Source organism: Hippopotamus amphibius, chromosome 1 (genome assembly GCF_030028045.1).
Source record: "Hippopotamus amphibius kiboko isolate mHipAmp2 chromosome 1, mHipAmp2.hap2, whole genome shotgun sequence".
NCBI lineage: Eukaryota > Metazoa > Chordata > Mammalia > Artiodactyla > Hippopotamidae > Hippopotamus > Hippopotamus amphibius.
The window spans coordinates 155,824,284-156,075,326 of NC_080186.1; the positions used below are offsets into that span (position 1 = coordinate 155,824,284).

Sequence of the window (251,043 nt, forward strand, 5' to 3'; positions counted from 1 at the left end):
CACCCTTGGGATGGGAGGTAATCGCCCAGGCATCTCCCACCATGAGGCTCTCTGTACGCGTGGGTATACCTCTAGAGAAGAGTACAAGTATGTGAGCCAGTAGCAGCCAACGTCTGCAGCAGCTACGGGATGGGTGCACTGGCCTAGTAATGGGATCCAGGTTGGGTACCAACTGCATCTGCTCCTATGCTTAAGAAACAGTTTTTAAGAATGTGAGAATGACTAAGCAGTTCTGTTCACGCTGATGAGGCTCTCTCCCTCCCTCCTTTCCTCACTCCCTTCAACAGAATCAACAGATTCCTTAGTAAACTAGCCCTCGGGGGACTTAGAGTCTAAGAAACGAATCAGGCAGTGAACGAGGAAATGAATAAACACACGAACTAGCTCCAAATTGTGCCCATTGCTCTGAAGGAAGTAGAGTACCGGGATAGAGGATAACAGACAAGGGGGAGAGGCACCTGTTTTCGCTGAGATAGTCACAGAAGGCTTTCCTGCGTAGGTTGCTTGTAAGCAGAGGCCTGAAGAGAGAGGAGGATGCTGTTGTGAGAACGCAGAGCGGAGCGGAGTTCAGGGAGGGAAGCAGCAGATGCAAGTCCCCGGGAGAGAGGTGCGCATGCGCTCAGAACTGACGGGCGAGAAGTGCACATGCGCTCAGAACTGACGCGAGGTCAGATGTGAGTTGGGGGAGTTTGATTTGGCCCAGCGGAGGCCGAGCCTTGGAGGCCGTGGAAAGGAGCTTAGATTTAACTTACCTGCAAATGGAAACATACTCAACTGGATTCAGATGTGCAAAGAAAAAAAAAAAAAGTCTCTATTTCCTCACGTGGATCCAATCTTAAATTTTTCCTAACTCCAGCAGAAACTTAACTTTTAAGTATTCATCGTATTTTGGTCTAAGAAAATGCCAGGAGGGGATTTGACCGTTTTCCTCCCCAAGGTGGCCCCGGAGTATGGGAGCTTACACACGAATCCTCGTCCTGGTCGGGGAGGGCCTTGGACCTCATGTGGGTCCTTCTGAGGGTCTCAGAGGCCTTTCTAGACTCTGCAGCAGGAAGGGGCCCTTGCTTTCCTCTCCTTACCTCCCTAATGCAGAAAGGCTGTAAGGAGTGAGCATGCCTGTTTTATCCCTTAGAGGTGTTCCCAACCCACAACACCCCAGCCTAGTTGACCCAATTTTTATCTTGCTGGTGGTATAGACCTGCAGCCTGCCCTTGACTCCCATTCAATTCTGGGCTTGGGGGTCAGCCTTGCAGTCCTCAGTCTTTCCATGGTCAGTAAGCTTTCCAAACAGCTCTACTACATCCCTTCACGGAGCACATGGGAGCTTCTGGATTCTTTCCATGCTATCGGGGCCAAGGTTAGATTTTGTGCGATTTTACTCTACTCATGCCATGCCATTGGTTTTATCCTGAAGTGACGGTTCCCCATATTTGTCTACATGGCATCAGCAAGGCAGTCTCCTCCCAGAGTCCAAATCAAAATCAGGAAGCCAAGTAAAAGTCTCCCCTCAATCCACCTAGCAAGGGAGATTGGGCACACGTGTTTCACCATCTCTTTCCCCTAATCTTACCTCCAGCTCCTTGGGGTAGAAGAATTCAGCCTCCCTCTCCTTCTTCCTCTGGTGTGGACTTTCTGCATCACTTTTTCCTTCCTCCAGGAGAGACGTCACCATTCACTCTTACCAGAGGCTGCATGTAGTGGCAGATCAGCTGTTTGTGAGACTCTTCTTTATAGGGAAAAGAATGGTATATTAGTTTAAATTTTCCAAATTATTATTACTGTTACAAGTGGTATAAAAAGATCACAGCAGTTTCAGTGTGGAAGTTGAACAGACAGTTTGAAGCTGGTTTATTTTTCTCCAGGGGAGATGTTAGTAGCTTGAACTGGAGTTGCAGTGGAGTGGGAGAGAAGTGGACAGATTGGATACATATTTTGGGCATAGATCTGGCCAACAGACTATTTAACAATCCTTTATTGAGCACATGCTCTGAGCAAGGCCTGGAAAAGACACAAAGAGGAAGAAGACATGGTCTCTGAATTCAAAATGCTTATAAAACAATAGGTAAGGCACATTTTTTCCTAGCCAGTTTGTCTTATTACCAAATAACTTGAGAAACACCAAAAGTAATAAAAGTATGAATGTCAAAATAATAATAAAAAATAGGTAAGAAAAGACATGTAGCAACTGATTTCATGCTAGTTGAGCACTAGAATTATGTATAAGGAAGATCAGAAGTGAGAATTACTAAGGGTAGACTTCCTAGGTCTAGTAAATGGTTAATGTTTCAATACCATCCTCCCCATAATAGTCATGTGACCTTGGATAATTTATTTAACCTCTCTAAGCCAAAATTTCCTCAAGCCAAAAAAAAAAAAAAAAAAAAAAAGAGGATGCAATAATAGAGTCTACTTCACAGCATTGTGTGAGGACTCAGTGAGATTATATATAAGGCACTTCAGATATGCACTGACTCATAACATATATTTTTTAGCTATCAACTTAATTGAGCACCTTGATTAGCCATGTACCCTTACTTCAATTCCCTGAAATGCACTTCCCCTGACGTACATATGTATGTATATACTTCTCTACATCTATAGGAGGGCTTCTGGACCATGCAGTCTTCCACAGCAAAGACGACGTCAATCAGCCGCTAGTATGCACCCAGCACTGTCTGCCTAACATTTGTACAGAGGAGGAGAGCTGACTCATTATGGAGCCTCTGATCTGATTGGAAAGATAAGGCTTTAAATGTGTGAATAAGGACCGACACAAGGCAGCACTAGACTTAGTGATTTCATTCAACAAGTAACTACTGAAGGCATATAGATTGATAATAGGCTTATTCAATCCTCCCAGCTGCCCTGCCAAGAAGGCATTATCAACTCATTTCACAGATTAAGAAATAGGATAAGTAATTTACCCAAGATCACACAGCTAGTAAATGGCAGATGTCGATTTTATTCCTCAGCCCACATTGAATATGTGTTAGTGGGCAGCTAATAGCTACCTTTAAGTTCCAACTATGGACCAAGACAGAGCTCAGGGTACTCAATTTGGGAAACCTTCCAGACTGTGATATAGATGCGCAGAGGATAGAAAGGTTAAATGCGCTCCACCCTGGCTGGGAGGAGCATTGGACATTGAAGGGGCCCAGAACAGCTTGTATGACTCTGAAGCAGGCTTATAGCATGGCTTAGAGGCAAGGATTTGGAGTCGGAAAAACCTGGGGTGAATTCTAGCTCTGCCACTTAACAAAGCTGTGTGCCTGTGGGCAAGTTTGTTTTACCTCTCTATGCCTCAGTTTCCTCATCTAGAAAATGGGAGGAAAAATCTACTCCTTAGGGTACCTGAGAGCATTAAACGAGATGATATATATGAAGGGCTTGTCAGTGCCTCACCCAGAATCAATGCTTTAAAATGGTAGCTGCTCTTACCTGATATTGGATAAAACTGGGTATAAAGGATGGTGAACATCACAGGTTTGCAGCACTGCAGTGTTTCTGGGCACCACCCCTGACCTCATGAAAGCTTACATACCCATTTTGTGAAACAAGCACATCTCGCGGAGTGTAATCACAAAGGAATTTAATGTTTGCACCCCTCTGTTCATCTAAACCTGCCCTGTGGGAAGAGTTCTTCTGCCACAGGATAAAAATTTAGGCGGGTTCCCATGACTATGCTGTTTACTCTTAGGCAACTTTTATTCACTTTAATTCATGAAACATCATCTCAGGTTGGTAGTTAAGATGCCCAGTCCCCATGTAATAATAAATGTATCTAATATGACTTAAAGTTAAATGTTCAGCTCCCCTGCCTTAGAGCTGGAGTTGGGGAATGGGATGTGACAGGCTTCTGTAAGTACTCCTCATTCCTAACTCCCCCTAAGCCCTGCAGGGCCAGGCAGGCTGAGGGAGGAGAGGTAACAGGATGTTGCGCTGGACTTCACAGGTCTACGAGGCCTACACTTGCCCAGCTTTAAGACCAGAGGAAGAGCTTGGAGTCAGTGACAGAGACATCCGTGGTTTAATGGCTGGGGGAGCTTACATGTCTGAAGCAAGGTCCTGGAGCGACATCCCACCGTGTGCAGTAGACAGAGGGCAGGACATAGCAGCAGTCTTCGCTCCCAGGGGGAAGAAGAGATTGCCAGTTACAGGGGAATTGACGTCAGGTTGGCTCATTAGTTACCAGGGAAACCAGCAGAGGGGCACACCCCGTCACCGCCCCTTTTGATAAGAACAATCACGAGGTGTAGGTGAAGCAGGCACTGGTTGGGCAGCGGGGTGAACAGAGAGCAATAGGACAGCCATCTCGAGTGGCTGACCATACACAGAAGCAGGGAAGTTCTCCCCAGACAATGCTAATGTCAGACTTGGCAGAAGCGTAAAGCTCACTCTTTCTTTAGAGGGGCTTTCTTGGGTTCTTTGGAGACCCCCATCAATGCAGATTGCTTGCTTCCATTTCCTTGATGTGAACAGATGCGCTCCTATTCTGGTCATTGCTCATGGCTCCACCCATCACCTCTGGGCATCTTGGATTCCACTTCCAGGTCCTTGCTACCAAGACCCCCTTACCTGTCCTGGTGGTCTTCTTGGGCAGAATCTGCAATGGTGACCCCAAGCTGACTTTCTCTTGCACATGGTCCACATCTGATCATGGGAAATACTCATGTATCCTTTGCTCCATTAAACTCTAGGAGAGCAATTATTTCCCAAGTTTCAGGCCTCCATTCAGTGCCAGAGACCACTCCAGCCAACCTCATCTTCCTTAGATTTCTCAGACATGGCCCACACCGGCCCACTGTACACCAGAAACAGCAAAGGACTCATTTTAAGCTCTTTGATGGCTTACTTGAAGTCTTTTTCCCTGGGCTTGAGGTGAAGTGCAGCCTCCACCCCTCCCCTTGGGGTGAAGAAATCCTCTTCAAAACTTATCTCTTCTCCAACTAATGGCACTTTTATACCCTTGAAGTGAGTGAGGGGATTCTCAGCCACCCCTTTGAAAATGTTTGTGTCTTGTTCCAGCACCTTCCTTTAGAATGTGTCTCAGCCAAAATTTCCCATTTAACATCCTATTATGCTTACAACTCAGTGAATGAGCTAATGACTCCTTCTCCCTCGAGGTGGGTGGGAAGGCGCCCTTAAACAGCCATCACGAGCCCTCGGTTCTTTTCCTAACTTCAGCCCAGTTTCTCCAGGTGACCTTGGAGCAGCCCTTTCATCACGCTGGGTCTCAGCTTCTCCTCTCAGTGAAATGGAAATCACATCTCTGTTCTGGCCCTCTCTCGGGGGAGGTATTGTGAGGAATAATAAGGCAATGCCTATAAAGTGCTTTAAGTACTTCGGGGAAAGACGTTGGCTAAATACCAAATGATAATAATAACACCATCATCATCATCCACATTATTATTCATGGGTTGAGAGGAGAAAGCGGTTGCTGATGGTGTCTTTGCTCTGTGGGAAGGAGGACTTCAGGCCCCAGGATGTTCTATCGATAAGTCAAAGCCAATAAATACAGAGCACTGGAAGTGGAAGTTATCTAGCCATAAAGGCTGAATGTACATGCCCATTTGTATTTGAAATGACAACAACCGACTCCGTTTCTCATTTAGTATTTTTATAGTTAGTGCCCAGAGCAGCTAGAATTGAGGGGAAATTGCATTCCTTTTCTGGGAGATGGGGGAGCAAAGGGATTACATTTTTTTTAATATCTTAGATTTGACTACCCACCCCTTTTCTTAGCATATCTTTTTTTCTATACTTCTCATATTTCCCTTATCTCTACCCTCCATGACACCCACCCCTTAGTTGAAGTTTTAATCAGAGGCAGAGAAGGAGTCCAGAAGGGGATGAGAAGCAGAAAGGATCAGAGGTCTCCCTCCTCTAAAGCTCTGATTCAGATTCATTCATTCTTTTCTTCATCAAGAAAAGTGTCACATTGTGTCATGCGCATGTTAGTGGCCAGAGCTAAACCTAGAATGAGATGCAGCCCCTACCCAAATTTCAGTCCCTTAAAATCCTGCAAAATCTTCATTGGAGGCCAGGTAGGACAGAACAATTCCCTGATCATCAGATCTGTTTTCAGTAACGCAACTAACTGGGGTTGATAGTGTATTACCTTCAGAAGACTTCGCCCCAAATGATTCCCAAGTGTGCACTTCTGGTTCTAGAGGAAAATTTTCTTATCATCACCCCAAATGAGCAGTGTATGGTTCGGAATTCACAAGAAGATTCCCGAATGCGCACGCATCTTAACATATGTGGTGGTAAACGCTGCAGAATTCAAGTCTGAAGACAGGTTTCAGTCCAAGGCTACTACTTACCTCCTACATTTCTCTAGCCTCAGTTTCTTTTTATGCAAATTGAGAGTAAAAACGGCTGCTCTGTATACTTCCCAGAGTTGCTGTGGGATGGGATAGATGATGAAAGCAGTGCTGCGATGTGAAGCTCTATCCAGATGGACACTATTATTACTGAATCTGGTTCACACTGTGCCAAGTGCTGTGCTAAGTAAACTTGCTCCCTGAACTCTATACACCTGGAGATTTGACCACAAAGCTGCCTGGTTGAGAGCTTGCTGGTTTCTGCTTTAGGAGTCTCTGGGCACTGAGGGGACAGACACCCAGATATGTTATCTTTTTTATTTTCAAATTTTATACAGATAGCATTTTTGTGGTTATAAATGTAATACATTGGGTCTTTGCAAAAAAAAAAAATTCAAAAAATAGAGAAAGGTATAAGGAAGAAATTCTAAATATTCTACAATCTTAAAACTGTGAGTTTCAGGGGGTATAGCTTGCCAAAGTGTTTGCTGTGTATTCACACACAATTGTTTTCCAAGGATGGGGCCTTTTATATGCATCATTTTGCAACCTGCCCTTTTGACTTAAAAATATACCCTGGAAAGCTTTCCACCTGCCTTCACTTAAAAGGCTCTTTGGCCAGATCTGGAGGTCTCTTCTTGAGACACAGCAGCCCCTTTGAGCTCTTACAGCATACCTTAGGGTCCCTGTGATGGTGTACAATCACATTCAGTGGCCGCAAAGAGCGAGGAACCACCCCCCCGACCCACCTCCCCACTCAAAGCAATCCAGATTGGGTACATTTGCAAGCCCCACTTGCTGGGTTCCGAGATTTTGACATCTTGTCATTTTCCTCCCTCTTTTTCAAATTTCAAGTTGAAGTTTGATGTTGAATTAAAAATGTTGCCAGGGGCTGCCTGCAGGGCCCTCAGGCTAAAACAGTGGCAGCATCTGCCAGGGGAGACCCACAGGTCCTTCTTCGGACTGTGGCAACATACAGCTGGCATCTGAGCCCAGCAGAGAAGGGGGAAAACGTGCCTGTGTAGGGAAATGTAAGGATCACTGCTTAAAAAAAAAAAACCCAAAACCAAAAAAAACCAAAAAAAAAACCTTGGCAAGGGCTAACCCATTTTATTTGGGTTTTATGACTAAATACCAGTGCAACATTTCTGTTCAGATTTTTCTAAGAGAATGGAGAGGGAGCAGCGACCTGTGGGAGAAATATCAGACCTTATTAAATGTCTCAGGACCCTGGATGAATGCTGTGAAGGGGACACACGTGAAGCTAATCAGCAGGTTCCCTTCCTGTGGTTGGGCTGTCTGCTGAGAGGGTCAGGAGAGAATACGCTCTGGATGTGGGTGTGCTCTGCAAACAGGAAACCCTATAAACATGAAGCCCCAAATCCACCTACATGCCTGTTAATGCAGAGATCTGGAAGGACTCACATAGACCCGGAGACAGGGGTTGTCTCTAGAAAAAGAAACTTGGTGACTGGGAGACAGGAGAGGGAGAGAGACTTATTTTTCACTCTAGATGTTTTTTTTTAAAAAAAAAATTGTAACGTGCATGATTTGCCTTTCAACATAATACATAAGTAAGTAAATAAATAAATAAATAAGCTCAGTGGAATCTTGGCTCCTAGGACACATTCTTTAGGAAAAATACTCTTTGGTAAAGACAGCCTTTCCTTATCCCTCAAATCATGTTAAACCCATGGTCTTTTCACTGAACAGAACTGCTGGCCTCTTTCTTTCCTACAGAGTAATCTTCCTTTGAAAATAAAAAAGAACACTCAAATCAAAGAACCAGCCCAAAGCCTTAAATTATTATTGTCTTTATGATTTGGGGTGCTGTATATTTTCTGACTGTGGAAAAGAAACAATGGCCTTGGATGGCATTTATAGCTGTCAATTCATGAGACTGACTTTTGACTAGGTCTTATGATTGCACTGTATTCCTAACACCTATTTTTCATAAGTAGTACTATATATACTATACTTCTAATATACTAACATTAATATACTTACTATATCATTCCAGCTCATTTTACTCCCAGCTGTGCTGCCTTGGACAAATTACTTAACCTTTCTGAGCCTGTTTCTTCATATGTAGAATGGGGGCTAATAGTAGGACCTGTCTTGCAAGGCCGTTATGAATTACATGACAGTGCACATAAGGGCTCAGCAAACATTATTCTTTTTTTTTTTCAGCTGCACCCCTCGGCATGTGGGAATCTTAGTTCCCCGAGTAGGGATCAAACCCATGCCCCCTACAATGGAAGCGCAGAGTCTTAACCACTGGACCACCAGGGAAGTCCCAATAAACATTATTATTAGCTTTCTTTTAAATTACTACTATCTTTGGACAGAACCAGATATTGAAACTTCAAACCGATTTCTAGGTATATTGAGGAGGAAAGATGGCTGTAAAAGGGAATGGAAGCAGTACAGAAAAATACTCACTGTCCCAAGATCCATAAATCCTCCTGAACAAATCCACATAATTCTCATAAGCAATACTTTTCTGGGTAGCGTGACTCTCAGTGTGTCTTCATTCTGATGTCTAATTTTCTTTCGCTATCCTTAACTTTGTACTTTTCTCTCCCACAAGTTGTCTTGCACAAAAACAAGAACAGAAGCAGCCACTGTGTTCTATGAGATTTAGCTCTCACTGCTCTAGGGTGAGAGCTGCTCCTGTGATGACTGTGGTAAATCATGAATGCTGGGGGAACCCATGAAGAATACATGTACCTAAAATTGCTCATCTGTTTTTTCTTTCTTTTAACGAATAATGATTAAATGCTGGCTAGTGGCAGGCCCTCTTCTAGAACTGTAGTTCCCAAATGAGGACTATTTTGCTCCCCAGAGGACATTTGGCAATGTCTGGAGACGGTTTTGGTTGTCACACCTAGGGGGCGCTACTGGCAACTAGAAGTTAGAGGCCATGGATACTGCTTGACATCCTGCAAAGCACAGAACAGCAGCTCGTCACAAGCCCAAAGGTCAACAGTGCTGCAGATGAGAAATCCTGTTCTAGAGGCTTGAGAAAGTCATATCCCGAAATAAAGATGAATAAATTCTACAAGGGGTCCGAAAACAGATTGTTAAAATAATAAGTAAATTAGAAGGTGAAGGTACTGTAACAAAAAAGATGAAGGTAAGCAAAGTAAAGAGACTCACGAGTACAGGACATGGTGAATATTATATAGGATGGTTAGAGGGTGAGTGGGTGAGATTTAAGCAAACATTCTGGGGAAGTGAGGAAGATGGGCAAATAGATATGTGAGGGAAGAGCATTCCAAGCAGAGGGAACAGCAACAGCAAAGACAGAGTAGCCTGGTGTGTTCCTGCAACAGCAAGGAGGCCAGAGTGTAGAATAGAGTGAGCCAGGGGAGAGTAGTAGAGGATGAGGACAGAGAGAGAGCGGGAATCTAGATCACACAGGGCTTTGTGGGCCACTGTAAAAATGTTGATACTTACCCCAAGGGAATGACTTGAGCATAGACGTGACGTGATCTGACTCATATTAGCTGCTTTGTTGAGAACAGTCCAAAAAGGGGCGAGAGTGGAAGCAGGGGAACCCATTTGTTAGCAGGCTACCGTATGAGATGATGACAGCCTGGGTTAGGGTAGTAGCCATAAAGGCAGTGAGAAGTGGGCAGATATATTTCAAAGGAAGAGCTAATAGGACTTGCTGATGAACGGACATGAAGAATGACTCTAAGTTTTTTAAGCAACCTAAATGTCCATCAACAGATGAATGGGTAAAGAAGATGTGGTACATATATACAATGGAATATTACTCAGCTGTAAAAAGCAATGAAACTGGGACATTTGTAGAGACATGGATGGACCTAGAGACTGTCATACAGAGTGAAGTGAGTAGAAAAAGAAAAACAAATATTGTATATTAACACATATATGTGGACTATAGAAAAATGGTACAGATCAACCGGTTTGCAAGGCAGAAATAGAGACACAGATGTAGAGAACAAACATATGGACACCAAGTGGGTAAAGTGGGGAGGGTTGGGGGGGAATGAATTGGGAGATTGGGATACCAAATTGTACACTTTAAATATATGCAGTTTATTGTAAACAAAATAAAATAAAATATATATAAAAGAAACAATGACTCTAAGTTTTTTGACATGAGCGCCTGGAAGAATGAAATTACATTAAACTGAGATGGAGAAGGCTGGGACTACAGCAGGTTTATTGAGGAAGATCGGGAGTCTGTCCTTGGACATATAAGTTTCAGGTGTCTATTAGACATCTGAATAGAGATGTCAGATCAGCAGTAGGATATACAAATCTTAAATTCAGAAGAGAGATGAATGCTGGAAATGTACATGTGTGAGTCAACAGACTTGAGATGGGATTTGATGAGATGGTCAGTAGAGAGAGTATAGATAGAGAAGTCCAAGGACTGAGTCTGAGCCACTGCAGTTAAGAGCTAGGAGAGAAGAGGAGGAACCTTCAAAGGAGATTGTGAAGGATTAACCAACAAGGTAGGAGAAAACCAAGAGAATGTGTCTTCCTGAAAGCAAAGGGAAAAGTATATCAAAGAGAAAGGAGTGACCAACCGGTCAAATACTGCTGATGGGTTTAGGATACTGAGGGGTGATCATTAACCAATGAATTTAGTTAAGTAGAGGTCACTGATAAAATTGATAGAGGAGTTTGGGTGGAGCTTGACTGAATTGAATGCAAGAGAGATGGAAAGAAGAGGAATCGAAGACAGGAAGTATAGACAACTCTAGAGAAGTGTTGATGAAAAGGGGAGCAAAGACATGGGAGAGCAGTAGCTGGTGAGGGGAACAGGGTCAAGGGAAGACTTTGTAAGATGGGATTAATACGCTGTGGAGAGCAAAAATTGATCATGTGGGCAGTGGGGACAGATTTTTCGAAGTTATGTCTTGAAGTAAGTGAGAGGAGAGAGGATACAGCACAGAAGCAGAAGGATCGACTTTAGATAAGAGTCTGGAAAGCTCCTCTACAGTAACCAGGAGGCAGAGTATGTGACTGAAGACTCAGGAGGTTTGGGTTGGGTTGTTGATGGCTTTCATTTTCTCAGTGAAGCATAAAACTGACCTACCAGTTGAGAGTGAGGATTGGGGAGGAGGTATTAGGAACTGGGAAAGGCCACGTGTGAAATAATTGTCTAGGATATAGGAGGATGAACGAACCAAGGGCAAATAATATGATTGCCTGGTGGGAGCCACTTGAGTGTTCAAAGTCATCTTTTTGAAGTGAATCCAGTCGATGTGGCGATGGGCATTTCTCCAGCACCTTCAGCTGCATGGATACAGGATTAGAGCACGTAGGTGTTAGATTGAACCAAAGTTATGGTTTTCATTGACTATGAAGAAGTGGCAGAAGAGCAAAGGGGTTAAGGGTATATGAAAAGGGATCATTATAATAATTTCTCTCAGTATTTAAGCTATTTATCTTTTAATAATGTGCATTTTCATGATGAGGGTGTGATTTTGTAACATAGAAGTGGATAAAAAGCACTTTGTTGAGTCAGCCAGACCCCAAATTTGGCAAGATTTCATGAATTCCTAGGACCAACACGAAGATGTCACCATCATCTGTCTGCTTTCCTAAGCAGGTAAGACTCTCTTGTATTTTGTGTTCCTTAAGAGGATGCCACCATTCCCCAGAGAAAGCTAAGACTAATGTTTAAAAACCCAAGCTTACAGAAGTATTTCCCAAATAGCTTAATCAAATTTCCCTTGCTCTTATTTAATTATTTGCTCATCATGTATTCATGGTAGTGATAAAAAATGAATTGCCAGCTTTTCTTATATTTTTTATGCTACTAAGTCTTGCATTCATGAAATGTAAAATGAGTACTGCCTGTGAACTAGATACTGGGTGTAGAACGGTGGGAAACCATGGTCCTTTATCTCCCCAACTATATAGTCAAGTGGCTAAATATACATGATTTCAATGTGCTGTGATTAGGGAGGTGATTGGGTTGGAACAGAGTCTTATATGAACATTTAACAGAGGCACTAATCTAATTGATGGAGAGAAGGAGGGAAGGAGAAGCACATGGATGGCTTCCAGGAAGAAGAGATGTGGAATTTGAGCAAGACTAGGTAAAAAGCTGGACTTTCCTGGCAGTCTAGTGGTTAAGATTCCAGGCTTCCAATGCAGGGGTCAGGCATTCAATCTCTGATCAGGGAACTAATATCCCACATGCCATGCAATGCAGCCAAAAAATTTAAAAAATAAATAAATAAAATTAAAAGGACTTGGATTTAAAAAAAAAAAAGACTAGGTGAAAAGCAAAAGGGACATGTGTGAACATGTGTGAAAGGCTGGGGGGAAGAGAGAGAGCAGGGTATGAGATGTTCAGTGTGTCAGGAGCACAGGGAAGCAGGAAAAAAGCAACAGAGATGAGGCTGGTGGGGCTGACAAGAGCATGGTAGGAAGGGCTAGCTGTTTATACCAAGAACTTGGACTTTATCTTAAAGGCAGTGGAAACATTGATGGGTTTTAAACAGAGAAGTGACACCAGCAATTTGGGTTTTGAAAGGTTCACTCTGGCTGCCTGGTGTGGGTAAGGAGCTGGAGGAAAACACTTCTGGGGATAGCAGAACTAGCTAGAAGGCCATGGAGTGAGAGTTGCTGGTGACCTGGCATAGGGACGTGGCCATGGAAATGAAGAGAAAGGAATGGATTTAAGAGATGTTTTAGTTGGCTGAACTGATAGGTCTTGGTGATTTATTGGCTTTGGAGAATCAAGGAAAAGGATGAGTCAAAGAGAATGCTCCAGTTTCTGACCTGGAAAACTGGGTGGCTGGTGACACTATTTGTTGAAATATGGCACACGAGGGAATAAATAAACCAGCTTTGAAAATTAAGGTTTGAAGTGCCCAGGACATATCCAAAAGAATATTCTTGAGGTCTGTTGTACATAGGGTCTGGCACTCAGGGAGGTGAGAAAAAGAGAGATGTGCACTTAAGATTTATCTGCAACTAGATGATAACTGAAGCCAGGGGAGTGGATAAAACAACCCATCATCAGTGTGGAGTATGAAGAAAGGAGGACCTAAACCAAACCTCTAAAGAATGCCAACGTTTAAGGGATGGGCAAAAGAAGCAACTTCCAAAAGAAGCTGAGAAGAATCAGCTGGAGTAGTGGGAGGGAAAAAATCAAGAGAATGTGAAGTCACAGAAGCCAAAGGAAGAGGTGTTATAAGAAGGAAGGAGTGGTCCTGTGTCCAATACTGCCAAGAGGCCAAGTAAAATGATGTCTAGAGAAGACCCATTAGATTTGCCTATGGCAGCTGTGAGGGCAGATACCAGACTATAGTGAATTAAAGAGTGGCATGAACATGAAAAACTGCAGGCAACAAGTGTAAACAATTCTTTTAAGAAGTTTGCTATGTATCCATGCAAAAATAAGAAAATAAAATGGAAAACTGGATGCAAATTTTCACACAAAGCATCTCTTAAAAGACACCTTGATCCTAGATGTTAAAATATCTCAGGGGAAACATTTTCACATGAGTTTCCAAGATAATTTCCTCAATTCTTCATCTTGTTTGAGAGCATAGACTCAGACAAAAATGGTTATTCTAAGTCAGTACAAATTTCCTTTCTTGGGACAAAATGATGTTTCTTTACATGAGCCCTACAAATCCGTCATCCACTAATCATTTTTGTGACTATCCTCAGAATGCTTTCCAAATTCTTCAAGTTTCTCTTCAACCACTGAAGCATCACGAAATGAAAGGTTTACATGGTAGGGACACATCAGCTAGGTGAAAGAACCTGATTGGTTAACTTAGACCAAAAAGGGCAGAGGACACTTGCTAAAAAGCTATGGAGGAGCTTGCACAAAGAAACACACAAAGCTTAAAGAACCAGAACGGCAGAAACCAAAGCAGTTTGGGGCATCTATGTGGCAAAAAATGATAAGAAGTCTCTCTTGAGGGTAGTGCTCTCAGGAAACAGTGTGGCCAACTTGGGTCACAAACCTAGTTTGTCCAAGAGAGGCAAGGACGCCTTGACTGACAGCTTCATCAAGAGGGAAATGGATGTTCCCCAAGGACAAGTGAGTTGCTGGAACAGGAAATAGAGGCTGAACATTCAGCACAGCCCCTAGGAGATTCAAGTCCTGGAGGACCTAGCTGCACGCCAAGACCTCATATAGTTGATCCCTGAATAATAATTATTCAAACCAAGATTGCTTACAGTGTGGCTTCCCTCACCAGCAACACTCCTTTGGCTATGATTTCCACCTGCCCCTTCTTTCTCTATCTCCTTCCTGGGCTTAAACATACAGACAAGTCTTCAAACACTACAGCAGAATGTGCTGTTGTCCTCTCTCTGGACAATCTCCTTCCTTCTTCCAAATTAGGGTTTCAAATCCCCAACTTCAGCCTGGGACATTGATGGATGGAGCATCTGAGCTCTGTACTTCTCTTACCCAGTTCATTTGATTAGTGGAGACAGCTGAAATAGAAAATTCAGACCCCAAAGTATGTTTTGAGTCTGGATGATTCCATTTGGCTGAATCCCCAGACAGAAGAACTGGAGAGCTATCAAATACCCACTTTCCTTTGTGCTGGGCACATGTAGCTGGCTGAAGGTCCTAATGCCTTTGTAGTAAATAACCTCACACAATTCATTGTTATCCCAGACTACAATCGTCCTTTGTGCATCCCAGTCATCACTTAATTGTGTGCAAAAAGAAATGTCAAGATCTTTCTCTTTTTAACTCCATCATGGAGAAATAGATGCTGAGCAAAAAGGTTATAGGTAAATAAGACTCTTCTTAAACAGGAGTCTCATTTTGCAAAAAGATGTATTTCTGCAAAGATACATGTAAATGATTTGGAGATTGTTTTGTTTTATTTTGTTATTAAATTAACTAATACTCATTTTCCCATTGGCTAATGAGTTCAGAATGGCTTCATTGCTGCCTAAGCTTCAGTCTTTCGAAGCATGATAACGTGGCAGTAAAGTGTTCTGGATTTTGAAGCAGCCAGACCAAGAGCTTGAATTCAACACCACTGTTTATTAGTTACATCCCCTTGAGCCCATTACTTACTGTTTTTGAATTACATTTTCAATGTGTGTAAAACAGAGTTTGTCCTGGTCTTAATGAGCAATGCGTAAGAACACACAGTACTTGGCACAAGGTAAACCCCCAATGAATTTTAGCAGTTATTATTACTTTTAGCTCTTCTTTACATTTCTGTGTTCTCTAGCTCTGCTAAACACTCCTTGAAAATAATTCTTTAAAGAAAATTTTCATTGTAAAATTAGAAAATGTTTATTGTAGGAAATTTGGAAAATATGGGAAAAAAATAAAGAAAAACACAAAAAATGACTCTCTATCCCACCTCTAAGAGATAATCATTCCTAAAACTCTAATGTTATCCATGCATATAGCTGCCTTTTTTGTACTCAGTTCTTCCAAGTATTAAAAGAACTGTGAATTAAAGGAACCATGCTCATACAAGTGAATCTTCTTTAAAAGAAAACTTTTGGTTGAGATATAATTAATATCCCATAAAATTCACCCTCTTAAAGTATAATATTCAGTGGTTTTTAATATGTTTGCAAAGTTGTGAGACAATCACCAGTATCTACTTTCTGAAGTTTTCATCATCCCCCTCTAAAATCCCACACCTATTAGTAGTCATTCCCTATTCCTTACTCCCTCAGCTCTTGGCAACCACTGGTCTACCCTCTATCTTTAAGGATTTGTCTATTCTAGACATGTCATGTAAGTGGAATCATATGATATATGGCCTTTTGTTTCTGGCTTCTTTCACTTAGCATAATGTTTTCAAGGTTTATCCATGTTGTGACATGCATCAGTACTTCATTCCTTTTTGTGGCTGAATCATATTCCATTTTATGACTATAACACAATTTGTTTATCCATTTATTAGTTGATGGACATTAAGTGATTTCACTTTTTGACTACATGAACGATGCTGTTATAAACATTTATGTACAGTTTCTTTGTGGACTTACATGGTGAATCCTTTAGAAAAGTAAAAACTTTTCAAAAATCTAGTAGATCTCTAAAATGTTCTCCATAAATGGTGTTATGGGTTGAATTGTGTCCACCAAAAAGAAGTTGAAGTCCTAACCACTAGTACTGTTAAATGTGACCTTGGAAATAAGGTCTTGGCAGACGATCAAGTTAAGACGACTGTGTCCTTATTAAAATGGGAAATTTGAACACAGAGATATGCACACAAGGAGAAGGCCAAGATGAGGGTAGAGATTAGGGTGAAGCACCTCCAAACCAAGGAATGCCAAAGATTGACAGAAAAGCACCAGAAGCTCAGAGAGATGCCTGGAACAGATTCTCTGTTATAGCCTTCAGAAGAAACCAACCCTGCCAACACCCTGATCTAGGACTTCTAGCCTCCAGACCTGGAAGACGATAAATTTCTGTCGTTTAAACCACCCAGTCTGTAGTGCTTTGTTACAGCAGCCCTAGGAAACTAAAGCACACTGGAATGAGTAATCTTTGCATCTAAACTAAAGATCAGTGACCTGAGATAACTGGATATCTCTGCCTTGGCATCAATTTCTCTTCCCTTTGTCACCATGGATATTTTTTGGAGTGGGGGTTGGTTTTGGTTTTGAGGTTTTTTGTCTTTTTTAGCTCTTTACCATTCTGCTTTTTGTTTTGTAGGCTTAATTCTATCCACTGAGCCCTTAAAGTTCCTTTGAGCTTAAAACATTTGCACAGCACTTTTGGGGATTAGCTATTGTGCAGTAAAACTGAAAACATTTACCTTGTCCTTGCTTAATATGTCAGATAATTTTTCCAGTTTTGGTGTTCAGTGGCACAGGTACTTATGAGTATACATTTGACACAAAATATATCCTTGATTCCAAGGTGTCCCTGGATTCAAGGGGAGAGTCTTAGAGAAAACTTGCCTCCAGAAAATGTGAGGGAAGAAAATATTAGCCAAGGATATTTTTTTTTCTAAATCTAATGCTTAAGAAACATTGGTCCAATGGGAAAATAATTCTGGGGGCCTGGTGTGGGCTCCTTACTAGCAAACCAAGCAGAAAACCCATAAAAGAAAGAATGGGGGGCGGTTCAGGCAGAGTGGGAGCTGTGAATAAAGAGAGAGAATTGGAATGGTCTCATTATTATATAGTTCGAATAGCAATAGAACAGAAAAATCAGTTATGGGATTCTGTCCAGCAGAATTCATAAATGAACCAGAGCCACATGTAGTGACATGGACAAATCTTCAAAATTGCTGGTTGCTTAAAGATACTAATACAGCCGAAACAAAGAAAAAAAATTTTTTTAAATGTGCATGGGTAAGATACACCTAACTTTAGCAGTCCAGTTACTTCTGGGAGAATGTGAATAGAAAAAATAAGACTGAATTTGGAAGCACTTGGAAAGTGTTAAGCTAATGAGCACTTACTCTGGTAGGTAAGTTTATATACTTTATCACCAAATCATCCCAATATTCTCAAGAGGTAGATAATTTTTTCATCTCCATTGTAAAAGTGAAGAAACTGAGGCACAGAGAGCGTGAGTAGGTTTCCATGGTCTCACCGCTGATGAGTTTCAACTCTAGAGTCTGTGCTCTTAAAATCAACACTCTAGGGCCTTCTACAAGTGTTAGAAATGCTAAATCGCTGGGGATATTATTATTACAAAAGAACGGAGCAGTTTCAATTCTTCTGCTAGAAACTCCTCTAGGAGAGCAGGCAGCTTGTCTAGGAGGATCAGATGCCCGCTGGAACCTCAAATATTACACTCGGCTTAGAAGACAGCGAAGCTCTTCCATAAAGCTGGGAAAGGAGGGGTAAGTGGCAGCATTTAGCTTTTGTGACTGAACTGTGGGGGCGTTGGAACCCTTCCACCCACTTGAAAAACGGTCGCCCATCTGACATTAATAGGAAAAGACCATTAAAAAGCTTTATGCTATTCTGCTCTCCTGGTTCTGGTCCCTCTTTGCCTTTGTTGCTGCTGGCATTTTATAAATTATGGATGTGCCTAGGTGCTGCTGTTCCCCTGCTTCCTCTGTAGTGCCGCTCGCTCCCCGCGCCGGCATCGCATCCTTCCTCTGAGCAAAGGACCGAGCGGCCCAGACCCCACATCAGTGTAATTAGCGCGCCGCACACAGCTCGGGTGTCAGGGCTGCTTCCACTCACTGCCAGCCCTCCGCCAGCCCCTGTCACTCACGCGGAAGTCAGCCAGGCGGCCGCAAGGCCAGCGGCACAGGCCCAGGCGGCGCGGAGGGGATGCTCAAAGTGGAAACTCGGGGTCCCCTGCAGCTAGCGTGGGTCTGGGGACAACGCTGGAGTTTGGCAGCTGCCTCCGACAGTGTGGAAAGGAGGGACGTTAATATCTGCCCTGGCCCCAGAGGAGGCTGAGGAGGGAGTAGGTGGGAGGTGGGAGAAAAACTCCCAAGAAGCCCACAGCTGGGATGGATTTGGGGGAACCACCAGACCCGTGTTTCCGGAAGTATGCTGCTGGCCAGATACGCAGTGTTGGTAACAGTACTGGGGGTGGTAGGCTGAGGAGCACCTTTTACTTTGAAGGATTTGTATTTATTTTGAAGTTGATAGAGATGGAGATATTTCTCACTCAACCCCACACTCACAAGTTCGTGGACATTGTTGTTAAAGTAGATATACTCTTGCATTCAAGTTTAAAGAAAAATTAAATTACAGGTGATATGCAAAGATGGCATAGATCACACAGGACACACACATGACAGAGAACTGCAGTAGAACCAGGGATTCTGACTTGTTTGGTTGGTCATGGATGCCTATAAGAACTTGATGAAAAAAAATTTGTTTTAAGAATTTGATGAAAGCAGAGGACTTGCCTGGACCCCCCCTCCCCACACGCAAATACAAATACAAATTTGGGGTGCAAAAGCAAGGGTTTTGCAGGTCCCCTGAAGGCCCTTCCTTGGCCACAAGGGATACATGGACCCCATTCTGAGACCCTCTGAGCTATACTGTGAGGTCCTGCAAGGCAGGAATTGGGCTTTTTTTCCTCATTGCATCCCAGGTACATCAGAAATGCTCAAAAATGTTTGCTCAAGAAATCCATGAGCTGTAGTTCAAATCCTCTCTTTTTCCCCCAGAAGAGCCCAGAAAGATCACTGGATTTGTCCAAGATTACAAAACTAGGGCAAAACCCCAGCTACTCCACTAAATGTTCCTGTCTCCACTCACCTCTATCACCTAACTCTTTAACCACCCCCACTACTTCTGCCTGCATCACCTCCTGAGAATCCATTACATTGGGACTCCAGAGATGGAAGAAGAAGCAGAAGGTGAGAAGGGAAGGCAGGATAGGTGCAAAAAGGATGTCAGGTTTGGCCCTGGCCCCTCCCTCCTGGTACTTCTACCCCACCTTCCTCCCAAGCACCTACGATCAATAAAGGAGATACAGAGAGGATGGTGAGCCCAGCACCGCCCTCTGTGCCCTTTGTTAGTGATAGCATGGAAGAAAGAGACAGGTATATAAATTTAATTTCCTTGGAGTGTTCTACCTAAGCCCTTTCCCGAATGGTTATCAGATGTACAAAGTTTACATAAGAGACCTGTTAATGCTCTCTAGGGTTACTACTGAATTAGACAGTTTTTAAAAATGAATACTACTATGGGGGAGACTGCTTCAGTGTTTGCCTCTTTCCCCGGGGATGCAGTGTTCAGATACAGAATTCTAAGCCCCTCATGGTTCCTATGGGAACCCTCACCACTGGTGACTCCATGCCAGTCACAGAGGGCAACAAAGGCCTAGTGAAGACCCCAGATGTAGGAGACTTAAAGAGCTCTCGAATCTCCTTTAAGGGTTCAGCCAGAGACCATCAGGCTGCCTACATACATCCAGTGTCAGGGACACCACTATTCCAAAGGCAGCCTCTCCAATGTTTGGACCATTCTGATGGTGCCAGAGACTTTCTATAGATTAAGATCAAATTACTGATGTCTAGTGGTCTTAATTCACCAATTTGTGGCCAAAGAAACTAAGTCTAATGCCTCTTTTGTGTAGGTTCTAACTATCATCATTATTTGAGCACACATGTAGATAGGTACTATGCTGAGCAGTTTATATACACATCCCACTTAATCCACGTACAACCATGTGACATAGGTATCATTAGTTTTCTCATTTTTCAGATGACTTGAGCAAGGCCATCAGTAAACATCGGAATGGGATTCCAATATATCCAGGTATGTCTGACTCTGCACCCCATGCTTTCTACCATCCTGGCACACAGCCTCTCACTGATTCCGCCTCAAGAGCCCTTGAGATACTTGAAGCAAGCGCTCATGTTCCCCATCCCCTCCGACTCTCTGAGGCTTCTCTTTCCAGGCTAAAATCCTCAGCCCCTTCAGCACAAAGTGAATGGTTTCTGCCTCCCCATCACTGGGGCCCAACAATGGTGATTCTCCTGTACCCACACTACACTTGGTCTATGCCCCACTCCAAGGTGGGCGCCCCCCACCCAGCCCAGTTTTCCTGCTGGCTAATTCATTCCGAAGACCATGGGTCTTATACTCCCCGCATTCAATGCAGACATTGCAGTGTGAGATGAAATGAAATTCCTGTTGCTTCATATTTTATGTTCAGGCTTGACTCAAACTCACATGTGTTTTGTTGCATGAAATTTTCTTTTGTTAAACCATGTTTTCCAGTCCTTTGCCTTTGCCGATTGTTCGTTTGGAACTATGTGTACATTTTTAATGTGCACTTCTTACTATTTCAATTCCATTCTTAAATCTGATCCATCAGTCCAACCTCTTGAGATATTTCAGAACTTGATATTCATTGAATTTGTTCTCATCTCCCAATTCTGTGCTATTCCCAAACATGATAAGCCTGCCTTTCAGGTTTCTAAGTTGTTGATAAACATTGAACAGCAGCGAGGAGAGAGCCTTGAAGCTGAATATGTTTGGATACTGCACGGGCTTTGCATGCCCTTCCCATGCCTTCTGTGCACCTGATTTCAGTGCTAGGGTGGATAGCTTGGCGCAAATGATCAGCGTCTAGTGCCTCCTCTGGTGTCTCTCTGTTCTTCTGCCTCCAGACTCTCCAAGTCCAAAAATGACTACTTAGCCCTGGCACAGCACAGCCTGGAAGCTGAAAGGGAGTTGAAGTTTCCAAGAGCAATCCTCAGTTAATGGTGCATAGATGTCAGTGGATAAATGCCCAGCTTCTCATCTTTCAGAGGGACCGTTCAGCTGAAGCACAGCTTGCATGATTCCTCAGAGCGTTGTCAGGGAGGCTGAGCTCCAGTTGCTTCAGTGATAACCAGCTTACAAGCGCATCCTGTATATATCAGCTTTTCTTCATTGTGTCCCACTTTCCCCATCCTTTCAGCATTCTTCCTGGGATCACCTCCCATGGAAAATATCTGCCCCCAAGTTTGTGTCTCAGCTTTCAGAAAGGCAAGTATGAAACTGGGGCTAGCAGAGAGATAGAAGGTGGGTCATTTTTGTTTGATTCAGGACTTTCAAAAAAATTTTATGTTTAAATTCTTCATTAAGAAAAAATATATTAAAAACAGAGAAACTTTGGAGTTAGAGAACTGGAGGGGAAAATCCAACCATAATACCACCACCTTAATAAAATTACTAGCCAGCATTTTTACATGCTATATTTTTTAATTTTTTAATTTTTTAAACACATTCATGTTGTTAGTTAGAACTTCTTACATTGATAGTAGGGTAAGCTTTCTCTAATTGGCAAATTACAGGAATTGTAATCCACTAATTTTTTTTTTTTTTCTGGTCCCATGCACTTTCTTTTCTTCAGTTTTATTGAGAAATAATTGGCATATAGTGCTGTATAAGGTTAAGGTGTCCAGCAAAATGATTTGGTATACTGTATTTCTTTTCAGTCTTTTTCTAGGCAAATTTTAAAATCAAGAGAATTATACTCTATATGCCACTTCATATATTAATTTTTTTAAGGTAAGAAATGGATTTATTTAGATAGCTACGCATTCCATAGACAGAATGCAGTCTGTCTCAAAAGGCGAGAACAGCCCTGGGGCATGGGGTCGCCTCAGGAAATAAGAGCTGCCAAAGGAGAAACACACAGACAGTGTGGGCCACCTCAGAAGATGAGAGGCCGTGTCTTACATTCTTAACTTAATGTTCCCTTATACTTTCAGTGTTACCAAATAGTCCAAAAACCACTATTTTCGATCACACTGTTTAATAACTATTTCTTTGTTTATCAGTCTCCCCAGGGGTCCTTGACCTCTTGAGGACTGTGCCTATGTCTTATTTATCTTTTTCTTCCTAGCACTAGCTCCGTGCCTGGCACACATTTAAATGTCATTAAAGCTTATTACATTAATGAGTGAACACACCATAGTTTACTTTGGCGCTTGTGTATGGCTACACGTAAATTGTTTCCAAATTTTCAAGATCTTCACTCATGCTGTTGTGAACATGTGGTGTTTCGGACATCTTGGATGTTCCATCACCCCCCCTCTCCCTGCATCTATATTAGCCTCATTCGTATAATGAACTCTGATAACCCATTTCATGTGAAAAGTGGTGGAGCAGACAACTCAGAACATGTTACCTATTCCATTGGTTCTGCAGCTCACAAGCAGGAGCAGTTCCACTTGGATAAACAAACCAAACAGGTAACCCTAAACTTGCCATCCTTATTGGAAATTTCCATGAGGGTTGTTCCAAGTTAAGTAGTACTCCACCGGTTCCCAGAGAGGACACATTTCAGTTTCTTCCATTGATCACAGACCTGAGAATGTCCAGTTTATTTACCTGCTGACCTAGTTTTATAAAAACACTATGCCAATGAATAAATACTAAGTCAATAATAGTAATAGTAGATCAAATTTATTTTTCATCTGTAATATGCCAGATACTTTACATATGTTGTCAATCACATATAACTGTCACAGTACAACTCTCTGAGGTCGCTGATATTATTATGCCTATCGAATAAATGAAGAAATTGGGGATCAGAGATTACACAAAATGGTAACAGAGAATTAAAAATATGATTTCATTTTATAGAATAAAAATTTTTTTTTTACCAAGAATTAAATGTTAACTGCCAGAACTGGTTTTATGAATAGGTGTAAAAGCCACCTGCCTAAATGGTATAACCTGAGGGATATTAAAATATTGTCCTGACACCAGAACTTTACCTACCACTTTACCCTGCCAAAGAGCTGGGAGATGCCATCATGAACTTACTTTTTGACTTATGGCATTGCCTGAGGACAGTTGTTGTGAAAGAGAACCAGAACTGCCCTAGTTGGGGCAGTATATTAAAACATTTGCACCCCAAGGCAGAAATAGAGACACAGATGTAGAGAACAAACATATGGACACCAAGTGGGAAAAGCGGGGAGGGTTGGGGGGGGAATGAATTGAAAGATTGGGATACCAAATTGTACATTCTAAATACATGCAGTTTATTGTAAACAATAAACAATAAAAAATTAAAAAAACAAAAAAAACATTTGCACCCATTAGCATGTCAACCCCAGTTAGACTGTCAGATTAGCTAGCCCTGTGGTTCTCAACTCTGGCTGCACAGTATAATTATTACGCTTGGAGAGCTTTAAAATATACTGCTACCCAGACCTCAGCTTTCCCCCTCAAGATTCTGATTCAACTGAGCTGAGCTGAGGCACAAACAAGCTTGAGAATCCCTGAGTCAACTGGCCACTTTATAAAACCCTGAAAAAAAAATGAGATGTAGAACAAGTAAGGCTTGTTGAGAATGTCTAATATCATCCCAAGTTAAAAGGCAGCGCTCAAGTTCAATATGTCAGTGGACATGCCTAACAACAAAACGGGGATTGGAAGACACTGAAGATAAACTTTCTCTATGTGTTTGCCTTAGACCAGCCTATCTTGTTAGAGCTTTGTCTTGGAATTCTCAGTACTTTCTTCCATCTTTTACCTAATTATTTATAGTTTCTTCGATGACAAGTGGGGTCTTAGGCTCCATGCTTAGTACAGGGTTCAAACGCCTGGGCTGGGTATGAAATAGGAACAGCACTGACCAGAGATAAAAAGAAGATGAAACAAACAGTTCATTCTACTCAGGTGTCACTGTGACAGGGGCAAGCAGAGAATTAGGAATTTGGCCTGAAGCAACAGGATGGGAACTTAAAGTCCCGAATGGGGAGTTGGGGGCATTGAATGGAGAACAGGAGGAATGGCTTAGAAAGGTTCCCTGAAGCACTGGCATATGGACGAGGAGGGCTTTTATAGGCAACTGTGCTATGACCTCAGATAAGGAGGGAACCATTGGTGGCACTGAGCCCACGGAGCTGGTAGAGAATTCTCCTGTCCTTACAGGAAATTCAGCCTGGCACCTTAAGAAAGAATCATTCCCTTAGGGTATCTTTAGAAGATGAAGCATTGTATCCCACTGAAGGAGCAGTGCGAGAAATAATTTATTGATTGTCTACTTTTTGCTAGTGTTCAAAGTATTTCATTATCCTATTTAATCCCCACAATAACTCTCTATATACTAGTTCCTATTCTAATTATCTGGTCTGGATATGGTCAGTTGCTACTTGGCATCAATTCCCATCTTTTTTTTTTTTTTTTTTTTGGCCACGCCATGTGCGGCATGTGGGATCTTAGTTCCCCAACCAGGGATCAAACCCTCGCCCCCTGCACTGGAAGTGTGGAGTCTTAACCACTGGACCACTAAGGGAGTCCCAATTTCCATCTTCTTTAAGGTAGCTTCCTGTTTTGGAGAAGCTAGAAGCTATTCATTCATTTCCAGGCTCCCTCGTAGGATTCTAGGTGTGAGATAGATTTCATGAAGCAGATACATTCAGGCAAGACTTAGAAGCCAGAGATAAAGTGAAGGGCAATCTCCTGCTATTATGCTGTTTTCAGCTGGCAAGAAAAAGTATGGAGACACTAACATCTCATCTCCAACTTCCAGAGGCAGTTGTAGCGGTAGTGGCAGCTGGTTTCAGAGATCTATTGTCCAGATTGGACATTGCACTGGCAGAGGAGGCTCTCCTGATTCTTAGATAGCTGCCAAGATGGTATATTCTGGATCTCAGTTGTTCCAGTGAGCTGCCAATTACTCATTGTCAAGTTTGTGACAATGGTCATAGCTCCCATAATATTCTGAGAGTCATTCCTACATGTCCAACCTACAGCCCATGTCTTCAGCCCTTCCAACAATTTTATAAGTACTTCATTCCCAGTAATAAATCTCTGTGCTTCAAAGTTCTTAGAGCGATTTCTGTTTCCTGGACCGAAACTTTTTTATGCGTAAGGAAACTGAGTCTTAAGAGGGTAAAAATGGATGTCCAAGATTGCACAGCTAAGAAAAAATAGATTCAGAATTCTATACTTCATTTGACAAAAAGTATTTCAGAGTTTAGAAGAACAAGAGTGAAGAATTCACGGGCTATATTTCTAATAGATTTGACAAAGCCAAGCACTGCAAAGCCAAGTTCACATATCCTCTCTTCCCACTTTTAAACCTATGAGTTGCACTTGTGATTGCGGTAAGTGCTTAACTTAATTGGTTTGCATCCATGCCGGGACCTCTGGGATGCCACTTACATAACTCATCCACAGGAGTCTGTCTTGCCAATAAGCACTTGCAGAGGCTCTCACTCAGTAGCCACATAAAACACAGAGCTCTGTTCTCTGTAGCTACTTGTCTGCCCTAATTCTTGGGGTTCAGAGGAAGTAAGGGCAAAGGAATAATAGTAGCTGACACATAGTAAGCACTTACCATGTGCCAGGCATTGTTCTCCTACTTTAAATTATTTTCTAGTATTATCCTCACAACCACCCTGGGAAGTAAGTGTGGTGATGACCTGCATCTTAAAGATCAGGACACTGAGACGCACAAAGATGAAGTCACTCGCCCCAGGTCATGTAGCCAGGGAATGGCAGAGCCTAGATACCAACCCAAGCACTCTTTTATTTATCATGCTATCCTGCCTCCCAGTCGTAATGACAGTGCTTTATTTTAATTTTGTACACCATGGTAAATGGCATGAAATCCTTCCTGTGGTAAGGTCAGAAACAAATGAACAAACAAATCATGAGTGATGGCTTCCTTTGGGATCAGCCCTCCTGCTCCGCACCTCATCCCACCCCAGCCCTGTCAGGGTGCAGCCTCTCCCAGGCGTCGTTGGGCTGGAGTCTCCGACTGCTCTGAATAAGACAAAGCAGACATGATCAACCTCACTGCAACAGTTCATTGGGCTACATTTGTTTTCTCCATTCTTCTTTTTGTCAATATGTTACAATCACCTCAGATACAATGGTTTCCCTTTCCACAGGCATACAGGGCACAGATCTGTACAGTTAGAGCACAAATGTGTGGGCACAGAGAAAGAAATCAAAGATATTACTAGAAAATGGTTAGACCCTCGGCAGGCTCATGAAAGTTTAAAATCAGAGTAAACACGAAGCTCTCTAATTAGACAGCCCTCTTTCTCCTGCCCAGTGTTTCTACCCGACTCCCATTTCTCCTAGAAATAGATCTTCACGGAGGCGAGCATCTTTTTAAAATTCTGCGCTACAGAGAGCCAGACTAAGATGGTTCTGTCGAAATTACAAAACACTATACTTTCAAATAGCTGCTGAATTATTTAGTGACTTTACACTGTCCAAATGCTGGGCTCTTTGGGTAGACAATGTCTTGGTTTCCCTCCTATCTCTTTTGTTATGACATTCAGTAAATGGAGAGATATTGCTCTTCTTAATAATTTATAAAATAATAATCCACATTAAGGATCAAGCTCCTCTGCTAGGTTTGGGGTTTCAAATCGGGTAGCCACGAGAATGAGAAGCTCAAAATTCTCTTCCAGTTCAGTGAAGTGATTGGTGCCGGCAGGCTCAAGCTACACTTCTCAGGATTGGCTTCTTTCTCACGTCATTTTTTTTCTCCTTCCTGTAACTTTTCCTTTACCTTATTGTCTTTCTTGAACTGTAAACTGTGTTTGCTATCACTTCCTCCTGGGAGCGAGCTGATTTGGTTTTAACGTGAAATATATGTCCTCTCAGAAGCAGAAAGCAGGACAATGTGTTTTTGTCACGCCACTGACATTTCAAAGGTTTCTATATACTTTGGCAAAGTCATTTTTTCCTCACCTGTTTCAGAAAGAGAGACAGAGACAGAGACAGAGACAGAGAGACAGAGACAGAGACAGAGAACGACAGCAAGAGTGAGAAGGGAAGGAAGGAAAGAAGGGACGGAGGGAGGGAGGAAGGAAGGAAGAAGGGAGGGAAGAAAAGAAAGAGAGAAGGAGGGAGGGAGGGAAGGAGGGCAGGAGGAGAAAAGAAAAGAAAAGAAAAGAAAACTTATTTAAGATGAGGATGGGCTTGTTTATGTGTGTATTCTTCTCTCTCTAGGGCAGGCACACATTCCCTAACCTCTGTGTACAGTTCACTGCAAGGTTCACATGAATTCTGTGACAGCTATAGAAAGATTAAAAGGAACAGCTATCCACTTATCTAAGATCAGAGAGTTCTAATAAGCTCTGCAAGTTCCTCAAGAGCAGGGATCCTGCCTTTTTTCTCACTGTATCCCCAGCAGAGTTTAGTATAGTACCTTGCGCGTCCCTCCAGTAAATATTAACTCAGCGCTTACAGTTCTTACTGAGGATACACAGATGAGTAAGATCTGGAGAATAAGTACATAAACAAACATGACATATGTGATGAGTGCTATACAAATGGCACGTCATGTAGGAAAACAGAGGAAGGAGCTACCGGCTGACTCAGCCCAGGAAAGACAGGGAAGTGTCACAGAGGAGGTCAGCCTTGGAGTAAGGACTTGAAGGATGGATGGAATTTTGTCAGGGAGAGGGAAGAGCATGTGAAAGTTAGAGCAGCGGGAAAGAGTATGACACAATGGGGAAACAGGGATACTTCTGACTGTTTGGAGCAGAGAATCCACGCAGAGTCTAAGCATGTGGAGTGGAGGCTGAAAGATGGGTAAAGGGACTTGTGTAGCATGCTGAAGACATCCTGGGAATGCCGGCCAGAATGGGAGATGGAGGCACTCTCCCACATCGCTGTTGGATGCGCTCAAGGCATGTGCTTTAAGGAGAATAAATCGGCAATATCTATCAAAAGTACAAATGCACATCCCCTTCGACCCAGCAATGACACATCTAGTACAGTAAGCCCCCTACATACAGAGTTCCATCCCAAGAGTGCGTTCATAAGTCCACTTTGTTCGTAAGTCCAACAAAGTTAGCCTAGGTACCCAACTAACACCATTGGCTATACAGTACCATACTGTCATAGGTTTATAATACTGTTCACACAAATAATACATAAAAAACAAACACAAAAAATAAAGAAAACATTTTTAATCTTATAGTACAGTACCTTGAAAAGTATGGTAGTATATACAGTACAACAGCTGGCATACAGGGGCTGGCATCGAGTGAACAGGCAAGAAGAGGCACTGCCTGGAGGAGGGGGAGGAGGTGGGAGATGGCGGAGCTGAAGGATCGTCAGCAATAGGAGACGGAGGGCGAGCTGCAGTGTCACTCAATGCCAGCTCACATCCTGGGCTCGAAATAAAGATCCTGCACTACTGTACTCTATACAGTACTGTACAGTAAAGCACACGAAAAGCACAACCACTTGTAGAGGATGCACACACGTGACAATGTACACCAGACGTGTGAATTAGCTTATGTGATTGGACATGTGAATGCACATTCGCATCTTTGAAAGTTTGAAACGTGAAGGTTCGTATGTAGGGGACTTACTGTGATCTATCCTAGAGGTAAACTGTGAAGCTATACATACATATGTACAACGTTACCTACCATAGCTTTGCTTGTAAAAGCAAAAGACTGGAAAAAAACCTTCAATTCCATCAACGGGGTTTGGTTGCATAAATTATGGTACCTCCCCAGAATGGAATAAAATGGGAAGCTGTAAAAGAAAAAGAGAGAGAGAGAGAGAATAAACTTCTTTTATACTGAGGGGAATAAGCTCCAAGATATATTAAGCCTAACAAGAAAAGCATAGAACAGTATGCATAGTTTGCTACTGTCTTGAAAAAAAACCACAAAAACACATATACACAAAAATGCTTTTATACACACATACATAGACATACATAAACAAGTAAATATATATGCTTAGAATTAGTAAAATTTCTCTGGCAGGACACACGAGAAGTTGATAGTAGTGCTGGGTGGATGCGAATAGAAGTAGAAGGGATTTTCACTACACGCCGTTTTGCACCTTTTCAATTTTGAACCATCCGCGTGTACCACCTAGTCAAACAAATTGAATGTGATTAAAACTGGAAAAGAAAACAAAAGGTGTGACATGATCAGACATATTTTTCAGGAAGATGAGGGCTGTGAGGAGCAACAACCCAAGAGGAAAGAGGCCTGAGGCAGGGAGACTAACTACGAGGCTTCTGACCTGTACAGTCACGAGGTGGTGAAGCCCTGAAGTCAGTGCAGGTGAGTGTGGAGCAAGAGCACAGATTTCAGGGATCAGAAGAGGGTGATTTTACCTGCCCTGCTTTGAGCATTTACTCTATGCCAGGCACTTTATACACATTTAATCCTTCCTACCAATATAAAAGATTTTACTAGCCCCATTTTACAGATGAAGAATCTAAAGCTCAGAGAGGTTACATGACTTACCAAGAGTCACACAGGTAGAGGAAAATGGTAGAACTAGGATTCAAACCCCTAGCCCCACGCCACTCAGGGAGCTTTGGTAGCACCAGAGCAGGTAACCAGATCTGGAGGCAACCTGCTATGAATTTAAAAAGGGAGAAACCTCAGGGAGAGCAGGGAAGCCTTTTGGCATCTCTGGAAGACGGAGCTCCTGAGGCCACGGACAGCTCAGGAAAAGAACCAGGGTAAGTACACTGGTCTGTGGGCTGGAAATTAGGGTGATCCTCGATGGGCAGATAGTTCCTTTGTCCTGCGATTGATTCTGACACATTGAGAGACGCTCAGACAAACTCCCAGCTCACTGTCCCCAGCGGCCCGCTAGGGCGACATGTGCCTCTCCCTCCCCAGCAGGAAGGGGTTCCCTGGGGTGCCGTTTAGCCAGACCGGTCTCCATATTTTCCTCTCCCATCTCCCTGCGGTATCAAGTGTGTGACTATTGATTTCCTCCCTACATTTGTTTTTGTTATCCATTATTTATGGGATCATTTTTCCATCCTTCGTGCATGAAGGCAAATTTTGTGTAAAAATCAATTGAGTGAGCGCCGCCGATGGCTCGTTGCATTTTCTTGGCTTTCATCTCCGAGGCACCAGTTCTCGGGAGATGCAGAGCAGGATATTAGGGAGCGTGCCAGAATGGGAAAGGGGGGTGGGGAACAGGGCAGGATTCCGAAACCTGCCTTAAGAGACCTAGCCCTTCAGTCAGTGGCTTCTGGTTCCTGGAACAACACACTCTGTTGAGCTCACCTGGAAGTGCAGGTAAGGATCAATGTCTTCCTGCCCTGATCTGGTCCTTACTTCCCTTGCCCACTTGCTGGGCTGTGGTCTAGAAAGGGGTGGGGTCCCAGCTGCAGAACCTCTTCCATTTCATTTAGATTTATTTCAATGTAGAAATCCTCCAGGATCAAGGCTTGGGGGCCTGCTCCCCTAGTGGTTTAACCTCAAGACCCCAGGGAAGTCATCCCAAAAGATGAGACGTGGAGGAGTGCGATTAAGGGCAGGGCTGATATTAAATAAGCAGGCTGAGTACTTCACACATATTCTTTTTTTTTTTTTTTTTCAGTCGACAGCTACACAGAATTTCTCATTCAACCCAAAGTTTTGCTTGATAAGATTCTGTCCCACTTCTCTACTAAGAGAACAAGCTATTTGAAGGGGCTTTTTAAAACCAGAAGGCACAGGGTTTGCTGGGGGATGCTCTGAGGGCCACAGGGTTTTTTAAAGATGAAAACACCTCAGCATTTTCCAAGACCAAGATATCTCCCAAAGATCACCCAGGATATGTGTATGACTCAAAGGGTAGCAGGCAAAGCCTTCTGGAAGCCTCTAGAAGATATAAGATCTAAGAATTGCCTTAATATTGGGAAAGATCTGTTTTAGAAAAGACCCAGAAAAGATCCAGGAGACCCTGGAAGAAATCTTAGACCAAGGGTCAGCAGACAATGGCCTGCAGGCCGAATCCAAGCCATGGCCTGTTTTTATATATACAGTGTTACAGAAACACAGCCATCTCTTTCTGTTCTATCTGCGGCTGCCTCTGCAATACAATGACAGAGTTAAGAGACTGCAACAAAGACTGTTGGCCACAAAGGCTACAAAGGCTAAACTATGTATTATGTTACCACATTGTTTCCCAAACTGTGTTCTAAGGAAAACTAGCATCTCTCAAATCAATGATGACTGTTAAAGAAAAAAAAAAAAAAACGAAAAAAAAGAAAGAAAGGGGGATTTCCCTGGTGGCACAGTGGTTGAGAATCCGCCTGCCAATGCGGAGAACATGGGTTCGGTCCCTGATCTGGGAAGACCCCACATGCCATGGAACAACTAAGCCCGTGCGCCACAACTACTGAGCCTGTGCTCTAGAGCCCACGAGCCACAACTATTGAGCCTGTGTGCCGCAACTACTGAAGGCTGCGTACCTAGAGCCTGTGCTCTGCAACAACAAAAGCCACCACAATGAGAAGCCCGGGCACTGCAACAAAGAGTCACCCCCACTCGCCGCAACTAGAGAAAGTCTGCGAGCAGCAGCGAAGACCAAACGCAGCCAATAAGTAAGTAAGTAAATAAATAAATAAATAAATAAATAAATAAATTTATTAAAAAAGAAAAAAGGGGGGAGAAGGGTCATTCCTTCGTCAAATATACTTGAGAAATGCTCTATTCTAGATTCCTGTCCTAGAGATTCACATTCATCTCAACTTATAAAATACTCCAAAGAGTTCTGCAGTTAAAATAAAGAGAAACAACAAACCTGTTTGAAAATTTCCCCAACTTATTTTACTTTTTGGTCCACACTTTTCACAGTGGAACAATATTTTATGAATCATCATGGTACGTAAGACGGTGACTTGATAAAATGCACATAGTTCACTGTTACCCAAGTTTCAGCCATTTGGGTGGCCTTTACGATATTTGCCTGATGCATATACCACCCATAAACTACTTATTACATGTATTTACCAAAAGTTTTTACGAACATTTTTCTTTAACTCACTCCCTTTTTAAACTTGGTCTCAGCCAGGCAATGATATTCACGAAATCATGGGCTTGGGGGTGTGTGTGTGTGTGTGTGTAGAGGGTGGCTGTAGCTACAAATACAGGCAGGATTTTCTGTCTTAATTATCCACATGCCACACAAAAAGGAAGACATAAGACGCTTTAGGATATATTGGTATGTCCTGCAGTGGCCAGTTTGGTAGCCACAGGTAGCTTCTAAATTTAAATTAATTTAATTTTAAAATCCAGTCCTTCAGTCGAATTAGCCACATTTCAAGTACTCAGTAACCACGTGTGGCTAGTGGCTACTGTATCAGACAATGCAGATACAGAACATTTCCATAATCACGGGAAGTTTTACTGGACAGCACTGGACCTTTCTAGGACCTTTCAACACTACTCAGTCACTGTTGCCTCCTTCACAATCCCCACCTCCACTGAATTTTCTGTAACTCTTCCAGCAAACTCTGAGAAGTATAGCTCTAAGGGTCAAAGCCAACACTCTCTCTTCATCTTATCTCTTCCTCCACCCTATTCCACCTCTCTTTCACCCGTACACTCCAACACCACCAATTTCCACTGTTTGGTCTACATTCAAAGGATCCAGGGCTGCCCTCAGGGATCCAAGGATGGGTCTAGAACCTTCTCTTGGGTAACACTGACATGGGAGCGTCCTCGTTCTGAGCAGCAGGATCCCAATATGCAAAAGAAGAGTGGAATGGATCAGATATCACAGAATGGTGGTCTGTGAGCTACGTCTGGCCTGCACATGTGTTTAGTGTGACCTACCTGATTTTTTTGGTTTACCTTTACTTTAAGGAAGGAGAGATAAGAGGATATCACATTTTAGAAGCATCCCAGCTTCTCTTGGCAAATCAGAGCTCGCCTCACATGGGGCTCGTTTCCCCACAGGGCAGTCACTGGCTGATGCTGAGTGACTTCTGCCCCCTTTGGGCCAGGTACGTGCCCTCCGGAGCACCGCAGTCTGCACCACCCTCGGCCACCTGTGTGCGGCTCGTTGTTCTCATCTCCATGACCTGCTGGCATTTGAGTCTGTTACTCTGTAAAGATCATTTCAAAGGTTTTATCAGTTACTTTCCACCTATGATTTTGAACTTGTGGGTGCTCTTTCCTCAGGGATAGTGCAGTGGTTCTTTGGACCTAGGACTATATGGTGCGATGAATAGAAACGAATTGGTTTTTAAGGAATGCTCAGTCCCTGTGATTGGAAACTTCATCTATTAGGAGCATTGAAAAGTTTTGGGCTGGTCTAACATTCTCCTGAATTTGAGTATCTTCACGCCTATGCCATCTTCTTCCCAATGTAACATATTCTTGGCCTCCAGGGAAAGGATACTTAGATTTTGAGGTCATAGATCACTTTGAGAATGTGATAAAAAAAGCTATAGACTTAGTAAGGGTGGAAACATACACACAAGACCACATAATTTTGCATACAGTTTCAGGGAATACAAAGACTCTCTTCACCAAAACCCATCCTGACTCTTGCAGGAGTCCTGAGACCTTAGTTTAGAACCCCGGTTCTGGGGACTTCCAGGTACAGTAGGAGACTGGACACACGCATCAGCTCCATCCTCTCCCAGAACCTAACCTTAAAATGATGAGTGAAGGATGTTTAAAGCATATGCTTACAGCGATGAAGAGAATGAGAAAGAAGACATTGGGGAAAAAAAAAAAAGGACAATGGAAAGCAAATACATAAGAGGTAATTGATTTAAGAGACTCAAAAAAGCTGAATCCTAAGTCAGCACTGGGGAAAGCTGACAAGCCACCTGAAACGCACAGCAGATTCCCTAAAAGACTTAGGAAGGGAGAGCAGCACACATCTCTGGAGTTAAGACGAAGCTGCAAATGGATGGCTTGGTTGAGAGTTTGTTTAAGGAGCAATCAGACCTTCAGATTGCCTCCCCCTACTTGGCACAGGCAGGCAGCTGCCTCACCCAAACCTGGCAGAATACTGGTAATCTATTCACTAGAAAAAAATTTTTTAAAAAGTCATTGTATTTGAGATACCAACCATAGTTAAGGGTTGGAAACCATACTGAAAAGAGAAATTAAGTAAAATTTTACATTCTAAATGTTGAAAACCTCATTTCTTTCCCCTCGCTCAGCACCTTGAACATCAGCGGCCAGACATGCATCCTCCAAACAGGAAACTGAGAGAATCAGCCAGTCTAAAAAAGAAAATGAAATCTGCCATTAGACAATCCCCAGATCCCAAGGAAACAGCCCAGCCAGGTTACTCTAGATAGAAAAGCAAAGTAAACAAGGCCAACTCAGATGTGCAGAGCTTCCAATCAACTTTTTACCCAATTTAACTAAATAATATCTAATACAAGGCACAGAGACCAGAACAGTCATATTGGAAACAAAAGGACTCTGGAGAAAATAGACTCTGAGGGGAGAAGAAATTAAAGAGAAACTTTCAGCAATATTAGAGATATAACTGAATAGAACTCAGAGCTATAACTAAAGAGATAGCATCCATGAAATAAGAAAAAGATTTTTTCCTTAATTTAAAGAATAAAAGATCTATTGGGTTTCCTTTTTAATGATAGGAGAAATTTAAAACTCAATAGAAGGGTTGAAGTATAAAATTTAACAAAATATCACACAAAGAGAAAAACAGTAGAGAAATGATAAATAAATCAGGGAAGCAATCTAGATGGCCCAATAGCAAAACAATAGGCATTCAGAAATATGAAAATATGAAGAAAAAAAAAAACAGAAAACTTCAAAGAAATAATGCAAGAAAATTTCCCAGAATAAAAATTGTGAATGTCAAGATTGAAATTGCTCAGCAGAATAAATAAAAAGAATATGCCCTATATAAGCTTCCAGAGAGATAAAACAGGTTTCCTACAAAAATCAAGAATATGAATGGACCTGGACTTCCCTGGTGACTCAGTGGTTAAGAATCTGCCTGCCAACGCAAGAGACCTGGGTTCAATCCCTGGTCTGGGAAGACCCCACACGCCTCAGAGCAACTAAGCCCATGTGCCACAACTACTGATCCCACATGCCACAACTGCTGAAGCCCACGTGCCTAGAGCCCATGCTTCACAACAAGAGAAGCGACCCCACTAAGAAGCCTGTGCACCACAGCGAAGAGTAGCCCCCACTTGCCACAACTAGAGAAGGCCTGTGTAGAGCAATGAAAACCCAACACAGCCAAAAATAAATAAAAATAAATAAATCTTAAAAAAAAAAAGATGTGAACGGTCTTGAACTTTTCAACAGTAACACCTAATGCTAGAAGGCAATGGAGCAATCTCTTTAAAACGCTTAGGGAAAATTAATTCTAACCTAGAATTCTCTATCTGGTAAAATAACCATTTAAAGTGTAAGAACAGAATAAAGACATTTCTAGACCTGACGGTTTTCAAAAATTCTGTCTGCATTGCACTCTTTCTCTGGGAGCATGTGTGCCACCTAAATGGAGCATAAACATCAGGAGAAAATAGAGATTCTAGGAAACAGGGGATTCTGCACAAAAGGGCATCCCTAGCATAATGGTGAAGGGGGGTCCCAGGATAGTAGCTGTCAGCAGACCTACAGAGCAACTAGCTCAGCCTGAAGCAGGTCAGAAGATTCCAACAGAGGTTTCTTCAAGCAGATTACACTGATAGAACCCTTCAGATGTTTGAAAGTTTTGAAAAGCGGTTTGCGTAAATGGGGAGCATTTGGAGTTCATTAATAATAAACATAGAAAACAAAACAAAGTTAAAAAACACAGTTACTATTAACATCCCCCAAAATTAAATATTATGCAGGAAAGGAAAAGTCACTATAGTAGCTTACATGGCTCAGCAATAAAGGATGTTTGAGAATAAAACAAATGAACACTGAATATTGATCTACTCAAATTTGAGATTTAACTATATTGGACTAGTGAGGGGATGGGAATTAGGGTAGGGAATGAGGGAGAACTAAATCCTCCTCTCACTATAGGAACTAAACAATAAAAACGTAGCAATATAGACATGATACTTAAAGATAGTGAAATAAATAGCAAAAGAACCAGCTGAAAGTGTTGAAAGTGATTGCCCTGGGGAATCAGGGCATGAGGGGAGGAGACCTGGCGGACTGTTTGAACTATTTGAATCTTGAAACTATGGACACATATAACTTTTATTTTTAAAAAAATTAAAAAGTAAATAAATCTTGTTCTGACTCTTGGGAAAAACATAAGCATCACCTACTTCCTAACTAATATCAGTCCTAGAACACAACCTATGTTCCCCGTTGGCATCAAACATCTCATCCTTCAGAAAAGGAGCAGCTCTTCTTACACTCTCCCCACCTTATGAAACCATTTACCTTGGGTTTAAACTCGGAAGCATCCAGCTACATACAGGTCAGCATCTGGTTTATTCTGGAGAAGAGGCATCCATCTCAACACAGCATGTACAAAGAGGAGGGTCATGTAAAAGCTGGATTCATGCAACTGGTGGCCCACAGGGAGACAGAGGGAGGGGCGCCATCAGTGTCGTGATCCAGTGTGGTTATCGGGAACAGACACATTCCTCTCCACGTGACTGTTACTTCCTCTTGTCATTTTTTTCAAAAAATCATAGTCAAGTTCCACAACTTGGTACCAACCGATGTAATGCAAAATCACCAGGCTTTGGAGGTGATTTTTTTCTGCCTCTTCTTTGCAGCTCCATGACTTTTCTCCCTGAAGAGGAGTGCAGGGGTAGGGGGAGAGCAGAACAGTATTAATAGGTTACATAGTATTCTAACAGAGATATTCAGAAATGTTAGGACTGGTGCTCAAACACTACAGACAGGTAAAGATCAGGTTAACTGGGTCAACCCTTAACAAAGATATTGGTCCTGAATCCCAGGAATGACATATCCTAGTCCCCAATCTGAGTGTAAGCTCCATGGAGGAGGGGCCTGAGTCCCAACTTCTTTGCTGAATCCCAGCATCTTGAGCACAGCCTGTCACAGAGTAATAACATAAATATTTGTTGAACTAACTCATATTTCTAGACCTCAGCTGTTTCTTTTTTTTATTGAAGTATAGTTGATTTACAATGTTGTGTTAATTACTGCTGTACAGCAAAGTGATTCAGTTATATATATGTATACATATATATATACACTCTCTTTTTTTATGCTCTTTTCCATCATGGTTTATCATAGGATATTGAATATAGTTCTCTGTGCTATACAGTAGGACATGTTGTTTACCTGCTCTATATATAAAAGCTTACATCTGCTACCCCCAATCTCCTACTCCATCCCTCCCCCAACCCCCTGCCCCTTGACAACCACCAGTCTGTTCTCTATTAGACCTCAGCTATTTCTGGCAAAACCAAACATCTACACGGAAACCAGAAGAGACCCCATTTTTCTTCAATCCTTTGGTCAACTTGTGCTAGACACAGCACAGTATTCATAATCATTTTTATAATTGTATTTATTTTATGTTGGGTCAAATGAAGATCTTTAGAAGCTTGAAACACTAAATACTTTTGTTATCCATTCTTCTGTATAAAATTTAAAATACTGTCTCATAAAACACTTGGAAGGAAGTCCAGCATCATTTTGGTTTTTTTGTTGTTGTTTTTTGTTTTTCTTAGGTTCCTTTTTTAAAATTATTTTTTATTTTTATTTTTAAGCTCTTTATTGGAATATAATTGCTTTACACTGTTGTGCCAGTTTTTTTCTGTACACCAAAGTGAATCAGCTGTATTTACACATATATCTCCATATGTCCTCCCTCCCACTACTCCCTCCCACCTTCCCTATCCCAGCCCTCTAAGTCATCACGCATCACCGAGTTGATCTCCCTGTGTTATGTGGCAGCTTCCCACTAGCTGTCTGTTTTGCATTTGGTAGTGTATACATGTCAGTGCTACTCTCTCACTTCGTCCCAGCTTCCCCTTTGCTCCCCCCCACCCCGCCCACCCTGTGTCCTCAAGTCCGTTCTCTACCTCTGCATCTTTATTCTTGCCCTGTCACTGGGTTCATCCATACCATTTTTTTTAGATTTCATATATGTGAGTTAGCATATGGTATTTGTTTTACTCTTTCTGGCTTACTTCACTCTGTATGACAGTCTCTAGGTCCATCCACCTCACTACAAAAATCACAATTTCACCCCTTTTTATGGCTGAGTAATATTTCATTGTAAAAATGTGCCACATCTTCCTTATCCATTCATCTGTTGATGGGCATTTAGGTTGCTTCCATGTCCTGGCTATTGTAAATAGTGCTGCAATGAACATTATGCTACTTGTTTCTTTTTGGATTATGGTTTTCTCAGTGTATATGCCCAGGAGTGGGATTGCTGGGTCACATGGTAGTTCTATTTTTAGTTTTTCAAGGAAACTCCATACCCTTTCCTCTGCCCCCTCTCCAGTATTTATTGTTTCTAGATTTTTTGATGATGGCCATTCTGGCCTGTGTGAGGTGGTACCTCATTGTAGCTTTGACTTGCATTTCTCTAATGATTAGTGATGTTGAGCATCTTTCATGTGTTTGTTAGCCATCTGCATGTCTTCTTGGGAGAAATGTCTATTTAGGGCTTCTGCCCATTTGTGGATTGGGTTATTTGCTTTTTTGATATTAAGCTGTATGAGCTGCTTGTATATTTTGGAGATTAAGCCTTTCTCCATTGCTTCATTGGCAAGTATTTTCTCCCATTCTGAGGGTTGTCTTCTTGTCTTATTTATGGTTTCTTTTGCTGTGCAAAAGCTTTTATGTTTTATTAGGTCCCATTCGTTTATTCTTGATTTTATTTCCATTATTCTAGGAGGTGGGTCAGAAAGGATCTTGCTTTGATGTATGTCATCGAGTGTTCTGCCTATGTTTTCCTCTAAAAGTTTTATAGTATCTGGCCTAACATTTAGATCTTTAATCCATTTTAAATTTATTTTTGTGTATGGTGTTAGGAAGTACTCTAATTTCATTCTTTTCCATGTAGCTGTCCAATTTTCCCAGCACCACTCATTGAAGAGGCTGTCTTTTTTCCATTGTATATTCTTGCCTCCTTTGTCAAAGATAAGGTGCCCATATGTGCTTGGGTTTACCTCTGGGCTCTCTATTCTGTTCCATTGATCTATATTTCTTTTTTTGTGCCAGTACCATACTGTCTTGATCACTGTAGTCTTGTAGTATAGTTTGAAGTCAGGAAGCCTGATTCCACCAACTCCATCTTTCCTTCTCAAGATTGCTTTGGCAATTCAGGGTCTTCTGCATTTCCATACAAATCGTAAGATTTCCTGTTCTAGTTCTGTGAAAAATGCCATTGGTAATTTGATAGGGATTGCGTTGAATCTGTAAATTGCTTTGGGTAGGATAGTCATTTTCACAATGTTGATTATTCTAATCCAAGAACATGGTATGTCCCTCCATCTGTTTGTATCATCTTTGATTTCTTTCATCAGTGTCTTATAGTTTTCTGCATATAGGTCTTTTGCCTCCTTAGGCAGGTTTATTCCTAGGTATTTCATTCTTTTTGTTGCATTGGTAAATGGGAGTGTTTCCTTAATTTCTCTTTCTGATCTTATGTTGTTAGTGTATAAGAATGCAAGAGATTTCTGCGCATTAAATTTGTATCCTGCTACTTTACTAAATTCATCGATTATCCAGCACCATTTTGAATTTGAACTAGGATTATTTTTTAACATTTTTTTATTATTTACTTATTTATTTATGGCCACATGCTTGTGGGATTCAACCAGGGATTGAACCCAGGCCCCCTGCAGTGGAAGCACAGAGTCCTAACCACTGGACCACCAGGGAATTCTCAGGATGCTTTTTTTAAATACCAAATACTGAAGTCTTCCAAAACATCCTTTGTTATTTTGGGGTGTCTTTCCTTTGCAAGTACCCAAAGTGCATGTTTAGACTGCCTTTTGGTAACTGAGCCCTGGCTCAGAGCATTCTGCATAGCCTGTTGCCTCAGGAGCATTCAAGGGTCCAAATGAAAAACTTAGAAAACAGTAACCAGTCCTTGCAAGTACTTTGATACTATGATCAGAGAAAGGGAGATAAGGAGGGGAAAAACTGAAGGAACAAAAGAAAGGAAGCTTTAAAAAAAAAAAGGAAAAGATGGGCGAGAACACGAAGCCATGCCAGTAGGCAAAAGGCAGGCAGGGCCCCCAATCTAGTTCATACTCTACAAAACCACTTTTAAATAACAGCTCCTCAGTGATGCTCCCATTCTCCCCTGAAGTCTCTAGTGACTCCCTCTGCTCACACTCAGACAGTCAAATGTTGTTAGGTTCTTCTAATACATTGTCAATAAAGGAGCAGACCCTAACATTTTAATTTTGTTAGTTTCAAGTATATATCTTGGCATTCCAAAAGGCAGATGCAAAGAACAAATATTTTTAAATAATATTTACTTCCCATGCTCCTTTATATTTTTCATTGGAGGTATCTAACAATGAACAACCATCTAGAGCAGAACTGGCTCTCAGGTTAGAAGGAGATGTCACCACTTTCAACCACACATCTGATACTGAAATCCACCCCAAAGTGGATTTCACTCACTAAAGTCTCTTTTCAAACCTTCCAACCCAAGGACTCACAGTACAGCCCATTCCTTGGACCATGGTGACTGCCAGTCTTCTCTTTCCTATGAAACTGAAATTTTCTCTGTGACTTTCGTTTTCTATTTAGTGTACCCCTTATGGCCCTGTAGAACAAGAGTAAGGCTTCTTTCACATAGGAATCCTACAGATTTTACCTGAAAAACATAAGTCCATCATCTTCTACAGGAGCAAGCATGACACAGTGCAAAGAGGTAATTTCTACAGGCAGACAATCCTGGGCTTAACTCCTAAGTTCCATCACTAATTAGCTGTGTGAGCTTGGACATTTATAAAATACAGATTAAACTAGGTTTGTAGAACATCTTAGAAGGGGCAGAACCTTGAGTATAGGAACACTCCATACCTTAAAATTTCGTCCTTGCCTTCCTTCACCTTTGGGGGTGAAGGGGTGTGGTCAGGAAGAAAATAAGTAAGAATCACTCATTCATAGACTCAGTGTCAAATGTTTGTTAAATAGCTGTTATTCTAAAGGGATCAGGAGAGATGTTGCCTTTTTTTTTTTTTTTTAACTGCTATATACTAAATACATTTTATACTATATATTTACTAAATTTCTTTTAGGTCACATTTTGCTCTACAATAAAGACGTTGCACTAAAATTTACTTTCAAACTAGGCTACATATCTGTGTGCAGGCTGTGGTTGCAGCCAAAGGTTCTGGGTGCTGTAACAATTTACTCCGTAATAAGTAAACTACCGCAGCAATGGTCAGGGGGACAAAATGGTCACAGATGTGTTGTGAATGGAATGCGAACTTTATACCACCTTCAATGAAATCAGAATTGAAAGAAATGTTGTGTTTCAGGCTATATACCCAAACTCCAGTGTGGGGGCCCTTTGGTGAGAAAATATATGTATGTATAAAATATATATAAAATAAATATATATGTGAGACATCTTCCTAAAACCGAGCAAATAATCAGACACATGGAGAGATGGTGAAATATATAGATTCCTGGGTCCCTAGAATGACAACATCATATTTTCCAGCCAGAGAACCTCTAAGAATTCATTTTGGCTCAATATTCCAGGATTCCATGTGTCTGATAGGGACAATATAAAGCATTCGAGTAAATATTATTAAAACTCTTTTTTGTGTGATAGAAAAAACCCTACTGTGATAGTCAAGAAATACAAACCTTCCCCTCGATGACCTAATTGCTTTAATGGAAACATAGAGCCATGCTACACAAAGCCATAAGCAACAGTAAAAAACTGTCAGTGAAAAACTCAAGAAGTAAAAACTACAGAACAGGGGAATGAGCGGACGATGGTCCAAAGATTCAAATTTGCAGTTATAAGATGAATAAGTCCTGGGATATAATATACAAAATGATAACTATAGTTGATAATGCTGTGTTTTGTATATTTGAAAGTTGCCAAGACAGTAGATATTAAGAGCTCTTACCACAAGGAAAAAATATTGGAATTATGTAAGGTAATAGACGTTAACTAATCTTACCATGGTAATCATTTTGCAATATATATAAATATCAAATCATTACGTTGTACACTTTAAACTTATACAATGTTATATGCCAATTCTATCTCAATAAAACTGGGGGGAAACTATAAAATAGGAGAAATTCTGGTAAGTTGGAAATGGAAGAGTTAAAGTTGAAACGACTTTCTTATCATTTCACCTGAGCAGCGTGACCAGTAATGCAGACCCTCAAAGGCTGGGTGAGCTCCCAGCTGCAAACATTAATTCAAGTCAGAAGGTAGGAAAAATGAAGATCTGAGAGCAGAGAATAGGAGCCCTGGTTAGCATTCTCTTATCTGTGGATTCCAGCCAGAGCTGGGAGAGGCTTGGGTGCCCTGCCCAGCCCACAACAACCACCTCCTTATCCCTGTCGGGCAGAGTCTCCCCAGGCCTGCTGATGAACTGGTTTGGCTGAGCCAGAACTATTTAGTCTAACAAAATGTTTTAATTTCATCCTGTCTCCTACTCTCACCCTGCCTTTACATTTTAAGCTTACAAACTGCTGTTGTTTTTATTTTTCCATTAGGAGGTGGAGGCTGTGTTTCTGCCGCATGCTTTTAGAAGCCTCACTGCTTGGGAACCCAGGAACTGGGAACTAACCTTTCTTCAAGCACCACTTTGTACAACTATCCCTTTGAAAGCAACAGAGAAAAATAAAATAAGCCAAAACAAATACCAAATGTAAGACATGCCAGTGTCTTTACGTGTAAGCTCACATAAAGTTATAGCTGGCAGCTTCAGAAGTCATGTGGTCCAACCCTCTCATTTTACTGATAAGAAAAGAGGGGGCCAGGGCAGGGAAGCCCCCAGCTCAAAATCTCAATTCTAGCTGTTGGAAAACAGGTCTAAAAAACACAAAAACACCTAGATTCTGACCCCTAATGTAGTGCTTTTTTCACTCTACCACTTTACCTCTTGGGAAAGTGACTATTGATCTGAAAAATAATTTTGCCAAAGCCATTTAGAGCCTTTATCGACAATTGGCTCATAGTCTAATTAACACTTTATTTTTGCCTTCAGTAAAGGTCTTCCCAGTATCCTAAACTGGTTTCAGTGTTTATGGGTATTTGACTACAAATTCAGATAGTCACATAAAGAAAAGACTTTAAATCACCTAGTCCAAGGGGTCTTAACCTTGGACCCAAAAACTCCTGGGTTGAACCCAGGGACTCCATGGTTGAATTCCAAGAAGTTAGCAAAACTTCTGACTGCACAAATGTACATTTTTCTGGGCTAGAAAAACAGATTTCCTCAGATTCTCAAGGAAGTCCATGAACCCTCAGCCAAACTGAAGTACTATCTAGATTAATTTCCTCAAGTTAGAGTTGGGGAAACTGAGACACGAATAGAGTTACCACGGTCGCTTAGAACAGAGTAGGGCCTGGAATTCAGACCCCTTTGTGCACCTTCCAGGAACCATGTGGCCTGTGCTCTGTACGCTGACCAGAGATGATTCCAATTCTCCCAGTACAAGCTTTTTCACTACAAGTGGAATTCACTGAGAGAATATGCAGGGCTTAAAACAAATCCATGTGCCCCCACTCCCACCCCAGCAATGGTTCTCTGTACCTCTCCCAGCAGCCAATCAGGATCGCCACCTTGAACTTCTGTCAGGGATACAATTTATCCCCAAGGCACTTGGCTCCCTCACATGTGGGAGCTCACTGGAGTTTCTGCAGTCTGATGCTCAGTCCCTAACCTTAGGTGGCTTATTAAACGATTTCATCCATGTCCTCCCCAGATAGGTTGCTTTAAATTCTATTTGGAAGGCTAGAACTCAAATCAACCTATAAACACTCTTTATCTTTGTGATAAAGATAAAACTGTAGGCAGTTTTTATATATTTGTGGTGTCCACACCCCCAAATTAATTTCTGGTCACAAAAAAGAAAAAAAAGAATCAGAATTTTCAACTGCCCACACAGTTCATACTTTTTACTTATTGATTTTATACAAAACTTCTTAGCATACTAAGTGTGGGGAGATTATTCAAGATTATTATATCCCTAGTTCTCTGATATCATAGCAAGAAGTTAATGCACAATAACTAAGAATGACAATTCAAGAAATGGCAGCCAATAAACCATCTCTGAAGTACACACAAGAAATTGATGTTACTTGCCTTCAGCAAAGGGAACTGGTAACTTGGGTCAAGGATGAGAGAAAGACTTTTCACTGCAAATCTAATTTTTTTGAATTTGAATCAAGTATTACTTAGCCAAAATCTTAACATTTCTTAAAATCCTTAATAATCTTAATATTCAAATAAACCTTGAATTTTAAATAGAGAGTAGTACCAAATATATATTATTTAGATATAGTTAACTACCAAATGAAACAGCTAAAAGTGACTAAGGAGAGCGTTGGTCATATTGCCCTTCTGTATTCAATTTTTTAACCATGTGCATAAACTATTTTGACAAGATGTAAAACTAATTTAAAAAGAAAGAAAATCGTCTCCAACCAACTCATGTTATATGTAAAGAAACTCAGCCCACCAGGGTGGGAGAGACTAGTTTCCCAAGGTGGCAGGGCTGGGATAACCAGTTAGGTTGCTGTGTCTCAGGCCAGAAGTTTCCTTAACATGGACAGAGACTCTTGGAATAGCTGGTGTCTAAATGCCTTCTTCTTATTGTTATTGCTATTAGTAGTAGTAGTAGTAGTAGTATTAGATTAAGACATTTTTAAAATATTTGAATAAAACTGACCTCTCCTCATTCTGCTCCTCTGTGCTAATAATTGTACCCTTTTTTATTCATTCAATTACAAGCAAATTGACAGGAGACATTTATATGAGGCAGCTTAAACCCCAGCTAATGGAGTGCCTAATGACTAATTGATCAGATCCCAACCCAGAGAGCAGCTCTGAGTGGCCTAAAGGAATTTATGCAATTAGTTTAGGTTTGGTAGAAATTGAGTGCATATGAAAGTAAGCTTTTTATGGTCTTGATTTATGAGGGCTGGACATTAACTCTATCTGCCAAGAGGTGAGCTGCTTAGCAAAGCCCCAGGCATTGGAGCGCACTGTCGCGGGCGGGGAAGGAGGGGGATGTTGGGTCTTGGAGCTGGGCTGATGGTGAGCTGTGAATAGAGGAAAGAGATATTGGCCTTAGGACTGAGATTTGGGCAAAGAGCTCCTGAAATTATGGTGGTGCTCCCTCCCTTAATTCAAAGTAAAATCAATATTAGATCCTGAGTATGTATAAAGAAGTCCAATGAAATTTTGATTTTCCCAGGATGAACACGAGGATTTTTGTACGTGTGAAATTCTAAAACTCAAACTCCAAAGAAAGAGAATGCTCTTTCGGTACCAGTTGTCTCCCGCGCAGGACTGGGCCGGACCGGGCTGAGGGACGGAGCACAGAACTGATGTTTTATGGAGACAGATACTCCCCGCGCTGAGGATCGGAGGCAACAGGGGGGGAGGACTCCCGGGAGGAGCCTAGTACCGGCGCCCACCCCTCTCTCCGAAACGCTCCTCCCAAAGTCCAGAGGGCTCCCGGGCCGGAACGCAGCAGAGGGGAAGTCCCCTCCGGAGGCTCCAGGCGGAGCCAGGCGAACCTTGACCCGGCGAGGGAGCCGAGGGAGCCCAGGGAGCCGGGCGGGTGCGGAAGCGCTGTCGCGGGGCGGAGGGAAACCTGACCTGATCGGAAAAGAGCGATCGAAGGGAAGACTAATTTGTCCGCCGGGTCTTCGCTGGCTCCGTGTGCCCGCCGGGCGGGTTACCGCGGGGGCTCCCGCCGCTCAGCGGAAGAGAAGAAAGAAGGGAAGAGGGATCTCTGCGCGCCCCGCGGGCGCGGTCCGCCTCGCTCCTGCACTTTGGGACCAGACTTTCGCTCCTTAGAGGTCGGAGGGAAGCTGAGAGCGAGCGGGTTGTGTGGGAGACAGGTAAACAGACGGACAGAAAAAGGAACAGAGATGTGAGAGGCGCGGAAGCGAACGGGGAAGACCCGCAACCCAGTGAGGACAGAGGGCATCCTCGGCTTCCACCACCTCTCCAGCTCAGCCGGCGTCTCCAGCCAAATTTGACACGGCTGCTCCGCCCCATCCCTGGTGGCTCCCCTTCCCTGCCCCTCGCCAGGGTCAAGTCTCTCTTGGAAAGCTGGCGAAGAAACCAGTTTTTGCCAGATCTCTCCACCAAACTGCTAAATTTACGACTTGCCCTGGGCAAGATATATAAACACTCCGTGCCTCCAATTTCTCATCTGTAAAATGGGCTTAAAAATGGTACCTACTCATGGTGTTGTTTAAGGATTAATAAATTAATGCACATAAAGTGCTTGGAACAAATCCTGATGTACAGGAAGCCCTCAATACGTCAGATATCATTATTACTCATCCATCCAACAAACATTTGTGGAGCGCTCAGTCTAGAGGGCTGTCCTGCGCTCGATTCAGGGAGGCAAGGGGGAACTGGGCCAACGCAGGGCTTGCTCGCCCCAAGCGCTCTTACTGCTGAATATACAGAGTGCTATCAAGGAGTAATAAGGACTAAGAAAGAAATTCAACGGGGTAGTTTGAGAGCGTGACAAGAGAAACGAACGATTTAAGGGAGAAGGTGTCTGCTAAGTCCCTCCTCCCTTCTCTGGGCCTCAGTCTCTCCTTCAGCGAAGGGACTCTCTGCACTCTGCATCCGGGCTGACTCATTCTAGCCCCGGTGCCCAGTGGTGGGTGCAGAGAGAGGAGAAAGAGCTGGGGACCCCATCCTCAGCTACTCTTCTGCCCACTGGAGCCCCGCCCCTCTGGGGGAAGCGCTGCGCTGAGTCTCAAACTGTCACTGACAGTTGATGTTTGCCAAGATTCTACAGAGGAGGAAGGCTTGAGTCCGAGGAGCTGCCAGACGGTCAAGCCTCTTAGTGGCAACTATCAATACATATTCACACCATGGACTCCTGCAAAGCAAATTCTTTGTTTCTTCCAGCAGCTGGGATGTACAGAGTGCAAAGAGGTTTCTTTGATGCTTTCTAGCTTGCCTCTGACAGACACATCTCTCACTACTCTCATTTTGTACATGAACAGACAGCAGCTTACAGATGGGAAATGTTGATCCCACCTGACTCCAAATCCTGAAATTAGCCCGTGCAACATAACTTCTCATTTTTCTGAGTATAAGTAATATTTTAAAGAGAGTATCCATTAATAAGCCAACAATGTGTCAGGCCCTGGGCTTATGTGATTTCATTTACTCATCAAAGCAATCCTGAAAGACAGTCATTTTTTTTTTTCCAGTTTTACTGATGAAGGCACCAAGACTCAAAATGGTAAAGTCACTTAGTCAAGTAAGAGATGGAGTAGGTATTCCACCCTATGTCTGTCCACTCCACAGCTAGAGCAGTTTACATCTCAGCGGGAAAGTGAAATAACCCAGGGTAAACGTAGGGCCAAGAGAGGGTCAGGAATACTCAGCAGACCAGAAGTCACCCCTTGATCCTTGAGATTCCTCTTCAAGATTCCAAGGGCCCATGTCACAAAGTACCCCATCTCTACCCATGACCACCACAAAGTGAGACAAGGCCTCTTCTAATTTAAATAGGAAGGAAGCTGGCTGTCTTTAAATGGAAGCTTGATATGCAGACCACCACCTTGGCCCTGGCCTTGACTTGTCTGTTCTTGATGGTCTCTGTTTTTCCCTGTAGTCCCCAGAATCCAGAGAGGATTGGGCTAGAGGGGTCCTTTCATTTTACAAAACAAAACCTCATTCATTCATTCAACAAATACCTATTGTCTGCCACTCTGGGCCAGACCCTGAGCTGGCCTTGAGCATGAAACAGACAAAACTCACACTACCTGAAGCACGCAGAAAGAGGAAGTTCCTGGCCAGAGATCACACAGCCTGGACCCAGGAGCCCAGGATTCCTACCTCCACATTCTGCCTGCCAGGGCTTCAGCCATGCTGGCTTGCATATGCCAGGCTCATTCCGGGTCAGGCCCTGGTTCTAGCGAGGCAGGGGCCTAGAAGCCTTACTCCGGTGCACAGATGACTCTCAAAGTCCTATTATGAGAGGCCAAGTCCAGCTTTCCATACAAACAGCCCCTTAAGCGTTTGCCTCACATTCTCTTGGCATAGTCTAAAGAAACCCCCAGCTGGGCCTTGGGCAGTGAACACTGCAAGTTGATGGGACTTGGGAAAAGAAAATTAGCTCCAGCGTGCCTTTCAATTACTCTTCAAAATAATTTTTGTGCGGTTTTACAGCCATCAGTAGAGGCTTAGAGAGGTGATGTGACTTGCCCAAGGTCACGCGATTAGAAAATGACCCATCAGGCTGCAAATCAGGCCTGTGTGATTTGCCAAACCGGCTGGTACCCAGCCCTCCCCCACCATCTCCCGCCACACACACACCCCACCCTCGAGAAGTCTGTGCCTCCACCGGACGAGTAGCAGAGGCGACTGAACAATTCCGGAAAAACCACAGCTCCCCATGCTTCCTGAGCGAGCCCAAAGAAAGAGGCAGCGGCGCCGGCAGGGCGCACTCAGTGGGTGGGAGAGGGCGGCGCGCAGCGTGGACAGGCGCGCAGCGTGGACCGGGCCACAGCTCCCGCCAGCAGGTAAAAACTGATCAAAGTACTCGTGCGTGCGGAGAGTCTGGGCGTCTGAAGCGGATGACGCACAGAGGCGCGGGTCCGACTTAGAATCCAGCCGGGCCACTGCTGACGCACAGCTTGCATTCGGGCGACTCATCTCTCCCTCTCCAAAGAAAGTCTCCCAAACTTTTGAGATTATTCACAAAACAACCAAATAAATAAGCAAACATATAACAGCAGGGAACTTTCCCAAAAGGAGATGGAGGCAGACATCGGGTTCTTCCCCGGGCCAAAAAAGCCGAAGGCTCTTACCTGCAGGAAACCTCGCAGCCCGCAAAGGCGCGTCTGTCTAGAGCGCTTCGCTTCGGCGCGGGACGCTCACGGCGGCCTCCTCTGCAGCTCGGCTGGGCTCCGGTCCTGTGTTTTATACCACTATAGGCAATTAATATTGCATCAGCCGTATTTTAAATTTTCAAAACCCACAATATAATGTAATGGCATAAGGGCATTTATTATTAAAGGACACCCGATGGAAAAGGAGGTGGAGGAATAGCTGGGTCTGTTGCGCAAGGTGGGGGCAACGGGCTGAGGCCCAGGGGCTGGGGATGATCCCCAGGTTTGCTTTTGCCGTAGTGGGGCGTACCGCGCGGAGGGGAGACTCTCTCTGCTCCGAATTTCAGGCCGGAGCTGATGACCCAGAGTTCTTTGAAGACATAGTGGGGAAATGTACAGACGACTCCTGGACTTGGAACATTAATTTTTAAATCATGAAGGTGTTTCTGCGACTCACAAATAAGATTTCCTCCCCCTTTTAGAATGTGTGGAAGAGAGAGAAGGAAACCGACATTTGTCGAGCACCTACTGTGTACAGGCACGAGGCTAGGATCTTTGTAGCAGATATCTCATTACCCCCCCACCCCCATTCTCTCTCTCTCTCTCTCTCTCTCTCTCTCTCTCTCACATACACACACACACACACACACACACACACACACACACACACTCGCCTAGATAGACCGTGGAATAACCTCCTGGGTGACAGTTTCAAATGAATTTCTGAAGTGACCCCTAAGAAGTCCAAACGACTCTGTCCCAGCAAAGAACACTTTCCTCCCTCTTTACATCTCTCCTCATCTCCCATCTAGCCATTTGAATCTTTTAAAATAATAATGTTTCCCACTAAGAGCCAAGCACTACCAGACACCTTAAATAAACAATCTCCCTTAGCCCTGACAATAGCCTTGTTGTATGTATTAGCATCTTCATGCCGCAGACAGACGATGGAGACACGGAGCAGTTAAGAAACTCCCTTCAGGATCATTCAGCCAATGAATGGAGGTATTGGGGGCTCTTACTCCCATCAGTCAGGCTTAAAAGTTTGCGGTCTGAGTCAAGTTGAACGAAGAGAAGCTGATAGAGTCGCACGTGGGACATGTGGAGGAAGGGCCTGGAAACCCTGAGGTCCGGGGAGGATCTGGGTGAGAAGATGAGGCAGCCAGGAAAGAGGAGCAAGGAGAGAAGATAGCCAGAGACTGGCCTGCTGGAAATTCATTCCAGCCCTCTGGTTTCTCACTTTTAAATCCTTTCCAAGACTAGTACTCCTTAACCTCCGAGAAAGAAAAGCACTGCGATTCGGGTTGAAAAATAAAGCATTTATTTTAGAAGTTAATTCAAGGGGTAAAGAAAGAAGGAAACAATATTTTATTTGTATCTATTCAGACAACGAAACCAAAGGTCACACAGCAACACACAAATTACATGAAGCAACGAAAGATAAAATGTGATGGGGCCAGAGGGACTGGGGTGAGAAAGATCCAGCCCCGCGGCTTGGCCCCTCTTTCCATTCAAAATTACGAGTGAACCTCCATTGAGAGGCTGGGGGATGGAAAGAAGCAGAGATAAATAAATAATAGTAAATAATGACGCTAACAACAATAAAAGCGCAACGAAGTGAGACGTGTTAGAAGGACTTGCATATGATTCGGAAAAGTTACAGTTACTTTCGTTCGAGCAGCTGCCTCTACCATGCTCTGGGAGCCTGGCTGGAACAGCGAGCTGGGGTCAGAGAGTCCTCAGTCCGACGGGAACACTACAAATCCCCTGCTTTTCTGCAAGCGGTCATTACCCCTCAAACACCAGCAGATCGTGGCGGATGGGCCACAGCAGGGGTTGGCTGCTGCTACAGATCCCAGCATTTTCGGTCGCTGAATTGGGCCCACTTTTTCTGGAGGCCATCTAATGGCGGAGAACAGCTCAGAGCCCACAACTCCCCACACATTTTCCCTGAACCTAATCCATGCTACTGTAGAGAACTTGCAGCAAACCAAAGGATGAGATGGATAAAATTCAGGTGGGAAAGGGAGTATAAGGCTATCCTTTGGAAACATACATGTATTTTATATACTCTAAATAAATCTCCAGTACATGTTTGTGCCCCACTTAGACTTTGTATTATTACTTGTCACTTCCTTCCCATCCCTTCACCCCTGTCTAATAGCGCTTAGCAAAGTGGTGCCTTCACCCCAGAGTCATGCGTTCGGGCCAATTGACTATCCCCCCGCGTTTGGGCTCCCGCCCTGAGGTCGCGCAACCGTGCGCGCGAGGGGCATTTTCAGCACCACGGACAGCACAAGTCCCTCCAGGCCTGCCTTTCATAAATTTTTCTCTTGGCGTCCAAACTTTTTTGGTGGGAATAGAAAGGAAAGAAGGGAAAGAGAAGGCCAGGATAAAGGGGAAAGTCTGTGACTTCGGGGGACAGAGCCTGACCTGCCAGGGAACGTCTCGGAGCCCCCATAACCGTCTCCCCCCCAACTCCAGAGGGATATACACTCAGCTCTCCCGGCCCCGGACGCTGCGCCCCACCGCAGTCAGTGGACAGCCGAGTACTTCATTCGTTTCTGTTTCTGTCTCTGGTTGCAGAACCAGACCCTCACCACGTTCTTTTTAAGGTCCAGTTTCTCGGCGATGGCCGCTATCTTTTCGGATGAGGGCCGCGGCTGGATAGCGAAGTAGGCCTCCAGTGAGCGCTTCTCTGGTGCCGCGATAGACGTGCGTTTGCGCTTCCGCTCACTGCCATTGAAGAGCTCCGGCTTGCTGTTTTTCTCTCGGTAGGCGGCCTCGGCTTCCTCCAGCCAGGCCTGGAGCACCGGCTTGAGGGCGATCATGTTATTGTGCGAAAGAGTGAGAGACTCGAACCTGCAGATGGTGCTCTGGCTGAGCGAGCCGACGCCGGGGATCTTGAGGTTGGCTAGAGCCGCACCCACGTCCGCCTGGGTCACCCCCAGCTTGATGCGCCGCTGCTTGAAGCGCTCGGCGAAGGCCTCGAGCTCTCGCGGGTCCGACTCCACGTCGCTGAGGCATGCGGGCATGGTGCTATGAGGCGCCACGGCATGTGGGTGGCTCATGCCCATGGCCTGATGCAGGTGGCCCATGGCTCCCAGGTGATGCGGGTGGATCTGCGCCGGCATCACTGAGTGCTCGGGGGCGCCCAGGCCGCTCACGCTCAGCGTGGGCGAGATGTGCTCTAGCAGGTCGCCCTCGAGGCCCTGGTGCACTGCGTGGTGCGGGTGCGAGGTAAGCGCGGCCGGGTGGGAGATGGGCACGGTGGACGAAGTGGACGTGCAGGGCACGCTGCTCATGGTATGGTAGGTGGCGTCGGGCTTGAACGGATGGTTCTTGCCGTGGGAGACGATATCCACCGCCGCCAGAGCTTCGGCGCGTGCCAGCAGGCTCTCATCAAAGCTTCCAAATATATTACCCTGCAGCTGCAAGCGAGAAGGCGCACAGCACGGTCAGTGGGGAATTCTGTCAACTCAGGATTAAAACACATTTTCAAGCAACCGAGATGCCTCTCCTCAAAGCCCAGGTCATAAAAATTAATACGGAGACAGAGGCTCCGCTGGAACAGACGTGTGGATCAGAGACATGAATGAGAGAGAGAGCGCGCGCCGGGAGAGAGCGCGGGGGAGACAAGGAGAGGGGTTCAGACAGCGGCGATTGTTCTGGGCGACATGAAAAAAACATGAAGCAAGTGCCTGTCAAAAAATGTGCCTTAGAGCGGTAATTATGCTCCACTACGTACCTGCGGGGCTGGGAGACAGACTCGGCGCATGGCCTCGGAGCCGGAGTGCAGGCTGGAGAATTTGGGCTCTTGAAGCACCGGGTGCATGCCGAAAGGCTGCTTGGCGTTCATGGCCATCATCTTCGCGCGCCGGGCAGGGAGGCAGCGAGGGACATGGATCAGGCTCTTCTCGCTGGCTCGCCGCGCTCCAAGTGAGCGCCGCTCAGCGCCCGCGCTCCCCTCGCCCTCTCGCTCGCTGCCTCCCCTCTCCCCCACCTGCTTCTTCACTCATCTTACAAGCAGCCTGCCAGGAAGGGCCCGGGCGCGCGCAGGCGTGCTCACGCGCCCGGGACTCGCAGGGGCGGCCCGGGAGGCGAGGCCAGGCAGCAGCTTTCCGCGCGCCTCTCTGCGCGGGGCCCCCGTCGCCCCCGCCACAGCATTTATACCCCCGCCGGGCCTGGCCTCTCCCCGTCCGCCCCGCCCGGCTCCAACCCGCAGACCTTCCGGATTCTTTCTTCTTCTCGGACCTCCCTCCCCCCCCCCCCCCCCCCCACCAAGTCCGAAACCTCTCCATCCTGTCCCAACTCGCACAACCCGTGGGCCAGGAAGCTGACCGTACCCTACCCCAACCCAACACACACACACACACACACACACACACTTTGTCGGCCCGGCTGCCGCCAAACTGCCCATTTCCAGGGCGCTCTTGGCCCCACGCCCGTGCTGTCCACCAGAGTCCGGCCCCGCCGCTCAGCGAAGAGGCGCCTCCAATCGCCCAGACGGGCTCCGGGGAGGATGAGAAACTACCAGAATGAGCCCCAGGTGACTTCCACCTCCCAATCGGCCGCCGCCGGGGTGGAGGTGGGGAAAGGAACTGCCTGTCCAGTCCAGGAGGCCTGAGGTTTCCTCCCCGCACTTGTCTTTCTTGCCTTCGATTGAGAAAGACAATTTGCCCGCCTCCCGCTTTCCCCAACCCGCCAGTCTGAAGAATCTTACAGAGTATTTTTTAGGACTGCCCACCGGCCTTGGGAGTCGGTCACTGGACTTCTGGTGGGTCGCTGACGCTTACAAGCCCCATTCCCCAAAACAATAGCTTTCATTTTGGAGCTCCTAACAGGTGCTAGGCCGTTTAGAGGGTTAGCTCATGGTGTCCTCACACCCTATGGAATAGATACTGTTATGCCATTTCACAGACGAAGAAAACGCGGGCTCAGAGGCGTTAAGCCCAAGACAACATAACTGGTTGGGAGCAAAGCCATTCACTCACTCGTTCGTCATCGTTATCCGTTACACACGTATTTACTGTTGGCCTGCTGTGTGCCAGGCGCCACGTCTGATCTCCCAGGCTCTTGACCACTTAGCTACTTCGTCTTCCTTCCCGAAGTTTCGGGACCTGCGTGCCCCGGGGTTAGTACCGCCCCGCCCCCTCTCCCCTCTCTGCTCCCCTCTCCTTCCCTCTTCTCTCCTCTCCTTTCCCTGCTCTAGTAAACATCGTGAATAATGCATGCGGAATCCTGGGACCGCGGCCGCGCCACCCTCTGGGCTGGGAGAGAAGCCCTGCGCGCCCAGCTGAGCCCACCTCGCCACAGACACCGCCTCCACTGCGGAGCGGCCTTCGGCTTTCAGTGATCCAGGCAGGCTGTGAGCTAGGACCCCGCCCCTGCGGGTGTGAGTCAGGATTCCCAGAAGGTTAAGGGGGTTGGGTGAAAGGGGACACCCCCAAGCCTAAGAGGAAGCCCTGCCAGGTAGCCCCCCCCCCCCAAACTCTCGGGTCCTGTCAATAACTCTTTTCCGCATCGGAACCAACCTCCTCGCCTGGGTCCCGTCCTCCAACCATGGGAAAGGATCAACCCAGGTGCGGGAAGCCACGTGCGGGCCTTTCACTAACCCTTTCTGAGCCTCGGTTTCCTGAGCTCTAAAATGGGAATTGCGTTGCTGTCTGCCTTCTTGGGTTCTGGTGAAGATGGTTCCAGCCGGAGTAGAAAGAGGAGCACTGAGTCAACTTCCTCACAACCTAATGCTTGGGGCGCAGGCTCTGCCCTTTGATCTTGCTCCAGAGAGGCCAGGAGCCTCTGTGTCTGTGCCCTGCAGTTTCCTCATCTGTTAAATGGACATGGTAGTTTCTCCTCCACTGATTGTTGCGAGGAATGTGCTGAGATAAGCACTTGACACAATGCCTGGCACCCTGAAATCATGGAATGAACGTTCCTCTCTTCTTCCTCCCTCAACTTAAAGAGAAAGCCTTTTGGGAGCAGGAGTGGCCTGGGTCTTCTCTCTGGAGAAAGGATTGTCTGCAGGTGCAGACTGGTTCCTTGCTCTCTTCTGTTCACCTGCTTTGCACCAGACCCCTGTGGTGAGTGCTGGGATGCAGATGTGAATCAGACACCATCCGTACCCTCATGGAATCACAGTGTAAAATCCACTGCAGGAAACTGACTGCTAACTTGCTCTGCAGTGGAGGGGATGTAGATCCATGCACGATCCGTGCACAAGACACAGAGCAAGGACGGTGGGGTTCTTGAAATACAGAGTACACAGTGGAACCATGTGCCCCAGGAGGGCTGGGCTTGGGACAGCATTCGAACACTGAGTCTGTGTGACCCTGGTGGGCCTCAATTTACCCACAAGTGAGGGCTGCACTAGATAATTGCTAAGTGCTTCCAGCTGTAGCAAAAGACTACCATTTTGGTTAAGTGAAATACATTTTGAGCAAGTCAGGAGCTTCTCTGCAGGTATCCTCAACTCCCGAGAAGCTAAATGCAGCATTATTTTACCACTCAACAGCATTTAGGATCATTCATTCTTGTTTTCTGCCCAATACTAGAAGCCAGAAGAGAAAGGGGGGACAAAAGCTGGCGATATTGGATCCTTCAGGGAGAAGAATCTGTAACTCGCCTGGCCTTGTGGTGCCCTGAGACCCTAGTTGTATATGAAGCTGAACTCCCAGAAATGGAGGGAAAGGCCCACCTACATCCATTCTTCCCTGCTTTGTCCCCTCTGGGGCCTGGGAGATACCAGCCAGGGTCGAGGTCCGGCAGGGGTCAGAGACAGAACAAAATCAACTAGCCCCCTTAGACCTCCAGTGCTGACCTTCGGCTCACCAGCCCCCACTCCAGCATCCTGAAGCATTAGGATCACAAGTCAAAACCCATGCTTGCGTCAGGCAGCCTGTGTTCCCTGGGTTTTTCCCACCGTTCCCTTCAAGAGGGTCTAATAGCAGCTCTAAGCAGCCAGCAGTAAGATGACACCTGTCCTTAGGGACCAGTCTTACTGAGAAGGCCCTGGAGATAACAGACTGGAGAAAAATGAAGGAAAAGGCTATTCAGAGAGCAGCTGGAAGGAGAACCCCAGAACGCAGTTGACAATATCCTCTAAGCTGAACAGGATTTGCAAACAAATTCTGACAGGGGCAAGTCTGGTAAAATTAATTAGCTGGGGGTATAAAAGGGAGGATTGGAACTGTGATTAACGGGAGAGCACATGTCCCTACCCTCACCCCCATGGCATTAAATTACAGTTAAAATACACACACATACACACACACACACCACGTATGGGCCAAACAAAATCTGTCTGAGGGGCCAAGGAAGGACCACATGTGCACTTATGTAAAGGACACTAAAAGGGGCATTTTATTCCTGCTACAGTCATTTCAGAGTACCTACTGACTGCTGGGCCTTGCGATAGTTTCTGCAGGTATGGAGCACACTGCCTGCGGTGCTCAGAGTCTAGTGGGGACAACAGAATTGCTACCTGTAACTCTAAGTCAGTACACAAAGCACTATGTCCTCCAGAAGGACTAGCCCTATAGGAATGCTGGGAGGGGGGTGGTGCGGGCAGGGAGAGGCAGTTTCCCTGCAGGCCAATGGTTTTCAGCTTTACTATGAGTAGGAATCATCTGCGACCTTTTAAAATAGAGCATCCTAGGACCATAGACAGAAATTTGACTACAAGGACTAAGGTGCTTTTTAATAGACATCCATGATTTGCCTGCAGGTGGTCTGGGACCATCAACTCAAAACACTTGCTGCGGGGGAGGGGGGGGCGGTGGGTGGGCAAAGGGGAAGCTGGGACGAAGTGAGACAGTAACACTGACATATACACACTACCAAATGTAAAATAGCTAGCTAGTGGGAAGCTGCTGCATAACACAGGGAGATCAACCCAATGATGGGTGATGCCTTAGAGGGCTGGGATAGGGAGGGTGGGAGGGAGTCGTGGGAGGGAGGGCATATGGGGATATATGTATAAATACAGCTGATTCACTTTAGTGTACCTCAAAAGCTGGTACAAGAGTGTAAAGCAATTATATTCCAATAAAGAGCTTAAAAAAAAAAGAAAAAGGAAAAAAAAGGCTTGCTCTGGACACTTGTTATGCGATGATGATGTTAAAGCCATGGTTTAATTACGTAAGCTTCACCAAGACTCGAAGAAAGAGTTTTCCTTCTTTGAGTCTTTTGCATCTTCCTCTCTTATATCTTGGGAAGAACATGATGTTTTAGGGTCTCTGCCTCTCAAAGAACCCTGGGACTTCTTTGAGGATGTCTTATCTGTTGCTGTGTCTACAGGTAGAGACACAAGGCAGGAGCTTACTGTGATAATTTGAATGAATGAATGAATGCATGAATGTATCCTCCCTGAGGCTCTGGCCTGTGATGGTGGTGACAACAAGCAGTGCCATGTGTGGGGTGGTTCCTTGCATGCCAGGCTCTGGGCTGAGAGCTTTAGAAGTATTACACACTGAATCCCCACATCAGGCCTGTGAGGTTGGTGTCATTCTCTCTACTTTACAGATAAGAAAACTGAGGCACGAGCGATTGCATTGCCTGAAGGCAGTTAAGCAAGGTAGAGGGGGGACTAAGAACCCAGGTATCTGACCCCCAAGCCCATGCTGAAAGTTGACTAACATCCTGGGCTGCCACCAGTTTCCCCACCACCCAAGTCCAGGGGCTGAGGGAGCAGAGTGGGCTGGCTTTCACTTCTTTTCTCAGAAGGCCATGCTTCCAGAGGCTGAGTCTGGCCCTGCTCCAGGCATGCTTCCGGCTAAGGCCACAAGGAGAAGCCAGCAGCCACCCCCTCCCATCTCCATCCCTGGCCAAGCCCCACCTTCCAGAGTTGGGGAGAGAGAAAAGGGGTGGAATGGGAGATGGTCCTGATAGGACGGCCCGAACTCAAGATGCCATCGTGGGGAGGCAGCTGGCGGGGCTGCCTGGCCAGGTGTTCGCAGCCGCCCTCCTCGCCTTCCTCTCTCTTTCTCTCGTCTCCTTTCACAACCTTCTCACATGTACCAGCCGCCTGCGCAGCTGCTACGGACTCGCCTGTCGGCCGCTTGCCTCGCATTGTCTGCGCGGCCTCAGACGATCCGAGATGCCCAGAGGGACTCAGGAGCCCAGGGCCAAGCATCTGTGAGGGACCGGCACGTGCCAGGGGCCCTCCCCTTCCCCTGGGGTGCCCCGCAGACCAAGCACTGGCTCTCAGACAGTAGGGCTCCAGGAACAGCCTCTGTTTCCTTATCTGAAAAGTGAGGGGACCGAGCCAAGGGATTCCCCGAGAGCCCTTCTGCATCATGCATTCTTTCACTGAAGACATTTATTGAGCGCTTACTCTGTGGCAGCCACTATGTTAGGAGATAGGAATTTAGCTGCAAAGAGACAGTCCCCGACTTTCACTTATGACCCCTATCCCCTTGGAGCTGATCCTTCAGCAGAAGATGACCAATAAAAAAGGTAGCCTCCATGGGCTTCCCTGGTGGCGCAGTGGTTAAAAATCCGCCTGCCAATGCAGGGGACTCGGGTTTGAGAAGATCCCACATGCCTCGGAGCAACTAAGCCCATGAGCCACAACTACTGAACCTGTGCTCTAGAGCCCATGAGCCACAACTATTGAGCCCATGTGCCACAACTCCTGAAGCCCATGCACCTAGAGCCCCTGTGCCACAACAAGAGAAGCCACCGCAATAAGAAGCCTGCTCTCCGCAACTAAAGCCTGTGTGCAGCAACAAAGACCCAACTCAGCCAATAAATTAATTAACTAATTTAAAAAAAAAGATAGCCTCCAGTAGTGATAGCTGCTGCAGAGACAAAAAAAGCCAGAGTGATGGAACAGAAAAGGCATGGACAGAAAGGGGAGGAGGAAACTTTGAGCCAAGGCCTGAAGGAGAAAATGGAAGATAAGGGGAACAGCACATGTTGAGGTCCTGCGGTGGGAGTGAGCTTGGGGTGTTCAAGGAAGAGCAGGAAGGCTAGAGCGGGGGGAGTGTGGTGGGAAAACGGAGAACGTGGGCAATGGCAGGCTCTGGATTTTGCAGTGAGGTTGGGTTTTGCTCCAAGGAGAGTGGGGAGCCACCAGAGCATTTAAGCAAGACAGTGATAGGATGAGGTCTACTTCCAGTGGTTGTGCAGGAATTGGGTGCAGTGGTCCAGAGTGGAGGAGAGAGACCCCAAGTTTTCTGAGTTTAGTCCTCAGCTTCATGGGGAATCCAGGTCAATGGTCTGAATTTGAGGTGTCATGGCCCAGGCCACTCTTCCTAACAACTTCCTACAGTTAGTGTTTGGCTTTTCCATACTACCCCCTCCACACCCTATGTAGGTCCCCTGTGTCTTCATCTTTGAGCTCGAGACATTATCATGTGTGTCGTGAGCAGCCTGGCCAGCTCTGTGCTTGTCCTCAAGAACGTGCACTCAAGACACACATGGTTCTGGCACATGCCTTCCTCTTCTCCAGTCCATAGGTGTCTCAGAGTTCAAAGTCATAAACTCAATCCCCCTGTGGCCTAGTTAGTTGTCACTGCTTCCATGGCCAAAGGATTAGGCCATTTCTTTTACCCAGTCAGCTTGGCTGTGAAGAGGCAGCAAGGAGTGGTGGACAGAGCACAGGAGGCATAGATTCAAACGTGGATATGCAACTAACCTGCTATGTGACCCTGAACAAGTCACTCGTGGGCTCTGAGCCCCAGTTTCCTTATCACTACAAGAGAGTGAGGGAGACAGGCTCCATAGGCCTTTCCAGTGTGGATCTTGGGGAAAGGGTAGAAGCCAAATCCCTCGCCATAAATGGAAACCACAGTCTGATGGGTTCTGCAGTGTGCTCTATAAGAAAAGCAGGGGCCTCTGTTGCTTTGTGTATTCATCAAATGCTTGCTGAGCACCTACTCTGTGGCCGGCCGGCACATGCTAGGTCTGGAGACCCAATGATAAACAAGAGCTGCGTGGCCCCTGCGTCAAGAAGCTTAGAGTCTGCTGTTGTCTTATTCAGTCTTCGTAATACTCCCTAGAAATGAGCGTTATTCTGCCACCTTTTCTTTCTTTCTTTTTTTTAATATATTTATTTATTTATTATTTGTTGGCTGCATTGGGTCTTCGTTGCTACACACGGGCTTTCTCTAGTTGCAGTGAGTGGGGATACTCTTCATTGTGGTGCGTGGACTCCTCATTGCCATGGCTTCTCTTGTTGCGGGGCACAGGCTCTGGGCACAAGGGCATCAATAGTTGCAGCACACAGGCTCAATAGTCGTGGTGCTCCATGGCATGTGGGATCTTCCTGGACCAGGGATCAAACCCATGTCCCCTGCATTGGCAGGCGGATTCTCAACCACTGCACCACCTAGGAAGTCCCTTGCCACCTTTTCTTTCTAGATAAGGAAACAGGCTCAGAGAGGTGAAGTAACTTGTCTATCAGTGCACAGCTCATTGTTCCTTGAGCTCTTACTTTGCAAGCCTGGTTCTGTGCATTACGTCACTTAATCCTCACAGCCACCCTCTCTATGAGGTAGGTACTACTATTACCTCTATTTCACAGAGGGGAGCCCTGAGGCTCAGTCAGAGAAGTTAAATGTGTTCCTTGAGGTCACACAGGAATAAGTAGCAGGGATAGGATTTGAACTCAGGCCTGCTGCCCAGAGACCACAAGCTTTCCTGTACATACTAGACAGCCTTCAGGAAAATAGGATGAAACTTCCTGCCCCTTATTCACTTCCCTTTAAGCCCTGGATCCAGCAAAGAGAAGCAGAGCCATTAACAAGCCTCAGTAAATTAAAAAAAAAAAAAAAAGTAGAAGTAAAAGAAAGGTAGAAAAGAAAAAGAAAGAAGGAGAACAAGTGAAGGCTTTGCTCCCATCAGGGGGGAAATCGGCGTCTTGTCGCCTAGCTCCATGCCCTGATTTATGATAAAAAATTTAGAGGAAATCATTTATATTTTAAAGGATCTAAATAGCTGCATGAAAGTTTTATCTAAAGTGCCACTGTATTTATAGGCAGTCCTTCCATGCTGGAGGTAATTAATAGATGTATAAATCGCAGGGCTCCCGGCTCTCCTGCCCGCAGGGCTGCATGGCGGCGCGGGCCTTGGCACTTGGGGACCGCGCGGGAAGGGGGCGGGGCGGCAGCAGCAAAGACACTTGCACCAAAGCCACCGCCCCCGGCCTCGCCCCTTGTTCTGGGAAGCCTTCGCTGGGGCCCAGAAGCTATTCCACATTACACTTGCGGATGCAGCCCAAAGTCAGGCTACAGTTCCCGGCTGCCCAATGTCGAGTCCCTTTCAAGGGTTGTCCAAAAAGAGCTCAAAGGCAGCCCCCCTTCCCTCTTTCCTGCCCTGCTGCCAGCGCCAGGAGAGATACTGCACCTCACTGGCCGGCTTATAACTCCGGAACGTCCTGGTAAATGAAATCTTGTGCTCCCTCACTCCTCCACCCCAACTTTAGCCAGACGCCCGTTTCCCTGTGTGTGCCCCCTGCGCAAGACGTCAGGCACCTGTTTTGGAAAACGAAGTCAGTTGCGAGAGGCCCGCGGCTCTCGGCTTACTTTAATTAAGGCCGTGAAATATTGATGGCTTTGGCTCTCTCTGTGGCCGCCACACCTTACAAGCCGGGAGAGAAGCCCAGGGATGAACAAGTTAAGGAAGGCCAGATGGTTTCCCTTCAGAAACGCCATACAAACCTACAGAGGTGTCACCGCCTGAGATCATCCCAGAGCCCTGAATAATTCATGGGTCTCCTGAATTTGAAAAGAAAAAAATCCACCAAACTGGAAATAACAGTGAATGATTCATTCAGGATTGAACCTTTGGAAATGGGGAGTGGGTGTGCTTCCCTAGCAGGCTGAGGGTGGACAGGCTGGGGGACAAAGAACAGCCCCCATGGCCCTCTTCCTTCATTTGGGTTCCTTCCAATAGCGCCATGCGTGAGCAGCTTTCTGTCCAGAAGTGGGGCAGACAGAACCTTCCCTATCTAAACACCCTCCTTTCTTTTCCTTGAGAGACCAAGGATGGGCATTCCTTACTGAGGAGAAACGGTCCAGCTCCCTTTTGAAAGTTCTTGAATTTCCCATGCTCTGGTAATGTACCCTCCAAAAGTGGGTTTAAAACCCTGGTGGTCCAGTGATTAAGACTCTGCGCTTCCAATGCAGGCAGCACAGGTTCCATCCCTGGTTGGGGAACTAAGGTCCCACATGCTGCATGGTGAGGAAAAAGAAAGTGCAATAAAAGAAACTCACACAGTCACCTATTTACTCCACCATTAAATTTGAGCTGAAGGATAAATATGTGTCTATGGTTTTTTTGTTTGTCCTGTGGCCCTAAACACAGCACTACTGAAAGAGTTGCCATTCTGGGGCACCAAGATACCTTTCCCTAGTGGATTCATTTCTGGGATTTAGAAATGATGGCTGTGCTGGTGGTAGTGGTGGTGGTGGTGGTGGTGATGGTGACCTCATCTTCCAAGACCCATGTCTTCTGTCTGGTCTAACCCATTTGGGTCAACTGGGGTCAAAGATTATCTCAGCTTTTGACATAATTCAGCCTTAGCATTGACATAATATAATACATTAGTCCAGAAGGGTTTTACAGATAGCTGCTTTGTCTTTGTTAAAATTCATCACTTTACAAACAATAAAAAACGCTATAAGCAAATACTACCCCCTTCTACTTCTTCTCATGTATATTTATAATTTATTATATTTCTCTAACAACTTTTTTAGTATAGCAAATAGGACAGTGAAGATCTGGCCTTATCAGTGGGATCAGCATTCAGGTTCTAGTTGATTAGAAATAAAAAGGAACCTGGAAGCTCTTTTCTACTGGTTTTCCATACCTTTTTTTTCCTGTGAAAATGACAGTTCATCTATTTCTTCTGCTCTTGCGTCCTACTTCCTGAGCAGTGTAGAGACTTTTACATGCATTTGCAGAGGAGTCTTTTAAAATTCAAAATCAGGTCTGGTGGTAAATAGAAGGATCTGGAAGTGAATGTAATATTCTAAAGGGCTGTAAGCCTCATGATATGGTAGGTGGGCACTCTGTTACATTTCATTTCACATTTATAACCTCCTTCTTCTCCAAAGAGCATATTATACATAATGGGCCAGGTTCAGCACAATAGGAAACGACTATATCCTCTGTGAATAAGTGGTAGGTCTTCCGGATAGCTGAGCCTTTGATAACGGCTCTGAGTGGGAAGTGGCTATGTGATAGGGAATGGGCAGAGGATTTGTGGAGTGAGAGAAGCCTTTTCTGAGTTGCTAAGACCTTATAGAGAAGGGGGAACCAACCATAGGAGAAGCTCTGGGGAGAGTTTCTAGGTAATGAGTTTGCATGTTCAAAGACTGGGATGAAGGCCACTGTGGCTGGAGCCAGTGAAAAGAGGGAGAGGAAAGGGAGATGAGTTTGGAGAGGTGAAGGGGTTAAATAGGACCTTGTAAGCCATGGTAAGAAACATATGCTTTATTCCAAGTGCCGTGCAAGGTTTGAAGCAGGAGAGTGATACATATTTTGATAAAAGCCTCACAAATGGGGACACAGCCCAGGCTAGAGGCAGGCTGGTGGCAGGGAGGTTTTCCAGAAAAAAAAAAAAGCAGTGCTTTTGCTGCTCCCGCTGTGTGGAACTCCCCTCCCTGGACTGTCGCAGGGCTCACGTTCACGCTCCTTTCAGGGAACAGCTCAACTGTCCTCTTCTTCGTGAAGCCTTCCCTGACTGCTCTCTTTAACATTTCAACTCTCTCGCCCCCCTCCTGCATTTCTCTGCCCCTCTCCGCTTTATTTGTCTCCATAGCGCTCATTATCTTATATACTTTATACGACATATGTGTATTTTACTTTTTTTATTGCCTATTTTTCAAATAGAATATGTCTGATGAGGGCAGGGATGTGGCTTTAGTTCCTCCTATATACCTAGTGTTACAAACCCTGCCTAAAGCTCAGTAAATATGTGTGGAATAAATGAACTAACCTGAGCTGAGTTTTGACGGCACCTGATTTTTATAGAGAAGAATGGCACTGCCTGCACTGTTGATGAGGCATGTATTTTGAAAAAGTTAGCTCCATCCATATCCCTCATTCAGGCCCTCATGTCTAAGGAGGCCACACATTGCTTTTGTGATCTTGAAAGGTATCAAAGGTGGGGGGCTTCAACCTCACCACGTACTGTGCTCCCCATCATTCTGTTCTAGCCCATGGTCCTCTTTATGTCCCTCAAACATGCTAAACCCTTTCCTACCTCTAAACCTCTGCCTTCATGTTCCTCTATCTAGAATTTTCTTCCCCCCATTTCTTTACTTGGCTAGTTCCTCCTTGTCATTCAGTTCTTGGCTCAAATGTCAGCACTTCAGAGAGGACTTCCCTGACCACCCAATAAAAATGACTTCCATCTATCCCATCCCCTCACTGATCACTTTCTATTCCATTACTCCATTTGTGTTTTTCAACCTAGGTCTTCCACTCTCTGAAAATGACTTGCTCCTTTGCTTGTTTACATGTTTATCACTCATGTGCTTTCGCTAGAATGTAAGCTCCATGAAAGCAGACAAAGTCAACCTTACTTTTCATGGAATCTCCAATGCCTGGCACACAGGAGGTACTCAAAACATGTGTTGAATGAATGCATCAATGAATAAATAAGTCAGACAAGCTAAGGTTGGCCTAGAGGTGCAGAGTAAGTGATTGGCATTGCCCAGGAAATCCAATTCCCAGTTCCCTCCTCCCCTTCAGACCACATTGCCTTCCCGATGTATGTGGGAAAAGATACCCAAAAAGATAAACAAGAAGAGCTGAAACTTTTCTAAGCTCAAACTCCACGGGCAATGCTGAGCTCTCACACAGGAAAGAGGAAGCATGTCCCAGCCCTAGGAGGATCACTGCTTTCATTGTTCACCTGAGCCTTTGGGTCAAGAAAGCAGATTTCTGACATCATAAAACCGATTAGGACAAAAAAACCAAAAAAACTCAACACTGGCTATGACATGACTGTTCCATTGTACAATCTGATCGAGGAAATGTATCTAGGATTACCCAGACAGTCAATTATTCATGAGCTAAACGTCCAGGCATCAATTACCTGGCTTGATGCTCTTATTCATTAAGGAGATTGAACAGCCCAACTTAACAAAGCAGGAGAAAGTTGCTAAGTAACAGAAGTTACCTGACCAGCCCACAACACTGCAACCTCCACAATATGAGTCTTTTCATGGCAAGAGAGGGCCCAGGGATCACCAGCATGAGGGATCAAGTGGTAAACCCCACTAGAGCTAGTCTCAGCTTCAGCAAAGGGAAGGGGGTTGAGGGCAGATGGGCTGGATTTAGAGACATCAGAAGGAATGTGCAAGACAGAAGCTAAATAAGTTCATTTTATCATTTTTTAGGTTCCACATACAAGCACTATGATATGTTATTTGTCTTTTTCTGGCTAGCTTCACTTAGTGTGTATGATAATACTGAGGTCCATCCGTGCTGCTGCAAATGGCATTATTTCATTCTTTTTTATGGCTGAGAAAACAGAAATAGACTCACAGACTTAAAAAAACTTGTTACCAAAGGAGAAAGGGGGGGAGGGATAAATTAGGAGTTTGGGATTAAAGTATACACACTACGATGTATAAAATAGATAACCAACAAGGACTTACTGTATAGTACAGGGAACTCTACTCAATATCTTGTAATAGCCTCTAATGCAAGAGAATATTTAAAAAGAATATGTATATATTATATATATGTATAACTGAATCACTTTGCCGTACATCTGAAACTAACACGACATTGTAAGTCAACTATATTTCAATAAAAATTTTTTTAAAAAGACATAAGCTAAATCACCTTTTCCAAATGAGAGTGACATATACCAGGAAGAGTAAGAATATTTCACAACATGTACGGTTAATATTTTAGTTAAAAGTCAAAGATGCTTATCTAGCATGTAATTGAGCAAAAGTAGACCACAAGCAGAACAAAAAATCCCCGTGGGTGCTACAAATTCTTGGATTTTTCTCTTCAGGCATCCATCTGAGACTGAGTCTAAAAATCATTGTAAGGACAGGGAAATTTATAAACAGGATACAAAAGTTTATATAGAGGACACAGCTTTATATATACAACATAATTAACTTTGTCCTTATAAAAACTTGTTCCACTGTAGATAAAACTATAATCTCCCTAACTGCTACAGTATTTGTCTGTATAACTTTTATAGGCAAAAAAAGAAAAAAAAAAAGGGCTTTTACAGGGGAATTCCCTAGCAGCCCAGTGGTTAGGACTCCACGCTCTCAGTGCTGAGTGCCCAGATTCGATCCCTGGTCAGGGAAGCTGTGCACCGTGCAGCAAAAAAAAAAAAAAATTCAGATTGGAACACAGAGCTCGTGAGGAAAGTTCATGTTTCCAGCTTCAGTTCATACAAGAGTTGATGCAGGGTTATCAAAAAATCAGGATGCTCACCATCTCCAATGTATTGTTCCACGACCTTGCATGGTATAGGCAGGACCAGTTACATCATTTGCAGGGCCCAGTGCAAAATAAAAATGTGGATCCCCTGGTTCAAAAACGATGAAGAATTTCAAGATGGCAACAGCAGAGCATTAAAACAAGCACAGGGCGCTTCCAAACATAGAGCCTTGTACAACTGCGCTGGTTACATGCCCTTGAAGTGGGCCTGGGGTCGCAGGACTAAGAGCTCAGGCGTCCGAGTGAGACGACTCTGGCGGGCCCAGGCTTCATCTTTACCAGTTGTAAGGTCTCCATGAGCCTCCGTTTTCTCAGAGATAATAATGGGAGCAAAATGAGAAGTAAGTGAGACCGTGCTGGTTCGTGCTAACCTCTCCATCGGGGATAATTATCTTTACTGCTGTGGAAATATTAATGACAAGTAGTGACGATGGAGCAGCCTCCAGGCCTGGTGCTAAGTGTCTGCACGGGTGATTCTACTCATTCATACAGACTCCACAACAAGGCAAACCACTTTCCCTCTGCACTTGAGTATCACCTGGTCGCAGGTTCAATGGAATTCCTTTCTTCCCACAGCTGTTAGCACCTGGAAGGGCCTGATTTGGGTTGATATGAATATTTCATGTGAGGGGAAACTGTTTGATAACTGAGGTTCATTCTGAACCCATATAATTTGGCTCTTTCATTCCTTCCTTCCTTCATGAAATACTTTTTTTTTTTTTTTTTTTTTTTTTGGCCGCACCATGCAGCTTGCGGGATCTTAATTCCAGACCAGGGATGGAACCTTGGCCCTCGGAAGTGAGAGCACAGAGTCCTAACCATTGGACCTCCAGGAAATTCCCCATGAAATACTTTTGATGGTCATTAGCTGGCATGGGGAAGCAGATAACGTCTAAGCAATTCCTGTCTTCAGGGTGGGGCAGTGGGCCTGAGGATGTGCATTCTAGAAAATACTGCCACAGCCCTTCACCGGACTGAGTCGTTCGAATCTTCTTAGGTTTCAGCTCAAATGTCAGCTCTTCAGACAGGACTTCCTCCATTACCCTCCCTAAAGAAGACTGCCAAGGACCGTATCCCATCACCCCATTTAAGGCCTTCATAGATCCTGTTGAGTTATTTGTAAAGGGACCATATCAAATCTTGTTCATCTCTGTATCTCTAGAACACAGAGAGAGTCCTTGCTCATAGGAACACAGTAAATATTTTTCAATAAATTAATGAATAAAGTACAAGGGAATTTTGCTGCTGCTGCTGCTGTGGGAGCACAGAGGAGGAGCACTGCATTCTGCTTGAAATTGTTGTGGATGGCTTCCCGGAGGCGGTGTCATTTTCAAGTGAGTCTTGAAGGATGAGAGGAAGTTTTACAGGCAAACAAAGGTGGGTAGATGTTCCAGTCTGAGGAGACAGTGTGTGCAAAAGCAAGAGTCCCAAGGGCATTCAGGAACTGCAAACTTTTTAGAGGGACAAAGGGGCAGGGCCCAGGTCACAAGAGGGCAGGAATTTAGCCCAGAAACAGAAGTGGGAACCAGATCGCTAAAGACACTGTGTGTAATTCTAAGAAGCTGAGTTTTATACTGGCGGCAGGAAAGCCCACTCCATTCATCTGCCTGATTTGTGCCAGGCACTGAACTAAGTGTAACGGACACAGCCGTATGCAAGAGATATATGGTCCCTGACCTCAGGAAGCTTACCTTCTAGCAGGGAAGACAGACATGACATCAATCCATAATAACTTATATTTGATCATTAAACAAAAATAATTAAAAGCAGTGTAATTAAATATTGTGGAGAAAAGCAGAGTGTGATGGAAGTCCATAACAGGGAGAGCTAACCTGGTCTAGGGATTAGAGAAGTCTCCCCTCTTTGACTCTCAAATCGGTCCTGGAAAAATCCATTGCTTGATGTCAAAAATTAACTTTAACTACATGTACCAATGGGGGGGGAAAATCTCACATATATGTTGATGAGTTCAGTAAATCTATTCCCAGGAAGAAACAATTGGCTTGATGTCATTTATATAATATTTTAAAGCATGCAAAATATTGTTATTGTCTACTAATACAAACATATAGCATCAAGGCATGCATGGGACTGAAAAACACAGGAATCTATGTAGTGACTCCCTTGTGGGTAGGGGTGAAGGATGGAGTGAAGAATATTGCTAGGGAGATTGACTGTATTTATATTTTATTTCTAAGCTGGGGATAGATACATAGGTTAATTTTATTCTCTATGCCTTTTCATATTTTTGAACTATTTCACTTAAAAAAATTGTTAACTGAAATCTACGCTAAGTATTTTTTATTAGTCTTCATTACCACAAAGGAGATTGTAACATCCGTTCTCCAAGAGAGTACAGGAAATGGAAATACATATCTGATACCAATTCTAGCACGTATTGCAGGGTAAATAAACTCCAAACCCATAAAAATTGTTTTTAGCCCAAAAACTTTCCCCAGTCCTGTAAGTTCTTCCCAGAGATCCTGTGTATAAAACACAAAGTAAGTAAAGGAAAGAAATGCTATTTTTAAAAAACCTATCCTTATAAAAATAACTGTCCTTGTAAACTATGACTCTTTGGTGACTGTCTGGACTGCTTGCAAATTCCCTTTATCTTTATTTGGGAAAGAGGCAACTAAAATGGAAAGCAATCCAGGGAAGGTGGAAATAACTGGAACCTCAAATTCTCACCAACAATGCTGAAGTTGAGGCGCCAGTGGGACAGCGCCCTGATCGATGTCTAAGTGCATGGGAATGGCTAATCCTCAGCCCCATCACAAATGGCTTTCAGTGGTAGCCCTCGGAAGGGACTCCTGGACTTACGTGCATCCCTGGGCTCTGTGACTGAGGTCAAAGCTGGTACAGAGGAGAAACAGTGGACTTCCTTGATGAGGATATTTCTTCATGAGTCCATGGTGGGTCTCCGTGGCAGTCCTTAAAATAGCCAGCGGGGAGTAGCTGGACTGGCAGCCAGCTACTGCTCACTCAGCAGAGTGCTAGCAGCTGTCATCAGGCCAGAGTCATAGAGAGACCATGGACCTGCCCTCCCCTGCCAGAACACACTTCCCCCAAATCCTCATCACAGACCTAAATAATTCGCTACCTCTGCAGCACAATGTCTAATAATATCCTCTGATAAATGGAGATAAATACTGTTTGGAAGGTGGACAGTGCTTTCTAGATTGACAGCCCAATCCTAGGAGGCACAAAGGTGTCAAGCTATGATCCAAAGTGAAAGCTTATAAAACTATCAGCAGTAGAGGCTCTTTCCCACCCTGGACCTGTTTCTATGGGCCTATTCAATTGCTAAAGCCATCCACCCATCCACCCATCCATCCACCCATCCATCCATCCATCCATCCATCCATCCATCCATCAAAGTGTGGTTCAATGTCTATCTGTGTGAGGTTCCATTCCAGGTTATGGGATATGAAAATGCCCAGGATTCTGGCCTGGAGTTGCACACAATCAATGTTGACCACATACCCACTGGAAATAGGACCTGGCATAAGATTTCTAAGAAAAGATCCTCCCCTCCAGCTTTGATACACCAAGTGAATTAGCTGATGTGATCAATGATAAATAGTCTTGTCCAGGAATGGCCAATAAGTTAGTTATATTCCTATGTCACTTATACTCAAGTGGTGATGGCTATCTGGAACACTGTGACAAGAATGACTCTGAGCAGAAGTTCAGGTGATGGGAGAGAGTCTGGTGGTTGATGAATGATGTCTGTTACAAGTGAAGAGTGAGACACTGGCTGCACATGTTCCCAGTCTCTGGTGCAGTGAAAAGACAATAGGCTAGAAGCCTATAGGTAGAGACTCTGATTTTACTTCTATCAATAACTGTGTATCTTAGGCAAATTAGTTGCTTTCCCTCTCTCAGTTTCCTTAATCTATAGAACAAGGATGATAATGTGTGCTCTGCTCTACCTTCCTCTCAAGTTTGCTAGTAAGAATTGAATGAAATAAAATATGAGAAAGTATTTATCACCATATACTTATAATTACATTGTAGGTTAATACTGCACTTAAAGAATTAGGCTTTAATTGGGGAGGGAGGGAAGTGGGCAGAATCAACCAGCTTGTTTCCCTTTTTGATAGATTTAATTTTGGTTTTCTGTTCTGTCCATCCTATAGAAAGCATTTGCACAAGGCAGGATTTCTTGATGTCAAATAGCCTTCAGAATGGAAGAAGGGTACCATAAGAATTCCTTTACAATGAGGGAACAGAGTTCTCACAAGGACCAGACTCATGGAGACTGGTCCGCAGTTCAAGATAAGAGGGTGGTTTATGATCAAACGTAGCCCTAGAGCCTTATCACTCCCTCAGCAGCAGGAGTCTGACCCCCCCATCATGACGACTCTCTCGTGGTTACTCCTCCCTGTGATGTTGGTGGTAATGACGATGGTGAGGATAAAGACAGCTACTGATGCTGTGTCAGGCACTTTAGTCACTGACTTTACTGAGATGTCTTTGTTTAATCCTTCCAACTGTCCCACGAGGTAGTCTTATTTTAGAAACGAGCTGAACAGAATCTTAAGAGGCTAAGCAACACCCAAGGTCACAGAGCTAGTGAGGACCATTTGAAAGCAAAATCTGTTGAGGTCTTGCCCACTATACTCTACTGCCATGAGCTGTGGAAGTCTCCAAACCAGATGACATAACCTCCCCCCACCACCCTCAACAAAGAGGAATTCATGCTCCAGGCTGGGAGATGGATTGACAGCCCTGAGTGCCTCGATAGCTAGGAGTTCTGTGATTCTAACCCCATGAACACCTGTGGAAAGGACCATTGTTTTAAGCAGAAGGGTTATTTCTCAGGAACAGGCAACTTGAGGGAGCCAAAGTGAGCACAAATAACCCAGGAATGTTGTAGGTCTATTATTCATGATTTTTTAAAATAAAGTACTTTGGATTAAGTTCTAGCAAGATAGCAAAAATTAGAATTTTCTCCCATTTCACTCACATCACCTGTTTCTGTTCCCAGAACTCGTAAAATTTCCATTTTCTAATATCACATTTTACAGAGCCCTTGTCCATAATGTAGACCACATCCTTTTAGCATTTACATCCTAGCAGGTAAATAACATTAATTTTAAGAAGTTCCCATCATATGCCTCTTAAGAACTAGCTAAAATCTATATATAGTGCAAATGCTTGGGCCTGTCTAGACCACCAAGAGGAACTACTCTGCCATAGAACATTGGGTGAACTTTATTGAATTGATAGCCCCCTTATATTCACTGATTTTGAAATATCTTGTTGAAACTTCACATCTTAAATTGTGTCTATTTTGCCCATCAAGTGGTTACAGGGACTTACAGGTGGACAGCATGGCCAGATGGCACTCAGCTTTTCAGTCCCAAATGCAGCTCAAGCTTAAGAGCCAGAAAGTCCTACCCTTGGGTAGGAAAGTTACAGAGATTAATTCATCTGCATTCAGAATATAGTACCTATTCATAGTGTTGTTTTAAGGGGAAAAATAAATCAATGTGTGCAAAGTGCTCAGGGTCTGAAACATGCAGGTCTTCAATAACGTTAATAGCTGTTGCCATTGTTGTGGTGGCAGCAGCGGTTATCATGTTCATCTTTCCACATCGGTACATAAAGTTCTGTCTTCGCCTTTTCATGACTGTGTTGTATTCCATTGTAAGGACATTTTGTGATTTATTTATTCATCTGTATTTTCTGAATTTCTTTGAATGATTATAATGTATCACATACAGAGTAAGAAAAATATTTTTAAACTGTTATTTGCAGTCACTTGTCCCTGCTACTGAAAGTCCTTGCTAAACACACACATTTGTAGGTATAAGTGAAATACTATTTTAGAGTTGTTGAAGAGTCTCACTAAGCTGATCTTTAAATAATAGGGACTTCCTAGGTGGCGCAGTGGTTAAGAATTCACCTGCCAATGCAGGGGACACGGGTTTGATCCCTGCTTCAGGAAGATCCCACATACCATGGAGCAATAAAGCCCTTGAGCCACAACTAATGAGCCTGTGTGCCACAATGAAGACCCAACACAGCCAATAAATAAATTTAAAAAAAATAAAAATACATAAGTAAAAAACCAATTTCTCAATATTATTACTAGCTAAGCATCCCAGAAAGACCTAGCACGTGACACGCTTCTGAAGCAAGAAAATAAGATCTCTTTGTTTTTTCTTTGCAATATTTAACAGTATTCAGACTGCAAACATCAATGTTATGTTCAGCCATTTAAATGTCATTCAGAGCCTGCGGGTGAATTTCAGCCCCAGCCTTTATATGAGCGTGGTGTCCTGGACAGTGTCTCCTTCTGTTATACAGCAGTGGGCAAGTGGGCTGCCTAAGAATCCACAGGTTCACATGCAAATAAGTGTAACTATGTGCCACCTTCGTCTGGGAAGTTGTGGGGCAGCAAAAGGAAGTTCTTATGTATTTTACTTATTATTTTTTAAAATTTATTTTATTGAAGTATAGTTGATTTCCAATGTGTTCATTTCTGCTGTACAGGAAAGTGATTCAGTGATACATATACATACATTCTTTTTCTTATCCTTTTCCATTATGGTTTATCACAGGATATTGACTATAGTTCCCTGTGCTATACAGTATCCTATGTAATTTAAATGTGTAAACTCCCACATTTAAAATATCACATACATTTTTAGAGGCTTATAATAATTGTAAGCCTATTATAATGGATCTCTTCTCCCAATATACATTCTTTAAAAGCAAATGGAATGTATTATGTGGTTGGTTCTAAAATGGAGCAGAAGCCCTTATTTTTCATTGGAGGTTTGAGGGCTTTCTCCAAAACAACGGCAATTGGAATAAGGAGGTCTGTGTTTCTCTTCTAATTGAGTGGATAAGTTACAGCTTTGCTCTACGTTTTATTGTCTCTTCCCATGATTTCTGGTGTGATGTTTGCCTTGTTCTAATTGCATGGTTCCCCCAAGGCTTCTGGAAGGCAGGGGTGTGGGAGGGAGAAGGTTTATTGGGCCACCTTAGCAACCTTTGCATAGGGCTCTTTCAGTCACTGAAGGGGCCCCTTAGGCTGGGGAAAGATGTGTGAAGTCCGCAATCACACATCACAACCCCTTCCCAATGGATCCATTCTGCTTTTTGTGCATTAAGGCATCGTTTCTATACACTTTGCCCCAGGGCATTTCACACGTGTGTCTGTGAACCTGTGAGCGTGACTTAGCTCCCTCTGTGTCGTGACGTGGCAGCCACGTGTGGTAGCAATAGACATAGTGCCTGGAATCTGTTCCATAAAACAGAACTGGAAGAGAGAGAACTCATGTATCCAACTCCCATTAAGAACTTGTGGTATGATAATAGCCTCCATAAAGTCACAGACTTGGAAAACAAAATGTTTGGATGAAACACCTGCAGCAGTCACAGAGTCCACCCCCCAGGGACCCGCCCCTGCTTAGCCCATAGGAGTGGCTGGTGCTGGAAAGGTGAGGTGCAGTTAAGGCAGTGAGTCAGTCTCTGGCAATAATTTTGCGGTTGGGAAGTGCTCCATCAGCATGCGTTTGCAACAATCAGAATGGCAGATGGGTAACAAGGAAGCACTCTCCTAAACGAGGACCCAGAGGATGCCCGCACATACATAGCGTGTATTAGCTCCACTGAGACAGTGTGCGATAATGGCTTAAGAGCACCAGCCCTGCAGGCAGACGGACTTTCCTGGTGGTCCAGTGGTTAAGACTCCAAGCTCCCAATGTAGGGGGCCTGAGTTCGAGCCCTGACCAGGGAACCGGATCCCACATGCCACAACTAAGGGTTTGCATGCCACAGCTAAGACCCAGTGCAGCCAAATAAATAAATAAATATTTAAAAAACAACAACAACAACAACAGGGAGTAATTGGCGGGCTCAAGCATGTGCTAGGCTTATGCAGTTTTATAGTTAAAAATTCATTTTTACCCTGAAAAATATTATTTCTCTAAATTATACTTTCTCCCTTCAATTTCTTCCTTCTCATGCCATAGTGATCACTGCCCTGGAGATATTTCAAAGAGAGTGGGTACTGCTGAATGAAGAAGAAAAGTACAAATTTTAAAACATGATAGGATTGATGAGGGTTGTTAAAGAACTTTCCTGGGGGCTTCCCTGGTGGTGCAGTGGTTAAGATTCTGTCTGCCAATGCAGGGGACACGGGTTCAGTCTCTGGGCCAGGAAGATCCCACATGCTACAGAGCAGCTAAGCCCGGGAACCACAACTACTGAGCCCACATGCCGCAACTACTGAAGGCTGTGCCTAGAGCCCGTGCTCCAAAATAAGAGAAGACACTGCAATGAAAAGCCTATGCACCACAACAAAGAGTAGCCCCCACTCCCCATAACTAGAGAAAATCCACGTGTAGCAACGAAGCCCAATGCAGCCAAAATAAATAAATAAATAAATAATAAAATAAAATAAATCTTTAAAAAAAAATAGAAGTTTCCTGGACTTCCACAATCCCCAAATTATAACTGGAAAAATACTTACCTCTAAAAACTTTTTTTCTTATTGTGAGCTCATTATAGAAACTTTAGAAATACAGAGAAGCACAGAGGCAATAAAAGCAATCCACAACCTACAAATACTCAGTATTTTAGTGTATATCATCCTGCTTTTTTTTATCTTCTGGACACTCGTATTCATTCATACAACAGTTCACTTCCACAGCCCTCCCCCTAAGCTCTCTCCTCCCTTGATGTTGCCTGTCCCACAAATAGTACCACCATTTGCCTAGTTGCTCAGGACAATTTCTAGGAATGATGTTTGATTCCTCTCTTGAACACCCCACATCCAATCCATGACCAATCTCATCTCTATCTCTTCCATTTTCCAAACTACTTCAAAGGTCATCACTCATGTCTAAACCAGCCTCCCCTGTTGCCTTCTAACTGACTTCCTGATTTCTGCCTTATCTCCCTGTCTCTCTAACTGATTCCCCAAACAATAACCAGAGTGACCCTTTTAAAAAGAGCTTTATCATATCATACCCTTGCTCAAAACCTTCCAAAAGCTTCCCATCACACTCAGAATAAAATCCCAAGACTTATCCAGTGCCTACAAAGTCCTGTATGACATTTTTTCCTCCCCCACTGCCCCTATGGTCTTCATCTCCTCCACTTCCCACTCTCCATGCAGCTTCCAGCACCCAGCCTCAGAAACAGCAGGACCCCACTCTGAATTCACTCATCCCTCTGTCTGGAGCCCTCTGCTCTCATACTGTGCACGTGACTTGTTTTCAGGCAGATCTCTGCTTTATCTTCTCCTGATCTATCTCATCAGAATGAAACTCCATGAGAGCAGGGGACTTTGTTTACCTTCTTCACTGTGGAGGTTCCATATTCTAGTACAGTTCTTATGTCTGTCACATAAAAGACAATGCACCATGAGATTAAAAATTACACTAGCAAATGCAAATCTATACCTGCAATAAGTGCATGTACTAGTCAGGATAAACCGGGTTACGCTGCAGTAACAAACATCCCCCACATCTCAGTCATCTCAAATAACAAAGAATTGTTTCTCTCTCACATTATGTGTCCATCCTACTCCAGTAGGGCATGGGAGTTTGTCTCTGTCCAGGTCACCCTCACTCAGCAGTAAAGGCAGACTAAGTCTTTACCATTGGACAGTTCCAAGCCCATGGCAGGGAATAGACATTAGAGCTTGTGGGATCTTAGTTGCCCAACCAGTGATTGAACCCAGGCCCATGGCAGTGAAAGTGTTGAGTATTAACCACTGGACTGCCAGGGAATTCCCTGGACTGTTTCTTAAAGGCTTTTACAGGGAATTGATACATGTTTCTGCTCCCATTTCATGGGCAAAAGGAAGTCACATGGCCATACTTGACTCCACGGAGGCAAGGGATGCATGATCCAATCTTGTCCCTAGATGGAAGGGAAGCGGAAGTACAAGGTATCTGCAAAGTCTGAAAACATAGAAGAATCATAATGAATAGTTTATTAATACTATAATTTGTGAGAGAATTATATTTTCTTGTTTCCAGAATTCTGAATACCTTGTATTTGGTCAGCAGCACTAATGACCCTCACCAGGCTATGCAGAAAATGTCCTTTTCACCTATGGGGACTCTGAGAACATAAAATAGGGATCTGACCCCTCTTTGTGGGAAGTGATGTTTAAGCCAAGATCTGAAGGATGTGTAGCTAAAGGGAGAAGGAAGACATCTTGGGCATTGGGGCTGGGGTAGCAGGAGAATAGTAGGCGATGCAGCAAGAGAGGCAGGCAGGACCACGTGCTGTCCGATGTGCATTCATGTGTGTGTGGGGGGGAGGGAGTGGTGTGTGCATGTATTATTTTTATAAAGTGAGTATCGAATTCAACTTGTTTCATAGCTTGTTTTTTAAACTTATCATTATATCATAAACAACTTTCCTTGTCATTATAAACACTAATACAACTTATTTTTAATGACAGCATAGAATACCATTATATAACCAAATCATAATTCATTTAACCCGTCTCCTATTGTTCAGCTTTAAAATGGCTTCAATTTTTTTCACCCCTGTAAATGACACTGTGGAAAAGACCCTCATATTTCATTCTCTGCATTTTCCCACTGTTTTTCGCTCTGAATAAATTACTCAAAGCACAATTGCCGGGTAAATGGGTACACACAATTTTTAAGCTTTTTTTTTTTTAAATGAATTGACAAATCATCTTCTGAAAAGACTCTGTCATTCTGTACTCACACAACCAATATGGCTTTACTTTAAACATTAAGATGTTTGAACCTTATTGTATGTCACTATTTTCTAGCATCACGCTTTATACTAGAGTCAAGGGAAAGAGCTGGGAGGAGAGAGGTCTCCAAGTGCACAAGGATATTTCATTGAGACAAAACAGCAAAACTCATCTATCAGACAATAGTTTCCAGTAAGTACTCATCATCGCATCCACGGTATAGATCTCTCTGGCAGCAAACATTTAGGGGCCATATCATTCAGGAGTCATTGTCGAAACAGATCAATGGGTCCAGCACATGATACAAGCTTCCACCCGCAACTGAGAGCTGGGGCGTCTGTGCCTCTCTCAGCCTGCCGAGCGAACTGGACTGTGAATGGTAAATCACCATTCAGCCCTCAGTGGGAGGCGGCACTTTCTTTTCCCAGCCCAGCCCTGAAGCAGCGGAAGGGGAAGTAGTGTGGCTTTGTGGTTTGATTAGAGGACTGGGCCATTAGAACTTCGCATCCTCTTTTGGGCTCTGCCAATCACTTCTCCCAGGGCCTCAATACGGTTAGTCTCCTTTTTTTTTTAGTGGTAAAATAGAGACAGCAATGTTAGCTTCTTCCTCAGAAAGAAGACATCCAAGTGCTTAAAGGCTTTTAACACGCCTGGGCATCCAGAAAGGAAACTTTGTTGCCCAGGGCAATTAATTATTTTTAAAAACCACTATTGTGTCAGAGATTCTGTTGTGTCACTTTAGAAAAATCTAGGTTTTGTGGTCACGTAAATAGGGCAAATCAAAATGAAGGCACCGATAAAAAATAAGGTATGTGGCAAACTGTCTTTTCTTTGTGCCACAGGGAACCAGTAAGCAAAATGATATGAAAATAGGAAGCTCGTTAGATGTATGAAAACAATTATTAAAAAAATACTTTTTATAATTGTGGAACGATAACAACTTGTTGAATGAAAAAGGTGTTGAAAGCAACACAATATGCATTATTCCATGTTTTAACATTTTGAGCACCTATATATGTAAATACATTAAACACACAGAAAAAACTCTAGAGGCACACACACACACACACACACACACACACACACACACACACAAAGTTATCAAGTGGTTGTCTGTGGATCTTCACTTTCTTCCTTTGGGCCAATCTCTATTTTCTGATTTTTCTACAATGCACATAAATTACTTGAGAGCTAAAACTTACTTTAAAGTAAGTGATGAATATTTTAGAGGACAATGATCTTTGTGAACCTAAATAACGAATAAACCGGGAAGCTTTCATGTTATGTATATGGACACAATCCAAAACTGAGTAATATGAAATATTTGTTTTCATTGGAAAGATGTAAGTAAATCAAAGAGAGAAGGCATTTCCTGACTTGAAGTAGACATATTAGGGGACCTGATTAGGAATAGTTATTGATTTTTTATCGCCACTTAGAAAACTCTGTCTCCAAATATTCTTATAGATCAGAGTCTTCTTCCCTGCAGATGACGTAGAATTTAGTCTCAGTCACAGAGCCCGTTGATCATCTCTTCATAATATACTAGCAGTCACCAGCCCAACCCGCAGGACCACACTGTCTCACATAAGTCTGGAGGGCTCTCAGGGCCCATCACACGCATCCGTGTACACAAAGTACAAGCCTACTGTGCCCAATAACATAGAGCGAAGCGTGGTGGGTCCGTGACTACGACGATTGCAGGCCTGCTCCTCTTGCAGGCCTGCTCCTCTTGCAGACTGCTTGGGAAGGGGAGCAATGAAATACGGAAAGAATAGAATGAACAGCTATTTTTAACCTGACCATCTTCCATTTCCGCTTCTCTCGCTTTACATTTCAACGTTGCTTTGGGGAATTAGCCCTCCCTGAGTAGGAAAAATCTTGGTGGTGAGGCAGGAGACAGATGGGCCCCCAGGGCAAACGGCCTGAGTTTGTTCTCTGTGGACCGGTACTCTGAGACAGGAATAACAGGAAAATTGGGAGAGGAGGCTGGGCCCTGCCCCGATAGAAGATAAGAGACCACGTATTCCCCATTCTTGAAGTCAGGAGACCTCCCCCAACTACACATGCGCAGAAAGCCTCCTTGGAGGTCAAAAGGGAGGGATGCCAAGTGGCCAAACCTACACGTAGGCCTCTTCAGTGGAATCCGTCTTGGCTAAGAGATGCGCGCACACACATGGGAAAATCCTGAGATACACCAAATATGGACTTGGAACCAGGCAAATCAAAATGATTGGTCAAAGGAAACATGGAAGAAATGCCCCATAAAAGTGATTCCAACTGCCACGAGCGTGTGACTCTCTCTCTCTGGGTCCGCCCGTGTGTCTATCCACACGTATTGTGCTCTTTTTTTTTTTCCTAATAAATACTTTACTTGTTTCACTACTTCCCGTCTTTGTGGGAATTCTTTTCTGCAAAGCCGTAGGGCCAGAGCCTTGTCACTGACCACTGGTCTAGTGACTAGGATTTGGTGCTCTCACCGTCTCAACCCGACCTCAGTCACTGACCATGAACTGAAACCCTGCTTCAAGCCACTGCGGGCCGAGACCACCCAAGATCAGGTGGCTGGTCAATCAACAACCTTGCCCTCTTCTGGCTGATGGTTTGTTGCAGGACTCAAAGTTGGCCAGGCACGTGTTCTCTCCATGAACACTGTCCTGAGTGGACTGATAAGGACTGATAGGAGCTCACTCACAATGATTAAAATACCCCCACATTTAGTCCCTTCCTTCCTGTTGCCTTCGAGCTGCCTGGTTTCTGCACTTCCTTGAGATTCTCAGTCTTTTCTTCAATTCTGTCTTCTACTCTACTACTTCTAGTAGTTCCATTTTTGTTTCAGTTAACCAGATTTAGTTTCTATTGCTCACAACCAAGGAACCCAAGGAGATACAAAACCGCCTTTACATGGGCCACTTTCACACCCAGACCTCTGAGCCTTTGCAAAGTCCCAAGATGATACTGGATAATGGCACATATGTGCCTGGAATGTGGTGACAAGAGGTCAGAAAATATCTGTTATTCCAGGGAAATAAAATGAATACATACTGTATATATATATACACACATACATACACATACATACATATACCATGCTCTGAAAATAGCATACTTTTGAAATCCAAATGTGTCCATCAGCACCACGTGTTATAAGAATAAAAACAGTCTGACATACAGCTAATGCAAAATGAACTGAAATCCTGGAAAACATAACCCAAAGCAATGATGATGCAGCAGCAGAAAGAGCTCTGAAAGGGGGAGGGGACTAAAAGAAGCAAAGATGGGATGACATAATCTACAAACTGCTCTAGGATGAGAATCAAAAGAGCTGGCCTTTAGGATGGAATGATAAAGCTGATGACTCCGGGCATTTCTAAGTGACAACACCTAGATCTAGAAAGAAGACAACATTATTCCTCAACCCTCTCTGTCTTTGTCCGAATTCCTAGAAGACAGTCTGGCTGATTCTGCCCGCCAGTGACTGCCTTCCCCTAGGTCAGGTGTCCACCCATGGTTCAATCACCTGCAATCACAGGGGGACAAGGTCACGTCATACAAAAAAGGACGCAGAAGCACAGGCCGCAGGGAAGGGAGCAGTTACAAAAGTGGAGAAGGGTGTCTGGTGCAGCAGGGTAATTTTAGAATAAGAAGGGGATCAGAAAACAGGTCCCCAGTTCCCAGACAAAGGTTTCAACTACCAGACCACATTATCACTTAGAATATGAGCTTTATGATAGAGAGGGTCATGTTGGATAATTTCCAAAGCCCTGACAACAATAGAGCACTATGGAAAGTTTAAGTACAGTCATGCAGGATCTTAGTTCCCTGACCAGGGATGGAACCTGTTTCCCCCCCTGCAGTGGAAGTGCCAGGTCATTACCACTGGACCACCAGGGAATTCCCTTGAGGATTACTGTGTTAGTAAAAAAGAACTTCTATTCGAGGATCTTAGTTGCATCATGCAGACTCTTGTGGCATGTGGACTCTTAGTTGCAGCATGCGGGATCCAGGGATTGAACCCAGGCCCCCTGCATTGGGAGCTTGGACCCTTACCCACTGGACCACCAGGGAAGTCCCCACAGCCTATGTTTCAATGGAAGTAGGTATATCACACGGTGATATAGTGCAGATTTTAGAGTTGGATGCCCAAGTTCAATCCTGGCTCTCCAGTGAACCTCTGGTTTCACATAAACTCTCTGATGCCACCTCTTACATTTGTTATGAGGGATGCATGAAATAACCAATGCAAAGGCCTCGTTGCAATGCCTGGCATTTTATTTTTATGAGATACAAAAATTCGACTGTTGTTAAAGCAGGAAAAAAATGTATGAATAAAAGCATTTCTCTCTTTGACTGATTTCAGTTTTTAATCCACCATAAACTCATAATCTGGTATCAACCTTCTGCAATTATCAATCTGATCTCGGAAATAATTCTTTATTATGATGACCTCTTAGGCAAAAGCGAAATGAACAAGCCAGAAATCCCTATTTCATCGTCAAGCACTGATAATTGATTTTTTTTTTTTAGGACATGAAGGAAAAGGAAGAACAATTCTCACTAAACCTTGATTCACACAGTGAATAGTAACATTAACCAAACCCCTTCCCCCAGCTCCCCTGCCTCTGCCCCCACAGCCTCCCTCCCTCCCTTCCTCCTTCCTGTTCGCATCTCCCTAGCAATGTCCCGGCTCCTGTGATGTACCCTCTCAGGACTATCTTCAAGAGCTGAAAAAAATACACTTTTTATTGATTTCATTTCATATACATTTATGCTGTTGGTTGCCTGCTTTTATGTTACACCCAACCTTCAGAATTCAGGTTGGATATGCCATGCCACGGTGTGCAGGAGGCCTGCAGAGAGAGCGCCCCTGGACTTTAATGGGAGCCAAGTACATTCAAAGGAAAAATTTTGCTTTCGGTGTATTTAACATTGTTTGCCTAGAGTTCTGCCTCCACAGGGGTTAACATCTGTGTAAGACAGCAGGGAGGGGAGCTCCTGGCCTCGGCCCTGCTGAGAACAAAGCCCGGACACCTGAGAATGAAAGGGCTCCCATCCTTCAAAGCTTTCCTAAGCCGACATCGCGTCTCATTCCCCTGCATATCTTGTCGCTTTTACTACTTATGTCTGCCTCACTACACAGCTCACCTGCAGCCTCGTTGTGCCAGTTTATAAACTCGATACAAACGGCACCATGTTGTGTGCAGCCCACCGCCACTTGCTCGTGCGGATCAGCGTTCTGTTTCTGAGATTTATCCACATCCCTCCAGTTCATTCATTTTAATAGCTGTAGAGCATTTTATTGTTCATAACGTTTTATTTCTTAAGCTGAGGGATGGGTACCTCTGGTGTTTGTTGGAGTCTTTTCTCAACTTTATAGGAAGTCAGAAATATTTCATGATTTAAAAAAATAAAGTGAGTGCTGTATTTCGCGTTCTCCTGGACATGTAATGCTTCTGGCAGTAACACGTGGCTGTCCTGGTAGGCAGCAGAGTGCAGCCGCCCACGTACCCACGTTCCTGGCTCTGTAGGCTGGAGGCCAGCAGCCCATAGTTTTATACGTAATAAGACCTAGTTGTGTTTACTGAACGTGGATGCTGTGCCAGTCTCTGTGCCAAGTGCTTTGAGAGGCTGACCTCATTGAGTCCTCATCACAATACCACCGGGATAGGGAATGTCATTATTATCTTGTGTTTACAGCTCGGAAGTTTGGTGACGTGGCCAGCATCTGACATGTAGGCAGGTATGGAGCCAGTATTAGAAAGCAGGCCTGTCTGACCCCGGGATTCGTGTTCTCACTACCATCTTGTATTTTTTCATAGTTGGGAGGGGGCGGGATGCCATGGGCTTGGTCTGGACGCTCTGTCTGTTTCCTCCTCAAGAGGCTCCCACCCAGACGCCAAGGGCAGGATGGAAGGACTAGAGTAGCACTGGAATTGTAACTCTGCCCAAGCCCTTCTTCACTCCTACTGTAAGCTGGTTTGATCTACATAACTAAAAGGTTCAACGCACCAGACACTACCCCATACCCACTCCCAGCCCACTGAACACAGGCATTTGCCCAGTGTCTGTCCTCCCATGCTAAGTCTCAGGATCTACCGCGTGGTTGGCCAAGAGGATCCTTTGGAGGGGGGCCCTTTAGACCTTTGAGACGTTTCTCCAAATAAGGTTACACTGAGAATCATTGCAATTTTTCTTTTCCCTCTTCCTCTCCTTTCTTCCTTCTCGTCTTCCTCTTTTTTAAATGCTAAAGTGTTTATACTATTTAATGTGAGAATTTAAAATATGCTGATTTCATATTCTCGAGTTGATACTTCTTTTACTTTCTAATAGAGCAGGAGCCTTTAAAACCTGGCAGTGTCCTGGATGCTGAGAAGTTTTGCCTGGGCTCTGGGGGAAGGGGAAGGGCCAGGGTCCAGTAGGTCATTCCTCTTTGTGCTGGCAATCCCTTCTGGTGCCCTGGGGAACTCTCCAGCTGTAGCAATAGCCAGACAAAAAGAAGCCTCTTGCATGGTTCTATATGTACTATCGGTAGAGGGCCTGATAGAAGGTAGCATGAAAGATATCTGGTTTTGATTGTTTTTACCATACGTTCAGTTCAGATCAGCCCTGGCTGTGGATGAGTGGTGACTGAACATTGCTGTTGCAGGACCAAGCTGACAGGTGACACCTCTCCGTGGCAACCTTCCCCCCCCAAACCTACTCCTTACAGCCCTGTAGCTATTAATTCTGCGGCTATGCTACCAAACTCCAAACCACTGGGTGAAAAAAAGCAATAAACTTCACGCCTCTGAAAAAAAATCAGCATTTTATTCATCAATCAGTTGGACAAGATTGCTTCCTAGCCGAGGATCTGACCCGCTGTTTTAATAATTCCAAATGTTCTGAGGAGGACCGCTGCTTCTTCTAAAAGACAGCTGTAACTTCAGGCACTTGTGACAAAATCTGGGTGAATTATTAGACAATTTCATGCTGGTTTGCAGAGTGATTAAAACAAGTGGCCTTGAATGATAGCATATGTTATAAAGAGATGGAGCCTTTCGGCTATAAAAGATGTATCAATCGAGGAAAGCAAATACAAATTAAAGTTTGATGAGCAATTGGATATTAATTGGTACTAACTCTGCTTTTTATGTCACGTTGATATGAAGTGGCTCGTAAACATGCCAAGTGATGCTAATAATGTATATTCACTTCAATACAACTTTATGGAGCCATTTATTAGAGAAGCCAATATTGTGATGGAGCTGTGAGTGTGCTGGTGTGCACGTCTCCTGTCGCACACCTTCATCTAACTCCTGCCATGCGGTCTCTGAGCGACAGCCTGCCTGCTACATTGCAGTTGGTTAGACAGCTGAGTTATTGCCTAGTCTTTTCTTTATGAAATAATTCTAAATTATAGTGGAAACAAATTTCACAGAAAACTAGGGCTTTATACTTTTCTCCAGAGTTTTTTCAATGAGTTGACTACTCTTTTCTGAATTTAGACAGCAAGCTCAAAAAAAAGGAATGCCTTCTCAATGTCATTAAGTAGACACTAAATGTGGTGTAGTCCTATAAATAGCCAACATGCTTTACGGCAAATATCACCCAACATATTTTATCTCAAATGTCAAAATAATTTTTTTCCAATTACAAAAATGCAAAAGTGATATATAATCCCTAGTAAAAGAAGAAAATAAAAACTATCCTTTTTTTTTAATTAAAATGGGAAATTATTAGATAATCAGTTCCATGATGTCTTTTTCTCCTTTAACAACCCATTTGGACATTTTTATTTCATCTTACCTAGATTCATAGCCCAGTTCTGCCATTTCTTCCCTGTGTGACCCTGGGCAAATTACTTAATCTTTCTGTGCTTTAGTTTCTCATCTGTAAAGTGGGGATAATAATATGCACCTGAACAGACTTCCTGGGTAGCACAGTAGCTAAGAATCTGCCTGCCAATGCAGGGGACACTGGTTCGAGCCCTGCTCTGGGAAGATCCCACATGCCGCAGAGCAGCTAAGCCCGTGTCCCACAACTATTGAGCCTGTGCTCTAGAGCCTGTAAGCCACAACTATTGAAGCCCACGTGCCTAGAGCCCGTGCTCTGCAGCAAGAGAAGCCACTACAATGAGCCCGCACACCACAACGAAGAGTAGCCCCCACTCGCATTAACTAGAGAAAGCCTGTGTGCAGCAACAAAAACCAATAAAATAAATAAATTTATAAAATAATAATAACCTTAAGGATTACTGTAAAACTAAATAAGACATTGTAAAAACATCCTTTAAAACTATTATTTAACACTTAGCACTATGCCTAGTGTGCTCAAAAAGTTAGCTATTTTTAATAACATTATTTATAAAGGCTGAGTCTATTCAGCTGTATTGCCAAACTATAATTTATTTAAATGATCTACTAATAACACTGGTCTTTCAGGTTGACACCAACATTTCTCATTAGTACTGTAACCAAAAGTGGAGGCTGGCTTCTCGCTGCTCAAAAGCCAATAAAGAGGCCAGGTTGGTGGAAAGGAAAGTTTGCTTTATTCTGGATGCCGGCAACCAGGGCGGAGGGGGGTGGGTGCGTGGGGACGGACACCTGTCCAAAGCTGGACTCCCTCCCACTGACAATCAGTGGGCAAGAGCTTTTACAGACTGAGGGAGGGGGCTACATGTAGAAACAGCACAGTCAGCTCTGACAGTCATCTTGAAATGGGTCATTGGTGATCTGACCAGCATCATCTTGATTGTTTTAAGTACAGTTAATCTTCAGTGCCAGGGCTGGTTTGTTTCCATTTCTTTGAGGCCAGTTCTTGGAACTGTGGCAGCTCGTGTCATGGCTACAGCCTGCTCACCATGTAGTTAACTTCTTCCACCTGGTGGGGGTTTCAGCCTCTATAAGACAGCTCGCAGGATATGGCTCAGAATATCATCTGTAGCCCTTGAGAAGGAACTTGACGAGGCTTAATGACTAAATAATTATTATTTGGTCTCCTTTAACTGTTTCCCTTTGTTTCTGCATTTTCTCACTTCTCTGATTAAACTTATTCTTTGGCTGAAGTTTTTCCACAGACAAAGGCTGGTGGGGAGTATGGGGGGCAAGGACCATGGGGTCCTGCTCTGTTTCAGCACCTGGCACTGTTACTTTGGGATAAATCTTCAGAGGCCACCACAGCTAAGGAAACATCTAAGAAACACAGCTTTTCTTGCCTGCAGTGGTTGCCATTACTTAGAATTTTAGCAAAGCCACATAGGAGATACACCTTATCACCACATTGGAGGCACTTACTTCTATATTATAAACTTATTCTACTAGTTTTGTTTTGTTTTTAAGTCAACCACAATTTGCCTTTAGTTGGGTGAAGTGTAACCCATTTTAGAGCTAGGCTGAGTAATTTCTGAAGATCCTTGGGAAGCCCGAGAGGGTACTTTGTTGATATTTGGGCAAGGGGAAGCTTTGCCTATTCTTGGTGTCAGAACCTGATGTGCATTTGATTTTTTTTCATAGAAGGAAATCTAACAATTAATTAGGCTAAAGTGCTTAGGGAAGCATATCACTGGGCTATTTGCCTCAGAACCTATATTTTTATTGTCTGCCCATTAATTTGAACAGATTATTTAAAGTACATGTGCATTAACAAATAGCAAGTGAGGGAACTGAAGGCTAAACCAGGGCAAGGGTTCTGTCTGTTTCTCAACTGAGAGGAAGCCCCCAGCAGATAATGACATGGGGCTGTTTCACAGCAAAGGGAGGAAAGGGATCAGCACAGAGATAGAGGAGACCTTTGGGTTTTGTGTTTGTCTGATGAAAAGGCAGGTTTGTTGTGATATTTTATAAATATTTCAATACAATAAATAGTTACTACTTGCATGAAGTTAACAAAAAGGCAGGTTTGTGTGGAAATGAGGGAAACAGATCACAGAACAGACACCTTGTGATGGAAGGCCCTTAGCAAACAAAAGACATGTGTTGCATCTCATTAAAAGAGGTTTCTTTTTGTTGCCATCTATGGACTCACATGTCATAATTCTCCCTTGTAAGTAAATGACCTGTTTTCAAAATAGACAGAGAGTCCCTGTTCTTTAGATCTGCTCTTAATTCAAGAAATATATCTAACTGTAGTCTAACAAGAGTCGGTTTCAGAAGAAATTAATGAGGAACGGCCATCAATTATTTATGCTCTGAAACAGTAGGTCTGCTAATGTTTCTGCTAATCACCAAAGCTAAACAGATGTATCTTCATAAAGACAATCTTGAAGAATAGAATGAGTATAAAAGGGGCACAAATAGAAAAAATATATATATATATACTGATGACAGAAAACAAGAAGAGTAGATACATCACTGCCCCCAAGACAATATTTGTTTAAACTGCAAGGCATGATAAAATTATCAGAGCAAGTTCTGTTCATATTTTCCAATATTTAAGGATTATATTAAGCAATCATAATAGAAGTTGAATATAGGGGCTAAAACTAATACTGGAGAATGAAAAGAATGAACCTGTTACTCATGAAAACAGCCCTCAGAAAACTGCCCAACTTACAGTAAACATTCTAAAAGCAGCCTTTTTCATGGAGGTTATATAAGTAGTAATATTATAAATTTGAAATCATTATATCTAATGCTGAAATGATTCAAACCTTCATTTTTGCCTTCATACAAAATCTATTGGCTCCTTTTCTGAGTTGCAAAGTTGTGTGAAAGTAGCCCCTAAAGTTCTGTGAGCTTCCATATGGGAGTAGCTATTAAATGGGGCCATTTCTGAGAGCTGGACCATCTGGATTTAAATTCTGGCTCTCCCACCTAATAGCTTTGTAACTTGGGCAAATTGGCCTCTCAGTATCTCAGTTTCCTCATTGGCAAAATGGGATAATAAGAGGACCCACCTTGAAAGATTATGAAATGAATTCTCAGGACAATCGGATTTATGAAATGACAGGACTGGGTCTTCTCCATGGAATTCACATTCTGCCTGGCCATAGCTTTCGTAAATGGATGGACAGTGACAGGCTCCACCTTGCCTCCTGACTCATAGTCTCAGTGATGATGATGTTTCTCATCATTTTTTGAGTAGAACACTGTTCCCCTCATGTTCCACGGAAGGTTTGCAAGATGACTGTATCAACATGGTGACCAAAATGGGAGCCAGCAGGAGACTGGTTTGCGGGCCCTGTCATTTTTCCGGTGCTCTTCTCCCAAGCCACGCTAGAGACTAAGGATGAGATCTTTTCAAAGGCACTTGCAGCACTTGGACCTTGGACACAAAGGGTCACAGGGAATGACCCCTCTTTGGGATGTCCTGCCTGTTGAATTATATGTCATTAACATATGGAGTGATCCTAGGAGTACTTTTCATGCTGCCTGCCAGAATTACTTGGGGAAGTTAAAAAGAATTAGATTTAAGTTAAAAAACATATTTATATTGACTCTGTGTGTGTGTGTGTGTGTGTGTGTGTGTGTGTGTGTGTGTGTGTGTGTTTGTGTACTCAAGTCCCTCTCTAGGGCTACAGAAATAGAATCTTCATAGCTGGGGCCCAGTAACCTGTATCTTTTAAAGTTCCCCAGAACTTTCTGGCGTGCAATCAGATGTTGGAGCTTCTGCTCAAAGGCAGGGATTCTCAACATCCTGTGTCACAGCATATTTGCATGTCTCCTATCATTTGCTGTGATTTAAAGAGTGTCCATGTTTATGAAATTAGGGTGGATTTGAGGTTATCCCCTATAATGAAGTCACTCTTCCTCACTCGCGTTCTCTAATGCTTTCTTGCATGGAGACAAGAGGGAGTTATATGGCTGCCGCATAAACCAGCATCCTGTCTAATCTCTGCAGGAGTCTTGAATGAGTGAGTGCCACTGATGGGCCGTTAGTGAGTGTGGTTGAAATATTGCTTTACTTACCAGAAAAAATAGGGGCGGGGTGCTATTTTCAGTAGCTAGCACAATACAGGCATGAGAGCCGAGTGACCTGCTCAGGTGATTATGTGTTTGTTACCCACCAGGTGGGGCAGGGCAGACTTCGCCCTGGGCTGCAGCAGACCAACAGCGTGTTCTCCTGTGGCCAGAATGACTGTCTCCCCTTTCACACAAGAAACTCTTGCTGGCAAGTGTCTGCCCTGCCTCCACAGTCAGCCCCTCTTTAATGCGCTGTACGTTTTCCCCTCTGTGCCTACTCAGCTGAGATGGCTTCAGCCGAGGATCTACACAAGGGAGTAAATAGGAAACAAGGCAAGAATAACAGATTCCTTCTGCTGCTTTCCACCATCCCCTGCACCTGCTCCTTTAGCATCAATGAACCCTGGACCAGTCATCAGGTTGTGGAATTAAAAGAGAAATACCACAGAGAGAGGAGAGCCTATTACCTAAAACCAAGCTCTCTGGAAGTAGCACATCAGTTCATTTGTCCAAACGTGGGGAAAATATGCAAGAGCCGGGCAAAGCGTACATGCCATTAGCTGTACTCACAAAATCAAACCCACGGGCAGCCAGAGCTTTCTGTGTCACTTCTATGTTTTATTAAACAACACGACCTGTCAGGCCTTGTAACTGGCACTGCTTCCTGTACACAGACCGACTGCATCCAAAGAGCCACTCAGATGTATGGCAACAGTATATTTAGGTCTTTCTACCCACACTGGTCACATTTCCATTTCTCTCTGCACACATTTCTAACCTGAAGGATGTGCTTATTTGCTATGTGACCTGTAAAAACGCATAAGCTCTCACAGAGCAGAATGGGATTAATCTGAAGGAGAATCACAAACATTTTATAAACCATACAAATGAAAAAAGGTGGAAGGAGGGAAGAGATCAATATTTTACCAATTACCAAAACTGGTTATACTCATATGTTTTGTACTCCACTGAAGCAAAATTTTCTCATTTGCCTATGAAGCTATTCAAAATTGTAACTTCCAGACCACTCTTCCATTTCAGTGATCTGCACAAACTTCTGCTCAGCTATTTTCACTTTAGGACAGATACCATCACCTTTAAAAAGAAAAGTCCAGAATTACACCCATTACTAAAATATCTGCAGAGAGTATTGCAATAACAAGTAAACCAGCTAGTGGGAGAAAGGAAGAAAATTAAAGAATTATACTAGAATTTCTCTCCTTCACAGTGTTGCCAGCCTCTTATTGCTTGAAAGAAGGAGGTAATTCTTATAAAAATCTGAGCTAATGAGGTTATGCAAAATCAATGCTAGGGGAAAGAATGTTCCCTCTGTGTTTATCAGATAAGTTAATATACTCCTTAAATAAACGGGCAGATGACACTCATTTGTTCCTGACACAATGCAGTTGGTAATGAGTTCTTCAAAAATTCTGTAAGTTACTTTTCAGTATTAACCACCATAGAGTGACAATAGCAAATGATCTTTTCCTCCATGAATGCCCCAGCCTGACTCATAATCTGTTATTCCAGGGTGAAAAGTGCTATAATAGCATAAGAGTTTGAATGATTTCATAATTCTTAGGTTTGTTGCCTGAAAAAAAGCTCTGTGTGGGTGATAAGAGAGGCTCATTTTTCATCTGCGGTGCTTACCCTTTGGGGTTACCGTGTACATAGTATTAGAATGGAATCCACAGGTGATATTCATTACCTTCATCTAATGTTCCAGATCTAGTCCAGATAGAGCCAGTACCAAAAATTTCACACCTGCTACACCTGTTTTGATTTTAAATTTGAAGTGCAACTCCGCCCCTGGCTTCTGGGTATTTATATTAGGTTAGTCACTCCAACAATATGCAAGAATAAGGCTGGAAAACAGAGGGACTCTCAGTGAATTAAGCATGGTGCCCTTGGCGATGCCTGAGAGAAGCACGTTGGTACCTCCTTTATTCTTAAAGGGGAATCCTTTGCCACAGGGAATGGGTTTTTAAGAAAAGAAGACAAAGTCCTGTGGCTTTATGAATAGAGAGATGATGTGCTGAGGAAGTGTAAAACACTACAGAAACAGACTCACAGACTTAGAGAACAAGCTTATGGTTACCAGTAGGGAAGGAGAGATTCGGAGTTTGGGATTGGCATGTACACACTGCTATATTTAAAACAGATAACTAACAAGGACCAACTGTATAGCACAGGGAACTCTGCTTAATATTACATAGCAACCTAAATGGGAAAAGAATTTAGAAAAGAATAGACACATTACTTGCTGTATACCTGAAACTAATGCAACATTGCTAATCAACTATACCCCAATATAAAATTTAAAAATTAAGACAAAAAAGAAATATGAAAAGAGTCTCAAAGGAGAAAGTCTCCCTCTGGTCACTTTACTAGTGTGGTGGAGTCCAAAGTGAGGGGGGGGCATCGAGTAGAAGAAGGTGGCATCCTCTCCAGGCCAAAACCTGTGTGTATTTTCAATTTGAGTGTTTAAAACATTTTTATCTTCCAGAATGTTCAACAAATCAATGTTTGCTTCAATAAATACAATAGAACCCACCAAAAAAGAAATGTTTAAGTTTTAATGTGATTCTTTTCACAGTGCCTATCACTTGAATGATAATTTTACAAAGAGATGGAGAAAATGACAGCTTGCTCTTAAATATTCTGCCTTTTATGCAGAAACTCAAAACCCATGAACAATGTGGTGCAGTTATTTCACAGAATTTGTACTAATGAAATACCTATTTAAAAGCTAATTCCTCAACATATATTTGGTATGAAAAATAGTTTCATTAATTTTTCTATTTTAAGTGTTCTCCTTTGGTCACATCGTGAAGCATAATTCCCTATGAGGTATATACACTTCACAGAATTGTTAAAACAAGGAAAAAAATCTCATTTTGTATAACTAAGAGATTCACACTTATCTGGTGGGAACAGATCATATGGCAAACAACAGAACAACCAGTAAGGGTGATTTTGAAGTATTGACTCTGTTAAGTAAATTCCCAGATCAAAGGGCTTGAGACTTTGGGGGAATATTTAGGTTTTTCTGCGGTACATTACCTAAGTATATAAAATACTTATGTTCTTCTGTGGAAGACTGGTAAGGGGATTCTAGACAGGAAACCAAGTCCCTTCACTCATATGCGGTTAGAGGTATGTAAGATGGTCAGAACATACTGTAGTTGACCCACCTCATGGCTACGTGTAATACTCACTAATAATCGCTAAGGATTAGGGAATGTCATTATCTAGAGTCTGGTTGTCCTTATCTACTTGATTAATGTGATATATTAAAGAAATATAAAGGTGCAATCTCAGGTATGAAGTATTTTCTTCTCTTATTTCCAACATTTGCTAAACACATTTATTTAGGTGATTCCACAAGATTTAATAACCAATGTAAGAAATTCAATTGCAGCTGAAAACAGCTCCATTCAGGCAATTTGATGAAGCTTAGATCTGCTAATAGTGGTTTATATTTCACGAAGTACTTTCAGAGATACTATCTCATTTAATGCTTATTGCAATCCTGCAAACATTAAACATGTTTTGATGTTATAATGACCATTTTATAAATAAACTGAGCATTCAGAGGACTAAGTAATCAACCTCAGCTCACACAGCTTTTGGAACATAAGCACAGTACCAAGCAGCGGTTACAAGCCCTGCTTTGAAGTCAGATGCACTGTGGCTTCAAATCTTGGCTTTGCTTTGAGATAATGACCTGCCTGTGCCTCAGCTTTTGGACAGAAAGGGGAAAAAATCATAGTATACCTTGTAGAGTAAATAAGAATGTCTGAAAACACGCAGCACAGTGAGTCACACGATGAGCACTGAAACAGTAGCCAGTACTATTCTGACACCAAGGCGAGGGCTGTTGTGACCCCTGAAAGGCTGAGGGACACCCCATTTGTGGGAGAAGTTACCTCCACCAGAACTCCGGGTCCTCCACGTTGTGCTTGACAGCCCTCTCTGGCTGGGAACAGTGACGTCAAAAGTACAACACAAGAATGGTACCGTGCTAAAAGAAACCAAGACTTAAACTGGAAAAAAAAAAACCTATAGGAAGTATATTAGGGGATGAAAATAACCTTCACAATTCCAAGTTTACAATCATCTCTTCTTAGCACCATTAAAATTGACTATGGTGAAATGAAACAAAAATTCACTTAAAAAAAAGGCAGAAATAGGTTGTTCTATATGACCTCTCCTGGTTCAAGTCATTTATTCAACAGTTTAATAGTAAAGGGCTTCTGCATGCATGCTGTTTCACCTTGTCTAATGTTTTCTTAATTTATTTACAGCGGACACAAAAAAACCCATCATGTTTCTGGGCAAGAATGGTCGAGGATTGGCCTACAATAATGTTGAACACTATCAAAAGTCATTACGCTTTTCTCTTATTTTAAGTGTGCAAATTTTCTTTGGGTTCTGATTCACATAGGCCACAAAGAAAGAAAAACAAGTGAAACCCTCTACTGTAACCAGTTCTCCAGCCCTAACTCTATGAAGCCTCAAGCTACAGCCAGGGATGATCATGGAAACCTCAAAATGAATAAAAAGGCAATCCTCCTGGGTTGTAAAACAGGAGAGACAAAATAACACCGTGAACTGTATTTAACAGACAAGGTTCAAAGTTTTCTGAACATGTCTGAATGTACCAGTTGGGTTCTTCGTTTTCTTTTGAGGTTTTTTTTTTTCCCCTAGATATAGCCATTTCTGAGAAATTGATAGGTGCCTACAACTCATAAACAGCTTTCCAAAAATACTAGGAGCTAAGCACAAAAGCTAACCATAAAAATAGAGTCCTTACATAAATAAGTCTTTGCTTCTACATAGATTTGAATCACTTACTTCAATCTTTGAAGACTTTGTCCAGCTTTATCTGATATATCAGTAATAGTCACTGGAAATGTAAAACTAGGATTGGATGAAACTTCTTTGACATACTTGGGGCCTCAGGAGACCACATAGCACCATTCTATTACGATGACGCCAAATAATTTTCACATGAATGGCTAAAGTGCAGAAATGTATAATTTATTAAGATTTAAATAAATCACAGGGAGAGAAGTGCCTTAAAGTTATTGGTAGAATTTTTTCAAAGGATAAAAAAATAAATAATTCTAAGAAATTAAGTTCTATGTATAAAATTCTTCCCCATCTGTAATATTTCAAAGGAAAACATGTTGATGCTTTAAAAAGAGCATGCATGCTTTTTAGCATTTGACAATGAGATTTTTTTAATGACATAATCCAAAATTTAGGGGGAAACATCCTTCTAAAAACTTGTACTGTTACCAGCAGAACTTTATAATCATGCCCTTGGGTCTCAGCAATTTCCCTGATACAGTTCCCATACTGGAAATATTCCCAATGGCTGTTAAATTTGGCTGTTAAATTAGAACATACCTACTTTTTCTCATGGGCTATCAAAGAATAAAAAGCCCCCTTTCTCCCAAGGGTGCTAACATCTTCTTTTCCTTTTTGCAGATGACAATTACTACCGTATCATTAGTAGTCAATAAACATCACATAGTTGCCAAAACAGCTAAAATTAGAAATCCACAAGGACTCAGAATGACATTACTAAAATAAGAAATCTGAACACGTAAAAAAATCAAATAACCCTATAAACAACAGAACAATGACATGAACATCAGTTTTATTCACTGAGAACATACTCTTAAAAAATCTATGGCACAAACATAACTATGAACAAACACTGCTATTCTCAGCACTTTCTGCCTAGAAAATTCAGTATACTATATGAAAAGATCATTAAATTAAAGCATGTAAACTTATTTATGTACAACATGATTTTTTTAATGCCAAGGTTAAAAGGAAGAAGGCACATGGAAATATTGAAAAACACAAAGAAGCAAGGCAGAAATACTGCAAGATTATCATAATTCTGTTTGCCACAGGGCAAATATTTAAGATAAAATTGAAAATAAAATAAACAGGTTATGATATAGCCAAATTATTGTCAAATGTATCAAATTGGCTGGCAGTACATTATGGAAGTCACGGAAAATTATTACTTTAAAATGCTTCCCCACAAATTAGCATCTATAAACACTATGCTCTGTGGTTTCCAATATGCTACCTAAAAAACACAGTATTGCATCCCAAGGGAGCCTGGTTCCAATCGAGGGCAGATGAGATAGATGGAGCCAGAATGGCAGTGTTTGACAGACACTAATAAAAAAGACCAGTGACATTCTACAGACTTGCAATATCCCATTTTATTAGAAGCAGCAGAACACAAAGGTTAAGCACATGAGTGCAGGAGTCAGACCCATGTTCAAATCCTGGTCCCCACCCACACGCTGTGTGACCTCTGGGAAGCCACTTAATCTCTTCTAAACTCAGTTTTCAAAGCCGAACAAGGGAGCACCTTCTTCAAAGGGCTGCTGCAAGCAGAATGCAAGCAAACTACTGAGCCATTATCTGGTTCACAGTCTGCATTCAGTACATGCACTGAATTGAATTCACAAAAGTAAATAGTTTAAAATTATCGAGGAATTTAATTGAAAATATTTACTTGGCACCACGGTATTAGAGGAAAGTCAAGTTTTATTGCTTAAGGAATCTGAAAAAGAATGTACATGGACAAGAAGATAGATACTGAAATGTACAAATAACACATTTCCACGATCAGTATTGATTTCATTACTTTGCAGACAGTAGTTTTCTTCTATGGATTTCTGAAAATATGGTAACCTTCTCATTGACATGGTCTCAATCTTTCTCTTTACATTTTAGAAACTAGAAAAGCTCGGGCATGTAACTACACAAATGACACACTTACCCAAGATTAAGAAAAGTGGCAAGATTAGATAATTATTTTTCATATGGGAGTTTATCAATATCTCCTATTTCTTATGAACCTACAGGAGAATATGTTTTAAAAGGGTGAAATTCAATGGCACAATTTTGGAATATGTACAGTTTGCTCACAGAGATATCAAACCTGGTTTGTTTTGAATGGTTGATAGCTGAGGTGAACTCTAAATGCAAAATTAAATTCAAAGCCAAACAATCTTTTTTTGATTTACAGATATTAAATATTCATAGTTGTATGGACTTTGTGGGCAGGTTTCTTTTTTTTTAAATAAATAATTCCTGCAAAGTGACTTAGATTTCATAAAAAGTAGCACCAATATTCTAGTATTCCACTCCCTTCCCAATGATGACAAAAAATATAAAACTGTATAAGTTTAAAAAGTCAGTTATTTTAAAAATTAAAAACTATAAAATAACTTCATGTTCAAGAGCATCAAGTAATCAATAAAGAGACTGATGTACACATTATTTTCACCTTTAATTTTAGACTAAAGGTCAACTTCAGACCCCAGCTGACCTTTCCAAGCAAAGCAAACATAAAATTTTATTATTTTATATTCAAAATAGTATTGACAATGTTACAGGAAGAGGGATTTCAAAAATGCAATTCACCCTGCAACTCAATACCAAATAGTGGGTCCTGACAAGAACAGAAAAAAACATCAGGTGCATATTGCGTTGTAAGGGTAAGTATTGTCTGGTAAACTTTTGTTTGGGGTGTGTTAATGTATATACTGGGTCGCAGTGCAAAATGTGCTTTTCACTGTTGAATTGCTGTGAAAAAAGATTCAGTCACTGCTCTAAGGCCCACTAAATTTTACCTTCTGGAGCCCCCTACAGGCTTTAAATGTTAAAATCTTGAATTCTACAGTAAATAACCCTTTTGTTGGAGAGTGGTGGTTCAGGAACTAAAACCTGAGTTTACACAAGAACAGGTGCTTACACAGATAAATCGGTAGCCTTTGGTCAAAGAACTCAAACTAAACATGTGCATAGCCTCAATCTTGAAGCCAAATCATCCTCAAAAAATCACATTAATTTGACAAGGTCTACATTAGCCCTTATTATCTAATTTAATTTGAAATGGAGAGAAATAGATCAATATCTCACAAAAGAAGCTGGGTCCGGGCAAACTAAAAAGAGATAAATCACAAGGACTCTAGAAAACTATTAGTAAGACATTCACTTTTATGAAGTTTTTACAAAGCAGTGTTGGAAACTCAATCAACAGAAACATGGCTAGGCAACTACAAGTCTCATTTCCACAACCCTACTCCCCAAGAAAGATTTGAGTAAAGAACAAAAACTTCGAACAATCAAGGACTAACCACTGCCCCAACTCAATTGTTTTAAGAACTAATGGATCACTCTTTCAAAAGAATAGAACTCTATGAAGTGGTTAGAAAACTGAAGTGATGTAGGAAACAGACTTTTTCATTGAAAACAATCTAATAGGCTATTAGATTAGGGCCTTCTTCCCCTGCTCCTCTTTCATAAAAAGAAAAATATAACATAAATACAAAGAAAAAGTAACAATGTTTATCACGCTTCCTAACCACCAGGACCAAAAAAAAAAAAAAAATCTGCTTGCACAAGTCAAATAAAAGAGTAGACTCAAACCACAAATATCCTCCAAACAATCATCAAACACTATTCTGAGCTTAATTTCACTTGTATCAAGTCACCTATCTCGGAATGCCTGGGATGGTTTAGTTAACCTAAAGTTGACTGCAGAACCAGGTAAGAGGCTAAATGGTAGATGATCCTGTAGAAAGGAGATCACTTGGCAATAAATCAATGTAGCATAAATGAAGGTGATTCATAACACATGGATTAGCAGTATAAAGCTTTTTTCTTTTTCAATCAGTATTGGTTGGTCCCTCAAATAGATCTCTGAGACTAAAAAAATGATACAAAATGGGCAGGTCTGACTTGCAAAAGGTTGGTCCACTTATTTAAAGAAACCCTGACTCTCTCCTCTAAAATGAACCTGCAGGTTAACATACACACTCATGTCTTATGTTTACTGGAACATAATTAGGTCCAGCCTATACAGTATACTGGGGCTTGTGATTCAAAATTTATCCCTGGCTTTAGAATAATTTACATCAAAATGAGTGAAAACATCACATAAAACCAATAATTTCTTTAATGAGAGCTCCATTTTAGTAAAATGTTTGACTTGTTACCATTAAACAAATGCAACTATGTTCAGAATTATGCTTGCCCTCCCCAAAAAGCCCCAGACTAATGATTATAAACATATCAGATAAATTATCATCTACTCAAAACAAATGGTCACACAGCTTATTTGCCATTTACTTAATTCATAATATATGGATAAAACTTCTGTTTATTTGAAAGGAATGAAAATTACATTTACTCCCATTCGTCAGTATTTTCCTACATAAGCTGAGCTTTAAAGAACGACTCTCCTTGGACAATGCATAAACATTCGGAGGGGAATTTTATAAGAAGAGCAGTTTTTAAAACAAGAAAATAGCAGCCCAAGTGATATACTTTTTCCCATCACCACCCAGTCCTTTTGTGTAAGATTACTTCCTTCTCTTGTTATTCCTCACAATTAGAACTGTCATATCTTTAGGTCATCTCTTCAAGGTGTTCTTCCCTTCTCTATTGTGCTTAAGGAAAATGTCCTTCCTGTTGTTTACAGGCATCTTGAATTTTCTCAAGATAAAAGTAATTGCTTTTATAAAATTGTTTGTGCTTTTTATCTGGGATACCAGGACCCATCCATGAACAAAGAAATATGGCTATCAAAGGTTACTTACAAGTAACACTTTAATACCCTTCTCTTTCATTTTCAAGACCACTCCATCAAAGGAGTTATTCTACTGAATATTTAGTAGTCAGTGACTTCAGTACCCAAATTCATACTGAGTGGCATTCTCTCACGTACATGAACCCAACATAAAACACACATACACATCCATCACTCTTTTTTTTTTTTTTTGGCCGTGCTGCACGGCATGTTGGATCTTAGTTCCTCAACAAGGGATTGAACCTGTGTCCCCTGCATTGGAAGCACAGGGTCTTAACTACTGGACTGCCAGGGAAGTCCCCCATCACTCATTCATTCTCACACTCAAGCAAGCACACACACACATTTTCTTTCTTTCCAGAACAAGCCAGAATTACAGCTCTTTTGGTGATTGTTATAATTTTGGGAATGGTTCATAAATTTTCCAAATTCTTTTAAATTTGTAACACTTTTATCTTTTTTTTTCTTTTTTTTCCAATTGTGAACCATTCCATATTGCATCTTTATTGCAAAAGTCAACATGCTTCTTAGAAATTCAGATTGTAATCGATAAAACAAACATTACATATATGAATTTAAATGTATAAACAGTTAGAAATTCAACAATATCTCCTATTATACTATTACACAAGTTCACAATTTTGTAAAAACTATAATACAGGCATACTATACATCAAGAGGAACCACTATTCCTTTTCACATGATTTTTTTTATTTTTTTCTTTGAAATAATGATCCATCACCATGGACCTTTTTTTTTCCCACCCTAATGACATTTTCCAATTTATCACGTTAGCTAGTGACAATGTTTTCTCAGTGTTACAACATGAAGAAATTGAGGGAAATGCTGCATTCCCTGGGGTTACCTTTTTAAGCCTGGGCAGCAATTCACTAGTAAACCAAGCTGACCTAGCCAGGTTGGTGGTTGTTATTGCTCAATAGCTGCTTAGAGAGATGTCCTATACATTAAAAAGAACAGAATTTGCCTCAGATGGTATATGTTATTTCTGTAAGTGAAGATGCCAAGAAAACAAGTCATAGTTATTTGCTTTTAAGAGAAATTCTAATGCTTGGGGGTCTCAGTCCTAAAGGAAAAAATATATACATTCGACTAGTTTATGCTAACCTTAACTTAAATTTTCTAATATTATCCTTAATGCATACTTTGAATTCATTTTTGAGAGTCAAACATGTTTTAGAATTCTTAGAAAGGATGATTTTAAAGTATTTTAGTCCTATTTAAGGTGTATCAAAAACTAAGTTTTATAGAAAGGACCTCAAAACTTACTGGAAAAAGTGTCTATCTATTCTTCACTTTAACATCCTTCTCTTTCACCCACTCTCCGCCAAGAACTAAAAAGTCAAACAAATCCTCAACCCTCTGTACTGAGAGTGTAATAAGATGTCGGTTTTAGGTTAAAAAATCATATGAAAAGGAATCTCATTCTGTTGAACTGTCAGTCTACTGAAAATTTTCTTACAGCTCCGTTAATTTACTGTAATTTTCAGTTTCCAAATACAAAAATACAACAATTCTTATTGAAATCTATACGCTGGTAGTTTTAGTACACAAAAAAACCAAACAAATTATTTACAAAATTATACAGTTTAAGAAAAAACTTTGTACAAAAAATATATAAATCCTTTGTTCCCTCTATCACGTTTAAACTGTCAGGACTCAAAATATTCACCACAATGAATCTTTCAAAATATATACCAACTGAGCCACAGACATCAAGAAAATATCATCAGAAATGATGGAGGAGGAAGGAGCAAGATTGCTTATTCTAGGTACCCAGTTGTAATGTTTTCCTTCTTTTATAAGCTTATTTTAGGTTTGTGTTATCAGAAATATAATAACTAGAAAGAGGAAGTCCTTATTATTATGAAGGGAAAATTACATAAAAACTTAAAAATGACCCTGGTTTGACACATCATTCCAGGAAAATATGTAGAAGAGGAAGGATAATCAGAACATGGGATTTAACTTCTTGTAGCCAAGTAAATCTAGAGTCCTGATGGTTTTAAGTTTCTTAGTGAATAGTTTCTATTTTGAGAAAGCCTTTACCTCAGGAAACAAAATCCTTGATATAGTGATCACCAAGAACTTTCTGAAGCTAACAGGAGGTTTCAGATTTTCACACCACACGTATTATAAAAACACAGATGTGTATATCCTTGGAAAAGTGACATCCTATGTACATTAATCACTTTATTTCCCCAGGGGTCAATACAGCGTAGTGTTGCTCCTCTGCTTTTCCATCTAACATTCAGAACACAAGGACATACATTTACAGATATATTTTACTTAACAGATACTCTACTCTATACAGTGTACAGTAAAAATGCACACAGTGAAGGAAACTGTCTACTGAAGGATGCATATGTTCATGGATAGCAACAAGCTACAAAATTATGAAAATATAAGGTCACCTGATCAAAGTCAAGTTATGACTCCCATTTATTACTAGCACACCCAGCCCCCCACCCCATCCCCCCCCCAACCTATCCCCAGTCACCTCACCACCATGGTTTAAATTTAGGAAAAGAATTTCAGATACTTGCAAACCCTTTTGCATAACTATTAACTAAAGTGAAGCTTAAAAAAAAAAAAAAAAGCTGGTGACTCTCCCCACAAATCCTTCCATTATTCTCATCAAAATATCACTTATCAAGCTGCTGGTTTAAACTTTTTATTGGGGACTGACTTTTGGTGGCCCAAAAGAATCACTTATCTCAATAATGGGTAAGTCAGGCTATTAATAAAAAGGCAGGAGAAAGAAAATGGAGATGAGAAACAGGCAACATGTGAAAGCCTTTTATATTCTGAGACTGTTAAAAAAAAAAAAAAGGAAAAAAAAAGGACCAACTGGACCAATGTTCGGTAATTTCAAAGCAAACTAAAAATCGGTAGCAGGAGAAGTCCAGGAGAGTTAATACGATGACAGAATGGAAATACCACACAGCTAGCTACCACTGCCTTACAGCATTGAAGAACAGTTATGGTTTACATTAAAATAGCACTTACTGTAACACATTAAATCCCACCCCCACCCCCAAATTTAGACTGAATACAAGTTGGGCTCTTCCTCAATAAAAAAATTAAATTTACTTTTCTTCCAAGACAACTCTTGAAAGCAAAAGGGTATTTTAACTGCAAATATCTCCTACTGTCTGATGACCCATCCATAAGAGCTGAAGAGTTAAGAGATTCCAGGCAATTTTGACATTTAATGAAATTTTATCAGATTATAATTCAAAATAAAATTTCTGAACACCCTGTCATTTACATCATAATCCAACACCAATAGCAACAAAAACAGGTGGTGTGGAAAAATAAGGCTCTAGAGATTATCCATGTCATTCCTGTGGATCTTCACAACTGTGTAAAAGTCACTAGGCCTTTGGTGCTTTAATACCATGAACAGTTATGAGATGTATTTAAATAGCAAACTTGCTGTCCTTAAACTTACTGTGTTGAAAAGAAAAATAAAAAAAACTTTTTTGGCTCATTGACTTCTTTAAATAATTTTAAAAAGTTGTTCTTCTAAACAATATTCCTAAAAATTGTACAGCGCGCATCAGGTTTCATCTCCGCCATGAACGAGACTCATATTCATCTTCGTCCTCATCGTCGTCGTCGTGCAAAAACAAATCTGAGGTCTCTGTTTCCTGAAGAAAAGACAGGATGAAATCTGCTCAGTGGCACAAGAAAGTTGAGTAAGACACTTTTTAGGCCAAAGGACAAACGGACTAGTATACAAAGCCTAGGCTGGATTTATAAGTGATGCACTCAGAGTATCTTTCAGGGCAAAAAAAAACCCAAAATATTTTTTTAAAAAAACATATGTACTCTTCTCGCCTGCTAATTTTGCTAGTTTAACAGGAGAAGATTTCCATTCTAATATCAGAAAAATAAATAACATATGAACATTTGGGGGGGAGGAATATTTATGAAATATGTTTTTGATAAAATTAATTTGATTCTATTATCTTAAAAGTGAAGAAAATAAATAACCACTTGAACTTCTAAACTCTTCCTCTAATATCCGATTTTTTGTGAAGGAAGAAAATAATAGCTTCCCTATGACACTGACATTCCAAATCTTACATAAAAATCTAAAATCTTACACAAAGTAAAAGTATCTACACACATTCCCAAAATACCAAGATTTTTCTTTTCTTTTCTTAACAAGGGGCACGTTTCTGCTTTTGTTATGTACCCATTTGGTCAGGAAGACTCTTGAACAGCCATAAATGCTCCCTATCTTTCAAAACCAAAATAATGATGAATGAGGAATAACTTGCAATGCTGCCTAAGTGTTCATTTTAATAAACTAATTAGAAATATAGGAGTAAAAAAGCAATATCAATTCTCATGTTTTAAGAAACCGATTGGTATTCGTACTATTTAAGTCCTTGGTTTTGCTATTCTTCCCTCTTATGTCCAACTTCTTTACACTCTCATTTTAACCAACTATATGTAGAAAGAAAATAAGAAACTCAAATTTATTACTAATGGAACTTGAATAAGTGAAAACTAAAACAACCAGATAAAATTTAATTTGTTCACTTAATCCATGTCTTCATTTACCAAAATAAAAATGTCCAGAGCCCCAATAAAGCCAAAGTAAATGCAAATTAAAAAAAAGTCTTTCCTACACCAGAAAATAACCCCCAAAAGAGCTTTTTCATTTCTGCACCTGTTCTGATTCTTTAATAAATGTCTAGACTAGTCTTAATTAGATACATGAAAAAAACCTCAATATTTATTTTTAAATTTATATTATTCACTTTAATGTCAAGAAAAGCATATAATCAGAAAATGATCTTATTCAACTCTTATTTTCAATTATTAAATTTACCTCCTCCTTGACTTCTTCTTCCTCAGTCTCAGTGGATACAGAAGGCACCTTGGCCTTGTGCCATGATATTTGTAGCCGACGGTCTTTGAATTTTGACCCTTGGTTTGCAGGCTAAAATAGATTTTAGAAGAACACAAAAGTTTGTACTCACATTTACTAATGATTTCTTCAAATTGTGTGCTATTAAAAATTTAATGACTTGAGGGAAAAAAATCTGTTAAAATGGATCTATAAATAAACTCCAATGAAAGCTAGAAAAAGTGAAGTTCTTTTTAATCAGAAGGCCACATGTCTGGGTCTAGTTTTCCCAGGATAGTCTATGATTAATGTTGATGTCACATAAATTTTAAGATCTGTCTTGTTTTTGGATGATAAATTTATATAGTCATTCTACTTAGAAAAGTCATGATCGGGGAAACAAATACTGTCTTAATATGATTATTGGCCTTTGGCTTTGATAATCTACATATTTAGAGTAAAACCTTACAAATATAAGTAATTTAAAAATTATCTATTCATCTCATGACATCTCTGAATCCCCATCTAGATCTGCTAAAACTCTTCCCACTTCCTTTCCTGAAATGCTATACAACAAATACTCTGCAGCTCTATCTACTCATCCCACAAATGTCAAACACACACTATCAAAGGCTAAACACCTACTATTCTATCTCAGGGTAAACCTAGTCAGTTTCAAATGTTTTTCTTGTTAATACCACCTAAATATATTTTTTCCTCCCTGGCAAATTTCAGTAAGAGAAAGCAAAAGTTTAATTTTAAGGACAAAGCAACACAGACAAAAGAAAAGAGACCCAAAGTTTCATGGAAGTGAAAGTTTCATCATTCCTACAGCTTTCCTATCAACAGATCTGGGTTGTAGAATCCCCAATTCTTGGTTCAGTTCTAAAATATGTAACAGAAAGCGTTCTTTTAAATTTGCGGTTTCACTTTAGTTTTCCTAGGAAAAATCATGAAGCATTTGCAAAGTATTTCCATAGAACACTCAGATCAGCACAGCAAGAGTGTACATTAGGCCAGACCCATAACCAGTCAATTACTGTCTACATTGATATCACAGCCTGTGGTTTAAGGAAAAATTCCTATTATCCCTTGAGGGCATTAAATGTTTATAACCTGGCACCAAACATTTTGACTCATGGGACATATTAAAATGACATATAAAATGGCCTTAACCCAAATATACATTTACCATCTTTTCAAAATCAGGTAGTTACTAAGAGAAAGATGTTAAAAGTTCTCGTCACAAGGGAAAAAAAAACTTTAACTATGTGAGGTGATAGATGTTAACTATTCTTATTTTAGTAATCACAATATATATGTATATTAAATCATGTTGTAGATCTTAAAATAATACAACATTATATGTCAATTATATCTCAATAAACCTTGAAAAAAAGATAGGTAATTTGTGTAACAGACATCCCTTGCCCTTACTCTATCTATCCTTTAACATAGAGCCCAATTATAGAGACTTTTTCAGTATTTTGTTCATTTCTATATTATTTAAGTTCTTCCCAGCTTTACTGAAGCATAACTGACAAAATAAAACTGTAAGAGATTTAAAGTGTACAATATGATGATATGATACACTGTGAAAGGATACCTCCAGTTAATGAACATGTCTATACCACATGTTTACCCTTTTGGGAGGGGGGGCAGGGAAGGGGAGTTAGAACATCTAAGTTCTACCCTCTTAGCAAATTTCAATTATATAATACAGTGCTGTCAACTACTGTCACCATGTTATACATTAGGTCCTTAGACTTTGCTATTTGAATTTTTAAATAAAAATATATTACTTTTATTAGCAAGAAAGGGTAATATAAAATTTTTAACCCATATTAATTGGGTTGCTTTCCAAACAGGGTAGCAGTTCTATCCTCCAAAAGGAATTTTAAGACATTAAAAGTATTTCATATATATTATTGAAGGAAGGAAAATTTTAATTTGTATGCAGTCAGGAACTAAAAATATAAAACTCCCACTATATAACTTGTAACAGATAAGATTAATAAATAGAATAAAGATGTATTTTAATAATACCAAGTCAGGAACTCTTCACATATGGCTGGTGGGAACCTAAACTAATACAACTGATGCAGTTCACTCAACAATTCCATGTATATTCAACAGAAATGTATACACATATATATTAAAAGGCATTTAAAACAATGTTCATAGCAACACTGTTAATAAAAATGAAACAAATAACACAAATACTTATCAACAGGTGAATGGAAAAATAAATTGTGGCATATTTATACAACTGAAAATTATACAGCAATAAAAATAGCAAACTACCGTTACATGTAATAACATGAATGAATCTCACAAACAATGTTAAGGAAAAAAAAAAAACAAATAGGCAAAAGAACACATACTGTGTGGTTCCATATATATAAATTTTCTTAAATAGGCAGAATAATACTATAACATTTAGGAACACACATTTAGGTGATAAAAATACAGTTGATGAACTAGCAAACACTGAACCATTGTTCCTAGGGGGAATAGCGGGTTAGGTTCCTATGAGCCTCTGGTCAAAACATTTTTGTCAACTGATCAATATATAACCTTGTTTTATGTTTAAAGATGTTATTTAATATATACTGTTGATTCATCAGCACTGAACTCATGGCCAAAAGCATGACAACTCATGCCTGAACAAGGCTTATCTCTAACACACATCTTCACCATAAGGCACATCACTGCCTTACTGAACACTACACAGCACTTCAGAACTATACTTGGAAGACATTTTTATATACTGAAATCACCAAAGAAAAGCACAAAAAAATGAGAAAAATATGGCACTAAACAGACTGCAAAAAAGATGTTTACAGGATGTTTAATAGGATGAGGACTGAAACGAGAAGGCAGAATGTCACTTCATGACCTCTGCTGGGAACATGTGCTTTGGTCAATTCAAATTTTTCACAGCTCTGCACATGTCTGAAAATGACCACAGAAGCACTTCACGTATTGATTTTGAGGTTGTAAATAAACTGTAGTGGACAGGTGAATGTGCAAATACAGTATCCACAAATAATGAGAACCAACTGTATAAGGAAAGCAAGGAGGTGATTAACATAAAATGAGAACAGACTTTTTCTGAGGAGGAGAGAAGACAGTGACTGGAAGGGGGCAGAAGGAGACTTTTGGTGTGCTGGCAATGTTCTATTTCTCGATCTGAGGGGCAGGTAATATGGGAGTGTACCTTCTGATAAATCACTTAACTGTACATTTCTTATTGGTATAGTTTGTTTTAATAAACATTTTAAGTTGAGTATTATCTTTATACTTTCAAGAAAACACCAAATAGCTAAGATATTTATGTTAAAAAAGCAAGGTTTGGAATGCAGCTCTGTGTTCATAAATGATCCCATTTTGGTAAATTTTTTTAAATGAGAGACAATGTATGTATTCTTATAGTCATAATTTTTTTCTATAAAAATATCCAAGAATAATGACTACCTTGTAAGAGTAAGCCAAGATTAAGAGGTGAGGTTTTTACTTTTTATTAACCAAATTTTAACCATTTGCATGTGTTAACTTTTTTTTTTTGCATGTGTTAACTTTTTTAATTAAAAATACTTTTAAAAATTTAGGACTGGCCTCATACCTATTAAAATATCTAATTTTTCTATACATACATGTATTCTTTCACACACATATCTGTAACATGGCTTGAAATAATGAAATATTGGGGAAAAGTTAATATCCATCAATACAGGACTAATTAAATCTAGTATGGTACATCTATGCAATAAATCACCATGTAGCCATTAAAAACAATAAAGCAACACAATATGCACAATTAGCAGTAATTGCCTATGGGGAGTGAAACTGAATGCCTGGAGGTAGAAGGAAATCTTATTTTTCTTTTTTTTTCTTTTCTTTTTTCTTTGGCCATGCGGGGTGGCATGCATGATCTTAGTTCCCCCACCAGGGATTGAACCTGTACCCCCGCATTAGAAGCATGGAGTCTTAACCACTGGACTGCCAGGGAAGTCCAGGAAATCTTATTTTTCATTGTACGTACTTTTCTTTTACACTTCGTATATGAGTGTTGCCCCCCAAAATAAATAAAATATTAATATATATGAATATATGTGTGAATATGAGCAAATCAACTGCATTAATAAAAAATTACATGCAGTAACTTAGAAGCATGTGGGACCTTAGAGGCAGGAGAGAAATTTACCTACCCAGCCATTTTCCCAGATCAGAAACTGATGCCAAATCTATGCCAGTCATCATTCATCAATCTCCTGACTGGCGAAGATGAAAAAACCAAACAAGTGCTGTTGAGGATATCGGCAAAGAGGTGCTCTCACCCAATGTCACTACAAGTTTGAATTAGTGCAACATCTCTGGAGGGTTGTTTGGCAAGCTCTACCACAATTTTAAATACGCATATACATGCCTTCGATCTAGTCATCTTGCTCCTATGAACTAACCTAGAGCAATGGTTCTCAGCTAGAGACAATACCATTACTCTGGAGGGCATTTTGATGGTCACACTGACTGAAGATCACTTACTACTATTTAGCAGGTGAGAGCCAGAGGTGCTAAAGGTCCTGTAATGTACAGGACTGTCTACATAAATTATTTCACTCAAAAAGTGCCAAACCCAGTAAGATGTACATAACATTGTTCACGATAGTGAAGAAATGGGAAATACCCTAACTAGCCATCCTGACTGACGGCATGAAGAAAAAGACCTAAGAAAGAAAGCCAACATGCTAGGGTAATATGAAAAGAACTTGTATAGCTGAGTTTCTGAATTAATCAATCCTAAAACCTCCCTACCTTTAGACTCCTTGAAAAGAAATGTCCATATTTTCCAAGTTATTTATCTGTTACTTGCAGTTAAATGCATCTTGAGAAACATTTATTATCTTCATAATCAGGAAGAACTTCCACTCTATATTACTGAGTACAACTCTAAACCACACTACCAAAGCTCAAAATTTCTGTAGTTAAATGAGGCATACTACTTGAAAAATGCCAGTGTACAGTTCAAGTATTCCAAATATTTGGTGTAAATAACTTTTCCTGTTGAAATTAGCTAAACCTTTCTTTAAGCAGGAGAAAAGGGAAGCACCCTAGCTCTTATCCTATTTGTGTCCTTAAGCAAGGCTCTATGACTTAAAATTTTCAGCTTTTACCTACACTAATATTAAAATACTTAAAGGAAATTCTTTATGAAGGTCTCTGATACCTTCCTATCTCTGTCAAATGAAAGATATATAAATAAGGATTCTTTTTTTAAAAAAGTTCTTTTTGGACTCACTGATTTTATCTTTAAAATATACAGAATTCTATTTATATATTACATAATATTATTTTCCATTTTTGAACTTAAATATTTAATATATAAAGTAATACAATAATATATACCAGGGGTCTGAAAACTACAAACTTCAGGCCAAACATGGCCCAGCACCTTGTTTTCAATGGCCTGTGAACTTAGGATGGTTTTTACATTTATAAAAAATTATTAAAAGAAGAAAGAAGAGGGAAGGGCAGGTGTAGGGAGAGGAAGAAAAGGAGAAAATGTGATAGAGACTGTACGTAGTCTGCAAAAGCCTAATGTGTTACTTTCTGGTTCTTTACTAGAAAAAGTCTGCTGACTTGTGATATATACTATTAAAATACTTATACATTATTATACATGTTTTATGTTGCTATAGATAACTTGCATTGTATATAAATATTCTCTATTTTAAATTTGTATATATAGTTTATCCTTGAACAACACAGGGATTAGGGGTTCTAACCCTCCACACAGTCAAAAATCTTAGTAATAAATTACTGTTGGCCTTATTATTGAAAAAAAATCTGTGTATAAGTAGACCAGCGCAGTTCAAACCCATGCTGTTAATGTACGTATCTGGGACCCAAAAGCGCAAGATTAACACATATCCTCAAATTTGATTTTAACATATACAGTATAAAAATGCTGGTGCTTCATCTTAAAAGTGAATGTCAAGTTAAAAAGTCTGATTTTAAAAATAATACATGTTCATTTGGAAAGCATGGAAAACAGAGAAGACCCTAGAAGAAAAAAAAAAATTAGAAACTAACTTGAATTCTCCCACCTAGAAAACTAACAATTTAAAGCACTTTCATTCTAAATTTATGCGTAATCTCGTATCCTACCTTTTCTTAATCTAAAGACAATCCTGAGAATTTTTTCATGTCATTATTCTTTACAAACATGTTTTTAATAGCAGCAAAGTACTGTTGACCATTTAGGTAGTGCTCATTTTCACTATTATAAAGAGTGCTACACTGAGCACACTTAACAGCAATTGTTTGCATAATTCCCATATGATAAATTCTTAAAAGTGGGTTAATGGATACAAGAATAAACTGAAGGACTCTAGAATTAGGTCCTCACACTTCCGAAGAGCTTCACTAAAACACACCCATCATCTTTTCATACAGATATGATTGATCCATGATCCTTTTACAATCATTAAGGACAGTAAAAGAATACTGAAAATATGTATTTTACCTTAGCCTCTGTGGGATACAAAAGACCTTGAGGAAGAGTTACCCTATAAATTTGCTAAATCTACTTTCAATAATGTCTTAGGCATATGTATTTCCATATTTTTTTTTTCAAAGAAAGCACACTATACTGCCCAAGTATCTGTTACTAGGGTAAGTGTATTTCTAGCACTCAAAACTTTCTGACAGCAGCTTATCAAAACAAAAAACAAACTACAAAAGACCATCAAAACCAATGGTAGTGTCTTGTTCTTGAAGTTGCCTCACCTGCCATGGCTTTGTTTACTCCTTCCACAAATGCCCAGACATGCCCTCTTCTGCAAACCAAGTGCCATATTTCAGACTTAACAAATGTATGTATATAAAAGTTGGTTATTACTAGATACTCTAGAATGTCTCTACTTATAAGAAAGAGAGCCATTTGAGCATGACCTCTGGGTTAAAACTTAAACATTTATCTATAACCTTCAGGATAGACCATGTAGCTTTCTACCTAACAAGATTACCTACTTTTTGTAACTAAAACTTTCTACAGAGCCAAATTTATAAAAATTCTGCTTTACATTATCTAATGTCACCTCACCAGAGCTGGCAGTGGGTCTAAATGCCCAAGTTTTGGCAAGGAGATTCAAATGTTACACACTCAATACTGAAAGACAAAAATCAACATTCACCCAGCCTCCAGAAAAACACCCTGCACATGTACAGCACTGCTCCATACATTATCTTCTTTACTCCTCAAAGAAGTCACTTAGAGACAATCTCCCACTTCACACAAAAAAAAAAAGAAGAAAAGAAAAAGAAAAGAAAAGAACGGTCAGACTAGTGAAAAAACTGGCTCAAGAATAAATTGGCTGCAGCCCAGAAGGCTCTCAAATCTGGACATTTTATAACAACCCACCATATACCAATATACCAATAGCCAGGGTATAATAGGGTTAATGGGCATCAAACTAATAAGAAATTATGTTCTTTAAGATCTCTCTCACCATCTTTAACCTTAATAGGGCTGAAAATGTTTTCTCTCAAAAAAATTGCTTGGGGGACTTCCCTGGTGGCGCAGTGGTTAAGAATCCACCTGCCAATGCAGGGGACACAGGTTCAATCCCTGCTCCGGGAAGATTCCCACATGCCACACAGCAACTAGGCCTGTGTGCCACAACTACTGAGCCTGCGTTCTAGAGCCCACGAGCCACAACTGTTGAGCCCATGTGCCACAATTACCAAAGTGCGAGCACCTAGAGCCCATGCTATGCAACAAGAGAAGCCACCGCAATGAAGAGTAGCCCCTGCTTGCCACAACTAAAGAAAGCCCATGTGCAGCAATGAAGACCCAAAGCAGCCAATAAATAAATAAATGAATGAATAAATATACATTTTTTTAAAAAGCTGCTTGAAGAATAGGGATCTTGGGTGTAAACAGTCAACTGTGTATTTTCACCTTGGTCCTGCCACTTATTAACTGTATGATCTTCGCTGACTTTTCTAAGCTTTAGTTTTCCCATCTGTACACATGGGATTTTACATGCACTTTACACAGTTATTTAAGATTATATGAGATCCTATATGAAAATGCTCTAGCACGAATAACGCTCAAAAGATATTTACTGAATGAATTAATGAGTGATTAGAAAGAGAATATACTCTGTTTTTGTGCAGAATAATAAAAACATTTACCTGTAGCAAACATCTATTTGCAGTTTGTCTAAAAGTAAGTGGTCACCACTATATACAGAATGTAACTAAACACGACTCTTACCCTAACAAATTCTTCCTTTGGATTTGGTCTCCTCCCAGACTATTTTCACTTATTGACTGGAAACACCTGGTAAACCATGTAATAAACCTTAAAGCAAAAATCAAATATAGCTTTGGAACAACTTGTCACTACAAATGCATTTATGTGAAGTATTATGGAATATAGCATGAGCTGCTCCTTGACCTTCAAATATAATAGGAATTTGCTAATACTCATGATTTTACAACTTAATTTTCTAATCTATAAAACATCTGACATTTATACAGAAGGCAGCAAGGAAATGCTGAATATAGTGCTTTTAGAGTTAACATTTACTACTTCAAAAACTTACTGAAAAATGCTGAAGTAAGTCATCTTTCTCCTCCTCAATGAATCCCCCAACTGTTAGTGCTTTGGGGCGGTGGTCTACCACCATGTGATTTAGTGAACCCCTTCCTCTTCCTCCACGGCCTCGGCCTCTTCCTCGACCTTGAGAGGACATGGTCTTTCCTCGACCAACAGGTAAAATACCTAATCGTGCAGCCTGAATAGCAACAAAAGGCAGAATATAATATACACTGTCACAGTAAATCATGGAAAACAGAGGAAAACTATTCTTTGAAATGTTAAATGTAATGGGTAACTCCTCTTAAATCTCACCTCAACCTGTAACTGATTGAGTTTTTTCCGTAACTCTGTTGTGTCCTCTCCTGAGGATAGCCTCTTGTGAAGGTCCAGTTCAGTGTCCAATAGTTCTTTTTGGGCCTTTGGAAAAATTAAAAATGTATTTTTTAAACAACTTACAAAATTTTGTTCAGAATATTACACTTAGGGCTTCCTTGGTGGTGCAGCGATTAAGAATTCACCTGCCAATGCAGGGGACAGAGGTTCGATCCCTGGTCCAGAAAGATCCCACATGCTGTGGCGCAACTAAGCCCGTGAGCCACAACTACTGAGCCTGTGTTCTAGAGCCCACGAGCCAAAACTACTGAGCCCATACTGCCACAACTATTGAAGCCCGTGAGCCTAGAGCTCGTGCTCTGCAACAAGAGAAGCCACTGCAATGAGAATCCCGTGCACCGCAACAGAATAGCCTCCACTTGCAGCAACTAGAGAAAGCCTGCCCACAGCAACAAAGACCCAATGCAGCCAATAATTTAATTAATTTGAAAAACAAATTTATATAAAAAAAGAATATTACACTTGTAGAATGAATATTACACACATCTCTTCTGGGTATATGCGAGAGTATGCCATAAACATGGGTGTTTTAAGGAAAGTAACTTTATAGATATAAGACTGAAAACATGTAGAGAGTATAATGTTATCAGTAATAATAAACAGTATTACTGCTTAATAAGCAAGCAGTATTACAATGTGCTTAAGATGGCCTAAAAATCGGACCTTGGAAACAGTCATCTGAGATGAGGGAGCTGAGAATGATTTTCACATAATAAAGCACCATAAATGAAACATCATAGGACAAGATAAATTATATGGTAAAATTAGTAGCCTTCAGATGGTGCGACTGTGAGAGATTTTCTTTTCCACATATTCTCTTAAATTTCTTTCTATAATTAAATGCTCCTTCTATAATTGGGTAAATTTCAATTAAAATAAAATTTTTATTACATTTTTAGAAAGAAGTCTTTCTTTTTTATCATAAATTAATCTTTTTAAAACTTTTATTGGAGTACAGTTGATTTACAATGTTGTATAAAAAGCAATCTTAATGAAACACTTTACATTCCTTTATTAATAGAGAACCACGATTTCAAATGTAATATAATACTGTAAATAAAAAATTGCATTCTATATCTGACAAATTTATTCCCAGTCCTCAAAGGGCTGCAAAGTTATCTAAAATTCCATTACAGATCTGTAGAATAATGATGGAACCATGGTGTAAAAGCAAGTATTACTCTACGGTAAGGAAACAAATCAAAATTAACAAAATTAGACAAATGGATTTGAACTTTTGATTATTCTTTTCAATAGAAAGCCATATATATATATATATATATATATATATATATTTTTTTTTTTAGAAAGCCACATTTTTACCCATACTAAAGTCAATGATATCTTTTGAATATTAAAAGGGATGGTTGTATTATGACATTATTAAAGAAATAGAAAAAAAACTGCTGAAATAGGAAATGTCTCTTTCCTTGCTATCACTCTAGCAGTTACATTCTCAGCTTGGAGAACAAAAAAAATTCAATTAAAAAACACATCTTTGTTCAAGCAGGGTATCATCACTTCTTTCAAAGGGAGTACATAGCATCTACAGAAACATTAAAAAAAAAATTGTAATTGTCTCACACTAGACTATTAGTTACCTAAGGATTCCACTGTACTTTCAAAGTGCCAAGCACATCATAGATGTTCAATAACCCTATGCTGAATGGAAAATTCAAATAGGTACCTCTGTTTTTGTCTTTACTTTAGATGGTGTGGAGACTGCAGAAGATGTTTTCAACTCATCCTTCAATTGTGAGATTTTTTCTCCAAGCTCTTTTAAAGTCTTCATTATATTTGCTCTCTCTTCTGGTTTCATGTTTTTGTTTTTTTCTAGCTTAGATATTAACATCTATAAAATAAAGAGAAAAATAAAACTATGCTTCATAAGTTTTAATATAAATAACCTTTAAAACTTTATTGGGAATATCTTTATAAAATTCATTCCATACATCAATTCCAGCAAGCAAATAATTAATGTCTGGCTTACCTTTTGGCATTCTATTTGTTTTTCTAACATTTCTTGCCTCTTTTTCCTCATATCTTGCTGTAGCTTCATTGCTTCCTGTATGAACAGGTAAAGAAAAAATCAGTAATGAATAATCTAAGTTTGCCAACGATACTAAGGCTACTATAGTCTCAACTCGTTTCTTCTGAGTCATCCCTCACACAATACAGATTTTCTTCCTAATCAAAAAGTAGCTGGAGCCAGAGATGAAACTTTTAAACCTATTTTCCCCAGCACTCCCAATATAAAAGAGTTTACATTTATAACTGTACTTTAATACTTAAAATACTGAACACTAATTAGCTGTATCTATGAGGTTTATTCACTGTAATGACCTGAATGTATATATAAAGAAAAACAAGAGCTGTTTTCGCTCCCCCATGTAATAATCCAAATCCTTATTTTTGAAGTTTAAAGTCTAAAAATGTGAGATGCAGCTATAGGTTAGAAATGAGAGCAAACTCTATGGATTTTTGCCTGGAAAATGTTGCTTCCAACCCGTCTGTTAATTAAATCTCCAATTCTACTGAGATAATATATATAAATATTTATTTTATTTGAAAAACTCAGATGTAGAGAACAGACTTGAGGACACAGGGTTGGGAGGGGGCGAAAGGGAAGCTGGGACAAAGTGAGAGAGTAGCATTGAGATATATACAGTACCAAATGTAAAATAGATACCTAGTAGGAAGTTGCTGCATAACACAGGAAGATAAACTCGATGACGGGTGATGACTTAGAGGGCCAGGGTAGGGAGGGTGGGAGGGAGTCCTGGGAGGGAGGGGATATGGGGATATATGTATAAATACAGCTGCTTTACTTTGGTGTACCTCAAAAACTGGCACAAGAGTGTAAAGCAACTATATTCCAATAAAGAGCTTTAAAAAAAAAATTCTATGTGAGTTTAAATCTAAGATGATAATTAACCTCAGAATTGAGTCACATGAACAATAACTACATAATTGTTATACTTCACATGAAACATTATCATCTAACTTACAAAGCCAGAAAGGAATTAAAAGAGAAAATAATGAAATAAAAATATCTGTTTCTCTCCCTTGCAGGAAAAGGGAAAAAAAAAAGGAGGACAAATCAGTATCTTTTTCTTTTATATAGAAAAAAAATTCTTTCTTTGTGCTTGATGTAGCCACTGGAAGGCAACTGTAAAACATTTTTTCTGTTTGTTCACCTTTTTTTCAAGTGTGCAATTTATCAAGCAGCAACTAAATAAACGTTATAATGTAGTTCCATAACAACGTGAATTGTTCAAAGGTGTTAACATAATCACTTGAGCATTCAACAGATCCTTTCCTTTTGAAGGAAAGAAGAATCGAGGCTGTTACCTGCTTCTTTTTAAGAACTTCTTGGACATCATGAGATTTTGATCCTGAACAAAGTTTCGAAGGTGTCTTTAAGTTTGAGGAGCTGTAAATCATTTTTGGATGGCCTGGAGTTGAAAATATCTATGAAACACAAATACAATTAAATTAAATCTTAGTAATGCCTTAAAATCATTTCTTAAAAAGACTGCATATATTTTTTTAAAGGTTTTTTTTTTTTTAACATTTAAGAATTTCATTTATAAAACAAGTTCTCTGGGCTTCCCTGGTGGCACAGTGGTTAAGAATTTGCCTGCCAATGCAGGTGACACAGGTTCAATCTCTGGGCCAGGAAGATCCCACATGCTGCGGAGCAACTAAGCCTGTGTGCCACAACTACTGAGCCCATGCACTGCAACTAATGAAGCCCGCTCACACCTTGAGCCTGTGCTCCGCAACAAGAGAAGCCACTGCAACGAAGAGTAGGCCCCGCTCGCCAGAACTAGAGAAAGCCCGTGCCCAGCAATGAAGAACCAATGCAGCCAAAGATAAATAAATAATAAAAAATATATCTTTAAAATAAATAAAAATAAAACAAGTTATTCATACATAAACACAACTGTCATTCAAATACAAAAACTAATTTTTAGCGATAATATTGTGTTCCTGAATATAATCACTTATTTTCCTTTTCAATTTTTTTTTTTTTTTTTTTACAATTTGGTATCCCAATCTCCCAATTCATTCCCCACCAACCCTCCTCGCTTTCCCCACTTGGTGTCCATGTGTTTGTTCTCTACATCTGTGTCTCTATTTCTGCCTTGCATTTCCTCTTTCATAGTTGTTAGCATTTGCCTTATGTATTGAGGGGCTCCTATACTGGGTGCATATATATTTATAATTGTTATCTCCTCTTCTTGGATGGATCCCTTGATCTTTATGTAATGTCCTTTCTTGTCTCTTGTAACATTTTTTATTTTAAAGTCTATTTTATCTGAGTATTGCTACTCCAGCTTTCTTTTGATTTTCATTTGCATAGAATATCTTTTTCCATCCCCACACTTTCTGTCTGTATGTGTCCCTAGGTCTGAAGTGGGTCTCTTGGAGACAGCATATATATGGGTCTTGTTTTTGTATCCATTCAGCCAGTCTGTGTCTTCTGGTTGGTGCATTTAGTCCATTTACATTCAAAGTAATTATCGATATGTATGTTCCTATTACCATTTTCTTAATTGTTTTGTTGTTGTTTTTGTAGGTCCTTTTCTTCTCTTATGTTTCCCGCTTAGAGAAGTTCCTTTAGCATTTGTTGTAGGGCTGGTTTGGTGGTGCTGAATTCTCTTAGCTGTTGCTTGTCTGTAAAACTTTTGCTTTCTCCGTCAAATCTGAATGAGATCCTTGCTGGGTAGAGTATTCTTGGTTGCAGGTTCTTCCCTTTCATCACTTGAAATATATCATGTCACTCCCTTCTGGCTTGCATAGCTTCTGCTGAGAAATCAGCTGTTAACCTGATGGGAGTTCCCCTGTATGTTGTCGTTTTTCCCTTGTTGCTTTTAATAACATTTCTGTCTTTAATTTTTGTCAATTTGACTACTATATGTCTTGGCGTGTTTCTCCTTGGATTTATCCTGCCTGGGACTCTCTGTGCTTCCTCCACTTGGGTAGCTATTTCCTTTCCCATGTTAGGGAAGTTTTCAACTATAATCTCTTCCAATATTTTCTCAGGTCCTTTCTCTCTCTCATCTCCTTCTGGGACCCCTATAATGCGAATGTTGGTGCGTTTAACTTTGTCCCAGAGGTCTCTTAGGCTGTCTTCAGTTCTCTTCCGCATCAGTGATGATCACCATTCTGTCTTCCAGGTCACTTATTCGCCCTTCTGCCTCAGTTAATCTGCTATTGGTTCCTTCTAGTGTATTCTTCAATTTAGTTATTGTGTTGCATATCTCTGTTTGTTCTTTAATTCTTCTAGGTCTTTGGTAAACTTTTCGATCTTTGCATCCAGTCTTTTTTCAAAGTCCTGGATCATCTTCACTATCATTATTCTGAATTCTTTTTCTGGAAGGGTGCCTATCTCCTCTTCATTTAGTTGTTTTTCTGGGGCTTTATCCTGTCCCTTCATCTGGTACAAAGTCCTCTGCTTTTTCATTTTCTCTATCTTTCTGTGGCTGTGGTTTTCAGTTCCACAAGACGAAATGCTGCTGATACTGCTTGATACTGCTGTCTGCCCTCTTGTGGAGGAAGCTATCTAGGAGGCTCCTGTGTGCTTCCTGATGGGAGGGACTGCTCCTTTTCATTTTTTTAATTGTGAGAACAATAACTCCTGAGATCTAGGAGCCACACTGACACTCATAGCTAGGTCTTAATATCCCCTTGTTAAGCATAAACAATTTCACTGAATATCAACCTCAGAGAGGCCACTCTTGTGACCATGGTGGATCAAGGCAAAAACAAGATCACTCCATTATCATGACTGAACACACACAAAAAAAAAGCTTTGAATACTATCCAAACCATAAAAATGATTAAACATCTGGCTAATGTGAATGACTACAGCTTCTTTACCAATTACAGCTTTAGCCTAACTCTAGTCTTCCCTCCTTCTAGGTAAACTTATTAGGAAATTTGATCACAGAATTACTCCTGTTTCCTTTAACCCTCCACCAAATCACTTAACACAGCCAATCCTAAAGTAAGTTCTTGCTAACACCCTCTGAAGGAGATATTCCATGGTTTCACTGTGTATAATCCCTCAATGAATAATAAGACTTGTTAAACTGTACATATGTTCCTAGAGGTCTTTGGGGAAGAATGTCATTAAGCTATTTTCCACAAGTGCCAAATAAGCACCCATGTTTCTAATAACTGGAAACCTTCTTAAGAATTAAGGTACTTTGCAATCATAATCTTAATATTATATTTAATCAAATGTTATATGAGTTTACAACCAACCATTAGACAAATAGTTAGCTCACAGATCTACCTTTCCAAGCAAAATGGTGACCATCTTTACTGTGCTCATTTTGATATTTAGATTCCTTTCTGAACAGATGATTCCAGGTAATCTTCCCCTCTTTAAGGCATAGCAGAGCGACATGGTATACGACATCTCTCTGGTTCAAGTCTTCCCTAACATACTCCATTCTCTTATTTTTAAATTAACTTTGAATATATGATATAAGGGACACAGGATATAATACTAAGAAATTTGTGAAAAATTCAATCAGGTAATATACACAAATACAAAACTTCTCTCAATCATACAATACTCAATTGTCCTAAAAACTAAACTACTTTAATACACAGAAATACACAGGAAATTCTCTCAAATACTGTAGGAACCTGTGCAGAGGATGTCCATGCTGTCATTATTATTTATCAAAATAAAAATGGCAGTACCTACAATTTACTAAGCACTTATTATATTCTAAGCACTTTTCTTTTATGCTTTACCAACATGAAATTTTTTAATCCCCATAGCAACTGAATTTACTGAAGAGGAAACCAATGCTCGCCAGTTATCTAACACAACTAGTAAGAGGCAGGTCAAGTCAGTCAGGGCTGTGTGACTTCAAAGTCTGCAACTGTTTTTGTTTTTCTATCTTTTAGTACTGAATTTTTTGAAACAAACAAAAGTACAAAATTATAAATAAAAAACGACGTATCCACCACCAAGCAGCAACAATCAATTTACATTATTTTATGTAAAATCATTAACATCATTTTACATAAAATAACCTTGCTTTATTTAAACCCCCAACTACATCATCAAAAAAACACATTATTTTATCTGTAAATATTTCAGTTGTATCTCTAAAAGATAAGGACTCCTTTCTTTTTTAAATAAAACCACAATACCATCATCACACTTAAAAGGTATAACAATTCTTTAATATCAATAAATAGTCACATCTCCAGATTCTATTATAATTTTCTAAACATTTTTTAACATTTAAACTAGGACCTACTAAGGTCCATATAGTGCAGTCGGTTATATCACTTTGAAGTTTCCCTTAATTCCATTTCCCTCTGTCCTCTGAACTTCCTTTAAATTGGTGAGTGATTCTAGAGCCTTTATGACATTTTTTCATTCTTTGATAAGATGCTAGTAATCTTTGACAAATTCCTCACTTTCTGGTTTGACAAAATATTCTAGGCTCATCTGGAACACTGTCAGCCCCAGATCTGGGGACAGCCATTTCTTCAAGGATCGCTGGTTCCTTTCAGTGCTGGAGGAAAGGGGGTGTCAGGGTTCATCACCATTAGGCTGGGTCATTGTTTCTAGACCTTTTTGGTGGAGAGAATTAAGAAATGTTTTGGAGGTTTTTAAAGTTGTCTAGTTTCTTTCACCCTTGCCATAACCACCAAGATTTAAACTACATGGGTTATTGTTTCTTTGTTTTTTTCTATTACAAGCAAATACTCACATGTATTCATTTCCCCTACTTTCTTAAATAAACAGTGGCTGACTATACATTTTTTGTTCCATTTTGCTTTTTTTACTTAATGTATCCTGATGACCACCTCGTGGTATATATAAGGACACTCCTCATTCTTTCGCAAAGTTACACATATGCTATTGTATGTATGTGCTACATTTTAAGTAACCAGTCCCCTACTGATGGACATTAGGATTGTTTCCAGTCTTTTGCTATTGAAGAGTCTACATTCCCTCATATGTCTTTGCATAGTTTGACTAACATATCTTTGGCATAGATTCGTAGAGGAGGATTATTGGTTTAGAGTAAATGCATACGTAATTTTGCTAGATGCTGCCAAATTTCCTTTCACAGGGGTTGTACCATTTAGCATATCCATCAGCATATAAATTTCAGATCCTTGTGGGAATTATCCTGGTTTATTATGTAATTTTAAAAATGGATCTAATTTTTTTTTTCTATCAGGCTATCCAATGATCCAAATACAATTTACCAAAAAAGTCCATACTTTCCCTGCTGATCTGAGATAATGTGTTAGCATATAATAAATTCCTATTTTTGAGTAAGTCTATAAATCTCAGTCTTTGATTCTGTTCCACTGGTCTGTCTCCTCATGTCCCAGTAACAAATTGTTTGAGTTACACTGACTTCATAGTATTTTTTAATGTCTAGGAGGACTACCCCTACCTGTTCTTTTTCAGTTTTCCTAGCTCTCTTGGAAAAAAAAAATCACAGACTTCCCTGGTGGCCCAGCGGTTAAGAATCCGCCTGCCAATGCAGGGGACAAGGGTTCGATCCCTGGTCCAGGAAGATTCCACATGCTGCAGAGCAACTAAGCCTTGTGAGCCGCAACTACTGAGCCCATGTGCCTAGAGCCCATGCTCAACAACAAAAGAAGCCACTGCAATGAGAAGTCTGTGCACTGCAACCAAGAGTAGCCCCTGCTCGCCACAATTTAGAGAAAGCCCGTGCAGCAATGAATGCAGCCAATAAATAAATTTTTAAAAAATCATTAAGAAAAATTATATACTTTATTAAAAATAAGAAAGAAAAAAAAATCACCATTCTGTAGAGTCATCATATAGATATATTCCCAAAGGCAAAAGAAACTACTTAAAAACATATTTCCAAATTTGACTTCTGAATTGATTATGACTGAGTCCCCTTCATGATGTTCTTAATTAAAGGAGAAAAATTATAAAAGAAATGGATTAATAAAGACTGATTAATAAATGGCTAAAATTCTCAAATTCCTACTTAGCTTTGAATAGGAAAAGAAAATTTAGCAAATTTCTGGCTAAATCATGGAAATTGGGGAAGAATACATGCCACACGTAAGTTAGCTGTCACAATTATCTTGAATGAGGAAATAAGACATTACAAAGCTGGGTGATGATCAATTTGTTAATTTCTTTGTGTCACTGAACAACTCTAAATATATTTAAAGGTTCACAGAAATATATACCTGGCAATCATCTCCAGTACCACCTGACTGATTCAACAAGTGTGCTGTATCACTCTGGCTACCACTTGCATGTCCAAGACGATGTTTCACAGGAACTTTGTTAAGAACATATGCACCCGATGTCTGTGGTTTGCTCATCATCTGCATATACAAAATAAACATATTTGTGGTGGGAGTTTTTTTAAATGCCTAGGAATGATACGAATTAGGGCAATGATTACCCTGGGGAGGGAAATAAGGAAATGGGGGGGGGGGGGTGGGTGTGCTTCAATTATCTGCAAGGTTTGATTTTTTAAGTGGAGAGATGGATATACAAATGACTGTTATCCAAACTTTTCTGAATGTATGAAATACATCACAACATGATGCATGCATATGTGTATATACTCATACAGATAAAATTTTCTAATAATTTTTTTAATGTTCCCTTAAATACATAATGCTTTGAAAGACTTAAGGGCTTCAACTGACAGTAACTTAATATGAATAACTGCAATATGGCCACCCTAAAAAGAGCATAATCTTGGGCTGCATTAACAGAACACAGTCTAATGGATCACAGAGGTGACCGTATCACTCTTTTATACACCATTCAGCCAGCACCTGGGGGAAGCATTTACCTTTGGGCCCTAACATGAAATGGGACAGAGACAAAAGAAATGCAGACTTAACTGCAAATAAACACAATGATAAATGGAGTTTTACAGTACTATTTACTGTTAATAATAGTACTACTGAATATAGTACTATTAGTATAATAAATATAGTACTATTTACAGTTAAGGAATATGCTTTTTTCCCCCCATCTGAATGCATTTAATCCAAACAAGAGAACACCTAGGAGGAGACTATCACTATCATCAATATCTGAATGGTTCTAACGTGTGGCGATTTGTTCCTCCCTTCATTCATCTATTCATTCAAATATGTTTTGAGCAGTATGTGCCAGGCCTTGTTTTAGGCACCAGGAATACAACAGACAAAATCCCAGTCTCTTGGGGCTCCCATTTCAGTTTTAAAAAGGACAGAATTTTTCTATATGAGAAAAAGTAGAACAAAAGGGTGGGTATAAGAATAATTGATTCTAACACAAAACAAAGGAAAACAAAAGAAGCTGTTCTAGATTCAGAGCTGTTCGGTGATGGATGGTTATCATACTTTAGTGTCACAAAGAATTACTAAAGGTATTTCTTAAACATGCAGATTTATGGGCCCCATATCTAGAGACTGACTCTGTAGATCTGAGAAGGTAAGACCCAGGAATCTGCACCCAAATAAGTGATTCTGATGTAGCACAGCACTTCTCAAACTTCAAGGTACATAAGAATCACCTGGAGGGCCTGTTAAATCAGATTACTGGGCCCCACCCATAGTGATTCTAATCCAGTAAGCTGAGGTGAAGCCCAAGAAACTGCATGTCTATTAAGCTCCTAGGAGATCAGATGCTGCTGGTCTCAAATCAAACTGATTTCTAATGTAGAAAACCCAAGGACCACAAGTTGAGAAACAATGATCTAGAGGATGGGACTAAAGGATTTTAATTCCCTGTGAACCAGTATATTACCTTCTGAATACCTCCATGTACCGTTGAGGGAGGAGACTGGGCCACCAGCACCTGCTGCTGATGAAGGTGCTGTGGCAAGTGATGGTGCTGCTGTGACAGGTGACTAAGTGTTTGCTGTTGTTGCAGGAGCAGCTGTGTTGGGGACTGTAGTGCTGGTTGTTCATTATTTTCCCTGTGCCACAGGACTCGAATGAACCGGTTGTTTAGAACTGCTTCAGTGCTGGAAATGGCTTTTCTGGCCTCCTCATTGGTAAGATACTGGATGAGGGCTGCTTCTGGATCTCCCTTAAAAGCAACCTATAAGAAAAAACAATAGCAACAACAACAAAACAGAGAATTTAATGATTATAGTTAAGTAAATGCCGATAAATCACTGATAAAGAATGCAGAAGTAGAAAACAGCCTGCTGAAATCTACTGTGAAGAAAGTTAGCTATCTCTTAAAAGACATGTTATTTCAACACTGTATATGAAAGAATATTGGATTATTTAATAAATAATCTTAGCGATGTCACATAACCACTTGGGGAAAAGTTGTTAGATTTCTCCCTGATATCTTACATCCAAATAAACTCCAGAGAGAGAAAATGTTCTACAATAAACAAGCAAAAAAACCCACAAAACCCAGGGAAAAAAGGTGAGTATCTGTATAATCTGAGGGTTTGGAAAGCCTTTTTATGCACACCTATAAAGGTAGGGCCCATAAAGACAAACAGCAGATTTAACCAAATAAAATTTTAAACCACTGTCAGTCCAAACACACACAAACAAAATAAATGACAAAACAAAAAAGTAATTTTAATACGTATGACAAGCAAAGGTTTGGAAAAGCATTATTATAAATGCCTTCATTAAAAAATGGGCAAAGGCAGTGGATAGGTAAATCCAAAAGTACTGCAAATGATCTATACAAATTAGAGTCTACCTAGGAATAAAAACAAAGCAAACTAAAACAAGCACAATGTTTCACATATGAAACTGGTCTAAAAATTTTAATGCATCCATATGATAGTTTTTGATGAGGTTTCATACACTGCATTTGGGACCATCAATTGGCACAACCCTTTTGGAGAACAATTTGGCAGTTCAAATAAAAAGTTTAAAAATTCCCTTTATTTTAGCTATGCATCAAAAAAAAAAAGAAAAGGTTTATCCAAAAGAAGGCTCACAAATAACAGTTTTTATAAAAACTAATAAAAACAATATAAATTCCCCCAAATAGAGAACAGTGCTTATATAAATTATGGTTTATTGCTATGGACTGAATTATGTTCTCCCCAAATTCCTATGTTGAAGCCCTAACCCCCAGCGTGACTGCATTTGGTGACAGGGCTTTTAGGAGGTAAATAAGGTTAAATGAGATCAAAGGTGTGGGGCCCTAATCAGACAGGACTGGTGACCTTACAAGAAAAACTCTCTCTCTTTCCCTCCCTCTCCTTCCACCATGTGAGCATAAGGCAAGAAGGTGGCTGGCTGCAAGCCAGAGTCCTTACCAGGAACCAAACTGGCTAGTATTATGATCTTGGATTCCTCCCAAATAAACGTTTGTTGTTTAAGCCACCCAGTCTATGATATTTGTTATGGCAACCCAGGCAGACTAATATACTCATCTATGTTAAGCTACCTAATTTTTCTAAATGATATAAAAAATAATGACCTAGGAAAAACTTAAGTGAAAAAAGGTAGTTAGAGATACATAAGTCATATTTTGGTTTGATGGCAACAATGAGTATCGGGGTAACTGACTGAAATCCCAACTTAAACAGACCTTCTATTACCCTCATTTACAGCATAACACCCAACCCAAATTGATAAATTCAAATATTCAAATTAGATATATTTAGCACACAGCAAAATATAAATGCTACGATATATCTGATGTTAGATTATATGTTATAGTGCCTAAATTCTCCACCAGATTAGAACCATCCTTAACCAATTAATATTTTACAAAATAAAAGCCAGTCAGGAAAGAAAATTACAATCTTAGAAATTACAAAAAACCTCACCTACCTAGTTAGAATACTAAAGCAGGTAAAAAAAGTCATCTGTCCAGAGATTTAGTTATGAACCAAAATACAATAACTGGCCCACTGTCCTTCAGGAAGAGGTTGCAGAAAAGAACCAAATGAATTCAGAGGACAAACTCAGCGTAATAACTCCATTATAAAGTCGGGCATACAGATACACAGTGGAATTTAAAACACATAGAGATGATCAGACTAATCACTGGCTTGTTTAAGCAAGGTAAGCTGACAGGAATACTTTCAAAGATATACTATATACATGGATTTTGTCACCAACATAGCCACACTTACCTGGATATTAACAATAGTTCCAAATTTGCTGAAGTGTTCATTGAGCTTGGTAATGTTGTTTAATTCCTGAGGGATTTTCTTGACTTCTAATTTGGTGTTTGTATACTGATTCTTTCTCAAGAATCCTGGTTTACTCTGATTGTTATTCCCTTGCCTGAAAGGAATATTAAGAGATCTTGGTTAATTCTTCTACATTATGCCTAGGCAAGAGATAATCAGCAAAGAATGTAAGTTTATATTTATTCCAGTGTCCTTTGTAAGCACTTAATATTCTTCAGAAACAACTAGGTAATTTTCACATTATCCTTATTACATGAGAACAGAACAGGTAGAGAGAAAAAAAGAGGACTGATGTCTCAATAATTCTAATACTGGGTTAAGCCTAGAAATTAGTACAAATTACTAATATCTATTATCAATAATCTGTTAACTTTTTGATATTTAAGACATACTAATGATGCCTCTGGGAACCTTAGCTTTAAGACATATAGACTGAAAATTAATGATTAATGACAACTCAATTTTACAAATTTTCTAACAAAAAAACAAAACGAAAAACCAAAAACATCAATTAGATGTTACTAATCAGCAAATTATCTTACTTTCCCAGCCAAGGTTTCTTTGTGAGTGGCCCTTCCAAACCACTCATAGCTCTTTTCCGGCTATCTGGTTCAAGAACTACTCTGGTTATGTTGCTGTTAATTGAAACAGGAACTGGTGGTTCAGTCTGGATGACGATGTTAGCAGCTGTTGAAAACAAAAATTAACATTGCTGACAATGTGTTATATTTGGGGAATTTCAAACGATTAAAATATTTAGTCCAAAAGCTAAAAATCACTGCAAGTAGCACCTACTAACATTTCCTTTTCAGAAATAGTTAACAGCAAAAATAAATTATCAATTGCCTCCTTTTCCTCCTTTTTAAAAAATACAATATGCAAGTTTAAAAAGTCCTAGCCAACTCTAATGTAATGACTGATTCAGGAAAGGATAATGAATGGAAGAAAAAAAAAATATCAGTGAAAGGGTGTTGGAGAATAAGATATTTATCTGATGCCAAAGTACCACTCTACAAATTATTTACTTTACAATGGAGAGCTCTAACAATTACTACTTTAGGCAAGTGATCAAACGTATTAGACAATAAACAGACTGAAATATTTGTCTCCTTATATGATTCAACAAGATGTTCACATGGATAGGATATTACTATGGAATTATGATTGGCATATGTGTGGCAATGATACTGTGCTTATATAGCACTGTGTCTTATTCTCAGATGTAAACTAAAGGATCTTAAAGTGTCACAATCTCCAAAATTTACTTTCAAGTGATTAAAGAAAAACATGTGAAGGGAGAGGGGAAGAAAGAAGAGAAAGAGAAGAGTGCACACAGGTGAGCATTCATGCCCAAAGCTGACGAAATGTTAACAACCAGTGAATCTAAGTGAAAGTATTCAGGTGTTTATTGCACTTTTGATTTTTTTGGAGGTTTAAAATTATTCAAACTTAAAAGTTGAAAGGGAAATTCGAAGCCAATATTAAAAATTAGCACATTCCATTCACAACTGTTAACACTAAAATACAAGACACTGACCTTACTATAGGTTATGTTAGTGGAAAGAGGTGTGTTGAACAAAAAAGCAAACACCAACACAAAACTACACGTTATGTTCTGAGTATTCTCCATAACTTTAGCAACTCCACCAAAAGTAAAATCAGCAGCAAAGAATAATCACTGTGGGGCTGAAAATATGATCTTCCCACTAATTTCAGAGAATTTGGTAACAATATACGCATTACAGCTTAGAAGGTAAGAGGATATTCTCTGGAATTAGATAAACCTGGGTTCAAATTCTAGTTCTGTCATGTTTAGAATAGACTAGAACAGAAAAGAACTAATAATGGGCAAGTTCTTTAAACTCTCTTTGCCTCAGTGTCTTTATCTGTTAAAAAGAGAATAAAAATAGTACCTCCTTTAAGGAGTTGTTGGTAAGGAATATGAGAGAGAGTAATATATTAAAAAGCATTTGGTTTAGTCTTGACACAAAACTGTTAACCTGTAGTGGCAACAGTGTTATTAATGGCAGTAAAGTATAGTTAATAAAATCAGGATAAGAAAGAAGGTAAGAACAAGAAAATGTCCAGCACATAATTATATAAGGAAAATATCAGGATGGCCCATGGCCAGTCATTCAAATTTAAATTAAATACTGGAAATCTAGCTATAATAAGTAAGAAAACTATAAGTAAGCAATTGGAATCTCATCAAACTCTTTAATCAACCTTTTTTTTGAGCGGAGGTAAAAAAATGGTATCAATCCATACTAAAGGCAATGGTTGAGGTGAGTGGGATGAATTAGGAGATTAGGACTAACAATATGCACACTAATATGTATAAAATAGATAACTAATGAGAACCTGCTGTATAGCACAGGGAACTCCACTTTGCTGTATAGCAGAAACTAACACAACACTGTAAAACAACTATACCCCAATAAAAAAAATTTTAAATTATAAAAAATAAAGGTAATGCTTGCATTTAATCTTTTATGCTAACACATATATATGGAATCTAGAAAAATGGCATTGATGAACCTAGTGGCAGGGCAGGAATAGAGACGCAGACGTAGGGAATGGACTTGAGGACACGGAGGGGAAGGGGAGGGTGGGACGAAGTGAGAGAGTGGCACTGACAAATATACACTACCAAATGTAAAACAGATGGCTAGTGGGAAGCTGCTACATAGCAGAGAGAGATCAACTTGGTGCTCTGTGATGACTTAGAGGGGTGGGATAGGGATGATGAGAGGGTGGCTCAAGAGGGAGGGGATACGGGGATATATGTATACATATAGCTGATTCACTTTGTTGTACAACAGAAACTAACACAACACTGTAAAGCAATTATACTCCAATAAAGATATAAAAATAAGTAAATGAATTAGGAAGAAGAAAAAAAAGATCTGAGGCTATGCTTTATAAAGGTCCTAACATATGGTTATAATCATAAATAATAAAAATGGTCAAAGGATAATTTTATTATAGTGTTTTAAGTTCTCAATGTTACTAGCGTGAAGCACAGCTCTTAAAATACAAAGTAGGCCATTGAATGATTAGTTCTTTGAAGGCAAGGGATCATGTCATCTTTCCATGAGTGTGATTCAAAAATTATCCGCACTCTGGCTGCAGAATTTATTTTAATTAACTTTTAGAAAAGACAAATACATCATTTTTCGACACAATCTCCTTGCTTTTCAATACACTTTGTCCATCTGTCAACAAGCTTTTGTATTTCCTTATTAAAAAATGTTTTAGGCTGAGCTGCGAGCCACAAATGCTTGCTGTCTTCACTTCATCAGAAGTGAACCTTGTGTAGGAAATGTTTGTGAACAATTCAAAAAAAGATGAAAAAAGTTCCTGTGGATGTTTTGTTTTGTGTAGTATCTTGGCATTTGTATTGATAGTTAAAAGTTCACTTCCAAATAAAACTCCCATAATGCTAGATTTGATGTGTGCCCAATTTGAACAAGGGTTGATTGACACCTGTAAAATTTGTTAAAACATTCCTCTTGTAAGGAAATACAATAATCTTAAATTATAAAAAAAAAAAAAAACAAAAGTGAACCTTCATCCTTGTAGTGCTGCTTTCAGGGGACCAAACAGGTGAAAGTCCAACGGAACAATATCAGGACTATAGGGAGGATGCTTTAACACCTCAGAATGAAGTTTTTGCAGAGTATAGACAATGTGGGCAGAAGTGTGCGGGTGTGCATTGTCATGCAAGATCACAATGCCCTTGGTTAGCAGTTCTCTGCGTTTAGTCCAAAGTTTAGGCTTCAGCTCTTCAATAAGCATCTCACTGAAACAAGCACTGTTGATTGTTAAACCTTTTTCCTGATAATGTTCCAATACTGGCCCTTGAGAATTCCAGAAAAGGGAATCATTTCATGTGTCCGCTCAATGTCATCAGCCGTGGATGGGCATCCGGCTCCTTCTTGATGGCTAACACTTGTGCAACCTTCCTTGAACTTCTCTATCCATTCATACACACTTCTTTGTAACAAAACCCTTTCTCCACACTGTGCACAAAGTCTTTGATAAATAACGGCGCCAGGTACACCCTCAGACCACAAAAAACACATCACTGCATGCTGCTCTTCTTTCATGCAGTTCACAAGTAGGGGCATCATTTTTGTTCGAGCTGGAGTTACAAATGAACTGATGTAACACATTCACACCTGCACAGCAGTGACTGGGCAGATAGCAGCCTTGAAAGGAACGTGATGAAAAGACAGTGCGGCCAACATAAGTTTTAATATAACCAGCATGCAGATAATTTTTGACTCCCTGTGTATATCTAACATCCAGCATAGTGCCTGAAATGGCGTAAAGTCCTACAAAACGAGCACTTAATTAACATCAGTACTATTTTCATTTAAAAATAACATTCTGCTTATAGCTTTAAAGTAAAATTTGGAGATATTCAAAAACATTTATTTGAGATCATTACACAGCACCCTTCAAAGAGAGACTGTTGAAAGTATTTTTAAACCTTAGTGAGATCAGAAATGCTATGCCCAAATGACACTTAGCATGAGAAAAATTTAAAGGCGTCTCACCTCTTGGATTTGCATCCATATCTCCAGATGTTAGGCCAATCAGATTTGGGCGTTGTGTCTGTGTTCTTGAAAAAAACTGTCTATACTGAGATCTACCAGAACTGGTAATGCTAGGAGCTTCTGGATTATAACCATCTGGTTCATAGGTATCTGAGGGAAAACAAAACAACAAAACATGTAACAAATCACAACAGTTAAATAATTTCTATTATAAAATAGCCACAAAAATGAATTTTCTTCAACAAATATAATTATGTCAACCCATATATATATTTCTCTCTGAATTACAGTATATAGATAAACCTATTGGAAGTCAAAGAAAACAAAAAATGATCCAGTCACAAAAAATAGACATGCAAATCCATTCTGAATTAGTGATATATTTCTAGGTTTGTTTACCTTGTCATTTTTGTCCTCTATATTAATAATGTCATCCAAACTTAGATGCACATTTTTAAAAGAAATTTTCACATACATGAACACCATATACAAATGACTGGCTGAGTTTCCTTTGTTATCATGTCTCACCAATTTTTAGGTATTCTTTTAAATAGGGGCGAAGAAAATCAAAAAAATCAATCTATTAATTTGGTTATACGCTTTTCTTTTTTTGTGGCCATGCTGCACAGCATGTGGGATCCTAGTCCCCCAGTCAGGGATCAAATCCATGCCCCCTCCATTGGAAGCACAGAGTCTCAACCACTGGACCACCAGAGAAGTTCCTGGTTATCTGCACTTTAAACTGAAGAGAAAAGGGCCAATTTCATATGTAAAACATATTTCAAATATTTTATTTCACACAGCTAAAAGATACATTTTCTATTTATAAATGTAATCATCATCTTAATTCACCATCCACCTCATCAATGTCACTTTCATTGTTATCTGTGTTTTCTCTACAACTAAAAAATTTTTATTTGTTTGTTTATTTATTTATGGGGGGGAGGCCCACACTGTGCGAGGCATGCAGGATCCTAGTTCCCCAACCAGGGATGGAACCTGCATCCCCTGCAGTGGAAGCTCAGAGTCTTAACCACTGGGCCGTCAGGGAAGTCCCTAAAAATTTAATTTTTAAAATTCTAGTGCTAAATAAATATCTTGTTAGCATTTAAAAAAAATTCTGAATGTGTTGATCTCCAAAATATCCTCTTCATCCTACATAAAATGCAAGAAGGGCTAAGATGGAGTGAAGACACTGATTCTCGCAGTCGTGATTTATCAATATAAATCCTTGCATCTTTTATTTCTTAATGGAAAAATACCTTTGTTGGTCATATTAGGTTTCAGCTACAAAATAAGGTACATTCAGATGTTTATTACTAGCCAATTAGTCTTGTAATTCAGAGTATAAGATCAGCAAATTATGATTAAAAAGTTTTCAGTTACCACTTGGTACTCTTGACAGAAAAATCTCCAGTATTAAGGCTGCAGAAAGTTTTAAAGAAGTTATATAATCAAATAGCCTTGTTCTTATAATTCCTGGGAATACACAGAACCCCAAGAAACTTGAAAGTCCTTTAGTTAACTATGATGAGCTGAGATCTAAAGGCAAAGTGAGAAATGTTAAAAACCTCACGAGACACCCTCAAAGCACTCCACAAATCTTCAAAATGTACATGTCAATAGGAGGGAAGAGTTTTCAAGGAACCACATTACACACAGCCAGTCCACAGACCAAGGGACAGAGGGGAAAGAGACATGTCCATCCACGGCCAGGAAGAAACCAGATGTCTTTGTTCCGTTTTAAAGAAAAATTAACCTAGTTTTTCTTGTAACATATGACTGATTAGAAAACATTCAAGTAGATATTCTCTTCCCATGTATCGGATTAGAAACTAGTTCAAGGAACTAGCATGACCTTAGTTACAAAGGCATGGAAAGTAAATACAAAGGACACCAGAGATGACAGACACACAGGAGGCCTAATCATCCAGGAGCCACTAGGGACAAACCAAAGAAGCAGAGAAATAGAAAATAAAACTACCTAGGAGTTTTAATAGAAATCTATGATAGCAGATCAGGATACCAGGTCACCTCTTAGGTTGGCCAGTTTATGGTATAAAAGATCAGAGGTGGATAGCCATCTGTAGCAAAGCTTACCTGGGACCAGAGGGGTAGGGCTGGAGACTGAGGTATGGTACCCAATGGAGGATCCCATGAGGTTTCGAGGTGGCACCAAACGAGCTGCCAACAGAGGAGGCGGTGTCCCCAACTGAAGTCGCTCAGATGCAGCAGCACCATGTTCACGAGAGTACATGGGCTGTCCTACAGAGGAAAGAATAGGAGGGCAGCTGGGATTGAAAGTGACAAGCTTCTCTTAAGTAATGATCTACTTCCTGAGACTTGAGCCAAGAACAGAGAAAGTACACCAATGGGAACAGTACTCAAGAAAGATGTTACTAAGATTTTTTCTAACTCAAGAAATAGACATGCAACTGATTAGGATGCATTGAGGTATAAAGAAAAAGTAAGAATTAGGCAGTGTGACTGCATAATGTCCATTTTTTACAATCTTAAATGGAATAACTACATGCTGATTTTACCCAAAACTGAACAATTAATCGTATCAAATTAGTAGACAAAGGAGCCTTGAGCTATTATTCATGTAGAGTTTTGTATCCAATGAGACGTGGTTATAAAGGCTGTTATACCCCTTTAAAAAAATAAAAACACTCCTCCCAAAAATCATATAATTTCAGGTATGCACAAACTATACTCCCATATCTGGGAGCAGAGAAAAGAAAAATAATAAAGAAACTTAAAAAAAAAAAATACCCACCACAAGTATACCCCCACAGAGAATAAGAGATGTTCAAAAGAAAAATTAAACAAGACAGTGAAAATCTGTTATCCTACAAGCAGGTGGATAACGAACACAGAGAAAGAAAAAAAGGACAAAAATCTCAGATGAACAGACTAGCCACTGTACACATGAAATTACCTTAGATACAAAGGACCACTTTTGGAAAGAAAGCACATTTAGAGTCTATATTTATAGATGCAAGAACATCAGAAACAATGAAGCCAAATTTTATAGAACAAGATTAAAAAAGATAAGGTATCAAGGAGCAAAGCCCCCCTTTGGTTGGTTATTTAATAGTATCTTTTTCACTACCTCATATGAGACCTATTTTTAAGATTTACTCAATATTTTATATCTAAAGTCAGACATTCACTATGTGACACAAGATAAAGTGAATTTAGAATTTTTTAACACCTGACTAAATGTCCTTACCAAGTTGTAACATTCCAGAAGACTTTTAATACACCTTAATAAGACAGGTCACAAAGTAACCACTTGATCTCACAGCAAATGTAGAGAACAAATGGATATGCTAAATTTTACTAACCCTTCTCTTCCTATACATGGAACAGAGGAGGTGACAAATCATACTGCATAAACAGTATGTGTGCTTAGCACCAATCCTTTCAAAATTGAAAAAAGGATCAATCATTACATTGCAAAAACAATTTAACATATCCTCAATGATGTGAAAATAGTTTTAAGCATGACCTACTGCAGAGAATTCCTTGCAGAATGAAATAGTGTGCTAAACAGAAAAACAGGATGTACAATCTCAGTCCATATGACTAGTTTAAATTTATGATACAGCACTCAATGTATCATGTGTATTTAATTAATAACTGTCTCAAAGTAAATCAGAAACTAAAAGGCTAGTTCATACAATGTCTTTTTAAAACAAATGATAAAGAACATGCATTCAGACACTTCAGAAAGACAGCTGTTTATTCAAATGAGGCCTGATTTTCTTTAACAACATCTACTCAGGTCTCCAAATACTATTTCAAAAAGAAACAGTTCCTTAAATAAAAGGCTGATGATTCTAGGTCTGGTTAGAAAACTTGTAAGATGAGCCTGGTACACCTTGGTATAACTTGTCCCTCCAGAAGCAAAAACAAAACAAAGCCATCTGCAGAAGCCAACATGAGAGGCTCCCCATGATCAAAAACAAGACAAGGTGAACATTAAAAAGAGATGTAATGGGCTGAAATATACCAAACATTAGAAATCCATGAATTCATAATGATACTTAAAAAAAATACAGTGGTCCCTTTGGAAGATATTAGGAAATAAACCCATTTTCTTAAAACTGATAAATCAAAGGAAACAAGCATTTATCCTGTCTTTCCTGTAAAAAGAGCGTTTCAGGTTAACCAAATGGTTAACTGCCAAGTTTTACTTTGTAGAATGCCAGCCAACAAATGTAGCAGAAATCACAGAATTAGACTATCACACTTTTATAACCCCAAATGAAACAAGAGATCTAGGCAGGGATCACAAATGACCAGGAGCAACTTTTTAAATGGATGGATCAGGATGAAAACACCTGCACACAGTGATCAATATTTGTAACACAGAAAAGAGACAACCTGATATTATGTACATCGTGATATACTGCAGTAGGAAGTACAAAACCCCATCAATAAAATATTCATTCAAAATAAGGGGAAAAAAACAAAAAACAAAAACACATGTGACCCTAATTAAGTCTCCAGATCTAAACCTCCAATTTACAGGAAATACAGGGGATAGAGGAATGTGTTAAATGACACCAGGGGATGCAACGTGCCAAGTCCAGATTATGGAAAAATTCTCCAGGACAAATGATCTGTTCCTTCAACAAATAAATGTCAAGGGGGAAAAAAGAAGTAGGAGAAACTGTTACAGATTTAAAGACTTAAGAAACATATCAACTAAATATGATGTGTAACCTTGTTTGAATCCAACTTTAAATGAACCAGCTATAAGGGAACATCTATGATATAACTGGGAATTATGAACACTGGTTGGATATTTAACAATAATACCTGTTATAAATATTTGGGGATTGTGATAAAGTATAGTAATTGGGTGCATGTGTGTTTATCCCTTATCTTTTAGAGATACACAGTGAAATTTTTACAGATTAAATGTTATGTTTGGGACTTGTTCTAAAATAATCAGGTCAGGAGTGAGTTAAACAGATGAAGATTAACCATATGTTGATAAATGTTGAAGCTAGTAAATGAGTAATGAAGACTACTACAGTATTTGCTCTCCTCTTGTGTACACTTGAAATTTTCCATAATAAAAAGTTTTTAAAAATCAAACTGGTTACAATAATGGTGAAGATAAGCCAGTCACAATTTGGATTCATTAAATTTAGGGGTTTTTGTTTTGTTATTGAAATATATCTGGTCTACAATGTTGTGCTAATTCCAGATGTACAGCAAAGTGATTCAGTTAAACATATATATGTGTGGATGTATATATATTCTTTTTTAGATTCTTTTCCATTATAGATTATTACAAGATATTGAATATAGTTCCCAGATTCATTCAATTTAGTTTTGATCAGTGTAGAGTGACTGAATAATTCCAAACTGCAAACATCCTAAGTTCATACTCCTATCTTAAGTCATCCATATATCTTACATGCCTGACAGCAACATTTTCATATTCTTAATGTTAACTCTAGTCAGTTGAAGAGAGTTGAAGACAGTCTTTACTCAAACTAAAATTTCAGCTATTCTCTGTAATTCTCCTGATTTTGTATTTAAGAGTATTAACAAGGAAAAAAAAATCCTAAGATGAATTTTAACTTAAAAGCCTAATTAGAAAAAAATAAAAAGCTATATACCTTCCAATTATTGGCCATATTTATCATTTGTCTTCTCTATTAGAATCCAAGGTCCCTGGCACATCTTCTAAAGTTCCAGGGCCTAAACGGTGCCTGGCACATAGTAGGACTCAATACTTAAAGAAGGGACGAAAGTCTATTTACTAAAAGTATCCTAATGACAATTAAGTATTTCTTTGGATAAATACTTTTTTTTGTATTCATTAGATATTATTTGAAATGGGCAATATGACAACTAATGCAACACAAATCCAAGTAACACACAAGGGGAGAGAAACTCTAGACGATATACAATGACTCTACTGGAGAATGACTTTTCTAGACATCGAAATCCATGATTGTGCACAGAAAAATGTTATGCATTCCACAAAATTAAATGAGGATATCTCAAGTTTAAGAACACAGTGTTTTAATAATTTTACATAGCTAATAATAGGAAATGTATTTTCCGAAAGATAAAAAGTAATTTAGGTAAATTCACTTGAACATTGACAACTGCTTTCAACTTAAGAATCAGTCTCTAAAATCTAGGATATTACATTTTACTATTACTCTTTCAATACCCAGTATAACAACCTTAGCAGTTACAAAGTATTTCTACTACCTCTTCTTCAAAGAAGAAGAAACAGGTCAAATTTAAGGCAGAAAAAGGAGTACGCTTTAAAATGGTCCTATCCTGTGAAAACGAGAAAAAAAAAAAAAGAACCCCCACCAAACCTCAAACCCCAAAACCATACACTGAATTGGTGACTTCAAATTTGGGTAAAATGTTAAGTACTTCAAAGGAAATAACTGATTTTAATAGGTGTTTTTCCATACAATTACAACTACACTTCATTATTTAAGTCCTTTTCAGAGTATTTGTGACATTTTAACTCAACAAACACTATATTTCAGAGTTTTTTCTAAATTATAACCATTTCTGACATTGTTTTAAATAGCATTACCAGGAGCCCCATATACTCTACCCAGTTTTACAGTGGGGTAATTCTTTTTTTAACATTCAATTGTCCTCTTCAAAAATGAGTGATAATTTCAGATTAGATGAAGGTCTTATATTGGGCCAAATTAGATCCTTTGTTACCTGTACTTCTGAGGCACTCTGTTCATTTAGTTTTAACAGCAAAATACACTGTGACTGGTTTTTGTGGGTTTGTAAGTTTAACATATTTCTTTCCCAGTATTAGATTTTTAGCTTCTTAGGAGAAAAATCATTTCTTATTCATCTGTATATTCCCAGTACCTAGCATTGAGCAGACTCCTATTCTTATCTCCAAAAATCCAGGTTTCATTTTTCTATGTTTATTTGGGTTCTTACTGACGTACTTTTCACAACTAAATACCATATGATACGCTGTTCTTCACTTACACATATTTTCTATGCTGTGAATTTTAATGATAGTTTTAATGACAAAAAAAAATCCATAACTTAAACTTCCCCAACTTGTAAAACTTTAAGGATAGCTCAAGTTCTCAATTACATTGCAAACACACATATAGCTTTTTCCTTCATTTGAAGTAAGTTCTAGTTTTCTTGAAATTATAAATTATAATCCTTAAAAACTAAACCTGAACAATTTGAAGAATTCAACTTATCTGTTTCAAAGGCAAATAAAAAAAACAAAAAAGCTATTTTTAAATCAACTGAATAGAAAGATATAAAAAATTTATAAATAAACTACACTCACCAAAAAAAATTTTTTAATGTTTAGATTATTAGGATCTATCTTCTAGGTTTTCAAATTTCTCTATGTATTTTGGAATCACATTTTAACTTTTAAGAAAGGAAGAAAGTAGTTTGCATAGTAGAGTTTTAAACTGTCCAATATTGAATATTCTGTAAGTTTCAAAGTGTTCAGTTGCTCACCAACTAAATCTCTTTATAAACAATGACAGCATATAAGACTATCCTCTAAAGCAGTAATTCACAAATGCCAATAGGAAGCTATTGCCCTTTATTGGTCTCAAACAAAAATGAGAAAAAAATGTAACTAATATTTCATAAAGCCAAATTTAAAAGGACTGTCCTTTATTCTGATTTAATTTGATATAAAATGTATTTTTAATTGAAATATTAGATGTCTGCATATGCAGTCCTTAGCATGGCAAAATAAGAAGTTGCTAACTGTATTGGTCCCCCAAATTTTCTTAGAAATGTTATCAGCCTCTGAAAAACAGAAGCTTGAAACCTCTGTCCTAAAAGGTCTTTACTGATATACCAAAAATAGTCTGGCTTTAAAAAATAACAGAAAAATCATCTTCAAGTAACATGAAGTCAGACATTCTTTTCATCTGGTTCCCTAATGTGTAGCACAATGCTTGTTGGCACATAGTAGGCACTCAATAAGTATTTGCTGAATTAATGAATATTAGGCCAAGTCATTGAAATAAATGGTAACTGCCAGATATTTTTCATTAAAATCAAAATGGAATTTTTGTCATACTGAGTGAAGTAAGTCAGACAGAAAAAGACAAATAAATGATATCACTTATATGCAGAATCTAAAAAAATGGTACAAATGAACTTATTTACAAAACAGAAAGACTCACAGATATAGAAAACAAACCTATGGTTACCAAGGGGAAAATGGGGGGGGGGGGGTTAATTGGAAGATTGGGATTGCCATATACAGACTACTGTATATAGAATAGATCATTAATAAGGACTTACTACCCAGGGAACTCTACCTGGTACTTTGTCATGACTTATATGGGAAAAGAATCTAAAAAAAAAGTGGATATATGTATATGTATAACTGATTCACTTTGCTGTACACTTGAAACTAACACAACATTGTAAATCAACTATACTCCAATAAAAATTTAAAAAAAAAAAGCTGGACTTTGGGCCACAATATTTGATATATATTTCCCCAAAATTTATCTGAGGTAGCAAATAAAAATCTCATGTTGGGGAAAAAAATTAAAATGGAATTTTTACAGAGTGAGTCACAATGTTAAATTTAACAACATTAAAATAAACGGTAATTGCCAGATTTTTTTATAAATTAAAAACAAAATGGCATTTTTATCGTTAGTCACGATGCTAAATTTAACAATATGAAAATGTGTCCCCTGCAAAAGACTCTCAGATAAATAATCCATTTTTCATATTTACAAGTCCAAAGGTATTAAGAAGTAATGTTAAGAGCTGATTCAGGGGGGAATAGATGAAACAAGATTGGTACATGTTGAAGCTGGGTGATGGGAACATGGGAGTTTATTATACTTGATTTTTATATATGTCTGTAAATTTTTCATACTTGAAAAAAATGAGAAGCAGTAAAACAAATAAGCACTCTAATAAGAAACTTTAGTAATTACAAGACTATGAGATACTAAAAGTGAAACAGGATGGACAATTACTTAACTATCAGATTAACATGGTTTCTGTTCTGAAGAACCACAGATGAACATAAGATTTACATAAATGGAAGAAATCAAATAGTAGGCCTACATACAATTATATGTCATTACATAATAAATGCTTTTTGGTACTGTAGGAGTTCAGAACAGGGCAATAATGTTCCCCATATACTTAGAAGGTTTGGGTCTTGCAAAACAGGAGAGAGAGTACATTACTAAGAATGAAGACAGGAAAAGAAAGTTGAGTCACGACAGGGGCACAGACAGGATATAATTAGCCTGACCAGAGAAAATGCACATGGGGGAATACTGAAAAAAAATTACTAAGAAGTGAGGAATAGATTATACAAAGAGTGAGAAGCCATAGAAAGGTGTGCATCTATGGTTTAGGAGGAAATAGTGGCCACTGAAGAGTTCTCATAAGGAACTGTTACGGCTGGTTATCTCAGGCAAGCTAGCTTAGCAGCATTATGTGGTGTGACATGGGAGGAAGATGGGGGTGAAACATAGTAGAGTCAAGAAGATTACAGCAATAATCCAAAATGTGAAGTGATTCAAGTGTGGATGAGGGCAGAAGCCATAGCAGGAACAGAGAGAAAGGGATGTTTCAAAGAAAAAGAGGAAGAATTTTTCGATTAACTAGATATAAAAAAGCAAAGCAATGAGTCAGTCATGTCAGGGTTTCAAGTCTAGGTGATTAGGTGGGTGTTATTTCCATTAACAAAGAAAGACAGGGATTGTGGAAGTAGTAGACTTAAGTGAAGATAACCTTTGATTTCAGAGAGGCTGAAATTTATGGAGACAATGATAACTACAAAATTATAATAACTATTCCTTATGTATAGCTTACCCGGTGCCAGATACTACTTTAGATGCTTTATAGGTATGAACCCATTTCTTCCCCAAAACAACCTTAATGAGGTGAGTAATGTTATTATCATTAATTAGGATACAAAGAGGTTAAGTAACTTGCCTAAGGTCACAACGACATAAGTGATGGAATCATAATTTGAACCAGGGCTTAATTACTTTTCTGAGTTGTTTCCCCAGGTCATGACAGAGATGATGAAATGTTTATGATAAACACAGTTACAAAAAAGATGAATTTATCTATAAAGTTACCTAGCTCTGTAAAGAAAATCTCACAGTCTGACATTTTTAACAACCAACTACCTACCTTATTTTTATGTTTTTGGAGAAAGAAAAATTTAAGCCTTAGTAAACTAAAAACAACAACAACAAAAACACTTAAATAAAAGAGAATTCGGATTCAAGAGAAACATTATTACAGTTAAACACAAATGTTACAAAATAGGCTAACCACTAAATACTACAGTTTAAATGATGCTATCTTCACTTCAGCACTACAAGTTAAATAATTAGGGATACTTTATCCAACTTTCTGTATATGTATCTGACTTTTATCTCTTAGGAGGCAAGCCTTAGGTTTTGGAAACTCAATCAGAGGAACAATTTTTCAACAGAAGGTTCAAAATAAAATTTCTTTAGCGGAGGAATGTTGCTACTCTACAGCAGAGTAGACTTTTCCAGTACAGAAGGCTTTGCCCTTCTCTCCCATTATCACACAAAATTAAAACACAGTTATATATCATAACCGCACAGTAAACTGCCCTATAAACACAAATATAAATTTTATATAGCACAGTCCATAAAAACAGAAATTAATTGGTTTGGTTTTTTTTTTTAAGTGTAAGACTGTTCTGAGATAACCTGACTTTTCTATACCCTAGCAATTTTATATCAAACATATACTTACGTTCTGACACTGTATAAAGGAGGTTCTGGGGTAAAGGAGGAGGTAGTCTTGCTCCCACTGGTGCAAGATTGGGCACTGCGCTTGTCCCAGGCTGGTCACGGTTGTTTATCAAGCTTGACTGTGTTATAGGTGGTCCTATAGACAACAAAAAGTGAAAGAGCATTACTGTTTCCTAGCTAATAAAAATACTCACTACAGGGCTTCCTAGGTGGCGCAGTGGTTGAGAATCCGCCTGCCAATGCAGGGGACACGGGTTCGATCCCTGCTCCAGGAAGATCCCACATGCCGCGGAGCAACTAAGCCTGTGAGCCACAACTATTGAGCCTGCGCTTTAGAGCCCGTGAGCCACAACTATTGAGCCCATGTGCTGCAACTACTGAAGCCCACGCACCTAGAGCCCGTGCTCCGCAACAAGAGAAGCCACGGCAATGAGGAGCCCGCGCACCACAATGAAGAGTAACCCCCACTCACCACAACTAAAGAAAGCCCATGCATAGCAAAAAAGATAAATAATAAATAAATTTATAAAAAAAAAAAATACTCACTACACCACGAACTAATATGGATATTCACACTTAAAATACCTACTTTGGCTTAGAACAGAATTAAGGAATTTTGTATGTACAGGCTTAATTAAGCACTGAGTACATAATTAATTTAAATAACATTTTAGTTCTGTAATAGACAAAACTAATCTAGGGTGGAAAAATAGCAGCACTGGTTGCATCTGGAGGGTGGAAGCAGAAAATGGTTGCCAAGGGACCTGAACAAACTTTCTGGCATGATAATAAAGTTCTATAGAACTCTTAAGTTAATGATAAAACATGTTTAAGTGTATTGATGTCTATAACATACTGGAAATGCATCAAAACTAAAAATGGAGAGATGGAAAGATATGTGATAATACAAATATAGTAAAATGTTCATTGTAGAACCTAAATGGTATTTCTTTCCTTGAAATTTTTCATAGCAAAATGTTGAGGGGAAAAGGACATTCTTAATTTAACTTTTAAACAGATATGTTCCCAAAATGAGGTAAGATCTTTTAATGTGAGGATTTCTATACACCAAAGATGTCTTTTTATCTGGGATATAAAATCTCAACTTGAGCTTCATAGTTATACCATTTATGTGACAATATTAAATACAAACACAATTAAAAGAATCATATTGCTATTGACCAAATCTATGCATTAAATGTCTCTAAACCTTTATCAATTTTAATGAAATGTGTTCTATAAAGAATGTTACTGCAGGAAAGCTATGTGATGGGTACATGGAATCATGTTAAATTATTTTCACAACTTCTTATGAGTCTATAATTTTAAAACTTAAAACTTTAAAAAAAAGAAAACTGAAAAAGTACCACTTAAATAAACTGAATGGCAACCATTTTTAAAAATAACTTGCCAACTCTTACAACGTTAAATGTCTTCAGGTAGATATTTTCTTATGTCTTCATACACATGTAAACTGACTGCCCCAGAATTTTTTCAGTTACATTTTAAAAATTCAGTCTTATTTCTGTTTCTGCTAAATCAGCAACTAAGTTTTTTAACGATCATTTTTAAACATTCCTTACTCTTAATTTTGGAGGATGTGGTAACAGCACATTGATCTTTCTTTTTTTTTTTAAGTCCTTATCATTAGAGATTCATACTGAAGTACATACTGGTGAAATGCTATGACATCTGACATTTACTTCAGCAAAAAAAAAAAGCAAAAAAAATTGTGCAGGGGGAGAGGGAGGAATAAATGAGACAAAAACAGCTGAATAATGATAACCATTGAAGTTGGACGACAGTACCCGGTGTATTATTCTACATCTGTGTATATTCAAAAATTTCCAGAGAGGAGGAGGAATTGGATGAAGGCAGTCAAAAGATACAAACTTCCAATTATAAGATAAATAAGTACTAGAGATACAATGCACAACATGATAAATATAATGAATACTGCTGTATGTTATATATGAAAGTGTTAATAGAGTGAATCTTAAGAGTTCTCATAAGAAAAATAATTTTTTTTTCTATTTCTTTAATTTTGTACCCATATGAGATGATGGATGGTCATTAAACTTACTGCTGATAATCATTTCATGATGTATGCAAGTCAAATCATTATGCTATATACCTTAAACTTACACAGAGCTGTATGTCAATTATATAGCAATAAAACTGGAAGAAAAAAAATTTCCAATATAAAATGTTTTAAAGGTTATTTCAATATTCTCAAAGAGATTTTCTTGGAAATTTCACTAAGCTACTAGCATATTCTTTTTTTTTCTGACCTCTTCTAAACACTGGCTTTCTTAAGAGATACTATCAACTAGCAAGACTTTGACTCCAGATCAATATAGAATAGGCCACTAGTGATAAAATTTATACTTGGAAGTACTACAAATAATGCAATGCAACACTGGATGGAAAAAAGGGAAGAACAACATCTTAGTTATGGGAATATATTCCAAATTCTATTAATAATTTATTTTTCAAAAACTTAAAATCTAATGTCAAGTTAGGTAAAAGGGATGGATTCTTCTAAATATAATTCTTCACTAAGGAAATATTCAATATACACTTACTTGGTATGGGAAGCACAACAGAAGGTGGGGGCTGGCCATGTCCTTGGGGAACAGGAAGTCTCAAACTGTGGCCAGGACCAGGGCCTGGACCAGGGCCTGGACCAGGGCCTGGACCAGGGCCTGGACCAGGGCCTGGCATTGGAGGCATTAACATTCCAGGAGGTGGTGGAGGAGGAAGCCCAGGAGGAGGTGGAGGAAAAGGAATCATGCTTGGCAGAGCAACTTCATCAACAACCAGGGGATCATTTCCATGATCAAACTGACAAAGGTCACCAAGTACACAAAATCCTCTTTCTGTAAGAATGAAAGACAAATCTTATTATGATTTACCCAGAGTTCAGAAAATAAACAAGTCCCTGAAACATCCAGCAATCTGATTTATGAAGTGTTTTTTTCTCCAAGGAATCTAAAGCCTTCTTAGTGTTACTCTGTTAACCATTGCATATCCCTGAGGTAAGGGTAGATGTACCCTCTACTTTCTACACTGTGAGACTACGCTTTGATGAGACAGCAAATAACCGTGTCAAAAACAGGTTACCAACCACCAGCAGTTTAACCCAATCTGCTATTGAGTTTTCGTAATAAAAATTCAGATATTTTAAATAACAATTTAACAAAGGTGGGGAGGATAAGGAACTTGAATTAGATGATCTACTTTCAACTATCTACTTCCATGGTATTATTCTAAAGCAACCATTCTTGCTATATCCAGAAGTTGAAACTTTAAATTACACAACCAAGCATTACGTACCAGGTTATTTGCTACAGCATTATTTGTAACAGCAAAGTATTTGAAACACCCCAAAAGCACCACCAATAAGAAATAGGTTTAAATACATTTTTGTACATACAGACTACTAAGAAGTGTAAAAAAATACTGAGGAAGCTCTTTATATATTAACATAGGATGATTGCCAGGAAATACTGCTAAGTGAAAAAAACTTTATGCATAGCATGAATGAAGTATGAACAGTATACATTATACTAGCATTTACGTAAAAAAGAAAGTGGTGGAGAACATATATTTTTGTTTATATGTACATGCATAGGCTATGTCTGGAAAGACACACAAGAAATTGACAGCATTAAATTGGCCTTGGGAAGGAGATCTTTGTGGCTGGGAGACCAGGGTGAGAGTGAGTTAATGCTTGAATCATGTGATTCTATTCCCTACTTAAAAATAAATAAAATCTAAAAATATATACATTCTATATTTAAAGAAAAAATGTTACGACATCTGTCATTTGCTTCAAATAATACAGGCCAGGGAGAAGTAGTGGAAGTATACACGAAAACAAGAATGCCCACGAGTTGATAATTGTTGATGTGAGATCATGGATACATGAGGGTTAATTATATTATCTTGTCAACTTTTATAAATATTTAAATATTTCCATAATAAAAAATTAAAACAAATGCACAAATACACACTGATTCATTCATTCAAATGCAAAGTAGCAAGTTAAAATTGTAAGTAGGTTATACATGCTTAACAAATTCCCAGGGCCAAACAACACAAAAAAATTACAATTCCTGGTGTCTACCGAATTTTGTCCTATACTTATAGCGTGTGAAGTAACAAGAACAATGAAAAACAAACCAAAGGGTAAAATTTGAACATTCTGTTAACAAAAGCCAAACTATTACATCCAACAAGTAAAGAAGCATATGCCGAAAGAGATTCGCCTCCTTATTCATCCCTTTTAATAATATCCAGACTGTAATGAAAAGGTATGCACTACTAGCAACATTTGCTTTACTAGTACTTCTGGGTACAATATAAAGGAAAATTTTTACCATCATAATCTCTGCATCGCCTCTTTGGTGGTGGGTTTCGACCAAAAGAATTGGAAGAGCTATGATTATTATAGTAATTAGACCAACTCTCCGTTGTGTTTTCAGAGTGGTGCGCAGGTGCAATCACAGTAACAGTGCTGGGAATAGACTGTGCCCCAGAGGAGTACTGCTCAGAAGAGTTCGGAGGTGGTGCAGACACAGGCACATAGGAACTCTCCAAGTCATTCCTTTCACTCTTAAACTTTGATCGTTCCCTATGTTCTGCTTCAGAGACAAAATAAAAACAAGAAACAAATAAGATGAGACATCTATATTCTTAAACTATGTTCATTTTCTCACAGAAAAGGGAAGATGAGAATACTGAAGTAAAGTTCTGAGCTGTCCATATTTCAAAATTAATATATCCTAAAACCAGGAACATCAATAATGTGACATATCTTGACCAGTACCTTGTACAAAATCATCTTTTATAACATTGACATTAATACATAATGAAGAAAGACTGGCTCCTCTACTGATACTTAATAAGAATTCTATCTAAGAACCGATTTCCAAACTGATATCCCAGGAAAACAGTGGTTGGGATCCCAGTAATCTACTTAAATTTTTTTCTTTTTTAATTTTAAATACTCTAGGCAACTTTAAAGTAAATCAATTATTTTCAGTCAGGGGGTGGGGGTATGGGCAGGGGAGCAGGCAACTCTCTTCCTCCAGTAATAGCTTTGTTGATTAAACCGACGTTTGTTTCAATTATACAAAAGGACTTAAGTCTAGACATGGTTATGGTGTGCTTATGAATAGCTTCTTTTCAGTCAAACTCCTTTAACTCCATCCTGAGAACAGAGCCTTGTCTTTGTAAAAAAAAAAATCAAGTTTTTTGAAACAATTCCAGATTTTACATTGGTCAGACATATTAAAGGTACATTTACCATTAAGGGACGTTCTGGCACCCTTGTGATACAGAAAGATAAGCAACCATGGAGTTTTGGGGGGAAGCTTCATGGACTCACCAACATTCCTATTTGGATCCCGGTCTTTGCTGCGCCCCCGGCTCCGACTCCGACTTCGACTCAGGCCTCGGCTCTTACTCCGGCTCTTACTCCTGCCTCTTCTCCAGTCATACTTCTCACGGTACAATTCATTCCGCTCATAGTAGCGGTCATAGTCTCTCCACTTGCCATCTTCTCTTTTCTTCTCACGTGTCCTATAATATACAGATATGAAAGCCATATGCACACTATAGAAACCAAGCCTGAAAAAAATTAGAAGTATGAAATATCCTCGATTCATCAAAATTCGTAACTTCTATGCTTTCCCAGAAAGCCGTAAAACTACCACATAATTCCTCTAATCCATTATTTACAAAGAAAAAAACATTCCCTTCAAGTATACTGGGTGGGGAGAAATGAAAAAAAGAGATGAATCCAAAGTATAGGGAGGGTTAAGGAGAAAAACATATTTAAAACTAGAAAAGACAAAAGGCTCAAAGCAAAGTTTTCCTAAACAAAGACTAATTTTTTGATGGTAGGCTTGATGATTCAACATACAAATTGCATTACTTATAATCTAAAATGCTATGGGCAATTTTAATACTGAGCACCCCTAACCAAATGGAACATTTCATTAATATTCTCTAAGGAGACTGCTCCCACCCCTGAGCTCTTGGGGAAGGCACATAATGATGATTGTTTATAAAAGGAAAAGAAAGTATGACAAAGACAAAAAACAGACGGAAGGAAAGGAAATACATTTTCTTTCTTTAGTCAGCGCAGAGAGAGGAGTAGAGCATATGTCAAAAATCCCTTTAATGCCCTTGTAAGGTAACGGAAAAGTGAGTTATCAATGTCTTCCTAATTAAAGATAAACACAAACCTTCGTTCACTAGATTCTGAACGAGTCTTCTGGGGACTAGGATATTTCTTTTTTCTGCCATCTCGTTCTTCCTCTGCTGGCTCCTGAAATACCTACATGAAAATATTCATTAGAAACAAGAACAGTCCTTCTATAAATTATAAAACACATCCACCTGATAATCTTTCTGGCACAAGAAAGGGCACAAATATACTGAAATACTAAAGTCAAATCACATCCCCCAAAGTTGGTCAACAGGAAGAAGTAAAAAAGATGTTGAAATTACTATAACAGTAATATGTTAATTTTTAAATGTCAACTTAAGGTAGAGAACAGCAGTGTAGGAGGAAAACAGCGATTCATTTTTTAAACTGAAACAGTAAAAATAGCAAATCTCTATTTCTAAGTATCATATAGTAAAATGGCTTGTGTGTGTATTCACACACATAATTCACTTGAGGAAAACTTTAGATTTATTTCATAGAAAAGGTTTTGGGAACAAATGGTAAAGTTAACCACTGTTATAAAACTAAGTATTTCACGTGAATTATGGAAAAATGGTGCTGGAATTATTGGAAATGTTAAGGCTCCTTTTAAAGCTTAATGGTCAAGACTGACCAGAAATAGAGAACTAGTGATTCTATTATAGTTTTTAAACAGAAGTTCATCTCAAAACAAATATATGGCCTTTACCAGAGGGAAATGAAATAAAGACATTTGAAAGAGGTAAACAAATGCCCAACTAATGGAGAAGCTCACTTAAAAATACACGAATCAGGAAGTGAACGAATGGAACAGAAGATAACAATTCAGTAAAACTCAGGCAACATAAAATGGCAGCCACAATATGGCAACCATATGGTGCTGACAAAAACACTTTACAATTATGAAACTATATTTAAAATCTTTCTCTCTACCAATTTATAGGAAATACAGAGGATGCAATCAGCAAAATCCAGAGAGTCAAAACTTCATAAGACTGTTTCTTCAAAAAAATGAAATTTTAGGGGAAAAAGGTGGGTGAGGAAAAGAAGAAGGGAGATGTATAGGTAAGTATGAAGGGCATTTAAAGATATAAAGAGACTTAAAAGATATCAACTTGGAGAACTTTTTCCTTCTTTTTGCTTTTCTATATTTTCTAAGGTTTTTTTGATGGACGTGTATTAATTCACTGTTTGAATTTTTCTTATTTTAGGAAACTAATTTTCTAAACTACTTTCTAATTATTTTTCTAATGGGAAAACTATTCTTAAAAAGTTAAAGGAGCCAAGAGAAACAAAAACACAAAACCAAACAAAAACCTGTGCATGAATGTTCACAGCAGCATTATTTATGATAGGCAAAAAAGTATTAACCATTTGCCTATTAATCCAAATATCTATCAACTGATGACTGGATAAAGAAAATGTGATATATTCATAATACAGAGTACTATTCATCCATAAAAAAAATAAAGTACTGATACACGCTACAACCTGGAGGAACCTTGAAAGCATTATGCTAAGTGGAAGAAGCCAGTCACAAAAGACTACACATTGTATAATTCCATTTATATGAAATATCCAGAATAAGCAAATCCACAGGGACTGAAAGTAGATTAGTGGTTGCCTCGGGCTGTGGCTGGGAAGGGAAGCACTTGGAAGGTGATGACTTTAATGAGTATGGGGTTTCTTTTTTTGGATGATGAAAATGTTCTAAAATGGATTGTGGAGATGGCTGCACAACTCTAAATTACAGTAAAAATCATCATCGCATTTGTACATTTTAAATAGGTGAATTGTAAAGTTGGTGAATTATATCTCAATAAGCTGTTTAAAAAAAGTCAAAGGGCCTGCACAATATGGATGAATCTCACATAATAATGAGCTACAGAAGCTAGACAAAAGACTGTATGACTTTTACATCCAGGAAGTATCAAGTTTAGGTTAAGGAAGCTAAACTAATTGTTCTGATGGGTGATGGAAAACATAAAAGAAATCAAGAAATCCAAAGCAATATGGGTGAAGTCTTATTTAGCATTCTGCGGTACACTGTCAAACATGATTTTACATCTCAAGTATGGTATTTAAGTGGAAAATAAATGAATGCTCCCTTGCGATATAACGACATAAAATGCTTGATTTGCACAGATAAAAAAAAGTCTATATGATTCTTGTTAAGTAAAATGAAAAAAACAGGAGTACATAGTATTAGAAACAAGAGTAACCCTGGGGAGAGGGAAGTGAGAGGGAATAAGGAAGAGGGAATTAAAAAAAAAAAGACATTTCAACCAACTTGATTATTTAGATCTTGATTCAAACAAATGGGGAAAAAAATGGACATTTATGAATAATAAGAAATTTAAACACTAACTGGGTATCTGATAATACTAAGGAGTTGTTATTTTTATATATGATAAGAATACTTGGGGGCTTTAAAATATAACCTTTTAACTATACCTACTAAGTATTTACAGATGAAATGATATGATGTCAGGAATTTGTTTCAAAATAGTTTAAGAAGATACAAAGTGGTTTAAGTACAGAAAAAAGACTACCCATGGATCTATAATTATTGAAGTTAAAATGAGGGCTTCATAGGGGCTCATTATATTTTGGCTTCTTTCAAGCATTTTCATAATAAAAACTTTTTATATATAAGTTAAACAAAAATAATCTGTATTCTTTTCTATTTTAAATACAATTTAACTTCCTGTGGTAAGGATATGTTTTTCTATAATTATGTAAAACTTTTACTCTGAAATCAGTTTATATGGCACAAAACCATCTTATATTTTTCTCGCACTAATATGAACTATACATAAAGACTTCATGCTCCAAAACCTCTTACCTACGTTGAGCCTACTATTCTAAGAATATGAAAAGTAGATTTCTTTATAGAATCAGATTATGAGCAGGCATTCTAATTTTAAAAGTTTTTCTTCTACGTTGTCCACCAGAATTAAATTTTTCTACCTCACATCTTCTTTTAGAAGTCTGATCATTACACACATACTTAAGAAGTCTTATTTATTATCTTGGTCTATCAGGGCTACACAAGTCTGAGAGCCTCCATTCCACTGGACCATTTTAAATATAAAAGTGTACTAAATAGGTATGTGGATGAGGCAGGATTGGCCATGGATTGATGAGTTACTGGAGTTGGGTGATGAACGTATAGGAATTCATTACACAATTCTGTTCCCTTTTGATGTATATTGAAAAGTCTCTAAAACAGGGTTTTGTTTTGGTTTTTTAATTAAATGAAATAAAGATACTTTCAAAAAAACCAAAGGGGGAAAAACTATGCCCAGAGGCCCTCACATTTCCAGTCATAAACCCATGCATTGGGTCTAAGAGAAACTGCTTTCTAACATTTCAGATGATTGTGATATGGTGTGAATAAGGAATTATAATATCAAAGATCCATTATTTTCATGGATTATTCTTTTGCATGTTCATGAACTCAGACAGACAGGGTAAAAGGTTTAATGACAGCTAATTATAACCACAGCAAATTCAGAAGTAATTTGCCAAATGCAGGTAGAATACATTGTGCTTCATAAATCGTGGCACATATACACCAAGTGTTTTTTCAAAAACAGGATGAGTTGTGCCAATGATTCAAATTCTCTCACCTAGTTCCCTGTGTGATCAATAGTTTTACTGTAAAACTGATAGTACAGGGTACCTGGAAACTAAGAAAGAAAGTTAAAACACCTAGTCCTCAGATTTGCTCCTCCGTACTGATTTGCTCAGAGAAACTGCATCAACTGAGCACAGACCAGAAAAAGAGACAATTAGCCAAAGGCAGTGCTACCTCAAACCCCCTCCCTTCAATGTTATCTAACAATTACCATAAATTATTATATTTACACACTATTCTACAAGCTATTATTTGTCAGTAAAGACAATTAAGTTATGTATAAAAGCTTAGAAAATGGGAAAAATGCCAGACAGCATGATTTGGGGTATACATAGAAGCTGCAATCATTTTTCATAATTTTCAAAATTAGGATTTACTACAAAGATATAAAATGAAATAGTGCAACAATTTGGTTTTTAAAAACTGTTCTTTCAAAACTCAAGATAAAGCAATCTTCCTCATATTCAAATGAGGCTGTCTTTCAAACACATACTTCCAATCCACTGACCTTCAATGACTATAAAAAAGGACATGTACTGCAAAAATGTTAACTTATTATAAAAAGATTTAACCTGTACCTTTTTTTTAGTTCTCTGAGCAGGGACTGAACATGCGCCCTCAGCAGTGAAAGCGCAGAGTCCTAACCACTGGACAGCCAGGAATTCCCTAACTTGTACCTTAAACCAAAAATTATATACTATCAAGAATGGAAGAAAAGTTTCTTCCCATTTCCATTACTTGAAGAAACATACTGGGAGTCCCCCCCTTTCTTAATTGATGTATAGTTGATTTACAATGTTGTGTTAATTACTACTGTAGAGCAAAGTGATTCAGTTACACATATATACACTGTTTTGTTTTTAGATTCTTTTCCATTATGGTTTATCATAGGATATTGAATATAGTTCCCTGTGCTATAGAGTAGGACCTTGTTATTTATCCATTCTAGATATACAAGCTTACATCTGCTAACCCCAACCTCCCACTCCACTCCTCCCCAGCCCCCTCCCACTTTGCAACCATCAGTCTGTTCTCTATGTCCATGATTCTGTTGCTGTTTCACAGATCGGTTCATTTATGCCATATCTGAGATTCCACATGTAAGTGATATCATATGGTACTTGTCTTTCTCTTTCTGACTTATTTCACTTAGTATGACAATCTCTAGTTGCATGCCCCTTCTATTTTAAAAAGGCTTTATGAGACAACTAGAAGGCATGACCCAAAAACAAGAAAGTGATATTAAGTTCAAGTGATCTTAATTGAATATAGCTACATTTTGTTTTCCTTTAATGTTGGATCAATCAGGCTAGCACTTAAAAGTGCATCAGAGGGACTTCCCTGGTGATCCAGTGAATAAGACTCTGTGCTTCACTGCAGGGGGCATGGGTTCAATCCCTGGTCCAGGAACTAAGATCCCACATGTGCAGCGCAGACAAAAAAAAAAAAAAAGAGGAAAAATGAGGATAAAAATGTACCAGAAATGACAACTAAATGCAATATGTGATCTTCAGAATGAATCCTGCAGTGGAGAGAAAAAAATGCTATAAAAATGGGACACTGTTGGTTTGACAAAACTGGAAAACAGACAGTAGATTAAAGTGTTTTATTGATGTTCATTTTACTGAAACTGATAAGGGTACTAAAGCTATCTAAGAGAATATCCTTATTCTTATGAAATACAGAGTACTGAGGGGTCAAGGGTGACAGTGTATCTGAGTTACCCCCAAATGATTCAGAAAAAAATAGTTCTGGGTGAGGATATATACAGAGAGCAAATAGGGCAAATCTTCAATAGGTGAATCTAGGTAGATGATAAATAGGTGTTTGGGGTACTATTCTTATAATTTTTCTTTAAGTTTAAAACTATTCCCAAATAAAAAGTTTATTAAATAACTATAATAAAAACAAAAGTTGGGAAACATTTCTATATAATAACCAACATTTACGTGCCAGGCACTGGACTAGGGTGTGGGGGGGCTGTATGTGTATAAAATCTCATTTAATCCTCAATGAAATAAATACTAGAATGATCATTTTGCTGATGTGAAAATGAAACAAAGAAGCACCTTATTTTAAAGCTACTATTTTAATTCACACAGCCTAATTTTAGAGCCTATACTTTCATCATGTGATACTAAACACTATAGTGTCTATATATAAAAAGAATTACAAATGAACTCTGTAAAATTTCCTCCTTGGTTCAAATAATTAGACTACCATCTAAATCATGTTTTATACTTCAACATTGTAAAAACATTTCCTTTTCTTTCCTCTGTTGACAGTGATGTTTATAATTCCATTAACTTAAAAAAAAAAAACTATAATTAAAAAAGAAGAAACGGTTTCTCTCTTTACATGAAAATGATGTAATGATTTCTCTTGAGGTTTTCATTAATACTTTACTTTCAGTCAAGCGTATTTTTAACCAAGTTTTCTTTTCTTAAAAATCACTGAAAAAGATTTCCCTGAACTCCTCAATATCACTAAAATACTTCTTATAACACTAAACAAGCTATCTGAAATTCTTCCAACTCCTCAAGTCCAAGGAACTAAGAAGCCCTGATAAAGAACCCACACCATGCCCAACACCCAGAAACTTCAATCAAGAAAGAATAACTTCTAAAGACGTCAACTACCAACTAAGAATGATATTGGTAATAAGATATAACAAGCCTCCCACAAGCAAAAGAAAACACTGCATTACCTCTTCTTTAATTTCTTCTTTTTCTTGGACTGGTGGTTTTGGCTCAGGCTTAACTGGATCCAAAGGTGGAAGGTAGTTCTTAGTATAGAGACTTTCAAATAGTTTATCCACAAAACCTGAAGTTTCTAAGAAGAAGAAATAATATGTAAGTGTTGCACAAACAAAAACCAAAAGTTTGACAACACACTCTATTGGCAAAGCTGAGAAAAGTGGGACATCTCATACACTGCTGGTGGAATTAAAAATGAGTCTAGAGATGAAGCGAGAGAGTAGCACAGACATATATATACTACCAACTGTAAAACAGATAGTCAGTGGGAAGTTGCTGTATAACAAAGGGAGTCCAACTCGAAGATGGAAGATGCCTTAGAGGACTGGGGCGGGGAGGGTGGGGGGGACTCAAGGGGGGTGGAGTCAAGGAAGGGAGGGAATACGGGATATGTGTATAAAAACAGTTGATTGAACTTGGTGTACCCCCCCAAAAAAATAATAAATAAATAAATTAAATTAAAAAAAAAAATGAGTCTAACCCTTATGGGGGAGAATCCCACTTCTGGGTTTTTAAAACCCTTTGAACATACCTGTACATGTACGAAAAGATTTCTATGCAAGATTGCTTGTTTGAGTACGTAAAAGATTGGACACAAATCAAAAGTCCATGAATAAGAGACTATTTAAATAACTCATATGACAACCAAACGACAGAACACATAGCAGCTATAAAAAGAATGAGTACTGCTAATATCAACTCTCAAAGTTATAAGATTAAACATTTTACCTATTTATATTTGCATTAAAAAAAACTGACAGGACACAAATATGACAAAGTTGTGCACTGGAGGTAGGAAGGGAGCATATGAGGTGAGAGAGACTTTTCATGTTATACCTTTATATTGTTAGATTAAATGCACTGCCTACTCAAAAGTTTAACTAAAAATATTTTTAGGGGCTTCCCTGGCGGCGCAGTCGTTAAGAATCCATTGCAGGGGACACAGGTTCTAGCCCTGGCCAGGGAAGATCCCACGTGAAGCGGAGCAACTAAGCCCGTGAGCCACAACTACTGAAGCCCGCGCACCTAGAGTCCATGCTCCTCAACAAGAGAAGCCACCACAATGAGAAGCCTGTGCACCACAACAAAGACTAGCCCCCCACTTGCCACAACTAGAGAAAGCCCACACGCAGCAACAAAGACCCAACACAGCCAAAAAAAAAAAAGGATAGATAAGATAAATTTTAAAATATATATACATTTTTAAATCAGTTGAAAAATAAATTGTGACATGAGAATTGACATGAAAATATTGTTTTACTTAAAAGCTGCTCTATTTTATAACTTTTTCAGACTAAATGGGGAGAACGAGATGAATTTATTAAAAAATTGAATGTCAAAATATTTCTGTTATTCAAACCAAATTTAAATCACTTTCATTGGTCCTACCCCTCAGAAACAGCTAAAGAGCATATTAAAAGTACAACAGACTCTGCTCACACTGCAACTATTACACATTTTACATAAATAACTATTTCTAAAATGTCAAATTAATTTTTCTTCAGAAAAGCATCTTTTCTTAAACTTTTTTATGCTATTAATTTGTGCAGTAAGCATTTTCCATGATTATAAAACTGTGAGGTCTTGTTACACATAACTTTAAGACAAATTAACCAGACCACTCAAGAGCCTTTATGATCAGAAAACTTTCTTCATATGCTTCTGTATTTCTAAAGCATTTTTTAAAACATGTATTACTTTTACAATTCAAAAGACACTGGGCTTGCCTGGTGGTGCAGTGGTTAAGAATCCATCTGCCAATGCAGGGGGCACGGGTTCGAGCCCTGGTCCGGGAAGATCCCACATGCCGCAGAGCAACTAAGCCCATGTGCCACAACTAATGAGCACACGCACCACAACCACTGAAGCCCGAGAGCCTAGAGCCCATGCTCCGCAACAAGAGAAGCCACTGCAATGAGAAGCCTGCGCACCGCAATGAAGAGTAATCTCCTGCTCTCTGCAAGCAGAGGAAGCCTGTGCGTAGCAAAGAAGACCCAATGGAACCAATAAATAAATAAATAAATAAAAATAAGAGATATATCATGACTATCTTTAATTACAACTACGTAATATAAATTAATACATTTAGAAAAAAATCCTCATTTGTACTGGAAGAATTCTGCATTAGATTTATTTTATACAAAAAGCCTTAAAAATGCACACACACAAAATGTAATCCTGTGTTTCAGATTGAGAAGTCATATTTACTATCTTTTCCTTCTCAGTAGATACTTGAATTAAAGGATATCATCTCATTACCAATAGCTAGGAAGTATGAATTATCTGCATTCCTATTTGTCCATTCAACAATATTTACTGAGTATCTTCTATGTGCCAAGCCTGAGGGTTCCAAGTCTCAAATCTCAACAAATGGAAAGACAAAGGGGAGGTTTGGAGAGAGACACACGGATAAACAGGCAAATAAACATATAACATGACAGAGAGCAACAAGTGCCATGAAAAAATAAATAATAAAACAAGGCTAGGAAGAGGAGAGAGTAATTAGGGGCACCGGGTATACTATACTGTATATAGGATGCTCAGGGGAAACAACTCTGAGAAGATGACATTTGAGAAGAGACCAGAAACCCTAAGAAACCATGTTTCAAGCAAGGGTAAAGAGTGTTCAAAAGCCCTCAGTTGGGAACATGTTGCCATGCTGAAAAAACAGCAAGGTGGTCAATGTGGCTAGAATGGAACAAATGAGGGGGAGTGGTAGGAGATGAGATCAGAGAAGTATCAGGGAAGCCCCCAGAAAGCTCCACAGACTATGGACAACACTTTGATAAGAAGATGGGAAGTTAAAGACACAAAGAGAAGAGGATCATGCCCATTTCTTCTTGGATATCAAAAAGCCCCAGCCAAGAAGGAGAAAAACAGATACCTTCATTGTCCTAATAAACAGTAAGAATAAGCAGCTTCATTATCCTTAAACTGTTACCCCTCAACAATCAACTAGGCTCTACCACAAGCTGCAAAGGATTCATTCACCTAAAAAGCATTTGAGTTACCGCTGCCTCAATATAGGAGAGAAGCAAAGCAGGAAAGGGAAAAAAAATTTTGCCAAAATACATGATAAATAATTAAGCATGAATAGGTATATTCAAGTATTTAAAGGAACCTGACCAATTTCTTTCCTTTCAAGCTTTATCTTCAAGATTTTATCAGGAAGTTTTAAATTTAAAACCTTTATTTAAATACCTGGTTGAAGGCCTATAATAATTACCTTTTTGTAAAAATACGTCAAGTTGATCGGCACAAAAGGCTTTCAATTCTTTCTCAGGTTTGTCCTTCTTGACCAGTGCTACAACATAGTTGGCTAAGGCTGAAGGGTCAGCATCACATCTAGTTAGACAAAGAGAAAACAAAAATTTTTAAACATTTTTTTTTCAAACACTGATGTCATTAATGAAGTCATTCCTATTTTGGAAAGCTTAAAGTCAAAAACTTTATTTTAAAAAGTGACTGCAAACACAGGTGACTATTACAACAAACAGCATATACATAGTACAAGTAAGTTTTCCCCTTTCTGCTTATTTTTATAAAACAATTTGTCTCCTATTTTCAATGTTCCAATTATACTCAGAATTTTGCATCAAATCTACATTTATTTGCTCTCAATGGTAACAGGGAAAGGGCGGCAAGGGACCTCTAAGTTGCAGCTTGACTCCCAGCCTGCAGAAGCACTGTCAGTATCCTCAGCAACTGTTTGTTCCACATGATCAATAAGGAATAACTAGGGGAAGTGATGCAACAGCTTTCCCCATTCCCTATAACCCCAAGCACCAACATCTAAAAATGGGAATCAATTTTCACTGCTAATCTTCTCAGTAAGTACCTTAAGAATCTTTTCAAGATAAAAAATGAGAACACAAGAAGGATGTCACCTTAAATTTTATTGGCAAACACTTTAGCAGCTACAAGTAAGAAAGAAAAGATCTGGGAGTTAGAACAGAAAGGATAAGAGAAGTGGTGAGAGGGCAGCAGAGATAACCTTTATCTACGTCACTTTTTTTTTCCCGTAGTCAGTAGTAACCTGACTTTGACATTCAAAATTATCTCCTGTGCCAGGGCAGCACATGATCCTTGAGTTGCCAACTCCTGATATATAGCAATCTGTCAGACTTAACATTTTATATATATTACACAAAATAGAAAGTTTTCATGTTACAAAAACATATATATACACATGCTTATATATTTATATTCTATTTTCCCCATAAATGTACATTTAAGTAACACATACCCTTTGTGGCTTCACAGCACTGTTGTGAAGGTAAAATAAAAAAATTCAAAATGACAGTGAATAAAATCATTATGCAAGCAAAGTGATCACATTTCTACAAAACACTATTCAAATCTAACTAATCTTATTCTATAATCCTTGGACCTCTACTATCAAACAGAAAGTTAAAAAGTTTCAGCTAGGGGCTTCCTAGGTGGCGCAGTGGTTAAGAATCTGCCTGACAATGCAGAGGTCACAGGTTTGATCCCAGCTCCAGGAAGATCCCACATGCCACGGAGCAACTAAGCCCGTGTGCCAAAAAAAAAAAGTTTCAGCTCAAGATAGCAATCACATTTCCAATAACTTATGAGATTAGTAAATAAAAAACAAGCACCAGCACCCTTACTTCCTTTCTAGTATATACTTTTAAAATTAATAATTCCAATAAAATAACACTTTTTTCATTGCCAATATTAACACTGTTGTAGGAAAGGCTGGTTCTTTAAATATCCGTGCACATTTACGCACCAAATGAGAGCAAATTTCAATTTTATCAATTTTACAAAACTCAAAACTAATAAAAAAAAATGAAGGGCAAAGGTCAAAGTGCACTAGGAATATAAGTATACAGATGATGAGTTACATATTAAAAGAAAGCTGAAATGTTTAAGTAAAAACTATTACATTTTGGAGAATTATGAACAGATTACCTTAGTAAATCCAACTGCTAAATTCTAAAATGGATACATAGCATTTCCACCTTCAAAAAATGTTACCCATGCTGTGCCCACCTGGGCACTTCCATAAACACCTTAAAATAGGGATGTGTAGGTAGACTTAATTTTACTCCTGATAACAATAAGACATTTGGTCAGTATAGTTCTAATCAACAATCAAATGGAGAAAAGGAAAAAGAAATTACATTTCTACCTTTACTTAAAAAGTTCAGATCCTGGATAAGGAAGATATTCTAAACACAGAGAGAAAGAATTTTTTTTAAACAAGTAAGAATGGCAGAAAAGAAGCAATGTTATTTTCCCCAATGTTATGGGAAGCTTCAAGGAGTCTCATGACCTAACAGGTGTAACACTGTGTAAGGATATGAGATTTCTAGTGAGCAACAGGCAAAACTCAGATTACTGGATAAATGAGGTGAGTTAAACAGACACAAATATCTTATACATATGTTTAGTATTCAGACTGAAAAACAAATGCAGAGTTAGACTGCTTCTGATGAAATACATTTTGATGCGATAGTGTTAAAACTCAAGATGAACAGTTACAAGATAAAAGAGTAGAAAGACTAGACACCAAGAAAAGAGAGTGATCACAGATTCTAAATATTTGTTTAATGTGAGTGAACAACTGACTGTCAATAACTGATAGTTAGAATTCTGCATCAAATACAAAAGCATGTTTACAGCCAAAAGAACGGGACCATTTAAATTTAACAGCTCCTAATATGTTTCCATAAAGTGCACTATGAAGGAAACTGCCAGTCTGAAATAATGAGTCACACCAATTGAATGATGAAACTTAAATACATTGAGGAGGTTTTTTGCTGTAATTTTCTATACCTTTATGATTGCTCTTATTTATTCTTTCATCACCACTTACCATATAATCTTTAAAAACTGACAATTACAATATTGTAGTAGCTATGGTACCAATGCTAATAGTAGCCCAACAAGACTTCCATAAGTGTGTCACAAAAATCTGAGCATGACTAAGACCCCTGATAGATTACAAGACAAGTACAGGACCACTTCTTGCTTCTCTTACACAAAAAGCAGTACCCAAGAAGAGTATTTGAAACCTTTTAGCTCTTCATTTGTAACCAAAGCTTATGGAAGTTCATTTCTGTTTAACTATAGGGACAAGTACATTTTGGAAAGAAAGATTTTAAAATTTTGGAGCCATGGCTATGTTAAATACACACATTTCTAGACAAAAAGGGGCTTTCATTATAACAAAGAGATCAGAAAAGGTAATATCCACCAAAAAATACTATTCTATTATAGTCTTTAAAAGACCTTAACAGCATAATCAATTATTATTCACTTTACAGATACCTAAATTTGTAAATATATAAAGACAAATCAAGTGATTCATTCAAGATCAGGAAGACAGCTTACCTGTGGAACTAAAACTCAGCTTCAATTCCATGCAAGTAAAATCTATCACAGCATATACATTTTCCTAATGTTTATCTGAACAAATTAATGTATTCTAAGTCTCAACCAATAATCACCTTTCAGTTAAAGAACCAACAAAAGAAATTTCCTAATATTTAATGGAAGTTACAAATGAGGATTCCTTAAAATTCACAGCTTCCATAATTTAAAAAATAAAAATTGATTAGAATGAATTTTTATCAGGGGAAGTTAACAGAAATATTGCCCTAAAAATGTCTTATCTGTAAAAACCTCAATTTTGTCTTTCTCCTTCTTAATGAAATCTCCATTGCAGGTACTGACACATCTGATGAGCTAGCACCTCAGCTTTACAGATTTAGACATATACCCAACCCCAAGACCCTAAGAGTAAAGGTTCTAATTTACCGTAAGCCCCAAACCAAGAAACACCACTAACTGTTTTAGGAAAAAGCCAAGGCTACCTAAACTTTATCCATTTTCAGAAAAATCTACATGTTTCTGAATGTGGGCTGTTTTAAGTTTTACCTCAGTATGATTTTTGTTTCAGAGGTGAGACAACTAATGTCTATGCTACTGGGTCACAGGGAAAAAAAGCTCCTGATCCTAATGTGTATCAACAGCCATTAAAAATGTTCATACTGGGGCTTCCTAGGTGGCGCAGTGGTTAAGAACCCGCCTGCCAATGCAGAGGTCACGGGTTCGATCCCAGCTCCAGGAAGATCCCACATGCCGCGGAGCAACTAAGCCCGTGTGCCCAAAAAAGAAAAAAAAAAAAAATGTTCATACTCTTTGACTAGTAGTTGTACTTATGGGAAACTAGTCTCAGGAAATAAAGCCAAACGTACAAAATACTATGGGTACCTAAGAGACACTAAATACATATATATGTATTATATAAAAACAGCATTATTTTTTAAGCTCTTTATTGGAATATAATTGCTTTACACTGTTGTGCCAGTTTCTGCTGTACAACAAAGTAAATCAGCTGTATTTATACACATATCCCCATATTCCCTCCCTCCCATGACTCCTTCCCACCCTCCCTATCCCAGCCCTCTAAGTCATCACTCATCATTGAGTTGATCTCCCTGTGTTATGCAGCAGCTTCCCACTAGCTATCTATTTTACATTTGGTAGTGTATGTATGTCAATGTTACTCTCTCACTTCATCCCAGCTTCCCCTTCACCCCCACCCTGTGTCCTCAAGTCCATTCTCTACATCTACATCTTTATTCTTGCCCTGTCACTGGGTTCATCAGTACCATTTTTTTAGATTCCATATATATGAGTTAGCATATGGTATTTCTTTTTCTCTTTCCAGCTTACTTCACTCTGTGTGACAGACTCTAGATCCATCCACCTCACTACAAATAACTCAATTCCATTCCTTTTCATGGCTGAGTAATATTCTATTGTATATATGTGCCACATCTTCTTTATCCATTCATCTGTTCATGGGCATTTAGGTTGCTTCCATGTCCTGGCTATTGTAAATAGTGCTGCAATGAACAGTGTGGTACATGTTTCTTCTTGATTATGGAAAAACAGCATTATTTTTAACAGAAAAAGTAAAGTCAAGGTAACCACTCTTATTGTTGAATGTTTATGAAACATTAGGCATCCAAAGTGATGGTTGTAAAAACAATACACAAATATTAAAATGCTAATGTCAACTGGAGAAATCAAGATAAAACATTTTACATTTGAGTCTGATTACAGCTACATGAAAATTCATCATAAAAGAGACGCTAGAAATATATACAAATAATTTTATTCTTTTATCTCCTTTCTACATTTTATGTAATGCAATAATGCTTTTATTTTTACTTATAAAAAAGTAAGAAAATAGGAAGTGTGACACTGTGATCTATGTTCAGAATATTCCTTTGACAAGAACGTACTGGGAAAATAAGTAAAATCTGAGTTGATTTTATCAAAGAGTATAAGTGAATATTAATTTCTAAGAACCTGTTAACATATTAAAAAACACAAATATTGGTACTTCTACTTCTTTTCAAATGAAAGCTTTCATACTCCCCTTCATTAATTAGGGGCTTTCATGAATGAATATGATATAGAAGAAATACCCCTAGATTTATCTGGAGAGGAAAATGTATGTCTCTCAGTTGCAAACACCATTGTGATACTTGGACTATGGCTCCTAGTGCAGTAGCCACCAGCTATGCACACCCAGAAAATTAGACTACAAAAAAAAAAATCTTACTTTTCTAATTATGACCAACCTAAATACACATATGAAGGACACTGATTCATTTAAACATTTACCGAGTCTTAACAAAATGCCAAGCATCTTGCTGGGTAATGGAATAACAAGACAGACCTTGCCCTGCAGTCACAAGGCTAAGAGATGGAAATGAAAACAACAATTACAAAATCGTAGTACAAAATATCAAATGGTTAAAAAAAGAGATTAATAATGAAGTAATAACACTGTCAGAAGATGAGACAAGACAATGGGAGGAAACATAAGGCTATAAAAGCAATATATAGTTTCTAGCCTACAGCAGTCAGGCCAGAGAGAATGAAGTCAGAAATATTTAGGAGGTAGACCAAAGGGCATAAGAACAAATATGCTCCTAACTTAGTACACTAAATCTTGCCCCAAAGTCTTCTGGTCAAGATAAGTCTTTTTCTATGAAATAATGAATGGTCTCCTTAAACAAGTCCCACAGTACTTTAGAGGCACACCAATTCTTTGAAGCCACTACATACATTTTAGAAAATTACCAGTACTTCTCAATCTTAAGAACACATTTACAAAACACTCATTTTACCCTTCTAGTTTATTTATCAGGGAGGTGTGATCTAAGAGCTGCTACATGGTGACTTTTCTTCCTATTTGAGCAACTGCAGAGATTACTAGCCAAAGTTAACTTGATATGGATTGCAAACCTATAAACATAAATAGCATGTAAACTTCAGAGTCAATCCAAGTATACACCCCCTGACCACTGAGTCAATAAAATGACCTCAATAAATCTTATTGGTGCCTTTTTCATCATACTCAGAAATGACACATAGTCAATCTCCTAGTACATTTTTTTTTTTTTTTACAAAGACCTTGCCATGGCCTGAACTAACAGAAACTGCACATCAAGCACATGGCTTTCACTAGCAATTCTTGTCCCTACCTATAGGACCTGCAGCAAGAATCTAACTCTGTCATGCACTAGACTGATTATTTTCTGTGAGGCAGCAGCACTTAACATTAGTAAGTAAAATATTTTTGCAAAGAGTTTAATGTATTTTCACATTTCAAAAAGCATAAAATTTCATTTATATTTGATGGTTCTGAGGTAGCCAAAGCACTTTTTCTAGTCTACATCATAGTACCCATATCATATTTGTGAGGCAGGTAAAAGGCTAATGTAATTAACTCTGTTTAATACAGAAAGGTTGGACAATCTCTCCAAAGTCAAAGAGTGAATCAGATATAGACTAGAAACTAAATGCTCTGAGTCACATAATGATGTTCTACTGAAATAGATAGATGATAGACAGATAAATAGATGGATGCAACTGTCCAAAAAGTATTACAAACCCCACCACTCTTTTAAAGACATATATCAAGATAAATTTTTGTTATTCATAGCTTTTTTTCTTCCAGTTTTATTGAGATATAACTGACATACAGAATGATATGTCTTAAGTGTACACCATTAATGATTTGACTTACATATATAAAATGATTACCACAATAAATTTAGTGAACATCCATCATCTCACATAGATACAAAATAAAAGAAAAAAAATGTTTTTTTCTTGTGATGAGAAGTCAGGATTTACTCTCAATTTTCATATGTAACACAGCAGTGTTAATTACATTAATTATGTTTCACATCCTTAGTACTTATATATCTTATATCTGGAAGTTTGTACCTTTTGACTATCTGCATCCAATCTCCCTCCCGCCACCCTCCACCTCTGGTAACTACAAATCTGATCTCTTTTTATATGAGTTTGTTTGTTTTTGAAGTAAAATTGACCTACAACACTTATGTTAGTTTCTGGTGCACAACCAGGATATTTCTATACATTACAAAATAATCATCACAAGACAAATTTTTACAATCAGCTGAACAAGCAACAATGAATTAGATATACATATTTAATATAGATAACATAAATAACTTAAAACATTCCTCATTAAAGACAACATTTTTGGTAGAAATGCATGTTTATTATTGGAAAATGCTTGCCTGAACATTTTCTAAACTTGTAGAAATTTCTCCAGTGGTTGATTTATCCCCTAGGTTTACCTAGAACCTCACCTTTAAGGAGTCCAAATATTTAAAAAAGCGGTTATTTCTAATAAAAAGAAACACAACACGTCCTACATATGCATAATCCCTGCATAGTCCCCATAACTAGGTATCTAGGAGATTTTGAAAGTGAAGAAAGATGAGGACCCCAAAGAAGACCTGTGAGTTCAGTCTGTTCATACACCGGTAGGAAGAGATATAAACTCCTTGACTAAGGTGGTTTCTCTCCCTTTTACTGCACTGCCAACAAAAATGGTACTGCGTTTCTCACGGCCAGTGAAGGAGTCATTTCTTCTAGCCTCCCTCCTTTTGTCTTTCCTCTAGTAATAGATATGTCCCATACCTACAAGAGGAGTGGAAGCAAACAGATAAGCTCTAACAGCATGAGATTTCTAATTTGTCTATATGGAATAATCACATAAAAACTGGACTGGTTTAGTAATATCCTGTTACATGTCTTCATTTCACTAGTGACAAGGTGGACCATGCTTAAAAATCCCTAAAAATCAAAAACTTTTATAAATTTAGTTACTTTTTTTTTTTTGGCCACCTCTGTGGCTTGCAAGATCTTAGTTCCCAGACCAGAGATTGAACCTGGGCCCATGCCAGTGAATGCTCAAATCCTAACCACTGGACCGTCAGGGAATTCCCTAAATTTAGCCAACTTCAAATTAAGCTAAATAAGAAAGTACAATAGGAAACGATGTACACAGCTACAGTATGATTTCAACATATCCACTGCAACTACATTATATGAAAGCCTAACAACTGCTCTGAAATGCTATGTTGTAGCAACATGCCAATCTCCCACCAAAATTTTCTTGAATCTGAAATATGCAAAAAGTAAATTTACAAATACAACCTACTTCAGCATATCATTTATTACACTTTAGGATGTCTAAACAAAAAAATAACCTCCCATGACAACATACTAAGAATGAAAATATATATGACATGAGCATTTGCATTCACTATTCCTTATTAACACCTTCATCCAAAATCATTACTTGTAAGAGTTAAAAATAAGTATTTTAATTTTGTAGTTCTAGGAAAATCATCAATATTATTAAAGTCTAAGCAGTGATTTTAGATCTTTTTTAACCCTAAAAAAGCAACAAATTTTTTTTTTAAATAGAAGATACATGATGTGAACTTTAAATTGAACACAGAACTCAAAACAAATGGGGAAACTAAGCTGAAATAACCATTTTGAAAGATAAATTTTTACCCATGAAAATTACAGAATATTAATAAAATCAGTATAAATAGTAAAAAAACAAAACAAACAAAAAAACAAACGTAGTGAAAACACTCTTTGGAGGTTTAAGTTCCCACCCAAACTAAACTCTGACATTAAGAAAAAAACATTACCCAGACCAAAACATTTTAGGGAGCTTTGAAAAACAAAAAAGATAGCAATTAACTATAATGTAAAAACTTGCCACCTTCTACCCAAGACATAAAATACACATTTAATACTTACAAAAGGATCTCTACCAACAAACTAAAAACACAAAGGTAAAGAATATTTTAATAGACCGTTTTCTATTTTTAGCCTCTTCCATATATGGTCAATTTCACTAAATCTACTTCATGATTTCCCACCTTCATTTCCATCTTTGTGCTCCAAGCTTGTTACTCCATGTAGGGAAAGTATGAAGAATACTCAAGAGGCCCATATTCTATAAAACTTTCAAGTGTGTCCAGAAGTGATTTTCACTTTAATCAGACCATCACTAATGTAAAACTCAGAAGTCCTTAGTGTACATTCATACCTGTGCTCTACTCACACACTTTTTATCCTCAGAAAGCAAATAAATACCATTTCAGACATCAAAATTCCCCTAATGCTGTCTCCCTTTCCCATCCTACCTTCTTCACAAGGCTGACACACTGGACTACAGATGAGTCCTCCTAGGTGCTACCATCCCACCCCAAGAAACCAAAATAGCAAAACAACAAAAGTTAGTTAACAGGGTTTCTCAGGAGGACAAGGAAATAAACAGGGAAGTAGCTGTCTCCCCACAGCCCCAACTTCACCGTACCTCGACACCTGCCAAAACAGCCCTTATCTCTACCTCTGCAAAAACTCAAAAGTTTTCCTCTAAAGTGACCTGATCTAATGAATCAAAGCCGGCCCCTCTCTTCTACCCCTTTTCTTTCAGCCAGAAAGCCCTCACCTCCACTAGGAGGATAAGTAAGAAGTAAAAATGACAAGGGGGGCATCCAATAATCCCTTCCCTTTCTTTTCTATGCCTTCTTTCCCAAGAAGGTTGGATATCACCTCTCTCCGACCCTCTCTCCAGCTTTCCCTCTTCGCTCATGGAGATATGTTTCAGAGACTGCCTACACCCCTGTGTCCCAAATAAACACTTCACAATCTTACTCCTTTAAAACGGTTACAAATCTAACAAAAAGTTGATACCGCCACTATTCCTTTCAAGGATCCCAACAATATTTCCACAATACTACCCAAAATATTTTTAAAAGACAAGCCCCTCACTAATAATCCTACACCCCAATATCTTTAGCTGCCCTCTCAGTATTTACAAAACTCATTCTTCTTACTACCCCTTTTGTTACTCCGATACCCGTTTCTAAAAACCCCTAGATGCTGCCGGTATACCCCTTCCAGCCCGTCCTCCAATAATATTAGATACCAAGGACCAAGGTAGTCCTTTCAATCCCCAATTAAACTTACAAAAATCTCAATTTTCCCAATCCCTAATGGTATTTGAAAACCATCAGCTCTTCTGGCACTATCAACTCCTCAATAATAACATCCCTTACCAATAATTCCTAAAACACTTCGATGCCCACACATCGCTTTCAACTACCCTATTTTAATTCAATATTCTTGAATCCTTAGAACAACAGTAATCGCTATAAATCCCTTAATGTTCCTACTCTCCCTTTCTCCTCTCATGTTTTCAAAAGGTCCTAGATACTCTGCTTCTAGATCTTTTAGTCCCGGAATAATTTTGTCTGTAAAGCCACTGGTATTCTGCTACTCCCCTCAAGATCCCGATATTCAAATTTTAAAATCCCTCGACAGCCCCGCTTTCTCTCTCAGTTCTCAAAGAGCAGTATTTTAAATTCCTTCACTTCCTGCTACCCCTCTGAGCACCCCAATATTTGTATTTAAAAAGCCCTCGCTCTCCGCCCCGGCCCCCCCTCCCGCCCCGCTCCCACAGCCACAGCGCCTCTACGCCCCTTGCTCTCACTCCCCCCCACCCCCACAATGGTGATAGTACTACAGAAAAGACGTCGCCGGGACCTCGCGACCACGGCCCCTCCGCTCCGCCCTCCCCCACGCCGCTTCCCCTCCCCCCACGCCCCCGCGGGCCCCCAACGCCCACGTTCGCCAGCCCCGGCCCGGCCTGCCTCACTCACATCGGCTCCAGTAACTTGGCCAGCCAGGACTTGAGGGCATCCACATCCTCTATGAGCATGGTGCAGGGAAGGCGGGCTCGGCCGCCGCTCTCGTTCGGGCCTTCCGCAGGTCGCCCCTCGCCGCCTCCTCACGCCTTCTTCACAGCTCTCAGTGCCCCAGCCCACCGGGCATCTTAGGAGACTTCAACCTACTCCCCCGGCCGGGGCCTAACAGGAACTAACCCAAGAGCCCTCACTCAACCTAGCCCGACGGCACAGGGGGGCGGGAGATAGCGTCGAGTGGCGGGCGCGGAAACCAATAGAAGGGAGAGGGCCGTGCGCGCAAAGCCAATCAAAAGGCTCGTTCGCCCCGCCCGCCGGTCGTACCCAGTGAAGGAGGAGGGATTTAGCAAGGTAGGTAGAGAGCGTACGTGAACTCCTGGTGCAAGATGGTATCTCGGAGAAGGTGCTGTGGCTCTTAAAGAGGCCGCGGCGCCTTTTTTTGACCACGCCGCCGCCCGCCGCGGAATACCGGTGTCCGCTGCTGAGTGTGCCTGGGGGAACCCAGCGAGCCCCTCAGCCTGGTTCCTTCCTCTCGTTTCTTCCTGGAAACACACACTCGTGTCCCGAAATGACTCAGCTGTAGTAAATCTGCAACACAACGTGCAATACGCTCACGTTCGACATATCGCACAGAACGCAAAATGTTACTTTTTCCTCTCACACACTCATTTTGCTCCGCACACAAGCTGGTATCTTTTGCTGCTATGCTTAAATTACGCAGAATGCTATGGCAACCGTGCCTTGGACTCCAATAATCGTCGTTTTTAAAACGTGGCGCAACCGGTGTAAAAAGCTGAGGCCATTTCAATTTTACCAGTTTATTTTTAACATGTTCTTTAGTTAGGAAGAAAAAGGATTCCAATTTTTAAAAAAAACAAATTCTCTTTTCTTTGCCTATCTAAAATTCGGTGGGGGTTTTGTGCAGGGAGGATTTTGGTCAGCAGAAAAGTTTTTAAAAATAATTTTTAAAAAATTGAAATCACTGAAATAGGCACTTTGTACTAGATGAAAAAATTCCTTTTGGAGTTTTGAAATGACTGGCTTGGCACTGGTGTTAGACGGTTTTATCAACAACAAATACGAGCTATATACCAGCACTGTGTAAGGCACTAGGATTCCAATGGTGAGAAAACAGAGTCCTTGCTCCTAGAAAGCTGAACAGTTTATAGGATTATGCATTGTAATCATAACACTATGAAAAATACTTGATGAGCACACACCTCATATAGAAGGGATGGGTCAACCCAAAATAAGCAGGCATACTATATATATGGAGCAGGTGCAGGCAAAGTTTTTTCTGCAAAGGGCTAAACGGCAAATAGTTTTGGTTTTGTGGGCCGTGAGGTCTCTGGCAACTACTCAACTCTGCCCTCTTGGCATGAAATAGGCCATAGGTAATATGTAAACAAATGATTGTGGCTGTGTTCCAATGAAACATATGAAAATTTCAATTTTAGAGAATTTTCACAACATATTATTCCCTTGATTTTTTTTTTCCAACCATTTGAAAGTGTAAAAGTTATTGTTACCTCTCAGATGTCCAGAAACAGGTGCCAACATGGTTTGGCTTGCAGGCTGCAGTTTGTGGACCCCTTACATAGAGCAATAAAAGCGAAATACACTTAGGAATCATCTAGTGGAACTTTCCTGGTGGTGCGGTGGTTAAGAATCCGCCATGCAGGGGACATGGGTTTGATCCCTGGTCCTAGAAGATCCGGAATGCCTTGGAGCAACTAAACCTGTGCACCAGAACTACTGAGCCTGCACTCTAGAGACCATGAGCCACAACTACTGAGCCCACATGCCACAACTACTGAAGCCCGCATGCTCCACAACAAGAGAAGCCACCTCACTGAGAAGCCAGCGCATGAAGAGTTGTCCCCGCTTGCCACAACTAGGGAAACCCACTTGCTGCAACAAAGACCCAACACAGCCTAAAAAAAATAAAATTAAATAAATTTAAAATAAAAAATAAATCATCTAGTGAGCCGCCTTAATTGACACCTCTTCCCCAACTTTGCAAATGAGGAAAAAAGCCCAAAGAGACTGAGTGATTTACCCAGAATCACACATGTCTGTCAGTGGAGTAGAAGTAACATCCAGATCTTCTAACAGCAAGCCCAGAAAGTTCCCACTTTCCACTGTTGCCTCTTCTTCCCTCTCACCTCCCTTTCTTGCTTTACGCTTATCCACATTTTCCCTTCACTTCTTTCCACTACAGAGATGAAGTGTTACCCCAAAGTAAAATTTTAAAAAGAGAAATGTAAAGGTGATTTGATTAGGCCTAGGGCTAGGCGAGAACTTGGTAGCATGATTGATATGGAACAGGAATTGTCTTTATCACAGTAAATCACTCCTCTGCAAGAATTTCAAAGTACTTTTCAAATTTCAAATACACTTTTCAAATGTATTTATGGAACAAATTTTTCAGGCCTTACTTCAGAGGTGAGGGTGCTGAGATGCCAGCTTCCTGGAGACCAAGGGGATTTAACCAAGCACTTACAGAGACAAGAACAGATGTGATTACAGTAGTAATATTTGGGTTTGGGGACCCTGAATAATTTTTTCCTTTTCCCTATTTTTCAAAGTGTGATGTTATTACTTTTATAAACTGAATAGAATAGAATAGAGCAGAATAGAATAGATGGGTATAAACTAGTAATTTGAATGTAGATGCTGAACTCCAAACTGTGGCTTGAGAAAATGGCATCTACAGAAGAGTTGCTTTTCCAGAAGTGGAAGTGGGATACAATACAGGCAATCCCACTCCCATGCCTGGCTCACTCCATTTGCTGAATAGTTGGTTCAGATTTGGTCAGTAGCCATGGCCCAGAATTTTCCATATACTTTATTTATTGTATGCACAGAACTGAGTCCTCTGAAGTCCGTGAATGAATGAGGCACTGATTTCAGTCATTCAGTTATTGGGCTACCCTGAAGGCAATGCTTACACATATGTACAAATTCAATACACCTATACTTAGTGCTGGTTACCAGGTACCAGAGTCTGTGTTTTGGGCCGGGGCAGAGACGAAAGTTTGAAAAGTTATTTCCATTCACTGCCTTTTGGGAGCTCAGGTTTTGGTGCCCTGATAGTCAGGCACTGGAAATAATAATCAAACTCAAAGTTGTTGAGTACATACTCTGTACTAGCCCTATGCTACATATTTCACTGTATTGCTGCCTCTCGTGCTCACAGTACCCCTGTATAGTAAACAATATTCACAGACAAGAAAATTACATCCCAGAAAGGTCATGAAACTAATGCGTGAAAAGACCCCGCTTTGACCATGTGTGTTTGATTCCAAAGCCCATACCTGTAACCTTCACTTAGTCACCTCACTCCCAAGCACTGTAACATGAACTATGTGGTTCATTCAAATTTCATTCAACAAATATGTATTGAGCCCACAACCATCTATTAGGCACTGCTATTGGATAATACAGAGTAAAACTGATCTTAAATAAATGTTCTTTCCTTAGTTAAAGTGTATGTTAAAATGGATACTTAACAGATACTGACTTTTCTCTCAGTTTATTTATTTTCATGGGAGGAGAAAGAAAGAGATACCAGTTTATCGAAGAAAAAGAGATTATTAATACGGTGCGTTGAAAAGAGAGAGTGACTACAAGAAGAAAAGACATCTAAACCATCCTTATTCAAACCAAGTTCACTTTCTTCGCTTGAGGGTAACTGTACCTCCACCAGGAAGAACTGTCAATGATGTGATTTTACACAAATGTTGACGGGGTAGACAGGCTTTCCAAAATCAGAGTGTATTGTGCCCACTTTTTTTGGAGGGATTATGGGGGATTTTTTGGTCCTTGTCCTCTAACCTGTGGCTAACAATGTCCCAGATGTACAATAAGAGAAACTGAGGGTCATTTTTATATTTCCTCTGTGAAACTTACAATCACAATATGCTTCCTGTACATGTAGTTAAATTAAGCTTTGGTGGAAATTTCAAACTAGAAAGCTCGTGCTTACAAACAGATTCTCTCGTTTCTGTATATTTGTAAATAATCAGCTAACTGAACAACACATGCATCAAAATATCAGTCTCTCCGGAGTTTGGGTCACCTGGAGCAGCCCACCTGGCTCAGAGAAAAGTCACTTCAGTAATAGTCACTCAAATCTTAGTTATGCAAAGGCAAGGTGAGTTGGCAGCCAAATAGTTTGTCAGTCAATCGGAATAGTTTCTCTTCATTATGGAAATGTTGTTTGTTTTCCTAGGAGAACCATGTTAAAAGGGTTTTTTTAAAAAGTTGCTTCACACTAAATACCTATAAGAATGGCTAATATAAAAAAAAAACTGACAATGCTGAATGCTGATAAGGATGCAGAGAAACTGGATCCTTCATACTTTGCTGGTTATAATGTAAAATGGTAGCTACTCTGAAAAACACTTTTGCATTTTTTCTAAAAACTAAACATGAAACTACCACATGACCCAACAGTTACACTCCTGGGCATTTATACCAGAGAAAAGGAAACATATGTTCACACTCAAAAACCTGTACACGAATGTTTAGTTCAGCTTTATAATAGCCCAAAAAAAGAATCAGCTCAGATGACCTTAAACAGGAGAATGGTTAAACTGTGTGATACAACATACCGTGGAATGCAATTCCATGTTTCCCTCCAAGGAGGAAGGAACTATTTATATGTGCAACAATTTGGATGAATTATGCTGAGTAAGGAAAAAAGCCAGTCCTCAAAGTTTACATGTTGTATGGCTCCACTTTGAAAATGAGGTAATTTTAGGAGCAGAGGACAGAGATGGGGGTGTGGAGGGAAAGTGGGTATGGTTTTTAAAGGGTAACATGAGGGATGCTTGTTGAATTGGAACTGTTCTATATCTTGAATGTGGGGGTAGGTACAGGAACTATAGGGATGATAACATTGTATAGAATTATACACACACAAACATGCACAAATGAATACACACAAAACATGTCAATGTCAATATTCTGTTTATGATATTATACTATAGTTTTGCAAAATGTTACCATTGGGGGAACTAGGAAGAGTATACAAAAGTTCTCTCTTCATTATTTCTTATAACTGCTTACGATCCTACAATTACCCCAATTTAAAAGAAAGTTGCTTCACACATAGAGAGCAGTGTCAAAGGGAAAAAAGGTTGAAAGTGGCATTTCTGGATGTGTGTTTACCAGAAATAGCCCATGCCCCATTCTCTGACAGCTTCATTGGGACCTCAGTCTGCCATCCTTAAGATTAGAAAAGCATCTAGGAGAAATGTACAAAGCTCCACTGCAGTAATGACATTCTTAAGGCAGGAAATAGCAACAGTAGACTGACCAGACTCCAGTTCCTTCGGGTTATCTCTTGGATTTTAGAAGAAAACTGCCCTCTATTCCTTGGATTGAATAAGCCCCTTGGGATTTGGACACATCAAATAATAATAATTCATACTTCTTGTGTGCCAGGCACTCTGCCAATGAAGTCTGCATGGATCAGCCTCTTTCAATTCCTGCATTCAAGCTTTCTTTCTTTCAAGAAATATTGATTTCAAACCTATCATAGGCAAACTGCTCTTACAGGCCCTGGGGATACAGCAGCAAAGAGAATAGGCATTCTCTTGGAGATCTATTTTAGCAGGAGGAGAATGATGACAAATAAACAACTATATCATATGTCGGGGGGATACATTCTATCAAGAAAAATAAGTCAAAGTGAGGGGAGAGAGAGTGATGGGAATGACTGAGCAGTGGTCTGGAGGGTGTTAGTCACGTAGATATCTGGAAGAAGAGCTTTCCAGGGATGTGCAAAGACCCTGAGACATGAACTAATTTGGCAAGTTTGAGAAAAGGAGGAAAGCAATGGGGCTGGAGCAGAGTGAGGCAGGAGGAAAGTGATGGTAAAAGAGGTTAGAGCGGTAGCTAGAAGCCAGATTATGGAAGACTTTATTGGCCAAGGTAAGGACTTTGAAATTTTATTCTGAGTGAGACTGGAAGACACTGAAGGTTTTAAGCAAAGGAATAAAATTGTCTGATTTAGGTTTTTTATTTTTAAAAAGGGTAAGGATGGCTACCTCACGGTTATCAGACTGGAGGGGACAAAAGTGCAGGTAGGGAAACCAGTTAGGAAGCAATAATCCAAGCAAGAGATGATGATATGGTAGTTTGGACTAGACTAGCACTGAAAAAGACAGTAAGGAGAACTTGCATTCTAGATATATTTTAAAGGTAGGGTCACTGAGTTTTACTGACAGATTAATTGCTCATATGAAACACAAAGAGAAATCAATGATGACACCAAGGTGTTTGGCCTAAGATGTGGAAAATGAGGGAGGAGCAGATATAGAGAATGGCTGGTAGATGATGAATTCAGTTGGGGACATGAATTAGACATTAGACATTGTCTTAGACATTGGACACGATGGTAGCCAGCCTCCAAGATGGCCCCCAACGATCCTTACCTTGTAGTTTTCACACCCCTGTGTACTTTGCTCCCACACTGGATCAGGGCTTGTCTGTATGATCCACAGAATACATTAGAAATAACAGTCATCGACCTAGGATAAAGTCTAGGATAAAGGGCATTGAGGCTCCTGTTTTGGACTTCTTGTTCTGAGGAAAGCCAGTCATCATGTCCAAAGGCACTCAGTCAACCCTTTGGAGAGTCTCACATTGAGAGAAACTGAGGCATCTTACCAACACCCACGACTAATTTTCTAGCCTTGTGAGTGAGCCATGTTCAAAGCAGATCTTCCAGCCTGAGTAAAACCTTCAGATGACTGTAGCCCTGGCCAGCATTTGACTACAATTTCATGAAAGCCCCCAAGCCAGAACCACCCAGTCAAGCTGCTCCTAAACTCCTGACACAGAAACTGTGAGCAATAATTAATGGTTATTATTGTTTTAAGCCACTAAGTTTTGGGTAATTTCTTAGGCATGATAGACAATTAATATAAAACTCCAAGTAGAACACCAAGTAGACAGGTGAATCTGAGAGTCTGGAATTCATGAGAGAGATTGGGCCAGATATTAAAAACTGGGGATTCATCAGCATGTAAAATGCATTGAAAACCATGGACCTGGGACTTCCCTGGTGGCACAGTGGTTAAGAATTTGACTGCTGATGTAGGGGACAGGGGTTCGATCCCTGGTTCTGGGACAATCCCACATGCCATGGAGCAACTAAGCCTGTGCGCCACAGCTACTGAGCACATGCTCTAGAGTCCATGAGCCACAACTACTGAGCCTGTATGCTGCAACTACTGAAGCCCGCATGCCTAGAGCCCATGCTCCACAACAAGAGAAGCCACCGCAATAAATCCTCACACCACAAGGAAGAGTAGCCCCTGCTCGCTGCAACTAGAGAAAGCCGATGTGCAGCAACGAAGACTCAACACAGCCAAAAATAAATAAAATTTTTAAAAAAGGAAGGATGAAATCTCTTAAAAAAAAAAGAAAAAAAAAAGAAAAGAAAACCATGGGCCTCAATAAGATCATCTAGGAAGTGAGTATATCTAGATAGAAAGAGCATTAGGGCATTCTCCTGCTTAGAAGCAAGGGGAGTAATCCAGTAGAGTAAACTGAGAAGTCTTGGCCAATGAGGCAGGAGAACAGAAAATGAAGAAATGTGCCTCAGGAAAGATGGAGCTTTCAACTGTGTCAAATGTAGTTCTTGCATCAACTAAAATGAGGACATGGAATTGACCATTGGATTTGGCAGCAAGGAGGTCATTGATGACCTGGACAATTCCATGGAATGGAGGAGGTGAACATGTGATTGGAAAGAGTTTAGGACAGAAAGAGAAGACAGAATCAGAGATAGTGTGACAGTTCTCTCGAAGAGTTTTACTGTAAAGAGGAGTAGGACAATGAAGGTACCAAAAGGTGTGGTGGGATAGGGAGGATTTGTTTGCATTTTGTTCTGTTTTTGTTTTGCTTGTTTGTCTGCTTGCTTGCATTAGGTTGGAAGATATGTATGGGGACTTCCCTGGTGGCGCAGTGGTTAAGAATCCACCTGCCAATGCAGGGGACATGGGTTCAAGCCCTGGTCTGGGTAGATTCCACATGCCGCGGAGCAACTAAGCCCATGCGCTGCAACTATTGAGCCTGTGCTCTAGAGCCCGTGAGCCACAACTATTGAGCCCATGTGCCGCAACTATTGAAGCCTAGAGCCTGTGCTCCTCAAAAAGAGAAACCACTACAATGAGGAGCCCGTGCACCACAATGAAGAGTAGCCCCTGCTCTCAGCAACTAGAGAAAGCCAATGTGCAGCAACAAAAACCCAATGCAGCAAATTAATTAATTAAAAAAAAAGATCCAACACAGCCAAAAATAAAAAATAAATTAAATTTAAAAAAGGAGCTATGTATGCATGTAGATTGGTATGATCTAGTAAAGAAAGAAAATTTGATGATGTGGAAGGTAAAATTTCTTAGTAGGAGAAGATAATGGGATTTAGTGCACAAATGGAGTGCAGGTCTTAATAGGAGCCCTGATTATTTCATGATAAGTAGAAAATAGAGCACATGTTAAGGGATGGAGGTATGATGGTTGATGTAGTAAAAGGAACTCATGGAAGTTATTTACAGACTGCTTCAATGTTTTCAATGAATTAAGAAGCAATCATCAGTTGAATGTGAGGAAGGGGTGCTGGATGCTTGAGAAGAGAGGTGTGAGGACAAAGAGTCTTAGCTTTCTCAAACATTTCAAGCTCCTTCTCACCTCAGGACCTTTGCACTTGCTGGTCCTCTTGCCTGGAACTCTTTTCCACAAATCTTATGGTTGACTTTTTCTTGTCAGCTCAAATATCACCTCCTTAGGAAGGCCTTCTCTGACCGTCCCATCTAAATTAACACCCCATTTCCCTCCTTTAGTTATTCTCTATCATATAATCCTGTTTTATCTTCATAGCATTTTTCACAGTCTGAAATTTTTCATGTATTTGTTTTCTCTACCCGACCCTAACTAGAATTTTCATGAGGTCCAGGATTTTAACTTATTTGTTTACATTATATCCTTAGCACTGAAAACAAAACCTGGTATATAACAGAGGCACAATAAATGTTAACGAATAACTAATATAATCATCAAAACAATATTGCTAGATAACTGCTATTATCATCACCATGTTATAGGCCTAGGCAGATCAAGTGATTTGTTCAAGGTCACACAGCAAGTTTGGAACGGGGGTGGGATGGTGTTCATGATTCAAAGTCAGTCAATCTGGCACTAGAGCCCACATTCTCGGACACTATATAGAATGGCATCTAGAGGAAGATACTAACTTCTGGCTACAAAGATAATGGGAGCCTGACCAATGAATAGTAAAAAAAAAGTAGGCTCATGATTGTGCTCTCAATTTATACAGTTTAGATGGTCTGATTTCATTGATACTGTAAAAATAGAAATCCTAAATGTTGTAAATGCACAAAATAAATTTTAAAAATATAGTCACTGAAATTGGAAACAATATGTGATTTGTTGTCTTTACCTATTTCTTTTTTTCTCCTCCCTTTCTTCTTTTCTATCTGTCTGTCCATCCTCTCCTTCCTTACTTCTATTTCTTAAGAAGCCTCTGGACTACTTCACAATGGTGATGGAAATGCTGGTAGCAATTTGGGTAGGTAGGCTACTTAGGAAACACAAGCAGTGTTTTGATGACTCAAGTGTCACATTTCTCATATGACCCTATGACATGGCTGGCAATGCTCTGTGGAATGTTGACAAGAGCAGACGGAAGCATGTGGATCCTAAGTCTGGAGTAGCACGCCGTGAGCGAGTGATTTCTAATTCCCGAGAATTACAAGCATAACCACTTTAGGAGAAACCTAGGCAACATGGGTTTTTCAAAATTTTGGTACTTGAGAAGTGCGACTTCTCTGATTTGCTTACGTTTGTCTAAATATAAAAGTCTCCTGGGCTTCCTAGGTGGCACAGTGGTTAAGCATCCGCCTGCCAATGCAGGGGACGTGGGTTTGATCCCTGCTCCAGGAAGATCCCACATGCCGTGGAGCAACTAAAGCCGTGTGCCACAACCACTGAAGCCCATGTGCCTAGAGCCCGTGCTCCGCAACAAGAGAAGCCACGGCAATGAGGAGCCCACGCTTGCCGCAACTTGAGAAAGCCCATGTGTGGCAACGAAGACCCAATACAGGCAAAAAAATAAAAGCCTCCCTAATTAATGTGGCTACTTGTTCCTAGTTCACATCAATCAGATTTAGAATTGCCATTAATTAAATGACTATCTTAGTCTGTTTGGGCTACTATAACAAAGTACCATACACTGGGTGGCTTATAAACAGCAGAAATTTATTTCTCATGGTTCTGGAGGCTGAAAGTATGAGATCAGGGTGCCAGCAGGGCTGAGTGAGGGCCCTCTTCTAGGTCAAACACTTCTCTTTGTATCCTCACAAGGTGGAAGTGGGTGGAAGTGAGTTTGTGGGTTCTCCTATATAAGAATATTAATCCCACTCAAAAGGGCTTCATCCTCCTGACCTAAGCACCTTGCAAATCTTAATCCCATCACATTGGGCATTAAGATTTCAACATATGAATTTTGTGAGGACACAAACATTCAGACCAGATCATAACACTGATCAAACTGGTTTCCAATATTCACTTTTCTTTCCTTCTCTTTAGCTTAATCTTTCTTAAGCACTTAGACCATGAACCACACACACATCGGGCTAATCACCTTCCTTGGTATAGCTCATTTTATTCTCACAGCGAGCCTAGGAAGTAGGTTCTATCATCACACACATTTCACATGTGAGGACCCAGAATCCCTAGGCTGAAGGAGCAGAGCTAGCACAGGACAAAGTATCAAGTCAGACCCAGGCATCTGACTTCAAAGCCAATGAGCATAACTGCTGCACACATGGCTCCTCTGCTGCCCAGTAACTGTCGGAGGTTGCACATAGAGCAACCCCAGGATCAGCTAAAGTCCACAAAGCCTAGAAGGATCTCCTTCTCTTTATATTCATTGCCTAGATCATTAAAAAAAAATCTGTTCACCACTCAGGAAACATAAAAATAAAGGTAGAACACTAATGTCAGAAAAAACATTTAAAAACAAAAGTCTAATAGGGTAGGGAAGTGACAACCATATTCACTGAGTGCCACGTGAGTGCCACATTTGTGAAACAGAAGTATGAAAATAAATGCCCACAATTCCTTCCTTGGAGTGTGTCATATAAAGTTTGGAAATTTAGGTAAATATGCATGAAAAACAAATATAAAGGGACAAGCCAAAGCTAATTATAGCTTTATGGATCTAAATTTAGAAATGCTGATTCAATTGAATTGAGTAGAATGACCGGTGGGGTGCATTTGGAAAACAAAACAAAATAAGGTGGAACTGAGTTCTGTTGTGGTGTTTTAAAGAATGAGCACAGTATGGTCTGATAGTTGGTGAAGGTATACCACACAATTATATGGTGATAACTATCTCAGGCTAGGAAAGAGATTATTTTGGGGTGCAGGTAAGTTTTTTCTATTTTAATCAGATTCAGATTTGTGTTTTAGACCAATTTTCCTAAAATAATAATGAAAATATCTGACATTTTAAAGTGCTTACTATATGCTGGGCATATATATACAGGGTTTATACCTATATACATATTATCTCTTTAACCCTCATAAGCAATCCTATGAGGTACTTACTATTATTACCTTTATTTTACAGAGTGGTTGATTGAACTGCCTGAGGTCACCCAGCTAGTAAATGATGAACTTGGTCTGATTCAGAGCCTGAGCTAATATCCACTATGCTACCTTTCTAATTTCATTTATCTAGAGAGGGTAATCCACATGGCATAGCAAAGGATCGATAATTCCCAACTAAAAAGCCATATTACTAAGCTGTAATAAGTTTCATTTTCTAAATATCTCTTGACTTTGTTTACCTTTCTCCACCTTGACTGTCACCACTATAGTCTAAACTACTATCACCTCTCACCTGAATAATTGCAACAGCCTTCTGCTTCCACTTTTGCTCCCTTTCAACCCTTCTTCAGAAAGATCTTTACGAAACACAAACAGGACCATGTCCCTTCCTTACTTAAAACACTTCCACAGCCTCCCATCCCTCCCATTGCTTCGATGTTTGCCTCTTCTATTAGAAGGAGATGACTACGCCTGCCTTGCTCAAGTGTTGTATTTCCAGCATCTAGGATAGTGCCTTGTATATAGTATAAGCAAATTAAATTTTTGTCGAATGAGTGAAAACCAAATGACCCTTGGAAAAAAACTGTCACTTAAATAGGAAAATTAAAAAGGATGTAGTTGGAGGCATGGAGGTAGGTTTTTCAAAACTTTCATAGTTTGTCATCACATAATTAGTTGTTTATTTTCTTCTTTAATGGCTCATGCACTTTAGACTACAAGCTCCATGAGGGCAGGGGCCGTGTCTGCCTTGTTCCCTACTTTATCCTACTTCTATGTCACGTTCATAGGAGGTGTTTAATAAATATTGGTTGTATGAATAATTTCGATTACCAACATTGATTGGAAGCTGATGAATCAAAGATGACAAATAGTACTGGTTAGGGCAGAATTGGGACAGGAAAGCCTAACCATGGTTATAAGAGCTGGGGAGAAAGAGGATTGTTTCATTCATTCAATAAACATTTATAAGGCACCTACTATGTGCCAGACACTGTGCTAGGCAGCCTCTGCTGTCATGGAGCTTACCTCTAGTGATAAATCAACAGGCAATTAAAATTCAGTGAGATAAATTTCCTGAGGGAGGGCAGGAAGGGGGTGCCTCAGGGAATATTTAGGAAGGGACATTCACCCAGACTTGGGCTGTCAGGAAGTGACGTCTAAGTGGTTAGCTAAAGGTAGAAGTTGTGGAAAGTGATGGGGAGTATTTTTATGAGTAAGAGCCCAGAGGCAGGAGAGCCATTGATAGGTTCTCTGTAACCTGATTCCTTCTTAACTTCCTTTTATTAAACAAATTTTTATTGAACCCATACCATGTGCCTGCCAGGCATTGTGTTAGGCCATCATTAAATTTATATTTAAAAACTAGTTGTTGAAAAATGTAAATATAATATATATTACACATATGTAATTCAAAATTCATTTTTGTTAAAATTTTTATTAAAATCCCCCCCCCCAACCCATTCCTTTTGGAAAACACCCTCTGGGCTGGGCACCCCTCCACGTGCTTTGTAGATGCTTAATGACTATTTACTGAATTGATAAAGGAATGCCTGTGAGAGTAACTAATCTGACCACCAGAAGGTAAAAGTCTTGGATCAGCGCTTTTCAATAGATCTTCCTTTGATGACGGAAATGTTCTATTTCTGCACTGTCCAGATATGGTAACAACTAGCCATATGGACTTTCCAGCACATGAAAAGTGGCTAGTGCGATTGAAGAACTAAATTTTAAATTTTATTTTAATTAATTTAAATAGCCACAATATGGCTAGCGACTAGTACTTCAGACAGCTCAGCCGTGGTTGGTGACACGGATGAAACAGTCTGAGCTTGGCACTGGGACCAGGTAGAAGGTTTCCAGCCTCTCCTTTAAAAAAATTAAATTGTTAATAAATGGCTATAAAATGTCTAAATTCTGGACTTCTGAATGCCACAGTCTCAAATATCTGTGCACAATGGCAAGTCATAATTAGCACCTCAGTCACGGAGGAAGAATACACCTTGCATCCTGGCATCCTGACAAGACACCCGACCCTGCTCCACACGGTGAATCTGTTGAAAGTTTGGGAACCCCACGTCAGTCGGGCCGTGCTCGCGGCAGCCTGCGACACCGAACTGCATCATGGGCTTTGTAGTTCAACATACTCATAACGTCACTACCGGTACCCCTCTGAGTGGCTTACCGGTAGACTTCCGGTAGCCTGTTGTTCTCTGGGAAATGTAGTCAACAGATGCCTGCAGGACATGGGCTCTAGGAGTCCAGGAACTACAATTCCCAGACGACCATGAGATGCCCCCGGAGGTACTTCTTTAGCGAGCCAGCGATTGCCTCATCAGGTGTGAAGTGTGTGCTTTAGTGTCGTGGTAGGCCTGGCTGCCCCGAGAGGGAGGGGAAAGGTTGTAACCACTCCTTTGAGGGGGATCACCGAGGTCACTGTCGTGGGTTTGCACTGTCGGCTGGGCGGCGCCATGGCGGTGAGTTTTGGCGGGAAGAGAGTCCGCTTGGCTGGGCCTTGGAACCCGGCTGACTGAGCTATCTGCTTTCGCCAGAGTCTAGGGGCTCCATGTGGTAACCGCTGTCCTGAAGGGAAAAATCCTTTTCTAAAGAAAGGGGAGGCCTTGCCTCCCACGTTTAGGGCTTGGCTGTTGTGAGGATGTGCCTTTTCTTGCTAGCTGATGAGCCAGGCACTGATGTCTTTACCTTTACAGACTACTTCACGTCACGTGTATCATTTTACCAAAGTTTCTAAAAAGTGATTTGGAGGAAGAGGAATTTGTAACATTGATTCCTCCTTTCAACAGGAAATTATTGAGCGCCTCTTTCTCAAATAGATAAACATTTCTGCCTTCATGGTGTTAACGTGCGCTCGCTGCATTCTAAAGTATGTGGTAAAATATGTCAGGTGCCGGTAGGTTTTATCAACAAAGACGATAGATGGGTAAGGGCGGGGAGGGGGGGAGTGGGGAATCAAGAAAGTCTTTGCTGAGGTGGCATTGTGGCAAAGGGAGGTAAAGGAGCAAGCCATGCAACTATACGGAGGGAAGGATTTTCGGGCAGAGCAACAGTGTGAGTGAAAAACGAGGAGGGTTGAATGTCCAAAGGACAGTCATCCGGGGGGAGATGATGATGGTGTGTGTGTGTGTGTGTGTGTGTGTGAGAGTTGTCCAGGTCATATAAAGCCTTGTAGGTTCTAATTGAAGAGTGTGGTCAAGAATGAATGGGAATATATACATTACTAATGTGAAAAAAAATACCAAATTGTACACTCTATATGCAGTTTATTGTATGTTAACTGTATCTCAATAAAAGTTCTTAAAAAAAAAAAGAATGGGAAGAGAGGGACTGGAGATAATGCGTATGGACAATTCTTTTGAGGAATTTTATAAAGGAGAGCAGAGAAATGGGGTAATAGATGAAGGTTGAAAGAGGTGTTTTGTTTTGTTTTAGGACAGGAGAAATTATATAGCGCTTGTATGCTTATGGAAAGTGTTTTATAGAAAGGGAAAAATGATGTGGAAGAGAGAAGTGATGTTCCTGTATAGAATAGAGGAGGTGAGATCAGATCTACTAAGAAGTTGAGTGTGAATTTATTTGGTCCCATTCTGGAGCTCATTCTCTTAATCATTGTACTGCTTGCAATTGTAAACTAATGTGGAAATTTCTTTTGCAAGCCGCCTCCTATGATAAAAGTTTTCTAACTCTGGAAGAAACCTTACCAATAGTATACAATACTAAACATGAAATGGCATGGATATAAAATTAGTTTTTATTTTACAATTGAATTTGTAAAGAGCAAGCAATATGTTTCTTCATATCCTAGGAGTTATTTATTTTATAGAGCTTTTGACAGTTTTAATCCCTTTTAGTTATATATCAGACTTAGAGGGGATCTGGGGATGTGATGTAATAAAGATAATAGTCAACTTTAAAACTTTTATTGTTTTAAAATTTTCCATTTGGAAAATTTAAATAGTAAACAAAGTAGAGATAGTAATAGTATTATGTACTTCCATGTACCCATCACCCAACTTTAATAATCGGCAGTTCAGGGCCAATTGTTTCAGTCATACCTTCCCCAGAACCTCCTCCTCCACCTCTCAGGATTCATTTTAAGCAAATTCAAGGCACTGTATCATTTCATCCATTCATATTTTGTAAGTTTTTAAAATATGAGGAATTCTCTTAAAACATAACCACAGTGCCATTTTGACACCTAATAAGAAGCACATGATGTCTAGTCATCTCTCTGTGATAATGGTTAGCATTATTGAGCATTTACCATGAGTCCGGCACTATGTTAAGTCCTTCATTATATTATCTCTTTTAATCCTCATAATAATAGTACAAGGTAGATATAATTATTATCCTCATTTTATAGATAGATAGAGAAATGGAGGCTTAAAGAGGTTAAGGATCTTGTCTAGGTTCTATAGCCAGTGGCACTAGGATGTGGCCAGAGTACTAAGAGAAAGCAGAAATAAAAGTCAGAAGATGAGGGTTTTTGTCCAGCCTGACCATTTGCTGGCCTGATGATCTGTGAGCTTCAGATTCATCATCTTTGAAATGGTAATTGCTGGTCTGCCTACTTCTTAGGGTGATTGTTGCCCACCTCTTAGAGTTGTTGTTAAGATCAAGTAAGTTAATGTGCATAAAAGCTTTAAGAACTGCAGAATACCATGAATATATGAAAAAGCTTATTATCTAGTTCAGTGGTTCTTTACTGGGGGTGATTTTCTCCCCCCAGAGAACATTTGCTCTGGAGACTGGATTATCACAACTTGGGGTATGCTACTGACAGCTAGTGGGTATAAGCCAGGGATGTTCCTAAACATCTTGCCGTGCCCATTACAGCCCCTCAAAACAAAGAATTGTTTGGCCCTAAGTGTCAGTAGGGCCAAAGTATAGGAACTTTGCTCTCCTTAAATAGCCTTTTAACTGATTAAAGTAACCAATTGTTGGGAATTCCCTGGTGTTCCAGTGGTTAGGACTTCAGCTTTCACTGCCGAGGGTGCAGGTTCGATCCCTGATCAGGGAACTAAGATCACACAAGCTGTGCAGCTCGGCCCCAAAAAAACACCGCCCCCCCTCTCCCCCCCCCCCCCCACCAAAGCAAAGAAACGGACCAGTTGCTTAATTGAGTAACCAATGAAGAAATTGAGACTCAGATCGATCATGTGACTTGTGCAAAGTTATACAACAGGTTGGTGCTGGGGCCAGTATCAGATTTCATTGCAGTTGACCTTTGAAGGTTTGAGGAACAAGTGTTTCTGAGAAGCAGAGATCTCAAAGAAGAGCTTTTGTGCATTTAGCATGCTCAGTACAGTGAAAAGAAACACATAGTTCTAAGTAATTTGTGAAGACTGTTGCTTTCATGTATTTTTAGTGATGATACAGTGGGATTTCATATGACCCATGACCCTGTGGTAGGAGGTACAGCTAGGCTTCATGAGGCCTTAAATATTTTTGCCTTTGTGGGCTGCTTCCTCTGTAAAAAAAAAAAAATTAGAAGTTATATTTGGCAACTGTGTTGGTATAAAAACAGATATATTAATATTATATATTAAAGATTTTCTTCTAGCCAAAAGTTTATTTTTTCTTCTGATTTTAAAAGATATCAAAATATTTTGATCAGCCTCTAGAAGTATTGTGGGCCCTAGGCACTGTGCCTGTTCCACCTACAGGTTAAGTTGGCTATTAGGAGTTGTAAATGCTGTTTTAAGGGCCAGGTTAAATGACTTACTTTCTTCTGCTCAAAACTCCTTTGGCAGAACCCAGTCCTATAGCTCCAATCTGTGAATTCTCCTGGAACCATGGAAGAGTATGCTTAACTGTCTCTGCTGCACTACCCTACATAAGACTGGGCTTCTGTTGCTGAGGAAGAAAGGGAAGGAATGGATTTCGCATAGACAAACTGCTGTCTGCCATAGCTTTTTTTCAAACGATGGCCCTTATTTGTTAGAACTGAAAATAGGGGTCAGCATGTATAGGAATAGAAAGACATAACTTACAGGTTACTTGTTAAAAAGAGGATTTTGCAGCAAGAGGGGGCAAAGGAGCTGAGGGTCTAAATGAAGTTGTTTGGTAGCAGGAATGGAAAAGAGTGAATAGATGGAGGGCCTTATTCTTTCCTGGAAAAGGAAATAGCTTATGCAACCACGCTTAGTTTTATGGAAATTCTTGGGAAAGAGTCCAAATTGCTTAGCACCTTGATTCAAATATGCAACCAAGATTCCTAGTCTATGTTATTTTGTTATAGCCACAGTATGCAAAAGCTGGCAATGTATTACTTCTCTCTTTTTTTTTTCTTTTTTTTTTTTTAACTTCTCTTTTTAAATCTTTAAATGTTCAATGAATATTTGAGAGCCTGCTATAAGCTTAGACATTGAGGATATAATGAGAAATGAGACGCAGTCCCCACTGTGAATAAACTTACGATCTGGTCAGGATTTATGGAAATAAGAAATTTACTTGTCATTTTTATTTTCCTTTGATTACTAGAGAAACTTTTGTCCATGACTTTTCAAATGTGGAATTCTTTCTCATTTCCTCTCTGCCTTTGTGGCAAGGTTCTTTTAATCCATCATTGTACCTCCTCCTTGTAAGCTGACATTTAATTTTTCGGTTGCTTGTCCTCTTCTATCTTAAACTTGCTTAAAAAAATAAAAAGGAATAGTAAACTAGCTTTTGATTTAAAATATAGAAAACTGAGGGAGTTCCCTGGTTGTCCAGTGGTTAGTACTCTTTGCTTTCTATGCTGAGGGCTGGGATTTGATTCCTAGTCGAGGAAGTAAGATCCCACAAACCGCGTGACATGGCCAAAAGAAAAAAAAAAAATAGAAAACTGAAATAGTAAAACAGAGTTGACAACTTTATGGTAGATTTTTACTAAATCTTACTTAATTTTAATACTCTTATTTTTATTACATAATACATAAAGTATATTTAAGATAGTTATTGAAGAAATAGTGGTAAGTTTGGTTTTTTTTTTTAACTGTACAGAAGTCCTGTTTGTGTAATACTTCACACTATGTAACCATTTTTAAAAAGAGCTGTCTAAAAATCTAGTATATCTGCGATATGGGTAGAAAGCATGTTTTAAATTGTTGTATGGAAGGTCAGAGGGAGACATACATGGCTTGGCAAGGTCACCTGCCTAGTAGGTTGTAAAAGTATAAATAGAACCTGGGTATTTTCTCATTTGAAAATGCTGCACAATCTGGAAATGTAGTGTGTAAGAAGGTGAAGAAAATCTAATTTCAGTTCAGATGATTTTGTACAAGAAACTAAAATTCTAGAAACCAGTATTAGGTTTTTAGAACAGAATTATATTTGTGTATGGTCCATTGTTATCCAGCTTTCATACTTGCCAGTTCCATACGTGCTGTGTTCCACTTCAGCATACGTGCTTTTAGCAGCTAATTCTTTTTCACAGAGTCACAAACTGAACTGAGAGGGAAGTTCTAACCCTTCTTCTTTTTCAAGTTAGAGTGATCATGCATGTTTTTTCTTTTTCTTTTCATCCAGGGGTGTGGTAAGGGATGGTGGGAATGTTGCCAGGTAGATCCAGTGTGCTGGAGGCATGCTTGCCATTATGTTTCATTTTAATTTTATGGTAGTAGCCTTGTTAACCATTTTGGAGAGAAGTTCTTCATCAGCTTCCTTGAAAAAAAAAAACACACAGATGACTAATTCTCTCTTTGCCTCTACCCATTGGGCCTCATTTTCCTCCTTTGGTGGGCATAATTGCAGCTGGGCAAGCCGGCACTGTTCCATCCTATGCTTTTCTAAGAATTCATCTATTTTAACTAAATAGGAACATTTGACCAACAGTGTTATATTGTAGTATCTAATTAAAAACAAGTATTTCAAAGCTTTTTTTATGTATTTAAGTAATTCTTTAATCATCCCTTTGAGGTTTGAAGTAGATAACCCTATCTGGTCATGATAACCCTAATTTTTAATCTTATTTGAATTTCAAGGTAACTATGGAAAAATTAATCTGTCAGTAAACAGCTCAGTTCCATGTGAACCCAGATCTTTTTTTTTCTTTTTTTAAAGCAAGTTTGCTGAAAATAGAGTGGATTATTCTTATCTCTTTTGTGTCCAATAGGAAAGAAAAGGAACAACCAAAGTGGACTTTTTGAAGAAGATAGAGAAGGAAGTCCAACAAAAATGGGATGCCGAGAAAGTGTTTGAGGTCAATGCATCTAATTTAGAGAAACAGACTAGGTGAGTAAAATAGTTTGTGAAATTCTACACGTTGTGTTTCCAGAACCACTGGTTGCAGAAACTGCCGTGTGGAAGGAATAAGGCAGATTGTATTTGTAATGTCTGAAACAGGCTGAAGGAGGTGACTTCCACTTTCTCTATTTTAAATTAGCATCCTCTTTCCTGTGGAATTCTTAAAGGAGATTTTTCTGCGTAAAGGTGTTTTTTTTGTTTGTTTTTTTAATTTTACCCCTCCCTAACGTTTTTTTTTTTAATTTTTTGTTTATTTTTATTTATTGGCTGCATTGGGTCTTCTTTGCTGCACGGGGGCTTTCTGTAGTTGCGGAGAGCGGGGGCTACTCTTCACTGCAGAGTGCAGGCTTCTTATTGCATAGGCTTCTCTTGTTGCGGAGCACGGGCTCTAGGTGTGTTGGCTTTAGTAGTTGTGGTGCGTGGGCTCAATAGTTGTGGCTCATGGGCTCTAGAGTGCAGGCTCAGTCGTTGTGGTGCATGGGCTTAGTTGCTCTGCGGCATGTGGGATCTTACTGGAGCAGGGATCAAACCCGTGTCCCCTGCATTGGCAGGCAGATTCTTACCCACTGCACCAAGGAAGCCCCATAAAGGTTTTTTTAAAAACTAATATTTTTCATAGTTAGGCAAAGGAGAATGTTTTGAAGTTTTGTCTTTGCTGACTGATAAAGGCAAATCATTCTGTTACAGAGATTCATATTATAGTGGTAATTATCTCCAAAGGCACAGAATATAAATTTTGAAGGGTTTCTGTATTTAAAGACCTTATTTTATAAATCTGTATTGCCCTGCTCTTAAGAATTGTTTATTAGAAGACAGACCATAGATAATGATATGATATTGGGGAAAAACAAAAACATAACTGCTACAACACAGTACCATAGTAAATATGTGCATCAATTATAAGTTGTGTCACAATTTCAGATATGTTGGAATGTAGAAAAATGTTCTTCGGGCTTTCCTGGTGGCCCAGTGGTTGGGAATTTGCCTGCCAATTCAGGGGACACAGGTTTGTTCCCTGGTCTGGGAAGATCCCACATGCCTCGGAGCAACTAAGCCCGTGCACCACAGTGACTGAGCCTGCACTCTAGAGCCCTCGAGCCACGACTACTGAGCCCATGTGCTGCAACTACTGAAGCCCGTGTGCCTAGAACCTGTGCTTCACAACAAGAGAAGCCACCGCAATGAGAAACCCAGCACCGCAATGAAGAGTAGCCCCTGCTCCCCACAACTAGAGAAAGCCTGTGTGCAGCAACGAAGGCCCAATGCAGCCAAAAATAAAATAAAATAAAAAAAAAATAAATGTTTAAAAAAAGAAAAAGAAAAGAAAAATATGCTTCTTAGAGTTTTGGAAATACAGTGACAAAAATAATAATAGTAGCTAATATATATATTTATAAATTTATAAATTTATTTATTTATTTATTGGCTGTATTGGGGCTTTGTTGCTGCACACGGGCTTTCTCTAGTTGCGGCGAGCAGGGGCTACTCTTCATTGTGGTGCATGGGTTCCTCATTGCGGTGGCTTCTCTTGTTGCGGAGCATGGGCTCTAGGCGCGTGAGCTTCAGTAGTTGTGGCACATGGGCTCAGTAGTTGTAGAGCATGGGATTAGTTGCTCTGCAGCATGTGGGATATTTGTGGAATCTTCCTAGAGCAGGGCTTGAACCTGTGTCTCCTGTATTGGCAGGCGGGTTCTTTTTTTTTAATTAATTAATTTTATTTATTTATTGGCTGCGTTGGGTCTTTGTTGCTGCACACAGGCTTTCTCTAGTTGCTGTGAGCAGGGGCTACTCTTCATTGTGGTGTGCAGGCTCCTCATTATAGTGGCTTCTCTTGTTGTGGAGCACAGGCCCTAGGTGTGTGGGCTTCAGTAGTTGTGGCACATGGGCTCAATAGTTGTGGCTCATGGGCTCTAGAGCACACTCTCAACAGTTGTGGCGCACGGGCTTAGTTGCTCCATGGCATGTGGAATCTTCCCAGAGCAGGGCTCGAACCTGTGTCCCCTGCATTGGCAGGCGGATTCTTAACTACTGCGCCACCTAGGAAGTCTCAACAGTAGCTAATATTGAACACGTATTGTTTAATATGCCAAGGCAATAAGAAATATGCCATTTTTTTAACATGCATATTTTCAGTTAATCTTAACACTTTAAGGTTACCAATATTTTAATTCTTGTTTTATTGATGAATATACTGAGAGACAGAGAGGTTATGTAACCAGTTTAAGGTTGCATAGCTAGGAATTGACAGGGTTTTGACTTCTTATCAGGACTTTCTGATTCCAAAGTTTATCCTTGCTACTAAGCTACACTCTAATGGATTTTTTTTTTTTTAAAGAGAGGAAAAGAATTTGCCTTAATACAAAGTCTCTGGTATTATACTTTAAATTATAATTTGAAGTTTCTATTTGGTTCTAGAATTTGGTCAAATCTAAGGTAAAGTAATCAACAGTGAATTAGAAAGCTCTTTTGCTCAGCAAACGAAAACATGCTGAAGAATCTTAGAAATATAACATTGAGTGGAAAAAGCAAATTGCAGAGTCTTTGTGAAGTAGACCAATTTTTTATAATGCTCACAAGTGAGTGAAATTAAGTGATGTATCGTTTAAGGTCCTAGACATATGTACACACTATTTAAAAACAAGGGAATGACAGAAGTCAATTTCAAGATAATGGTTATCTCTGGTGGGAGGGTGGGGAGGAGACACCGGTAGCTTCAGTGAGTTGATAAGTTGGCTAGTGTGTTTATGGGTATTCATTTTATTCTGGTTCATAACTTACATGTCTGTTAGATACACGTGATTTGTAAAAAAAGGAGTATAGCATAATACATTAAGCATCTTAAAAAGGTGCTTTTTAAGTGAATTTACCACATATTGTGTAATTTTGAGGATGTTTTACCTGAGGGACTTTGAATTGCTTTATGTATATTTAATGAAAGCATATCTCATTTAATCAGTAAAACATTAAATTCAGTTTCCCTATTAGTATATCATTTTTACTCAGTATTTTAGCTTAAGTTAAACCTCCAATATTTACTACAAGGATATTTAGTTCTTTAATAGCCACCTATAAATATCTTATATTTTCTAGATCAAAAATAAGTTTCAGGGCTTCCCTGGTATCACAGTGATTAATAATCTGGCTGCCAATGCAGGGGACTGGGGTTCCATCCCTAGTCCAGGAAGATCCCACATGCCTCGGAGCAACTAAGCCTGTGTGCCACAACTACTGAGCCTGCACTCTAGAGCCCATGAGCCACAACTGATGAGCCCATGCACCACAACTACTGAAGCCCATGCACCTAGAGCCCGAGCTCTGCAACAAGAGAAGCAGCTGCAATGAGAAGCCCACGTACTGCAATGAAGAGTAGCCCCTGCTCCCTGCAACTAGAGAAAGCCCACTCACAGCAATGAAGACCCACTGCAGCCAATAAATAAATAAATAAGTAAAATTTATTTTAAAAAAAGTTTCAATTTTAGAGAGCTTTTAATTTCTGGATTTATAAATTTAATTTTCAATGCCTTTTAAATAACTAAAATTTATTATTTTTATTTATTTGGTTGCGCTGGGTCTTAGTTGCAGCTTCAGGGCTCCTTAGTTGCAGCAGGCGGGCTCCTTAGTTGTGGCATGCATGTGGGATCTAGTTCCCTGACCAGGGATGAAACCTGGGCCGCTTGCATTGGGAGTGCAGAGTCTTAACCACACGCCACCAGGGAAGTCCCACAATTAAAATTTATAATTAAAATTTAAACAAGTTATTTATAGTAAGTGTTCCCATGACTTCACCCTTAATTGTAAAAGGAATTTAACATTTTCTTTTTTGTACTTTCTTTTTTACATGATTATTTTGCAGCAAGGACAAGTACTTTGTAACCTTCCCATATCCATATATGAATGGGCGCCTTCACTTGGGACACACGTTTTCTTTATCTAAATGTGAGGTAAAGATTCCGCTATGTTTAATATAATGGGATGGAGGGTCTTTAATAAGTACTATTTTGAAGAAAATGGCACCTATAGAATTTTTTTCCTGTTAAGGGAACTTAGAATTTCTTAATTTTAAGCATGGTTTTTATATTTAAGTAATTTAATTTTGCTTTTTTTGCATGCTATGTGTGTGTGTGTACAGGGGTCTAGGTATGTGTACATGTTCATAAGTAATTCCTAGGTTGGTGAAAAGACAGAATAAAAGGATAACTTTGGAATGACTATAAGATCTAACTGGTATTCTAAGGGAAGATGTGAAGCGGAAAATGAAACTGATGATCTTTGTGAAAAGTCAGAATTTTGTATTTGTCCAGCATTTAAATTTGTAGTTTAAATTTAATTTTCTTTCTGTAGTTTGCAGTAGGGTACCAGAGATTGAAAGGAAAAACTTGTCTGTATCCCTTTGGTTTACACTGCACTGGAATGCCTATTAAGGTAAGATTGCTTTTGGGATTGCTTTGTACTCTTTTTTTAGCTTAGAGCAAATAGTAATATTCAATTCAAGAGCTTGAAATAGGGTTTTCAAGTATGTACTTCTATATTATGTTACAGTGTTTTTTGAAATAAATTGAATTTATTATAGTGAAAATTAATTTTTAGAAAACATTTGAAGAAGTACTTAAAGGGCACATGTTAAAGTCTAAGTGATTTCTAAGTAATTTTGATATCTTTTGGTTACCTTATGTATTCATATTTCTGTTTTAGAATAGATAACTACTAACAAGTAAAATGGGCAGTGTTTTGTGCATTCATGGTGTATATAGCTGTTGGCATGAAATAATAAACAGTTCTATCATGTTTTGGTCATTTTTGCAAGTGTCTTAAATTTTTCATAAATTTATATTAAAAATAATTTTATGTAAAGAATGGGCAAGAAAACTACAGTTGAAAGGATTCCCTGAATCCTTGGGAATTGGAAAATTTAACTCTTATTTCTTTTTATTCTCCAGTCTTTTATTTTGAAAAATGTCTAACCAATAGGAAAGGTAAAAGGATAGTACAAGTGAGCACCCATGTACCCTTCACTTATAGTTACCAAGTATTAACATTCACTTATAGTTACCAGGTATTAATATATGCCACAGTTGCTCTCATCTGTCTCTCAGCATACATTACATGTGCTCTGTTTTCTCCCTTTTTCTGTGAACTCATTGAAAGTAAGTTGGCAGACATCATGACGTATCACCCCTAAACACTTAAGTTTGTATCTGTTGAGAACAAGGTCATTCTACATTGTCACAGTCCCATTATCCTCTCCAAGAAATTGAACATTAATATAATATTATCATTATCTAACCTGTAGTCAGATCTCTCTAGTTGTTCCAAAATGTCTTTTCTGGCGGTTTTTTACTTTTTATTTTGTGGATCACACGTTGCATTTGGTTATCACCAATACTACATTGGTGAGGTTGGAACTTCCCACTGTATGACATCAAAAGACATATAATGGCAGCTTGTGTCATTTTAGTGATATTAAGTTAATAACTGCCAGATTTCCTTATTCTAAAGGTAACTTTTCCCTTTTCTAATTAAAAGTAATCTGTGGGATGATATCTTAAGAGCCTCTGAATATCTGGTTACCCAATAACTCAGTGGTTTTAGCATCCTTTCATGAGCCTTGTCTTCAAATTATTGAATTTGTGGTTGTAAAATGGTGACTTTCTAGTTGTCTCACTTTCCCTGTTTATTAACTGAAATTCTTTGTAGAAACGTCCCCTCCCTTTTTTAAAATTCACAACCTATATTTGTATTTTTCTCATAACTTTAATACTGTCTCCTTGGTGTCATCTTTGTTTGTGACAGTGGACTCATTATGGTACAGCTGAAAAGAGTTGGGGTTGAAAGTGCAGGTTCATGTTATAATTCTGCAGCTTACTAGCTTTATAACCTTGGATAAATTGCTTCATCTTTCAGTGTCTGTTTTCTAACTTGATATAGCAGGCTAGTGGTGATAACTAATAGAGTGTATGTGACAGTAATTTTTAAATTGAGAGATGTAGTTATTAGAGTTGTTATTCAAAATGATAATACTATATCTTCTATATCTTTGTACTCCCAATGCTTAACATGTAGTATACTATGTTGAGTAGTTTGGGTATTGAATAAATGACTGCTGAGTAAATGAAGTAAATTAGTGAATTTTGGGTATATGATTTGTATCATATGAGTTTTCTATAATGATCTACTTATCCATAGATGTGTGGCAAAAAATTTCAGTCAGTTTTAGTTGGCCACAGAAACAACAAAAAAACTCAAATTGTTTCCACGTTGAATTTTTAACTTTACCATCTCTAATGTTGTGTTTTTTGTAGGCATGTGCTGATAAATTGAAAAGAGAAATAGAGCTTTATGGTTGCCCCCCTGATTTTCCAGATGAGGAAGAGGAAGAGGAAGAAATCAATGTTAAAACAGAAGATATAATAATTAAGGATAAAGCTAAAGGAAAAAAGGTTTGATGGTCTGATGATACTTATTTTGGTTGAAATTTTATATTTATATTTGTCTGACTTATATGTACATTCCTAGTACTAGCATAGTACATACCTAAAAAGTACTTAGTAATTTTTAAAAAGTAATAAAACAAAATTATCTTTCTCACTGTTTGATTGCCTTTTTTCCCCTTTGTACTTTACTTTGAAATAATTTTAGACTTAGAGAAGAATTACAAGATTGTTCAGGGTTCCCTTAGAATCTTAACCCAGTAACAGCTTATGTAACCATGGTACAGTCCTCAAAACTAAGAAACCGACATTCAGCAATACTGTTTAAGAAACTACAAACTTCATTTGGATTCACTGGTTTTTCCTCAATATCCTTATTCTGTTCCAAGATCCAACTGAAAATCCCATCTTGCATTTCCTTGTCATCTCTTCTTTTGTCTTGTCTTCTATAATCTTGGTACTTTTGCAGAATACTGGTCAGATAACTTAGAGAATGTCCCTCATTTTGGGTTTGTGTAATGCTGTCTCATGGGTGGATTGACAGGTGATGTGTCTTCAATGTATCATATCAGGGAGTATAAGATACCGATATGTCTTATTACTGGTGATGTTAAGCTTGATCATTTGGTTTAGGTGGTGTCTGTCAGGTTTTTTTCCTGTAAAGATTTCATTTTTTCCTTTGTAATTCATTGTATGTTTTGGGAGAGATACTTTGAGGCTGTGGAAATAACATCGTTTCTTTTTATTTATTTGCTCACTGATTTTAGCATTCATCAGTGAATCTTGCCTGCAACGGTTATTGCTACGTATTTTGTTCTAATGGTGATTTTCCGTTTTCCTCATTCCTTGTGCATTTATTACCTGGAATTCTTCTGAAAGGAAAAGTTGTTTTTTCTCCCCCATTTACTTATTTATTCACTTCATGTGGAGTCATGAATATTTATTCTTTGGGTTATAATCTAATACTATTGGGGTTTTATTGTTGAGTTATTGTTATTGCTCAAATTGTTCTACCATTGGCCATTGGAGGAATCTTTTAGGTTGGCTTCTGTGTCCATTTGACATGCCCCCATCTTTTCTTTTTTTTTTCTTTTTCTCTTTCTTTCTTTCCTTTTTTTTTTTTTTTTTTTTTTTTTTTGAGCACTTTCATACATTCAGGTGCCATGGGATGCTCCAGGCTCGTTTTGTATTTTCCCTGTTTTAGCCCCAGAGTCAGCCACTTTTCCAAGGAGTCCTTTTTCCTTTTATTGAAAAATGGTATTTAGAAACTAAGCTCTGAGTGCTAGGTCTGCTCATTATTTCTAGGTCCTCTCAGTAGAAAGAGCAAGGAAATATGTGTATGTCTGCTAACCCTGTTATATGTACTTGTCTATATTTATTTCTTTGTATTTTTTTAATGATTTTTTTTTAATTAATGCAAACTCACTCTTTCTTTCTTCCCTTCTTTCCTCCCTCCCTCCCTTCTTTCCTTTTTTCCTTCCTCTCTCTCTTCCTCCTTTCTTCCCTCCTTCCCTCCCTCCCTCCCACTCTCTCTCTCCCTTTCTCTTTTCTTTTCTTTCCTTTTCTTTTCTTTTCTCTTCTTTTCTTTTCTCTCCTTTTCTTTCTTCCTTTCCTTTCCTTTCCTTTCCTTTCCTTTCCTTTCCTTTCCTTTCCTTTCCTTTCCTTTCCTTTCCTTTCCTTTCCTTTCCTTTCCTTTTCTTTCTTTCTCTCTCTTTCTTTCTTTCACGTGCAGCTTGTGGGATCTTAGTTCCCCAACAAGAGATCAAAGCCACACCCACAGCAGTGAAAGTGGAGAGTCTTAACCATTGGATTACCAGGGAATTCCTGTATTTTGGCTTATTTTAAAAATTTTTTTCTTTTCCATTATGGTTTATTACAGGATATTGAATATAGTTCCCTGTACTATATAGTAGGACCTTGTTGTTTATCCGTTCTATGTATAATAGTTTGCACCTGCTAATCCCAAACTCCCAATTCACCCTTCTCTCACTCCCCCTCCCCTTTGGCAACCACAAGTCTGTTCTCTGTATCTGTGAGTCTGTTTGTTTCATAGATAAGTTCATTTGTGTCATATTTTAGATTATCCACATATAGGTGATATCCTATGGTATTTGTCTTTCTCTTTCTGTCTGTATTTTTCAAAAGTACATACTGATACCCCTGGCTCTATTAGCACCATGGGGCTCATTCTAGCATTCTCCCTTTGCTTATTTGTGATTTCTTTCTCCAATGGTAGGAAACCTAGTTCTCATTATTTACAGTGTATCTGTTATTTGTTCAGTTGTCTACCAGTAGTTTCAGAATTGCTAATCTATACCCCTGAGAGAAACAGTTTTACCAACTAAAGTACACTGGTTGTGTATAGTTCTTTTTGTCTTTAGAATCTAGTCAATTTGCTATTTTCCAAAGTTACGTATAAAGTTCTTTCTTTCCTGCTCCCTTTAGTGTGGTTATGTCATATATTGTAATACAGTTAGATAAATTTGTCACAGTCTGCTTTCCATCTTGGGTTGCTCCAACATCCTGGTCAATTTTTAAAAAAAAATTTACATGCAGTAAAATTTACTCTTTGTGGTATATCATTGTGTTGGTTTGACAAATGCATGGAATCATGTTTCTACCACCATAGTACCATACAGAGCAGTTCCTCAGCCCCCAAATTCCTTGTGCTACCTTTTTATAGTTTTATAGTTCAACTTTTTTGCCTACCTCTAGTCCCTGGCATGTGGTTCTCTTTTTGATATTGGTAAATATTGGAAAAGGAGGAAACTCTTATTCATAACTTAAAAAGATGCATTTCCTTGAAAAAAGGAAATAGAGAAGGTTCGGTGCTAAGATCTTATCTTCGTGATGTTAATTTTTTATGGTTCCACCCATGTATTAATAGTTATCTTTGGTGTCAGAATCCAGGTATCATACTATATGGTTTGGCAGAGAAAACAGTACATCCAATGAGTTCCCAATGCAGGGGGCCAGGGTTTTATCCCTGGTCAGGGAACTAGATCCCACATGCATGCCACAACTAAGACCTGGTGCAACCTGTAGTATTTTGACATGTCAACAGTATTGTTTTAGAATTAAAAAAAAACTACCAAATAGGATTATTCCCTTAAAATTATTGTGGTCCTGGAATTTGTTAACCAATTGTTAGTTGTTCTTTGATGGAGTTTGGTTTTGCTGGTTATTTTCAGAGTAAAGCTGCTGCTAAAGCTGGATCTTCTAAATATCAGTGGGATATTATGAAATCCCTTGGTCTGTCTGATGAAGAGATAGTCAAATTTTCTGAAGCAGAACATTGGCTTGAATATTTCCCACCTCTGGCTGTACAGGATCTGAAGAGAATGGGTTTGAAGGTATGCCCATCACCCCCATAGTTCAAGAAAATATGAAGAACACATTTATGTTTGTGTGATTGTGTGAGATTTGGACCACCTCTTAATTTAGAATAATATATACCACCAGTATTCCATTAATGACTCGGTTCTTTTATTATCAGATTGGGACCATATGGACCTCGATGTAAGCAATGAAATACTTCAATATTTGTTGTTTTATAATGTATATAGATATATTAGCAATTAGTAGAAAGGAATTCTATTCAAAGAATATGAAGAAGCCCACAATATTGTAAATCAACTATACTTCAATAAAATTAAAAAAAAAAAAAAAGATATGGGGACTTTCCTGGTGGTGCAGTGGATGAGACTCCGTGCTCCCAGTGCAGGGGGCCAGGGTTCGATCCCTGATCAGGGAACTAGATCCCACATGCATGCCACAACTAATAGTTTGCGTGCCAAAACTAAGACCTGGCGCAACCAAATAAATAAATATTTAAAAAAAAAACAAACCACATCCTTTATTAAAAAAAAATATATGAAGAAGCCCAAATGTAGCTTGAATATTTAGGGATATGTAAAGGTGTTATGTAAATGATCCTTCTTATAATTCCTGTATGTTTAATATATACATATATTAAATATATGATAATATATTATATATATATATTATTAAATAATATACATATATTCAATAATATACACATATTTAATATATATTCCTGTGTTTAAAAACTTACATACTAAGCACAAATTAATGTAATAATTGTGATGTGTTATATATTTAATAGGTGAAACTTGAAATTTTTTGGTTTGCTTTTGATATTTGATATAATTCGAAGTTGGAAAATAAGGAGTAGAAGAGTAAATAATTGATTATGGGAATTCCCATTCGTAGAGACCATCGAAATTTCTCAAAAATTACGTTTTCCTTTCTCCTCCTATAGGTAGACTGGCGTCGTTCCTTCATCACCACTGATGTTAATCCTTACTATGATTCGTTTGTCAGGTGGCAGTTTTTAACATTGAGAGAAAGAAGCAAAATTAAATTTGGGAAGCGGTGAGTTTGTTCTCCTTTGATATAATAAAGCAAAAATTATATAATTCCTGCATTGTAATTCAGTGTGCCCCAGAACCTACTTTTTTCCATTATCTTTTCTCTTTTTATAATTTCTCTTTTTTTTCTCGTTTCCTTTGTTTTACTTTTTGTCTGGCCAGTGTCTATTTCTCTGAGCTGCTTACTGTTTGTAACAGATAGAACCAGGGAGAATAGGAGTCTCACTAAAGTCTCTTTTATGGTCTCACTAAAGATTCTCTTAAGTATTCTAGCCAAGTAGAAAGATAATTTTATTTGTTTTAGTTTATCCTTTTGCTCTATAAATTGTTCTATAAAGTTCTTCCCTTGATTATATGGATTCATTAAAAGCTATTTGCATTTTAAAAGCAAATTTATATTTTACGGTCTTCTGTTTCATACCACAAAGCTAAGATCAGTGAATATTTTTCAGTGGTATTACCTTTTTTAAAAAATTTATTTAATTAATTAATTTATTGGTTGCATTGGGTCTTTTAAAATTAATTAATTAATTAATTTTTATTTATTGGCTGCGTTGGGTCTTCGTTGCTGCACAGGGGCTTTCTCTAGTTGCTGAGAGCGGGGGCTACTCTTCATTGTGGTGCGCAGGCTCCTCATTGTAGTGGCTTCTCTTGCTGTGGAGCACGGGCCCTAGGTACGTGGGCTTCAATAGTTGCGGCACATGGGCTCAGTAGTTGTGGCTCACGGGCTCTAGAGCACAGGCTCAATAGTTGTGGCGCATGGGCTTAGTTGCTCCGTGGCATGTGGAATCTTCCCAGGGCAGGGCTTGAACCCATGTCCCCTGCACTGGCAGGCGGATTCTTTACCACTGCGCCACCTAGGAAGTCCGGTTGCATTGGGTCTCTACTGCTGCGCGTGGGCTTTTTCTAATTGTGGCAAGTGGGGGCTAGTCTTCGTTGTGTGTGGGCTTCTCATTGCTGTGGCTTCTCTTGTTGCAGAGCACGGGCTCTAGGCCCTAGGGCTTCAGTAGTTGTGGCACGTGGGCTCAATAATTGTGTCTCACGGGCTCTACAGCGCAGGCTCAGTAGTTGCGGAGCATGGGCTTAGTTACTCTGTGGCATGTGGGATCTTCCTAGACAGGGCTTGAACCCATGTCCCCTACATTGGCAGGTGGATTCTAAACCACTGTGCCACCAGGGAAGTCCCAGTGGTATTACCTTTGATGAAGACAGAAAGCTTTCATTAAATAACACTGTTGGCAGTGGAACTCCCCATAAAAGCATAAAAATGATGTAGACATCTGCGCAGTTAGAAGTTTTAGTTAGAAGAAATATTGCAGAATGTTAGGAGCAACACCAACAAATATGTTCAGATAAAACTTGTATGTTATAATAATATTTGTCACTTATTATTTATCTTTTAGGTATACCATTTATTCTCCAAAAGATGGACAGCCGTGTATGGATCATGACAGACAAACTGGAGAGGTAATTATTTGTGACATAGAGTAGCTATTGTTAGTAATTCTTAATATGGGCATGGAGTTTAAGAAATAGATCAGAAACCTAAAAATAACTTTATTCTAGTGCTGAAGTGTATAGTCATGATACTCTGGTGGCTGTTAAGACTGAGGCAGAATGTCATCATAAGTACCTGTGTCTTGTCTAGGACCTTGCTACTCCAAGAGTGGCACTAGGTTCAGCTGCATCAGCTTGTGTTAGAAAAGCATATTCTTTTTCTTGTTTTTTTTGTTTGCTTTGTTTTTTGTTTTTTTTGACTGCTCTGCGTGGCTTGCAGGAATCTCTGACCAGGGATCAAACCCTGACCCTCAGCAGTGAAAGTGCAGAGTCCTAACCACGGGATAGCCAGGGAATTCCTAGAAAAGCAGATTCTTGAACCTCACCCCCAAATTGCTGAATCAGAAGCTCTGGGAGTGGGGCCCAGGAGTCTGTCTTTTAACATGTTCTCAGTGTGATTCATATGCCTGCTAATGTTTGAGAAGCACTGCTTGAAGGGTGCACTGCTCTAAAAGGAGAGCATGAGGAAAGGTAATGAGCTATGTGGTTGACTGATGTACACAGATTCCATTTGTACTTGCTTTGGTCACATGCCTACTTACTTATTTCCAAAGTACTTCTAGCCATGCATGACATCAGTCATTCTACATTCCTGTAGGACACATTAGTGACATTGTTCCTTGTAATACTTGAATGAAGCAAGGGTAAGTCATTCGCCTAAAGCCTTGGCATAGTAAATCAACAGCAATGCGGGATCTGAACTTTGCAGTCCCTATGAGTGGGTCATTCTTTGTTACCACCTTTGAACACGTTTGTAGTCTAGCAACTACCTTTCAAAATCAGCCTTCAATTATGATGTAACTTATCTGATAGAAGTGAGAGTTGATCAAAATTTTGAAAGATTTGAGAGCCTTCAGAAGGCCCAGTTTACTATGTTAAGCTTTAATGTAGTGAAAGCTAGCAATATCCTAAATTTCAGTAGTACATCATAGTTTTTCAAAGCATTTTGCTGTCATTATTTTAGGTGTTCCTTAGGACAGTCCTTTGTGAAGCACAGCACAGTTATTTGATAGCTAAGGAAATGAAAGCTAGAGTGATTGTGACTCCACAAGTAAGGGCCTAAGCTAGATTTCGAATGCACATCATCTGACCCCTGGTCCAGTGTATGTCTGTAATGACTGCTCTGTAGGACTGATGTTGATTGTATCTTCTAACTCCCATTTTGGCAACCTCTTTTTGCTGATTAATCCAAGTCGCTTTCTCCCCACCCCCCATTCCTCCCTCTCAAGGGAGCTCTTAGCATATCTTACTACAGTCTGGGCCTCCTTGACCAGTTCTGGTCTGGTGTGGGGTGGAATGGTGGTCTTCCCTGTCATTTCTTACACATTAGGCTTCCATATGGTGAGCACACCAATGGCAATGTCTTCATGAGAAGAAAGAATTATTCTAAGAATGCAGGAACCCATCTTAGAAATTTGAATCAGATCTCTCACATAGATTAGTAGGTTTAATCCAAGTCTTTTTTTCTCCCTCAAATTTTTGTTTTGTTTATTTTGTTTAGGGTGTTGGACCTCAGGAATATACTTTGATCAAGTTGAAAGTGCTTGAGCCATACCCATCCAAATTAAGGTAGGTTTGGTGAAGAATTATTGCTTCATGTTTTTGAAATATCAGATAGTTGTGATAGAATCCATAACATTTTTTGCATAAATGTATATTTTTTCTTCGTAGTGGCTTGAAAGGGAAAAATATCTTCTTGGTAGCTGCTACTCTCAGACCTGAGACCATGTTTGGACAGACAAACTGTTGGGTTCGCCCTGATATGAAGTACATCGGATTTGAGACAGTGAATGGTGATATATTCATCTGCACCCAAAGAGCTGCAAGGAATATGTCATACCAGGGCTTTACCAAGGACAATGGAGTGGTGCCTGTTGTGAAAGAGTTAATGGGAGAGGTAAGTTGGATAGCAGAGTTTAGTTTAGTGTGTAAATTTAGAGGAAAATATCAAAAATGAAGCTTGAGAAAAGAACATTTAAAAAAAGTTTTGAGGTATACGTACAGTCAAATGTGTAAGTCATAAGTGTGTATTTTGGTGCATTTTCAAAAGTGTATACACCCATGTAAGCACCATCCAAATTAAGATATAGAACAGTTCCAGCATTCCAGAAGGTTCTCTCATGTCCATTTCACAGCACTGTTGAGCCCGCCTCTGCAGAGGTAACCGCTGCTGTGACTTCGGTCACTAAAGATTAGTTGCTCTTCTTGAACTTTACATAGTGGAATTGTATAGTCTGTACTTTTTTGTGTCTAGCTTTTTTGGCTCAACACGATGCCTGTGAAATTCATCCATGTTGTGAGTAGGAGTAGTTTGTTTTTTTTTTAATTGCTGTGGCGTATTCATTGTGTGTATCAGTAAAATAGCATTTTTGAGTCTTACCTTTCAGCTCAGCAACTGTCTGGTTGAAAAATACAGATAGTCCTCCCCAAGAAATTTAATAGCTGTGGTAGACATTATATTATTTTTTTAATATGATTACCTACATTCCTGGTATAGAATTGCAGCTGCTTTTTTTCTGAAAAGGAAGTCTTGGTTGCTCTTAACTATATCTGGATGGTTACATAGCTCTTATCCTTAGATGAGATCCTCATTTTATTTACTTATTGGTATTTTTGAGTGTTTTTTATTCCCCTTGGTAAATACTGATCTTTGGCATCTTAAATAATCTTTTAAAAAAGAAAAATATGAGTAGAATGCCATCTCAATTTTCCTTTTGAATTGGACTTTTATTTCTTGTTTTGTGAACTTATTTTTTGACTAGATTATTAAATATTCATAAGACTCAAAAGACAAAAAGTAGAAATTCCCTGGCGGTTCAGTGGTTAGGACTCTGTGCTTTCACTGCCGAGGGTGTAGGTTCAAGCTCTGATTGGGGAAGTAAGATCCCACAAGCTGCGCAGCATGGCCAAAAAAAAAAAAAAAAAAAAAAAAAAGAAAAGATACACAAAGTAGTCCCAGTCACTCAATTCTTCCATCCATAGGCAGTCAGTAAAATCACTGTCTTGTGTATCCTTCCAGAAGTATTTCATGTATGTGCAAGCAAATACATATATGTATTCTTTTGCCTTTTCTACACACAAATGGCAGTGTATTTTATCACATTGTTCTGTGTTTTACTTTCTTTTTTACTTAACTATATCCTGGTAATCATTTTATCAGTAGGTAAACATCTTCCTTGTTCTCTCTTTTTTTTTTTTTTTGGCTGTGCCTTGCAGCTTGCGGAATTAGTTCCCCATCAGGGATTGAACCTGGGCCCTCAGCAGCGACAGCTCAGAGTCCTAACTACTGGACCACCAGGGAATGAATTCCCTTTGTTCTTTTTTTTTAATGTTACACAGTATTCCATTGTTTGGCTGTGCCACAAATTATTTAATGATTTTCTGTAATGGATATTTGAATTGTTCCTTCTGTTATAAGCAGTGCTTCCACATCTCATTAGCTCCTGATGTTACAGTTCTGTCTGAGAAGCTTTTGGGAACAGTATTAACGACACAATTTTTTTCCCGTTCTTACATGCAACTTCTTTCCTTGTTAATTTAGGCAGACTCTGAAATGAGGAAAGTGGGTGGTATAAATTAAAAAATAGGTGTCAGTCTTTATGACTGTTACGATATTTAGCCTTTATCCATATGACTGTAAATTCCATAAGCTGCTTATGTATATGAATAAAGTGGAATGGGTGGGAACTGTATGGAATTGAAAAGTGCATTCCTTAGCTAAACAAGCAGCTGCAAGCTATTCGTTGATATATGAGGATATGGGTCCAGTATTGTCAGATCTTCTGATTTTTTTGTTTGTTTGTTTTAAAGAGAAACTAGATACATCTTTTTAATTCCGTTTGTCTTCATAATTATCATTTAAAATAGGTACAGTATTGTATCTTGTTGATGTCTCATATTTTATTAAGTGATTTTTTTATTATTTAAAGATTTAGTTTCCAGGTTTTGCTAATGTAGCTAACACAGCATTGGGCAGATTCTCAAAGAAAAACTAATTTGTTTTCCTTTGAGGTAAATTCCTGGGATTGGATTGCTGGGTCCAAGTTGTGTGAACATTGCTATGAATTCCTATATTGTTTTCCTCAAGGTATACAGTGTTAAAAGCAGTGTATTAGTGTACTGATTTCCTCATAACCATACAAGATTTGGGTATTATAATTATTTTCAATTATTTTTAGTCTAGTAGGTATAAAAGGATGAGTGTTGTTGATTATTAGCTTCTCAGGGCTTAAAACATTAACATTGTTTTAAATTCTAATGATTAGAATAAGTTACTTCCTCTTTATGCTGATCTTTTTCCTTACGTAGGATATTCTTGGTGCATCACTTTCTGCACCTTTAACATCTTATAAGGTGATCTATGTTCTCCCAATGCTCACCATCAAGGAGGATAAAGGTAAAGAGTTTGATTCTTTCTAGAAATTCTTTGGGAAGCACGTTCTGGTGGTATTAGTTAATTCTACATTTTCTTTTGTAAGGCACTGGTGTGGTCTCAAGTGTTCCTTCTGACTCCCCTGATGATTTTGCTGCCTTGAGAGACTTGAAGAAAAAGCAAGTGAGTGTCTGTGTTTCATGTTCCTATTTCCTCTTCATTGTCTCATTGATTAGGTATCACTGAACTAACTATTGGATTAGGCTAAAAAGCTGTGCATGTATCTTTGAAATACTATCTTTAACCTGTTCCTTTTCTTTTTTTATAGTTTTTTTCTATATCTGTGTCTATTTCTGTTGCAGTCTGTATGTTTGTTTTTTTAATTTATTTTTAGCTGCATTGGGTCTTTGTTGCTGCGTGCAGGCTTTCTCTAGTTGTGGTGAGTGGGGGCTACTCTTTGTTGTGGTGATTTCTCTTGTTGCAGAGCATGGGCTCTAGGCGTGCAAGGTTCAGTAGTTGCAGCACGAGGGCTTCAGTCATTGTGGCGTGTGTGCTCAGTAGCTGTGGCACACTGGCTTAGTTGCTCCATGGCATATGGGATCTTCCCAGACCAGGGATCGAATCCATGTCTCCTGCATTGACAGGCGGATTCTTAACCACTGTGCCAACAGGGAATTTCCCCCTATGATTTGAATTTTAAATATCAAAATAATATTTCATAGAATCTTTTTTTTTTTTCTGGGCTGTGCTGCATGGCCTGTGGGATCTTAGTTCCCGGACCAGGGATCAAATCTACATCCCCCCTCCACCCCGGCCCAGGTGTGAAGTCTTAACCACTGGACCGCAAGTCCCCAAAGAATCTTTTCTTTTTTAATTTCATTATTAAAAAAATTTTTTTTATTTTAATTCTTTTGCCTGCATTCGGTCTTCATTGCTGCGCTTGGGCTTTCTCTAGTTGCGGTGAGTGGGGGCTACTCTTCACTGTGGTGGCTGTCTTGTTGCAGAGCACAGGCTCTAGGCGAGTGAGTTCAATAGTTGCAGTGCTCGGGCTCAGTAGTTGTGGCTCATGGGCTGTAGTTGCTCTGCGGCATGTGAGATCTTCCTGGACCAGGGATTGAACCTGTGTCCCCTGCATTGGCAGGCAGATTCTTAGCCACTGCACCACCAGGGAAGTCTCAGAATCTTAAAGACTTATTTTTTTAAAGCAGTTTTAGGTTCATAATAAAAATTGAGAGGGAGGTACAGAGATCTCCCATATACCCCCTGCTTCAACACTTGCATAGCCTACCCCATTATTAGTATCACACACCAGAATGGTACATTTTTTTACCAAAGATGAACCTACATTGACACATCGTAATAATCCAAAGTCCATAGTTTACCTTAGGGTTCACTCTTGGTGTTGTACTGTGGGTTTGGACAAATGTATAATGAGATGTCGATCATTATGATACACAGAGGATTTTCACTGCCTTAAAAATCCTCTGTGCTCTTCTTCTTTATCTCTCCTCCCTCCTACCCCTGGCAACCACTGACCCTTTTTTTTTTTAAATTAATTAATTATTTTGGCTCTGCTAGGTGTTAGTCATGGCACTCGGGATCTTTAGTTGCAGCACTTGGGATCTTTAGTTATGGCATGTGAGATCTAGTTCCCTGACCAGGGATCGAATCCAGACCTCCTGCGTTGGGAGTGAGGAGTCTTAACTACTGGACCACCAGAGAAGTCCCCACTGATCTTTTATTATTTATTTATTTATTTATCTATTTATTTATTTCTCTAGTTGTAGTGAGCAGGGGCTACTCTTTGATGTGGTGCATGGGCTTCTCATGTGGTGGCTTCTCTTACTGCTCTTACCTAGAGCTCAGGCTCTAGGTGCATGGCCTTCAGTAGTTGCAGCATGCGAGCTCAGTAGTTGTGGCTCATAGGCTTAGTTGCTCCGTGGCATGTGGAATCTTCCCAGACCAGGGATCAAACCTGTGTTCCCCGCATTGGCAGGTGGATTCTTAACCACTGCGCCACCAGGGAAGTCCCCCACTGATCTTTTTAATTGTCGCCATAGTTTTACCTTTCCAGAGAGTCATATAGTTGGAACCACACAGTATGTAGTCTTCTTAGATTTTCTTTCAATTAGCAATATGTATTTAAAGTGTCTCATGTCTTTTCATAGCTTGATAGCATATTTCTTTTTAGCACTGAATAATATTCTGTTGTCTGGATGTACATTTATTTATTCACCTACTGAAGAACATCTTGGTTGCTAACAAGCGTTGGCAGCTTTATGAGGAAAGCTGCTATAAACATCCATGTGCAGGATTTTGAATGGACAGCACTTTTGTGTAAACAGCAAGGAGCGTGATTGCTGGATCAAATGGTAAAAGTATGTGTAATTTTGTAAGAAACCACCAAACTGTCTTCCAAATTGGCTGTACCATTTTACATTCTTACCAGCAATGTATGGTAGTTCCTGTTTCTCCACATCCTTTGTCAGCATTTGGTATTGTCAGTATTCCAGATTTTGGCCATTGTAATTGGTGTGTATCTCATTGTTTTATTTTGCATTTTTTTGATGACAGATGTGCTTATTTGCCATCTGTGTACTTCTTTGGTGAGGTTTGTCTATTAAGGTCTTTGGCTTATTTTTTTTTTCGAATGTGTTGTTTTAATTCCAGGTGGTACAGAATTCAGGATAGGACAAAGACGTAAGAACACATTTTGGCGGGAGTCTGGGCAGGATTTATGTGGATCTCATAGCTAAAGTAGAAATGACTGAGAATAACTAAAGACAAGATGAGCCACTGTATGATTTTTTTTTAACATTTTTAACATTTAAAAAAAATCAATTTATTGGCTACGTTGGGTCTTCATTGCTGCACATGGGTTTTCTCTAGTTGTGGCGAGCAGGGGCTACTCTTCATTTTGGTGCACAAGCTCCTTATTTTGGTGGCTTCTCTTGTTGCAGAGTACGGGCTCTAGGCACGTGTGCGATTCTTAACCACTGTGCCACCTAGGAAGTCCCAACATTTTTTTTAAACATTTATTCTTAAATGTACAATAGATTCCAAGACAACATTGCATTCTAGCTATAAGTGGCAACAGATACTATGGTAGGAAGTCTAGATGTTTAAACAGGAATGGAATTAAGAATCATTGCCTCAGACACAAGGAACAGCTTATTTTTACCAGATTTCTTAATTCCACCTGTAGCCAGGGTAGCCTTTCTCTGCGGCCTTTGTTTTTAGTTCCTTGAGTTTTTTTCTGCTCCTCCTTCTGTTTCCTCTTGAATGCCTTATCTTCCTTGTCCATCCCCTTGGCTTGCTTCTGGGGCTGCGGCTTGTCACCTTCATGGACTGACTTGGTCGCCACCCCTTCCCCAGACCCTGCCCCTGAAAGCAGTATTTTAAAAGTCAGGTTGTTTGTTTTCTTACAGTTGTTTTAAGAGTTCTTTGTATATTTAATAGTCCTTTATCAGATATGTCTTTTGCAAATGTTTTTTCTCAGTGTGTGGTTTGTCTTTCAGTTCTCTTGGTATTGTCTTTTACACAGCAGAAGTTTTTAATGTTAATAAAGTCTAGCTTATCAATTGTTTCTTTCATAGATTATGTCTTTGGTGTTGTGTCTAAAAAGGCATCGCCATACCCATGGTCATTTAGGTTTTCTGTGTTATCTTCTAGGATTTTTACAGTTTTGTGTTTTACATCTAGGTCCATGATCTGTTTTGAGTTAATTTTTGTGTTGAGTGTTAGGTCTGTGTTTTTTTGCTTGTGGGTGTCCAGTTGTTTCAGTAACATTTGTTGAAGAGACTGTCTTTGCTTCATTGTATTGCCTTTGTTCCTTTGTCAAAGATCAGTTAACTGTATTTATGAGTGTCTGTTTCTGGTCTCTCTATTCCATTCCATTGATCCATCTGTCTGTTCTTTTGCTAGCACCACACTGTCTTGGTTATTGTAACTTTATAGTAAATCTTGAAGTCAGACAGTGTCAGTCTTCCAACTTTTCTCTTTTTTTGTATTGGGTTGGCTATTCTGAGTCTTTTGCCTCTCCATGTAAACTTTGTTTTTTTTGTTTTTTTTTTTTAATTAATTAATTAATTAATTGGCTGTGTTGGGTCTTCATTACTGCACATGGGCTTTCTCTAGTTGCAGCAAGTGGGGGCTTCATTGTGGTGCGTGGGCTCCTCATTTTGGTGGTTTCTCTTGTTGCAGAGCACAGGCTCTAGGCATGTGGGCTTCAGTAGTTGTGGCATGTAGGCTCAGTAGTTGTGGCTCATGGCCTCTAGAGCTCAGGCTCAGTAGTTGTGGCACATGGGCTTAGTTGCTTCGAGGCATGTGGGATCTTCCTGGAGTAGGACTCAAACCCGTGTCCCCTGCATTGGCAGGCAGATTCTTAACCACTGAGCCACCTAGGAAGTCCCTCCATGTAAACTTTGGAATCAGTTTGTTGGTATCCATAAAGTAGCTGGCTGGAACTTTGAGTGTGTATTGAGTCTGTAGGTTAAGTTGAGAAGAACTGACATCTTGACAACATTGTCTTCTAATCCTTGAACATGGAATATCTCTATTTGGTTTTTCTTTGATCCTGTTCATCAGAGTTTTATAGTTTTCCTCATATCTTATGTTTATATTGTTAGTTTTGTACCTAGGTACAGTTGAACAACACAGGTTTGAACTGTGCAGGTCCATTTATATGTCTTTTTTCAGTAAATACAGTACCAGATGATCTGTGATTTGTTGAATTTGTAGACGTGGAACCACGGATACAGTGGGCTGACTGTAAAGATATATGCAGATTTTTGACTGCTTGGGGGAGTTGGCACCACTAACCCCCATGTTGTTTAAGGATCAACTGTATTTAATTTGGGGAGGTACTAATGTAAGTGGTATTGTGTTTTTAATTTCAAGTTCTATTTGTTAATTGTTGATATATAGGAATACCATTGAATTTGATGTATTAGCCATGTGTATCCTGTAACCTTGCTATAATTGCCTATTACTTTCAGGAGTTTTTTGTTGTTGTTGTTGATTGTTTTGGATTTTCTGCATAGATGATCATGCAATCTGCAAACAAAGACAGTTTTGTCTTCCTTCCCAGTTGGTATACCTTTTCTTGCCTTATTTCATTCCCAAGAGTATTCAGTATGATGTTGAAAAGAGTGGTGAGAGGGGATATGCTTGCATTGTATGTGATCTTAGTAGGAAAGCTTTCATTTTCCATCATTAAGTATGATTTTAGCTGTAGGTTTTTTTTTTTTTTATTTTTGGCCACACCGTGCAACTTGTGGGATCTTAGTTCCCTGACCAGCTATCGAACCCAGGCCCTTGGCAGTAAAAGCACAGAGTCCTAACCACTGGACCACCAGGGAATTCCCTTGCTGTAAGTTTTTTATACATAGTCTTTACCAAGTTGAGAAAGTCTGCTTCTATTCTAGTTTACTGAGAGTTTTTATCATGAATGGGTATTGGATTTGGCCAAATGCTTTTTTTCATCTGTTGATGTGATTGTGTGATTATTCTTTTTTAAACTGTTAATGTGAGGTATTTCATAAAACTTTTGAAAAAAAGTTTTGAAAAATTTTTTCTGATATTCACATTTTCATTGCAGCCTGCAATATGAACCTCATTTTAAGTGATGTGGGTGTGTGTGTGTGAAGTTTTGCTTTTGGCTGTACAATTTCATCACTTAAGCTATTCACTTTATTTTTTTTAAATTATTATATTTTATTATTATTATTTTTTGGCTGGGGTGGGTCTTCGTTGCTGTGCATGGGCTTTCCCTAGTTGTGGCAAGTGGGGACTACTCTTTGTTGCAGTGCACGGGCTTCTCATTGCAGTGGCCTCTCTTGTTGCAGGGCACAGGCTCTAGGTGCTCGGGCTTCAGTAGTTGTGAGACGCGGGCTCAGTAGTTGTGGCTCACGGGCTCTAGAGTGCAGCCTCAGTAGTTAGTTGTGGCGTACAGGCTTCGTTACTCTGCGGCATGTGGGATCTTCCCAGACCAGGGATCGAACCTGTGTCCCCTGCATTGGCAGGTGGATTCTTAACCACCGTGCCACCAGGGAATTCCCTAAGCCATTCACTTTAACTTAAACTGTTTAGTTGTTAAAAGTCATACATCCCTTCTTGAGATATTTTGTAAAATTAAAAAATTGCTCTCTATGGCGGGAAGAACAAAAACAGTTTTAAAAAGGTTGGAGGGTACTTCTCTAAATGATTATACAGTAAGTCCCCTACATACAAACCTTCAAGTTGTGAACTTTCAAAGATGCAAGTGAGCATCTGGCTCCAGTAAGGAACCAAAACCTGTGCCATCAATGTTAAGTGTGAATGAAACTGTAGCTCGCCCTCCATCTCCTATTGCTGACAATCCTTCAGCTCTTCCGTCTCCCACCTCCTCTCCCTCCTCCAGTCAGTAACTCTTCTTGCCTGTTCACTTGATGCCAGCCAGCCCCTGTGTGCCAGCTGTTGTACTGTATGTACTACCATACTTTTCAAGGTACTGTACTGTAAGATTTAAATGTTTTCTTTATCTTTTGTGTTTGTTTTTTTATGTATTATTTGTGTGAAAAGTATTATAAACCTATTACAGTACAGTACTATATAGCCAGTTGTGTTAGGTGGGTACCTAGGCTAACTTTGTTGGACTTACAAACAAATTGGACTTACGAGGGAACAGAACTTGTTTGTATGTAGGGAACTTACTGTACCAGTAAAGTATTGATCATTAGTATGAACTTCCAATTTTTTTTTGTAGGCTTTACGAGCAAAGTATGGAATTAGAGATGACATGGTCTTGCCATTTGAGCCTGTGAGTACATAGATGATTCAGAATATTAATATGCACTTCTTTATTAGCGGAAAAAAGAGCTAACACTTTACTTATAACAGAATTAAATAATTGGTAGAGTATGAAAATAAGAGGGAGTTTGTTTAAGAGTTTATTTGCTTTAACTTGACATCTGCTGTGGCGGATAAGAGCGTAAGAAAAACCAATAGGCATTTTCTTAGCACCTGGCACCTGCAATTCTGGAACCTTTTAGCATCACCAATTTTGTAGTAGCTTATTTTCTAGTGTGGCCAATTTCCAGGCTTCTAAAGACAAAATTTTGCCATATTACTCATGAATGTTTATGTTTTCATATTAGTATCTACAGAAGAAAAAAAAATTAAATTACCAGTGAATAATTTTCATGAAGAATCCAGAAGACTTAGTATAAACCAGAAACAAGACCATCTGTAAATTTAGTTGTTTACATCATTTTGGTAGTTTCAACATTATTTAGTTAATTATGTGCCAGTGTGGGGTTGAGAACTGGGAAAGGTGTGTGTGTAGTGAGGAAGGGACAGTGTAGGGGTTGGTACAGAGAATTTGGGTGGTTCCTCTGGAGAGTAGGAAGACAGTTTCACATGTGGATGTTAATCCCTAATGTGTGGCACTATCCTAATGATATATAAAATCTGAAATGACTTCATTGGACAGTAGAGGCAAAAGGACTATGCCAGTAGGGGTGTTTTTGTGTTTATTCAGTGTGAATTAGTTCCTGACATTGCTCTTTTTTGCAGGTGCCAGTCATTGAAATCCCAGGTCTTGGAAAGCTTTCTGCTGTAACCATGTGTGATGAGTTGAAAGTTCAGAGCCAGAATGACAGAGAAAAACTTGCAGAAGCAAAGGAGAAATTGTACCTAAGAGGTTTTTATGACGGTGTAAGTAATAATTTTGTTATCATTTTTATTTGGTTTACTTACTCCATGCTCTGTGATTTTCTTCTTAGTGATTTAGAAAAAAATATAGAAAAATTCAACATAATTTCAGCTATATCCTGATTTGAGAGGATTACTGTAAGATTGTATTCTTCTCTTTCCAAATTTCTTTTTTAAATCTATTTTGGTCCAGTAGTACTTACAGAAATTCCGCTTTTGTGCCCTCTAATTTTGGAGTAAATTTCTTGAGAAGATATTTAAAGTTAGTTCATATTATGCAGTAAACTCCAAAGGTTTATTGCATGGACAATACCTGGTCCCTTCTTTTGCTTTTCTTAATTGTGGAGTTCATATTTTAAATAAGCAGTTTCATTCAGTTCATTAATTTACTTGTTAATGCCTACTACATGCCATGTTAGCACAACAGACAGGTTCTGAACCTCTCTTTTCTCCTTAATTGTGCATATGTTAATGTGGCTTACATTTCCATGGAAAGAAGATGAGCCTGGAGAAAGTAAAAACCCAATCAAATTGCTAGTGACTTGAGGTTGAAATGAAGATTTTTAAGGCTATAAATAAGAATGTTCTTTATTTTTACCTTCATTTCTCTGGATAACCAAGAATTGGTTGTGCATCTTTTTTTAAAGTGATTTACATGTTTTGGATGACAATAAAAGCTAACACTTATAGAGCATTTACCTATTAACTTATCTACATCTCAAAGTAACCTTGTAAAGTAGACACTTATTGCCATTTTACAGATGAGGAAATTGAGGCACTAGGAGATTAAGAGCAGCCAGATAGTCAGGCAGAGGCAGCACTGGGACTCAGACTAGGCAACTTAGCTCTAAGATTTGTGCTGTTAACCCCTGTGCTATAATGATCAATAACTATAATTTCATAATGATGAATTAAATAAGTATGAAGCATTTTGATATGTTAGAGGATTGGTGGGTGAAAAAAGAACACGTGTCTTTTCCACTTAAGATAGAAACTGTTGAGAATTCCCTGGCGATCTAGTGGTGAGGACTCCACACCCTCATTGGTGAGGGCCCGGGTTTGATCCTTGGTTGGGGAACTAAAATCCTAATCTCACAAGCCACACGGTGTGGCAAAAAAAAAAAAAAAAGACAGAAACTATTTGAGAGAGTCAACAGGAGTCAGATAGATGGAGGTCAGAGTATCAGCTGGAAGGGGATTGTGGCTTACCTCTGTGACAGCAATGAGCAAGCCAATACTTTGCCCTAGAATTAAATCTCCCCACTACGTAAAAGGCACAGTTGAAAACCAGTAGGCCTTCCTGCAAGAGCCAAGTTTATCACATGGCCAAGCAAAGGAGAATGCTTGCTGGCAACAGGTGGACTTGAAAAGAGAAACCTAAGTGAGGCTGAGCTGCATTTGCTCAGTTCCTTCTCCCAAAGCCTTCAGGAATGACGTGAGTTAAAGGAATTGTCTCTGCATGAAAACCTGAGAAGTGGGAAGGAAGTGAGCATTTCTTTCTAATCGTGTTCATAATACCTATCTTAGTTATACTAAAAGAAAAACAAGTGTGTTATAAATATTAGTTGTGCCACAATAAAAACTTATGGTTATAAATGTGATAAATTTCACACTAAAAATATCTTGGTTGTGTGTGGAAGTAAATTTAGTTAGGGAAAAGTTTGAGGGAGGGACCCAAAGCAAATTTTAATTGCATTATATGTGTTTTTTTCCCCACTTCTCATCCTTTTAGGTAATGTTGGTGGATGGATTTAAAGGACAGAAGGTCCAAGATGCAAAGAAGACTATTAAAAACAAGATGATTGACGCTGTATGTAATAGGCTATTCTCTGAAGGCTGTTTTAGGAGAGCTTTTAGTTAATAGACAGACTTTACAGTGTTAATTAGCAGTGGATTTTGTAGTAGAACCTGGAGCTATATTAAGACATAATTTTGTGTATATATAAAATTGGAGGCCTATTTAGCAATTCATTTAACTTGAACATTCCACCTATAATGTTGGTAAAGGCGGTGTTCTAAAGTTGGCATGTGCAAATCACATACAGAGAACTCTAATGCTGCTTCCTGGCAGTGGTCATTTGAGATACTGATAGTTCACAATTCTTACTTTCTGTAGTGGTTTACTATTCACTTTCATCCTTTTTCTCCCTTCTTCATTTTTGTTGTAATTTTTTTTCTATTGAGTTACTTAGCTACTTAACTTTTGAAATTGAATTTTTATTTTTGACAGTTATGTATACCCATAATACAGAGAGACAATGGTCTGTAAGGCTTATTAAAATTTAAAAAAAGCAGCAGTTTCTTCTCCATCCTTCCACATCATTTTAAATTTCTCTTCCTTGAACAGGCTTACTTTCATCTATTTTAGTTATTTCTTTTAGTGTTGACCTCCACCTCTCTTATGGAGCCCTAATCTAAATGCTTGTAGTGTAATTTAAAAATTTTTCAGTTTTAGGCCTCAGTTACTGACTTTCTGCTATGGAATATCAAGATTTAACCCTTCTCCAACCTGTGTCTTCCTGTCTAACCTCACATTTGTATACACTTCTCCACCCTGCATCTTCCCAGTATAGGTGTACTATAACTTATGTTAGAGCAGTGGTCAGTGTGTACATTTCTGAGACATCGCTGATCCATAATGTAGTACACAATGAGAATTTCTCTTCCCCAGCTTTTGGTTTTCCCTGGAGTTAGTAACTGTCTTTTTTTTTTCCCCCACTTTTCTTACTTTTAAATGTAATTATTGATACTTCAGCCCCAAACTGTGTCCCAGCTGTTTATTTCTCCTCTCAGTACCTTCAAATACATCAGGTATGTAATTGGTTATGTCTTAGAGAAAGTTCTCCCAGAGCCTTTTGGCCTGTTGTAGTTACCCAGACTGGTTGCTTACTCTCAGTGTGCGTAAATGTCACCTGGGATGTTCTTCCACTGTTGCTTAGGATTTCCTTTGCTTCTCTTGAGTTGGATCTCCTATTTCCTTGATCCCATGGCTTTTTCTTTCTCATTTACTTTCTTGTTTTGGTGAAGCTCTGCCTCTAGTAGTGTTCCTGGAAAAGGGTACCTAGAAGGTAAATTTTTGTGACCTTCCATACCTGAAGTATCTTTATTCTGTCTTTATACTTGAATGCCTGGGTGTAGGATTCTGGGTTGGAAATAATCTTCCCTTAAAAATTTGAAGGCCGTTACCCATGGTGTTCTGGTTCAGTGATGCTGTTGAGAAGTCCAGAACCATTCTGGTAATGATGACTTTTTTATAAGTGACCTGTGTCTCTGTGATTGTGCGCCCCCGCCCCCCTGCCCGATGCTTATCGAAGCTCCTCTTTTCTTCCAGTATTTTGAAATTTCATGATGATTTATTTTGGTGTAGGTCAGTTTTCATTCATTCTTCTGGGTGCATGGTGGGCTCCTTCAATCTGGAAACTTATGTTCTTCAGTTTGGGGAAAACGTCTTGACTTTCTGTTTATTTTATCCCTTCCTGTTCTTTATTTTTGCTTTCTGAATTCTTTTTATTCAAATATTGGGTCTCAGACTCTGAAAGTTCTTTGGCTTTTCTTTCTGGTGGATTCCCTCAACTTTTTCTTCCTATGAGTTATTGTCTGTTTACTGTGTGTTTTTTATATTTGCTACTTGTGTGCTTGTGCATGTGCATATAGATAAATGTTTCTAAGAATTCATTAAAATTTTTTTCTTTGTATAGAAAATTTCAAACTTATAAAGAAGTGGAGTAGTGTAATGAATTCCTTTGTACCTCTTACCCAGCTTCAGCATTTACCAACTCAGAGCCAGTTTAAGAGCTTATGCTTGTTATCTGATCCTTTTTTGTAGGATACTGCTATTCTTGTTTCATGGATATGAAATTTTAATTTCCTGTTAATCTGAGGAAGACTGTTGATATTTAAGAGTGGATACAAAGAGATGACTGGAACCTTTTCGGATATGGGTAGAGCTTGTCACTGAGGTTCGCTGGGGGAGATCTGGAAGGTCCTTTTGGGCCTTAGGGAAGCCCTGATGTTAGCCTTGATGTTAATTAGGGCTTCTTGGTTTGTTAGATTCTCCTCAGAAGATTCTTCAGTTTCCAGCTTAAAGGGTGTAAGCTAACTGAGCATTCCAGGAGCTAAACGGAGGAAGATTGCCAACATCCAGTGTGCTGACTTTCACTTAATCCTCCTTTTTTCACTGACACCCATATCCTCAGCCTGTGCTCTGATTGAGAGAGACGATTTGGTCCTCGCCAGAGAGTAAACCTTCATTGTTCTGCTGGCATGAGGAGGGGCAGTTGACTGTCTGCATAGTGTAGGATTAAGGTATCTCGGATTCTAACTTCTTTAAAAGACTTTCAAGCCTCATGTTACCTCCTCTTCCAGAACTATCTTGTGCCACAAATCCTGAGTCTTTTGGAGGTTTGGTAATGCAGACTGGACTGCTTTTCAGCTTTCTCTTCTGTAGACTTAGGATTCACTTTCTTTGATCTACTAATACAGTTGTCACTCATTCTGTTTTTTAGTTTCCAAAATTTGGTTGGCATTATTTCTTCTCCCATTCTTGTTGTCCTTGTAGCTTCATACCACTAAGAAAAAAAAAGCCTCTTTGTTGTTATTTTGTTAGAATTTTGAGAGGGAGCAGAATTAAATGTCTGTTTTTAATTTACCATCTTTAAACCAAAGTCCTACCTATTTAAGTTCAGTCTGAAGAACTTGTGTTAAGAACACAGAGCAATGAATCATTTTTTTGAATAATAATGTTGAATTTTGTTTTTAAAAGTTATCCTATGTTAATAAGTTTGGGATCTTAATACACTAAGATAAATATATATATTTTTTTAATGAAATTTATGGTCAGTTTTCTAGTGGAAATTTGTCATGATACTATAAATCTTTAGTAATAGTATTTCCCATATTTAATTTTTGTGCATCTGTTTTTTTAAAGGCAGTGGTTCCATGCATCTTATTTGCTCTTTTCTTTATATTTTTATTATAACAAGAATAAAAGGCTGCCATAGATAGCCTAACCTCAAACCATAGCATTAGAAACTGTTAAACATCTTTCACTCTGAAAAGGAATAAGCTGTACCTCGGGAAAGGGATCCATTTGATAAAGATGCATGCCTTTTCAGTAGCAAGTGTTGTTTTTTTTTTTTTTTTAATAAATTTATTTATTTATTTATTTTATTGGCTGTGTTGGGTCTTCGTTGCTGCACACGGGCTTTCTCTAGTTGTGGCGAGCAGGGGCTACTCTTCATTGTGGTGTGCAGGCTTCTCATTGCCGTGGCTTGTCTTGTTGTAGAGCACGGGCTCTAGGCGCTCATGGGCTCAATAGTTGTGGCTCATGGGCTCTGGAGCGCAGGCTCAATAGCTGTGGCGCACGGGCTTAGTTGCTCCACGGCATGTGGTATCCTCCTGGGGCAGGGATCGAACCCATGTCCACTGCACTGGCAGGCAGATTCCTACCCACTGCGCCACCTAGGAAGTCCAGTAGCAAGTGTTATACAGAAAGAAAGGCAGATAACTTCTACCCTGGAAAAGGGAAGATATAATGAAAACCCGGGGTTTTGGTTATTGGTGGTAGAGCATTTTTGTTTTTTAAGCTACTTTTCTTTTCCTTGAAGAATAGAGTTTGCCTTGACATAATATGTGATATATTTTTATTTACTTTCATTTAGGGAGATGCATATATTTACATGGAACCAGAGAAACAAGTTATGTCCAGGTCTTCAGATGAATGTGTCGTGGCCCTGTGTGACCAGTGGTTAGTTTCTCTTATAGCAAGAAGAAATTTCCTCCCATCACTTTGCTTATCCTTGACTTTTATTTTTTTTTAATCAATTTGTCCACTCCCAGGTACTTGGATTATGGAGAAGAGAACTGGAGAAAACAAACATCCCAGTGCTTGAAGAACCTAGAAACGTAAGATGGGAGAAAGTGATGGGGAAGGAGATGAGAAACAGGGAAGACAGTGAAGCTAAAGAGAGACACTTTATCTTCTACTGTCTCCAGGTTCTGTGAGGAGACCAGGAGGAATTTTGAAGCTACCTTAGACTGGCTGCAAGAGCATGCTTGCTCAAGAACTTACGGCTTGGGTAAGCAAACTTCAGATTTTTCTGTTTGGATGACTTTGCCAGTCATTCAAATGACTGGCAAAGTCAGTCATTAACTGATTAACACTTTTACCTTTTTTTCTTCTCTTCCATTGTTTTTCTGAATTGGAAGTGAGAGGTTCTGGTTAGAGGGTGAGGGCAACTAGCATGTGGTCCCCTACCATCTACCTGGTGGTAGAGGTATATAACCTGTATAGCTTTCATGATATAGTTTTTTTAATAGAAACTTTCTATTGCTTTAACCATTTTGTTTTTTTAATTTACTGGTTTATTTATATTAATTATTCAAGTAAATTTAAGAAGCTAAATAGGTAGCTTTGTCAGTGCTATAGACCTGCTCTTGAGAATGTGAATTCTGTAGATGAAGTGTCTCTCAGGTTCCTCATGCATTAATTTTCTTCTTTTTATCTTGCAGGTACTCGTCTGCCATGGGATGAGCAGTGGCTGATTGAATCGCTCTCTGACTCCACTATTTACATGGCATTTTACACAGTTGCACACCTGTTGCAGGGAGGTGACTTGCGTGGACAGGCAGAGTCTCCATTGGGCATCAGGTTGGTAAATGGATAAGGGAAAGAAATGTAATTTGTTAGCATGAGATGTGATCTTTTGATTTATATGTTGAAAATGTTTCTAATTAGTTTTTATAAGAATTCATTTAGTGGAATTTTGTCATGATGTTTTTGCTTTTTTGCTATTGAACTGAGAAAAAAGTAATAAATAGCCCCTCTGTTATCCATTCTTCATTCTTATGGGTGTCTTTTGTCCTCATTTGTTACTGTAAAATATTAAGAAAGTGATTTCTACTTCATGGTTGGATTAGACTGCTGATTCTTTCAAAGAAATTGTATATACATTTTGTTGTTGTTGTTTGTTCGTTTCTTTTATTTTAATACAGACCACAGCAGATGACCAAGGAAGTTTGGGATTATGTTTTTTTCAAGGAAGCTCCATTTCCTAAGACTCAGATCCCAAAGGAAAAATTAGATCAGTTAAAGCAGGAATTTGAGTTTTGGTATCCTGTGGATCTTCGAGCCTCTGGCAAGGATCTTATTCCAAATCATCTTTCATATTTCCTTTATAATCATGTGGCTATGTGGCCAGAAGAAAGGTGAGTGCTAAAAAAGATGTGGACTAAATTTATTCATTATTGACAAGGCTGCCGGTGGCTTCAAATATATAGGCATTAATGTGGAGGGTATAGTTAGATTTGCCAATTACATTCTTGTTCTTATATTCAGTGTACTGAAGGAGAAAGCACACCTTCTCCTGTCTGTTATATCCAGAAGCCTTTATACCTACCTTGGGCTATCAAAGCATGTTATATTTCACGTACTTTGACAGTCTGTCAGTAATCCACTTGACCTGTTATGTGACTCATTTGACCTCTTAGATACTGGAAAACAGGCAATTTCAGACAGAGCCTAGGACATTAGAATGGGAAGGAAACATCCCTTTAGAGCAGAGAGCCCCAAGGTTATAGAATTAAGTAATGATGTGTGACTAGAATCTGGGTCAAAGATGCATTTTTAATACCACGTGCTCAAGAGTAATCCTTCTGTCATCTTCCCTCTTGACCCAGACATGTCTCTGTTTCTTTCCCTTCTCTCCTCAAGTAGCTGAAGAAACACATCCCTTGCACTGTTCAAATTTTATTTGGTAAAACCAAAGCAATCTAATGGGACTTCTTGTATTTAGGATGAGATTGCATTTAGAACAAGATTACGTTTTCTTTCTTAAGAATAAAAGGGAGATTTTGAAGAAGAATAAAATAAATCTGATGTGGTTCTTATCACCCAGTTGTTTTTCTGTGTAGGTTAAAATGTGTTTTTGGAGAAATCAGGTATCTCAGAAGTGCTTGTTAGTAACATAGTTGAATATTTATCTTGTTGCATCAGTTTTGGACATGTATTAGGGTTTTAAAAATTATGGTTAAGTAGTAGCTTCAAGTGCTTATGTCAGACACTATTCTAATCTCTTTTAGTAACTCATGTAATTGAGGAAGGTCTATAATGTCCTCGTTTTACAGACAAGGAGCCTTAGTGAGGCATAGAGAGTTCAAAATAAGTTACCCAGAGTTACCCAGCAATGGCAGAACCAGGATGCAGAACCCGGCAGTCTGGCTCCAGAACTCTTGCTCTTAACATTACCCTTTACATGATCTCATTGTTTGAATGAATGAATGATATGTACATAATTTGAAAATTCAAACAGCTCATAAAGGTAAAAAGTTAAAAGCGAACTTTCACCCTTTTTCCTGTATCACTCTGTTTCCCAAAGCTCATTGCTGCTACTGCTTTCTTGTCATTTCTTCTGGAAAATGTATGTATGAATATACCAGCAGCAGATATCTATACTTGTTTTTTAATTTATATGAAGATGCCACGTTATAGACACTATTCTGTCTCTTGTTTTTTCCTTGTAATAGTATATTTCTAAGATCTTTTTATATCTATATATATAGCCCTGCCTGTATTTTAAAAATAGTTATGTAGTATTTCATTGTATGCATGTACCATAGTTTATACAACCAATCTTTTATTAATGGATACTTTCCCTTGTTTTCACTGGTTTCCTGCTATGAACAGGACTCAGTAAATATCCCTGCACATTTGCCTCAGCAATCCTTTACAAATCTTTCAGAATTTACGTCAGATTTTTAAGGCTAAACCATAATCTTTAAGTTTATTTTCTATCTTTAAATATTTTCCTGCCAAGTGATAAATGGCCTGTAGCTGTGAGAGCAAATGGACATCTCCTCCTCAACTCTGAGAAGGTAAGGCTCATTGCCTCTTGAAAGGTTAAAATTCTGCAGAAAAGTTTTTCAGATTTAGGACATTGTACTTTTTAAAGAAGTAAAGAATGACAGATGATTGAGCTTGGTGTACCCCCAAAAAAATAATAAAACAAAAAAGAAGTAAAGAATGTAAAAATCAGGGAGTTAAATATCTTCCATATAAAATGTTTAGGACTACCAGCATAAATTAAAATTTATCATCTTTAAAAATTGAGTGAGTGGAGTGAACAGTATTAATTGAGAGGTGGGATGGGGAAAACTTACTTATTATAATTTGTATTAGAGTGGCAAAAGGTGACACAAATTTTTAGGGGAGGAAAGAGACAGAGAAAGGGACAGGAAATGTAAAGATCCTAGCATTGTAACCCTACAATATCTTTCTCATTAAGTTGAGAAAATAATTTGGTGGTTTTTGCTTTATATTGTCACTGGCCACTAAATTAGAATAATAGAATTTTGGAGTTTATAGGATTCTTAAGTGTCATTTAATGCTTCTTCCCAGATGGTGTATCTCTGCCTATACTACTGCAACTTCGCCTATTGTTACTACTACTAATATATTCAATATATGATTTTTTTTTATGCTACATAAGACTTTACCTAATTATTCAATATCCTCAACAGGAGTTATGCAGACCTCTTGACAAGCCCTTGTTTGCCCCTATGATGCCTTTGTGCATGTTAGAAAGGGCCACCCTTTCTCAGCTAAACAAACAAAAAATTGTTGTGATATTATTTATTTCTCATTAATAACAGTTGTAACAAGTTGGGCTTGATCCAACCAGTGAATCTTGACACATCTGATGGAATATTAATGGTAAAAGAATATTCATTGCTATAGGTATGTCATAATGAAAAGAGATATAGATTTAAACAAATAGCAGATGATATGAATTGCAAAATGAGATGTTATTTTTTACCAGTGCCCTGATGTTGAAAGGGAATAAAAAAGTTCATGTAAGGTAATCTGTACATTAGGCTGAAAAATAGCTATTTTATAGATTTTTTTAAATTAACAAGGACTTTTGATTATCCAACTCATTTTTTCTTTGTGGGTTGAAGTGATTATATATATGTATGTGTGTGTGTATATGTGAATATATGAATATAAATCCTGTTATAATGTGACATTTCCTTTGGTCTCCACATTGTTGTGCTATACACACACTACTCATTTTAATAGAACAAGATATTTTATAGCCATATAGTAGAAAATTGATAGAATGACCACCTCTCTTTGGTATCAGCAAAGTTACAAAGATATAAACATTTTTTAAATAATAAAGATTGCTTAGTTGTGCTGCCCTCAGGCAGAGCACAACTTTGAGTAACCAGTTGTGACTCTGATGACAGAAAGTTCCCTAAAACCATAATTTTGACCTCATGAACTTGTCCATTCATTTCTGAATGGCTCTAATTGCTGTAAAGCTCTTCTTTATGACCAGCTGAAGTGTTCCAGAGTTTTAGTGGAATCATCCCACATGTCTAAACCAACTCCCAAGGGGCAGTTTTGGTTCCTGGAAGGATCAGTGCCTATATTTTTAAAATAGTTACGTAGTATTTCATTGTATGCCTGTACAATAGTTTATACAACCAGTCCTTTACTAATGGATACCTTTCCTTGTTTTCATTGGTTTCCTGCTATGAACAGGGCTCAGTAAATATCCCTGCACATTTACAGGACTGAGTATCAGACTGGAGATGCTGTCCTAGCTTTGTCACTGACTAGATTAGTGACTCAGACAAGTCACTTCAGTTTTCTCCTCTATAAAATTTGTGTAAGGTATCTTTTCCTTTCCTTTTGGTCTTTATCTGATGGTGGCCAACCCATTTAATTTGATGTGGCTGATTTGGTTTATTTTATTTACATATACTCTTACTAATGCCTGATCATTGACTTTCTCTTTCAGATGTCAAAATCCACAGGTAACTTCCTCACTTTGACCCAAGCTCTTGACAAATATTCAGCTGATGGTGAGTATACTTTTTTTGTTATGGCTGTTGCATAGCGTCCTGTTCTCAGAATATAGAAGGCAAATTGGCATCGTTGTTTCATTGCTTTTCTCTTTTGCTTTTACCACTACTTTAAAATATTCATGTTTTCTTTGTGTATAAGAAACATAATTTTTAAAACATAAGAATTGCTGATCTGATACAAATTTAAGCTAAGATTATTAGAGTCTTCCTTCAAAGGAAACTCGCTTTAAGTGCTACCTGGCTTATTCCTAATTTCATGCTACTTCTAAAATTAAGGAGTTGGTTTGTAGAGGGACTTCCTGGTCGTCCAGTGGTTAGGACTTTGCCTTCCAATGCAGGGGGTGCGAGTTTGATCCCTGGTCAGGGAGCTAAGATCTCATGTACCTCGTGGCCAAAAAACCAAAGCATAGAACAGAAGCAGTGTTGTAACAAATTTAATAAAGACTTTAAAAATGGTCCACATTTAAAAAAAAAAAAGATTGGTTTGTAGGGATGTTAAGTATGTAGGAAGCTTTTTCAAAGTATTTCCTCCATATTTTGTATATATATAGGTGACTTGAACCTAGGAGCATTCATTTTTTTAAAAAATATGTTTTCCTTGGCCTCATTACTATTCCATTTAACTGTTACTTTGTCAAGAGAGGAAATGCATTGTCTAACCTGAGGGAACCAGTCATTTCTCATGTCCTAGTCTTTGGTAATCGTGGTACTGCTCTTTGCTGACCATGACTAACATAGTTTGAGACTGTGCTGAAGGGGATGGGGAAGAACTAACCTAAGTTACTTAGAAAAACAGTATTTTGATTGAATGCAATAAAGCAAAAAGAACTGTACACAAATACTGTAGTTTTTTTTTTTTTTTTAAAGAGGTGTAGATTAGCAATTCTGAAACTTTTATGTGTTCACTGGGATTGAACAAATAAATATGCTGTAGATAAGAGTTCATTGTCAGAAGCTATTATAAGTGAAGAGGAAATGGTTGAATGAACCCTGTGGTGTTGGATTGGAACTGGCAACATCAGTATGAACTCATGGGTTTTATTTTATATACAGACAGGTATAAAAATAAACATAGATTTATGTGTGGGTTAGTATACATGCTTTTATTTTCCTAATTCTTTCTGCTGAGAGAGCCTGTGGACAGTGAAACACTAGTAGCAGTGAAACACCTGGCATTCAGATCTTGGTTTCTAAATACCATCCTCCAGTAAAAGGAACTAGGATTCCTAGGAGAAGAGTTGATTTGAGGGCTGGAGTAGGGAAAATAAAAGATGAGCATGAAACATTTTATGATGCCAGAAAGCAAGGAGATGTTTAAAAAAGGATGGGGACAGTTTGAAAGGGCACAGGAGCCAACTTGAAGGGGCTCTCAGTTGCCCAAGCTAGAACAATTTAAGAAACAAAGTAAATAATGATAGTATTGAATTATAACCCAGTGAAGAAATTAGATATTTATGAATCCATTTGGATAAATAAATAAGTGGGGGAGTAGGAACTGTTCTTCCTTTTAGAAGAATTCCAAGTAATGAAGTAGAAGAACTGAGTGAAATATAAAATCACCATTAGACAAACATCATAGTAATATTGTCACAGACAAGAAGGTCCATCGTACTTGCCAAATCAATGGGTGAAAGTTAAAAAAAAAGATTATTTACATATTCTCAGCGTATCTCTCCCAAGATATTTCTTAATCACAAAGGGAAAAATAGTAACTTTACAGTGGAGAAACTTGGCAGACACTGCCTGGACCAAGTGAGCAAGGTTTGCAATAGCAGTAATAAGTCATATCAATATCACATACCTCCCTGCTGATGATGCACTGAGAAGACACACAGCATCACTTTTGTGATACTCTTGCCAGAGGTTCATAACCTCAGTCTAATCATGAGAAAACTTCAGGCAAACCCACGTTGGGAGAAATTCTGTTAAATACCTGACTGCTACTTATCAGGTCCAGGAAAGACTGAGAAACTATGACAGATTTGAAGAGACCAGGGAGATACAATCATCAAATGCGAGGTGGGAATCTGAATTGGATTCTAGGACAGAAAAAGGTTATTAGAGGAAACACTGGTGAAATTTGAATAAAGTCTATAGTTCAGTTAATAATATGATACTAATGTTAACTTCCTGCTTTTGAAACTGTGGTTATGTAAGTTATTAACATTAGGAGAGCCCAGTAAATGGTATATGTTTATTCTTGTCTTTTGCATTTTTTCTGTAACTATAAAATTATTTCAGTATAAAAAGTTAAAAAATATGTCCAGCTTCTTGTGTATTGTAAAAGATATTTAATGCATATATAACTTGACGTTATATATTCACATCTCCTCCTTTAAGGCCTAGATGGTAGCATACCCTACATACTGTTCTGAAATTTGCCTTCTTCACTTAACAGTTCATACTGATACATAAGTTACCTCATTCTTTTATAGCAATATAGTCTTCCATTGCAAGGATGTCCTGTAATTTATTTAGGTAGACTCTTATTGATGATTTTTTCAATATTTTAGAATGCAAGATTTTGGTTGAGAAGTTATATTTTGTTAGTAGGAAACTTAGAATCTGCTTTAGGACTAAGAAAATATGTATTTGTGCACATAAAAATGTGCACATTTGTGTGTTCTTATGCATTAAAATAATCGTAATATTTTGCTGCCTGTAAATGAGGCTGAGATGTTGATAGGAATGTCTTTCCCTAGTTTATCATTTTTTCTCTCTGTCTCATTAAAGATCACTTTATCTCATTAACTCAACATGCCTGAGAAGAAACACATATTGATGCTGAGTATATGCAAATCAATACAGAAAATTCAAATATTTTAACAACATCATTATGGATTCTACTTTTGGTGATCTTTATTTTTGCTGTTGATCTATGCAGTCCTTTAAATCATTTGCTATTTCTTAATTTATATGTAGGCTTGACAGTGTACGCACTTGGGCACATAGTTGATATGCAGTAACCACATTTTAAAATTATCGATTGATTTTTTTTCTTTTTCTTTTTCTTCCAGGAATGCGCTTGGCTCTGGCTGACGCTGGTGACACTGTTGAAGATGCTAACTTTGTGGAAACCATGGCAGATGCAGGTATTCTCCGTCTGTACACCTGGGTGGAATGGGTGAAAGAAATGGTTGCCAACTGGGATAGCCTACGAAGTGGTCCTGCCAACACCTTCAACGATAGAGTTTTTGCCAGGTAATCTATGGACCCCAACCACTTTGTGCTTTAGAGTTGCTTAGTTCTGGTGTATTTTTAAGTTTTCTTTTTTTCCCTCATTAAATAAATTAGATGTTAATAATAGCTACTATTCATTTAAAGCTTACTTGTGCCAGGTACTATGTTAAGTACTTTGCGTCCATTATCTGATTTTAGCCTTATAACAATTTTACGTGATGAAGATATTATTAGGTCCATTTTATAGCTTTGGAAATTGAAGCTTAGCAAAATTAAGTATTTCATTAAATGCCGCAAAGCTAGTAATTTCAAACTTGGGATATGAATTTGTTTCTATCTCCAAAGCCCCTTCTCATGACCATTTTACCATGGTCTCCTGCCTTAGAGGAGGGTGGAATAGTTAAAGGAAAAAGTAGATTAAAGGAAAAGAATTGTCTTTTTTTTTTCTCTTTTCCTTCAAAAAATGTTTATCAGTCTCTTTGTATCCGGAACATCCTAAGCACTGGTATTACAAAGATGAATAAGACTTGATTCTTCGTTATAGTCTAGCAGGAGAGAAACACACTTATCCAGCCAATTATAAGTGTAATGGTAGGGATAGAGGAAGGTTAGAGGAGATGGCATGTGAGTTATGGGTTTCTTGAAAAATAAACCAGATTTTTGAAGGAGAGGAGAAAACCATGGAAAGAATATGGTATTTATTTGAAGTACAGTATGTGGAGGGAGAAGTAAGAGATCAAACAAGTTGGGACCATATTAGGCCAAATTACGAAGGACCTGAAGTAGCATAAGAAATATTTTTTAATCCAATGTCGGTTGTTTAAATTGCAACAATTAAACCTGACTACAACCTTAGTAAAACTACTTTCATATTGCATTTTGGGCTTCTTAATAAAGTCTCCATCAAAGAATTTTTAAACAAGCCCTTGGTTAGCTGTGTTGTCATAAACTGGAGCCCTAAGCAGTGTCAGATGATAATACTCAAGAGTGGATAGACAGTGGGAGGCTGCAGTAGTCAGTTTTGAGGAACACAAAGGTGGTTTTGTGGTTGAGCAGTCTTAAATGTTTCAGGCATTGTTCTCACTTTACTGTTTATTATTATGTGGAAGTTTTTTATACCTATATGTATGTACTTGCCTTTAGACTCAATTACCTTTTTTCCCCCCTATTCAATAGCGAAATGAATGCAGGCATTATAAAAACAGATCAAAACTATGAAAAGATGATGTTTAAAGAAGCTTTGAAAACAGGATTTTTTGAATTTCAGGTATGCCATTAATTCTTTTAGTAGCTATAAAATATGTCAGTGTGAATATGATGTATTTTGTCTTTCTTTCCCTCCTGCAGCAGCACTATGACATCTTAATTGGAGGTTGAAAATTTGTAAATTATTCAGTAGATTGTGATTTTAAATAGTTTTCTTGGATACTTTTTCTGTTATGTCCCTTTTATGTAAGTAATTCTGTTCCTAGTTGAGCTGTGAGTTAATAAAAGGTTAAATCTAAAAATTAGTCAGGTTTTCCAGGAAAACATTTTAAATTGATAAAAAACAAAGGCATAATTGTAACTAGAGTTAAGTTTGAAAGTAAACATTTTCTGAGGTTTTCCACAAGGTGTCAGTATATCCTCAAGTTTGGCAGTTTCAAGTGGTTAAAGTAAAAATGTAGCTTTCCTTAATCAGTTTTGTAAAATATCACATTGGGATTTATGTAACTTGGTTTTCAGAGATGTGGTTAAATAAGGATAAGTGCTGAGCCATAGCAGTGTGTCATATTTATAGCCCTTTTGATACTTAATATATGCTACTCAGAGCATTCACCCTTAGGACACAGTTTAAATTGTTCAACTTTTATGTCCATTGCAAAATGTCTTTTTCAGATGTTTTTCCTGAGAATCAGTATAAAATTGCAGTATCTGTTAGGATTGATATACCTTTTATTTTATTTTATTTTTTTGCTGAAAAACAGGGCTAAGTGAACATTTATTTGATCTTAGAATTGAAAAAAAGATTTGCTAATCATAAAAACAAAAGAAAGGAATAACTTAAAAAATATTGATCAATTTGCCAACATAGATAAGAAAACCATAACTGAAATCATCTAAAAATACACAGGGGGAAGTCAAGGGAGGGAGGGAATATGGGGATATGTGTATAAAAACAGATGATTGAACTTGGTGTACCCCCCCAAAAATAATAAATAAATAAATAAAATTAAAAACAAAACAAAAAAAATAAAAATAAAAATAAAAATACACAGTTAATTGGAAAATTATTTACAGTCTGTATTTTAGGATTTTGACAAGCCCATCAAAAATTACAAATGGTCCAAAGAACAATGACCAAAGGACAGAACAAACAATGCTCCCAAAAGAATCCTAAATGGCTTAAGAAATGCTTAAAAAGAAATGCTTAATAGCAAAGATTATCAAAGATGTATAAATTTAAACCTAAGGATGATATACATTTATTTTTGGGTTGTTAAAAATAAAGTAAAACCTTTACAAAAGTTCATTATGGAATTTTAAAAGACTAAATACTTAAAAATGCATTAAAATAGAGATGCTGAATTTTTTTTCCTATAATTTTATTTTAAAGAGATAGGGGGAGAGAAATGGTAAATAATTCCAAATTTTATAGGCCGCGAAAGATAAGTACCGTGAATTGACCATAGAAGGGATGCATCGAGACCTCGTGTTCCGGTTTATTGAAGTTCAGACACTTCTCTTGGCGCCATTCTGTCCTCATTTGTGTGAGCACATTTGGACACTCCTGGGAAAGGTAGCTTTATGCATTTGAGATGTTCTGGATGGTTTGGATTTTGGCTTCATTAAATAAATGCTGTAATAGTGTTACTTAGAGAAAAAGACTGAAAATGAGTATTTCAGGAATAATATTGGGTTCATAATCATAATTATTATAGCAGCTTAAACTGAAGCTACCTCCTTTTTAGATAGATATGTCGGGTATATGCCTTTATTTATACACACACAGTATATATATTTTAAAAACGTGACTTTGTGTGTGTTGTTTATCACCTAATTCCTATTAGGAAAAATTATAATACATTTAAATACATTCAAATATATACTTGAATACATGTATAACTAATACTGTTTTTCCAGCTGTTTGTTTAGAAAGTTGAAAATACTGAGAAATATAAATAATTGTTATGAGCTGCTTATAAACAAAGAAGTGTATACTTGCATAAATATTCTTGTTTTATATAATATTCCTGGCATGTATAGGACTGCATATTCAGGAATATTATATTAGCATTCTTACTGAGAAGATAAATTTAATTATTTCTCCCAGGCTTGCAGATAAACAGATTGGCTGGTTTAATAACTCCTTTCCAGCCTTATTAGCCAAGGAGCTCTTTTGTATTTTTAAGTGTGTGAACAATGTAAAAATGTGCTCATGATATATATTCCAAATAGCTATACTTTCAGTACTGGATGTATTAATAGGATAAAAACTGAGAGTGTGCATAATTTATATAATAAAGATTAAATTTAGGCAAATTAGCATTACATAATTTTCTTTGAAAGTGAGCATATGTGTGTGGGTATTAATATGCTTGTACAAATGGATGCTAATTAAGAATGTAGAGTCAGACTTCACAGCTTCAGTTCTAGGGAACATTAGATCAGGGTCTGTGGAAGTGTGTTATGTGTAGTCAGGTTTGAGCTTTGAGCACACAATTACAGATGGTAGCCTTGGTATGAAACTGTAACCAAGAATCATAAAATAGTTGTGTTGTCTAATCTCACTGAACTTTCTTTCTTTTTTTTTTTTTAAGCCTGACTCAGTTATGAATGCTTCATGGCCTCTGGCAGGTGCTGTGGATGAAAACTTGGTACGCTCCTCACAGTATCTCATGGAAGTAGCACATGACCTTAGACTTCGACTCAAGAACTATATGATACCAGCTAAAGGGAAGGTGAAGTTATTTTTTTTTTTTAAAATGGTCATTCCTTAAAAGTTATTGGTCAAATAACATTTAATAGTAATGAAAATAGAGACAACCTTTATTAAAATGTGTAAGGCTGTTTTCATTGCTAATGCAATTCTATAGTATGCATGTTTTTTAATGTTAAAGGCAGTAGTGCTATGTATTGGGAGAGGTTTCTTTCATTTTTTGGTGTATGTGAAAGTGATTCTAAATGCTTTTTTCCTTTCTTCTGCCCTGTAGAAGACTGACAAGCAGCCCCCTCAGAAGCCTTCACATTGCACCATCTATGTGGCAAAGAACTATCCGTCTTGGCAACACATCACCCTGTCAGTTCTACGTAATCACTTTGAGGTGACACTCTCAGTAGACTTCCCCCCACCCCCCAGCAGTGTTGTGTTCTGCCTATGCTGTTTTTGTTTTTAGGATGTTGGCAACGTCTAAGGAAGACAGGCAGCTTTGTTTAGTTACCTTTAGGCATGGAGTGCCCTTTGTTATCCTTGGTGGCTCTTAAATGGATGCCGAGGGAGAAGCTGGTATTCATCATTTCTGAAACTTTCATAAAAAAATACTAGGTCTAGTTGTATGTAATCAAAAGGTGTGGGACTTTTTCATATGTGTGGTTAAAATTATGAAGCAAAGGGACTGAGTTGGCCTTTTGAATTTGTTATGCCTTGAGCACTGGGATTCATGAAGCCTTAACGTTATTATGCTTGAAAAAATTTGAAGCTTGGCTCTTGAGTAATTTGAAAGAAAGTGTCCAATTTGATAATTACCCATAGGAATGGAGAGTTTGATGTTGTGGTTTTGATTGTTAGGTAAATAGCTATTAAATGTGATAGTTGTATTTAAAGGAAACTCAGTATTTAAACTTAGTTCTAGGTTTTCCTAGAGAAAAAATTTCACCTACCTTTTTCCTTTCACATTCAAAATATGGAAACAGAGTATATGTTGTGGAATTTTTGCTCAGGTTGTAAAGAACAGCTATTGGTGGACAGAAACCATTAAGGTGCGCTTAAAAAAGAGAGAGAGAGAGAGAGAGAAAGTAGGGATTAAGGCCAAAGCATAAAGTGATAACATAAAGGAAAAATCCTTAGCTTTGATTTTCTAGACCTTTATTGGAATTTTGCCTCAATACTTTTCATAGTTAACCAAGAAATACTCAGAAAAACTTTTATATTTGTAAGATTTGATGGAAAGAGAAGAGCACGTATTTTTATATTCTATGTGAACCTATTTTTATGGAGAACTATCTCTTCCTTTGATTGTGTTTAATAGAAATAGAACGTAGCTTTTAGAATCTGCTTGCAGATTTTTGACTTATGGTAAGTAAAAGAGTGAAAGCTACTTTGGTAATTAGAAAAATGAAATTGTGCCTCAGTGGCTTATATATTCATACCAGCATTTTCAAGGAAGCAGCAGAAGAACCGAATATGGTGTATAATGTCACAGATATTAAAAAATTAATCACCACTGTTCTTTTAGAAGTTATATTTTTACTTATATTCATTGACTAGATTATATAGTTTGAAATCAACATCATCTTTTGGCATTATTTGGAATGACAAGCTTCCTTTGAAATTTTCATTTGTTTTCATCCAAAAAAACTAAAAGAATGTTACTTTATAATCAAGAAGAATGTTCTTATGTTCAATATGGCACCTTTTTGGTGGCATAAGGAAAAGGAGTGTGTCCCACCCTCTTCTTTTCTCTTTCTTATGTATTTCAAAGCAACATTGGCAAGTGGATAAAACATTTTTTTTCTATTTACTCTAGTAAAGGTTAGAATTGAAAGTAAATAGATTATTGGAAATCTTACTATATGTTACTTTTCTTTTGGATTTATTCCCAACCCTTGGCTTTGGTATGATGCTTTTACAATAAGGAGAAAATAGGTCACTCAAAACTCTGAAAAGGCCTTCCGCATCATTACCTTGTGATGCTAGAGGCTGTATCCTCTTCTGCTGCTCTCTAGCAGACTGGTAGAGGCCACCATTTCATGTCTGGCCAGTTTCTTACAGACACATCTATTATCCTATATTATCTTTCAAATATTTTTCTTCACATTCCTCCCTCACTCTCTTTTTTAGACCAACAATGGAAAATTGCCTGATAACAAAGTCATTGCTAGTGAACTAGGCAATTTGCCAGAATTGAAGAAATACATGAAGAAAGTGATGCCGTTTGTCGCCATGATTAAGGTAAGTTGTGTAGCTGTGACCACATGGGTGATGGTTAGATAGGATAGTAGAAGGAAGAGGAAAACTTTGGGCACGGTCTCCCCCAATAAATCTCCTAAAGTAGCACTTTTCAGTCAGTGGTTGTGGAAATAAGTGATCAGATTTGGGGTTTACTTGTGAAATTGCTGAGTGTGTGAAAATACGTATTGTGAAAGAAAAATTGGTTTAGAATTACTGCAGTAAATAGTTCTCTCATATTTTACCTTCCCTTTTCAGTTTAAGGGGGAAGCAGTCTTTTGGCTTACATTATAGTGTTTTTGCTAGATCATATTACTGGAATAAGATTCTACATTTGTATAGGTTTAGCTTAACAGGATAAACGTTTATAGTGGTTAGACCAGGGTTTCTCAACGGTGGCTGTATTTGTGTTTTATGTTGGATAGTTCTTGGTTGTGGGAGGCTGTCCTGTGCACTATAGGCTGTTTAGCAGTGTCCTTGGCTTCTACCCACTGGATGCCAGTAGAATTTCTCCCTCCGCCACTCAAGTTGTGACAACCAAAAATGTCTCCATACATTGCCAAATATCTCCTGGTAGCAAAATCAGCTCCCCCCACCCCAGCTCCCCTATTGAGAATCTTTGGGTTAGACTCTTAGTTTTCTTCATATATGTAACTGATCTATTGGATTTCTTGACAAAGAGAAACAGAAAGAAGACTGTGTGTTGCTTAAGATTTCAGGCTCTGGGGGCAGATCAGTCTTGGCCCAGAGCCTGTTTTCTGTCACTTCTTAGTTTGGAGGCCTTAGACAAATCACTTAAATTCTCTGGGCCACAAGGTTTTTCATCTATAATAGGAAATTAATAGAACCTACCTTTTAGGAGTGCTGTGAGGAGTTAATGAATTAATACACATAACACGTTTTAATACTACCTGTCAAAAAGTAGGCTCAGTAAATTTTTTAAAAAATGTAATCAGTGTCTTCCAGCCTGCTAAGCATGTAATGGTTATTCTTATACTTTAGATTAAGTCTTGAATCTTGTAGGCTACAGATGCCTGCCTGATAAAACCAAAACTCTTAGCTTGTCCTGTATTGGAGTAGATTGTGTTCTTAGGAAAGCCTTTAATTCTCCCAGAACCAGAGTTAACTATCTGAGCCTTATGGTATTTGAAGTTTCAGAAGTAATTTAGACTCTTGGCTTGACCTAGTGTACTAATCAAGTTATAATATGTTTGCTGGTATCCTCATAAATCATTGGTTCCCAGCTAGTGCCATTGGTCAAAATGTCAGATCCATTGTCAATATGGGGAAATCAATAAAATATCCCATTGTTGGTTGCAAAGGGGATTAATTTTGGTGACATGCTTTACAGAATCCAGTGAAACTAATTTTAAATGATGTTAGATTCAAGGATTGGCTTTTTGAAAAACCAGTGTTAGATTTTTCAAGTAGTATTTTTCAGTAATATTGATGATTTGCCATGCAAATTAGTGGTTTGAAACTTTGAAAAGTGTTTAATAAATCTGGGAATAAGAAAAGGGTTTTCTTAGCACTTCATGGGAAAAGAAACAACTTGGATGGTAAATGAAGGTAGTGAATATCAAGAATCATGTCAGGTCACTTTCATGTGAGTGAAACATGTTCTAGGCAGTTAGCTATATTTGTGCATATGGACTTAGATCTTGAAGACTACAACTTGAGCTGCAAATATTGACATTTTATTTTATGTTAAAGAAAATTAAGAATAAGAAATGGTTTTTTAAATGTCACAGGATTATCTGAGTACCCATATAATCTGACTTTAAAAGAAATTTTTAAATTTATAGGAATTTTTTGTTTGGTTATTATTAGTTCACTGTTCACTATATACTGCTTTACAGAAGTGGTATCTTGAAAACATTTTATTTTATTTATTTTATATTATTATTTTTTATTTTATTTGTTACCTGATGGGGGGATATTTTAAGACATTTGTTTGATTCCTTGTCAAAGTGAGTTCTTTGGGTTTGCATGTTAAGTCAGGTTAAATTAACAGTGATGAAATCATATTTCTTTTATAAACCTGACAACTTTGTCCTTCTAGTCTTTTCAGTGCTGTCTTTTTTTTTTTTAATAAATTTATTTATTTTATTTATTTATTGGCTGCGTTGGGTCTTCGTTGCTGCACAGGGCTTTCTCTAGTTGCTGCAAGCGGGGTCTGCTCTTCATTGTGGTGCGCAGGCTCCTCATTGTAGTGGCTTCTCTTGTTGTGGAGCACAGGCCCTAGGCACGTGGGCTTCAACAGTTGCAGCACATGGGCTCAATAGTTGTGGCGCACAGGCTCTAGAGCGCAGGCTCAATAGTTGTGGCACAGGGCTTAGTTGCTCCGTGGCATGTGGAATCTTCCCAGGGCAGGGCTCGAACCCGTGTCCCCTGCATTGGCAGGTGGATTCTTTACCACTGCACCACCTAGGAAGTCTTTCAGTGCTGTCTTAATCTTATCATACTTTAAATGATAATTACTCTCAGCTAGTAATTTCATTAGTGAGCAAACACAGATAAGGGAAACCATGAGTCTAAGGCCTTTCCTCTAACTGTTCAAACTTGAAGATTTTATCACTTGAGAGACTGATTGCTTTGGTGGAAATATGTTCTTTTCAACATATTCTTAATGTGATTTTGTTTTTCGAAACCATTTTGGTTGTTAGGAAAATCTGGAGAAGATGGGACCTCGTGTTCTGGATTTGCAGTTAGAATTTGATGAACAGGCAGTGCTCATGGAGAATATAGTCTATCTGACCAATTCCCTTGAGGTAAGAGGGGCCTGAGATTATAGTAAGTAGTTAACTATAGTAAACAATCCAGTTCTTTAGTTTTATAATAAACCTTTTTATAAAATTCATCTTCTATGTTTAGTACCTTTGCTAGATATATTTTGTGGGGGAAGAGAATGGGTGGTATAGAAGTTACAGGAAGAAGAAATGAGCTGTTCTCTTATTTCACTTATTAGTTATTCTATACCTAAAATACTAACTGTGTATGCCTGAATTTCCTCTTCAAGATTATCTGTAAAAAAAATGAGGAGAGACCTTATATTCAAATGCTTTCAAAATCTCTCATATTATGGGGCACTGTGAATTGCTCCCCCACCCCAAGACCTCAGAGTCACAGATTTGGATTAATTAGAATCCATGATTCATGATATATTGTCAGTGGTCCATGTTTGCCCTTGTTTTTTTATTTTTTCTTAATTAGGAATATAATGAACATCCATGAATCTGCTGCCCAAGAACATTACCAGTAGCTTTCACATATCTGAGGCTTCTCCCCATTCCATCTTCCTGCCCCAGTGACAATTTAATATAAAGATTCTAAAAATGCTGTCTCTCATTCACCTTAGGCAGAAAGAAAGATAATTTTCTTTAGAAAATTGTGTTAGAGAATTCAAAAAGTGGTTCTAGTAATAATGTAAAGTAAAAAAGTGCAGGTTTACAGTTTGAATAAAATTGTTTTATGAAATATGGGAATGGAAGAAATAAGCATTTGTAAATAAGCATTTTATGTCATGTAATTATAAATGTGTTAAAGTAAGTATTAGTAGACATCTATTATGTATATTTCTAAATGTTCATACATGTTCATGGAGGTCAAAAACCTTCTTGGGTATTTTCAGTGGGACAATGGGAACACTTTTTATTTAGGGTCATCTTGTATTCAGGTATATGCAGTTTGCTGCATTTCTGAGTTTTTCCATTTATTTGAGTGAAAGCCTTTTATACTGATTTTTGTTTTCTCTTAGGCAGCAGGTAGATGCCAGATTTCCTTGTAGAAAATGGTAAATGTGACTATATAAATAACATAGTATGAGACATCTCAGATGAGTGTTAAATAATTGATTATAGGTTTTATTTAATTTTTATATGGAAAATAATAAAATTGCACAGACCATTTCATGTTAAATGGAAAAACTAGTTTTGCTCTTTGGTGAAATGAGGTGGTGATTAATTTCAATCATATTAAGTGATACTAATGACTTCCGTTTTTCCCCCTCTATTTAGCTAGAACACATAGAAGTCAAGTTTGCCTCTGAAGCAGAAGATAAAGTCAGGGAAGATTGCTGTCCTGGGAAACCACTTAATGTTTTTAGAACAGAAGTAAGTTGAAAGAATCTCACTGAATCATTGCATTTTAGAGCTAGAAGAGACCTTAGAGAGCTTTACATCTAAAGCCATCATTTTGAAGATGGAAGGAAGTGAGGCCCAGAGAAGTTAAATGATTAGTTTGGCTTAGGCCACATGGTCAGTAGTGGGGCTGAATTTGAGGTCCTCAAATTCCCTGGTTAGTGCAGCCCTCACTTTTCCTTACTCTGCTGTTATGTGTGGCTTCAGATATTGATTGTGGTTTTAAAAATAAGAATATGATTTTCAAAATCTGACTTTAAAAAAAAAAGATAGTGGGCATTGAAATGTGAAACTTTTTTAAAAAACGAGGAGGAGCTTTCATATTTCAGATGACTTTTGGTTCAGTAATGTTATTCAAGACCTTTGGCTTCTGGCATAAACCAGATTGATGCATCATTTCACATTATGCTGGAAATGCTTCTTTAATTTCTTATTTTTTTAATTTCTTATTTCTTTCCTATTTTTTATCTTTATTGGTGAAGATAAATAGGTTTTGGAGTTTGAGGAGATTGTATTTATTAACTCTTAAAGAATCCATTCAGAATGACAGCATTTGGTAAAGCCCACTGGAGTGCCATTGTGAGAGTCTATAAAAATGTCCTACTTTTCTTGATAAGCAGAGGACTTACATATATCATGCTACTTTTACCACATTTAATTGAAAACCCAGCAAACAGAAAAAGTCTATTTTGAAAGAATGAAGTAATCATGGTCATGCAGACCTCCTAAATTTATCATCAGATTATGAGTAGTCTTATTACATTACGATATGGTGGCTTTTAAAAGTACAATCATTTGGGCCATGGACATAGGTACTTGAATGGTGTTCCCCATACAAATATGTTTATTTCAGGCTACTTTCAAACATTCCATTAAGCAACTATGTATTTAAGTTTCGTAAGGTTCAGTTGACTTTTTCCACTTAAAATAATGAGCAAGGTCTTTAACTATATAGCTTATATAATGTGGGAGTTAGTATGTTATAGAACTAAGTTTATGCTCAGTAAAAGTGAGGCTCTGCCTCTTACCAGCTATATGACCTTGGGCTACTTTGTTAATCTTTCTGGTTCTCAGCTTTTCATCTGTGCAAAGGGGTCTTAAGGAACTGCCTTTTAGGATATAGGAATAATGTCTATAAAGTGCTTAGTACATAGTAGGAATTCAATAAATGGTGGTAGTTATAGAAGAGAAAATAGAATTATTGTTATTATTCGTCATCAGTATTGATATGTGCACTTGTAGCCATTTTTACCTAGGCATTTGGCTATAAGCATGAGCTTTTGTACATCTTTTCTTTCATATTTGAGTGTCCCTTGGTCTTGATTTTAGAATACCAGAATTAAATCTGTCTTTCACTGGGCATTAAAAATCTAGCAGAGATTCCTTCTCCCTCAGCAGTATTCAAGTTTGATTTATTATAATAGTTGTTTTCCTCTTTATTTTCTTAGCCTGGTGTATCAGTTTCCCTAGTGAATCCTCAGCCATTCAGTGGCCACTTCTCAACCAAAATTGAGATCAGGCAAGGAGATAATCGTGATTCTATAATCCGGCGTTTAATGAAAGTGGACCGAGGAGTCAAAGGTAAATGGTTTCCTTGAAGTGCACATTTGGCAGTAGCTTGTGGATTTGATGAGTTCTAAGCAGAGGGGAGAAAGAAAAGTAATTGACTTGATTAGGGACAATCATGTAATGTTGTGGAAAGAATATTGGATGCAGAATCAGGACACCTGTATTCTCTTTTGGGACGTTGTGACTAGGTAGCTTGGTGACTTGGCAATGTTACTTAAACCAAACTGATTTCCCTTTTAGTAAAATGAGGACACTGGATTCGGTATTTTTCCAGAATTCTATATAGCTTTAAAATTGTAACAAGCAATTTCCATCTCTCAGAGGTATTCAGAATTAAGGAACATATTCCCTTAATATTCCAAACTAACCTGCTTAACTGAATCTGTTCCTGGGGAAGGAAGAGTAACAGAGTAAAAGTTATTGAGTGTCTGCCATGTATTAGCCATTTAATGCGTTCACAGTCCTATAACGCTGAGGGTAGTATTCCCTTTTGCAGATGATGCAGTGGGGGTTAGGAAGGCTAAGTAACTTCCAGAGTTCATACGGCTAGTAAATCCTGGAGCTGTAATTCAGACTCAGGTCTATTTGACTCCAAAGCTCATATTCTTTCTTTTAGACAGTTTGTCTCTGGGTAAAATATGTAAGTAATCTTAATTTCTTAGCAAGATTAAGTCTAGATCTTCTGTGATTAGATTTGATATAATAATTTATAGCTTCTTTTTTTAATCACTCAGCTGGTCTTACGCTAAGAAGAGTGCTAAGAGAGTTAATGTGTTTCTGTATTATTTTTCTCCCAAATTATGAAGACAAATTAATGTTGAGACTCCCTATTTTGCATGATCTCTCTCTTCATGATAGCAATCAAGAGTTGATTGGGCCACATATCATCAGTATAAAACTTTTCTGAAAAGATTTATAAATCCCATACAGTGACCTAATTTATGGAACTATATTCAGGGTAAAAATATTCCATTTACATAGAAGACTTAAAATAGCCCTTTGGAATTCATTCTACCATGTATTTTTTGTTTTCTTGAAGTCATTTGTGAACCTACTGTTGACATTTCTTGAGAGACTTCGGTGTGTAGTGTGTGTAGAGATAAGTGTGTATGTAGAGACACCTATGTAGGTACTAAGGGCTTTGGGGAGTCCACAAAGTGCTGTTCATTAGGAGGCTGCATCTAGTGAAGGAGTAGGGGACTAAACTATTGAAGTACATAATCATAATCTAAGGAGAAACTGCTGAGTACAGTAAGAGAGAAAAAGGTGAGGTTATTTACAGCTGTGGTGATCAGGGATGATTTTATGGAGAAAACATTGTTTGGATGGAGCCGTGAGAATTATACCTATAAGGGTGAAGGGAAAGTGTGTACTAGCACGAAGGAAACACTGACACTTGTTTCAGTATGTTAGAGCTAGGAATTTTTTTGTTTGTAGACATTTAAAAAAAATTGTGGTAAAATATACATAAAATTGACCATTTTAGTCATTTTTTAAGTGTACAGTTCAGTAGCATTAAGTACATTCACACTGATATGCAACCATCCACACTATCCATCTGTAGAACTTTTTCATCATCCCAAACTGAGACTCTGTACCCATTAAATAATAACTCCCCATTCCGCCTCCTTGAAGTCCCTGATTACTGCTCTTCTACTCTATGTATTTGACTGTTCTAGGTACCTGTGTAAGTGGAATCATACTTTTGTGTCTGTCTTATTTCACTTAACAAAATGTTTGCAAGGGTCATCCATTTGTTGTAGACATTTACCATGTTCCCTCAGTAGACCAGATACTGTAGAATGACAGGGCCATCTTTAGAACTTACAGGCCACAAAAAGCAGAACTTGAAAAATTTTGAAGTGCAAACATGTAGGAAGCCATTTTGTGGCCTTCCTTTTGGCCATTTTATATTGCATATATTCAGTCATGAGAAATTTTTGTAATAGGAAGAACTTTTATCTTTGAAGAACAATATAGTGGACCCACTGGGTAGGATTATTATGAGGTTGTAACGCATAAAAGGTTTTATTCCTATATTGGAAATTGGATTATATGATACAATGTTAAACCGGATTCCCTTTTAAATATACTCAGATACAGCACTGACTGGGTTCATCAGAACTGTACTGATGTGTTTTCTTTAGCTCGTCTGTTCTCACTGAGCCTCTGTTATAATTCTTACATCCTTTGTCATTCTAGCTGTGAATAATATTATCATAAAGTGCTTTAAGTTTGGTATTAGTCGCTGCTATGGATTTTGGAAAATAGCTAGAAATATTAGGGAGAATTTGCAATTGATATTCCTCCAAGTATCTACAGAAGAGTGCTAACCTTAAGACTTTTCCAAAAGCCCTCAGGATGCTTTGATATCTAAGGGGACTGAGTGTATAGAGTACATGAGGTGGGAAAGGAGTGAAATTCAGTAACATATTTCTCTGTATGCTGTGATAGCCAGCACGTTGTCCAATTAGTGCCAGTTGTGTTGAGGGTGATTATGATCTAGGTCCAGGAGGAACTAGGAACTAAAATCATCATTTCACCCCACAAAGGCTGCGGAGCACCTTTTTGAGGATAATGACTTTAAATCACTCACAACCCATGCCACATATGAACTAATAATTTGAAGGTGAAAAGCTCCATTTCACATTATCAGTCCCTAGGGACTTTCAATCACTCTCATCTTTTCTCTAAGTGCCTTAAATCTTATATAGTTGCAGACTTAAATTTCAACATTTTCAATGATAAGAGAGGTCTGGGATAAGAAAAGATAGTAAAACCACTAAGAAAGCACCAAGAATTTTATTGGCAGTAATGAACTGCATGGTGAAACATCAAAGTAGATGTGTTTTGTTACTTAGAAGCCTGATTGGGTATTAAGGCTTCTTTGAAATAGTTTGATTCAGAATTGCTTGGAATCATGAGGGAGGTCTTTTTCAGAGAGAGTGAGAGAGAGACAGAGGCAGATCTGCAGTAAAAGGCCTTGTGCATAAAATCTGCTGGCAGGACTTGTCACTGCTTCCATAAGAAAATAATTTGATATCACAGATGTGCATGTTGAATTGCAATAGTTGTTAAAATGAATTGTGTTCTTCCCCCCCAAATAAGACCATGGCTGTCATGAAGACTGTATCTGCTCTTTCCCATTTTAATTTTCAGGGCTTGTACTATAACTGGGGATAGATTGTATGGCCTCTGCAGAGACTCTCCAAAGACTCTTAGACAGGGTTTGCCTTCATGGTAGTTGCAGGTAATTGCTCTATAAGCCCCAGGATCCCTACTCCAAACTTGTACTCCTCTAGTCTTTGTTTCCCAAGGAGAATAGAATGCCTGGATAACTTGTACTCCTGGCATAGCTGCCAGCTGCATTAATGTCTCCTTTTATCTTTTTTTTTAATCTTATCCCTCTCATGCTAAGCTTCATACTCTCAAGGCAACATGAGGGAGTGTAGCTCACGGACCACCCAGCAATCTACTTTAGAAAGGGGTGGGAAGTAATTCAGAAAATATTTTAAGTTTCTGTGGATCAGGTTAGGCATAAACTAGCGATGCTACACTTAGAATGAGCTATAAACCCAGAATCAGCATTTGTAGTCATTTATGGTGTTTTTCCACCATATGAAATAAAACCATTTGATATTGAGAAGTCTCAGAATTGCTGGAATAAATGAATTTCTTTTGGGCTCATTTGTTGGCAGGAATCATAAATTTGTTCAAGGGACAAGTGCTTTCTTTGCCAGGAGCCATCTTATCAGCTTGCACAAGAGCAGATCAGGAAAATCTCAAGCAGAGGAGGGTTGGAGCTCATCCAAAAGCTCAAAATTCTAAAATCTGTGCCCTTTCCCCCAGCCCTTCTTCTTTGTCTCTCATCAGCTTGTTAATACACTTTCATCCTTTGAGCAAAACAAAAAACTGGTAATGCTATTTCTTAGAGTAGTAATTCTTTTTCCAAAATTATCTTCCTCCGAAAGCTACAATTCTTGCACTTTTAAATATTCCGGGAAGCAAGATAAGAAAGATAAATGTTTTAGGCCTTTTAATATTCTGAAAAATGGTTAATTGAAGTCTATTAAAAGTGATTTGAGAGACCATGTAGATAATGCTCAACAATACACTCAATCCCTCCCCTTGGTTTGTAATTCCAGGAGGTGTGTTATCCAGAATCTCTGCTAGTCTTTGATCTGGGTGAAAGCTGACAGAAGATGAAGATTTGTTAGATTTAGCTTTGCTTTCTGAGGTCAGGTCCTATTTAATAATCTGATGGGAATTTTTTTTAGATATAACAACCAGTGTGTTTAAAACATGAATTATCAGACTTAGGCATGGGTTTGAGTCAGTGACTGTAATTAAATGTTCATGTTGGTACTTTCTTTTGCTGTAGATCTTTCCAAAGTAAAACTGATGAGATTTGACGATCCACTGTTGGGGCCTCGGCGAGTTCCTGTCCTGGGAAAAGAGCACACTGAGAAGACCCCCATTTCTGAGCATGCTGTTTTCCATGTGGACCTCATGAGCAAGAAAATTCATCTTACTGAAAATGGGCTATGGGCGGATATTGGTGATACAATGATCTATCTGGTTCATTAAACTCAGGCACATTGGAGATTTATCCTGGTTTCTGGGGATATTACTACTATGATTGTGCCTGTAAATGGGCTTAGGCTGGACCTAAATAGATTTAATTTCTAACCATCAAATTCTGCATGTACTCATAATTATACCAAGTTTTCTTGGTTTTCTGGACCTAATAAATTTTGTTTTTTCTTACTGAGGCCTCAAAGAGAAGTAGTTTGTACCATACTTTTTGTTTTTGTTTTTGACAAATTATTGCCATTTCCCAGAAGCTTCTAGTATTTCAGATTAATACAGAAGTGTCAGTATGCTTCTTGTGTGAGGTGTACTTCATATTATTTATGAGGGCTAAGAAGTATCTAACAACTTTTTATATTATGTCCATTATGGAGTTAGCTGTTTTTCTTCTTTAAAAAGAAAGGAGTAAATTAGACAGCTAGTTTTGCTTTTTAAAAAGAACTCTCATGATGATTTTAAAAGAACAAATGAGAATATTTTAACTTGATTATGATCACTTAGTATTTTGTATAAAGAACAAATAGGTCTTATGTTTATAAGAATTTTTTTTACCTTTAAAATATTCAATTAATCACTGATAATATTTTTTCAAGGCTAATATCAATAGTTTATAAAGTTTGAGTTACACTAAATTTAGTTGTTTTTCCCTCCAGAAATCTGCATTTATCAGATTTGTCTTGAGTCCAGTTGTGTTTAAAGATCAAGCCAACAGCATTGCAAATTCTTTTATTCTTTCTGGATTGTCTTTTGATATTGTCTGTACCATATGTTTTCATATGAGGAAAAAATATTAGGTATTGATTGACAGACAAGAAAAAAATTTCTACTTCTTGAAGGGTTTAATGTGGGGAAAGACCAATTCTGATAATCCTAAGGAACCTGAATTCTAACTTTCAGGTCATGTAAAGAGATTTTATTGAGCTTCCTTATTTTGCTTTATACAATTTGAGATTACTGGACCTGGTAGAATGCTTTATCATAGATTCATTAAAACAAATCATAGAATATTAGAAATGAAATATCCCTTAGAGATCATTAAGTACAAATCATTGTTTATCTGCTAGGAACAGGCAATATAGCAGAGTGGGTAAGGTTACAATCTCTGAAGTCAGACGAGCTAAGTTAGATTTCCACTTCTTCCACTTGCTACTTGGTTTTGGCCGGTCACTCAGCCCATTTCTTCATCTCTAAAATGGAACTAATAATGTACCTATTTTCTAGGCTTATTGTGAGATGTTTAGATGAAACAATCTAGGAAAATCTTATATATAGCATAGTGCCTGGCAAGTGGTAAACCTTCAGAAATGTTACTGATGGTGATGATGATGAGCCTTCAGTAAATGTTACTGAATATTGCTTCTCCTTCTTCTCCACCACCACCACCACCACCACCACCACTACTACTACTATATCAGGATTAAGATATAAAGATTGTATTAAGATTGCATTGGGCCATAATCATGTCATATTTGTTTGGTTCTTTTGGGGCAACTGTTTTGTTTACCCTCCATTAGATTCTTTTGCTGCTCCCTCAGTCTGCATAGCCTTAGTTATTCCCTAAATCAAAGGGCCTACACAAAGCCTACTTATGTTTAACTTAGGCAAATTAAATGAAATGTGCTTGGCAAAAAAAAAGAAAAAAAGGTGAAAGGAAAATCATTTTACTGTTGTAAGTGTGCCTATTTTATTAAATGCGGCTATGAACCTATACTTCCTTGGATTAAGTGTGAGTTGGGATTCATGGATTCTCTTTTCCCTCAGTCTCAATTCCTAAGTGTCTCTCTTAAGAATAAATGTCTTTCTAGGCTGAATATGTTTTTTGTGTTTAAAAGTATGTAAGTTTTGTGTAAGGAAGCCTCTGAGCATAAGCCTATTACTTCATCTGGTGTGCAACTGAAAAAATAGCAAGTAGCTGAAATGCTGAAGAAAAAATAAGCTGCATTGGGCTTACTGTTTTATAGGAGATGGTTACCTTACCTTCCTAAAGGATTTTAACTCTTTTTAAGTTGTAAAATATAATGCACGTAAACAAGAAGTGAACAATAAGAAATATGTAATATACACACAAAATATATAAAATACATACAAGAAATGAACAACAAAACAACTTATCAACAAAGAAAAAACTTGTGTAATCGCTACCCAGTCAAGGAATAGCACAATGACAGCACCTTAGAAGCCTGCCTTGTGTCTCCTCCCATAAAGACAAGCTTATGGCCCGGGGTACGAACATTGTTTATACATGTTCCATGTGAGCTTTTAAAGAATGTTGTGCTGCAGTTGTGGAATTCTACATATGTGCATTGGGTCATAGTTGCAGATTGAATTGTTCAAATCTGTATCCTACTGTTTTGTTTTCTTGGTGTACTCTTTGTTTTGGAGACATGTACTAAAATCTCTCTTGACCCTGGATATAGATATTTCTCCTAGTTCAGACAATTTTTGTTTTATAAATTTTATATTAGGTGTATATAAATTAAGATTCTACTGTCTTTCTGGTAAATTGAACTTTTCTACTTAGGAAGTGTTCATTTATTTTTAGAAATTTTTTTTCCTAAAGGCTACTTTGTCTAACTTAATTTAACATCAGTCTTCTCTTGATTAGCATCTTTTTTCCATCCTTTTACTTTTAACCTTCTGTAGCTTTATTTTCTTTTCACATTTTATTTTGACAAATTTTAAACCTACAGAGAAGTTAAAAAAATTGGCTAGTAAACATCCATATACCTGTCAACCGAGATTTACCATTAGTAACATTTGGCTCCATTTGCTTTCTCTCTCTTTAAACATACATATTTAAAAGTTAACTTTTTATTTTGAAGTAGTTTCAGCTTTATAGAAAAGTTGAATGTAATGTCTGGAGAGTTTTGGTACGCCCTTCACTCAGTTTCCCTAATGTTATTATTTTATGTAACCTTGTTCAGTTGTCAAAAATAAGTAATTAATACTGGTATGCTGCTATTAACTAATGCCTTCCTTAGGATTTCACTGGTTTTTCCACTAATTTTTTTAACCCTTTATTGGAATATAATTGCTTTACACTCTTATACTAGCTTTTGAGGTACATCAAAGTGAATCAGCTGTATTTATACATATATCTCCATATCCTCGCCCTCCCACGACTCCCTCCCACCCTCCCTATCCTGGCCCTCTAAGGCATCACCCATCATCAAGTTGATCTCCCTTTGTTATACAGCAACTTCCCACTAGCTATCTATTTTACAGTTGGTAGTGTAAATATGTCTGTGTTACTCTCTCACTTCATCCCAGCTTCCCCTTCGCCCCCCGCCCCCCCCAACCCCATGTCCTCCAGTCCATTCTCTGCATCTTCATCCTTATTCTTGCCCTGTCACTGGGTTCATCAGTACCATTTTTTTTTTTAGATTCCATGTATATGAGTTAGCATACAGTATTTGTTTTTCTCTTTTTGGCTTACTTCACTCTGTATGACAGACTCTAGGTCTATCCACCTCATTACATATAGCTCCGTTTCATTCCTTTTTATGGCAGAGTAATATTCCATTGTATATATATGCCACATCTTCTTTATCCATTCATCTGTTGATGGGCATTGAGGTTGCTTCCATGTCCTGGCTCTTGTAAATAGTGCTGCAATGAACATTATGGTACCCGTTTCTTTCTGGATTATGGTTTTCTCTGGTTATATGCCCAGTAGTGGGATTACTAGATCATATGGTAGTTCTATTTTTAGTTTTTTAAGGAACCTCCAAACTGTTTTCCATAGTGGCTGTACCAACTTACATTCCCACCAACAGTGCAAGAGAGTTCCCTTTTCTCCACACCCTCAGCAACATTTGTTGTTTCTAGATTTTGTGATGATGGCCATTCTGACTGGTGTGAGGTGATACCTCGTGGCTTTGACTTGCACTTCTCTGATAATTAGTGATGTTGGGCATCTTTTCATGTGTTTGTTGGCCATCTGTATGTCTTTGGAGAAATGTCTATTTAGGTCTTCCGCCCATTTGTGGGTTAGGTTATTTGCTTTTTTGGTATTAAGCTGCATGAGCTGCTTGTATATTTTGGAGATTAATCCTTTGTCTGTTGCTTTGTTGGCGAGTATTTTCTCCCATTCTGAGGGTTGTCTTGTCTCGTTTTTGGTTTCTTTTGCTGTGCAAAAGCTTTTAAGTTTCATTAGGTCCCATTTGTTTATTCTTGATTTTATTTCCATTATTCTAGGAGGTGGGTACAAAAGGAACTTGCTTTGATGTATGTCATCGAGTGTTCTGACTATGTTTTCCTCTAGGAGTTTTATAGTGTCTGGCCTTACATTTATGTCTTTAATCCATTTTGAGTTTATTTTTGTATATGGTGTTAGGAAGCGTTCTAATTTCCTTCTTTTACATGTTGCTGTCCAATTTTCCCAGCACCACTTATTGAAGAGGCTGTCTTTTTTCCGTTGTATATTCTTGCCTCCTTTGTCAAAGATAAGGTGCCCATATGTGTTTGGGTTTACCTCTGGGTTCTTTATTCTGACCTGGTCCGGTTCACCCCTTCTTAGGCAACCTGGTAGTCCCCCACTCCTGGGAGGTCACCATACTGATGCCGAACTTAGTGCGGACACCCGATCGGCATAGCGCACTGCAGCCCAGAACTCCTGGGCTCAAGCGATCCTCCTGCCTCAGCCTCCCAAGTAGCTGGGACTACAGGCACGCGCCACCGTGCCCGGCTGGGTTCTCTATTCTATTCCATTGGTCTTCCTTTCTATTTTTGTTCCAGTACCATACTGTCTTGATCACTGTGGCCTTGTGTTATAGTTTGAAGTCAGGAAGCCTAATTCCATCAACTCCGTCTTTCCTTCTCACGATTGCTTTGGCTATTCGGGGTCTTTTGCCCACTAATGTCTTTTTGCTATTACAGGATCCTATCCACGATACCACCTTGCATTTAGAATATACTTTAAAAAATTTTTGAACCATTTAACAGTCAGTTGCAGATACCATGACAATTCACCTTGCAGTACTTTGGCGTGTAACCCCTAAGAACTAAGACATTCTCCTGCATAATCACAATATGCATATATCTTGCCCAAGAAATGTAACATTGGGAATATATTTTATATGCCCAGTATAGTTTAGCAATAATATTATGTAATACGCTTTCCTAATACAAATGAGGTAATATTTCCCCACTATCTCACCATTTTTTTTTTTCAGGATCTATTCAGAGATTAAGCATTACATTTTGTGGTCATGTCTCTTGATCTCCTTCCCACTGGAAGAGTTTCTCAGCTTTTCTTTTTTAGTCTTTCATAACAGTAACATTTTTGATGACCCCATGCCAGTTGTTAGTAAGTTTGCCAATCTGGATTTGTCTGTTTTCTCATGGTTGGATTCAGATTTTAAAGTCTTGGCAAAACTACTACAGGGTAATATTTCCCATTGCATCAGGTAGTCATGATTATCAGATTCATACGCAGGTGAGTCAAAAATTATCCACATTCTGGCTGTAGAACTTATTTTAATTAACTTTATTTTTCAATCTTTATTGGAGTATAATAGCTTTACACTGTTGTGCCAGTTTCCACTGTACAACAAAGCGAATCAGTTGTATTTATACATATCCCCTCCCTCTTAAGCCTCCCTCGCAAGCATCCCTCCCACCCTCCCTATCCCACCCCTCTAGGTCATCAGCAATCGTTGGGTTGATCTCCCTGTGTTAGGCAGTTGCTTCCCACTAGCTGTTTTACATTTGGTAGTATATAAATGTCAGTACTACTCTTTCACTTTGTTCCAGCTTCTTCTTCCCCACCTCCCCATGTCCTCAAGTCTGTTCTCTACCTCTGCGTCTTTATTCTTTCTCTGCCTCTGAGTTCATTAATACCATTTTTTTAGATTCCATATATATGAGTTACGGTATTTGTTCTCTTTCTGACTTAGTTCACTCTGTATGACAGACTCTAGGTCGATCTACCTCACTACTTAATTAACTTTTAGAGAAGACAGATACATCATTTCTTGACATAATCTCCTTGCTTTTCAATATACTTTGTCCATCTGTCAACAAGCTTTCATATTCCCTCATTAAAAAATGTTTTAGGCTGAGCTGCAAGCCCACGAATGCATGGCTATGAATGCATGGCTATCTTCACTTCTTCATCAGAAGTGAATCTTTGTCCTTGCAGGCCTGCTTTCAGAGGACCAAACAGGTGAAAGTCCGATGGAGCAAGATCAGGACTATGGGAGGATGCATTAGCACCTCAAAATAAAGCTTTTGCAGAGTGTTGACAGTGTGGGCAGAAGTGTGTGGACACACACACCCTCTGACCACAAAAAACGAATCACTTCACACTGCCCTTTCATGCAGATCACAAGTGGGGCATCCATTTTTGCTCGCACCCCAGTTACAAATGAACTGTTGTAACACATTCATACCTGCACAGCAGTGACTGGGGAGACAGTAGCCTTGAATGGAAAGTGCTGATAAGACAGGTTCATGGGAAACAGGAATGTATTTGACTAACGCCAGCCATGTCAGGGCTGTTAGGTCAGAAGAGGGAGAAGTTTCTATGGACTCGAGACAGATAAGGCTTCACAGATGAGGTGGAATGTGAAGGATGATTAGGATTGGAGTAACAGCTAGGAGAGCAGGGCCGAATTCCTAGCTTTTAGAACCAGGTGTGAATAAGGGCTGTGAGGTGAAAGCAAATGCATGGCTTGTTTGGGAGATAATGCCAGGAATGGAATGTTTATCTTGGAGGAATGAGAGAGAAATTGGAAACAGGTAAGTAAATTGGGCCTTATTATAACAATTCTTGGATTCCAGGCCAAAATTCAAGTTGATTTAATTAGCTAGAGAGTCACTGCAAATTTTTGAGGTGGGAATGAGATGATGTGATCCTTCATGTCTTTTATAGTTTGTGGTAGTTGTGTCTTTCTGTTTTTCTCCTGAAAAATTCATTCACTTAGTCATTCTAATAACTTTACTAGATATCTATGTGCCTGGCTCCGGTAAGTTCTCAATGTTAGCTGATATGACTTTGTTATGCTGTTTTCTCTCCTTAATATCTTTGGACATAGCTTCATATCTGTATTAGAAAATACTCGGATGCCACCCAAGACTTAGAGCAAAGTTAAGTTTTCTAATTGCTCACTGCTGTCCTTAGAAGCTTAGTTATAAGGTAGGGGAAAAAAAACAAACCCACACACATGAAAAACAAACAGGATAGGACGTGATCCTTGCTCCTGAGGGCTTAAGGAATGTGGCAAAGAAGTACTTACTGCATTTTCACTTTGGAGGAGTAAGTGGTAATTTGTTGTATCCCTTGTTTTCCATATACTGGAGTAAGGTCTAGAGCTGTGCTGTCCAGTAATTTAGCCACTAACCACATGTGTCTGTAGAGGACTTGAAAGCGAGCAGTCTGCATTGAGGTGTGCTGTAAAAGTATAGAATACACTTCAGATTTCAAATACTTACTATGACAAAGAGAACATAAAATACCTCAATAATAATTTTCTTTTGTGTTGATTACTGAGATAATGCTGAAATAATATTTTGAATAAATTGGATTAAATAAAATATATTAAAGTTATTTTCATCAGTTTCTTTTTACTTTTTAAAAAGTGGCTACTGGAAAATTTTAAATTGCATATGTGACTTGCGTTTTATCTCTGTTGGACAGCGTGGTCTGCAGGCAATGAGATTTAGGTTGATCATTACTCCTGTTGTACCATATCAAGAGATATGTAATATCAGTTTATCCTACTCTTAGTGATGCTAAATTTTTTAATTTCTCAAAGTCTTCATTTTAAAGATACATTTTGATCATTTACAGAACTTTCCATTGTAAAGATACATTTTGAGTATTTCTCCAGAGTTAAGATCTGTTATTTCTTTTACAATTAGAAATCTGTAGAGTGATGTTTTGGCACCTTGGGAATGCCCTGTTCCCAATTTTTAACCTAATGGTTTTATTATCCCTGATCCTTTCCAGAGTAAATTATGTTGGAGACTGTCAAAATGGTGGTTTTTCTAATGCCAAAATTATTACCAAACCAGACTTGGGTTTGCTTGCCTGCTGCATAGCAAATCCAGTCTACTGACACTGGGTTGTAGTG

The 251,043-nt window shown here is 39.0% G+C and overlaps 3 protein-coding genes across 6 annotated transcripts; 1 reads left to right on the forward strand and 2 right to left on the reverse strand.

Annotated features, from left to right (window-relative positions):
- Positions 1 to 51,934: 51,934 nt before the first annotated feature.
- On the reverse strand, positions 51,935 to 53,268 carry POU4F3 (POU class 4 homeobox 3). Its single transcript, XM_057732015.1, has 2 exons — positions 53,149 to 53,268; positions 51,935 to 52,831 (listed from the first exon to the last, which is right to left on the reverse strand). The coding sequence occupies exons 1-2, from the start codon at positions 53,266 to 53,268 to the stop codon at positions 51,935 to 51,937; spliced, it is 1,017 nt and encodes a 338-aa protein (XP_057587998.1).
- Positions 53,269 to 101,555: 48,287 nt separating this feature from the next.
- Positions 101,556 to 168,344, reverse strand: RBM27 (RNA binding motif protein 27). 4 transcript variants are annotated; one of them, XM_057731982.1, is made up of 21 exons: positions 168,105 to 168,344; positions 157,274 to 157,392; positions 153,999 to 154,123; positions 147,689 to 147,780; positions 146,827 to 147,020; positions 145,817 to 146,077; positions 144,020 to 144,313; positions 141,436 to 141,570; positions 132,751 to 132,915; positions 130,651 to 130,800; positions 126,631 to 126,775; positions 126,029 to 126,182; positions 123,712 to 124,008; positions 122,148 to 122,288; positions 116,274 to 116,393; positions 114,913 to 114,987; positions 114,610 to 114,774; positions 112,842 to 112,946; positions 112,534 to 112,725; positions 103,904 to 104,014; positions 101,556 to 102,710 (listed from the first exon to the last, which is right to left on the reverse strand). In XM_057731982.1, the coding sequence occupies exons 1-21, from the start codon at positions 168,161 to 168,163 to the stop codon at positions 102,627 to 102,629; spliced, it is 3,183 nt and encodes a 1,060-aa protein (XP_057587965.1). In that variant the 5' UTR covers positions 168,164 to 168,344; the 3' UTR covers positions 101,556 to 102,626. The 4 variants fall into 4 exon arrangements, with proteins under 4 accessions (XP_057587965.1, XP_057587956.1, XP_057587987.1 ...); XM_057731973.1 differs by having other exon boundaries at positions 145,817 to 146,080; XM_057732004.1 differs by lacking the exon at positions 132,751 to 132,915.
- Positions 168,345 to 182,113: 13,769 nt separating this feature from the next.
- On the forward strand, positions 182,114 to 243,159 carry LARS1 (leucyl-tRNA synthetase 1). Its single transcript, XM_057732028.1, has 32 exons — positions 182,114 to 182,266; positions 187,903 to 188,021; positions 191,887 to 191,974; positions 192,375 to 192,455; positions 194,333 to 194,470; positions 197,653 to 197,814; positions 198,744 to 198,856; positions 200,256 to 200,319; positions 201,911 to 201,978; positions 202,081 to 202,306; positions 204,718 to 204,805; positions 204,888 to 204,964; positions 211,527 to 211,580; positions 212,336 to 212,476; positions 214,206 to 214,283; positions 218,134 to 218,219; positions 218,312 to 218,377; positions 218,468 to 218,550; positions 218,984 to 219,122; positions 219,467 to 219,679; positions 221,287 to 221,344; positions 223,276 to 223,339; positions 226,360 to 226,543; positions 227,699 to 227,789; positions 229,161 to 229,301; positions 230,323 to 230,463; positions 230,716 to 230,826; positions 232,563 to 232,673; positions 235,337 to 235,441; positions 236,687 to 236,782; positions 238,258 to 238,390; positions 242,760 to 243,159. The coding sequence occupies exons 1-32, from the start codon at positions 182,261 to 182,263 to the stop codon at positions 242,963 to 242,965; spliced, it is 3,531 nt and encodes a 1,176-aa protein (XP_057588011.1). The 5' UTR covers positions 182,114 to 182,260; the 3' UTR covers positions 242,966 to 243,159.
- Positions 243,160 to 251,043: the final 7,884 nt, after the last annotated feature.

Bases quoted from the DNA above. Each gene is read 5' to 3' on its own strand.
- POU4F3 (XM_057732015.1), bottom strand. From the start codon at position 53,268: ATGATGGCCATGAACGCCAAGCAGCCTTTCGGCATGCACCCGGTGCTT. The intron at 52,832-53,148 runs GTACGTAGTGGA...TCTCGCTTGCAG, and splicing joins TCTGTCTCCCAGCCCCGCAG to CTGCAGGGTAATATATTTGG.
- RBM27 (XM_057731973.1), bottom strand. From the start codon at position 168,163: ATGCTCATAGAGGATGTGGATGCCCTCAAGTCCTGGCTGGCCAAGTTA. The intron at 124,009-126,028 runs GTAAGTGTGGCT...TTTTTCTTATAG, and splicing joins GAACTATTGTTAATATCCAG to GTTGCTTTTAAGGGAGATCC. The intron at 114,775-114,912 runs GTAAGCCAGACA...TTTATTTTATAG, and splicing joins AACAAATAGAATGCCAAAAG to ATGTTAATATCTAAGCTAGA.
- LARS1 (XM_057732028.1), top strand. The intron at 230,464-230,715 runs GTGAAGTTATTT...TCTGCCCTGTAG, and splicing joins TGATACCAGCTAAAGGGAAG to AAGACTGACAAGCAGCCCCC. The intron at 232,674-235,336 runs GTAAGTTGTGTA...TTTGGTTGTTAG, and splicing joins CGTTTGTCGCCATGATTAAG to GAAAATCTGGAGAAGATGGG.